Genomic DNA, 288,358 nt, shown 5'->3' on the forward strand with positions numbered 1-288,358 from the left:
GCAGGATAGCCTGGTTTTGCAACCTTTACAACCTACGCTCTGTGCTGAGCTTTATTCCTGGATTCACTGATGGAGTCTCGGAATGTAAAGCTCTTGCAAATTCAAGCTTGAGATTTCAGAGTCATTGCCCTACCACAGTTTTCAGAAGCTTATGTTGGAGCTCAAAAGGGAGAATTTGAATTCACAACAGCCAAGACGTGGAAACAACCTAAATGTCCATCAACAGATGAATGGATAAAGAAGATGTGTTACACATGTGTGATGGAATATTGTTCAGCCATAAAAAAGAATGAAATCATGCCATTTGCAGCAACAGGGACAGACCTGGAGATTATCATACTAAGTGAAGTAATTCAGACAGAGAAAGACAAATATCATATGATATTGCTTATATGTGGAATCTAAAATATGACATAAATGAACCTATCTATGAAACAGAAATAGACACGCAGACATAGAGATCAGACTGGTGGTTGCTGAGGGGGAAGGTGGGTGGGGGAGGGATGTACTGGGAGTTTGGGTCAGCAGATGCAAGCTATGACATATAGGATGGATAAACAACAAGGTCCTACTGTACAGCACAGGGAACTCTATTCCATATCCTGTGATAAACCATAATGGAAAAGGATATAGAAAAGAATGTGTATATATATATATAACTGAATCACCTTGCTGTACAGCAGAAATTAACAACATTGTAAATCAACTATACTTCAAAAAAGAAAGTAAGAATTCGACTCTTAATTTTATAGTTGGGTTATACTGTGCCTTCAGTGGTTGCTTCCTGAGACCCTCAGTGAAGGCCAGGGACCCATTAAGGGAAAAGGCAATGGACAGAGAAGAGAATTCTAGGGAGTGAATTGCAGTTGCAATGTGAGTTTTATCAGCCTTTGTGCTGGTCCCTCTTGGGCACAGATGCCAGCTTTTGTTATTGATCTCTTTGGAAGCAGATTTGTAAAATAATTCTTTGCCTTGTGGCCTAGGGAATAACCTGCACATTTTGTAATTCTCCTAGATTAAGGGGTCTCTGATGGCCCTCTGTCCTGGCCTGGAAATTCTCCTAACAGCTGAGTGATCTACTCTGCTTTTCTTTGGGTAGTTCTGCAATTTAGACTAGAAAAGAAATTTCAAATGAGATTCAAGATATAAGGTAATTATGGGTTGAAGAGATTTAACAAGGTGAATTATTATTAACACCTTAATATGGGTTTCAAATTCATACATAACAGCATTATTTTGTACTCTACACATTCTCCTCGATTTCACCAGTCGTTTTCTCTACTGAAAGTCTAGTTTAGCAACTTTAAAAATGCTGACAGATCAATTTGAGTGCAAGAACTGAAAATACATAGTTTCATACATATCCATGTCTACAAAAATAGAAATATTCTGATTTCTTTCACGATGAACTGCTACCAAAGTCATAATCAATGCCTATCAAATGTCAAGTTTGTTTTTGCTATATATCTTTCCAACTTGACTTTATTCAATATAAACTAGGATTATTGCTCAGATGATTTCTCAGAAATTTCAGACTTGGTAGAAATGACAACATGACTAAAATATTAGAAATGTATTTGCACAGAGTGAGAAAACTCTTTTTGAGTAAAGACTGTCACTTGTTCCTTGTGTGAGCAGCATAGAGAGGTGAATTATTGTACACATTTTGGTTCTGGGCTGTGGGAAAAGAGGGAAAAAAAAGTAAAGTGAGCTTTCTTTAATAACTGGCATAAATTTCACAGTTTCCAAAAGCAATATAACTGATGCATAAATATTTTCAAAATAGGGCTTTTTGTGTTTGTTTCCAGCAGCGTAATGCAAAACATTGGGCAAGGACCATACCATCCTCTCCTACACAGCCGAGTGCAATTAAGACACCTTTAAGGCAGACTTACTAGTCATTCTTGCTTTCCTCAAAATAAACACGGAATTCTTAGTTTTATCTTCTCATTTCAGTGGTAATCACTAAGTCCTTGTTCAGATGCTCTCCTTTATAAGAATTAAAAAGGAAAAATATGATAAAAAAAAATTTAAAGATTCTTGAGTATACCCATTTTTATTATTAAAATACCACTAAAAGCAGCAAAAGTGGATATAAAATGATCAAATGCTCTTACCATCTCCAAAGCTATGAACAAATGCTTTTTCAAGTTGATGTAATTAGGACATATATTAACTACATTTTGATGACAGAGATGGTTTTCTTTCTCTTCTCAGCCTGTATTTAGTGGATCATAAATTACCTGTTCTTTCTTCTTTGGATGAGAGTAAACCATTGTTATAACTTGTTTCATTTCTTTTGGATTTACATATGTTAGAGGTCAAACCATGACCTTCTAAAACATGACCTAAGGTGCTAAGGGGGCCTGTGGAGATTTTAAATGGACTCCAGTATAAATGAAGATACAATTAAATTCCATTTTACCCACGTGTCAACAAATAAAGGCTCTCATCTATGTTCTCTTCAAATTTCTATGCACATTTCACCTTTACAGTCCTTTTCTCTTTTGTGCTAAGTTTTAGGAATTTGGAAACTGGCATTTCAAAAAGACATAAAGAATATGTGCTAATAAAATTCCTTCAGTCAACAAGGGGGACCTCATTTCATATAGTCAGTAGTTCTATTCTACACACTAGCAGATTTGTTCTGATTTCAGGTACATAATGGACCATACTGCTAAATCACTGGGAATTTCACCATCACTATTTGTGATACATGAAGAAACAACGTCCTCTAGGACATGTAGGGCCATTCGTACAATAGCAGGAGATTGCATTTGGGACCACACAAATCCTAAGTATTATAGACACGTTTTTCAGGCTAGTTCAATGTTAAGCCTTGATTTCATCCCAGGATGTTAATAGGTTTCAATTGAGAAACGCCATGAGTAGCACATAAGTTAGAGCATGAAGCAGTTGTCGCCATGATCATTTTCTTTTAACCCTTTTATAGGAACATATTTGCAAAAGCGTCAGAGTGCACCCAGAACTGTCTGTAAATGACAAAAGACTTAAAAATGACCACAGTTAAAGATTTGATGAAAGTTCATAATAATGCAGTTGACAAGAAAATTAGTTATTTCTGAGATATACATTTTAAGGTAATAACTAGGATTATGACTTATAACATTATACCAGAACATATAAGATTTTTAGAAATTTCATGTAATGTCTGAAATATTTATATTAACATATTTCCATACAAATAACCCAATGAAAGTTTAGTATTAGTTGTTTTGTTTGTTGTTTTATACTGCAGGTTCTTATTAGGCATCAATTTTATACACATCAGTGTATACATGTCAATCCCAATAGCCCAATTCAGCACAACACCATCCCCACCCCACCGCATATGGACACCAAGGGGCCATGATCATTTTTAAATAAGCTTCCAAGTCCCCCTGGCTTTCAGAAGTATAACAGGCAATTTCTTCAGCCATCCCGATTATATTTCATCACTCACCTTACAATGTTTTCATTTGTTGGTCATCGCCACAGATGATGAGCCAGAGGGGATAAAAAAAGAAGCAACCGAGTCGTTTATTTGCCTCAAAATCAAACCAAATATTTGTTTGAGGTTCCAAATATTTAGATAATTTACCCACTAATTTTTATTTTACTTCATGTTTTGCACATCCTTTTCCAGAGCCAAAATGCCCTTTCTTCCACTTTATTTGTTGATTTAAATGTCTTATGCAAAAGTAAACAGTAACAGATGATTTTTTTTTAATGAGAACACATTGGTTCATGTGTGTCTAGTGAAAAACTTTATTTTTCTCACTTTTCAAATATTTTCCTGTATATTTAATTTTCAGCATCCCAAGTAGGTTGCATCTAGGCACGGTTTTCTTTGAGTTTATTCTGTTTGTGGTTCACTGAATTTTTGAATATACAAATTTTTCTCTTGAACCATATTTGGGAAGGTTTTAGTCATTATTCCTTCAAATAATTTTTCTCCAAGCATCACTCTTTCTGTCCGCACTCTGGCACTCCAGTGTTGTGAGTGTGAGACTTTTGATATTATGCCACAGCTTCCTAAAGCTGTGTTCATTTTTTCAATTGTTTTTTCCTTTGTGTCATTCAGATTGAATGATTTCTATTGATCGATATTTAAGTTCCCTGACTTTTCAATCTACCATCTACATTCTACTAACAAGCCCATCCAGGGATTTTTCAATTTTCTTATATTGCATTTCTTAGTTCTAAAATTTCCCTTTGGTTCTTTTTCATAGTTTCTCATTCTCTCCTGAGAACTTCACTTTTATTCATTTCAAGAGTGTTTACCTTGATCTCAAAGGGCATAGTTATGGTAGCTGACCTGAAGTCTTTGTCTGATAATTCCAACATATGGGTCATATTGAGACGGGCATCTGTTGAGTGTCTTTTCCTTTGAGTATTGGTCTTAATTTTCTGGTTTATTGTATGTCAAATATTCTTGAATTGTATCCTGGACATTTTAAAATATTATGTTATGAGATTCTGGTTCCCATTAAAATCTTCTGGAAAATGCTAAATTTTGTTGTTGTCATCACTTTTTTTTTTTTTTAAACATCTTTATTGAAGTATAATTGCCTTACAATAGTGTGTTAGCTTCTGCTTTATAACAAAGTGAATCAGTTATACGTTGTCATCACTTTTAACAAGCAATCAACTCAGTTATGTTGAAAGTGTCTTATCTTTATGGGCAGTATGCCAGTTTCACTATCATGCCACCTTGCTACCCAGGACATGGGCTGTGGTTTACGTCATGGTTCAGTGCCCAAAGTCTGGTGCTTTGTTAAGATGTTTTGGGTTTTTTCTGCACATGTGCAGTTTAGAGATGAGCCTAGGATTTGTGTCACTTCACACACAGAATTGGAGGGCTCCCTTCTCTGAGATCCTTCCCAGTTCCCAGGGCCCCACTGTGTTTTCCCTCGGGGTTGGAGGTGCCTGTGAAGGACCACTTGGTGTGCCAGATGCAAGAGAAGGAAAAATAAGTAATGAGTATTTTTCATACTCTTAAACTGCTAGGTCCTTTTTATCAAGTTTATTTCCTTTGGCCAGAAAGACAAGTTTTCTCTTAAGTTTTTAGGTTCTCACAGAGCCCTGGGACTTCAACTACCAAAAGAACAGGGTCAGGAGAGAGAAGAGATAACCAAAAAAAAGAGAAAAAAAAAGAAAGAAAAAGGATTTTCTCCCACACTCTTAGTCTTGCAGGAGATCCTCTTCCTGGTCCTCGGACGGATAGATGGAGTTTGTCTAAAAATGCACTGTTTATGTCGGCTGGGCAGTTCCTAACCTGGGCAGCCTTCAGGTCAAAGCCAGGAGCTAAAAGAGGAAACTCAGCCAGCACGGGGATTCTTAAACTATGACTTCCCTCCTTAATGCAGCGGCTCCGGCTAAGTTCAGAGTCCTTGGCTTTAGCTGGTGTTTTTACGGTAATTGGTAGGAGAGGTTACTTCCTGGGCAGCCACAGAGGCAAAGTGTTCTCACATTTCAAACCTCTCATATAAAGACTGTGTCGTGATTATGAACTACAGTTAGGCTATGGGGTGCGGGGGGAGAGAGAGACACAGAGAGAGAGGAAGGGAAGGGAGGAAAGAAGAAGAAGGAGAAGAAGGAGAGGGAGAAGAAGAAGTGGAGGAGGAAAGGGAGATGCAAGGGAAGGAGAGAAAGAAAGGAAGGAAGAGAGAGAGGGAGGGAGAGAGGAAGGAAGGGAGGAAGGGAGGAAGGGAGAGAGGGAGAGAGGAAGGAAGGGAGGGGAAGAAAAGAGTCAGGGAGGGAGGGAAGACAGTGTGTGCAGCTCTGGGACAGAAGGACATGTGCCCTGTCTATTCCTCTGGGCACAGGAAAGCAGGCACAGGGTCCTGTCACCCTGAAGGAAGAAGTAAAACCAAGCAAAATTGGAGTTTCTTCTTCTCGTGTAAAAATAAAGGGGAAAAAACCCATCAGTGTGTATGAGATGCCTTCTCTGACGCTCAGTCTGTGCTGTCCTGAACCGGGAGCCTGGCCGCGGGATTTGCCAGTTCCCACCAGAGGCCTGGGGCACCACCTGTCCCCTCAGAAGGTCCGTTTGCTCCTTGGTAGGACGATGATGATAAAACAACCCTCCTACTGACAGCCTGGTTGTGAGAACCGCTCAAGATGCTCTTTGCCCTGCAACCTGGGATACAGAGAAGTGAGATGAGGAGCCGTGGGAATGTGCCCCGCACGGCAGAGGGCATGTAAATAGATGCAGTACCTCATCGCAAAGTCCACAGACAGCTTCTTGAAGAAGCCTTCGCCTGCGCGGGCTGGGGGACAAAGTTTCCTCCTGCTACAATTATTAAGGTGCCTCACAGCAACATTTCCAAGGACTGACCCCGCAGCAGGGTCCTCAGCTGGTGTCAAGAAGGGTTATTTCCTGTCTTCCTTCCATTTACAGTTAAAAGGAAGCTAATTGGAGAATGCCTACAAAGCTGCGAGGTTAGAGAGTGCAGCTTGCATTCCAGAAACATGGATTCTTCACGCTGCTCACAGAGCCACTGCAGTGCTTTGCTGAAGGGATTTTCATTGCAGGTCTAAGCACCAGGAGAGACAGAGAAATGCCAAGCTCAGTCACCACCTGAAGATCAGAACAGGCAGTTCTTAAACTCCTTTCTGAGATGATAATATTACCCAACACAAAACTAATAGTAACAACAGCTGCCTACCCCGCGGGAGTGTGCTGAACCCGGGCACTTCACCTCCTTTGTGTTGGCTGCTTTTCTGTGTGTCCAGTGGGTCCAGTGGGTAGCTCTCCTGGCACCTTGGAGCTGGGAGCTGATGAGCAACAGACAGTCAGGTAGTAGAACGTGTTTTACTTCACTTGTCACCGTGGGACGCCACGCAGATGTGCCTTTGCTGCTTTGGATATTACACCATGGCTTCTGTTTTCACAGAAGATCTGCCTTTTTGAAAAACTAGAGTTAATGATATTTACTAGACCCCCCCCCCACCCACCATGTTCTTTGCATAGTGAAACAAAACATCTGCCCTATGTCAATTTGGTTTCTGGAAAAAATACTGCTTTGTTTTATTTTTATTTTATTTTATTTGCTGGTGAATTTTAAATGTTCCTATTCTCAGAAGATTAAAAGTGTTTGCATAATTAAATAGAAAACTTAGAGACACTATACTGCCCAAGTGAAACAGTATGTTTAATTCTGATATCAGGAAGCATATATCATCCTTCCTTTTCGATGGACTATTGACATTTATGATTAAATAATTTGTTTATTATTATACCGATTATCATTCTGTGAGTCTGCTTAAGATTGATACATGTCTTAATTAAATAAATATCCATTCTATTTAATTAAAATTCAAACTCAAAGCAGCTATTCTACCTCATTTAAAGAGTATCTATGAAACTTGAATTCAATTCCCAGATGTAGATAACAGTACCTATGTTTTTATGAAGCAATCACTCAAAAATCTGAGGAAAGAAGCAGATCATTTGATTTAGGGTTGAATAAAAAGCCAGAGAAAAGTATAAGAGGCTTCAAAACTATGGGGAGATGAGAAAATTGCACTTCTCTTCAGATCACATAAAAATGAAAAGCTTCTAACAAATTTTGTAAACATTTCTTGTAACAAAACAATACCAACAAGAATTTTTCTTTTTTCAAAACGTAAAACGATTGCATTTTATAATAGGAGAGAAAGATTAAACAGATCACTACTTAAAGTTATAAATTCTATTTTGATTCCTAACACAGGAGGAGCACCTATTTTTCTGTCTCACAGCTGCTGTGGGGAAGAGCAGATGTTATGCAATCATGTAGTGAACGTCTCCACGATATTTGTTATGAGGGCCGAGCGCTATAGCACATGGGCCACCCTGACAGACAAGAGCGAAGGAGGAGGGAAATGACATTTTCTGAAGACCTACCAAGTGCTGATCACGCAGACATACATTTCTTCAATTAATTTTCAAACCAAATCTGTGAGGCAAAATAAAACGCAGAGACATTCGTGTCACATAGTAACGTGCCTTAGTTCATACTGGGTACTAAACGGTGGAGCCAGGATTTACAATCAATATCCCAAGTTCAAATTCACTGACTTGAACAAATAGGTGCTATTTTAATTGGTCTGTGACAAAATGAAGGCAAGAAATGCTAAATCTATTCAATGTAAAAGATTACCATTAATGTTTAGAATCTATTCCTTTTGATTTTGCCTTTAAAAAAAAATGAGACAAAGATGATAGTAGATTGTAGTAAAAATTTCTTTATAAAGTTTACTTGGCAAATATATAAAAACGTGGAATCGGTAACCATATGTTGCCAATTTCAAACTTATTAGAAAATTCTGAGTCCATGAAATCTCTGTATTCTAACAGTATAACCTATTTCAAACTAAGGTCTATCTCAGTTGACAATATATCTTTTTAGTTAGCAAAATGCAAATGTTATAATTATTATTTCCACTGCATTCTGTGAACTACAAAAAATGTCTATACATACATGCTTTTATACCATGAGTCGGACATTTAAAAACGCAGCCCCATTCCTACATTCCCGGAACGATCTTCAGACTCTCCAGAGGAAGAGCTCCAAATCTCTGCACTGGCTTTGAATCACGACCATGTTTTCCAGAAAAGTATTTTTAGCTTCCTCCAAAAGATAATCACAACTTTCTTGGTAGAACCAACTTCTCCACTTACAAGAACGCCACGTAACCACTAAAATTCCTAATCAGAAGATCAAAATCTTAAATCCATTTACCCATTTCTGACGGGATTACGGATTCATTAAAAAATCCTTACAATGACCTAGTTTGTTTCTAAAAGGCAATTTTGATAAGTCCCTGAATCGGCATGTTATTGGATTGGTAATCTTGGCTTTTCCCCCTATTCCCTTGAAGTATGAAGAAACTGCAGAGTCTGTCTTCACGGTGACAAAGCCCCATTTCACAGGGTCACCTGCTGCAAGACAGACTCCTGACCTGGCCTGGGCGCTGGTACCATGGCCCCGAGATGGGCCGTGCACGTGGCACCCAGACGCACTGGGGAGGCCAGTCTGGGCCCCACGATTCCCTGGCTCCACGTAGACTTTGCATTAGTCATGTTGTTACTTTTTAAATCCATAGAAAAACTAATAAAGGCACTGAGAAAATCTGGGGACTCGAAATGAAAGGGAAATTTTAGAATGACTCACAGTATATTTGAACTTCAGATGAAGGCTGTAAACGCTGATCGCTAATCGCAAGCCTGCTGCCTGTGAGAACCGCACAGCTGACAAAGTGACCCCTGGCAGGGGGGCTGGGATTTCTGAGGGCCGTGGTGGTGTCTGGGGAGCTGCTCACTCCGGAGACTGTTTCTGTGACCACTAGGCTGGACTTCGATCTTTGTAACTTGCCAAAAATTGTGTCTCCCACGTATTTCGAGGCCTTCGAGTTTTCAAAGGATGCACTCATAGAACTTTCTGGTGTAAAAATGGAGAAATAAATTTAAGATATTTTTTTTTTCCAAAACTTGCTCATCTTCATTCAGCGACATCAGTTTTGTTTTCCGTCTTCCATGGAATGTAGGTTGAACTGGAAAATATTTGTGGTTAAGACAAATATGATTTTATTGGCATAATAAACAAGCAGTCCTTCAGCAATGCTTTGGAACCTTAAATGTTTAAACTGTTCTTCACTTGGCTTTTACCTACTTGAAGTTTTATCTTCCTTCTCACCCCCCTCCTCACCCCCATTATGCTGGAAGCCCTAGACTCCTTTCCATATGGTGCAATTTCTCTATTCTTTGCAATAGGTGTTTGCTCACTTAGATTAGACAGCTGGATGGCGAGCTGGATGTATATATTATCTTAAAGAACATACTAGCTGAATGATTTTCCTGTGTAGGGTGTCTTTCCGTTGCAGTGTGAAATGTGCAGACTCTTTCCTCTTCTCACAGACGGCAGTGGACTCCCAGCATCCCTTGGTGGATGAGAGCCATGTTCAGGTGCATGCAGAGCTGGATGGTGTTTGGGTGGAGAAGGTGGGTCTGTAAGGGGTTCTGAGTGTGTGTGGACATTCCTGTGTGAGAAGAAGGTGATAATTCATTGCCCTCGGGGGTTGGGGTGTGAGGTGAGAAGGGGAGAATGAAGCCAAGGAAAGGAGGAATTTGCATAGTTCTTGATACAACTACTTCCTGCCCCTGCTTGAAACTGACAACGATATTCATAACCTGCACAAGGTTTGACAGGAAGATTTATTAATTGGGTGCAAAGCAGGAGGACGGCCCAGCTTCACACCGGGGTTTGATAGACGGGGTGGCTGGAGAGAGGACGTGGGTGCCCAGGGCCCCGGGCCACCGCAGCCTGTGAAACTGGTGGTCGGAGCCAATTTCCCTCTGGTTCTGAGGGGCTGAAAGGATGCGGTGAAGCTGTGGGTGTTGACTGACGGGACAGCAGTAGCCGGCGGCTCCCACGAGGCCGGATCTTCCCGCCGAGATGGTCTTCTCACCAGGAGGCTGCAGTCCTTCCTGCGTTTGTGCTGCTCTAGGGCCAGCCCCTCCAGGCGAGCCGATGGTCCCTCAGGGTCCAGGAGGCGCTTTGCTTTTCTCATTAAGCTGACTCCCTGGGTTGGCGGTAGAGGCTGTTGGGGATCAGTGAACTAACGCATCAAGAGCTCTGACATGTTGTGGATTGAATTATGCTCCCAAAAGACATGCTCAGGTTCTAACCCCCAGGACCTGTGACTGTGGCCTTACCTGGAAGTAGGGTCTTTGCAGATGCAAGATGAAGTCACTGGGGTGAGCAATCAACTGGTACAACTGGTGTCTTCGTAGGAAGAGGAGATTAGGACACAGACGGGCACAGAGGGACGACAGCTGTGTGAAGACCAGGCAGACACTTGAGTGATGGGGCCCCTGGCCGAGGGATGCCTGGGGCCACCGGAAGCTGGAAGAGGCAGGAAGTAGCTTTCCCTGGAGCCTTCAGAGGTAATGTGACACCTTAATTTCATACCTCTCACCTCCTGAACTGCGAAGGAACAAACTTCTGTTGCTCTAAAGCACCCAGTTTACGGTATTTTGTTATGGCAGCCCCAGGAAACTGATACGGGATGTAAACATTGTGTAGAAGATTGTAGGGAAGAGAACTGCTCCGTGTCTTCCTCTTCACTCACCCGCAGAACACAATTTCCATGTTCCATACCCAGAGTCCTTGTATTCATCCGGAATAATTTTCAAATACTGAAGTTATTGGTAGTTTGCTATACATATATTCACTTTTTATTCTAAATGTGCATTAAAAAGTATGTGGATTTTTTCTCACTTGATTGAATAAAATATGTTGTTCTAAGAGCATTCCAGATGGTTGAAAGAAATTCTTCTTATCACTCCTTGTGATGTGTCAGGTAATGGTCAACCAAGGGATTTTTTTTAAAAACAAATTACTAGAAATGTTTATTGAACTAGTAGAGGTTGGGGCTCTTTTCATTCACACGTGGAGTACTTTTTGATAGGATTGGCAATTTAAACCCACCCTCCACCCTCCACCCTCCACCCCTGCCCCATTGGAGTCAATGAAACTGAGGATTTCTTGACTGACAGCCTCTGGACTCCAGTGTACATGTGAGCTAAATGATGAGGAAATTGTTTTCCCCTTAGTGTTAACACTAAAGCCTAAATAAGTGTTTCTCATTGATGAACATTTATTTTAGGTCATACAAGGCATATTTCTCTTTTGAGTACATGTATGTGATGGAGATTTTTAGAATACCATGTTGTGTGGGTAGATAAGCAGCAGCTGAGTTCGGATATGTCGGGTTTCCAGTTCTAACAGTGATCAGCGGGAAAAGGTTAACTTCTCCGCCTCTTCTTTAAATCAGTAAAATAGTAACCATGAAATCTCTCCTCTTTCTCATCTCAAGACATCTCTGTAAAATAAATATAGCAAGTTCCCATCTCCATTAAGCTCCTAAAACCCTCGGAAATGATAGAGGAGTCCTGGGTTCCCACCACAGAGACAGATGAGAATTGAGTTGTCACTCAAGCTCAGCAAAGGCTGGACCAGTGCGGGCTCTGGGCCAGGCGCCCCGAGACCCACATGCGCACGAAGCTCAGCGAAGGTCCAGCTGGAGCCGTGGGCGGGTGAGGGATGGACGGAGCTGGCGCTGAGCCCAGCAGGCCCGGTGAGGACCGGTCGCCAAGGGGAAGTGGTGAGCGCAGGACTTCTTCTTGGCAATGGAGTGTGACCGAAATGCTCCTGCAGCTGGAGCTCCGGGTGGGGCGGGCGCCGTCCTCCTGCACCTGCAGCATGGCCGCACAGGGAGCTTGGTCGGAGCCGCTGACTCACAGCCAGATGCCGCGCCCCAGCCTTCCAGATGGGACACTCCTCCTCGGGGCCGTGAAGACACGTGGGTTCTGTCTCCCGAGCGACCTGTGCTGTGGTCTCTGTCTGAAGAGAGGCGTCTCTGCCCCAACCGAGGGTCTGGGTCTCCCTCCACCTCCTCCTCCAGATTCTCTTCTCTTTCCGTTTCCTACCAAGGTGGTGGCACGTGATGGCCTTTCGCTTCTAAGAACTGGGAAATGTGTCTTCTTTTTTTATAATCTTTGAGATAATTGTAAAATTATCTTGTCAGACCTAACCAATTCCAGAGGTTATTTCAAAATATTCTACCGTATTTTATCTCAGGTTTACCTAAGACTGACGAGAGACAAAAGTAGCTACGCTCATCCAAACGCCCTGGGAAGCAGTTCATTTCCTACTGAGTTCTAGGCACCTAGTTTGCTTTCTGTGAGTGTTTTAAGCACCCCTCCCCCTTTTGCTCCCTGCTCTTCAGCACATCTTTCTGATAATTGTCTGCTGTGTCACAACGGACAGAGTCAAGACCCAGTGTCACAGAAGTTGTACTCATGAAGGATGGCCCAGGGCAGAGCTCCAAAGGGGCTCCTAATTTTTCAGGCAGAGATTCTCAAAGGATAAGGTGCCTAAATGTATCTGAAGGTTTTTAAAATGCCTGGCGATCCGAGGCAGGAGGAGAGAACTCGCGGGTCCTGCCCCAGGTGGCCTCTCAGAGGGGCAGCCAGACCAGACGGGTTGCCCCATCACCTCGGGGCCGACGCGCCCCACTGACTTGGAGCAGACGTCGCGGTGACCACGGGTCATCCACAGTTACAGCTTTCAGGAGTAGACAGGCCTCAATACAAGCACCTGGGTGCTGGGAAGGTGTGGTCAGCCCCTGCTGGGGGCTCAGCATGGTTTGATCCTTTCTGGAAATGCAGGATGCCAGGAACTGCTACCTCTCTCCACCCCTCCTACAGTAAGGCGTCACTCACCATTCTTTACACACGCCTGGAGGAAAGAAATGTCCTCGTGGTTGGAGAGAGAGACAGAGACAGAGAGACAGGTAGAGATAAAGGGCAAAGAAAATTACAGGAGCTAGAATTAGCCTTGCTTTTGTAAACTGATAAACATCACTACCCAACAGTCTTTAAACCCGTGCGGCTCAATAGCCGCTTCTGGCCGAGCCTCACCAATTGTGTTTCCGAAGAACTGCCAGCGCATCCCCTCCTCTCCCCGCCTGGACGGGCGTGAGCACGTGCTGACCAGTCTCCCCACCTGGGTCCCTTCCAGGTGGAGCCAGGGCCTCGGAGCGCCCAGCCCCCTCCTTCCAGAGGAAATCCAGGGCAGGGCTCTTCCTGGCTCAGCAGGTGCAGTACCCCAGGCCTCCTCAGAGGCGGCCCTGGCCGCCCCCCGCCCTTCCCCACAGGCGGCCACACACCCTCCTCCCCAACCTCTTCTGTTTCATACAAGCCCCTCCTGTAGCCCCAGCTCCGGCTCAGCCCCTCGGAAGCCTCTGGCACACACAGGGTGTGTGGGCTCCTGGACCCCATTTCAGGTGCCCAGCACACCTCTTCTTGTGCGAAATGAGAAAACACACTTTCTCAGCACGCCCTGTGGCTCTCCTCTCAACGTGATTCTGCCCGAGAGATACCGCTCCCACCCCAAGCCTTCACTCCTCCGAGAGGCGGGAGTGACCATCTGTCAGGGACAAACCTCGTGACCTTCGCAAGGTCACCCAGCCTCACCAAGGCCAGGGTCTCCCTTGGTGAGCCGGGAAGGGGCCGGGCCATCCACTCAAGATGAGACCAGGCGCCGGAGTCTCTCTGATGTTTATTTTTTAACAAGTTGCAGTGACCCTATTTGATGGGATGATTCTGTTTAGATGACAGATACTTCCTACTTGCAGTGTTGATTTAAAGGGAGAAGAGCCGGGAATCTGCTCCCCACGAAGCACCCGTGTGGCGCACCCACTTCTCAGTTCAGAGCCGTTCCCTCCGGTCAGGGCCTCCCCTCTGCCCACCCAGCCTCTCCCAGGACCCCAGGTGCGCTGGACCTCAACTCCCACTCACAAGCCACAGCCGGCCTTCACGGACTGTAAACGAAAGAAGAAATATTAAGGGGAGAGGAGAAAAAAGGGCTGACCACAATGGATGTGTTTGCTTTTTCCCATTTAAATCACGTTGGGTTGGGAAAGGGCAATTATGGAAAAGAGCAGGGAAAGGAGCTTTTCTTGCAGCTCTTCCCATGATTCTCTGAAGCCCCCTACAGGAACCGGTGGTCCCCACGGAGGCACAGAAGCTGCTAAAATCCCGGGTGGTCCGAGCCCGGCCTCGTGGCCCCCAGCATTCTGAGAATGACTGCATGTGTGGCTGGTACCAGCACAGTTTGGGGTTTCTGTAGTGTGGTTTAATTCACAAAAGAAAATTCCTTTAATCAGGCAACAGGAATGCTGTCCTGCGCTGGGTGCCCCCGGGACCCCCTCCGATGAGCCTGGGCGTTCAGTGTTCCAGGCCCAGACGTGCACCTGCCCTGCCGGGGGTTGCTTTGTGCTCTCGATGGGCTCCCTAGTCGGGACATTTTGGGCCAAAGCAAGCATCCCGTGGACGAGGCACGTGGTCCTTTGGCTCCCACTCCCCGTGGCCCCAGCGCTCGCTGGGCCAAGCGTCCACCCACAAGAGCGTGAGCCCGTGCGCCGTCTCTGCTGTCAGCGCCCTTTGCCTGCCCAACAGGGGGCTGGGCACCGGGAGGCGTTTTGTTTTTAGCTTGTCCCTCGGTCGTGGACCCTTGGAAATGGATTGCACACCCAGCAGGGTCTGGGATGGGTATTTGTGAAAGGAGGGTTTTCAAAGGTGTGCTGTCGGCGGGCAAGGCTGGTGTGTGCCCACGGGGGATGAGGCAGCAGCTGCGGACACCCCGGAGGGGTAAGGCCGAGAGAGCAGAGCGGGCCGCAGCCAGGACCTGTCCCCCGCCCTCGGGTCCCGGCGCCCGACAGCCAGGCTGGCATGGGGAGGGCCCGGGGCGCCCTGTGCCGCCCTCGGAGAGCTCAGCTGGTGCAGAGCCAGCTGCGGGGCAGCGCCGTCTCCAAACACACCCACGTTCCGAGGTCCCGGGGCTGAGGACTGCGACGCGATGGGACGCACAGCCACGGCCCAGGCGAGGCCTCCGCGCTCAGGGCGCTCCGGGGGCCTCCCCGGCCGGCGCAGCCTGAGTACCGAACACTGTGGTGTCAGCGCTGCTGCAGGGCCTGCTGCTTCTGGAAGCTACGGGCTGAGCGCATTTTCCCCTGTGCGCGGAGCCAGCCCCGACCCCCGTGCATCCAGCCTCAGTGTCTGCGTTTTGTTCTCGAAAGCCGGCAGCTCCCTCCTCACAGGCTGCTCCGGGGAGGGATTCCGGTGCTCCAACCCGGGGAGGGATTCCGGTGCTCCAACCAAGGAAGGGCGGACGCACGAGCGAATGGGGCACTTTGACGTCGGGGCCTCTGCAGCGGAGGCAGCCGTCCGCGAGGGGCGGAGACCCTCCCCGGGGGCCCAGCTTCGTCTGGGGGCGCGGCGGCTCCTGCGGGGCCTGAAGTCGCCTCTGCTCGTGCTGCCGGGGCGCCCTGACGACACCCTGCACGACTGCAGACGCCCACAGACGTGTGAGGCCGCGACGGACCCGGGGCTGGGCCGGAATGCACGCGCCCGTCCGCCCGTCCGTCTCAGGGCCGCCGGGTGGGGGGCTGGGAGGAGCCCCCGCAGGGCCCCGCGCACACCCGCCGGGGGGCTGCCGGCGATCACAGCAGCGATAATAATAATTGCAGCTGGAGAGGTGCTTCCCGCTCCTTGAGAAAAAGTTGAAGAGGAAAGGAAGTACCCAGTAAGCCACTTCTTCGGGGACCTCCCACCCAACCTGGAGGACTCGGGCCCGGACTGGACGCCCTTCTCAGCAGAAAGAGTAAAATCAACGGAGGCCTCAACCTTTGACTGGGGTGCAGACGGGCCAGTGTCCCCGTCCCTGAGGTGGGACAGGAGGACTCGGAACGAAATGGCAGGGAGGTAAACACACCTGCCCTCCCGGCCCTCCCGGCCCGCCACTGCGGGACCCATGGCAGGATGGACGCGGGGTCTGTGGGACTGATGCTTGTTTCACCGGGAGCCGCGAATCCTTCCTTCTCTGTCTTCACAGTGTTTGTCACTGAGCAGAACCGGATTTTATCAGAATAAAGAACCATGTGATTCTAGCCGAGGTAGCTCCCCTCAGTAACTACAGGAAGACGTTTCCATCTCTCTGGGTCACTCCTTTTTCAGCCGGCAGCCCAGAGGTCTCCACAGCGTCCTGCACGTGCCGGGGACACTTCCCTCCCGTGAGCCTAGGTGTGTGCGCTCCTGCCAGACACGCTCTGGGGGGAGACACACCCTGGGGACGCTCCGGTGCCCTATCTCCCCCCGTGTAACCCTGCAGGGCCAGCGTCGAGCCTCGCCTGTCTGTGTCGAAGGGGTCTGAGGACTGGTCTGGAAACATAACTGAATGCATTTCCCCTGAAGCTTCTGAGTGATGTTTATGCCCAGAGAAGGACCAGGCCTCGCAGCTCACCTGCCGCCTCAGAGCCTCCACAGTCCCAGGAAGGGATGCTGGGAGCAGGTCGTGCTAAACGGCAGAGAGGACAAATGCTCCCTCCCTCCAGGGACTGGGATCCAGGAAGTGACAGGGCTTTGCAGCACTAGGGTTTGGGGTGGTAAGCAAGGACCATAAACCAGAGGCCCGAGGCCGAGGTGTCCGACCCCGTAGTTTCCGCTCTCACCTCCTCCGCTTTGGGTGCTGCCGGCAACCCCGGTGCCTGCAGTGGACGCCTGACCCCAGTCTCTGCCTCTGTCTTCACGTGGCTTCTCCCTGGGCCTGTGTCCAAATCTCCCCCGTTTACAAGGACACCAGTCATTTTGGGTTAGGGCCGCTCTAACAACCTCGCCTGGACTTGATTCTCTCTGCAAAGGCCCCATTTCCAAACAAGGCCAGGTTCCCAGGCTCCGAGGTTCCCACCTCAACACACCTTTCTGGGGGACGCCCAGTAGATGCCCTGATGCTCCTGCCTTTCAGCCACGATCTTAGCAAGCCTCCCAAGTCCTGCCCACGGCTCTCCCAGCACTTAAATTAAAAACAAGGAAAAATAGCACAGAAGAAAGCAGATTTTTTTCTGTAACGTTTTACCTCTAATAAACTGCAAAATTGTGCAAAGTAGCTGAAATGTTCACTTTAGCAGCAATTTGTATGAGATGTTGCCATGAGTGCAAACTTTTGTGCAAGAGCCTCATATTTGTGACCTTGGACCCCATAACACTTTTAGGATTCAAGAAAACAGCCATCAAGTCAGGCAGGGGCACACAAGACTGCCACAGCATTCCTTGTAGTATTAAAAAAGTAGGAACTTACAAGTTCAACAGAGGAATGGGCCGCTTTATTATGGGGTAACCACAGATTGGACTATATTGCTCACAATGTAATACTGAGTGAAGAACAGAGTCAAAGTGTGTATACAGAATAATCTCCAGTGTATAAATATATGCATGTAAAACCTGAAAGAAAATACATCAAGATGTTAACAGGAGTTCTCTCTGGGTGGCAGAAATGTAAGTCATCTAAATTTCTTCTGTATACTCTCCTGTATTTTCTTAATTTTCTACAGTAAATAGAAGTTATATTTATATAGAACAAAAAGGCAGGAACATTATTTCAAAATAAATACAGGTTATTTTCTGACAGCCACAAAAAAATGGGGAACCAGTCAGAACAAGTTTGGCTTTTGAGGGCTCTTCATGACACGCACATTCTGTGACTGCCCAGGGACTCCAGGGCTCTGAACCCACGCAACCTGAGAAAAATCAGTGGAAAAAAAGGACTCTGGGGCCATCTTGAAACACTTATCTGTTAACGTTTCAGATGTTGCTTGAGCGATGTGAGCCTTGGGGATGCCTCCTACGGAAGATGTGACAGTGCCGGGCAAGGGTCCCTCTCCCCTTCTCCGTGCGTTTCAGGAACCCACATCCCAAGGCCAGCATTGCAGCCCAGCCTGCGGGTGCTACGATGCGTGAGAGTTTATCCCAGGCACACAGAGAAGGCAGAGCAACGTGGGGGTGTGAACCCCACGAAGAGGTCCTGAGGAGCGGCCTGGGGTCACGTGAGGTGCGTGAACAGCAGGTGTGGCCAGGCCGAGGGGGCGAGCACGCTCCCTCTGTCCACACTGGCTCTCCTCTCCCTGAGACCCTGTGCGACTCCAGGATAACACGCCTGCTTCACGCAAAGCCAGAACTTCCCCGTGAGCTCAGAGCCTGACGTCTGTCTCGGAGCACCCGGGGGAGCAGCAATCCTCAAGGGACCCCATTTACTTCTCCAGCCTTGATGTCTGTGGGGTTTGGTCATTTTGCCTTTGAAGGGCTCTCACCTCTCAACCTTTCCCTCCTATCAAAACCCTTTGTAACAAGAAAATTTTGCTGCTCCTGCTTTTATGAGCTCGTGCTCCCTTTACCTCTGCAGGTATGAGACATCTTCTCCTGTAAAAGTGACCAATGAACAGTTCGGGGGTTTTTTAGAGACATCGTTCAATCTGTCCAAAGAGTCCGATGGTCATAACACACCTGTCAGAAGAGCACCAGGTCGCTCCTTACGGCACCTGTGGGCCTCGTAAACCCAGGATGCTGAGACCAGAGCCGGCTGAGTCTGGGGGAGCTGGAGGGGTAGGTTGAAAGGGAAGCTTTTGTCAGGGGATCAACATCTACACGATGCGAAACCCTCACCGCGTCACTCCATAAAGAAGAAAAATTCAAACTCGGATCCCTTTCATGCTGGTCACTTACCGCTATAGAAAAGGATTATAGATACAAATAGACGATTGAGCTATTTTTAAAATGTGAACCAATACATCTCAGTTGTTGTGAATTTTGGACTTGTTCTTAGGCTTCAGGAAGAGAAAGGTGGCTTTCTGAGATTTGAGGACCGAGAGTTGTGTGTCTAGGGCCAGGGGACAGGGGCTTTTTCTTCAAGAGAAACCTGTCTTTGGTCTTTTTCTACCAAAATGTATTCTCCATTCACATTTTTTTTTTTGCTTGGCCCATTATTATTTAGAAGCATTCTCAAACACCTCTACACCAATAGAATTAAAAAATCAAAACCTCAAAGTGAAAACTAGGGTCCTCAGTTTTAAAAACAGAATTTTATGTGCCTTCTTCGTTTTTCACATTTGATTTAAAATAGTGATCTCGCACAAGGGGTTACAAAGTCTGAACCCGCAGCCAGCTAGTGCTCGGGTCCTCCAGGCTCTGCTCTTGGGCACAGCTCTCTGCCAACCTCCGGCAGCCGGCGTCGGGGACGCCGTCCTGGGGCTCCTCCGAGCGGCCCTGCGTTTGTGGCCTCCTCCCTGCCATCCTCGTCACCAGCACCACCAGCACCATCATCGTAGCAGACATCGGCTGGCTGCCTAACAAGGGCCACCACTTATTAACTAAGTTGTGTACAAAGCACCAAAGCTCAAGTAACGTGCCGAGGTTCTGTGGCTACTAAGACCTGAACTGTCCCACTCTGTAACCTAGAACTGGACCGCTCCACGTCCGGCCATCCTGCAGGACGTTGCCCACAGTTGGAGGAGGAAGCCTCATCTTTCCTTCCTGCCCAACTGTGTTTTGTGAGCACAAGGACGTATCCGAGGAAGCAAACCCCTCCTTGTGGTGGTAATTTTGTGTAGACACACGGTCACTTGGCAAGGCTGCTGTTATTGAGACGGTTCTAGCACTGGCTTGAACGTTAAACTGGGCGGTAGTTGAAAACCTGGCTCCTTCAAATCCTGGGGCCTCCCTGGGGACACGGCGGGGCTGGGGTGCTCAGGTTGGGGGGCTTCCAGACCCACTCGCCTCTTCAGGTAGTGCAGCTCCAGGGTGATACGTGTCTTCACTCTGGGCTTTCTCACTAAATTGAGTTTGGAGAAGGGATAGCATGGCTAGGATGTTTGAAAAACACTGGGACTGATGTATTTTAAGGTCGTGTTTTTATTTGGGGATTTGATAATTTTGTAGTTTGCTTCTTAGATATTCAATGGCAAGAATTTATCATTTTGCCAACCACAAATATTTATGCCGTTTTTTAGTTGGCTAAGTGGCTATGAAGGGTCAACCGTGGGCATGGCTCTGACCTACGAGACACGGCAAGAGGGCTCGGCGGCAGAGTGGACATACCTGGCAGGTGACCTCACAGGTGACCAGGTGAGGACAGTGGCTAAGGTTTAGTCATCTGGAGTCAACCTAGAGGGAATAAATAAACGTTTCCCTCTAGAGAAACTGTGCAGAGAGAAAATGTAAAGCTTCGGATGGTCTTTGAAATAAAAAGGTGTACTTTGCGATGAAATGAGAATGAGAAGTGCACATTTCAGAGGGAGACTAGAAACCGGTAGGAAACCACGGCTCTGCAGACACGGGCTCTTCGCTGCTCCTGGGATGGGGGACCGCTTTCCTCCAGCAGCTTGATCGGTGAGCTGAGAGCTTTCCTCTTCCTGCTTCAAAGGGCGAGCTATTCACTGAGGGTTCCTTGGCCCTGCGGTCTCTTTCACCCCGAATCTCTCCCCTCCCTGGGACGTTGTACTGTCCCCACCTGTATGTGCACCTCCCTCTACTGACGTGACAGCTTCTACAACGAGCGGGGGTCTGTGTCCCTCGCCTCCCTGAATGCGCCCTGTGGATGCTACGAGCTGAGATGGGCAACAACTGAAGGTAAATGAGTTCGGAGGTGTGTCCTCCCCACCAGGCGATGACCGGAAAGCCTTCGGGATGTCAAGTCCCGTCTTGAGGTCCCGTCTGAGGCCGTCTGTGACAGCTGGCTTTGGGGGTGGGTTTCCTCCCGAGGTCACACCTGTGTCTGTCTGCGTGTGTGTCCCGCAGGAAAATGGCGTTTTGCTCTCAAGCTCTTACCTGGAAAGACAGATGCGTGGAGCAGGAATCCAGGTGTCCACTGGCCAGATCGGAATCCCACCCCGCCTCGACCACGATCAAGTCACTTTGTCTCTGCGACTCACTGGCCCCAAGTGTGCTGCCCCGCCTCCCGCCCCCAGCCCCGCTGAGGCTGCCAGGAGCGCAGCTGCCCACGCGGGGAAGAAGCTGCCAGAAGATAATGCACATTAAACTCCCCGTCCCTTCGTAGTTCAGATTCCTCGGGATTCTTCTAACAACGTCACACAGCTCCACAAAGCCTTGCTATTTGCAAACACTGGAAGGGCATTTGGAATGCAGATCTTTATCTATACTGAAATTTCAGAACATATTTATCCAAAATCTGGTGTCTTCAAGATCTCATTTCCGCGAGAAGATGAAAGCACTGGGCCTCACCCACCCACTCTCCCCCAGCACACCACATCCCCACGTGGTGCTCCCTCACGGAGAGGCGGACGGGGACCGCAGGCCTGAGGCACCCAGGGGACCAAGCAGATGGGAAGGGTGTGGACCTCTGACCAATGTCCTGGGGGGGACCATTTCCTCCCCGCAGAAAACCACCGCTGTCCGGTTGCTAAAGCCAGAACCTTCCCGAGCTTCACCTTCACCAGAGGCCCCGAGGCCCGGGTCCCTTTCTGGGTCAGCGCCTCCTTTCTGCCTCGGCCAGTCCTCCTGCAGACAAGGCCCTGCTTGCAAACCCGTCCCTCTGCTTAAGCGCTTCTCACCACCCCTCGCGCTGACAGCGACCTCGAGGTCCCCCCGAGGCACCACCTTGGGGCTCCGTCCCCTCCCTCACTGCTTGTCAGCCACGCGGGGCTGCTTGCTGCTTCCCAACAGAGCCAGGCTTGCCCTGCCCCAGGGCCTTTGCACGGGAGGTCCCTGTGCCTGGAGAATGTCTCCCGCAGGAGCTGCAGGAAGTTGAATGTCGCCGCCTGGGGCGGGGATGCTGCCCTGGGCTTGTATAAAATAACACCCTGCCGCCCATTTCCCTGACTTCTCCCTGTGGTTCTTACCAGCACTGATGTATTTTGTATGCGTTGGTTGATTGTCCTTTATTACTAGCATTTAAGGTCCTGAGAGGGGGGAGACGAGCTCTACCACCCCCCCACCGCCCACCCCCCCACACACACAGGGCAGGCATGGCAAGTGCAGGCGAGGAATTAGTCAACTCAGTAACTCAGCAGAATGCTCATCCCCTCATTTTGGTTTCCTGTCGAGCAGAAACATTTCTTCCCACTGCATATTAACTTACAGAAGAGGGGCAGGGAGAGAAGAAGTTCCTAGAACTTAAAGGCACTTGATATTTTTATTATCAATAATGAGTCTAAAGTTTTCACTGTAAAAGTAAAATGTTTAAAAATGAAAGAATCCATGTTGCAGACGGAGGGACGGCCAGCAATAGAGGCACAAGGCAGGCAGGAGGTGCAGACACCGGTGTCCGAGACTCACAGTCTTTGAGGAAAGCGGTGATTTATTTTTTTAATGTCAAATGATCCCATGGATCTTGGTCAAAGCTGTAATTCAACATCTGACCTTTGTAGGGTCTGGAATATTCAGAAGGACACTGTTTTTTGTACCAGCCCTCTTCTCCAAATTTATTTTCATTTCAAAATTTTAAATTATTAAAAACAATTTAATTGCTGGATTTAATGTCTCATCTAAGCAAGTTTACTAAATTGGAGACTAACCTTTTCCAGCCTCCCCAACCGTTTAGCTTTAAAGCGCATTTGGCGCCTCTGGAGAGACATGAATTTTTCCTAGACAAGGTTTTTATGGTTTCATTTTGTAACATTTAACTACATGCTTGATGAAGAAACCACAAAACCTCACGAACCTACACGCAATAATGGCAGATGAAATCGCTGATTTGGCTTTGGGCTTCAATATTGCCAGATGACTTCAGTCGAGACCATGCAAATTAAGGCAAAAAACTAACCCGGGGACCAAATGAAGGGTTTGGAGACGCCACCAGCCGGTGGGTGATCCGGGCGCGGCCCGGGACCCCAGGGTGACATGGCTGCTGCTGGCACTGCCCTCTCTAGAGAGGGGCCCGTCCCCAGGCTGCCCTGTGGTCCATCAGGGTGGCAGGCTGTGCTGTGAGATTAATGGAAATCATGGTTTCATAAATATTCCGAGAAGCAGGAAAACCCAGCAGGCGGCATGCCCAGGCCCAGCCAGAGCCTCCCACCCAACACGTCCCCTCCGAGACTCGCCCAGATCCCCGGGGGGTGAGGGATGCCAGCCCCACCAGCTGCAGCCGAGAAGATGCCTCGACATTGTTCTCAGGTACTCGGTGGACGCTTTCCAAACGCCGCAGCTTCCTTGGAAAGGTCACCTTCGATTATTAAAGCTTAGTTTACCCATTCTTGTGAGGAAATGGAACTTGGATCAAAATCTGGTCTCCAAGCATTTCAGCCAGATGGATTTCTGTGCGTAAAACCTCAAACACCCAGCTCAGGGGCTGTTATTAAAGCAGTAACCCTGAAAGGACTCCTGTCCCAGAGCGAGAAGGGTGAATGCAGACACATATCACCTGATTGAACAGGGCATGCCCGGTCCCAGGCAGGGACGCGGTCTGGCTATGGGAGGAGGGGGCTCCCAGCTGCGTGCTGGGGCTCTGGCCTCGATGCCCCTCACGCCCCTCCCTCAGCTCCTCCCACCTCCGTCCCGCCGAAGCCCCAGGAAGATTTCCCAAAACCACACTTTCCCGCAGGATTCAAACTTCCCCGTGAGAATCATCGTCTGTCAGCTTTGCTCTCTCTCCCTGAGCTCAAAACCAAGCTCCTTAATGCCTGGACCCTTCCCAGAGCTCCCCAAAGCCCCGCCCTCCCACCGCTGGCCGTCCTGCCTTCCCATCTGTGATCCGGGGGTCTTCTCACATCCAGGAAGGAGGGGGGAGGGAGAGGCCAGGGGAGGGAAAGAGGAGGGGAGTGAGCCAACTGATTTGAGCCTGACTGGACAGGGGAGTCGTGTGGTGTGTCCCCCTTTGCATACGGGGTGGTCGGCTGTTTGTCTCTCAGCTTCGGGGGGCTTGGGGGACACCGTAAACCCTCCGCCTGTGCTGGGACCTGGGCTTTCAATACACGAAAAATCAGGACACAATTGTCAGGCCAAATGCAAAGTCTACGGCCAGCTGAGCCCCGGCTGGAGAAGAAGGCAGGTTGTGGGCGACTTCACTTAGGGGGGACAGGGAAGCCGGAACTCAGGGGGACCCCAGAAGGCACCACAGGGGGAAAGCCCTCCTGGAGGTCGGGCCAGATGATGGTGGGCAGAAGTCAGGGGGTGAAGGTGGGACGATGGCTTATCCTCCCGTGGGTCCACCTGCCCGCTGACAGACGCCGGAGGCCCGAGTGCCGGTCAGAACGCAGGGCTCCCATCCCCACCTGGAGGCCTCTTCTCCTCAGGTCATCAGTGTCGGTTTCCAGTTCATCCGTCACACCTTCTCAGCCCCCCCGGAGCTCGCGGGCGGTGTTCAGCCACCCTGACAGTGCCTTGCGGAGCCACGGTGGCCGTGTCCTGAGCACACACTCAGCGTCGCACGGGGTGACGACCTTCTACTGTCCTTTCGGAAGCGCTGGGGTCTGCATTCAGTGATGGGAAAGCTGTCGGGTGTCACACGCACACACGCGCTCACACGCACACACATGCACACGCACACACACAAGCGTGCACGCACACGCACAAGTGCACACACGCACACGTGCACACACGCACACACATACACAAGCGCGGGCGCACACGCACGCACGCACCCACGTGCACACACACACGCACGCACGCACGTGCACACATGCACACGCACACACACACAGACCCAGTACTCAGCAGAGCAGCCCCGACGCCGCCCACTCCTGCATCTCTCCGCAGTGCTGCGCGGCCCCTTCCTCAACCTCTGTTTTCCAGGAAAACACCTGGTCCCAATAGCGCTCGCCGAGGGCCCAGCAGCCCCTCCACGTTCACCTCCTGTCTCAGTCCATTCGCCGCCAGAGCAGCATGCCACACACCGGGGGGCTTGTCTGCAGCAGACACTGGTTTCTCGGTCCTGCAGGCTGGACGGGAGATTCGGGGTCTGGTGAGGAAGTGGGAGCCCACCCCCTGGTTCACAGACCAGCACCTTCCCGCCATGTCCTCGGGTGGTGGAAGGGGCCAGGGAGCTGTGTGGGGTCCCCTTGAAGGGGCACTGACCTCATTCTCGGGGGCTTTCCCTCTTGACCCCATCACCCCCCGCATTAACCGTCACCGTGGGGTCAGGGCTTCAGCACACAGGTCGTGGAGAGGGGCACAAACACCGAGACCACAGCACCTCCTTCCCTTATTCTGCCACCTACATGTTCCCCCTGAGATTTCAGCCTGGAGTTTAGTCATTACAGTGACCCATTGCTCTTGTCAGTGCCAACCTTTTTCTCCGAACTTCACCTCGTCACAACATTTCAGCTGTTCTCCGTGGAGCCGCTATTTGCTTTCTGGTTTTGAACTGATTGTGCTTTGTTTTCTTGAAATAACAGCTGTATTTATTTATGACACGAAATGATAAGCCTAGACTTTCAAAATAATGATGTCAAACGTGTGTCCACCATCCTAATAAATGTCAAAAAAGAAAATGCAAAGAACAAAACACACACTGATTTCACTTCATAATTGCGAAAGTGCTGCCGAGGTTCTGGTCCAAAAGTAATGTAACAGTCTGCCTCCCTGACCTGTGTTTATCGTAAACACCGGTTTTTAGAGCTCCTCTCATGGCCCTCGATTGACCAGCATGACTTCTTTCCCATAACAGAAATATCAAATCATAAACATAATTCCAGAGAGACATGTGATAGATTAAAAAAAAAGGTCACAACAAGTGAAAGTAGAGGATGATTTAATGAACTGCTATTATGATGAATTTTTAAATGATGGGTGTAGTTAAGGAAGTGTTCTTGCTAAATTTATAACTAGATTATGTTAATATGCTAGACATTGTCAATAAAAAATTGAAAAAATATTGAATGTGTACTCTAATTTTTTTCCAATTCAGATTTTCTTATTTTTTTATATTGAACAATATTATATAAGTTACAGGTGTGCAATATAGTGATTCACAATTTTCCCAGGTTATGCTCCATTTATAGTTACCATAAAATATTGGCTGTATTCCCTGTGTTGTACAATATATCTTCATAGCTTATTTCACACATAATAGTTTGTACCTCTTAATCCCCAACCCTTCTATTGACCCTCCTCCCTTGCCTCTCCCACTGGTGACCATTAGTTTGTTCTCTATATGCAAGAGTCTGTTTCTTTCTTGTTATATTCACTAGTTTGTTGTGTTTTTTAGATTCCACATGTAAGTGATATCATACAGTATTTGTCTTTCTCTCTGATTTATTTCACTTAGCATAATACCCTCCATGTCCATCCATGTTGTTGCAAATGGCATTATTTCACTCTTTTTTATGGCTGAGTAATATTCCATTATATATATATATATATATATATATATATACACCACATCTTCTTTATCCATTCATCTGTCGATGGACACTTAGGTCACTTCCATATCTTGGCAATTGTAAATAATGCTACTATGAATATTGGGGTACATGTATCTTTTTGAATTAGTGTTTTTGTTTCTTTCAGGTATGTATCCAAGAGTGGAATTCCTGGATCATATGGTAGTTCTATTTTTAGTTTTTTGAGAGACCTCCGTACTGTTTTCCACAGTGGCTGCACCAATTTACATTCCCACCAACAGTGCACGAGGGTTCCCTTTTCTCCACATCCAGGCCGACATTTGTTATTCATTGTCTTTTTGATAATAGTCATTCTCACAGGTGTGAGGTGATATCTCAGTGTGATTTTGATCTGCATTTCCCTGATGATTAGCAATGTGGAGCATCTTTTCATGTGCCTGTTGGCCATTTGTATATCTTCTTTGGAAAAATGTCTATTCAGGTCTTCTGCCCATTTTTTATTTTTTATTTTTTTTGATGTTGAGTTGTATGAGCTGTTTATCCATTTCGGATATTAACCCCTTATTTGTCATATCATTTGCAAATATTTTCTATGTATACTCTAATTTTTATAAATCGATATTTTAAACTACAGCCATAATAACTAACATTGATTGATACACTTAAACTGTGTCAGATATTCTTCTGAGTTTTATGAATGATTCAGTCTTTATTAAAATTTTAATATTACATTCTTAATTTTTAGTTGTATTTATTAACAATTTAATCTTTACGTAAGCTTATGAAGCAGGCTCTGTTATGTGAAATGAGCTCAGTGTCACTGGAGATGTAAATTTGCTAGTGAGTTTTTTTTGGCTGAATCACTATTGTATCCTTGTACTCCATACCTAACAGCAAATAGTCTCCAATTCCCACTTTTTCCTCCCAGTCCCCCAAGACCATTCCAGCATTTAGTTACTGAGTCACAATGTGACAAACAAAAAGGAAATTTCCAGAAAAGCTCATAGCATAAAATGTGTTTATTTTAATTATTCCCTTAATTTTGCTAAAATTATGATGCCATTGTAGTCATTTTACTACAGAAAAGTACCCTCCCCCAAATTCATTCCCGACAGAGAAGCTATACATATACCTTATTATCCAGCAAGCTTCATCATGAAAGGAACCTTGTCCTGGAAACAGGCAGGGCCTTTGAAACCAGTCTCATGGTTCTGTGCCTCGGTTCCTTTTGATCTCCTCCCATCATATTTTACAATGACTTGAGGGTGAGCTTAGAAACAAATTTCCTGCAACAAAGGACGGTGTTTAAATGTCTTCTTGCACCTGTCTGCTTTACTTCTAGTTAAGTCATCTTCTGGGGATCAAGACGGGATCCTATCCAGAAAGATGTCAAAGCAAAAGCTTCCTGTAGGCACGTGTGCTCAGACACACAGGCCAGCGGGGAATCCTTACTTCTACCCCAGAGGACAAGCATATTTTTGTTTCTAAAATGGTTGCCTTGGAGGGTAAGAAAGGGTTAAAATCTGCATCCTACTTCCAGGAATTCAAGGTGGAGGAGGTTTTATTTCATCTGAGTAAAGACAAATGAGAAGGCTCTAAACACAATCTTGCAAGTCCATGACCCTCTGAGGGACACTCGCATTCCACGGTAATCTCACATCTCCCCCACTCACCTGTTTCAAGATAATGGATAAGCTTGTGAGATCATCGAAACCACTTACATCACGACTAAGGAGCACGGACTCTTCCCATGGAAACTTTAACAAACACCTTTGCGACAATATGTACATATATAAAAACAATGTTATCCATCTCAATTCTGCAATTTTGGATCTTTTTTTAAATGACAAATACAGAATTCCCTTTATATTTATAAAGTTCTGTATGCAAATGAAACTGGAGAAAATTTGCAAGTTACCAAGATCTAATAAAAGCCCTTAATGAAATTACCACTTCATGTCTCAGAAAGTAAAACAGCAGCTTCTAATATAAACTCTGTTCAGAATAAGCCATCAGAAAATTCTTGCCCACAGCAAGCAGCGAAACATAGGAATGTAAGTTCAAACAGACCCATAAATCACTCTAGACATATTCACTTTCACTGTGTCTGCAAAGAGTTATTCCAGACTTGGGCTTGAAGGTCCCAGGATGCAAGGGCAGACTTGGCAGGAGAAGGGCCCTCTTGAAGGAAAAGCTGCCCAAGCTGTTCCCATCAAGGGTAATCGGGGGCCCTGACATCCAGGGGACTGAGGTGGGGTGTGCACAGGACTGGGGCCCCCATCCTGGCCTGGAGAGATGATTCCAGACCCTGAACATGTGTGACAAGCCAGCTCTGTGCCACGATCTGAAGAATGTGGATCCTTGGACCTGCTGATGCTCACGAAGGAACACTCTTTGCCTCATGGAAGCGCCCAGAACATGCAGGCAGGGAACTTTTCTCAACTATCGTCCTGGGTGTCTTCGTTCTCAACACACTGGTCAGGATGGAAGGAGGGTACCGGCCATTCAACGGGCCTGAGAGCATATTTTGGGAGGAATAAGACCAAGAGTTTGATAAATTTCTCCCTGCAGGACACACCCCTCCATGTCTCCAGGAGCGTCCTGCTGGGTCACCTTGGCTGAGATCTCAAGACTGACCTTGACCTTTGCATCCAAAGCAACTGAGAATTTACAAAACAACAAGACTGAGCTTTAGCTCTTAACTCAACTTGTTGTTTACTGCTAGGGTCAGTCTTTGCTGAGGCTCTAGGACAGATTAGATGAATGAATATCCTCCACACAATAATCAGAGGCATAGAGAGCGTTTTATGAAATCCCAAATACCCACGAGCCCCAGAACACTGCCTGTTCATCAAGCAGGGAAGCCTCCCCAGAACAATCACCTAAAAATACAAACCCTGGTTCTCATTCCCCAGCCCCTGTGCTATAGGCTCGACGCCCTCTGTCCTGTCAACCTCCTAACAGCTCTGTGATGTTCACACTTTATGGATCCGGAAACCCAGGTCTAGAAATGCTGAGTAACCGTCCCAGGGCCCCTGGGTGGCAATAAAAGCCAAGAGTCAACCCCAAGCTGGTCCTTCTAAGGGTTCTTGGCACAGAGCTAGCTGCCTGCTCTGGTGACACGTCTTCAATGGGCCATGAGAATCCCCGCGACCATTTGGTGATGCTATTTTTTGTTTGTTTGTTAATCTGCACCTTTTCAAAACTAACCATGGTCAGAATAAATCAGTCCTTTTCTTAGTGGCATTATGCTGGTAGCATTTTGTGTCACTTACCATAATATAGGAGCAGCCCGATTATGCTTAAAATGTCAAGTTTGCAATGAGGGGAAGGGCCTGAAGCAGGTCCTCCAGGGGCAAAGGAGTGCAAAGGAGAAGTGGCTTTGAGGTCCGCTCACTTGCATTTGCTTATTGGGACAATTTACCTGCCTTGGGGCATGATATAAATTTACATTTCTTAGAGATTCTTACAGTTTTCTCATCTGCAAAACGCAGACAATCATGTTCATTTCTGCCCCCCCTCACAGTCCTCGGAGGCCCTTCCCCACGCTGGGGTTTCAGTCGCTGCCCTCAGCTGCCCTCAGGAATTTCTGCAGCGGTAAAGAATCTGTCATCCTTGCTTTTTCCTTTGTTCTTACCCCGGGTGATGGCTATTTGTAGAGGTTCTGAAATGGAGTTGAGTGGGGAGACAGGAGGTCATAATGCTGGGGTGCAGTTAGGCAGGACAAATACATGTTAATTTGGACCAAGAAATCCCAGGGGACAATGGACTGAGTAGGGCCTGGAGTCCAGATTATTGAGAACTGGCGCTGGCTATACTTTTCCTCCAGAACACACAAGAGCAAAGTGTGTTTCCTCTTTCTTGCCCAACTTCATCTCTGCCCCCCAGGGTCACCGCCAGGATTGGGGGTGGGCTGGGTCCCCAACTTGACGTCCACCTGGCTTACCCTCCAGTGGCCGTGTGGTCCCCAGGCTACCCTCCCTCTAAACAGAAAATAGTACGTGTTTGTCGTGGGTCTCGGAGACCATTGGGCGAAGTGCTCTGCGTGCCCGAGTGCTGCGCGGGGCCAGGGGGGGTGGGGAGGGGCAGGTGCCTTAACAGAGGAGCCCATCAGGGGGTCTGGGGGAGGTTCCTGAAGGGCCTTCAGCAGAAGAATGACTGACTGAGGGAACACTTGACACCAGCTTCCTTCCTTCTAAATATCACTGCTGTGCTCAAGGGGGTCATTGTATGTCGGGCCATAGGGCAGCGTTGTGGGCTCTCGCGCTGAGACCTAAGAAGAGCTGTGGCCCAGCACAGAGGCTCCTTACCGCCGCTCTCTGGATGTGTGTCCTCCCTGCCGCTTCCCCAGCACCCGGGGCCCAGTTCCTGACACCACGGACCGCGGGGTCTCCGGAGGGCCTGGTCGGAGGGCGCCAGGTGGTCCCTCGCGAAGCAGAGCACCCTGTCCCTGGGGCCAAGCCAGCTGCCCGGCCCGAGAGCGGGGCCCGGGCACGCACACGCCCAGATGCTCCTGATCCCGGCCCACACCTGAACGGACAGCTGGGCGGGGGGAGAAACGAGGCCAGGGATGCCCTTACCTGCAAACGTGCCGAGTGATGGCTCTAAAAATTTACTGAGAGTGAGAAAGACCCGGAGGGCCCGGTCCCCGACCCGCTCAGACCAGCCAACTGGGAACATTTCAGAAATGTGTGACTCAGCTGAAGCCGTGTTGGTGGCTTGGTGCTGACAGACTTCAGTAGATGCTGAAACCTTCTGTGTGGTGTGCGGGCGTGAGGGTGCCCGCCGTCAGCACTGACCGGCCCGCGCCGCTCCTGGCCCAGGTCGCGGCCGAAGTCATGATGGCCATTGTGCACCGACGCGGAAGGTCCCCGTGTCCACCCTGGGCTCCAGCACCTTCCGGGCTCAGAGGGGGTGTTGAGCTACCGGTTTGCAGACTGAAGGCTACTGCCTCGTGCTTTATCACCCAAGTACTTTAGAAATAAAAAGGTATCCCAAATTACTCTACCCTGGAGCCAAACGTCCATGTTCACTGTGGACGGAGGAGCGGGGAGAGAGCGTGTTGGTGGGCCCAGCCCCAGCGCACGCGCTCAGCAGGGTGGGTCCCGGTAGGTGGGCTGAGTCACCCCTGGGGTGCTCCTCCTTCGCCCCGTACCTTGCGGGGGGACCCCCCTCGGGAGCAAAGACGTCCACCGTGGCTGGAGCCGGCCTCCACAGCTGCCTCTCCAGCCAAGGCCGCGTTGGCAGATGCAACACAGCGGAGGTTTGAAATGCAGCTGCTCACCCGTCTCTCCTCCTCCTGTCCAGATGGGGACACGACCTGTGGTGCCCGCTCCCCTGCCGGAGCCGGGAGCCCACGCTCTGCTCGTCCTGGCAGGGGGCGCCCTCCTTCATCCCCCAGCCCAACACCCCGATGGTGAGCACGCCCCACCAGCCCCCCCACGAGCCTGGGCCGTCACTCCCGTGGTCCAGTGCCACCGAGTCGCGGTTGGAATTTCTAGGGGCCGTGGACGGCTTACCCTGCGGGGCTTTGCACAGCCCTGCAGCGCTGATCAAAGCCCACGCAGTGCTTTGACCGTTTTTAAAGAGGATGCTGACTTTTTAAAAATAGCTGCATAAATTGCGTCACCTCATGCTTATTCCCACGATGCCTTGGCTTCCCATACTGGAGGCATCCTAAAAATAATCGCTTCACTTCCCATCTGCTTCTCTCCTCCCTGCATTACAATTTGTCTCTTTCTTACTCTTTTTGCTCTTATTCCGTTGACTTTAGTTGCATTATTTTTTTAACCTTTCCCCCAGGGTGGACCGGGTAGCGCTGTAACCTGCTTCTCGGTCTCTCGCCTACGTCCCAGGAACACCCACGCTCCGTCACCTCCGTGTCTGGACTCTGCGAAGGCCGCAGGCGCCCTCTGCACCAAGCCCCAGAGCCAGCATCTGTTCCCTCTGATTTCTATTCTCAGGAAGAAAAACCTCCATAAATCTCATCCCATACCCGAGCCCGCCTCTTCAGTGAGAAAAATAACACTCGCACTAAAGTGCTCTTTGCAGCAAATACCAATCACACCGGGGAACCTGTGGGAGGCCTGGAAGGACTGAAGGTCTCTTCCGATCACTCAACCCACAGTCACTTGAGGTCAGAACCAAAGGGATGAGAGATTAAGTGCCGTATGGAAGTTGCTCCTACCTCGTAAATGAGAGCAAAGCTCTGCCGTCTGCGCGGCCCCATTACAGAGGCGCGAAGGCAGACGCCAGCGTCCAACACGAAGCATGACTCCAGGTGAAGGTCACTCCCAGGCCAAACAGACAAAGAAGGCCTTAGGAAGGGGTGACAAGCTTAGGCCTCCTTTGGTGACTTCAGATGCACAATAAGCCTGTTTTGTATGTGAGAGCAGAGAATAAAAACCTAAAAAGGAGAAGTAACCGACCAGTGTGAGAATTAGTTTTCCGCCAGACTCTTCATCGAAAGCCCGTAGGTTCTCAAATAATCGGGTGAGTTTTAATTTTTTAATTTTCTTTCTCTAAAAAAAATTTAGGTAGAATTCTCTCAGTTGGTTATCAGTGGTACATGCTGAGTAATGTTTATTCTGGGGCGGGGGATGATGAATAGTTTAATCAACACAAAATATATTCAAGAAGAAAAAGTACTTGCAAAAATCAGAGATTGCAAAGCCATGTGGAGTTGGCATTGCACCCACGTAGGTGATCAATGCCACATGCGCTTTCCCACGTACAGGTGTGCATGTACACACCGTCACATTTAGAGAGGCCGGGGGTCTTCTTGTATGTTACAGAGTCTTAAATATTCACTACTGTCTCTCAATGCTTCAAAACTTGAACATTTTCAAATATTTTTACAGGTTGAAATACTAAGCTTGTTCACTTGGCACCTACAACAATATAAAAATAGATGAGAATTTCTAGTGAGTAACTTGACCAATTCTGGTGAAGAACTGCAATGATTCTCAATCGACAAATCCCTTGATTTTCCAAGGCAGGTCCTCCACCTTCACTTCCCAGACTCTCATTCTCTAAAAGCAAATAAAGAAGCAAACCTCAGCCTCAGAAGTTTTGACGTTAGAACAAGTCACTCAGCCTAGATTTTCACAAGGTCTCTGCTGCCCCCAGGCTCAGGAGCTGCCAGCTCTTCCCCGTGTGCAGAGAATGTTCTGGGATCCAAGTAGCAATGCACAGTCTGTTAAGAAATATTACAGTTTTACCACGTCTGGAAACAGATGGTGAAAAGTGGTGGATGCTGCCGGGGGCGGCGGAGCTGACGGGCTGCAGGGAGCCGGCCCCTCGGACCAACGCAGCGTGTTCATTGGCTAAACAGCAGCACGGAACTCGTGCTTCAGTGTCCAGAGCAGAGACTTTCAGGTCACATTCAAAATGCAGGTCCCTCCATGAAGTGAGGCACCACCCTCTGCGTTTGTGTGTCGCAGAAGTTCGTGGAGTTTGTCTTATTTACTCATCCGATGATAAGCCGCCCTTGATGTGTGACTATAAGCTGGGTAATTGCATCAGGTAACAGGATTCATTGAAAAGGTAAACTAGTTATGTTGTCGAGGTTTATTAAGTCCTAAAAATATTTTTTCAGCAATCTCTTTTATTTTTTGAAACTTCTTAAATGGAATTGTATCTTAAAAAAGAAGTTGAGAATCCATAAAACAAAGTATTTTACCCGTAAGTAAAGCATATTGTTTTCAGAAAGATGATCCGTGTTTTGAATTCTCATCATCAGGTCATGTAAGTCAGCTGTGAACAATCTAAGGAAACTCACACCAAGATCAAGAAATAACTATGCTCAACGTTAAAGAAACGAATTTGGAACAAGGGCTGAAAGCTCGTGTAAATGTGTCTGCTCAGCTCACAAACACATCTCTGGAATTTGAAGGAAAGGAAGGAACTTTTGTTTGCCAGGGAGAAAACAAAGGAGAAAAAGTAGTTCCAAAAAAAAGTAGTTCCAAAAAAAGTAGTTCCAAAAAAAGAGTTCCAAAATGAAATGAAACATGTTTTGATTTAGGAGTTTAGAACCTATCAATTCGCAGAGCATAGAAAAATCTAAGCAAATGCGCTAACATAAAGATCAAGAAAGGATGTGTAAAACCTTAAGAGGTGGCTTGAAAGTTTTGGATTCCTGGTTCTATTAAGAGTCATACTTGAAATCAGACCAATGAGTGACTGATTCCCTTTGCCTTTTATTATTATTATTATTATTTTATTAGAGTATAGTTGTGTCAGTTTCCACGGCACAATGAAGTGAATCAGCCATATGTGTACATATATCCCCTCTCTTTTGGATTTACTTTCCATTTAGGTCACCACAAATGGTCTATTTCCAGACCATCTCATGACTAAACTCAACAAGGTTCATTAGAATCCGCAGGGGGAGGCCCCACCTGGCCGCAACCTGAGGACAGAGGGACCGCGCGAAGCGTGAGGAGGACAGGTCATCGCTTCTCACGAAGCAGGCGACCAGCCAGCCACCCACCCGGGCCCTGCGCTTGTCGGCCAAGGGAGAAGCCGCTTCCCCTTGAGCCGCTGGCCTCCTCCTCCGAGATGCTGCGTGGACTCTTTGCTGCTTTGCCGGCCACACTATCCCCGCCGTCCCGGGACCTCGACTGTCGCGGTGGACAAGGTGCCCGGAGGGACCTGCCTTCCCCCTCCCCTCTCCTGGCTTCGTTATCCCACCTCCTTGTCTCACCGGCCCTGCCTGCCTTCCCTTTGCCTTTTGCTCAAAACACACTTTTCTGTCGTGTTCCTCTGGGTCCAGCATCCTCTGAGGGATGGTGCCCATAGCCGGAATGGAAAAACTAACAGTGTGCCCACAAAGGCACCCTGGGAAAACAAAAGTATTCCCACCCTCCTTCTAGATATTCGTATAGAGGGAATACACACACACACACAAAATGTGGGTTTTGGAACCAAAACATGAGGCAGGCGTTTTCATTCAGCCACACGGGAGTTGAAATAAAATTCATAACTAAGTTGTAAATGTAAAACATACCCAGTGTGAGTGTAGATTTGAGCTGCACTGAACTCACTTTCCTGGCCCACGCCTGTCAGGGAGGCACCCCTCTCGCCAGGACGACTGCTCGGCTCAGAGGGAGGTGCCCGCGACCCGCCTCCACCGCTGCCGGGCATTGACCCTCACTGTGATCACTCCCGGACCCAAGCCTGGACGGGACGTCGTCTCCCGGCCTACAGCAGGACCGTATCATGGTTTTCATGGATTCTGAGCCTGTGTATTTGATTTCTCCATTTTTAAGTCTGGCTTGAAGACCAGCTGAATTGGTCTGAAGCCCTTAAAATTCTGTTAAAACAGATCTGGACCCTCTGTTGGTGGTGGCCTGAGCTGGACCACTTCATCAGTTATGTACCTATTTATTAGTTGCTTGACTGATTACCAGGAAGACACATTTGAAAAAGACACAGGCCCTGCCTTCAAGGAATTTGTCTTCTGGGGGAGACAGATCTCTACCTGGACCACAGAGAGCTCCAAAGCGCCCTCACCCAGCCCTGCAAAGCAGACGGCAGCACCAGGGTGGGTACAGTGAATTGTTTTTAACACATTGGAGGATAGATTAGTAGTTCCCATTAAAAACTGAAAATAAATGGCATCTTAATTTCTCATTTTATATGAATTTTAAAAATACTAAAAAATTTTTTTAAATCGCAATGAAAAGAATGAGCAAAATATTCTGCCGTAGCTCCGAATAAAACCCTCTCCTTGAAAACCAAGGAGCACAGTGAGGGCGAGGTCCCCAGGGTCTCCGAAAGCCAAGAGCGGAACAAAAAGATGCATTTATTCGAGCTCAGCGCCTGCTGGATGTCCAAGACGGCCACCTGGAGCAGAGCCCCGAGAGCCTGAAAAATACATGCTGAGTGCACGGCAAGTGCGTTCACATCCTTGGGAAGTTGTCAAGGGCCGACTGAGCTGCTAGTCTCTGAATTTCTAACCCAAAAAAACACTGAGCCTGTGTTCACCTCCTGCGTGCAAACGCACAGCCGTGGCAAATCACACCTACCGAGGGTGTGGGAATTATTTTCCCGAATGAAAAGAAAAGAGGAGACCAAAACTTAACGTGAACTGGCCATCTATTGAATATTTAGTGCCCTTTGCTATTTTTATAGAGTAACTGCCTTTGTGAATACTCCCTTTGAATAGAAAAGAAACATAGCTTTCTTTATGATTTCGTTTGCTTCGCATCGGTCAGTCTGCTGGGCGAATGTGTGGCTTAAATGTGTCACCTTCCTCTGCGGGAGGCGCAGAGACTCTGGGCGGTTTGCTCTGGCTGCCTGCGGAGAAGCGGGGGGCACCTTCCAGGGTAGCCCCAGTCACCAGCGCAAGGTCTGTGTCCCCTCCTGGGTGTTCTGACCCCACGTCTCCTTCAGGTCAGGCCTCCGATTCCCTGGACAGAGAAGGATGACCAGTTAGGCTGACAAATATCTCTGAAAACAGGTTTGAGAAGTGTGATAACCTCTCCACAAAAGGTCCTTATTCTGGAAGGGTTGTAGCCTTGGTCCTGCATTGATCCTGGAATTCAGAGTCTGAGCCGCTGCTGGCTCCCTGGGTGGGTACAGGAACCGTTTTCTGATGGAAGGGAACTATTCGTTACACTGCAGCCTCCTGTGTGACGCTACCTGCAGGGTCATCGCTCGGTCATGTTCTCTAGAGAAGAGTCCGATGCCATCGTAACACACGGATACGTGATGCTGGGCGGGGGGTGGAGCGTGTCTTTGGAAAATTGAGGCTAGGAAGTGCTCTGTGTGAACTAGAGGAAAAGACACTCTAGTTCCCAGCTGACTACTATGAATAGACTTTGCTCTAGGAACATCCATATTCCTCATCTTTTTCAGTACAACAATTCTGACTGTGGCGTTGTGATTTGTGAAAATGCCCACTTTACCGCAAGACCTTGGCTTAAAGAGGATAAATCACTTGCTCAAAATCACACAAATGGCAAGTGACGGATCTCAGGTTTCCACCTGGATGGTGACATTAAAAATAAACGTGAGGGCTTCCCTGGTGGCGCAGTGGTTGAGAATCTGCCTGCCAATGCAGGGGACACGGGTTCGAGCCCTGGTCTGGGAAGATCCCACATGCCGCGGAGCAACTGGGCCCGTGAGCCACAACTACTGAGCCTGCGCGTCTGGAGCCTGTGCTCCGCAACGAGAGAGGCCGCGATAGTGAGAGGCCCCGCGCACCGCGATGAAGAGTGGCCCCCGCTCGCCGCAACTAGAGAAAGCCCTCGCACAGAAATGAAGACCCAACACAGCCATAAATAAATAAATGAAAAAATTTCTTTTAAAAAAAATAAAAATAAAAAAAATAAACGTGAAAGTTTTTATCTGAAAATTGTAACACTGAACTTACCAACTAAATCATTTTAGGTCTCTGCATTCTGCCGCTATCATGTATCTGGCAAGTATCTACCTGGATCAACAGGGCAAGCTGACTCCTTCGAGAGACACAAATTTCCTCTGAAGAAGTAGGTTATATTTTAGGGAATGTCATCAGGAAGAAAAAGTTATTTGGTTGGGGGCCCCTAAGAAGGTTCTGTGGGCAGTGAGTTCCTACAAGATGCACAGATCCAGTCTGCTGGCTTAGGGCCCTTTTAGCCACATTTGACCCAGACTGACCCCCTAAAGAGAGGATTGGAGAGTTAGGCCTCCTGCCCATAGTCTGAGCAGTCAGTGTGCAGACAACAGTGTATGGAATCTGCTAAGTACATTGAACTAACGCTACTTGGTGTAGCATACCCAGCGATGGCTCTTCCCCCTTTTCTCATTAGTTTTGAAGTGTTTTACACCCCACTCTATAATTCTACAAATTTACATAGAGCACAGAAGTCTTAAGCAAAACAAAGAAAAGAAAATGCATACAAAGATCTTTGGAGCGAAAGACTAAGTGAGTTAGTAGCATTAATGGTTAATGCGTCTATTGAATCACTCATTCTTTTGAACTAAGCTTTTTTGAAACAATGAGAAAGGAAATATCTTTATTGAAACAGATGGCAACGCATGAAGGACAGACAGGAAATGCTCCCTCATTGTGAAGCCAACCTCACGCTCCTGCCTTGCACCTCCAGTAGGTTTCAGTATTATTTTAATTCATGAAAACATGTAATATTAATAGTTATTATTTTTTGGTGCTGATGGTTGACAGTTATTCCGTATTTCCCTCACTTTATGGAAGAGTTAATGAAAGAACATTTCTAAAACCAGAGGATAAAAGGGGTTAATGTTACTGTAAAATTACTTCATAGATATGTGTGTGTGTATATATATGTATACATACACACACATTATATATACATTACATATATTATATACATATACCATTATCCCCTTCTGAGTGCAAAGATGTTCATTCTTCTAAAAATGTAAAAAAAAAAAAAATCCCCTTTCTTCCCCTCAAGTCCACTTTTGTGCTCCAGAAAATTTTCTATTAAAAAGCACAAACAAAGACTCCCCTGCATTTTCCCTCTGGTGACGTGATCGGTTCCATCCTGGGAGAGGAAGGCATCACGTTCTGTGCCCAGGAGACAGCAGGTTATGCGGCTTCTATTTTTGTAGATGTGACTTTCAGAGAACCTACCCAGACGTGTTTCCAATACTCAGGAACTTTAGACAACACAGAAAAATATACTGGACACAGTCTCACTCACGACCAACATCCGTATCCCCCGTGGACTGGCCGAGTTCTCCACCCCCTCCATGGGCTGCGGGACCGGGAGCTGCGGGGACTCAGGGGTCCAGCAAGGCGATGATCTGAAACAGGGGCTCAGGAAGGGGGCTCCACCTGAAGGCTGAGAGAAGCAGCACCTGGGGAGGGAAGCAAAGGGTCTCCAGAGACAGCAGACACGGCTCAGCAACCAGAAGGCAGCACAGACCCCAAGGAGGCTGACACGGCAACATCCCTCAGGGATGACGGTCCTCCGACCGCGATACAAGCCTGTGGACCAAGGAGCTGAGCTCAGGAGGTGAGGGAGGGAGGAAGGGAGGGACTCCGGAGAGGTGAGACGCGACAGAATCTCAAAACGCAGACCCCCAATAACACCATGAAGGTCAACTTGAAAAAAAACTAAATATTCGCTAGGAAGTTTATAAACAAAATTTTTTGTAAACAATCTGAAAAGGATTTAAAACTATGTACGTTTAAGATCTTCAAAGAAGCCTGGTAGGAAGGGCGTAGCCTAGAACACACAGGAGGTCCCCAGACGAGGGGACACATTAGTGTCTGAGTGTCTGTCCCTCACTTGAAGAAGTAAATGTTGGTAGGAGGCTGGGGAGCCATGTTTGCACCAGAAGGATGCGTCCAGCCTAGAATTTTATACCCGCCTAAAGGTCCACGTATCCCCATGTCATAAGGACACCGGTCACACTTCATTTTAACCTCATGACTTCTGTTAAACACTTATGTCCAAATTATAAAATATTTGAAAATAATAAAAAGAAAATATTTCCACTTTCTGAGGTATTGGGGTTAGGATTTCAACATCTTATTTTGGGGAGGACACAATTCAACCCATCATACCTTCTTTATCTACTTCTTGATTTTGCCTTATATTTTACTTTAACATTATTATTGCTGTATCACAGTTTTGTTATGGTTTTCCTTCCTCTTAGTTTCAAATTATTTTGTGTTTCTTTATCTTATTAATGTCCCATGTCCCCCATGAGCCACATAAAGCTGCATTTTTCATTCAAATTTTATAAAAACGTAATTCAATTTTTCAAAACACTTCTCTGTGTCATATGAGGTAAGACAGCTCCATTTATATTTGTTGGGATTACTGGTGCAATTAGAGAAATTTTATTTTACATTTTACACTTGCCTCCTTTCTCCTCCTTCTGGCCTGTGCTGGAATGGAGAGTTCCTTTCTCCAGACACTCCTGACAAAGTACCATGTCTCCCTCTTTGCCTTGGTTGCTAGAAAGACCACGTTTATAGCTGTTTTCCCACCAGGATGGTCCACTCTGTGTGTGTTTGGTTCAACAACTTCATCTGAAGCTTTAATTTTATTTCTTTTAAAAGTATATTCTATTTGCACTGATATTCTACTGTATCCATTTTTTCCTAATATAATAGATGTATTTTGTAAGCTGTGAAACAGTTATATATTGGACTGCCTTTACTGAGGAAAAAATGAGCCTTTGACAGAAGGAAAAGTACCCCATAAATATTTATTAAATCTAAATTAGCCACACTAATTTGTCAGGGAATGATAAAAGAGCCTGCCACATTATTTTTCATTCTTTAGCTATCAGCACCTTTAATCACTAACTCTGAGAATCTGAATATAACTTTTCTAACTGGAAATCTGAAAAGTTGTGTAAAGATAGCACAAATCAAATTTTCATGGTTCATTTTGGCCGGAGTTAAGTAACACTAAGCCATGAATAATTTTTAAGAAGTCTCTAAACACTGCTTTATTTGCATGGCCTAAATGGCGTTGAGTAAATGCAGTAACTATTTTCCTCCCTAAATATCTTCATTATGTTTTAAATATTCTGGCTTTACTAAGTACTTGAACACATTTGGTTAATCAGTATCTCTCTGCCCCTTAATCTTTAAATGAAAGTGGGGTTTAAAGGAAATTATGACTCATATGTTTCTAATTCCTTTAGTCTTACTGAAACTTATCTAAACGTTGCTTTGTAATACTTATCTGATGTTCAAGAGTTTTTGAACTTTTAACTGTTTTCCCAAAGTCAAGATCTTATGTTTGTAAAAACAATTAGCTCGAAACCCTACATATTTCACATCTGAACTCATAAGGTTTGAAATGACTTTTATACGTGAGCAAGTGTTATTCTCGACAAATAGCTGGGGATTAAATCATTGAATTCCATCTTCCCTTGTGGCAGTAGGTAAGGGCCGAGGAGGTTTGGTGAGAGTAGAAGGCATCGCAGCTTTGTGCTCAGACTTTGGGACGGCATTGGAGGAGACGCGACTGTGAAGCTGACACCCCTCCGTCCAGCCTCTCCGGGCCCTGGCATGGTGGCCGGTGGGGTCCAGGCGGTGCTGGGCCCGGGAGCAGCCCGGACTGGTGCTTGGACTGGATCTCTGCAGGGTGACGGCCCTTCCAAATGTCTTCGTGTTGGGTTTGGAGGAGAGACGCTGTTTTTCTGGAAGTGAGAGGTCAGGGTCGACAACGGCTTGTGGAGAATTATGAAGACTGGGGGTTTTTCCTCCCCTTACAGGAGAGGGCATGTTACTAGCTTCTTCCCAAATGTGAAGAAGGAAAGCAAGCTCAGGGGCTGGAAGTACTTCAAAGGCTTTCTCTTCAGTTGCCCTTAAACTAGAATTCCTCAGGGATACCTGGATTTAGAAGCAGAAAATTAATGTAATAAATAATGTATATAAAGGTGACCCGCATGGAGAGAGGAGCTTTTTCTCTTCCTCTTTATCTCTTTCACAAAAAAAGAACCTTTTACTTCAAATAAAGAATCTGGCCAGTTTATTTCTCCGATCCCCGCAGGGGGTCTTGCTAGCCCTCTGTGTCTGTCTCCACGGCAAACTGTCCTTAATGATACCTCCTTCCAGGTGAGCTGCCGAGGAGCTCCGTCTACAACGGTGAAGACGGCTGATGGAGACCCAGCCTCCCAGGCTGCTGTGTCCGTGTCACCCTGGACATCCAGAGGCAGGGGGTGTCAGGAAAGACGACTTGGGTTTGAGTCCTAGATCCCACAATGTGTAACTCTGTGACCTTGGGCAAATAGATCAAACTTACAAGCCCTGCCTCTCCTCGTTTGAAATATGCAAATAATAATGCTTACCTGGTCTGTTTGAGGATTGAATTTGATGAGTATTTGCAAAAGGAAGTCATAGACTCGAGGGCTCTGCCAATGCCAAGTGATGCGTTGTTTTTGTCATCTGTGTGCACCACTCCCACGGCCCTGCCCCCGCCCACCTGCCCACCCACATAATCCCACTGGTCTGGATGGGGGTAGAGGTCATCTCTGCGGCTCCAAAGGGCGCCTTGCGTCAGAGCTGCCATGAGGGCACATGGTACCACGTCTGTAGGTGGAGCGTCCACTCATCCATTGATCCATTTAAACTCATTGATTTCTGAAAATGTACTGGTCAGAGGCAGTGTTGAGTCTTCCCCACCAGAATATGACTGGGGTACTTAGAAGCTGAAGTACTAGTGTAGCTTTAGACAAAGGCCCTGCACATGGGGCCCCGACCACGACAGTCGCTGAGCCAACTGCTACTCTCCTTCCTGCACAGCACACACTTTTCTGGACCCCAAGGACAAGGACAGCTGGACGCCCCTCCCCCAGCAGAGTCACGAGGGCAAACGCCACACAGGACATGCTCTGTGCTTCCTTAAGACACAACCTTGGGACCTGTAAGGTGATCACGAGAGACCAGATCGGGGAGGTCAACCAGAAGTTTCAATCAAGATAGTGTCACAGCCCCGCCAATTCTCAGAGAAGTAATACAGAATTTGATGCAGCACGACACTTTGATGTTTCAGATACGATTGAATTTCCAAGGCATAATTAAAATTCTCTGAATGAACAAGCATGGCCAGCCAGCTTCACACCTGGACCTGGGGGGGAAGGAACAACCAGCACTTCTCTTCACGGAGTAGAGGACCCACTGCCTGCTGGACCGAGTTCATAAAGTGTTTTCAAGTGTATACTTCAATTCCCCCCAAACCCCACCCCAGCCATAAACTCTGGGCAGCCTTCAGTGCTTTTAAAGAAGTTCTGAAGATGCACCAGCATCAAAATTGGAAACGTCCTGAGCGATTTGAGTGAAGGTCTCACTTTGGAGGAAGGCTGTGTGACCGGGCACACAGGGTTTAGTAACCTGACCTTCATTAATGCAGTGGGCGGGCCAGTCCCGCGGCGAAGTCACCTCGTAGAAGATGTGTGATGCTCACAGCTAAACAGTCACCAAAAACATGGCAGCCCGGAGTCGAAAAGCTTCCAACGATGAAGCTCACATGTGAGTCCCAGAAGCAATCATGAGTGATGGTGCGCTTTAGGGTCATTACATGTTTTCTTTTTTTTTCTTAAGTTCCTCCATTCAGCTGGAAATAAATCCGTCAAGCTGTGTTCCTCGTATGCAGGTGCCTCACCCACAGTGGGTTGTGTGTGACTGTGCAAAACGCTGGAAGCACCTTTGGGTTAAAAGTCATTTCTCTCTACAATGGCCTTAAAGGGGGTTTGGAGAAGAACAGGGCGAAAGAGAGAGAGTTTGGACTTGTTTCCCTGGAGACTGCATCTCCTTCCTGTTGTGCCCCCGCACCGTCCGGAGACCACCCCTCCCCGTGACGATGAGCTGTGGGAGCCCAGAGACGGCAGGGAGACGATGGGTCGATCAGCCCAGGGCTGTCCCCAAGCTGTGAGTGTCACTCGCGTCGGCCAGGAGCCGCCAGCTCCCCGCTGCAAGGCAGAGGAAGCTACAGGTACCACCTGGGCCCCAAATGGCCCACCTTGGATTGCTTCCGTGACCCGGGGGTCTGAGAGGTGTGTGGGCTGCGAGTTTGAACACGGGGACCAGGTCCAGGTGCCCAGGCCCACTGAGGGCACAGCTAATCAATCACAACCTCACCCTTGGGATGCAGTAAGTGTGAACCACATCCTGCCAGAGTTCCCATACAGCCGTCTCCTGGTGGAAGAGTCCAGAATAGTGGTGCAAGTGTGAAATGCCTGAAAACCATCTTCCTCTTTGTCCGCTGGACGCCTGGGCTTCCACGAGGGATCGCGGGTTATGAGCGTGCAGCTCGGGCGGGACATGCACCCTGGCTGGATGGACACAAAGCCCCTGTTTTCTCTGGCTCTCAGCTCCGTGGTCCCATCGCCATTACTGGTGACATCAGTGCGGTGGGTGCCTTTAGCTGGGAGAAGCCGAATGAGATGATAGAAAGATCACGTGCTTTTTGGCAAAGCCAGTCCCTCTGTTTCCTGACGGAGCCTCGATGTGGTGGGCGCTCAGTGCCTGGTCAATGGGTAAAAGGGTGTGAGATGAATTTTATGTGTCAGGTTGACCAGGCCATGTTACCCAGTTTTGCGTCAAACAGGAGCCGAGATGTCGATGTGAAGGTATTTTTAGATGAGATTAACATTTAGGTCAGTTGACTTTGATAAAGCAGACGACCCTCATAAGGTGCGTGGGCCTCATCCAAGCAGTTGAAGACACTAAGAGAAAAGACGGACGTTCCCTAAAGTGGAAGGAATTCTGCCAGCAGACTCAGTTCTTCCCCGGGTCTCCAGCTACACACACACACACACAATAGGTCTGTTTCTCTGGAGAACGGTGACTGATACAATGAGTAAGAAACCAATTAAAATCTCCAGCGAGGGGCGGACGGCTCCAGTTCTCGGCCTGACCAGCCACAGGCCCGCTCGCTGGTGTCGATCGTGACCTGTGCACAGCAGAGACTTGATGTGCATTTGTTGACTGAACGAGAGGACAAAGTGCAGACCCCACAGCCTTCATCTGTGGTCCTCGAAGCAGACCAAGGAGCAAGGACGGGGGGCAGGTAATCAACTTGAGGAGGGAGCATTTAATTCCAAGGACCCTCTGAGGGATCTTGTAAAATGTTCCTCGAAATCACCCCGCTTTGAGTTGTGGAAGGTGGGCGTTAATCCAGCCACCTCTGCCCTTCCTGGCTTCGGGGTTACCCCACGGCAGCCTCGGTCTGCCTCTCGAGGGGCTGGGCGTTACCATGGGCCGTGAGGCCGGCCTGTGGCAGAAAAGCAGGAGGGCCACACTGGTGGGAAGCGGTGAGCTCGAGGGGTCCCAGCCCTGCTCGGACGAGCTCAGCTGTGGGCCAGGGCGCTGGGGACACAGGACACGATCAACAGCAGCTGCTTCACTGACCCCTGCGAGCCCGTTGTCCACAGAAACTCCCTGCTTTGAAATGTGGAAGAACATGACACAAAAGCGTAGAAATATAGAGGAGTCCCAAGCAGCAGGACATGGATCAATCGGAAATTTAGGGCCAACAGTGGACCTTACCTGAGGACACCTGACACTCCCTGTAAATGAAGGTCACGTGGTGAGAGGGCTGGTGAGGAAGAAGTTGCTTCTCTACTCTGGAAGAAGCACAGGCCTGACCCTCCTCCTCCTCTCTGACCAAGCTTCCATCCTCGGGGGCAGAAAGCAGACCCCTGCCCTTCCGGGCAAGGTAGCTGGCCCAGCCCAGCCACGACCGATGAGGCCGGCGCCTCTCCCAGCTCAGGGACGCAGGCATTGCCCTCCTTCCTACACTCATGCAGACCTTCGAAAGTTATTCCATCACTTCATTTTTGAGCACAGTTTTCTGATGAATACGTAATTTAGCTCTACGTAACTGTGCACAGCATTTAACCGCATACATCCTAAGCCCGGCTTAAGTACATGACAGGTCCAGACAGTCTTTATGGGTAAATAGCACAACAACAGAAGAATGGGCAAAATTACCTAATAGGCCCTTTCCATCACCAATTCCTTTCATCTCTTTAAAAGAAACTAATTGCAACCTTGACTCTTGCCATCTGATGGGAATTCCATATCCCAAGCGCGTGGAGTCTGTACGAGAAACCAGTTAAAAAGTGAAAGCTTTTAGCTTTGTTTGCCGTCAGCCTAGCATACGTGTTGGGCTCCAAGCTTTTTGCAAGACTTGTCATGCCTTCCACGTAAATGTTTCAATAAAATGTCAAGGCAACAGAGAGGCCATTATTATTATTTCACCTCTAGATCTATAGCAGGGCATGAGAGCATTTGAACATGAAAATAGACCTAAGAAAAATATACATTAACGCTCATGTGATAATTTAAGCCGTATGCTTCATGTTTTACATATATGATTGATGCCAACCCAAAGCAAAGTTCCGTTTAAAACAGTCACAGCTGTCAATGAGCACTCATTTCACATTTGCATGTTTTAAAGAATTCCAGGGCAGTGGAATATGGAACTCATTGTCTTGTAACCATTTTCTCTTGTGATCCCATAATACTGCTTAGCTTTTGAAATAACCCACAAGAGTGAGTGTGCCTTGGGATGACTCACCCTGGCCTTCAGGCTCGCATTCAACTGGTTGTTTTTCGTTGGAGATATTTCTTTTTTTTTTTTTTTTTTTTTTTTTTTTTTAATTTTATTTATTTATTTATTTATGGCTGTGTTGGGTCTTCGTTTCTGTGTGAGGGCTTTCTCCAGTTGCGGCAAGTGGGGACCACTCTTCATCGCGGCGCGCGGGCCTCTCACCATCGCGCCCTCTCCCGTTGCGGAGCACAGGCTCCAGACGCGCAGGCTCAGCAATTGTGGCTCACGGGCTTAGTCACTCCGCGGCATGTGGGATCCTCCCAGACCAGGGCTCGAACCCGCGTCCCCTGCATTGGCAGGCAGATTCTCAACCACTGCGCCACCAGGGAAGCCCCGTTGGAGATATTTCTGAGTCACAATGGAATTACATGAATTGTATCTGGGGAAGTCTCCTGGGACCACGAGAAAGTCAAAGCCCAAGACTGATTATTATCTCCAGAGCAGAGAGGAGGAAAGACCGTTACAAATCCGCCATGAGCTGATACTCTTGATGGATCCCCTCGTTTAACCAGAGACAGACGGCATCACTCGAGTCAGTTCAGGATGAGGGGCACCGTCCACGCGAGATGCTGGGGGCCTCGCAGATCCTGGGGGCCTCGCGGATCCTGGGACGGCTGAGGGCTTCTGGCCTCGCATGGCCTCGGAGCCGCAGGGACACAGAGGGCCGTGTCCCCGGTCACAGGACCCAGGCACAGAGAGGACCCGGACACGCACGTCCCCAGGGACGCACGGCTCCTGGATTGACCAGAGAAACGTGCCTCTCTGATCGTCTCCTTGAAAACCGGGCCAAACTCAGCTGGGAAAAGTCATGCCTGTCTTTGCTTCTGTGCCCAGAATTCTGCCAGCTGAGCGCTGACGTGGCTTCCTAACCCTGCACAGTGATGAAACAAGAAAGAACCTGCCATGTTCCTCAGCTGAAAGGAAATAATGCACGGAGGGAGGGCACCAGAGTTTCATTAGGAAACACTTTTGCATTTTGCTGGGAAATATGAATACTTCACAATGCTTGAAAGACGAATGAGAGACTAGAAACTGCAGGGGCAACAGCTGGGGTTCCGATGTGTGTGAAGGAAACTGAGCAAGAAGGTCATGGAGGTCATGGCTGAGCAATGAGAGTCCTTTCCTTGAGAACGGTTTTCTGATGCAAACACACAACCCTCTGTCATCCTGAACTGTTCTGCTGTAGCGACAGGACAGGCACCTGAGCGCGAGGGGGGACGGGATGGTGGGCAGGCCACCTCCCGCCCCTGTAGTCAGCTCGGGCCAGGACTCGCGGAATGCTTGTCCTGCACGCGGTGCTGGCTGAGGTGCGGCCTCATCCACAGCGGACGCGGGCGGGGCCTACGGGCCTCAGGGTGAGTGAGGCAGAAAACCCGAGACAGGTCCAGGCAAAGGAAAGAAAGGAGGCAGTGCGTCCCCTCCCAGGAGGGCCCAGGCCGGGGTCTCCAGAAAAAAACGCCACGCTGGGGTCTGCTTGAACAAGCAGGGTCCCGAGGAGATTTCCAAGGAGAACACGGCCTCTGCATCTGTGGGAAGCCGGGAAACCAGGGGAGACAAGAGAGACTCACACACCCAGAGGTGAGACCCTGCAGGAGAGCGGATGCTCGGCCGGCATCTGTCACCTGTTTCTGCCTCGGTTTCCCCTATTTCTCGATTCTACAGCATCCGAAGTCTTCTTGCATCCTCTCGCTTCTTCTGGGCCGTCCCCTCCTCTCTTCCTCTGCAGTCTTCCCCCCGCCCCCCATTCCTTCTTCCTTCCTTGGTTTATTTCCTATTTGGGAAACTAAGATTTTCCCAGGACCACAGGCCGTTTGCGCTGCCGGGAGGGCAGACACTGCTCCGTCTTTTCCCGAGTTGGTCGAACCCCGTCTGGCGCAGCTCCAGCAGCCGTGAGCCCCCCGTGGACCTTTGGGGCAGCTGTGAAACTGGGTCTCCTGGGAATGGCCCTGCAGTTCAGGTGACCACATGGAGGTGGTGGCCTGGGGCAGCTGAGTCCTGATAAGCAGGTCATATCGCAGCACCCCCAGCTCCGGGTAAGCCCTCCCTGTGTGAGTTTGTAGATGCCACAGTCCCTGAGTTCATTGGTCCCCTGAAGCCTCAAAGGCTTTGCACTGCAAGTTTATTGTGAGCATTTTGACAATGTATAATCTAAGAGTGAAAAATAGTGAGCCAGCTGCAGGTGTAATTCACAGTAGCTGTTTTTAACGGAGTAGTTAGTCGGTGCCTGTTGTTTCACTAAATGCTGTATATATACCACATCCCACTGAATCACCCAGAACCCCCTGATCTTGGCTCAGTTTCCAGATGCAGAAACTGAAGCTCAGACTCAGAACAGTGTGATTCCAGAAAAGGACAGAGCCTCTCAGGCTTCCGTGTCTGAGCTTTGGTGTTGACTCTGAAGGAAGGCAGGGATCCGAATGGGCAGAGGAAAGAAGATTAGGGAAAAATTATCAACACAGATAATATCTTGCTCTTGGAGTTCCCGAGACTCTCAGGTATCAGGCGTCTCAAGCACTGTAGGGTGTTGGTAATATGGCCGTTCAATTCCAATAAGGCTCCAGTAGAAAGGACCTCTAATGGGATGTCTTCAACAAAAATGAATTATGCAGGAACTTCTGCTTTTAAGAAATAATTATTTTTTTTAACTACGACAGACCAAAGACTTCTGGGAACCACCAAAAAAAATTAAAATGAACACTTGGCTATTTCCTTCATCATCAATAGGTTTACAAAATAAATAAACAAAATTACTCTATCAGCCAAACATTCAAAAGATCTATTGTTATAAGAAATGAAATTTAAAAATATATTATGGAATTAGGTGTTGCTTAAAGCCTTAGTATATAAAACTTACAAAGAGAAATTCATCTCTGCTATGGTTCAGATCTCATCCTGCTGAAATCTGCTATTGACTTGCAAATATACATTGGTGTCTCCTTTAGCTTTTCATATTGAACTTTACCTATCCTGCACATGTACATCATGGGGGACCAGGAGCTGGCCTTTAATGTAAATGGTTTGTCCCTGTAGAGGGCAAGAGTCGAGGTAGGTTAGTTGAGGAGGGTCCTGAATCCTTAGGACTGTGTGACAGGCAGTGGGTGGGGTCCGATGCAGGCGCCGGTTCTGGTCACACACTCGACCTCGTGTAGTTTGCCGTCCACCCTTCTCCTGTCTGCTCCCCCCTCCAGGATTCCCCGCTGGCCCTCTCATCCGTCATTGTCACTACGTGCAAACCCTGCTCACCTGCCTGCTTCAGTTTATATCTGCTTTTTCTGCAACATTTCACCCAAGGGTTTCGCCTGGCCCTCCCGTTTACTTTTGTTTCTCACTTCTTGGTGAGTTGACATATAAACAGTCCCTTTAGAGAACCTGTCATGGACTGAATGTTCGTGCCCACCCCCCCTAATTTCCTGTGTTGAAGCGCTAACCCCCAGTGTGAGCGTATCGGGAGGTCTCAGCTAACTGCAGGTAGTGTCAGACCTGAACTGAACTGTAGGACACCCAGGTGGGTCCAGAGCACTGAAGCATTTGTTAGTGTCGGTAAAACACCACATGCTTGGTGTCAGAACTGTTGTGAGTAATAACAGTACAGAACCAGGTATGTATTTTCTATTTGATTTGTATTTTCCCATATCATCTATGATAATACAGGGATGCACGAACAAGAACAGGCCAGAGTGGAGAAGAGGAACAGTCAAGTGCTAAAAACGGGGTGTAGGTGATCAGACTGCCCCAGACCAGCTGCAGAAATAGAGACACCTGTGGGTAAGTTGCGGGGCGAGGGGGGGCGGGTATGGATTTTCTTTGTAAGGACAAAGAGATGCTCATCTCAGGATGAGAGAACCAAGGGGACAAGGAAATAGCGTTGTGTGATAAGGATGATTTTTCACGGTAACGTTTGGGCTGCACAAGGCACTGTGCTCACCCACTCAACCAGTCAAGCAAGTGAACAGGCCCCAGAACCCCCAAAACATTCACCGAGTGCCCACCACATGCCAGCCTCTGCGTTTGGAGCTGGAAACTCATGAGCGAGACGGGGGGAAGCTCTGCCCTCCTTGACTTCGGGACGGGCGTCGGAAGAGGACAAAAGGAATAAACAAATGAGTTGGCACACGTACACCCCGTCCGGAAGAGGGTGCAGCTCCAGGGCCCACGATGCTGGGAGTGGCGGGGTCACTGGATCAAGGGGTTAAAAATATCAGCTCCTGGAGGAGATGGCCGTGCACAACACCTGATGCCTCTGAAGGACCCGAGGTGACTCCAGGGGGACGATGTGAATGGCAGGAGAAGTGGCCACAGGGAAGTCCCCGCCCAGAGTCGGCATGACGGCTGGACCGGAGTGGCTTCACCCAGGATGGGAGTCTCTGCATGGAGTGTTTGGGTTTGGAATCGAAGCCGCGGTCCCTGCTGGCAGAGTGTGTGAGGGCGTGTTTCTCAGGCCTGGTCTGAGGAGGTGTGGGCTAGGCTCAGGGCTGGTGGAAATGAAGCTCACAGACCCAGGCAGGCCAGTCCCAGGCCTCACAGATGGAGCTGACAATGAGAAAGTGGTGTTTCCTGGGTTCCATCCTGATTTTCCCGTGGAGGCCCAGGGAGAGAGAAAGGGACATCCACAGGGGCTGGGGGGGCAGAAACCACCCCGGTCATCAGCTGGGGCCTCAGGCCAGAGAGACCCCCCGGCCACACCGCCCTCCTCGCCCCATCCCACTGTCCTGCCAGAGCATGGCTGATAACATCCCCGCCTGTGAGTCGAGAGCTCTGTCCACAAGGACTTGCACAGGACAGGACTTGGGGAGGAGAAGAAGGACAAAGGATCAAGAGAGGCTTTTCTCAGCTGGGAGACCTGAGAGCAGAATGAGAAGAGGGCCCACCATGAGAGGAGGAAGCCAGGTGACAGGTGTGCAGGAAGGGACGGCCCCAGAGCAGGCGAGGGTGCCGCCCGCCAGGGGGAGGAAGGGGCCGTCCCGCCCCACAGAGCGGGGAGAAGGACGTCAGCCCAGAGATCCGAGGGGTGGAGGAGAGGAAGTCTCCTAGCCACAGCCTTAAGGCAGGAGGTGCCCTGCCCGAGGTGCACAGGGAACGCTGGGGGTCGGGGAAGGAGCGGGGAAGGTGGGCCCAGAAAAAGGTATAAAATCATCCTGGAGGAGATGCGATGCAGAGCTGAGTCAGAAGAGTTCAGTGTCATCAGTGGGATGCTAAGTGGGGTGATTTTCTAAATCTTCTCCAGCCACGCCTCGCCGCCCGGGCATCGGGCGCAGGTAAAGCACATCTGGGTTTGCTCAGCACTGGAGCTCCGCCTGGCAGGTTCACAGGAGATGCTGCAGAGGTTGATGACATTGCAAAGGGGCAGGTGCTGAGGACCAGCCAGAGACGCTGCCCCGAGCAGAGAGGAAGGCTAAGGCCCAAGTGGGGACAAACCAAATGAGTCTGGTCAGGCCGGGCAGGATTTGTTCATGGGATTGGAAGGTTATTTCCAGGGTTCCCTCGGTTTGGAAGCAGCAGAAGCTGTGAGAGTGGACACGTGGATTTAGGGATGTGGAAGCGAGCCATCTGTAGAGACAGCAGGCCTAGGGAGGGGTGAACAGAAACGCTCGCGGCAGAAAATAACCAACGAGAACAGAGGCGTGGAGGGAACTGGGTGGAGGGGAGCCGGGGAGCCCGGGGCTAAAATGGTCAAGGAAGGCAAGGGGTGACCAGGAAGAGGCTGGCATCCGCCGGGGGACCAGATGGTAGAATCCTCAGGGCTTCCCTGCGAGGAGGGTTGAGGGGAAGGCTGTGGACATGTACAGAAGGACAGCACTGGCCCTCCCATGGGAAAGGGTCGCCTGCAACACCGTGGGACAGACATTAATGTTCTCCTTCTCCAGGGAGGAGACTGAGATTCAGAGAGGCTGGAAATTCTGCCCAAGATCACAAACTACTAGAGCAAGTGCAGGTCAAACAGCCCCCACCCAAGCCAACGGTCCGCCTGCAGGAAGGGGTCAGACTTCCACTGCCTTCTTTTAGAAAAGGGCATCATTCTCTCAGTAGCACTTGACACACATTAACGGAGTCTTCTGTGCTATCTCGCGGTACTAGGAATGCTTCAAAGAAGAAAATGTTATGACTGATGAGAGAACGGCAGGCCGGGGCACACCCAGCAGTGGGGCGCTCACAGGAGCCCTGGGATCCGAAACCAGGAGAGGTGCCCCGAGGCCGTATGACTGGGGTCCACCTCGCTCTCAGCATGTGTGGATTTGTCTCAGAAGAGAAAGTGTCCAAACCGAACACGTTTTAATTGATTGAAAACGCATCCAATTTATAATCAGATAAGGACCCTTTGGGCCCACTGCCCTAGGATAGCCACCTATGGGGCTTTTCAGCACCCTAGAGGTAACCAGCTGGGATTGGTAAAAGGTCTCCTTTCCAAGTTTTATTTACATGAACGATTTTCTTTTTAATAGTCAATGTGCGTTTCATCAACAAGATGGAATACAGCCTCCAAGCCTCATTCTCCAAAGAGGAAACTCTGGAAAATTTGTATGTTTAGCATTTAACAAAAAGATAAGTTGTTGTACATTTTTTTCAGGCATGAAATACTAAATAACATGAAAAATAGCAAGCCCACTGCAAATGTATTAAGTCGCATTTTTGTGCCTCAGCAAGAATATGAAAAATAGAAAAATCAAAAGAAAACAATTGCTGTTAACTAAGAGAAGGTAATGTGAAGAAGAAGATAAGTGAAGATAATGGAAACAAACTTATTGAGAAGAAAATATTAATTTAATCATGAAGCAGGTCTTGATTTGATGTGAACTGCTATCTACAGACAATTCTTTGCTGAATCTGAGGTTTTCAAAACAGTGGGCACCTGATTTAATGACATAACTGATGTTATTACAAACATGAGGTATCGTATCTAGAACTATATTCTTTAGTTGGCACATGGATTTTCAAACTTAAAAGGAGAAATAACAGATGGATGTATTCATCTCAAAATCTGCAGGTAAAGGAATTCTCGACAGCCCTTAGGGAGCTACAGTGAATTACAACTCAGCTCCTCCAATACAAAAACAGCACGTTTTGGAATGAATGGTTTCAGGTATGGGGGAAAAGTGAAATTGTTCACATTTGGGTGACAAAATAGTCAAACTGACTGACCAATGTGGAGAACCGCCTCCGAGATCAGACTTTATGCCGCAACCTGTGGAACCTGTGACAGAGATGGCTGGTCTGAGTTACAGAAGCTGGAGTTACAGCACCAAGCACTTCTCGCCTGCTGGGGGTCTGCCGATCTCCGAAAAGCTTCACCACCAAAGTTGCCAACTACCTTCTGCTATTATTTTCCTTTCTCTGTCTTGATAGAAGTAATGAATGACAGGATATAACTCATTTCTCAAGATTTCTTTGGACACACATATCTTCCAGGCAAATATATTAGGAAAAGTAAAAATAACAGTAACTAAAGGTAAAGAGAAAGGGATAAAATGGAAGACAGAATCTTACTATAAAATCTATTTATTATTTAAGATTTCATGGCATAATGGGACCATTTTCATCCATCCAAAAAGTAGTTTTTGAGCCTTTCATGTGATTACTACGTGCTGTGGGGAATAGAAATGTCTTAGTCAGAGGCTCTGCTTCAGGGACCTGACAACATACAAGTGCACATTTAGGGAGGATTCTATGACCCAGGTGCAGTGGTTCTGGTTTGTTCCAACCTGGGGAATGCTAAGTGCTGCAGGACCACCAGAAAGAGCAGCCTTTCGTTACAGGTTTGAACATCAGAATTGATAGGTTCTGCTTTTATTTTATTCCTCTCTCCCAAGCCAGGGAAGGACTTGAATTTAAGGCTCAGCGAGTATAGAGTCAGTGTCAGAAAGTCTAGAAGTTGTCTGCAGAAACCTCTCAGGACCACCAACCAAACCAACATCCTAAACTTATTTCAAAACACATTTAAATTATTTACTTTATCTTACTTCTAGAAATGTTTATTTTATTATAACAGGGCTCAGTTAATAACATTGCTTACCAAATTAGAAAGACCATTTTCTTGTATGAAAAAGCAAAGAGTTTGACATAGTCTGAGTAATAAAACTCAGCTTCTCTGTTCTAATACTCAGAGCATCATGAATATGTAAATTTAAACTGAAACATTCAAGGTGGTTCCCTCAGGCACACTTACAAGATCTTAGGAAGCGAAAAAAAGGCACCTCTCCTCTGAAATACGGCAGCCACAGAAGACTGGAAACGCAACACGTAGGCAGGCTGGTCAGGAGTGTAAAAATCCATCTTTTATTAACAAAGAAGCCATCTATTGACTGAGCATAATTTCAGCTGCAACTGAAAGAAACCAAATGTTTGTTCTAAAGGTAAAATATTAATAACAAGGTGTATGAAACCTTTCCGCTATGAAACACACATGGCTTGAGTTAACTGGTCAGCTTTATCAGAAAAGAGCAAGCATTCAGATGCCCAAGGAAACTGGACAGAAAGAAGACATTTATTTCACATAAGATGTAGAAGACGGAGTAAACACCATGTGTCCTGAATGAACTGTTAAGTGTCAGAGGGTGGGCGTGGCAATGCCCCCCCCCTGCTTCTTGGGCAGCCAGCCCCGTGTCTCACCCTGTCCTGGGCAGCAAGTGTACAGTTAAAACTCTGAAGCTGGAGATGCAAAGAAGAGATGTCGGTGGCCAGGGAAATTCAGCAGACACCTGCTAAATGGGGCTCAGGACAAATAAAACATAACATGCGCCATGTGCAGCTGGCCTCTTGTCTTGGCCCGAGGCCCTCCACCATGTCCGGTCCCTGATGAAGACACTTGCCCCTCCAGCCAGTGCCCGGGACAAGGCCTCGCTCTAAAGACGGCAGAACAAACCCAAGGGGCCTGGGAGGCCGAGGCCCGGGATGCTGGTTGCCTCCACCCTGAGCTGACTGATTTCTGTCTGTCTGCTTCCTGAGTGAGAAAAATGGCTCTTTTGCCACCATGACGTGGCTTCCTATTTTCTATTTCTTATAAATGAAGTCAATTCCCCACGATAGAGGAGTCTGAATAAACTTCCATCCCTGCCATGTTTAAAGAGTCTCCTCCTTTAGGGAAAGACCTGCAGTTTTTATCCTGCTGTGCAGGGTTCAGGGTTTTGGATTCAAGCTTTCCCGTCCTTTGGACTCTCTGAAGAGGAAGATTCAGAACCATGTGATACAGGACTGTACTGACCCCCGTGTGACTGCACAGTGCCACTTGTGGAGTGCCTGCTTATACAGCGGGCTGCGCGCATGATCTACGCCGGTTGCACAGCCCTGAGAGGGAGGGGTGGAAACCTCTCTCTATGGGTGGGAGGCCCAGTTCCATCCGCTTCCCCGCATGACTCCTGCTTCCTCTCCGTCCGAGGCGGCATGCCGATGTGCACCCCTTCCTTCCATCTGCACCACCACACGTGGAGCTTTGCTGCCCCCAGGTTCAGGATGCACTTGTGTGCTGGACTGCAGCTGGGCACAATCTCCAACACTCAACAGCGTCTACGTCCACGAGTTACCAGGGCCTCCGGGTGGGCGGTGTGTGCTTCCCTGCCCATGACCTGCTCGGAGCCCCATGATGGTCCACAGATGTGAGCAGACAGGCTACAAGCTGAAGCTTGAAATGCGCTCATGCAGTTGGGTGCATCACCCTGTGCTTTAGCCACAACCACAGAGATACGCCCCAAAGGCCCACTCGTCCCGGGCCAGGCGTGAGCCATGGGGGCAGGTCCAGCCAAGCCCAGACAACCCAGCCAACATGCACTGGGTGACAAGAATAAACAGGGTGGTTTTAGGCCATGGAGCTTTGGGGTGGCTTGTTCACAGCTTTATAGTAAATGAAGAATGAAGCTTTTTAGAATGAAGAAATATCAAAAATGTCTAAATATCTAATTAGTCAAAAATCTTTACAAATTTTGGCCCATGTAGTAGTAAATGGTATTAGGGAGAAAATCATCACCACCATCACCACCATCATCACCATCACCACCATCACCATCATCACCATCATCACCACCACCATCACCACCATCATAATCACCATCATCACCACCACCATCACCACCATCATAATCACCATCATCACCATCATCACCACCTTCACCATCACCTTCATCACTACCACCACCATCATAATCACCATCATCACCACCACCATCATCACCACCACCATCATCATCACCATCACCACCACCAGCATCACCATCATCACCATCACCATCATCACCACCACCATCATCACCATCATCACCATCACCATCATCATCACCATCATCACCACCACCATCATCATCACCATCACCAACACCACCATCATCACCATCACCACCACCATCATCACCACCATCATCACAACCATCACTGTCACCGTCATCACCATCACCACCATCACTATCACCACCACCATCATTATCATCACCATCATCACTATCACCATCCCCACCATCACCACCATCACCATCATCAGCATCATCATCATCATCGTCATGATTACCGCCATTTCAACTACCACCATCACCATCACCACAGACCACTGAGCTTCGCGCTGTCTACATTCTTACTTTCTCTCTGGAGTAGCTTTGTTGTTTATATGATTCGGTGTCCACTTGGCAGTTTATGATTATGGCGGTCATTTCTGCACGTTGATTACAAAAAGTTGACACCTTTCATCTCGATAACTTTAAAGAATTCTGGATGTGACGTTCACGGGCATGATTTATGAGTTGGTCAGTGCACTTCTAAATAATCTCCCACTTGGAGATTTTTGACAAGGATGCAGGAGAGCATTTTTAAACATGAGAAGGAGGCGAGGGGAGGTTCGGTGGGGAGGCAACTATCCCTAAAAACAGCTACACCAGGTACGTAAGGGAAACAATTTCCGTTTCGGATTTGAAATCTTAATACTTCGCAATAAGAGCCACCTGCTCCAGCCCCGGCGCACCGGCCCGCTGCCTCCGGGGCTCCACCTCACCCCTGCCTTGGGTCAGCCTCTCAGCCTCCGTGGGCCCCGCGTCCTCTCCCGCCTGCTCCAGAACCAGTCCAACCTCCGCCCCTCGAGGAGCGTTTCCTCTTAATCCCTTTCCAGCAACGTCTTGACTGCACAATTGAAATGCTAAGGTTGAGTTTTACAAAGATCACACTTTTCTGAGTGAGAAAAAACTAGTGTGGGGCACAGGGAGATTTACCAGGAAGGACCAGGGAGTCCTGGAGGAAGCAAGACCAGCTAAGAAGCTGCTGCAGTGACCACACCATGACTGACCACAGTTAACGCTGCTGTTTGGTGTATTTGAAAACTACCAAGAAAGTAGATCCTAAAAGTTCTCATCACCAGGAACAAAAAAAAACAACTTTTTTTGTATCTATGTGAGATGCTGGATGTTATCTAAACTTACTGTGACAACCACTTCTCAGGACATGGAAGTCAAATCATTATGCCGCGCACCTTACCCTAACACAGTGGCGTATGTCAATTACCTCGCAACAAAACTGAGAGAAGCAGCAGCTACTGCAATGGTCCAGGTGAGATATAATGAGCGTCTAATCAAGGGCGGACACTGGGTCTGGAGACTGGGGCTGGGGACCAAGAGACGTGGCCTGACAGGGTCTCTGGCGGTGTGACTTGTGAACAGCATCAGCTTTAAACCACAACAAGAACCTGTTCTGTCTCTTCCGTGGTCCACACAGCTTCCGGCAAAACGGGAAGTCCTCCTAGCCCTCGGTACCTAGTGAGTGGACGGCTGCTTCCCATCACGAGGGCAAACACTTGCACCCTCTGTGCCAGGCCCTCACCCTTTACACACATGGATACACGTAACCTTCACCCAGGGGTGCATGCCACTGTCATCCCTGTTGATAGAGCAGGAGACTGAAGCCCCCAAAGGCTAAGTAACTTGTCCCAAGTCCCATGGCCAGAGGGGCAGAACCAGGGTTCACCTTCACTCCAGCCCAGGGTCCCTGCCTTGCTTGCCAATGGTAAACATGCTCAGAACGAAGCAAGAGGCCAAGTATGGTTTTGATAGCATATTTTATTTTAATCTAAGAAAAATGATTAAATTCAAAGTTCAGAAATATAAAAGATCATCCAATAAATTTAGGATCCTGTTTCTTAAACAATGGTGACACACACTGGAGCTGGTTTTGTGTTTCCAAAGTTTCTGTTTTGACTTTTGCACGGTTTAAATGAGACGCCTCTTGAAACGTCTTCATGCAAATTCAAGATCGTTTGACACAACATGTGTTGGGCGGTCTGGGGCCGTGAAGATTTTTTTCCCAAACCAAAAGCTAGAGCCGAGACAGAGTCACAGCGTGTCACCCCAGCTCCGGGGCTGTCCCCTAAATGCTTCATGGAGCCCGTGGGCACATCTGCGGAGGCCGGGGTCCAGCTCTGAGACGGGCAGCCGGCTGTCCCGAGGGCCTGCTCTGCTGTTCACAGTGGGGCATTCAGCTCCCCACCCGCCCCTCTCAAGTCCCATTCGAACGAATTTCCCATCGGCAAACCCTTGAGCCCTTGAGGCCGCCAGGAAAGAAGAAGGGAGGGTGGGGGACCCACAGGCCTTTGTCCCCGGCTGCCAAGATCAAGACCCAGGCACAGCTTCGCCTGGCTGTGCCTTCTTTAAGGGGACTGTTCATAATTTGTTCAGGGGACAGTTTTACCTTCCGGGGGGCCCCTGGGTGGGCCACGGTCGGATGGGTAGGGGCCAGGTGTAAGAGAAAAAGCAGGCTGACAAGCGTGTTTAGCTGGCTTCGTCAGGTCATGATTAAATTTACTTTTCTGAACGATGGACCCCTTCATGCTGCCTCAGAAATGCAGAAAGAATTCTCTAGCGTTTACTGCATGAATAATCTGAGCCCGAGGCAAAACTCAAACAGAAGCTTGCAGTGGAAAAAGCAGGTACAGCATAGGACCCAGACATCGGGGACAAAGACAAGCCATCCCGTTGCACCCTGTCCAAATTCCAGACCCACAAAATCTGCAAGCAGAATAAAACAGTTGTTTTTCACCGCCAAAAAAAAAAAAAAAAAAAAAGAGTTTGAAAAACCTTCTTTTCTACCAGGGCACTACCTGTAAAGATTACTTTAGTGGTTGGGTAACTCATTGCGTGAGCGAGAACTCTGGAAGGAAAACCAACAAACTAACACAAAATCCCAAGAAACAAAAAGACCCATGCACTCATTAACTGCAAGACGAAGACAGCAGTTGATTACAAACTTCTATGACGCCATGAAGCTTCCAACATGGATTCAGTGATGCTGCCAGGGCAGGAGATTTCCAACGATGCCAACCTGGCGAGACTATTAGTAACGGCCCCGGTAAGGAGATACAGGCCTGGAGCCAGAGCGCCTTCGGCCAAGGCTTCTGCCAGGTTAACATGCGTAGGAGGAAGAAATTAAGCTTAAATCCATTCAAAGTACATCTCCACCAACTACAGATTTTAAAGGTCAAAGAAGGACACATACATTGTATGTGATTACTTTTCTGAAGCCAGCCTTTCCATTTTCACAGATTAAAGCCATCTGTTTAAATATCTCATTTCTACAAAGTGAATTTACAGTTAAAGTACAAAGTGCAATACTATGTGTTTGTTTTGGTTTTTTTAATTGCTTTTTGGTGAGGGAGTCGGTCACGTGTCTAGGACCCGCCGTGGATGTGTCAGTCATTTATCCTTGCTTCCTTGGCTGAAAAAAAGACAAAAAAGAGATGCATTAAGACATTTGCATCACTCATCTCTGAAGACGAAGACTTGCCTCTTAGGAACAAAATAAACCCAGCTGGTAACAACAAGGAAAAAAAGCAATATTTTAAAATAGATGTGAAAAGAAAGAGTGCTTTATTTGGGGTGTAAGAATTTTAAAAAATAATAAAAACATTGTGGACACTTCTCAACTTCTAGCACTTTCCTCCCACTCAATGATCAGAAATATCAGGAAAAATATATCAGTTGAGAAAGCATTTATTTCAAGGATTGTAAGTGTGTTCAATATGTTAAACATTGTGCAGAACCTCCAATCACCATGGATTTATCATATAAAAATACTTTTAATACTAATTTATGCTTCAAATTTGATAAAGGCATGGGTTTTTGTTTTTAACATTTTTCTTTTCATCCTTTCCATTCACTATTTGAGCTCTCTAAGAAATACAACTTGAAAAGTTTGTTTACTAAATTACTGGAATTCTGCACTGTGCCAATTAAAAATAATATAGAATGAAAAGGAGAAGGAAAGTACAATCTTCCAGGTTTATTTCTCCACGTAGACCCATTCCGACCAGTACAAGTTGGTCTATTTAAAATAATTACACTTGAACATTCAGGAGGCTTCTGTGTTGGCTTTTATTTCCCAGATAAATATATGAACAGGGGACAAGAAGAGAGACTATATCTCCTGCATTAAGTGAATAAGAAGTTTTGTTTTAATTAGCTGAGGATAAAGATAAGCCATCCATGTATTTTACCAGCAACTAAAGCTGGTCAGATTTGCTGGAGGAGGGGTGGCACTAACGTTGTAAGCTATGCCAGCAGTGGCTGACAGCACTGTCCTGATGACGGCTAAACTGTGATGGAAACTGGAGAAGATACCAAGAAAGACAGCTCACTTTTCGATTAAATATAAGCTTCACGCATCCCCCTTGCTGCCCTTCATTTCACAGTTCTTGTGTTTGGTTATTCACATAGTGAAAGATTTTGGTGGTTGGGACTCTGATTCTTCACAGAAATCTGCATGGTCTTCAATCACTTTATCACGTGCCAGCCACTGCAGGATGCCATCCCAGGGTCACAGTCTGCAGTGATAAACGCCATACAAAGAGCTGGGGAAACCGCTCTGGATTCCTCTTCTGGGAAAAAGCTGAGTGAGTCTTGTGTTTGGAACAGAGTTTATTTCAGGCCGAGGCAGCACCCATGTGCCTGTCATTGGCGTTATCTTAGGAAAACAACCGTTTGGAAGTCTTCGCAGCTCAGCCCAGGTCATTGCTTTCAGACCAGCCCTGTTCTAAAGCACAAGTGATTGGCGGTGGGATTTTAAAAGTTGAAACCATAAACACTTGCTAAACAAAGAAGACCGACCGTATCACACATCTTTCCTAATGAAATGGTTTTAAATTGCATCCGAGGTGCGTGTGGGAGGTCTCCACTCCAAGCCCACCACAAATAGGGGGCCTGCCTTAGGGACCGGGGACCTGCCATCAAGCAGGTGAAGATAAAATACGTAACAAATTGACAAGTGGTCTTAAGAAAGGAAGATGTGGCCCTGGTTTTGAGAGAGGGAGAAATGAATCGCTCGTGTTCATCTTCTGGAAAATATTCTAGACTTTGGAGAGCTTGTGGCCTGGAATACTGGGGAGAGACACCACAATTATCTCCTTTAACTGCACAGGCAGAAATACAGGTTCAGAAGCACAGAAGTATGTTTATGAGCACACACGGCAGGAAGTGAAAAATCCCTTCTGGAGCTGCCACTTGTCTCACTCAGATCCCTAGATGAAAAAAGAAGACTCCCCGTCCCTGCAATCTCCTTAACCAAACGTAAGGAATAAATTACAAATCCACATCCTGGAGAACTATTTAAAAATAAGTATTTCCAAAAATAAGGGGACTCAGAAATTTTTCTAAAAATAATAAAATAATTGAAACTTCAAGTAGCAAGAAAATAATAATTAGGGCAAAACGTTTATGCTGATGTTTCAGCAAGTTGGTAATTTCTGGCAGAATCTTGCACGGCTATTTGGGGCCTCGCAGGGGTGTAGACACGATAAGTTGCTTCTTTTCTTGGAAGGAACTTCACTTTACAAATTGACAGAACCTCAATTTTTATTGCCTATAACTAAAGCAGTAAATTATTAAGGCTACAATGTAGACATACTCACCTGTCTACTAGAAGTGCTTTCAGCATTACCTCTAGGGGCTAACAGGGAAAAAAAAAGAAAGATTAAAAACCAAATATTCTTCATTTAGTAAAAGGTTAAATAGAATGTTTCAGGAAGAAATCCATATCACTGTAGGAAAGTGTCGTCCACTGGCAGACTTGTTTACATGAGAAAATATGCATCTACACATACGCTGAGCATAGATTATAAATAGTGGATCATAAAAGTCACGATGTAAACAATTCCCAACAATACAAATGCTCTGGCCCAACTTTAGAAGACTGTTCCATTTTACCCAAAACTCCAAAGGCGTGTCCACTAGCCATGGAGACCTCCTTCCCCGAGTTTGAAAAATCTCCCAGGGACAGAGGACCCAGGCAGCTCTAAGTCTAGGAACCAGCACCAGGTCTTTGAAATCTTTTGGTTTTATAGTTAAATCACAAGAATCATTTAACTTGTTTGGCTCAGAATAACTGTTCCCAAATCCTGCTTGGTTCCGTCTGTGCCTCCTTCAAGACTGGGACCTGGGACATCACCTGTGGAGGCACTTTTCCTGCCCCAAACCTCCACCTGAAATTCCAGCCCTCCCCCTCCCCTCCCTCCATCACCACCTTAGCTAGCATCACCCATCACACAGTGGATTTTTCTTATTTATCTCATTTCTTGCATCCACACTAAAACGTAAGCTCTAGAAGGATGTGAACTTTTGTCTGTTTTATTTACTGAGATTTTGCCAATGTTTAGAGTAGGGAGAACCTGTAAATATCTTTCGAATGAATCAGTAGACGGAGGGCAGCATCCCTCTTCCCAAATGCCTTAATTGTTGACGTCTATCCATTCATTAAAAAAATAAAGAGCAAAATTATTCTGCATTCAAACTTCTTCTCTTGCTATTTCCAAGCAAACAGAAATAGAGCATGAAAAGTTGAAACACAAACATATTAAGTAAATTGCAAAAGTATTAAATAAATGGTAGCTAAATGGACTATCTCTTTCCATTGTAGTTTGAATGATCCAAGGATCGGGATAATTTCTGTTGCCACTCTCCACTTTGCTTTGCCTGAAATGACTACTTTACAGAGAAAGTAGGCTTTCGCGCCATTGGTTCAAATTTAAAGAATATTAAACTGATACTTTGAATCTAATCTAAACCAACTGCACTATCAACAATTGCCAGATTTTTCTTGGTTTCTTTTACAGTAAATATCAGTCTACTGGTCATTGGAGGTAGCTACAGATTACAGTTAGGTTACAGCAAGAAAAGTTAACATTTTTTGGTGTTTAGAACCTTGCTATGTAGATGAAAAGAATATAAATTTCATTAATGACATTGGGTGGAATATTCCACTCAAGAAGGAGTAGGGAAAAGCTCCATTTAAGATACATGAAGGGCAGAAAAATAATAAACTGCTAATTAATTTGAATGAAACAGAATGTACATCATCAAAATAAATATGAAGCCATGCCACATCAATAAAAATACTTTTCGGTGAGAAAATGAGTATGTACTTCCCAGCTCCTACTGCAGAGCTCAGTGATGGATGTGAATGTGTGACGGGGAGGGTGGCTTCATCGGTACCGAATGATAGTGATTGTTTCCAGGTGACACGGCAAACGGCAATTTGGCTGTAAGGCAATATGCCTGAGAGTATATAGCTGGCATGGCAGTCTGGCTGAAAAAGATAATTTGGTCAAAAATGAATATTTCCTAATTGCTGATTTTCTGCACAATGGTCATTTTGCAGAATCATGAGGGCATGGTATCATCTTTTGTGATTTTTTTTTCTGAATTCTTCAGAAATTTTTTTTCTAGTCTCTATCAGTTCTCAATAGTTTTCAGGGTTTTTTTTTCATTTTGTGTAATGGTGAAAATTGAGATCAAGCTCCCAATAATATGTCTTAGTTGCAAAAATTTAAATGCAAAATCTTGTGCACTTGCTTAAAATAAGTGTGATTAATGAAGTATGTATATTATGACCCCATTTTGTAGTGAAAATCATAGTACATAAATACGTATGTATATGTGCATAGAAATATTTTTTTGGAAAGCTATAGATCTGGTCTGATTTTGTCTCAGAATAAAAGGTCATGTGTTATTTATGTTCTTTATTTAATTTCTCATATTTTTTAGAATAAAAAATGTATTGTTAACTAGTGAGCAAAAATAAAGAAAACAAAAGAAACTGGTAACCACTTGGATATTTAGACTGTCCCAACTAACCCCTTCCTGAATATTTAGGTTTTTCTGACTTTTCACCATTTCAGATTACACAGGGTAGGAAAAAAAAATGATAATAAAGTTGAAAAAAAAACTAAGAGTTGAAAAACTCTTAGAGAAATTCTGCAAGATTAAAAAAAAGGGTTGCAAGATCAGCTAATAATGTATCCAAATCCCCAATGCTCATTTTTGACCAAATTGCCACTTTTTACCAAATTTAGCTTATCTGGGGGAAGAGAGGGGATTATACGTGCTATCTTCCTGGTTACTAATGAGACAATAAAATTCAGACACATCGGTTTAGTCAGAGGCACATAAAGAAGATAACTCAAGATTCTGCAGTAATTTAAACATTTCTGATAAATGGTGATGACATCAAGGTGTTACACTCTGTTATTCGCTCCCCTGGTAGCAGGGTTACACACCCACCCTCTCCGTGTGCCCGTGTAGGGCTGTGCAGAGACCCTGGACCCCTCTCGGCAAGAGGACGTGGCCTGCACCCCCTCTGTGCGTCCGCTCTGCCCGCGAACGTGTTCTCTGGTCCCCTTGTGCGTTCTGTCCTCTGTGAGGACGCAGCCCCGCCCCGAGGAGAGGTGTGGAGATGCCCTTTCCCCGCCCCCCCACCCAGGGACAGAGGGCAGCAGCCTGCAGCCCGAGAGCAGCCGGGGCCGGGGCAGTGCACTTCCTCTGTGGGCACCATCTTCTCCACAGCACTGGCTCCTGATCTGTTGGACTGGCCACACCTCAAGTTTTCCATTATTTAACCAGATTATAGAACAATAGGGCATGTGATCGGCTAAGGCCCTTGAGCCAACTCAGAGGTCCGACGCTGGTGTTGACAGGGAGGTGGGGTTTTGAGACAGTTTTGTTTACAACCAAGGGTGGGTGTCCAGGATCGGGACCCTGAAGGTGCTGGCTTCACGTCAGCTTCCTGAGGCCTCAGCGTGCGGGGTGAGAGCTGCCGTGTTGTCCCCAGAGCCGAGCAAGACCGACCGATCTTCAGCGTTTCCAGGAAGACCAGCTTCCGATCCTGTCTCTCCCACGAGGGCACCCTTGGCTGGCAGACGCCTGAGCAGCAGCTCCTTCTCACGGCCCCCGGGCTCTCCGGCGAGGCTGCCCTCGGGGGGTCACGCAGTTACCCCTCATGCCGCGGGCTCTGACCGGCGGTGTGGGGGCTTTGCATCTGAGATGCCCCAGGGGAGGCACCAGTGTCCCAGCGCTTGGCACAGGGTCTGGGCCGTCCCGTCCATCCGTTTGGCCGCGGGGCTGGCGCTCAGGTACCTGGCCCAGCGACGCTGTCCCGAGTCCTCGAGCTGGGAGCTGCCTCCTCAGGGCCCGGCCAGCAGCCCGTTCACACCCACGCCGTAAGCGCCGGCCGTTCTAGGGCTTTTCTATCTTCCCTACAAACTGGGGAGCTTCTGAGACTCAGCTCCCACCTCCGCCCCGTGATTCACGGCAGATCCTCGACGTTTGTGTTGAGCGAGTGAATGACTAAGGGAACTAAGCACTTCGTTAGCCACAAAGTCAGAGCCCTGTACCTGACCGAGGGGTGGGATTTGCACACCCTTCTCAGCACCATCTGTACCTTCTGCAGAAGCTCAGGGCTCACCCACGAGCGCAGTGGTTCCTGATGCCCCGGAACCCGCGGGCTCAACACAGGCTACGAGGCACCAGTTCACACCAAGTGCTGCTGTTTAAACAACACGCCCACTCGTGGTTAACGCTTCTGGAAATGACCCATCCACGCTGTGGACTGAGCCACGGAGAGCGGGGGCGGGTGGAGAGCGTGGCCGTCTCTGTAGAACCAAAGGCCTGCGTCAGGCAGTGGTATCCAGGAGAGTAGTTTCTCCGCTGCTCAGAATTCATCTTGAAACTATTGGAGGGATCCCGTTCCATCTCAGAACGCCTCGCACTCGCCGCTGCTCTGAGGCCAATTGCGCTCCTGGCAAAGCCGCCGTGCACCAGGCCTCCCCCCGCCCACACTCCCTGCCAAGCATCTCCACTTGCTGACTTCCTCTGTATTTAAGAAACATGCAGAAAGGACATGCCCCTGGCGAGGGACGTCCCTCAGGCACCGGACGAGGCTCAGGGGTTTGGGTGCTTATCAGGAGGGGGGGTCCTTGCAAACAATGGACTGGCCTGGGCCCTCCAGAAAGGGGTGATGATTAAAGATTAAAACGGCAGATTCTACACACTGTTGAGCCTGCACTTAATTTGCTCATTGAAACCACAAAACTGGACTCTTTCAGTTCAAGACTGGGTTCTGGAACAGAGGAAGGGCCACTGCGGCCCCAAGCCAACCTGGCAACAGCTGAAACGAGTCACTGGGTCAGTGTTCATGCCCCTCCCCGGCAATCCTCAGAGCCCAGGGCGGGGGGGGTGGCTACAGTCCCCCGGCCTCCAGCTACCCGGCCACTGGCTCCCCCTTGGCCCCCATGGGGATCCCCTGGGCCTCCGAGACGCCTGGCTGCCAGGATTTGTGCCTAAAACTGCAATAGGCCACTTGTCTCTTGGGACCTTATGGGGGACCAGAATCGAAAAAAAAGCATACGATGAGTGAGAACATCTGTCCAGGTCCAAGAATCGCAGGCAGTATCAGACAGCAGCAGACAGCGACCCTAGGCCCCAGCAAAGGAGAGCAAGTGTGGGGGTGACTGCCTGGGCTGGAAGCGTCCAAGGCCCCCCCGGGGGCTGCAGGGGAGGCCTGCGCGGGGTTGAGGAAACCCCGACAGGAGCTGCAACCCAGCAGGCGCGGGTTTCCTGCGGGCGGACCCGTGCGCTTGGGCCGCTGTTCAGGGTGGACCCGTGGCGCGCCTCGGGTGGCTGTAGGGCTTGGAACCCGCACGGCGCTCTTGGGTTTCTCATCTGCAAGTGAGAATGACAGCCTCACCCCCATCCCCGGCCTGGCTGGGAGGAAAGAAGGAGCCACGGGGACCGTGAGGCAGGATGGTGATGGGGGCCGGTCAGCCCCTGACCCGCTCTGGTGGAAGCCCAGCTCCTCCCCCTGCCTGCAGACACACAGCAGCGTGGCAAATGCGGCACACAACGTTTCCACGACCAGAGCCTCTGAGTCTGACCCCCATCAGAGGGCAGCAAGGACCCACATCCTGCCGGGAAATGCCATCATCACCCCACAAGGTCAGCAAAGGGGGCGGCCGCGTTATTTTTACCACTGTTTGCAGTCTGGATGTGTTCGGGGCAACATGAAGCGCACTTAGCTTCTGAGACCCCATACAGAGGTCTTCAAAATAAAACTCAACTCTTCCAGGAGTAACTTCTCACAGGAAAATTAGCAAGAGTCCTTTCACAATTACAGGGATCTAGCCTGGAACCAAGTTCGGCTGAATTATGCGGAATGACTATTATGACGAGTGCTCGGGACACAGAAACTGATAAGACAGATGCAGTCCTTTCCCGAAGCCCACAGTCGAGGTCAGCGGCCAGGACTTCCGTGTCCCAGCTGAGCTGCAAATACAAGGAGGCGTAAAGACCACCATCCACCGATGCTCCAGAATCTACTCTCAAACTTGTTTCATGTTTCAAATATGCTACAAGTTTGGTAACAGAATAACAGAATCATAAACTAGCAGAGATGGGAGAGGTCTCTGCAAACCATCAAGTCTGCACACGGCCCCTGGGCTGCTGACAGCGTTTGGGTTCCGGAAAGAGATACACACATCTGGTAATGCAGCTGAAACCTTGTTTCAACCACTGAAATAACTGGTTTGGAAACAGGAATTACTGAACTGCTAATAAACCGGGATGAATGCTTGGTCGGGGTCATGCATGGGGTTCCCGAGTTACTCCCAAGGGTCCCCAGTTTGCTATTCAGCATCAGAAGGCACCCCTGGAGAAGGGCACCCCCTACCCCGCGCCCCCCGGACGGAACAGTAAGACTTGTCCCCAGACACCACTCAGCTCCCACCTTTCCCACCCGGCTTCCCCTTGACCGCTTACGACGGTCTGTGAGTGTTTCCACGGATGGGTGACCTACAGTCACATGACACGTCAGACTTCCCTCCACCCTCAGACTGCAAGGACAATCTCTACATCTTAAGACTCAACAGACGCCGTGGAGAGTGGACACGCGTGGGAGCAAAATAAGGAGAAAGGCTTACTGTGCCGTTTCCTCGTGTTAGTTTCACCTTCCTCTCTGGCCACGCCCAGGCAGCCCATCAGCTCTTGCAGGGAAATGGACTTGTCATTATTCATATCACAGTATTCAACAAACTTCTTCACACATTTTTTGGGTTTGGACTTCTTCCGAAGGAATCTCTTGAAGGGCTTGATTTCCTTTTTGCCGATGTCCCCACTGGAGTTTTTATCCAGCAGTTTGAAATACCAGTGGACCACTCTCTCCTCCAGCGTGTGGCTGGGGTCAGGTTCCGAGAGCCTGGAAGACACGCGGGTGGTCAGGGGCCCCCGCAGACTGGCTGCCTCCCCACCCCGGCCGTGGTCCCTCCAGCGAGGGCCCCCGTGCTCTGACTTTCCTGGAAGAAGGGCCCTGCTTGTTGCGCTTTCGGCCCTGAGGCCTAAGGCTGCGTGGCTTTGCCGTTCGGTATAATGATTTTTAAAAATAACTTAGAAATTTGGCAAAACATTTTCAAGTTGGTTTCAAAATGGCAAATGGTACAGTGAACTTGTGCAGGCCAGTCACGCGCTGGGCGTTGGCAAGTCGTGAGGACAAAGCCCCGTGGGGATGGTCCATCCGCTCACACATCGCACACCTACTCAACCTGGGACCCAGAGGTTCTCTGCTCCTTTAATTGTGACTCATGCGAGGGTTGTTTATGCCATGGGTAAACTAAAAGGTGCAAAACAACATACATCTTAAAGTGGTAACCAGACATCTTTCCCTGGATTAAAAAAAAAAAAAGATTGATACTTTAAGATATAAGTAAAAAGCTCTTCCAGAAGGCCTGGCCTTGAGGCTGATCTTGGAGACCATCCCAGATGTTACACTGGGCCTTCTCACCAAGTGGAAGGTGCAGCACGTGCTCACATAATCCCTGGTCCTTCCTTCCTTGTCTGGCTGTTGGTCTCTGTGTTTCCATGAGTGTAAAGAGTGAGTCAGACACCAAAAGTTCCCAGGTATTAGGGCTTTCTGATGCTATTAGTTACTTCCCAAACTTTCAGAGGACGTTCTAGGATGGACATTCATTTACTGCTTTCAATTTTAGTTTTACAGAAAAGATCTATCTTTCCAAGAATGTAAGAGGTCAATTTGAAAATTGGGTGATTTTTTTTTTGTTTCATCATTTAGTTTACTACGGGATTCATTAGCACTGCCTTTTTTTCTTCTGCAATCTTACTCTTAAGCAGAGACAGAGAGAGGCGGGCTTTGAGCTGAAGAAGACCAGGAAGCTTTAGATTATCTGGAATAGATGAAATAATCAAGGTTTGGGGCAGGCAGGGAAGAAGGCCAGTGCTCTAAGGAAATAAAGACAGTGAGATTCCCAATCAGAAAATGTGCTTTAAAATAAAGAGATTAATTATTACTAATTAACAGGGGAGATCCAACGCTTGAAACACTATATCCATTAAACACCACAAACTACCCTCCTAGGGACGTCACCCACAGAGACGAACAGCTTCGGGGAATTAACAGTCTCTCCGGAAGCAAAGCTCAAAGCCTCAGCCCCAGAACTGCAGAATTTCCACCAGGCACAAAGAGCAAGTTTCCAGAGTTTCAGAAATCAGATTTTGAACATTTTGTTAATGTAATTAATGCCACTGAATTGCAGCCTTGAAAATGGTTGTGATGGTAAATTTTATGTCATATATATTTTACTGTAAAGAAATCCTATTTTGAGAATTTTAAATTGAACATTTTAATTCAAAGTGTTTAAAATCCAGTCAGTAGCTCTAAAATGCGATTCCAAAGCGGGAAGCCCTCTGGACCAGGGTCCTCCCATCCCCTCCCCTCCCCCTGCCCCCACCCCCACCCCTGCCTGATGGAACCTGGGAAAATCCCAAGGTCTGGGCCCTGTCCCTGATGGCAACATCCTCCCTGGGTTGATCGCATTACAAGAGAACCTGCTAAACAAATGTCCTCCAGACAAAGGAAGTGACCTCAGGTTTGGGGAGGGGACTTCTTTCCTGCAGGCCCTGCCGTGTCCGCTAAGCTGATCAGGCCTCGGATGCCAGTGTCTGGAGTCTGCCCTCCAGCTTCTGAGAGCTCCCTGAATGCCGGGCTTCTTCCCAGCCTCCTGCTCTGCAGTCGAGCGCACGCACCTGCCCGGGGAGGAGGGGTCGGAGACGGCGTGGACCATGTCTGTGGACAGCGCGTCCAGCACACTCGTCAGAAACTCGTTCTTTTTGGCACCAGGACAGCCTGAAAAAAATCAAGTATGGACATCTTTTCAGATTTCCCAGAGCTCACGGAGTACAACAGATTTTTCTCTGTAATGGGAAGAAAGGCTTACGTAGGATTCAGAAATCAGTGTGCTGCTCCTGGGCATATACCCTGAGAAAAGCATAACTCAAAAAGAGACACGCACCCCAATGTTCACTGCAGCACTGTCTACAATAGCCAGGACATGGAAGCAACCTAGATGTCCACTGACAGATGAATGGATAAAGAAGATGTGGCACATATATACAATGGAATATTACTCAGCCATAAAGAAGAATGAAATCATGCCATCTGCAGCAACATGGATGGACCCAGAGATTATCACACTAAGTGAAGTCAGACAGAGAAAGACAAATATCATAAGTGATATCACTTACATGTGGAATCTAAAATATGACACAAATGAACTTATCTATGAAACAGAAACAGACTCACAGACATAGAGAACAGACTTAGGATCACCAAAGGGGAAAGGTGGGGCGGGGGGAATAAATTAAGAGTTTGGGATTAACGCATACACACTACTAAATATAAAATAATCAACAAGGATCTACTGTATAGCACAGGGAACTCTACTCAATATTCTGTAATAACCTATATGAGAAAAGAATCTGAAAAAGAATAGATATATGTATAACTGAATCACTTTGCTGTACACTTGAAACTAACACAACATTGTAAATCAACTATACTCTAATATAAAAAAAAAAAAAATCAGTGTGTCGGGCACCCTATATCAATGAGCTCATTTGAACACTTGTAAGCACGCTGCAATCCATATATGTTGATTTTAAAACAGTTTCCGTAAATTACAATCTCTGAGATTTATTGAATTATTACTATGTGAGACTAAGGGATTTCCAGGCACTATCATCTCATTGGTCCCAAGGCTGCAATCCCAGCAGGTAACATCACTGCCCCACATTACGCAGGAGGCCCCGGACGCTGGCAAACACCCCAAGCTCACATGGCTGGAGAAGACACGGCCCCAGAGTCCTGTCAGGGGAGCCTGAGTCCGAAGGCAGCGGAGGGGCTTCGAGTAATTCTGTAATTGAGTTTACTTGAAGCTTAACATTCTACAATATACTTTACCTACAAGTTAACTATCCCTAAACTCCCCTCCACCCTCCTCGCTGTTTCGGGATAAAGAGATGCAGCTTGGCATGTCTTTCCTGGGCTCTGAGAAGCAGGAGGAACATTCCACATGGACCGGATGTTGGTACTGTGTTATGACGGCCAAGTCATTCAAAGACCAACGTGTTTACACAGAGAACTCTGGGTTTCATAAATTTCCTTTTGACATGAGTTTTTGTTATTATTATTCAAGCACATGTTAATTGCCTAGAGCAGGAATCCATTTACACCAGTTTCCACTTCGTTAAATACACATATCAGAAAACAGATGCGAATCCCTAAGGGCCGGGGAAGGGCGAAAATAGAGCTGTGTTATTCCCCTTTTCCCTTTGAAGGCAACTGGAAAGGTAGATTATAATCCATAGGGAAACCCCCAGGACCATTGCAAGAATGTTAACTTTTCAAGAAAAAAATAATTATCTCATTAACTATTCCCTGGGGAGGCAATAGCCGACTTGAGGCTGCAGGCGTGTCTGGGACCGTTGGGGACCTCCTCGGGGACTTCCTGCAGCCCTCTCAGCGCCAGCTCTGAGACAGGGCAGCGCCCTTTGCCCTTTGTCACAGTAATGAATGCTCCTGAGAGCAGCTCGCCTGACCACCAAGAGGAACAGAGAACAGCAAGCAGGCAGGCAGGGGTGTGTCAGGGGGTGTGCATAACCCGCCCCGGTCCCAGCTGCCCCCGTGAAGTCCCACACCCCGGCTGGCATCAAGATACCCCGGGAGGGATGTGGTGCAGGTAGGAAACACGCAGGTGTCTGGGAAAAGGCCGAGCTGATGAGAAACTGCTCAGGGCTGAACAGCTGTAAGAAAGCATTACGCTTGTGTTCTGTGCGGTGAGTATGACTTCAGTGGGAACGCACCCCGGTTATTTTTTGCTGTTAATTTTATCATATCCCCCCAAAGGAGGTAAAGCAACACAAGATTTTTAATTAGAAAATGATATATATGCATCAGGAAACACAAGACTAACAGCACCTAAAAGCTTTAGAAGGCTTTAACACAACAAGCAGTTAAGTTTAATCTACTTCTAAACCAAGAAATATTAAATCAATCCTGCTATAGCATGTTTTTAACATGGTATAAATTACAGACTGCGAAATGCACAGATCTTTCTGCTAAGGATTATATTTCGCAGTTGAGAGCTACTTTAGTCCAACAAAAGAATACTTTTCATATTTATTTGCAAAGACACTGAACTTCACTTAAGTAAAGAAAAGGGAAAAACGGTTTAGGCTCAGAGACAGAGCTGCTGCATCCTAAGACCAGCCTCCAGGCGATTTCCACCCCGTGCTTTGGGCACGCACGAAGTCGACTTGCTGCTGGGCAAGCCCGCTCGGAGTGAACACTTGTTGGGACCCAGGCGGAGGTCTGGGGTCCGGGGGTGAGCAATCTTCCCAGACCCGTCAGATCCCGGTTCTCGGGGCCGAGGTCCTCACCTCGCTTGACGGGGAGACGGAGATGCAGGGTGACCTGGCACTGTGAGATGTGTGGCTCCCGGTTTTCAGGACAACCACTCATGAAACAGCAACAGCAGCGCCATTTCCAAGTAAGTGCGTGGATAAACAGGGATGGGGTAGCGCCCACAGCGATTGCACTCCGGGAAGACAGTCCCTGCGTGTCCAGCCTCGGGCAGGCTTGAAGGCCGACCAGACTGAGGACGAGGAGGTGAAAGGACCTCGGCCTTCGCTTACTATCTGTACTTCAGCTCACGTGCCTTTACTCAAATATCCTGAGAGGACGCTTCCTCATGGGGACACGAGGGTCCCAGGCATGCTCATCCTGGCACGGTGTTTGTAAAAATGAGAAGAAATCAGAATGAAAAATTAGCATGTCATTAAGAAGTGAATTTTCATTATATGAGAAATGACATAAGTACCATGAAATCAAAATTTCACCACCGTGAAATGGACCAGGCCTCGAAAAGGAACGACGGGGCTGGCGGTGAAAGGGACGCACCCCCCAAACCGCCGGGCTCCCTGCAAAGCGCAGGGCAGCACTGGCTCCCTCGGGCCACGGTGACGACCGCGGAGATCTGGGTCCTGCCCGCAGACCATGCTTGTGGCCACGCGGCCTCCCGTGTCCTGGGCTCAGCTCATCGAGTTGCCCCCCAGGGACCTCCGACCTCCTCCCAGCAGCTCACCTCCCCTTCCTCCCGCGCGGCCTCCATGCGGCCAGAAGCGCCCAGAAATCTTGTGTCCTTGAAACCACAGCCTGCAGGCTCTGTGACAGGACACCTCGTCACTGTTTATTTGTGTCCACCCACAAGCTTGTTCCCTGCGGGACGTGGAGCAGAGCTCAGAAGGCTTGGGTCAGGGGAGACGCAGGGCAGGGACGGCCCCGTGCCAGGAACTTCCATGGAGAACTGACAGCCAGCTAAAGAAACATTTGTAGAGAGAGGAAACCAGACTGTCCTTTTCAAAGCTAGAAGCAGAATGACTACAACCATTTATTTACAAATCTGAGGCAAAATAAAACAGCCAGCTTGTGTTGAAGATGCCTAGCTGATTTCATTTATCTGTGGAATCCAAGGAAAATACTCGGCATCCTGTTGCGTTTCTCTGCAAACACTTGGGTTCTGATCCTGGTTTGTCCCCCCAGTAAGCTGGCGGCCCCATCCCAGGGCAGCCCCCCACCCGCCTGTCCCCAGCCTCAACCCGGCTGCTTGTTAGCAATGAGCCGACCGGGTGCTGGTTCCCGAGATGCCAGGCGCCACTCGGCCCCAGGGAAACTGGTTCATATGTGATGCCTTAAAAAATTATTTCTCTTGGTATCTCTTAAAATGAATGTGTTCTACACTGTCTACAAAACATCCTTATTTTAAAAAACAAAAGTTTTTCATATAGAAATGACTGATTTCAGCAAATTTACGTATACAGTTTCGTCTTTTCCCTTTTTCTTTAAAGTACAGATGGAAACATTTTAAGGACTGCTCCCTGGACCACATCATGAATCCCCACTCCATATGGTAACTGGTGTCGCTTCCTTCCCGTCACCTGGAGCACTCAGGATCACCCCCTAAAGGAAACCCGGCACCAGAGGAAGGGAAGTCGGAGGGTGGCAATGTCCTCCTGCAAGTACCAAGAGAAGGCGTGAAATGGTGACATCCGTGGTTTTGCACCCATGTTACCAACACGGGTCCCTAACTGTAGCCTAGCATCACGCAGCAGGTGAGGTCTGTGGGCCGCTGGGCAGGGAAACCGGGAGGGGGGGAGCCCACTAGATGACCAGGTGACTTGATGGGATGGAAGGTGTCACAGGACAATGACACTACTTAATCTAGCTTCCAAGCATGTAACAGTGAGCAGCTTCAAATCCTCATCTGGCTGGTTTATTATTTCAAATGTCTAGAAAACTAATGTAGGTGAGAAATAAAATGAAATGGAAACAAAAATAACACCTTTCTCTGATTTTTTTCAGATCTCTCTGAGGAGCTGTGTGTCTGTGTGTGTGTCTGTGTGTGTCTGTGTGTCTGGGTATGTCTGGGTGTGTCTGTGTGTGTGTGTGTGTCTGTGTGTGTCTGTGTGTGTGTGTGTGTGTCTGGGTGTGTCTGTATTATACCTGCACACTTATTAACTCCATTATAATTACCTACTTCTCTGTTAATAGGTTTAACTCCTCAAATTTGGAAGTCAACCAATGGGGAACAAATTTCTCTAAATTTTTATCAGGTATGTGTCACGTCTGTCAAAGAACTCTGGCATGGCATCTTAGGATTCCCTGTGAGGAGGCAGTAGGGAGACACATGGATGGGGGAGGTAGGGATGCAGGAGGTGAGGTGCAGGAGGTGGGATGAAACAGGTGAGATGCAGGAGGTGAGATGCAGGAGGTGAGATGCAGGAGGTGAGATGCAGGAGGTGGGATGCAGGAGGTGGGATGCAGGAGGTGAGATGCAGGAGGTAAGATGCAGGCATCCCTTCTCCCTTGGCCCATGGCTGCCACAACAGAGCTGAGCAGAAGCCTGGAAGTGTTGTATTTTTCTGGACTTGGTCAGAACTTTAATGGAGGGACTGGACATTCCCAAAGGCCTGTATAGTGTCTTCAGTGAAAAAAACCAGACAGAAGAACTTGGGCAGACAGAAAATTCTCCTTGCAACACAAAATCCCTGGAGATCAAAGTTTTATGGTAATAAAGCCAGGATTTAAAACACACATATAAGGCTAGTCCTTCTCCCAAAGTTTTAAGAATGTATCATAGAAATTTTCAGGGAAGTCTAGTTTTGTGCAATTTCCCCCAGAGTAATATGAATGCATTTTACCTGTAGGGTGTGGGTCAGAATTGAGACCCACCATTCGCTGCCTTCAAGAGTTGTGAGAAATGGGAATAAAGTTACACCCACTCCTCTAGAAACGTGAAGAAAAGCCCTGATAACTGTCTCTTTGCAATGGATTAGGCCCACTCTTGCCTGAAGACTAACACAGTCTTAATTAAGGCTGCTAGCTCTATGTGAACTTTAGGCACCAGATTTTAAACCCCTTTATTTAATGTACAATATTTTGAACTACACAAAAGCAGCTGAGTGGTGTGTAATTTCTTTCTCAATTACCTTTACCTGAAAGTAAGTGTAAACACAGGATGAATCGTGCTGTGCTCTTTCCCTGTGTGTAACCAGGGGCCTGCAAGGTGCTCCAGGTGCGAACCACGTACCTCCTGGACCCTGAATATTTCCTGGGTCTGCGCGTGCAGACACAGTGGGTGGGTTTCCTGGTGGAAGACTCTCCTCGTGCAGCTGAGGAGGGGAAAGTGAGGCATCAAACAAAACCATCCACGGGGTTGATCATCTCGAGAAACGGGAAATGAAACTGCTGGGACGCTCATCCTCACCGTTTAAAACACAACAATCCGGTGGAGAAGAGAAAGAAAAGCTCTACAGAATCTGCCACTAAGTCAGGGGCGTCCGAGACCCAGAGACAAAGGTGCAGAGAGGCTCTCTGGCCCAGGAGCACGTGGGACCCCCGCTCTGCTCCGCGGCGGCTCTGACGGCGCTCGGCTGCGAAGTCTGCTCCTGACCCCGCCGACAGTCCACAAGCACGGCAGCCCTGAGCTCTCGCTCGGCCGAAACGCTGGCCGCCTTCTAAGTCCACATTCTCCTCAGTTAAACACTGAGCTCACGGCTTGTTTCCCAAGCACTGACTTCCCTTAAACACGTACAACACGCCCATCTCGGGCCGTGGGGTCCACGCATCCCACCTGGGGCCCCCGGGGTCCACAGAGGGGGGTCCCCGCACCTGGGGTCTGCACTACTCCACTGACTTGCACCTTCCAGCCCCCATGCTTCCGCCTCAGGACAACCTGCCAAACTGATGATCACGGCAAGGTTCTGCCAAGGGAGAAGGAGGAGGGGAGGGAGAGGAGAAAAAGGAGGGGGGAGGGGGAAGGGAGGGAAGGAGGCGATAAGTGGAAGATTGAGGTTCTGGCTGAGCTGGAGAGCTGTAACCCCCGGGGTGGGGGCCCTGCATCACCCTCACTGATCAGGAGTTCAGAGACTGCCAGGCTGTAGTCACTGCGCTGGTGCAGAGGGGCACAAACAGGCCAGGGCCCTGCCCTCTCCTGCGGGTGGACGGTGACATCAGACAAATTAACATCTCCCTGCTGAGGACCCGGGCCCTGAAGTGTGGAGCGAGCCCTCTTGAATAGGCAGAAGGAGAAGCTCGTGCAAAGGCCCAGGGGCTGGGGGACACGCGCGTGCTGAGGGGCTGAGAGGAAGCCAGGGCGCGTGGAACAAGACGGGCATGGACAGCGGGAGTGAGAAATGGGGTGCAGGCACTGCGGGGTCCCGGGAGCCGCAGACAGGAGCTGGGACTTGATCTGGAGGGAAACCGCAGCCCTTGGAAGATTCGGAGGAGCCCCACCATGTGATTAACAAGTGTCACAGAGCCCACTCTGCGGGTTTTCGATGGACAGTGGGGTCCCTGGGAGCCCGGGTTGAAGCTGTGGCCTGTGGTCCAGGGACAAGATTGCTGAGACCAAGGTCAGAGTGGAGCCCAGAGACCTGAGAAGTAGGTTCAGGGGAAATCAGGGGTTGGAGGGGGCAGAGCTCCAGGGCTGGGGCTACGGCCAGGTCACACAGCCTCCCGAACGTGACAAGGACAGGGGACATTCTCAGCAAAGGGTGCCCTTGGATTCAGTCCCCAGATCCGTTCTTATAAAGTTGCTCACACCGAATTTCCTACAGGCACAGAAGGAGTGAAAGATGACGTGTCCTGATACACTTTCTCCATGAAAACATTTTATGTCACTCCCTTAATTTAATAAGTGCCTTTTTCTTAATTTTTAACTTTATATGCAGCTTAAACGTTTAAAAAAGTTAAACAGAGATAATTAGAAAAGTTTCTTTGGTCACGCTTATTGTAAGATCCATAAAATATCTGTAGCTAATAAAAGGTACATAAAGTGTACCTTCATAAATCCTCCCTCCAACTTGGAATTGTTTGTGTCAAGGTCAAGATGACGGTGTTAGAACCAGGTGGCCCCTGAACGGCAGGAAAGCACATAGTCAGGACGCCTATTCATACTTTAAAACGTCTACATGGGAGACAGTGAGTAAAATTCATCCTCAAAAAACGCCCTAAAGAAAAAGCACAAATCTTTCCACTCTTAAGATAAAATCAAAATCACTACTCTTATGTATTAACTCTAATTTTTAAAATCTTTTCTATATTTACATATTTTATATACTGTATTTATTTTTTCATATTTTCAACGCAGTTTTTCATTATTCTAAACAAAGAGGTTTGTAGGCTTGAGGTTGTGCTTTGATTACTTAACATTTAGTAATATCGGAGTTGGGTTAAAGTTGATGCCTAAATGGACCCCAGAAATTATTCTCGTGGAGATGTAATCAGAGAGAGTCGGGGCTCAGAGAATCCGCCTTCTCATTCACTAAATGCCCTGAGGTTCCCTCAGCTGTGATGTTCGAGACACTCTTTGCCTTTGATTTTATTTCTCTCTTGGGTGGGTCATCTGAGTCCAGCATGTGCACTAGGAATTCGTAATAGCTGATAAGTTAACTGTGAATATTTGTCTCCGAGACAGTGTTTATGTTTCCTGAGTCTCCCTACATTTCTCAAGGACAATATTATGTCCTTCAAACATTCATTTGATAGCTACTTATTAACCACATGCTGGATGAAAAGCACCGTTTTTACCCTTAAGGAGCTTATAAAGTAAAATACTGGTGACAAGAGAGGAGGGTTTATGGTGATAGAGTAAGACAGATGTCAGTTTTGTGGGAAGGACAGACTTTCTGGAGGTCTCCTGTCGGCCGAGGAACAGGAAGCATTTGAGGACACGGGTCCACGTCGTAATGAGGTGTCTTGACCAACAGATACTGTTGGCAGAATCATCCCTTCAAGGCTTTCCTGAGTCAGGGGGCTTCCCTCCCTCTCACTGTCACTCAGGGCAACAAAACAACTACCTTTGCTTGGATTTTCTCCAGAGCACAATATTTTGAATGTTACCAAACTGACAGTGAAATGCTTAGGTGGAGCATCTTTAAGACCACGGAGAAGGGATAAGCGTGGACTGTCTTCTCTCGGAAGGTTGGGACGCCCGGCCCTTCGGGAAGCCATCCTCACTCCAGCAGATGTGACCCGAGCTTGTGCCGGTACCTCCCTCGACACAACTCCGCGAAACAGAGGGCGGAGCCACGAAGGGGAGACAGGCTCCTGTGGAGACGCGGCCGGGTCCACGCGGCGCCAAGGACCCGCGGGAGGAGCTCTGCCTGCGCTCGGCGTCCCGGCATCCCTCGGAAGACCGAGGTCACTGTGCCCAAGAATTGCGTGTGTGCACGTGAGACTCGAGAGAGCGCTGTGCTGTTGTGCTGCGTGTGGAAGCACCACTTCCCGGTTGTGGACACACGCGCTCGTTTATTCTCTGCCCCGCCCTCCACCAGTGGACCCAGCAGTGCGGGCGCGTGTTTCTGAGAGGATTTCTGAAGTATTTCCCGAGACAAGGAACCACCTTCCTGTGGGAGCCGAGCCGGCTGTCCCTGTAAGGACAGTTGCTAATTACCACGTGTTCTAGGCCTGGGGAAACAGAAAGAGCAACACGGTTCCTGCTCCAGCCCCAGGGATGACAGCCACGCGGCCGGTGGGCACGCACGCTTGCACTGCCCACGGCACCTGCGGCGGAGGGAGGGGCCACACCTGTGCCCCGACCAGCGGGATCTAACCTGATGTCCGACGGATGGGTGAGGAACATCGGACGGGGTCTCGGGCTGCATAACCAGACAGAGGCCTGGCCAGGTACAGGTGAGCCGGGTCCGGGCAGCGTGGGGAGCTCTCCTCCTTTCCAGGAGCTCGGTGTGGGAACCCTGGCGGGCGCAGTGCCCCTCACCCCACAGCCCAGCGTCTGCCTGGCCCGGCCACGAGGAAAGAACAAGCAGGTGGTTTGGGCCCAGCGACGGGGCCGGACGTGTCCCCCCCAGCACACAGGCCGGAAGAACCGGACTCAGGCCAGGTGTTCAGACACAGGCTGGTTGCAATCTCTCTGCTTTCCACTTCAGTGGAGAAACCTTTCTTTCCAAACTCCTAGTTCATTTACTTTTACTTTTGATAGTTTGCTCTACAATACAGGCTTTTTCATATCCTTTAAGAGGAATCCAGGAAAGAACACGGGCTTAACCACCAGATAGATGGCTTAAACCACACACCTGTAAAAAGTCATTCACCTCTGTCATAAAAAAATAAGCTTCTGCTCTACGATGCGCTTGTAAATTATACTTTATAGCACCCGTGACCTTGACTGGATTTCAAGTGAGGTTGCACTTTACTAAACTTTAAAATATTAAGAGTGAGCAACTGTTTTCGTGGCCATCCCATAATGGGATGGGTGACTTCTGCTGCTTCCCTGACTGTCAGTCAGCACGTGAGTCACCGCAGCCCTGAGACGGAGCCCTGGGCTCGGCCGCCAGCACCCCCGGTGTCAGTGGAGGCTCCGTGCCTGCCCTGACTTTGCTCTCTTCCTCACCCCCTTCCGCCCCGTTGAGCTGGCCGGTCAGATGCCCCATCCCCAGCGAACCCTACCATGGACACGGGGAGGAGATCCCCGATGGGAACCACATACCAACAGCAGCAACAAAACTACGTGACGGTCCCTGAAGAACTAGAGAAAACAGGAGGCAAGGGACAGTGCCGTTGACGGCCAGCGACCACCAGCCAATCTCTGGGGCCATCTGGGGTTTTAATCACCCAAATGCATGCTGCAATCACCTCCTCAGAGCCCCACACACAGAAACAAAGCCAAGGTGATGACAGAGGGGGATTCTTGTGCTGCCGCCGGTGAGGGAAATGGTCCCCATGAGCCGAGGGCTGTGCACGTGGGCTGGGGCCGCCCCCGCTCACGTTTCCAGGGACCCCGCAGCGGGCATCAAATAGAACGGGGACCTGGGCTCTCTCTGCAGGCTCTGTAATCTCATGATTTGGGGGGAATTTTAAACAGACGTGAGGGACAAGAGGTAGAAACGACACCACGTCTGAGGAAATGCCCTCCTCAGCCACTGTGCCGGTTAATGGCCCTGCACACTCTCTGCTCAGCCAAATCGGAGACTGGACTCATCCCAGGAATTTGCTAGAATGTCTGCATCTTAGGAACAAGTCCCAATTGTAGTCAATTTTCAATGCAAAGGTTATTGTAAACCTTCACAGGTAAATACAGTCAGAAATGGCTGCCTCAAGGATTTTTCTTTTTCTTCCCTGTGGGATGGAAGCGGTTATACACTTGGCAGAATTTGGGCAAATCACCGAAGGTGGGGTCTTGCAGAAGCAGAAGGTCTGGCCACATTTTGGAAGCAACAAGTTGTTCTTTTTTTTTTCTCTACATCTAGACCAGCCACGCAGAGCCAAAAATGGTGAATTCAGTCGACAATTTGATGAATGAGACGAGAAACTACGGCTGAATCTAAACAAAGAATACTCTATCCTGAAAGTGTCAACGTCTGAAGCATTTCTAGGGCAACGGACCCAAGCCCTCAGGACCCCAAGGTCTGCCGGGTCCAACTCAAAGTAAATGTATACGAACAAAAGCACACAGGAGTCGTTTTCTCTTTTTCAAAAAAAAGTGTGTTTCTTCCTCATATCACTTACTCTTTGCCTAAATTTCGAATTCTTCTCTTTTTGAGTCACAAATAGAATGATAACAAAACAACACTGCAGACTTCAAAGTCGTTCTGATGTTGTGACCTAAACTATTACAGACCCTACACTTTTCACCAGACTCATTCTCTCGCCCAATCATGCATGTCTTCCTGGCATCGTGTCAGTGAGGAGATGGGTAGAGTGCGGCTTGGGACCACATTGATTCCAACGTGCCCTCCTGGTGGAAATTCTCCACTTTCATCACCAGCCCTGCAGCTCCACAGCCGACCTCTGCTTCACTCCTTTGCACACAGGGTCCTCTGTGCCCACCTACCCCCCGCCCCCGAAGCCTCCCTCCAGGGCTCTCCTCCCACCATGTCTGCCCAGGACCCTCCAAGCTAGAATCCCCACCCTTCCTCCAAGCTCCCAACAAAAACAAAGACAGACTGTTACTGTAAAATAGAGCTACTTGAGTACCCCTGCCACAAGAAAATCTGAAAAAACATATTTAATTCAGGTCTAACTCAGTGGCAGGCACTTTTTAAAGCTATGGCCCAACAATATGGGGTTTTCTGGGGTTGACAAGGCGTGATAGAGCTGGCTTTTGGGAGTGAACACAAAGTCAAAAGAGGTCTGTGCCTATACTTTGTTTTTGTCATAAAATGCATAATAACGTCATTCAAAGGCAGCATCATTTCTCTTGGGACTAAAGTCTGTTGCCCCGTAAGTGTCCACATGGAAGGTCCCAAAGGGTCCAGGGGTCTTGGTCAGGTGGAGTCTGATGGAGCTGCAAGCTCCTGTCCGGGCAGCGGGGGCAGGGGTGCGGCTGGGAGCAGGACACCCACGCTGGGCCCTGAAACTCACCCGCAGCTAACAGAGCCGATGACCCACCCTCTGGGGTTTGGCGTGGCCACACCGGAACCGTGGGATCACACGTTACGTGGACAGATTCAGCTGAGGTTTCCGGTGAGAGGCAGGCGCCCTGGCACAGACATCGTCCCCGGATCTGTGTGTCCGCGCAGAGCCCACGCCCAGGGTTCATTGCCAGATGTCCATTCTATGTAACACTGCTTTCAAATTAGGATACGCATTAATTAGTGAGCAAATGTTTGTATTTATTCTCCCGTACCTCCTGGAATGACTTGAAGCAAAGCCCTGGGCCTATCGCACCAACAACTGTCTGTTAAACCGGTGAACATTCTATGTAGAAGATCTGTGCTTTCAAAGCTGCCTTAAAACAGATGAACTCACACCAAAACTACCTCCAAAAATAGAGAGAGAGAGAGTTTTAACGCAAAACACTGATGAAAAGGAAGGCTTACAAAATGAAATGCTGACCGGGAGGGCTGGATGGCCACATGAGGACCAAAGCACCACTGAGAGGGCGGTCCAGGGGATGCAGTAAGCTGGGGAGCTCTTTGCCCTGGAACCCCACCCAGCCCAGAACTCCAAATCCCCACAGGCTTTGCCTCAGCACCACGCCTGTTGGCTCTGCCCAGCTTGGCGACATGTCTTCTGAGTGACCTTCTTCACCACCCAGGGCCTGGATGCCATCGGAAGAGCAGGGTAACATCCTTCATGGAGTCTGGGTACCACCTGCACCCCAGGGAAACAGCTCTGAAGGCTGGACTAAAGGCCTTCGCGGGGCTTCTCCCCGGGGCATTTAGGGGACCCCCCCCCAACGGCAGCTCTCTGGGGGCCGCCTTCTTGCTCCAGCGCAACTGCTCTGCCCTCCTCCACTCAGGACCTTCACTTCCCAGCCCTTGGAGGGGGCCGTGCCTCTAAGTCACTCTCGAGTGAGCATCTGAAAAGCGGACGGAAATGGACCCCTGAGTCAAACATCACATAAAGTCATGTTGGAATAATGCTCACCAAGTGACCAAGAGCCACACACGTTTTCTAACGAGAGGAGGGAACCAGGAGGGAAGCCGACAGCGTTGATGTCTCTGCTGTGCCTGGAATTCAAGCAGGGGCCACACACTAAGGCCCAAGACGGCCCCCATCCCTGATGCTGTGTAAGGTGTAAATGGCAAACTGCCCCAAGGAAACCCCCCAAACGATGGGGTGCTCAGAGGTCGACCAGTTTTCAGTCTAGGAGCCTAACCCTTGAGAACCAGCTGCAAATGCTCACCTCCCATTTCAGTTACAGGCCTCTCTGAGAACCATATATTCTGAATACTTGCAAAACGATGATTCCTTGTAGATTGGTGCAGCCACTATGGAAACAGTATGGAGGTTCCTCAAAAAATTAAGAATAGAACTACCATATGATCCAGCAATCCTAATTCTGGGTATTTAGCCAAAGAAAATGAAAACTCTAATTCAAAAAGATACCTGCACCCCAATGTTCACAGTAGCACTATTTACAATAGCCAAAACGTGGAAACAACCTAAATGTCCATCGATACATGAATGGATACAGAAGATGTAGTGAACACACACACACACACACACACACACACACACACACACACACACACACAGGAATATTACGCAGCCATAAAAAAGAATGAAATCTTGCCATTTGCAGCAACATGGATGGAATAGGAAGGTATTATGCTTAGTGAAATAAGTCAGAAACAGAAAGTCAAATAGCATATAATTTCACTCATATGTGGAATCTAAAAAACAAACAAAACCTGAACAAAATAAATGAACAAACTAAACAAAACAAAAACCAACACCCAGATACAGAGAACAGGTTACCAGAGGTGTAGGGAGGCAGGAGGGGAGAAACAGATAAAGGGATCAACTGTGTGGTGACAGATGGAAACTCACTTTTGGTGGGAGCACGAGGTCGTGTAGACAGAAGTAGAAATATAATGTTGAACACGTGAAACTTATATAACGTTATAATCCAATGGGACCCCCGAATTTGTTTCTTTAATTAAAAAAAATAAAACCCGGGTTATTTTGGTGAGAGCTAAGTATTGGCGATGTCCATTACAGCCTGGGCAGGAAGTGGCGGGGTCCTGGGGCCTCCTGCCCACTTGTCTGCCTACAGGGTCCCTGAGGGAAAAGTCCCCGTGAAGGTGGCCAGCAGCTCGTTTCAGCCAACGTGCAGTATTACAGGCACTGAGCCGGTGCTGAGCAAACCTAGGACATGGGCTCAGCTCCACCTGCAGGAGCCCTGGGGGAGCGGGTGGGCATCACCCCCTTTTCTCTGATAAGCAGAGACTCAGAAGGGAGCAATTACAGGACACGCTGCTGGACAGTGGCCGCACCAGGCTCCCCAAATCCACACAGCCGAGGGCAGTGTGTCTATGTCCTCTTACCCCTGGTCTACGTCACGGCACGCCTGCACCCATCACTTAACCGAGGACACCGTCCTGGGCTCACCTTCCCGTCATTTCTGAGATCGGGGTGTTTGCCCCAGAAATGAAGAAATAGGGAAAATGTGTTTCAAACCTCTGGGGAGGAAGCAAGTCTGATATGGTTTCTGAAGGTTTCAAATATCAAAAGATTTCATACGTTTGCATTTCTCAATGTTCAAATGATTATCTGAATATAGCAAATTTTCCAAAGTTTATTTTCCAGATCATCCACACCCCTGCTTATTCCGGGCAGAAGAAACACAAAGGAAACTATCCAAAGAAGAAGGATGAAGGTATTTTAGTTCACATTCTTAAAAGAGAAGTGGGAATTGGATTGGTCTGGTTTCTCACCAACACTTTTAATGTAAGAGAGAAGGAATGAACTCCTTGTGGTTTGGAGCAGCCTCTGTTCCAAGGGTACGTGCATCCAAATGGACGGGACCTCCCAGGCTTCACCTTTGACCACCTGTTACGTCTCCTCGGAGACAGAGGTCAGTGGACTTGCCTCTGGTTCAAAGGCTTCAGGAACGAGGTGTTAAGTCAATGGAATAGCACTAATCTCTAGGGAGCTTCTTGAGGAAGGGCCGCAAGGTCCTGTCTTTGGTTTTCTCATTTTCAAAAAATCTATGCAATGTCGTGGGTGGAGAAGACTTTAATGCTCTCATATCAAGCTTGGAACGAGCACATAAACGAGGACAGACTATAATAGCTGGAGAAGAAGTTTAAAAATCATGATTCAAAACGATCATGGCGGCTGGACATTGAGCCAATACCAAGATGAAATATAACCAAGGAAGTTGAAGTCCCGCACTTCGATTGTGCAAGTTCAGGATGTACAGTGTTTTACACAATAGATAATCACTGGTTTTTAACATCCAGCAAGAGACAAATGCCTGGACAATCTGATCCGCTATGCAGCATGGAAGAACCTTCGGATCCAGCAAGAAACAAAGGGAAAGGGTAAGGAATGAGTGATCATTTCCATGCTTGGTTTTGGTTTTGTACCTTTAAAAACTATGTCTCACAAATAAATTGTCAAGAAATAGAAAAGTTATTGACGTCTGGCATTAAGTATATTGTGAAAAATCTGTCCTAGTACTGTGTAAGGCTAAAAACAGATTTTGGAAATTCAAATGGAACATGTTATGGAAAAACCCGAACGAACGTTTTGGCCAGCCCAATAATTAAGGAAGCACTGGCTCTTGGTATGGAATATTAATATGGGATGTTACTTCTTTTGTTCCTGAGTTAAGTCATTAACTATTAACCAACGAACCCAGTTAACATTAATCAACTAGGTGTTAAATAGCCTCCTGTCATTTGAAAGATTCAAATGAAGATGTTTTTAAGATTCTGGAATTATTCTATTTCATGCTTATAAAGTATCAAGTCTGTAAATGCTGGATGAGAGGAACGGTGGTCATTCATGATCGTTATGATGGGCATTGATCGCCGACAACTGCATTTGCAACCCAGATTCTGTTTTGCTAACTGGTTTAACAGATAGCAGCTCTCTCCTTCTCCTGTTCTGTCAGCATCACCCAAACCATAAACAAGTATGAACCTGATCCAGGAAGCCACGGCTCCAGTGTAGGGTTTCAGGGAAAGGGCAGGATCCTTGAAGAAAAGGTGACATGTTTGCTTTTCACTTGGATCTACAATCGATGACCGTAACTGGAAATCCTATCCTCATTAGAAAAATGTAACGACATGATTCGATGTGAAAACAAAACCAAAGAAACAACATCCCCTTCCTCCTGGAATATAAGCTCTTCCAAACATGCTCTTGGGTTTATGAATCGCATAGTTCTTACTTCTGCTTTATGTCCAAGTGTTTATTACACCTGAAACATCATCCATTCTCTGCCCACTTGTACCTTTCTCATTCTTAACAAATTAGCTCAAAGCCCACTTTCTCCAGGACCACCCGCTGCCTAGCGCAGCGGGCATGGACCCTCTTCTCCTCCGATGTCCTGACACCACCAGCAGCCTCATACTTCCTGGAACCGAGCTGAGAGCCAGATGCTTCCCACAGGTCATCTCCAAGGCTACGGAGGTCAGTTTTGTTAGCACAGGTTCTTGTCGAGTTTAGGGAATCAGACCAAGCTGTGTATATTTCGTCTTTCTACCCTACACATCTTTGACAAGGATGGCTATTGAAGGGAAGAGAGCCCTGAGCTGGAGAGGAATAAGACAGTGCAGCTGGTGAGAGATTCACCCGGCTCCCTGACCCAGGGAGCCCTGAGCAGTGAGGTTTCACTGCAGAACAAGCACAGGAGTCCTACCTTCTCACAGCATAATTATTGTTTCCCAGAAGTCGACCTCTGCCGGGTCACTTGCCCGTTTCAAGGGAATGACTAAGCTTTGAAAGGGTCTATGAGCTGCGGGGTCAGCACGCCAGCGGCATATGCACTGTGCACACCTGCTCTTCAGCAGGGCTTTAAAAGTTACTTCCATCAGACTACGGGCACCACGATGGACGTTCAAACACATGACACTGCACACACTAAAGGAAGCTTCCGGACCTAACCTGCCTTCCACGGCTTCACCTACTACTCCTCCGTTCACGCGTCCAGCTGCCCACTTAGCAGTGCCTCTGTTTAACAAAAGGTCTGAACGATCGATTGACCTTGATGACACTCAGGTGCCCAGGGTCGTAACACAGAGCAGCGCCGTTAACCCTGAAAGGGGGTGTATAGGTAAAGGCATTCCTTCCTGTGGGAAGTCTGGCCGAATGATTTGTGTACCATAAGCCAGGCTAGATGAAAACTCCCCAGATAACAAAACACCAGTTTAATTATATCCTCCGAAAGCAGAGCTCAGGTAGCCCACGCCTCCCAGATGAGCCCAAACCCTCGGAGGACACCATGCACAGCCTCCTATAGCCACCTGAGTGCAGAGGCGCTGAGAGCAAGGGATGCTCGGAGGAAAGTGATCCAGGGGCGTCTCCAGGTGTCCGGTCCCAGCTTGGTTTTTACAGCGGAAGAACCAAGAGAAAGCATGTGCGGGCGACCAGAGGGATATCAGAAAACAGGACGTGAGGGCTTAAGCGAAGCCTGGGTGAGAGGCTCCCCCCACCGTGCCTGCTCCCAGAGTATGAACGAGATCAGACACCGAGCACACCAAGCTCGAGGGGACAGCCCAGCGAGACGCACGCTGCTCTAAGAACTGAGGACACTCCTTTCAAGGCAGCGAGCTGGGCTGTGAGAGGACGTCTACCGTGGAAAAAGGGGGAACAGAAATGGTCCAACGCCCTTCCCCGTCCACTGGACCAGGCTGGGGCAGACGTCTCTGCACGGGGTTTGTCCTGGACCCTCGCTGATCTTCACCTCAGTGATGGACCTGCTTCCCTCCCACCCACCCTGATCGGCCACTCGAGGTCAGGAGGCTGCCCTCCCCAAGGCGCAGGCTGCCCAGCAGGGCGGCCCTGGATGGACCAGCCACAATGGGGAAGCAGTGCCCAGGGGCCCTACCGCAGATTCCAGAGGCATCTGTGACATGCAGGTGACCCCGGTTGGCCTGACCCCGTTCAGAGCTCTGCTCGTAGCTCAGTGATCGGTCCGCAAACCCTCTGGAAACCCCACCAAGTAAACACCCAGCGGTGAGAAAGCTCAGATGACCAGGAGGAACGTGGCTCGCCATACCGGGTACCCCGCTGGCCTCACGCGTTCAGACTCAGACCACTTCTCCAAATTATACACTCGATTGCTTTCTGAATATTGAATCTGGGTTCATTAGCTCCTACAGATTTTCTGCAGGCCCAGCCCGCTCCTGAGACTGTTTAAACAGATTGTCACAAACTGTCACTGACATGGAGAAACAGACATCCAGCGTCACTTTGGAATGGAATGCTTTGACTCAAACGTTTCAATGTCTATTTATATTTTTTCAGGTTCTACGAAGGCAGAAATATTTTCTGCAATCCAATGTTTTTACTGGGGAGGCGGCCACAGAACAGCTAACTGTCCTCCAGGGGGTCACAGGATCGTGTCGTTCTCTTTCCAACAACTTCTGTGTCCTCAGCACGACGGTGCCGCGGCCGGAACAGGCCCTGCAACACGCCCCCTCTGGCGTTGGGCTAATCACACCCCGTCTCCGCTGGGGGTACGACAGAGCCCGCTGTGCCCCGCATCCCACTAGAACACAGGCTCTTAGCAGCTGGAGGGTCTTCGAACCTGGACAGGACCAAGAAATTTAAGTCTCCTGCTTCTTTGGATTTGATCACATAGAGCAACCATCAGCATTACCGGCTTCTGTATGTGCCACTCGCCTTGTCAGGAAGAAACATGTTTTTCCTTCTCAATATCCTGCCCACAAATTGTGACACAATCAACCACCCTTGGTGAAGCCTGTCTCCCTTGTGACTTCACTGTGACCTCAGCCTGCACTCTGCACGTCTCCACTGGTAAACGTGCAGATTCAGCAGACAGCAGTCGTGCTTTCTATGCGCCGTGCAGACGCAAGTATTTACTTAACTCCAGGAGGATGGCAAAGCACATGCACTGCTTCAGAATAAAATGAAATTTAATAAATGGGAAAGATAGTGACACTGAGAAAAAATAAGGGTAAAGAAGACAGTGGAACGTGAGAGTGAGGTTAATCTCAATGCGCCTTTGGTGTAGACGGCCCTCGTGTTTGCGGGGAGGGGAAGCCCATCAAAAGAAAAAGCACCGAGTGGATTGAACTGGACAGAGATGAGGGCCACTTCTTGATCCTGAAACAAGAGAGAACCCGTCCTCGTGGCCCTAACCACAGCTGTGCAGGTGGGCTGACAGTACACACACCTGTATCTTGACAAACAACAGTCTGCAGGGGTCTATTTTTATAAGATATGTCCAGTGTAGGCGTGGGACACAGCCCTGAAGTGGACGGAATCACTCAGTAGAGGAGAGGCCGGTGGTCTGTATACACTTACCTCCAGCTAACCCAAAGAGAAGGCGCTAGAAGACCAAGAGTGGGGGGCAATTCTTTCATGCAAATCGTCTACGCTTTTCTCAGAGTTTGATAAAAATTGAGCTCCTCCCAGACATTGGGGGCCTGGAGTGTATCTTTTTCTCTGAAGCTGGTGACACGAGGAGCTGCTGGCCTTGAGAATCACATGAAATAAGAAGCCTAATAATAAGACACCGGATAGAAGGATGTCCCCTTTTTACAGAGATGGCGGGACGGGGTTCTCCTCGAGAAGCAGTTGGGCTCCACTCAAGCACACAGCGAACTGGGCAAGAAGGTCCTGAGTTTCCACAACCACATTTTCAGCCTAACAGATTTTAAGCAGGTGTAGCCAAACGCCTCCTTCAGCCATCGCCTCCAATGCTAGGAAAGATCCCTGATTCCAAGCGACATGGACCCTCCAAGGTAAGCAGGTTGGAAAACACATGCTTAGGTACCAGATGGAGGTAAGTTTCTCCGTAGGTTTGCTAACTATACACCAGTAAATGATCATGTTTAGTTGTAGGAGGATTGACCCAGAGCCCGTCTTTGGAGGCAATACTTAGAGAGCAAGGACATTGTCTTCTACGGCCCAAGAGATGCAAGACTGTGGTAGAACGTTGCAGCCAACAGAGGTGAGACCCAAGTGGCCGCAGGCATGCTTGCGGGGATATCATGGCTAAGCTCCCCTGTTAACTGTGTCAACACCGACTCTTCACTAGAATACACATAAAAGGGCAGCTGCATCCTGGACTTTTCCTGGCCATCTCAAGTAATCTGAGCTTTGTCTGCGGAAATCTTGCACACATGGCCAATTCTTTCCAAAGAGGAAACACCGCAGGGGCCAGAAGAAGGATTCAGATGGCTCTGTCTCCAGCACCCCGAGCTACAGTGGCCTTGCCTCCACACCTGAGGCAGAAATGGCGAGTCCGGTCCAGGCCGCTGAGCAGAGCATCGTGCTGTGCGGGGCGGCCTCGACCGAGCTGGCGATAGGCTCGTATCACCTACGCTTAAGTAGAGTAACTGCTTACGGGATTCAGATTCCTTTCTAACCGGTGGAAGGACCTCGCTTCTTTAATGCATCAGGACCTCTCCATGTCATATACTCAGAACTTGACCCTGGTCGGGCTGAGAGACTTCTGCAATCACCAAAGCCGCAGATTGCTGATTTTTCGTTTTCTTTGCAAGGCAACTCTTATCTCAGCAGTTACCTGGCTCACACGGACGATGAAAGCCAGATCGGTGTCTTCACTGTGGCGTCTGGGAAGGTGTGTGCCAGGCTGTAAACACAGACTCACTTCCTCCTGCAGTGGTGAGAAAGCCCAAAGACCTCAGTTTGTCTTCTCTGGGCTGTGAGCTGCTTTCCTGATGGCGGGACTGCAGTGGGCGCTCTGCACGGGGCAGGCAGACACGCGAGGTCACGTCCATCTGCCAGGTCCAGGAGTCCTAGACGACCCGCCCCTTGCCCCCCTTTGCTGCGAAGACACCCTCGCAGAGTCCAGAATGAAAATCACACTTCCCAGGAGAGGGGGCACAAAAGCTAATGGCAAACGTAGAACAAGGTAAATGCTTCCTAGATTTGAACCTATCCTACTTATTCTTGATAGGAGGAAAGCACATGAAAAATAGAACCCCCAAAGCCCAAGCCGAAATGGAAGAAACAAAGCCTGAGAACACCAGTGTGAGAGCAGGACCGACTTTTAGTCCAAAATCCCACACTGGCTGTGGCCTCGTGCAGACCCTCCCTTCAGGGTGCAGAGTGTGGTCTGCTCCCCGGCTCACCCGCAGCTCCAGCCCCTCAAGTTCTAGTTCCCGTCTCTCTCGGTCTGGTGAGGCCTCCTGGAGAATCCCCTTCTAGTATCATCCCTCCCTGCGTGTCCTCATCCTAAGCGCCGTCCCAGACACCTTAGCCAGACTCAGGGGGAAGCAGGTCAGACCCCTTTGCGTCTCCCATGGCCAGGGGCCCAGGCATCTGGGGGCCTCCAGGAGCAAACCCTGTGCAGGGACCTCTGGAAGAAGAGCAAGAGCCCTGCTTCACGGATCTAAGGAACGAGGAGGGGTGGAGAGAGATTCCACTCATTTCTATTAATTTTGGTAAATTGAGCCTCATTCCAACTGGACACAGAGGGTGTCTGTGGTGGGTGTGTGTGTCTGTGTGCATATGTGTTTGTCTCTGTGTTCCATGACGAAGCACAACAACTTTATAACAATTTTCTTCTGGTTCCTTTAACACTAAATCACAGAGGCGTTCAATATAGTCCACCTTATAATGAGAGCCATACTGTAAAGAATTTTGGTCCAATAAGATTCATGTAAATATATGCGTGTGTGTGTGTAACTCTGATTGGCTTCAACATGATTTCTCTAGCTTAAATAGGTGTCACCTATGTAATTTAGGTATCAGTGTGGTGACACCTAAATGATACAGACCTGGTCTATTTAATATCAACATGCTGATCTATAAAGCCCAGAGAAAATAAGCCTCCCTCAGAGCTGTAGTGAAGATTAACTGTATTACTGTGTGTAAAGGTTCACGACCAATACCCTGTAAGTTCTCAGTAAATCCTTGCCAGGGCGCACGCTGCTGCGGTTCTCGGTGCTACTGCTGTTTGTCTTGGGCACTTCTGACCCGCCAACCACAAACCTGTCAGTGGCTTTTTTAAATAAAAAATGAATTCTCCACATCTCAGGCAACACTGCCGCAGGATACAGTCCACACTCCTTAATGGGTGTGGTCTCAATCTCACGAGCCTCCAGCCTGTCTTCGTTTACTGTACGATGACCTCGGTTTGCGGCATGAGTCTCTATTGGCCTCCTTGGTTTCATATATTTAAAGAATTTCTATAGAAATGCTCTGGATGGTAGAGCCAGAAGATAATCAAAGAGATCATTTCATCCATATTCATTTATGTGAAAATAGAGCGAAGTCACTGTCAGATAGATGCGCTATGAATTTAAACCTTCTCCCTAGAGAGGGGCTTCCGAAAAAGATGGCTCTTTCCAGCGTTTGCTAAGGTGACTGGCCAGGAAGCTCAGGCACACACCTCTGCTTGGTCAGAGGTGAAGGGAGCATGTCATGGGCGCTTCCCATGTCACGTCCTCAAAACTTCCTCGACCAGGGTATAAAAGCAACCCACTTCTGCCCTAAAGCATTTTGTATCTCAGCTTCTCCTTAGTGGAGAAGACTCTCTGCAGAGCTGTTGACATGAGAAACAACGTCACACGGTGGAAAGGGCTTTGGATTAGTAGTGGGAAGACAAGCATAGCAGCCGCTCCGGGACATGGGGCAACCTCCTCACCTCTACTGAGTTAGGTGTTAAGTGGTCAATCAGACATCATGCAGAAGTGGACTCTAGTCCACTGGTGCATTCTGGGAAAATAGGATGGGCAAAAAGAGTTGGTTCACTCAACAATAAAGAGTGAGGTCAACAAATGACATGACACGACTAGGAAAAAGGGCGGGTTACCAGGAATGGAGGTGTGCACAGCTATCCCTTTGTATTTCTGGTATCTATTTTGCTCCTTTCTTTTCTTCAACACTTTTTCTCCATTAGAGAAATTACAAAGATAAAATTCCTATTCTGCTGCATTTGAATAAGCAAATTTATCCCTCTGTAAGATAACAAGCGGGGATCATTTAACAGGGCAAAGTATTAAACAAAACCTTGACTTCAACCACACTTTTTAGAGCCTGTCAAAGGGTGCTCCCAAAAGGGCTGTTTCATGACAGACGATGCATGTTTCTCAGGAGATTTTTTAAAAATCAGAAATCTAACACTTCCTGAATTTAAGGAATCTCTGATGACAATACCATTCTGCATCAATTGTCAGATTCTGAGATGTCTGACTTTGAACAGAGGGAGGTGCCTCAGGCTCTCTGTAAATAAGGACAATATACAGTTTCAATAACTTAATTAATTCAATAAGCAAAAGCACAGAGAAAAGACGGAGAAGTGGGATGAGAACTCATAACCCAAAACTCTTCTGCTGGAAATCACTCTTGAACAATTTGTCTTAGGAATTTCTGTAAGTTAATTAACAGCCAAAGAGTGGTCAATTTATCTTTTTCCCTCAGAGGGAGAAACCCTTGATTTTTCTGAAAAATTGTTCTCAATTTGATAAGTCAGAAGAGAGTGAAGAAAAAAATTAAATCATCCTGTCAGTGAAAACATTCTAGAAGTTTCCATGGCCTGCTGGTATTCATTATAAACCAGGTTTTGAGAAGTTTCCACCATCATTGGTCACTGGGGAGTGTCCAAGCAGCCCAACACACAGCTTATGTATTTGAGCCCTGTGGTCTTGGTTGGTCCAATTGAATTCGCAGGGAATTAAGTTATCAGGAAGAATAAAAGTCAATTTCTACCATCACTGGGCCATTTTCATTAGTCCTGCCTCTATTCTAGGAGTAATAACCCCAGTGCTCTGGCCAATATCCAACCTGGATAGTGGGATTTTGCCTGTCTCCATTCCCTTCAAAACTTCTGCAGGAGTGATTTTTAACTCTCACTCCCCAGGACTGTGCAGCGTTGGGGTGACCGCAGACTGCCAAGAGAGTCCTAACCCAAAAAGCGCTATCTAGGGGGTGGGCAAATAGTCCTGACATTGGCACAAAATCTGGAAAAGAGCTTTTAAGAACTATAACATGACATTTTCAGATAGAAGGGGAAACTTTCGTCACGCACCAGTCTCCATTTCCCTGATTTTTCTAACTGTTACAGCGTTGCTGTCTTGTTTAAGATCATCAGTCCTGGGATTATAAAACTGCGATCTTCTCCTCCAGAGGGCTGGCCCTGGGTTTTAAGGAGCTCTGCGTCCCCCAAAGCATCTGGCCTTGGGCCACCCGCGCCATAGGCTTGAGTTTATAAAGAAGGAATCCTAAGTTACAACAGGAAGATAAAACAGAGAAGGTAAGTGCAGTTGCAGGGTTCAGACCAGTTCTGGATTTAAAACACGGGAGAACCAGGAGGATAATGGGACCGATGAGAATGATTCAGTAAAGGGTTGGAGTACAGACAGCACGAGGGCAACAGAGGGGGTCTGAACCGCTTCATTCGGTGATGAGGAGGGACCAGGGAACACTTTCTTTCGGGCCTGTGTGCCCACCAGGCCTGGGAGATCTGCAGATCAGAGGCTGTCACCTGGGAGCCCACAGCCTATCCAAGATCAAGACCAAATCAGGAATCGCTACGTGTGCTGAGAAAAGACTGGGAGAACAGCACATTTACAACGAAAGGAACAAAGATGTCGAAAATGTAAAATTACAGCTGCAGCTCTGATGTAAAGAACTTTCTGACAAGGCCGATGGTTATGAAGGGCCAGTCACTGAGAGAGAACTGGACTTCTAGACGCACGCATCCCTTTCCTGGAGCAGACGAGTCGCTGGGCTGAGATGCGGGTTTCATGGTGGGGAGAAGGGGCAAGGTGTGAGGGTGAAGCTCAATGGCCTCATCCAAGCTTCGACTTCATCTGGCAGCAACGGCCGTTACCACCAGGATGGACGCCTGGCCGGCCCGTGCCTCCTAAGAGGCTTCTGCTGCTGCTGTGGATGAGGGGTCAGACATCTGCTCAGCGCCCATCTGGGAACTTGGCTGGAGGGAGTCAGCGCCGCCGGCAACAAAGAGAGAGAATATGAAGTCGAAACCAGCAGGCCGCCCACCAGCTGTGGGCACAGGACAAGTGTGTAAACTGCTTTTAGTGAATTCGAGTTGTAGATTTCACTTGAAAGACTATGAAGGAAACAAATGGTCTCTCCATTCTCCTGCCCCTTTTAAACCACGTTTCTACCTAATACTGAAGATTTGCACGAGTTTAGACCTCTCAGCTCCCCGTGCAGGTACATCCTAAAGGGTAAGGTCGCTCCTCTTAGGTTCATTCAGAAAAATCAAGAAATAGCCTCAACACTCGCTTTTCTCCATTCAGCTAAGTCTTAATAAATGGAAGAAGTGCCCAACGCCTTTTTGTAAGTCACTTAACATTTTCAGTTGACCTTTATTTTTCTTTCCTCTTCATGTTAAGAAAAAAAAATAGCCTTTGCTTCCTCGACTTGCCTTTATTTGTTCTTACTTTATTGCGAATGAGTAATTCCCATAATCTCCTCCAAGCCTTCTCCAATTTCTCCTATTCTCTTAAAAACGGAGAAAAATATCAACTGAACTAAATATTCTAATAAAAAATCTGAGACTTCTGCCAAGTGTAGTACAATGGTTACGTTTTAGTTCTCGTCTTCTGGATGCCTCTGCACATCCTAGCATCTTATCGACTTTTTTTTTTTTTTTTGAAGAAACAGTAAGTACCAAATAAAGGATTTGTTTCACACATGTTCCCTCGTGTCTGATCAGGCTTTCCCCAGTTCCTTGTGAGTGACTCTCTGTGACATCTGAGACAGAGCCCGCGTCTCAGGACACCCCTGCGGGATATCACATATTCCCAAACCCTGGACCCCCGTGGCTTCCCTTGTTCCTGGATTCCTGTCTTATGAACCTTTAGGATGGAAATTACACATGTGCTTTTAACTGAGTTTCTACTCGTAACATCCTGTCCTCAAGGAAACTGGATTTAATGGTCCCTTTCTTTGTCGTGCTTTCTACAAAATGCAGTTTTCTTCTAAAGGATTAGTCATCTTTTTCAGCTACAGATTTAATATTTTAAATTTCATATTTAATCATCAAGCTCACCAGTCGAAAAACAAAATAACGGAGGTCAGTCTCTGTCCCAAGCATTGCTACTCAAAACAGTCCCTTCCACAATGGGAATCCAACCCAAACTTGGACACCGAGTGAACCAGCAAGGATGTTTAGCTATAAAGTCATCAGACAGCTCTTAAGAGCAAAACGCTGTTTAAAACCCTCTCCTACACACAGCACACCTGTCCTCACCTCCAGGAGGCTTCGTGCTGGGAAACAGGTACCAGGAAGCCTCTCCAAGCTGGGGATGAGGAGCCCACTGCGGGTGCAGAGCACATGCAGGGTCCCCAGCGAGTGTGCTCCCAGCTCAGCTAAAACCACGACTGTCTGTGACGTCAGTACCTGATCTGATACGGAATCACAGAGGCTGACATTTCTAATGGGTGAAATACTGACATCTCCTATTGTCTCTGAAAGAGCCTCAAAGGCCCAGGCCACTTTGGAGGGGAGTAAACACTGGTCCCTAAGTGCCATGCAGTCCTCGGCACAGATGCCAGATTCAGGGTCTAATTACCTCTGGGAAAGTATCTTAGGGCAAGGTAAGGATCATTTTATGCTGCCTCAGGAAATCATAATTAATTTTGAAAACATTTAGAGGTGTGCTAAAATACTGCTTGGAAAATCCGGGTGGTGCTTTGAGGGCTTCTAATTGAATCAAAGACCCTATTGTCCCTGCAATCACTAAGGCCCTGAGAAAAGAGATTTTCATGGCTGTTGACTTCAAAAGTCTCTGTGTGGTGGCTTAACTCTCCCTCAGAGGGGCTTTTAGGTTAGGGAGAGGGCTTTGATCGCCGCTGATTGCTGTGAGGTCCACAGAGCTGCCGCCGGAGATGCTGTGGGCGGGGCTGTTTAATCAAAATAAATACACGTGGCAGACCTGGGTGTCAGCATGGAGGAGATTCGTGGGGCAGGGGACAACTGATGGCTCCGGTTTGGGGGATGAAGCAGTAAAGTACGGAGGCCATTTTCTGGTACCAGAAAACCTCAGACACTTTTCACCACCCTCTTGCTGGTGCTGGGGCTATACCACTAACACTCTGAAGCCCCAGAAGGACATCAGAGCTTCCCCCAAAATTGGTGGAGGAGAGAAAGGCTAGGAGCAGGGAATGAGGTTTCTCCCTGTGGACTCAACTGCTCTCAGAACTCTCTCTACCTGCCCTCCCGTCTTTAGGTTCTTCCTTATCGAAGGCCTACAAGTATTTGATTGTGTTGCACCGTAACTAACGAAACCAGTGACTGCTCCACCAGAAGAGACTAAATGAAGCAAAAGGCCAGAGGACAGTGAAAGCCTGTTGGTCCTGTTAGAATTGCACCTCAGACGGCTTCCCTGGTGGCGCAGTGGTTGAGAATCTGCCTGCCGATGCAGGGGACACGGGTTCGAGCCCTGGTCTGGGAAGATCCCACATGCTGCAGAGCAACTAAGCCCGTGAGCCACAACTACTGAGCCTGCGTGTCTGGAGCCTGTGCTCCGCAACGAGAGGCCGCGATAGTGAGAGGCCCGCGCACCGCGATGAAGAGTGACCCCCGCTTGCCGCAACTAGGGAAAGCCCTCGCACAGAAATGAAGAGCCAATACAGCCATAAATAATAAAATAAATAAATAATAAATAAAATTGCACCTCAGAATGACAATCAGCCAAAAAAATGTATTTAAGTGTAAAAGACACAAATCATCTGATCGGTACAAGTTAGAGGAGGTCATAAACGCTAAGCCATAAAGCTTACTTATTTTGACTTTACTTGTAATAAACTCTCCCTCATCAACCTTTCCCACCAGCTCCCTCTGGAACCAGTTCTTCAACAGGGATGGGGGACCCAGGTCTGTGGATGGGCTGCTCTCTGGGCGCCAAGTGCAGACACATCTCCATCCCCCGTGGCCTCTGCCTACATCTCATCTCTGCGACGGTCACGTGTGTGGCCTCCCGTGGCCTTCAGCTGCCACACGTGGGTGTGCAAGTCTCTCCACCAAGGAGAGAGAACAGGGTGGGCTCTCCCTCCTTCCCCTGGTCAGAGAGCAGCCTGAGGTCGAATCAGAACAATGAACTCTGTCTATCAGGTCACCCTCTTCCCACAGAGAAATCCCACTCATTGAAGACTCATGCTCTGTGCCCTTTAAGTTAGGAAAACCACTGGGTAAGTCTAAGTCTACCAGTTATCACTCAATACAGAAGAGTCAGACAGGCTCAGAATAGGAAAAGAAACCCTGCCTGGTACCCTTAATTTGCAAACTCTTTTCCAGGCGCCCAGGGCCTCCTGTGGGCTCCTTGCCATGCTGGCGGGTGGGCATCCCAGGGGTCAGCCCACCTCTCAGGAGGACCACGTGGCACACAGGGCGGAGCTTGTAACTCAGCACCTGCAAAACGGCATCAGGTACCCTGGATGCAGTGGGAGCACACACGGCTGGCGTCAGCCAGGGAGAGCCTCCCCAAGAAGCCGGGTCCTGCAGGATGCACGGAGGACCGAGGAAGGTGCAGAAGGGGGTGATGGGCAAGATGCTGGCGACGGAGACTCCCCGTAGCTGTGAGGAGGCCTTCAGCAGAGACAGGGGAAGGCGGAAGGGGATGAAGGAAGTGACGGGCAGGCCAGCGAGCAGGGCAGATAGGTTGGTCCAAAAGCCACTGAGATTAAGAGATGCCAGCGCAAAATGAGGCAGGGCAGGTTTGTAGAGGGAGAAAGGTGTGGTCTAATGCCTTTTTTTAAAACTTCCCTCAAGCTGGTTTTTGACTTCTCTCAAGATGGTATGACAGTCGTATGAGGAAAGTTACAGAAGAAAAGAAGAATCTTCGAGAGCCAAAATCATGACCCAATTCTCAGGAGGTGACCCCTCAGGCTGGAGCTTGATCTCTCCATAGGGTAAAGCACTGGCCTCTGAAGATTAAATGATCATTTTAGTGTGAGCCGGGAAATCTGCGTACACTCCTACACAGCATGTAAATAAATATTTGGCAGTCAACAAAGCCCCTAAAACGTGAATTGTGTGTGAGGATATTATCAGCCTGGCTTGAAAAATAAAGGACCCTTATTGGCCGAAACTTAGAAAAACTGCTTAAAATGAAAACCATCCCTTTTTAGAAGAAAATGCATTGGCATGTGACTGAACAAGTGTCTGCCTACCCACCACGGTGCTGTATTATTCTGGAAATTGTTTTCTCCTCTCCACAAGAACAGCCTTGATCCAGGAGTTATTTTAAGACCTATTTGTTTTTCCCTAATAAGGATAATTATCTCCAGAGAAGCAACATGATTAAGTGGTCATGAACGGTACACTTCCAAACATCTATAATTGCAAAACGAGCTGACCTTTACCGAGTTTGTGTAAAATCGTTTTCGTGCTTGGGGACTTGGGCTTCACTGAAGGTGGGGGAAGGAAAGGGCACTTTGTGCTCAGAGCCTAACCGACCTCCTCTCCTACGGGGTGTGGTTTCTGTAGCTCTGACGGGCACCTCTTCACATGGTTTTCCCTGAAGTGCTAGATGCTCTGTCTCTAAATGGTCCATCTGACTCCCAGACGAGCCAGGAATGATGTCTCATGGTACTTCTCAGTATCCAGCATCAGCACTTCCCCGAAGACGAATGACCACTCCAGCCTTTAAATCCAGAGTCCCAGCCCAGGGTTCCATGTACTGGATTCCACCGTGAACGCAGATTCCTTCCTAGCCAAGCGCACCCACCAAGAGGAGATGGGAGGAGTTGTGTTCTGTCTGTCGTAGCATCTCCAACCAGTGAAGGGCAGAGCTTGACCGCACATTCATTAATGACATTCATATTATACGTGCAAAAACCACATGCAGCTCAGTTTAGAAGGAATGCAGTTTTGGATTATCAAAAAAAAAAAAAAAAATTGAGGGAACAGTGGTTGACTTCGCCTTCCAATGCAGGGGGTGTGGGTTCGATCCCTGGTCGGGGAGCTAAGATCCCACATGCCTCGTGGCCAAACAACCAAAACATAAAACAGAAGCAATAGTGTAACAAATTCAATAAAGACTTTAAAAATGGTCCACATCAAAAAAATCTTAAAAAAAAAAAAAAATCGAGAGTCTTGGAACCTCAGAGACAAAGAACAGATTGCCTGAAGTTTCTGCGACACGGTTAAGACTAGCTAAAAGGAGCAAACATTCACTGGGGTCTTTCCATGGACCAAGCATATGCTAAATTCATTATTTCCTGTTAAGAAAGCTATTGTCCACCGGTGTTAAAACCTGACTGCAGAGGCAAGAGATTGTCCCAGACGAGGGAGGGAGAGAGCGCCCTTCTGATTGGACGACACCATTCGGGGAGCTCCAGGACCCAGAAAGCAGCCTGATTCATGAACATAAACCCCACTGACCACGCACACAGACAGACATCGTGCGATGATAATAATAATGTCAGAGATTCGTCCACCTGCATCGAAAGGAAGGCGTGGAGGGGGGGAAACAGCGGAAGACCCACGACAAATGTCTCAGGATAAGCATGGGACAGCGGAGTGGTCTGGGCACGGCTGTGCTTTGCTCCTCCCGCCCCCGGACCAGGTCCTGCCTTCTCCCCTCCCTCTGTGTCCAGTGCCTTCGTTCCAGGTATGGCTGGAGGGATACGGAGGTGGACGGGTGACCCTCTAGTCTTCTCTACCTCTGTTCACAGCAGAGAAACATCTTTACCTTTCAGAGTGTAAAACCCTCTTTATCAACGACAGTACAAATCATGCAAGGACCACAGAATTTTTCTAAACCGGAAATTACCCAGACTCTGTGTAAGACCAAGATCCAACACTCGCGCTAGAAGAAAGACGTTAGAGAATGGTTTTCCTGGTCTCTGAGGCTGTGGGTACATGTACACAATCTGGAGGCATTTAAAGGAAAAAACGAGGATGGAAATGAAGCAAAATAGCATCCAGCTTTGCGGCACCCCACCGACGCCGCTGAAACTGCCATGTGCAGTCCTGTCTCTACCTCTGCAATCTCATCAGAAAACTGCAACCCGGCGGGGGTCGGCCGGCGCGGGGCTCACGCCACACGACCAAGTTCAATCGCACATGAATTCCTGGAAGACGCTGGGTCCAGGCGGGGCTTGAGGTTTAAGTGTTGAAATCATCATTTTTGGAGTATCACAAACACTTATGGGCTTTTTGATGAAAGAGAACATCCATCAAACATTTCTGGGAATGTATTTTTAACAATCATAAGGTTAAACTCACCGCCTCCGTTCATTTGAAATCATTCTTTGCAACTAAATTCGCTTGAGATCCTTCCTCATCCTAAATCTGCATGAAAACTCGAAGTGGCAGCTGGTGCATCCGACCGAACCCGTCGTTCTACTCACCTTGGAGCTGGCGGCCCTTGTACAAATCCCTTGTTTTGGTCGGATGAGCCCTGGCCGTGTTGTCACATTTCGGCTGTTCGTACCTACGAGGAGGGGAGGGAAAGAGAAAAGAGCCAGTTTGAGAAACTGAGATGGGGGCTGCCTTCCATACCCGGGTGTTCACACCGCAGGCTTCCTTGGTCCCCGGGACACATTGGGCGTCTCATCCTCACGTTACAGTGCTCGGGGTGTATGACCTTTGGTGACCTTTGTGGCAATTTAGTATATTCTTCACAGTCAGTAGGAAGAAGCATGGCGTACAGGGCTCTGTCTCTCCATCCAGTTTCTGAAGCACAACCTGTAGAGTGGCTGCCGAACGCCCCTGCCTAGGACGGGATTTTGATACGGTTCAGGGTGGGGAGGGGCTGAGGAGGGGGAAATGCAAGCACAAGCACTAAGCGAGGGCAGGGTCACAGCCCCCGGGAAAGAGTGCAAAGTCTCAGAGAGGACCTCAGAGCTCTAGACTGATACATTGCTCAAAGACCAACAAATTCAAAATCTAACTCCCGAAGCTACAAAAGGTTGTCTCAGGGTTCAAAGAATAACGTGTATGTTCTGGGCCCACGGAGTCAACAGGAAAAGGGTGGCCCTTGGTATCTGAGCAGGCGGGACCCAGGGTGCCTGCCGGCTACTCACTTCGGGCAGCGGGCACTTCGGGGATACCAGTATTGACAGTGATTCTGGATGGATCTGACGGCTAGGCTCCAGATCCAGGCCCAGGTGGACAGCTTGCCCAGCGGAGCCTCCTTCAAGGCTCTTTATAAAGCCCCTTGGGTGGGATACGTGGAGAGACTCCCAGCACCTGCCCCTTTGGTGGGAGACACAGGGAGATGCACATCACCTGGGGAAACTGCATTTCCCCGACTTAAGGGGACACCGACGATTCGGTAGCGTGCCTGGCAGCTGTGAGAACCTGCCCTTAGGGCCCTTAATGCAGTCTCAGGGCTCAGGAAAGATTCTTGGAAAATGCGAACGACAGTCAGAGCCAGTCGGGGTGGGCGCAGGAGGGACGGTCAGGTCCAGGGGCTGCTGATTCTCAGGATGTGAACAAAGTCCCCTTGAGGCCTCACCCTCTCTTGCTGCCCGTTTCCTTTTCACTCTCTCAGAAAGAGATACGAGATCATGTTTACTTCATAGGGATCACTTCTGATTCTTATTTTTCATTATTTCTTGTTTTCCCACCCTAGAAAATAAAAGAATGAAATTTCCTGCTGAAGGGATCCTTTCTCAGCGTCCCTCCCTGGCGCCCGGGGAGCCGGGGCCGGTCTTGGAGGGTCGGGTCCAGCGCGGCTGAAACACAGCCAGGGCACCACGAGCTCCTCCAGCCCCTCACACCCTGAATAGCCTCTTTGATACCAGAAAACTTAACACCCCACTCACACAAACTTAATATGCCTTTTTGAAATGTTGTTTTTGAAATTAAAGAGTCCCCGACACACTCTGGCTAACAGTTAAGCGATCACATTTTCACCAAAAGCCATTAACTCATATCCTTTTGAATGCAGTGGGGTTCAGTGCAGATGGCATTGGAACCACGGTCACAGGAATGAACGGGGGTGAAGGGACATCTTACCCACCTGGTGTCTCCTCTCCCACCTGGGACTGAGGCAGGTAGGTAAGGAGCCAGAAATTCCCTAGGGGAACATTCGGGAAAGAAGCCAGGTAACGGAGAGATGGCTAAGAGCTCGTTGTTACTCACGCTTGTTAAATCTGGGGAAACTGAGCACGTGCTCAAGACTGAAAAATCCTCGTTTCAGACTCTAGATCAGCATCCGTGGGGCTGGGGAGGTTGGAAATGGTACCCACGCTACAGCTGACACCTTCACAGCCAGCAGCCCGTGAGATGTGAGCTGTGAAAGAACAAGCAAAGTCCCAGCTCCTAACCAAGCAGGTACAACTCGGGATGGGGCTCCCGGGGAGGCCGAACGGCCCAGCCATTCCTGGGATGTTTGATCTGTGGGGACGTCAGCCGCCGGCTGTTCTGTCGTGTTAAGAGGTTGGACCGTTAGTATGAACTCTGTGTACAGCCTGTCAAAGGCTCGGAGTCAACGCCGGTATCCCCCATGTGATGATAAGAAACCGCAAAACTGCCAACCCCATTCTGAAGCTTTAACTTCGAAGCCGCCTGGAAATTAACCTTACTGCGTGATCATCCTGGTTTGGGCTGTAGGTGCCTTAAGAATCCCAGCACTGATGCTGATATAAAAATGTATGTTTAAATGACAGCATTCTGCTCCTTGTAAAGAATACTGTGACTTGCGGAAATGACAATCTCAACAAATAGAATCAATGCCTTTGAAGATAAAGCCATTTAAACTGTGTTGACATCTGTCAGCATCCTTTTCAATCGTGTTTGTTTTAACTTATTTGTATAAGATTAGAAAGCACATCTCTTAATCGTCTGGTTGCCCATCAGATACCAGGCTCTCTGCCAGGGAGAAATTCGATTTCATGCTCACACGGCCAGCAAGCCGCGTGGGCTCCACAGGCTGGGAATGGGGTCCTCGTGCCAGGTCAGCGCAGCCTGCAGCCTGACGGCAGGTGGACAAACCCTCACTGGCCATCAAGAAAGTGAAAGAGAAATCCCTCCGTTCTGGGCGCTAATGTAGTAGCTGGCAGTCAGCCTGATCCACGCTGAACGCGACAGCTCACGCCAGCTCTCCCCTCTATTAATCAGCGACCCGGCTGGAACCTGCCCCCTTCCTCCCAGGTCCTGTCCCACCACGCGTGGCCTGGGCTCCGGTCTGCAGGGGCTCTGAACACCTCGGCCAAGATGTCAGTTTTGATTCAAAAAGGCAGGGAGACCAGCAGATGCATCAGCCCAGTCCAACTCATGTTTCTACCTGACGACAATCCCACCTAGAAATTCTGTCCCGTAGCTGCTCTCTGCCTCTGTGTGTTTATTATCTTTGGCACAAGCCTGTAACAAAATGTGTGCTTTGTAATTACCTTTCATGATGACACAAGGAAAGGAGGACTAGCTTATAATGAGAATGCATTTTATATTTATGTCATCTTACTGTTCTCGGATTCTTAAATTATTCTTCCCCATCAGAAAATATAGAGAACGATTGGGGGGGGGGGGAAACTTGAACTGTCTATCCAAATATAAATCAAAACTATAAAGTATCTCCCTGGAACGGCTTATTTCAGAAAAATCACAAGAAAATAGCATTTATGCACCAGAAAGTATTTAAACAATAATGCAGAAGACTTTCTGTGACATTGCTACTCAATCACAGTAGAAGCAGGGGTAAGTGAGGGCTGGTGAAGCCGGCCAGCATCTCATAAGATATGCCTTAAACTTGATGATTTTGACTGATTTCCCAGTATCCATGTAGAAATCTGTTTAAACCAATTCCATTTTTCTTGCCAGTGATGGGTTCAGCTGTAGTCATATGATCCAATTACGGCCAATAATCCATGACTTAAGTCTGCTAGGGGACTTTTAGGAAAGGTTGTTTGGTTCCTGAGAAAGAGAGAGATGGGCTGTGTGTCCTCTGAGCATGTGGTGTCTGAATGAGATGCCCGGATCCCTGAAGCCATCTTGTGACCATGAGGGGAGTCTGTCCAAGGGCAAAGGCAACACACTGAGGATGTCAGAGGAAAGACTTGGGAGACTCTATGTCCTCAGTGACATCACCAAGTCATAGCACCCACTGAAAGGGAACTTCTTCCATCTCTGCACCTCTTCTTTAGATTACATAGTCCCTCCCTGTTCATGCCTATTTGTCAGATTTACCACTACTAGAAGTGAAGAGCTTCCTAATCGATACATCCTCCCTTTTGACCAAAACGTAACTAGATTCTGGCTCTGGGACCTATGCTGTCGGGGGGCCACATTCCCCCCTCCGTCTGGACTGCCCCCCGCAGACATCATCGGCTTGCTCCCCAGATTCTTCTGGACCGGAATCCAACCTCAGCACTTTGGGAGCCCCCGGCCGTCCCGCTGAAGTTGCCCCCCTCGGGCCCCATTTTCCTGTACACTGTCCTCCAGTGCAGCTACCACAGGCCGGCATGTTAACTCACATTCAGCTTATCTGCTTATGCGTTTTGCTCATCGTCCCTTCCCCCCATGGGAACGTAAGCTCCATGCAAGCACAGGGTTGTGTCCGTTTTGTTCCCTGCATCCCCCCAGCCCCTAGAGCAGTGCCTGCAACACTGAGGGGTTTCAAACGTTGAGTGAACAAAAAGTGAACCTCTGGGTGACAGGGAGGGGTGTTTCTCGGAGCTTTAAGAGATCGCATCCTTTCTGTGCTAAACTCCGTCACACGTAGAACCTGCTCTGCGTGGCCTCGGGGGCCCAGGGGGTGGCCCCGTCCATGCCTGGGTGCTGAACGATGGGGCCCAGGGCCCTCCCTGACGGGCAGTAGCCTGGTCAGAGGGTGACATTCTGGCCAGTTAGAGTGAGGGGAGGCCCACCGCGGGTCCATGGGGAAGGCCTTTCTTGCTGTCAGAAAAGCCACATTATGTTGTCACGGCTGTGTGATGCTTCTAGAAGCCAGGACAGGAATGAGGCCAGAGCAGGCTGGTGCGCTGAAGATGCAGAGCAGAGGGAACAAAAATGGCTCATGAAAGTCACGTCCTTTAACTGCGGAAATAATCGGAGCCTCTGTCCCCGAGAGCGTTGGGAGCGGTCACGTTACAGACCGGTGGGCCGTAAGCACAGCTTGGCCTCGACGGACGGAGCCCTGTGGGCAACATGCGGGTTCTGACACCCCCCGCGCTACTAGCCTCAGTTCTGATGGTGTCGGGGTCTTGACAGTCAGCACCGGAGAGGATGAACAGAGGAATGAACGAATGAGAGGAAAGCACAGCTCGAGTCTGAGGAGTCTCCTCCCCTGGGTCTAACTTATGTCTGTTTCTTGGAACTCAAAGAAGAGCGAGTCCCTCCCTCCTGTACAAAGAATAGGGAAAACGAGAACTTGGTACTCTGCTCCACAAACGTCTGGGCAGAATGAAATCAGGGCGGACAGGAGGGAGGGGGGCTTCTTGTGTTTCTCGTCTGACTGTGAGATAAAAACGTTTACAGGTTCTACAGGGACAGCGTGATAAAGCTGATCTCAGCCTCTGAGCCCGTCTGCGGAGGCCTGGCTCTGACAGCGTCAGGACTTTTGCTGGCCGGAGCTACGAGATCGTTCTTAGCGCCCCTGCAGCTGGGCCTGGGGAACAAACAGCCCGACTGAAAGACACAGCCCACAAGCCTGAGTCTGAAGTAATGGAAATGTCATTTCCCAAGAAAGGTTTCTTAGAAATGAGCACTCCCTGCATACAGACGCTTTCAGGAGCGAGAAGAGCAATTTCTCACACAAAACCTGGGGGAGATTTATGTTCTCTTTATGCTTGAAACAATCTCCTACGACCACCCGCAGAAGGAACCTCAGCCTCTGGCCTGGACACCGCATCGGGGTCGTGTGTGTGCAGGGCAGGCCACGTGTCCAGGGCGGCCGGGGCCTGGGGTTCCCGTCCCCAAGGAGCCTGGTCTCCCGCGTGAGCCAGATGGGACTCCAGGTGTGGCTGGACTTCCTCACGAGGAAAAGTCAGCTGGTTGCCTGTCCCTCCAGCTCCCAGAATCTACATGGGTGCATTTCCCCTTCTACACGCACCATGGTCACCCTTGAGAAATTGGGGGAAGCATCAAGGTGCTCACGCCTCAGCGCTGCAGAAGGAACCAGGGCTTAAACTGGATCACACGGGAGAGGTACTAGTGTCCTTTACCTGTAAACTACTTTTATACCAACCTATGAAAAACCAGAGGTCAATTCATATGACCAAGAGCCGCAAAAACATCCTTACTTGTTCACTCTATTTCCAGGAACAAATATAAGGTCTTCTCCTGGTGCTATTATAAAATGACCTGCTTGGCTCGGACTTGCGCAAAACATGAATGAATGGGTCGGTTTGTATTTCAGACCCTGAGTAACTACTGTTGCCCCTGACCTCAGCACTCTCTTTCTTTTTCAGTGGTAATTTCAGCAGACAGGCATCTCTGGACTACAGAGAGCCATCCTGGGCAATCGGTTCCTGTGAAATGCGAGGTTCCCTTTGCCAACTCCGGGGACAAAAGAAGCTGAGGTGATAGATGATACATTCTAGGTGCCCACCCCAGCCTGGACACCAGAGCCATTTTTCGAAATTCCAGCCTGCATGAATACGGACAGGAGCAAAATTGCCTAAAAGGTCTGTCTTCACCACCCTCGTGCCGTCGCTGGCATCGCCAGCTCCTGGTGACGTCAGGGAGACGGGCTCCCGCGGGCACAGGCGTTAACGCCACACTGAGAAGCGGGGTGAGGTCCGGGGCACGGGCGTCGCATCCGCGGCGGTGGGAACCACGGGGGCTCTGCGTTCCGGGGTCTCCGGCCCCAGGGAGCCTCACCTGGTGGACGTGCCCGGGATGGGGCGGCCGGTGTCCACCAGGACGCACCAGCAGTAGCCCGTGGAGGGGTGGCACTGCACCGGCTTGTAGAGGCCGCCGTGGGCGCACTCGGGGATGACCACGTTGTCGTTCTTGGGCTGCCTGGCCTCCTCTAGGGCGGACTGCTGCTCCTGGTCACACGAGGACGCTGCAGCGAGAAGGAGACACGCGTGAGCCCGCGGCTGGTCACCCGGGGAGCCGATGGCGGATGAGACTGAACAGCAAACGGAGGGGCCGGCGAGGAGGGTCAGGGCGGGCGGTCAGCCTCCACAGGTGGATCTGACGCCCCGTGGACCCCCGGAGGCCACAGGCGGGACCCAGGCCCCAGGGACGGCCGCGGTCCTCTGCTCTGGGTCCCCGGGCCGGCAGGCACGTGGTCCAGTCCCAGCGAGTCCTCGCGGCCCCTCCCGCTGCAGCCCCGACGTGCTGACACCACTACCCACGCCCCCCAGGAGGGTCCTGGAAGAGCAGCCCCCCACTCGCCCCGAGGGCCGACTGAGGCTGAGTCTGGAAATCCCAGCTGCGGTATTTCCAAAACAGGCTGCATTTCTGGAAATTAGTCAAGAAGAAGAAGATGAGGGACTTTGTTTTAAAGCTGTGTGCAGGGGTTAGCTCTGAAGCTCATCCACGTGAAAACTAAGCGATCACTTAAAAAAATGCCAGGACCGGGTATTTCCAGGTATAAAGGCTTATGTCTTTTTATGTTAATAAATTCCGTTTCTTTTTTGCGTTTGGACATGAGCTAACTTAGATCCATCTTCTGCCCCGAATAGTCCGAGAATGCCTTAGAACCATATCAACGAGTCCAAGCTTCTCATAGACCGAGAATGCCTTAGAACCGTATCAACGAGTCCAAGCTACTCATAGACCGAGAATGCCTTAGAACCAAATCAACGAGTCCAAGCTACTCATAGACCGAGAATGCCTTAGAACCGTATCAACGAGTCCAAGCTACTCATAGACCGAGAATGCCTTAGAACCGTATCAACGAGTCCAAGCTACTCATAGACCGAGAATGCCTTAGAACCGTATCAACGAGTCCAAGCTACTCATAGACCGAGAATGCCTTAGAACCGTATCAACGAGTCCAAGCTACTCATAGACCGAGAATGCCTTAGAACCTTATCAACGAGTCCAAGCTACTCATAGACCGAGAATGCCTTAGAACCAAATCAACGAGTCCAAGCTACTCAGTGATCCTCAGACGGTAATGAATTTGAGTCAAATAAAAGGTGAAGAACACTTTATCCCTCACTAGAGATTCACACGAGCTTTAAAATACAATCCAGAAAACACTGGGCACAGAATATTCCAAATGTTCCTGTTCTGCATCCCTCCAGCCTGAAGACATGGCATTAAAAATTCACAGCAGCGAACCAACCTCCCCCTCGCTCGTGTTAAAGAATTCCAAACGTGGGAGCTTGTTTCCAGTTTCCGCCCTTGCAGCGGGGTTTCTCTGGGCTTGGCCTCTGCACCGAATCAGAGCCATCACGAACAAACAGCCCACCACGAGACCTCTCCCCCTCGGACCCAGGGCCACCTCAGAAGAGGCTCTCCCTCACCTGAGCTGTCTTTTGGGATCTAAAGATTCTTTTGTTTTCCTATTTCTCCGTAAAAGGGAAAAGAAAACAGCCAAAGTATTGGACGAATATATTATAATAAAATCCTCAGAGCAATTTCCTGCTTAGAAAGTAATGTTGCATAAATTATGTTTCAGCTTTGAAACGAGCTAGCTACAGTTTGCAGGGAGGTTGTGACGGTAGATGTGACGCCGCATGGGTGGGGAACCCCCGAAAGCTGGGAGAGCGTGTGACACAGCGTCGTGTGTCAGTGCTGCCGTGGCTGGTGATGGGGGCATGGTACCTGGGAGTTAGGCACCTGACTCACGTGACAGCTCAGGCGACCAGACTGAAGGAGGTTCCACGTGCAGCGTGTCACAGAAACCCTGTTTCATGAAGGTTAGCTCGCATTTTCATTATTTTCCCAGCACTTAAAAAATGCCTGAAAATAATTTTTTTAAAAAATGCCTGGCATATCACAGGCACTCAGTAAGTCTGTTTTGAGATAACTCACAGTCATGACATTAATCGTTACAAAACCACCTAGATTTTCTTTCCCTAGTAATTCCATTTACAATCTGAGGACAGTCACATGCACGTTTAACGCTGTGACTAGTTCATCTCCTGACTGCGTTACCAGATGCTGCTGTTGTGTGAGCACGGCATCCCTGTGCACGTCCTGGAAGGACACAAAGGTACGGGGCACCTGGGATTCTTCCCTCGCTCCGACTCAGAAGACACTCACAGTGCTTCCTCCTTGGCTGACCTCAGCCTCCTGAAAATGGACGAGGAGGGTGGAAGCTGTATTGCCGTGTGTCCAGACCGACGTCTTGTAGGATAATCTCAAAGCCCAGGGTGGTTCAAATCTCACAGTCATTCTACATTGTTTAATGAACACGAGAGGAGACGGAAGAAATGGCCCTTGAACCACGGCACGCGGTTCTGTTCCTAACAGCGAGGGCCCTGGTCGCTGCTACAGAGACAGCCCTGCACCCTCAGCTTCCGCCCCCTTTAGGAAGGCATGTGGTCTGTGAGCGTGTGGACCAGGGACCAGGTCCCGAGCCCACGCCGGGGCCCTGAGCTGTCTGAGCTGCTTGCTCTCTGCTCTCTAAGGCATCCACGTAATTCCATTAAATTCCCCGTGGCTTTATTTTCCAGAAGCGGATCTTTTTTTTTGGGGTCGGGGCAGTCTGCAAGTTAAGAATTTTAAATAGCAAAGTTACGATTCTAAATCAGTCCAACATCAGGATCGGGCATTTCGTTTCCATCAGTAGTCCTACTGCGTTGATCGGTGCACTCAACAAATACTGCACCAGGCACTGCTCTGGGTGCTAACAGGGTACCCGTGTAGGGGATTTCTAATACACGGTTCATCTCTAATACACACAGAAAATGAATGGTGTTGCATTTCTTATAACAGCACCACCCAATTTTTAAAAAATTTCATACTGTTTCCTATAAGTTCTGTACTCTTCTATGTACTCTAGATTTTGCTCGGCAAATAGGTAGATACATAAATCAAACCGACCCCTGTGTTACAGGGTTAATTTAACGAGGCTTTCGCTCCAACTGTGACTAGGAAACTAGCTTGGAATCAAAATGACAATGACTCATATTTCTTTCTGAAGTGACCAGTTCGTTACTTTAGATCATGGGGGCAACCTAAGGAGGATGGAGGCTGAGCTACACGTTTTCAGAGGCAACTGGGTCCTGTCTTTTGAAACCCTCAAAGTAGCTGGCCCATCCCTAACTGGAGTTCCATGTGCAGGAGGCTCAACTGATGGCGGGGTCTGCTCCAGGAAGCTCTCCTGGAGACACATTGCTTACTTTCCTGTGCACTTGGCCCTTTTTCAGAAGCTTTACTAGTGAACAGAATTTATGGTGTGATTATCTGGGCACAAAATGCTTTCCATGCTCTATCCAAGAACATACTGTATCTATAGAAATACTTCTGGAAAATTCTTGAAATGGCCCTTTTGAGGATTTTACATCATATTTGAAGGCTCATCATAAGCAAGGTAGTATTGATTAAGTCAACCACCTCTTAAAATTTGCTGAGAATGTTGTAAAATATGGCAGATATCATTGCCAAGTCAGAAGAGATTCCGTGTTTGTTTATATAAACATCCTGGCTGAAGTTAGAACCGTTCACTTATGCAATTTTATTTGGTAAACCTGGCTCCGTGTGGGGAATTTAGTTTCTCTTATGGGAGAAATGCAATCACATTTTATATTTTAGGGCCATGTGGAAGGAAGTAGATCTTCTTTAAACAAATTCATGATGGTCCAAGGGAACAGAGGCTAAAGGGCTGTCCCATCTATCTGTTTAAAAGTCACCCTCCTGAGACAGCTGAGCTCTGCCCCATCCCGCTGGGGCCACAACGAGATGGCTGAGGGGAAAAGCTCCTGGAGCGGGATTCTCTCCGGCAAAGATGCCCCTGTTCTGTTCAGGATACTAATCGCGCCTGGAAAAGGAGGTGAACGGCCAACAAGTCGTATTTCATCGCACTGGACGCTCACCCAATCACTGAGACACACAGGAACAGGACTCCAAAAAGACAAGCCCCAACCATGTTTTAGAAAAATGTCAGTGAGATCTCATCACATGGTAGGAAAGAGCACAGAAAAAGGGACTCTTTAGAGAAAGTAAAAATGGAGAGGACCAAACAACAATGGTGGAAATAGGAGAGAGGGAAGGAGGGACGGTTGAAAGGTGCTGGTGAAATTCCGGTCAGGACTGGCTGAGGACCAGGTGAAAGCGTGTGTGCCAGTGTTGACGCCTGCAGCTGGCTGATGGGTCAGGGTCACAAACGGCACCAAAGCTGGAGTTTTACAGTAATTATCTCATGAAAAGTTAGGTTTGAATCCATTCCAAAAGCATGTCCTCCAATGGATAAAAATAAAGTTTGGGATTCTGGAAGTAATTCAGCAAGAAAATAAAATAACTAATGCTCACAAAATTCAAATTATACCATCCACTTTAATAGGTTAGAAGAAAATATTTACATTTTCTTTCCTATTCAGACGAGATCGGGCACGTTCAGGGTGGTTTGACCGACCGTGACTTCTTTCCTATTCAGAAGGGCTTTAACTACATAATTTTCTCTTATACTGAATGTTGAGGAGTTTATGTGTGAAAGAAGAAGAATTGAAAGAGAAAAAATGAACAGAAGGAATTTTAATGTGAGGGCATCCAAAGGAAGGTGAGCTGTGTCGAAAGAAGCCACTGCATTTGTCCAAGAAAAACCAGCCAAAAAGAGAGTTCCCATTTGAGGAATACGCTGCGGGCAAAGGAAAAGTTGAGAGATTATTTAGAATTGATGATTGGGTTGAATAAAGATTTTTTTCCTAAGGAAAGAGGCCTGAACATACTTTGAGGTGAAAGAAAAAAAAAAAAAGAAGCCTTTGTAATAAATGAGGCTCGTGTCCCTAGAGAATTAGGAAGTGATACGAAACTCCTAGCGCAGTTACGGGACACGGGATGGCTCTTCTGAGCCAGCTTCATGCCGTAGGGGTACAGGTCAAGTTCTGGACTAGGAGACAGACTCTGGTTGTTCTCCAGCCTTGAATGACTAGTCTGACGAACTTTAGCAAAACTCTCACCGCACAGATCCGATACCCTCTTCTGTGCCTGTCCTGCCTCACGGGTCGTTGTGGTTGGTGGAATCACACGTGAAAAGTGGCAAGGATTTGGGCGAATTTATTATTAACATTGAGCAAAAGTTTAACATAACCCATTAGACATAGAAACACAAAGAGCAAAAGGTCCTACGAAGAACAACCAGAGTCATAACCCACAAGAAAGCTTTACGTGTATTCAATACCACAGACGTAGACTTCTTAAACCACATCTTCAGCACCAGAATGGGGAAATATTGGGTTGTTCTATAACTTCTGGATTCATTAACACCCATGCTTATGCTGCACTGTCCTAATTACCTGACCCATCAAGTCACGGGATATAACAAAGTCTCAAGTAATACACGAGAATTAAAAGGGATCAGATTGCAGCTACAAGTTCTGCAGTTTGTGTCTGGTAAGAGAGATGTCTACTCACTTTCAAAATGATATATGTAATTTGTCATGCTGTCAAATCTCAACATTCTTTACAAAAAAACAACCTTCCGTTCAGTGTATTAAACCCATTCTCACACAGGCCACTGGCTTTGCAGCAATCTGGATGGTTCTCTTCTTGCCTCAGCTTAACTAACTCTCCTGCTGGTACTGTGACCCTTGACCCTACATGGAAATGCGTTAACTCTTCAACATGATTATGGTGATTGCACTGAACTTTCTTCTATGATGAATTTTATTTAAGCTTTTCTAGTTCCAAGCAGTTGTGTTTGTGCCTTCTCTAATGCTTGGATATTCGTCTCCTGGGCTACACACCCCATTTTGAGCAGACTTCTGAGAAGTAATTAGCACTTTTGAGGTAGTCCGCCTCAGTATTTTTTCATGATCATATTAGACTAGAAACATGAGTACAATTCCAATTTGCTTCTGTCAATTTTAAGTTCTGCAATTATATAACGATTCTGTATTTTTTGAAAAGCTACCTCTGTAAATTTGGTAGAAGTTCCATTAAAAAATTAGTTTATTTCCCAAACTAGCAGATTTTAGTGACTTAAAAGGTGTCTGACAGTTTGTTCAAGTAATCTGACAACCGAAGGGAATTAGATTATAGATGATAACAAATGGCTGCCAGACATTTACAAGCTCAAAGGAAAAAAAAACTCTTAAATGAAGATCTCTTTAAACGGAGGATCCTTGATTTTGGTGTGATGAAGCCTGAAGCATTTTTATAGGCAGCAATAACAAGTCGTATCCATTCTAAAAACGTGGTCCTCAGATTTGGCCGTATTTCAGAAGGATGCCCACTGCAGCTGTCAGTTTTGTGGTCAGCTCTCCTTCTTAAGGGCTTCCCTTTAATATTTGGGGTTTTATGGCAGACACAGAAAACCCTACCCACAAAATGAAAGATTTGGTAAACTGGATGTTATTAATACATTTTATAACTTATACTCACCAAAAGACACTATTAAGAAAGTGAAAAGGCAAGCCCCAGACGGGGAGAAAATGTTCGTAACACACACACCTGACAAAGATTCAGGTTATGTCAATGACCCCTACAAATCAATAAAAATGACAAATAATCTAATTTAAATCGGGCAAAGATTGGAACTGACAATTCAAAATGAAAGGTATGTGATTGAACAATAAGCAGTGAGAAAACTGCCGGGCGTCCGCAGTCCCCAGGAAAATGCAAAGTAAACCCACAGGAGGTACCTCCGTGGGCCTGCGGGAGGGGCCCTGATGACCCACGCCGGAGGCCCCCAAGGCTGGCGAGGATGTGGAGCAGTGGGGACCCTCCTGCATTCCCCCCACAAGTGTGAAGTCTACACCAGGTGCTTACCCAAGAGTCATTAGAACATCCACAGAGCGATGAGTGCAGAATGCACATGGCAGCTTCACTCATCACAGCCCCCAAACGGAAACAACTAAAATAGCCATTTACTGGAAAATGCACAGATCGTGGTACATGCATACAACATACAATTGTGCATATAAACTAGAGAATAAATGGGTAACAAATATGACCAACAAGAGTGAATCTAAAAACTATTATAATGAGTAAAAAAGGCAGAAACCAGGAGTTATATGGTACCATCGTTCCATTTATACAAAACTCTAGCGCGGGTAAAAGGATCGTCGAGTGACGGGAACCTAAGCGGCGGCGGCCGCCAGGAAGGCCCGGCCCGGGAGAGCCTGAGAGCATCGGCGATGGCGGAGACGTCCTGTCCTGGGGGACACACACGCCGCAGCCCACCTCACCGTGCAGACACGTTCCCGATAGACAGTCGACACCTAAATGACGCGTAAAAAGTTCTCTTGATAAAAATAAAATAGGGATCCTAAGATATGAGAAAATATCGACCACATTTTAATGGGCAATATATTTATTTGCCTTTTTGGTATATCTGAGGACGGACAGTATCTCGGATTCAGTGATAAACCAAATACACATGTGAGTCCATCGCTGGCTCCCAGGAACAGTACTTAACAAATGCTTAGTCTTTTCTTTCCTTTTGTCCAAAAGGACGTGGTGTTCCATTACCCACTAAACAAACACGGCAAGCTTGACGTTACACCAGTAAGGCCAGCTTTGTTCATAATAAGGCTCTTGGTAAATTAGGAGATTGGGATTGACATATACACACCTCTACATATAAGACAGATAACCAATAAGGACTTACTGTAGAGCACAGGGAACTCTACTCAATGTTCTGTAATAACCTATACGGGAAAAGAATCTGAAAAAGAAGGGATATATGTATGTGTATAACTGATTCACTCTGCGGTACACTTGAAACTAACACAACATTGTAAATCAACTGGACTCCAATGATGATAATAATAGTAATAATAAGGCTCTCGGGCCTCTAAGTACTGACTGAATTGGGTAAGGACAGTTTTTGCTATAAGAATGAGAATGTGCAGAATCTGCTCAGGTCCCACATCCAATGGGCATGAGTCTGCTCTGCAGGAACGTCTAAGCTACGGGCAGTTCTCACATCCAGCCAAATCTGCTGCAGAAATGACCAGGTGAGAGCATCTGTCCCCCTGCTCTCCTCCCAGCTTCCTGGGGGCAGTCCCCGTGTTCTGCCTCAGTGTCCTCTGCTGGCCGGGATCCTGTTGCTCTGGCCACCCTGCTGCATGGCCGGGACCTGCGTGGACTAGTTTGTTTATCTTCGAAGGCCTTGGTCAAAGTCCAGCTGCCACGGCAGCCACCAGCTGGACGGCTCGGAAATGCATCGTTTCCCCATCCAACACTCACGGCCATCCGGACGGCGCTCTGCTGGGCCCTCAAGCCCCACCCTCTCAGCTTCTCTCACTCGGGATAATTATGTACTGATTTCCAGGAATAACTGATGACACGTTGGCCCAATCCGTCTTCTCTCCCCATCACCAGGGGGTTTGCAGCTCCCCCCCACACTGGCAGAGTGTCTCCCCTGTCCTGTGACATTGGGCTCAGACGTGGGAACTACATTGCTCGTGGGGTGTCTGCAGGCTGAGGCTGGACACCTGTATGCGTGTGGGCCACTCTCCTGCCCTTAGGTGTTGCCAGGAGCAGGGCATCCTCCGGTCTCCTCACTCAGGCCAGGAGGATGAGAGATGTATGGGACAGACCCAGACCCACATGCAGCCTGGAGCCTCCCAGCAGAGCCCAGCCATGATCAGCAGATGCATGAGAAATGAACGCTTGTCACTGATCACAGCTACCATCCTGGGGCTATTTGTTACGAAGCAGTAGCTGTCAGATACAACAGGCATTCTGGTGTCAGCTTCAGAGGGCAAAAATCAGCATCTTCTATTTTCTATGCATTTCCTTATAGTATTTTCAGAATTCTCTCAAAAACTACCCCTAGTTAAACCACCAAATATCTTGCTTCTCCTGGCATTTTGCCACTTGCCCTTATCAGTACACGGCCCCTGCCCTTCACATGCATAAGATCAATGGCACATTAACATGTGCTCAGCAAATACGGTGGATGAGGGGCTGGGCTTCCCACAAGGAAGCAGGGCTTCAGAGGGAGGGTCCATGGCAAGTGGTGGGCTGCCGGGCAGCAGGGGCCAGAGTGGGGGCTCTGGAGCAGGTAAAGCAATTTCCACAAACAGCAGAAAGCCTTGTAAGGATGAGTGCCAGGATCATATTTGTGCTTTAAAGCCCTGCTGGCAAAGCTTTCAGACAAAAGACCAGTTCAAGACTGTCTTTAGTCCCTACAAGGGATAACGAGGGCTTAATCTGAGACTACCAGACACACATGATAGAAAATAACAAATCCTGGAACGTTAGTAAACGCAGATAGAAATGCACAGGTAACTCGGCACGAGGCAATGACAAGGTACCAAATTAAAGGTGGGACCGCTATTCCCCTGTGGACCAAGGATGCCGTCACCTCCAGAGGCCCTCACGTGGACATGCATACTAACCTCATCAGGACATTGAATCAACAGGAAGGCTCGCACCTTCGCTCTACTTGTCTTAAAATGTATATGAATTCTATCGGGGTTCATAAAATGGACATTATTTTCTTTAATACAGATACCTAACTGCTGTGTGTGATTATACATTGCTTAGCTGGTGGATACTAAAAGCTTAACTGCTACATAGAATGCAAGTCTGTGAAGTATTCTGAGGTTTACAAAGGACTTCACATATAAAAATATTTCGGGGATAAAATAATAAACAATCTGTCAAGTAGGATTCACTTATAAAAAGTATATGAGGGACTTCCCTGGTGGTCCAGTGGTTGAGACTTCACCTTCCAATGCAGAGGGTGCAGGTTCGATCCTTGGTCAGGGAGCGGGGATCCCGCATGCCTTGCAGCCAAAAGGCCAAAACATGGAACGGGGGCAGCGTTGCAATGAATTCAATAAAGACTTTAAAAATGGCCCACATCAAAAAAATCTTTAAAAAGAAAAAGAAAGCATAGGAGTTTTACACACAGCAGAGATTGGAGATTGATACTTGATAACATTTAGTGGGTCCTTATGACTACCTGCTTTTAGGTATTAATTTGCTTAATCACACCATAATGGAAAAGAATGTATAATACATATATGTATAACTGAATCACTTTGCTATAATTCTGTGAGGTGGGATTATTGTTATCATTTTGCAATTTCCGTGATTGAATCAGAGAAGGTAAAGACGGAGTGTCAGAGACAGGGTTTAAACTGAGCCATCCCGGCCCTGAAGTCCTGGTCTGAGGCCAGGCCCGCTCTCTCTGAGTTGATTACTTAATTTTTACATATGTTGTCTTCATCAGTCATGGAATTGTCTGTGGTTTTCTTTTTAATTGCACAACACAGATGATCAAAGAAGGAAAAAATTAAAAAGAGTTGCCCCTTTAGAATTTGATTTTCTAGAAATGGCAGAGTGGGCGGGGGGAGACCTGGAAACTTACAGTTTTGATGGAATATAATTATGTCCACTTTCCGTAAAATATCAAACTGGGATTCACGGTGCTAAGGCTTTGCGCATAAGTGACACATGTTTACGATCAATTGTATAATTTAATTCCAAAGGAAGAGTTTTAAGATTAGCTTTTAAATCCAGGATTGTTGCCATAACATTTACAGGCATGGTGGGCAGGGAACCCAGCTTTCTGCATATTCTCCTTTAATCCTGGTAATAACAGACCAAGGTATACGTATTACCATGTGTATTTTACCAGTGAGGAAACACGGGCTCTGAAAAGTTTTATATCTTTCTCAGGATGGCAGAGTCAGGCGAAGCTGGGTGAGAATTCACACCCACACCGAGGCAAACAAGCCACTTCCCACACACGGCACCCCTGCCCCTCTGCCCTTGGAAGCCACATAACAGTCCTGTCTAGAAACATCCCCAAAATGGTATAAACAGGTAACATGGGAAGCCCCCAGTCAAACGTATATTTCCAAAAAAAAATAAAGATTTGGATGTAATTCACAGATACAGTTTCTTTGGAAAGAAAATAGTGACCCCGGGTGTCCATTCTAATTGCTTTCTTCCCATGTTTATTCTTGTAGCAATGGACCTAAGTAACCGTTTCCAGCCTGAACCCGAGTCCCAGACGGGGGAGAGGAGCGACCCAGCGCCGTGAGCCCCGGCGAAGACCACCCACCCCAGAAGGACCTCAGAGCCCCCGACAGAGAATGGCCCCAAACCACACCCCCTTCCATCCTAACCTCTCTGTATCTTCTAGATTGTTTTATCAGTGACAGTCTCACCAGCATCACTCTTGAAAACCTGAATCCGGGTACCTTTTATTCCACTCTTTCCTCCACACGGACCCTAACTCTCCAGGGTGCTCCCTGGACCCCTGCCCCGTCCCCACCCTCACTGCACTGGCCTCAGCGAGTCTCACCAAGGCCTCCACCGCGGGAGGATCTCCTGCCGCTGCTCAAGGACCCCGAGACCCGGGTCAGCCCTAGCACAGCACCGCTCTCTCTCCAGGACAACAGCTGCCGCGTCCTTTTCTCACTCATGGAACTGTGCGCAGTCAGCGAGGGGTGAACACATCATTGCACCGAAAATGTGCGCTAGAAATGTTACCTGCTTTTCCCTTTAAGTTCTGTAGAGTTAGGAGACATGACAAAAAGAAGTTAAGAAGAGCAGTATGATTTTATATTTGGATGCCTTACAAAAGAAATCAGAATATTTTCCATTGTCCAGAAAGTCTCCCATTAAGACCAGTGGTTTAAGATAATGCAGCTGATTACAACCTATTTTAAAATACACTGTGTCCACTCAGGCTAATATCCAGAGGTGGCCAAATTTCTCCAAACTAGTTTTCTTTGCAAGTGGACAAACAAAAGTGGGTTCTACAAAACCGAGATGAGAAAAAGAAAACACAAAGCAACATTCTGACCCAAACGACACTGCCTCTGCCATACTGCCCACCCTGGTGTCCTGGACACACCGTGGCCCGGGACAGATGCCAACCCAGGCTCCAGTACTCGCTCACCGAGTGTCCTGGGGGGCTCCCCGTCTACAGGGTGAGGAGAACGGGGCCCATCTGCATCGCCCCTGGGAGTGCTGGATTCAGCAGGGTGCACACAGCCCTGACACACAATGCTCCGCCCTCCGAGGACGGCATCCCTTTCTCCCCCGGGGGCGGGATTGGTAAGTAAGGGCCCAGACGACTAGGGCAGCAGAGATGCCTGCTCAGAGGAGGTGGCCCTGCAAACAAGCATCTTACGTCAGGATGAGAGGCCCTGTACTGGAAGATCTTTAACCCTCATAACCAGGAAGAAATGACAGGCCAACTCTTGCGAGTCAGGGTGGAAAATTAAGTGACTTTCCCAAGGCCTCCAACAGTTACAGTAGAAGCAGGACACAAGCCAGGTCTCCAACCCTGAGTCGATGCTACAGAGCCCCAAACAGAGAGAAGACTGATGCGGTGGGGTCAGCCGTGACCACGGCGGGCCTCCCGGGGGCAACATCCCAGGCCTGGCTCAGCTCCCGGGACACGCAGGCACCAACCCATCACGGGAGGCACCGTGCCGTCACAGCCTCACCTTGTCCAGCCTTCGGTCAACGCCCCACCTGAAGGCGCCCGTACCTGACCCAGGTCTGAGGGTAAGCGAGGCGCTCCTGGAAAGGAACAGGGCTCGAGGCACCGCTGCTGGGACGGCTGCTGGACAGCGATGCCCTCACCTCCATCAGCCACTGGGGATCTTAGCGAGGCCGGTCCCGCGGGTAAGTGTTTCCCCCTGGACTGCCCACAGCGAGGAATTCTGATATTCTCCGGTTCCTCTCCATCTAATCACTGGACCCGAAATACGCATCCCGAAGGAAACCAGAACCATCAGCCATAATCGAGGTGGAAGGGAAAGAGCGAAGGTCATGAGTCCAAGTTCCAGCAAACCCTGGAACTGGGAGCACAGAGACCACACACGTGATAAGCGCCCCGACCGAACTTCGGCCTTAAGAGTTTTCTTTGATGAAATGTGGGCAGATTTCAATGAGCAAACGGCCATTTGAAACCAACGAGTGTCTCCAAGGACAGAGCGGCGTGAATTCACCTTCCGGGGGGTCTTTCTTCTAAGGAAACCTTCAGAAAGGATGCTTCATGCCCCACATACAGAGTGAACTTCCACACTTTCTTTTGGAGAAAAATCTGAATCACCTGGATGTAGATGTCTAGAGCTGAGAAGCAAAGTGTTCCGATTAGGGATGTAAGTCCTTGTGTTGTTTGGATCCAAGATGGGTCTCGGGCTGGAGAGGCCTGACCACAAAACTTCTGTACCCCATCTGCAGTGACACTTCCCCCTCTGTCCACCAGCAAGGGCTTCATGCTGTTGTCGAATCTCCATGGTGCTTCGTTTGGCCCTTTATTTCTCAGCCGTCCTGGACAACTCTGTAGAGCTGGGGCTTCCCTCTGTGCTCTGAGGCGTCTTGTCTTGTCGGCACTCGGACCGGTGGTCCTCAGAGCATGGCCCCAGGACCCCTTCCCAGGAGGCCCACGAGGTCAGAACTATTTCTATAAATACCGAGGTGTCCTTTGTCTTCTCAGGCTCACAAGTGACTCATGATGGCAGCCAAGGGAATGTGTATTAAAAAGTTCTCAGTTTTAATACTAAGCATGAATACCGATCAATACGAACCATGTTTAAAAAGCTCTCTGGGGCCTCAGTAAGTTCTCGGAGCATAAAGCGATTCTTAAACCAGAAGGTCTGAGAGCTGCCGAACTAGCCCATAAACTTGAACCATTTGAGGCTAAGAGCCTTGTGCTATACATCGATTTTCTAAGGGAGCACGTAGTAGGCTCTCCTGGTGACGGCAGATCCACATGAGGCCCAGTCTCCACGTCTCCTCTGTCTGCACGCAGCTCTGCCCGTTGGACAGTTGAGGGAAGAAACGTCAGGAAGACAACACCCCGACCCCAAGCAGGCCGGCCGGGGAGGAGCCCGGTCTAGGGCCTGGAGGACCGGCTGCCTTGGCTGTGTGGCCAACAGATGCGGACAGCCCGGCGTTGTGCTGGGCAGCTGTGAGAGCCTTGAAATCCGGGAAGTCTCATGCTCAGGGATGATCTGACCTCACAGATGAGTGACCGCAAAGGAGAGAGGCCGTCCACCCGGAGGGGTGGGGACACGAGGAGGCGGCATCTGAACTGGCCGGGCTGAGCGTCCTCGAAGGAGAGCCAGGCAGGGGGGCTGGTCCCAGGCCCGGGGAAGTTTCCTTCAGCTGCCGTGATGGCTTCACACTGCTTGGGGGAGTTTATTTTCAGATGTTTGCAGCTGGCTCAAACGGTTCTGCTCGCGTTTTCCTTCCTCAGTCAAGCCAGGCCCTTGGCGTGCTGCACCTCCTTCAAGAAGACGCCCACACCTGTGCGGGACTTTGCATCTTCCGCCAAGACACAAAGAGCAAAGGGAGGCTTCCCTGTGTCTCCGAGCGCCTCGCCCCGGCTGCTGGTGGGATCCCCACGCCCTGGCCAGGAGGCTCTGTGCCCACCACTGTGCAGTGAGTGTACGTCTCCCAGCAGGATGCGAATAGGATGCTGGACGGAGCTACAAGGAGGGAAGGTCCTACCGAAGCGTGTCGTGCCCATTTCATCATCTGGGTTTTGAGTCACAGAGTAACTGTATTTAACTGTGCAGCCGTGAGAAGCAGCAGCGGAGTGGGCAGCGGCCCCTGTGACGATGGCCCCTGGGGTCCCGACGCCCCTGCTGCCCGGAGCTGCTCCTCGTCCCCCTGGTGGCCCTGAGGGTCAAACATTCCCTAGAAGCCCTTCCTTTTGCAGGAGAGGAAATCTGAAGACACGTTTTGGCAGAAGTGTTCAGACAGAGCAGATCACCAGCCAAGCCCCAGACAACAGCGCGCCTGGTACCAGGTTACCTACTAAGGCCACGTTTGCGCCCGGTTTACGCAGAGGGCCTCCTGCCATCCCACAGGCTGGCTGAGAGCCTGCAGTATCTGCAAGAGAAGAGCCCTCCGGCTGTGGGGAGCAAGTGGGGGACAGAGTGTGACCTCCACAGAGGTCAGCAAGGCCACACCCAGGTCAGCAGTTGAAGAGAAAAGCCGCTCTGTCACATTGCACCCACGCCGGACGCCGGACCTCGGCCCAGATGGCTGCCCGCAGGATTGAAGCAGAAAACTGAGATGCTCCAGATGCCAGCTGACTCTCCAGGGAAAGGTGTGCTCCCCTCCCCCCCGTGCAGGCCCCTCCCCCCCGTGCAGGCCCTGCTCTGAGCCACCCTTTCCTGGACCTCCTCCAGCCTGCGAGGCCCCGGGCTCCCAGGTTCACGGTGACCTCCGGCCTGTGATACAGGGTCCAGGCTCAGGGCACCTCGTCTTCACACTGCGAGGCCCCACGGACCAGCTCGTCTTCCCTCCCTGCCACACCTTCTGTGTCACTGGGGCCCGGAGGCCCCATGTAACCAACCTTCATCCCCCCACCGACCCCACCACGGACACTCTCAGCACCAGGTGATCCCCCCAGCGTCCTCTGCCCCCTCCCTGCCCTCCTTCTGCCGTTCTGGGGGCCAGGCACGCTGGTCGCCCCCAAAGTAGGGTATTCAGCCACAGAAACCGTGTCCATGGAGAAGAGGGCCGTGGAGACACTGGCTATGGGTGGGCTTGGCTTTCTTTCCCGGGCACTTGGAAAAGATGAAGGGATGAAAAGTGAAAAGAAGAAAAAATTTCATAAAATATGCTGCCAAAAATAAATAAATAAAGCAGAAGTAAATGCAAAGAAGGATTAGAGATGTTCCCACTAATAATACCTGTCTTACACTTTCCATCCACAGCAGAGCATTTAAAATACACTTCTTAGTAATTAAAATTATGTTATTGTGAATTCTCCCCAGTACCCAAGTTTTCTTTTCAAATATCTCCCAAGTCCCAGGGAGCCTTTCTCCCAGGTTCGTGAATGCTCCAAATGTCTTGTCAGAAACAGATGTTATTTCAAGCTCTCGTCTCCCAGAACTTCCTTTAGCACCTCTGTTCAAAGTGGCAGCAATATAGCCCGTGGGCAGCCTCGAGCACAGGGAGAAATGCTTCCTTCTGGCTGAGACTGAGGCTGAAGGTCCACAGCAAAGACCTGGGTCATGGAGACGGGGAAGCAGCCCCCGAGCGAGACCAGCTCTGACAGCTGTCAAGACTCCCCTGGTTGTTCCCAAAGAGACTTGGCCAAGAACCCCCATCTTTTCCATATCTTCCTGTACAACATCTAAACTCTCATTTCTTTGCTTTTAGACCTTATTTCTGGTCTCTATTAATTCTATTCCCAGTCATCGACCCATCCACAGCCAATTACTGAATATTTTTAAGTCTTAACACTGTTCCAGAGCCATAAACAGACCCACACAAATATAATTAACTGATCTTTGACAAAGGAGCAAAGACATTTCAATGGTATAAGGATAATCTTTTCAACAAATGGTGCTGGAACAACAGGACATCCAAGTGCCAAAAAATGAATCTAGATACAGACATCACATCCTTCACAAAAATTAACTCAAAATGGATTACAGCCCTAAATGGTGAATGCAAAACTATAAAACTTCTAGAAGATAGTATAGGAGAAAATCTAGGTGACCTCGGGTTTAGTGATGACTTTTTAGATGCAACACCAAAGGCATGATCCATGAAAAAAATAATTGGTAAGTTGGACTTTATCAAAATACAAAACTTATATTCTGCAAAAGACACTGTTAATAGAATGAAAAGATAAGCCACTGACAGGAAGAGAATATCTGCAAAACACATGTCTGAAAAAGACTTACATCAAAAATACACAAAGGACATTTAAAATTCAAAAATAAGAAAACAATCCAAGGGAAAAATAGACAAAAGATACTTCACCAAAGAAGACCCACAGATGTCAAGTAAGTATGTGAAAAGATACTCAATATAATAGGTCACTAGGGGATTTCAAATAAAAGCAATAACGAGCTACCACTACACACCCAATAGGGTGGATAAAATCCAAAAAAAACCCACCCAAAAACAGACAACACCAAATGCTGGTGAGGCTGTGAAGCAACAGGAACTCTCACACGTTGCTGATGGGGGTGCAAGTGGCATGGCCACTCTGGAAAACAGTGCGGCAGTTTGTTACAAAACTAAACATACCCTCACCATATGATCCAGCAATCACACTCCTTGGTATTTACCCAGGTGAGTTCCCTATATACGTGGGAACTCTGTGCTTTCTGTAAACCTGAAAGCGCTGTAAAAATAAAGTACGTTAAAAATAAAATAAATTAATTAAAATACTGTTCCACATCTGAAAAGATGTGAGTGTGAAATTCTAACAACAGAAGCTGACTCCCCCTCAGTCTTTGAGCGGCTTCTCACTTATGCCCACAACTGGTCCCCGACTTAATCAAGGCCCCCAGTCATTCTGGGTTCTCACGACCATCTTATTGGCTCAAAACTCTAAGTCTCCACCTTATGTCACATCTAAAATGTTACAAGTCACCATAGGAAATTCACAGGCATTCAGTACTGACTTAAGCATCTATTAGACGTCCACTGTGGATTTACAAATTATAAAAAGGCACAACAAGGAAATAGCAGGCAGTAATTTTTAAACAGAGAGGCAAGACATGAAACAAGGAGAAATATCTTCAGTAATTTATTAACATCTGCTTCAACCCATAAGTCTACTTCTTCCTAGGCAGTTTGGTTGTAACATGTTGTTATTTCAAAAGTTAAAGCAATGGCTTTAGATAAAACAGTCCAGTGATCATGAGAACACATAATGATTGAAAAACACTTAAAAATATTTTTTTAAAACTCTTGAGCTAATGAAAACTCTCTTCCCAAGAAGAATTTTACAGGAATTTTTCTTTCTTTTTTTCTCTTTTAGTTTTAAAAACTGACTTCTAAAATGAAGAAAGTACCCATCTTTCTCTGGATGCAGAATCACACCAAAACAGAAAAACAAAATATTTCCAAGTTTCCAACAAAAGAAAGCATGCCTTTCAGCTGAGGCTAATCTTGGAAAATGTATTTCTCAAGTTAAGTCCAAAAAGTTATGAGCAATAGAAACAGGGGGTTAGAGAGAGTGTTTCTTGGCATTCTTAGTCAAGGGAGCAGCTGTAGATAAAGATGCTGGACCTCCCCCTTGGCTGGTGTGCTGTCCAGGCTTCTCTACACATCTTCCCAACTACTCATCTCATAGGTGGTGCGTCCTCCAGCACAACTGAATGTGCCACACACTATGATCTGCAAAATCTGCTATATAGAGTCCACAGGTGTACAAAGTAAAGGCAGATCGTCCATTACAAGAGTCTATAAAATCTTACATGTTGCGTTTATAATATCCATCACTGCATGAAAATCATGTATTTCTTAAAAACCTGTACAGCTGTGTGAATACTCGGGGTGGTCTCAGAGGGCACAGGGAATATTGGAAACAAACATCCCTGCTGGCAGAAGTGGCAGACACAGAGGTGGCTTCATAAAATACATGACATTTGTTCTTCGTCAATGTCAGCTGTGCTTGGCAGGTTTTCAAAAAAATAGTAAAAAAGAATCGCAATGAAGAATACCCGTTTTATGCAAATCAAAACTGCAATGAGACATCACCTCACACCAGTCAGAATGGCCATCATTAAAAAAATCTACAAATAACAAATGCTGGAGAGGGTGTGGAGAAAAGGGAGCCCTCCTGCACTGTTGGTGGGAATGTAAATTGGTGCAGTCACTGTGGAGAACAGTATGGAGGTTCCTTAAAAAACTAAACATAGAATTACCATATAACCCAGCAATCCCACTCCTAGGCATATATCCAGAGAAAACCATAATTCAAAAAGATGAATGCACCTCTATGTTCATAGCAGCACTATTTGGGGACTTCCCAGGGGGACCAGAGGTTAAGACTCTGCGCTTCCATCACAGGGGGCGTGGGTTTGATCCCTCATCAGGGAATTAAGATCCCATGTGCCACACAGTGAGACCAAAAAAAAAAGTCACAGCAGTGCTATTCACAATAGCCAAGACATGGAAACAACCTAAATGTCTATCAACAGATGAATGGAAAAAGAAGATGTGGTACATATATACAATGGAATATTACTCAGCCATTAAAAAGAGTGCGATATTGCCATTTGCGGCAACATGGATGGACCTAGAGATGATCACACTAAGTGAAGTAAGTCAGACAGAGAAAGATAAATACCATATGGTATCACTTATATGTGGAATCTAAAACACAACACACATGAACTTATCTATGAAACAGAAACAGACTCACAGACATAGAGAACAGACTTGTGGTTGCCAAGTTGGGGGGTGTGGGCGGGGAAGGAAGGATTGGGAGTTTGGGATTAGCAGATGCAAACTATTACATATAGGATGGATAAACAACAAGGTCCTACTGTACAGCACAGGGAACTATATTCAGTATCCTGTGATAAACCATAATGGAAAAGAATATATATATATATGTATAATATGTATAATCATATAATATATATATGTGTAATATGTATATATATGTCTAATCACTTTGCTGTATAGCAGAAATTAAACACAACATTGTAAATCAACTATATCTCAATAAAAATTTTAAAACAGAAGAATATCCATTTTATATAAGATATTTGTGGCCATTGAAGCAATACTAAGTTTGGAGGAAATTCTCAATTTTGTCTTCAGCCAACATTTGATGCACTGGAATAAATTTCAATCTAGTGAAACATGGAAACTTTTATCAAAGGTTGATGAGAGGGCTTCCCTGGGGGCGCAGTGGTTGAGAATCTGCCTGCTAATGCAGGAGACACGGGTTCGAGCCCTGGTCTGGGAAGATCCCACATGCCACGGAGCAGCTGGGCCCGTGAGCCACAACTACTGAGCCTGCGCGTCTGGAGCCTGTGCCCCGCAACGGGAGGGGCCGCGATAGTGAAAAGGCCCGCGCACCGCGATGAAGAGTGGCCCCCACTTGCCGCAACTAGAGAAAGCCCTCGCACGAACCGAAGACCCAGCACAGCCAAAAATAAAATAAAATAAATAAATAAATAAATAAAATTTAAAAAAAAAAAAAAGGTTGATGAGAAATTACCCAGATAGCTTTCATGAGTATTACACTTCTTTAACCAAATACAAAATCTTTCCTGTTGTAAGGGGACTTTTCAAGAGAAAGATCCCTGGAGCCTGGGGTGACTGCAGAAAAGAAGGATGCAGAGGGGGGCCCGAAGATGTACATAAAGGGAGCACACCAACAGCCCCTTTACCTCCACGCTGAGCCTTTTTCCTGATAGGTTTTGCTTTCAATGCAAACATCCAAATCCAAGCACAGTAAAATTATCCTATTCTGTATGTTATGGACTGAACTGTTTTCCTCCAAAATCCACAGGGTAAAGCCCTAACCCTCAGTATGCCTGTATTTGGAGACAGGGCTTTTAAGAAGGTGATTAAGGTTAAATGTGGTCATAAAGGTCATGGGACCCGAGTCCTTACAAGAGGAAGCACAGACACCAGGACTGGGAGAAGCCATAGGAGAGGCCGTGTGAGGACACAGAGAAGACGCAGCTGTCTGCAGGCCAGGAAGAGCCTTCTCACCAGGACCCATCCTGCTGGCATCTCTGCTTGGACTCCCAGCATCCAGAACCAGAAATAAACAGCTCCCCGCCCCCAGTCTGTGGTGTTTTGTTATGACAGCCCTAGCAGACGGATACACTGTATGAAAACTTGATTTTCTGAAGAAAGCCCAAGGAACCTTTCTCTGCTGAAGATTAGCCAAACAGAGGTTGAAAACAAGGAAGTGTGTTCGTTGACAGGCAGGGTTGCCAGACAAAATACAGGATACCAGGTGAAATGAGAATTTCAGATAAATGAAGAATAGTTTTAGTATATCCCATGCAAGTTTTATATTTTTTTCTTTTATAACATTTTCTCTTATCCTTTCCCCACTCAGACTTGCTGTTGATGTAACTTTTAGCCAACTTCACCAGCTGAAAGAAGAAAATTCAAGTTAGAGGGAGGAAATTTTCCAGCAGGATTAACACCAAATTGCACCCTCAAGGTTCAGGCTAGTCTATGGAAGAGGACGGTATAAGGGCATATTTTTGCAAAGCAGGAAGACCCCTGGCTTTGGGGGCATGAAGGCCTCTGTGAGGCTCTGCAGGTGGCAGCAGCACCTCCCTGTCTTCCCCAAAAGGGGGTCCCAACTCTGGGCGACAAAGGGAGACCTTGGTTATGCAACAAAAGCATGAGCAACAAAAGAGAAATAGACAAATAGGATTTCATCAAAATTAAAAACCCTTGTGATTCAAAGGGCATTATCAAAAAGGTGAAAAGATAACACACAGGATGGAACAAAATATTTGCAAATCATATATTGGATAAGGGATCTGTATCTAGAATAAAGTCTAATAACTCCGGAACTAAAGGCAAATAACCAAACAATAAAATGTGCACAGGATTTGAATAGACATGTCTCCAAAGAAGATTTACAAGTAAGCACCAGAAAAGGTGCCAAACATCCTTAGTCATCAGGGAAATGCAAGGCAAAACCACAAGGAGACACGACTCCACACTTCCCAGGACGACTGCAATCAAAAAAATGGAAAATAACAAGTGCTGGAAAGGACGTGGAGAAATCGGTACCCTTGTGCGTTGCTGATGAGGATGCAAAATGGTACATCCACTTTGGAAAACAGTTTGTCAGCCCCTAAAAATGTTAAATATCGAGTTACGATGTGACCCAGCAATTCAACTGCTGGGTATGAACCCAAGAGAAAACGTATGCCCACACAAAAACTTGTGTGGGAATGTTCACAGCAGCACTATTCATAATAGCTGACAAGTGGAAACAACCCAAATGTCCATCAGCTGATGAATAGATAAATAAAATGTGGTCCATACATACAAGGGAAAGTTACTGAGGCATAAAAGGGGATGAGGTCCTGATACGCACGCTGCCACATGGATGATCCACATGAGCATAATGGTAAGTGAAAGAAACCAGTCAAAAAGACCCCATATTGTAAGATTCTACACACTTGAAATGACAGAACAAGTCCATCTACAGAGCCTGAAGCAGATTTGTGGTTACCAAGGGTTGGGGGTTGTCAGTGGGGACTGATTGCTAATGAATATGGGGTTTGGGGTTTCTGGAGGATGAAATGTTCTAAAATTAGGTTGTGGTGATACAGCACAACTCTGTGACTTCACCAAAACTTCTGACTTGCACACTTCCAACTGGTCAACTGTACGGTATGTGAATCCCATCCCAATAAAGCTGCTTAAAGAAAACATACAGCATGGAGCGCGGATGGGCAGAGGTGGGTTAAGAGGCTGCAGAATGGACGGCCGCCTGGAGGCCACCAGAGGCCCTAGAAGGCACTCGGCCTTATGATGAGGTGACCCGGGAAGCCGCTGCAGAACTCTGAACAGAGACGTGGCTCTTGCTTTGAAAGCTCAATGTTGAGAAAGCTGCAGTGGGAAGAAAGACTGAAGCAGAAACACAGATGGGGAGGCCTGGAGACGCTCAGAATCCAAGCGGCGATCCAAGCCAAGCGAAGCTCAGATGATGCCTCAGGGAGCCCGGCGCTGCGGGCCTGGAGGGAAGTGGACGACGTGGACACACCTCGGAGGCAGGACAGAATGGAGGTGTGAAAGGAAGGGTCACACAGCATTGAGGACAACTGGTATTTGTGTGGCCTTGGCCTAGTACTCTGATGCCTTCCAGAAACAGTGCTTTGTTTTACATACATGCGTAATGACAAGAAAACACTTAAAGATGACCAAAACCTTGCTGATAATAGTTAACACATGTTTGCAGTGGGACTCAAATGTTCACATAAACGAAAATCACCAGAGAAGCTGCTTAAAATGCAGCTTCAGAAGCCCCACCCCAGAGACTCCGGTATTCTGATCGAGGGTGAGATAAGGAGTACGCATTTTAATCAGGATTATAGGTCTGGCGGCACAAGTTTTAACAGGCAGCACCGGGCTGTGGGAAGCACAGAGAACCAGCAAGTACAAGGCAGCACTGAGCTTCCCGGGGCGTGAGCACAGGGCTGGGGAGACGGGACCCAAGCACACACCCATTTTCAGCAAAACGTAAACGTATATATAAATAACATGAATACACACTCATAAGTGTGTGTGTGTGTGTAACCATACGAATGATGCAAAAGGAAACATAAACTAACCAGTGAGACATAATCACAGGACCTAATCACGCAGTGAAGCTATGATCATATTTGCTGTTTCCCTAGCGGCTGTATCCAGGGCTCAACCAGCGCCTGACACGCAGAGACCTTGGGCCAAGAGACCAGCTTCCGGCAGCAGGACGGAGGGAGAGGAGGCGGCAGGTCCAAGGCCAGGCTGGACCTTCAGGAGGGGTCTGCCCTCCGTGTGGCACTCCCCTTCCTGAAACCGATCCACGGAATGGGGCCGCAGAGCCCAGGAGAGAAGGCACCTGGGTCCCTGCATGGCCGCAGAGAACCAGGGCTCCCCCAGGATGGTCCCCAGAGCGAGGGTGAACTTGTGGGCTTCCTGTCTAGACACGGAATTGCAGGTGCGTTTCTTCCAACATTTACACCTCCCCTTCCTCATAAACCCTGGTGTGTCATTTAGAAACCTATGCCCCCATGATAATCATACAAAGTAAACTGGAACATTAAGCAAATCACCTGGATTTGCTGCTTAGGTAAATTTTTGCACTCTTTTTGTATGTCTGGGATAAGATAGGCTGGTACAAAAGATCTAAGTAGTTTGAGAAACTACTAATATCTTCAGATCTACGTCTTAGTACACAGAACTGAAATATTACTTAGATATTCTGTGTTTTGATGCAGATATTTTATTAAATCCATCACTTAAATGAGATCTTTTGTAACAGGCAGATCTTTGGTCTGCTTTTTCATCTGAAACACAATAGCCTGATGTATGCTGGCTTTAGCCACTAATGTGATTTTCAGGCAAAAGCAGAGGAACACTTCCAGACCAGTGCTTAGCTGAGACGGAAACTCAGGATGCAGGCAAAGAGGAGAAAGATGGTAACTATGAAGACAAATGAAGGTAAGGGAAAAGGTTGCATCTGTTAAAAAACAAAGGTAATTTTTTGATAGAAAATAAGTACTTCATACATGCTTGATTGTATACAGACACTTGCACACATGCACACACCACAGCATTCCCAGGAGTGAATCAAAAGCCTTAACAACTGAATAACGTTTTTCAAGCTCGCCGGCCGCACAGCCAGGTCACGCAGGTCACTGTAACTGGCCGTGCATCAGGCTTGGGCAAGAGCCGGGCATCAGTCAGCAGTCTAAACGGCGAGGATGACAAGACAGAGCCCGTTGAGAAGAGGCGGCCGTTGGCGGAATAGCCTTCCACTGCCCTTGCGGGTGAGGCGGGAATTCTAGTCTGGGTTTCACTGTGTGAGTCATTTCCAAAAAGACCCTCCATTGTTTATGAGCCCCATCAGTCCTGATTTAGTCTCTAATCCAACTGATGGGAAGACCACAGAAACAGGATCACAGCGATACCTGGCCTGTTAACGCTCTATTCACACGTGTGAAGAGCAAGAAGGGACTTTTCATTTGGTTCACGCGGCAAACCAGCCCAGGACGGGACACAACCCTACGAACTTCACCGCCACAGAAACCTTTCCTCAGCCCTGCCAATCCCGTCGCACACTTTCTAGCACCCGAATTCTCCAAAGCAGGTATCCAGTACCTCTGTAGTGAACACACACGCGCGCGAGTGAGATTCTCAGGAAATGTCCTCTTGTTGTTTGCAAAGCCCAGGCCTGAGCTCGCACGTGAACAAGTGGGCATTAACCCCAGCCCTACTTACACACTGGACTCTGATGGCCCCGCTGGGCGCCAGGGCTCCCTGGGACACGCCCCGATTCCCGCGAGGTCAGCTCACCGTTGCCGTGGAGATGAGATGCTGAACTGGTGCTCAGAGACTGATGGGGATCGCGGTGCCTGTGGGAAGCCAGCTCAGCCCCTGCCCTTCCCGAGGCCCCGGGGGCTCCGGGCAGCAGCCATCACTCTAGTCAGAAGGAAGCCGGCACTAGAGCCAGGGGATCGGGGAGAGGGACGGCTGGGCCCCCAGCAGCTCAGCTCACTGCGTCCCCGTGCCGTGAGCGGTCCATCTGGCCCCCGCCCTGGTCCCCTGTGCTCCTTCCCACGTGAAGAGGGGCTTCGCGTGCGGCGCCCCCTCTGCCTGCCTGAGAGCGGTTCTGCCCAGGGTCGCCTCCCACCACGTCCCTTCTGGAACCATCGCCCTCCCCAGAGGACAGCCCGGCCAGGCGAGAACTGCCAGCACCCGTCCAGGTGCTTCCGGGCGAGGCAGGCTCCTAACCCACCGTCAACAACAGAGGCACCTCGGGAAACTGGGACCGAAGTCACATCACAGCAAGGTGGCTGGCTTTGAAAGGGACACGTGTCTGATGTGCAGTCACAGACCTGGGCTAAACCCCTGCCAGCCACCTGGAGACTTTGAAAGGTGTTCTTACCCACGAGAAAGTGAGAAGTGGGTTATATGACACATTAAATCACATAGCACTCCGCCTGATGCAAAATAAGCTTTCCACAAATTGTAACCTATGGCCCTACAAAGGACACTATTTAACATCAGACCTCATTAATTCAACGATGGATTAAGTCTCATTTATACAGAGAGAATAAATAAGTCGAACACCCTTCTTTGTTCTTCACACGGTGAGAGTACAAAGGTCTGCGTGTATATAGGCTGGTGTGTGTTTCCAACCAGCTCAGTTACAATTTGCTTACTTCCATTGCTTTTTTCTGTACTTATGTTGAAATGCTGCATCCTGATTATTTAACCAGAGTTTGAATACTGAAATCTAAGAATTAAATATGACTGGAATTAAAACTCCCTTTTATAGTTAGGAAACTTGGATAAATTGTCTTGTACATTTTTAGGTAGCTTAATTAATATCGGTAAACAACACACTTTTACAGTCCACGTTTAAAAGGAGCTATTTGATTTATTTTAATATTTTAAGCTCTTCAAATGACCAACACTTTATAAGAATGTAGCTGGCATCTTGACGTTTTGTAATGTCATGTTTGAAGAATGGAATAGGAAGGGAAATGAGGAAGTAATGTTTTAAAGCTTAAAAAGGAAGAAAGAAAATATAATTGGTGTTCTTTTCCCCCAGGGAATGCAATTTACCATGATTTAAAGCAGAATCAAAAGATAATAATCTTTTGGCAATCATTTTAATATGTGCAATAAAACAAAAATTATCAACCCCGAATAAAATAGAAAAATGTTTCCACTGAGGGGGTCCCATAAAGCTGTGGAACATCCTGAGATACAGAACATCTCTTGGATATAAAACAGAGCTATTTTTAATGGTTTAGGGAGGAAAAAATATTTTTCTTCCAAGTGGGAGGAGGGTTTCAGAGATGGCAAAACCGGGGCCTCTAGGTTTTCTCCAGCTCACATGCAAAACTTAGAAAGACCGCAAATGAGAAGACCACTAAAGCCAGGGGCTTGTTTATCAGAGCCGGCTGAGCGGCTTGCGTGTGCCCTGGGTCTGCAGCCATCCACAGCGCCTTGGAACTCAGGGCCCACCTCTGGAGGTCTCCAAGGGGCCATCTCCTTGGCTCGAGCTCAGCTCTCGGAAGAGCCACAGGCAGAGAGAGAAAGCAGACATGCTCCCCTGCCAACTTGGGATTTGAATAAGTAATGAAACAAAACGCCCGATGATGCCCCAGATTGGCGCTCTCGGTCTTCAGGAAGCATCACCCGCTCTGAAGCCGCTGGGAGCGGGCGCTAGTGCCCCCGGCCAGTGCCCACCTCCTAGCTGGCCAGGCTGGGCTTTGCGGAGGCACCGTGACCCCAGACGGTGACAGCGGCCTGAGTAGGGTGGGGAAGAACCTCAGCCTTCCCAAACCGCAGACTCCTAAAGCGAATAGACGAGAGGGTGTCCGTGTATCACGGCTGAGGCCAACACGGGTGTTTCCAAGGGGGACTGTCACACAGCACACGTCAAAGGACAACCCACTCCGGGCCCTTAGAGCTCACGTTTCCGGGGGCAACCGTTGGAGGTGTGGGGCAAAGCCAGAACGCATCTCTTTCCCCAGAGCAGGGCAGAGACGCCGACGCAGCACCCACCTTGCACGCTGCCCGCCCGTGGACCCCAGCGAAGACCTGGGTCCCTGCAGAGCCCTGCACGCCCGGTGCACTGCAGTGTCCGCACAGGGGCCCACTCAGCGGATACATTATTTACGTGAAATGAACAATGAGACAACTGAGAGCCCTCCGTACTCTCCTGACGGAAAAGATAAACAGAGTCCGCCTGCCCACGCCACGCCCCACGGGCCATCATGGGGGCCCTCCTGCTGGGTGAGCAAGCCGCAGGGTGGAGGGGAAACTCCTTTCCTCAGTCACCCATCTAAACGTCACTCTCTTCTGCAAAATGCCTTCACGGGAACATCTGTGCTTGACCCAGAGGCTGGGGGCCGTGGCTCGGCCGGGTGGACGCGCAGTGAGCCATCACGCTGGCCGTCGGGACCTGCTGGACGGGTTACCGACCCGAGGAAACGCGCTGCACGGGAGCCTCCGTCCCGCGTCTAGAAGGGACAGCTCCCTGGAACGCGGCCCCTCCACCCCCTGAAGGGCTGAGGGAGGAGCCCCCCGCCCCCCCCGCCCTGCCCTGGGGACCTGGGGGTGTGGACTGCACGCTCGGGCTGTGTGTGCTGGGTCCCGTCACAAGGGCAGAGCTAAGCGTGCAAAAGGAGCCCGGAGCGCACGGGAGGAGTGATGCCAGCGGGCGCGCAGACGGAGGGCGTCGGGGGGCGCGTGCAGGTGGGCGCGCGCGGGGGCCGGGACGACGCCGTCTGCGCGCCAGGAGCTGGGCCCCAGCGGACCCAGCAGTGACCCAGACTTGAGAATATTTGAAAAGCAAAGCGCGCCTTCCCAGGAGCAGGGATAGGAGATAAGAATGTAGGTAAGACAGTGCGCGGTTTGCTCGGGGAGCAGTCTGAGGTCTGAGAGGGCCAGGAAGAAGGGTCTTGGGGGAAATGAGAAAGGGGACAAGTGGGGGGTCAGGCTGGAAGACACAAGAGGGTCCGTCCCCATCGCTCGTCCGCAGCCACCGTGGGAAACGCCCTTGTGTCCCCACTCCTCCAGCTTTCTCTGCCCCGTCCCCTCAGCGTGATGAAGGATTCGAACTGAAGGTTTAACGGCTGACAATGGCTGTAGGCAGCACAGGTGCATTTTAACAGGGGCCCGGCTGGGTCACCCAGGTGAGCACAGACAGTGATGCCAGGAGCCCCCATGTCTCAGTGGGGCGGAGGAGGTGTCCCCTCTCTGAAGGACAGTGGCGAGGAGCATGGCCGGGGGTGGGGTGGTCAGGTGGCATTGCAGTTCCCATCCTCAGAGACCCTGCCCATGCCGTCTGGGCTTGGCTGTAACCGCCTTCTCCTCCTCTGAGATTCGGGGATGGGAAGTGCAGCAGGCCCACTGGCTTGCTGTGTCGGCGGAGCAGGACAGAGGCGCAACGGTGCATGTGAGGTACCAGCACATCGTAAGCACAAGAAACGTTAGCTGCTCTTACCATTATCACTGTTGTTCCAACTAACAAAGAAAGTGCACTCTTCTTTAATATTCTAGATTGGTTTAAAGGAAATCAGGCAGAAATCTAGAACCTATTTAATGTACCACAGGGCAAGAGTATCAGTTTAATAAATAGAGATATAAATTAATTTTATATAATTAAACAGTGTGTCACAAAATCTCTTGTCTGGTACAATTTCATAATCAATTTTTATAACTTCTATAAATAGAATGATAAAATTGAATATAATAAGATGATTCAAGAACATAAAGAAATAGACACTGTCAATTATATATTAATAGAAAAAAACTGAGTCACGCATTCTTAAGTAAAATGCAATTTTAGGTTTTTGTCACTTAATGTATATTGAATCATATAATGAAAATGATGCTTTTCCTGCATAATGAACCAACAGAAGAATATTTCATTTATATTTATATTGAATTTCAATTACTAAAAGTTTAGCAGTGAAACTGTCATGGTATGTAGATTAGATCAAACTTTTAGTTATTTATGTATTTATTTTTTGTTTCATTTAGTTTGCTTTAGATAAGAACGCAATGATACTATCAAAGTGGCTGTGGAACACGTGGAATAAATAAACATGTGTTGAGTTCCTATCACGTGTAAATTTTCATAGACTCGGATTACTTTGTTTCCTTTACAAGGAGGTCCCTCCTGAAAACGACTATCACTTTATGCTCCAAAGTACATTTGCCCATACCCACACGGCCTCCCTCACTACGCGTGGCAATCATACTCCCCATGTTTGGTAACGTAAGTAATATTATGTTATTTTAGTGCAAACTTGGGGGAGGGGGGAATAGTACTTTTAACTGATATAAAGAAACACCAGAGAAAAAAAGCAATGCATTCTCAGTTTGGCTTCTTCTATAAAGGAACACAAAAGAGTACCAACAAACAAGGTAAATTTTTAAAAACACAGAATAACAAAAAGTCACAAATTATTTATGTTTTGTTAAATAAATGTGTCTACTTCTACCAAAGAAGATTATTACTAAATAAAAATTAAGTACAAACAAAACTCTTCTGACGTTGAAATCTCAGTGACAACAGTGGTCATTACGTAAAATCTATGATTGTTTGCCATTTTATCACTAAACTTAATAAAGTAAATACTATATTTAACATCTTAAAATACTAACTAGGGCTGACTTTCTTTGGACCCTCAGAAAGAGCATGTATCTGGACAACTGGCATTAAACACAGATACAACCTCATAATTTCATGCCCCATGTCTACAAGTCAACTCAATGTCACCTTTTTGTGTTCTACACATTTAGGCTGATTTAAATCAAATTACAGTGTAGGGTAACTTACGTAAACTGGAATTTCCTGAAGCAGTATTTTCAGTCCCACTAAATACTGCAAGTCTGCACTGTTTTTATTAGTTAATTATAATTGACAGGTCATGTAAGGCCTGAAAATCTGGTAATAGAAAGTAATGGGTGAAATACAAACGTACTTGTTCTGTGAACTTATACGGAACTAACTCTGTCAAACCCTGAATAGCTTCCTACTGACAATTAAAACTGCTTTTTAAAACAATGTACATTTCCAATGACATTTTTACAATAATTTTATATTTGTTTCTCAAATTAAGTTTAAGTACTGCCACATTGATGCCCCCCTGAGCATCAGTGAAATCCCCTGAATGTCAAGGTCCACCAATAAATCTGAAACATTCAATGTTTGAACTAATTTCCCATGTACTAGTCTATATGGTACAGAAGCAAACCAAATTAGGTAACTTTTGGAAATACAGTGACAAGATTGAACAAAACTAACTCAGTTTCTAAAGTTCACAAGAGAAATGTACAGGTTAATATCTTTATGCAATAGGAAAACTTACCCATAATGATAATTTCTGAGAAAAAAAATGTTAACTATTCTATAATATGTTCTATAACTTACCATATTTAATAAAACACTCAAATTTGAACTATATTTTGGTGGGCAAGCCATGGCATTATTTGCATGACTCATTGGTAACCAGGAAAAAAGATGTGCTCTGCATGTAGCTTCTAGAAAACAAGACCACTTTCCAGGTCCATTAACTAAGTCACATTGGGCTCCTTTTTACCTGAATTCTTATTGGTTTTGTTCTGTCGACTTTTAACTTGTTCAGTCCAAAGCGTGGGGTATCGTGATGCAATATCTAATGAACCAAAACAAAATGATTATTTTAATTCATCATGAAAACACAAAGTCTCTCAATTAAAGATTTCAGCAGTCTAAAAGCCCCAAAAATCAATATAATCAGTAAACACACATTGTAGATATTTTTTAAAAATAATAAAATGATTATGTGCATGAAACAAAAGGAAACGACAACATACATTTTTAAAAACTTTAGCATATGCCTTTTCCTTTCTTTCTTCGTCCAAAAGTATAAATAAAAGTGATATGAGTCCAGACAGGCTCCACTGGAAAGAACAGGTTTTGGCAAAAAGTCCCAAAGTATAAAAACATATCCTTGTGTGGTAAAGAGGGATATTCATGTAACACACAGGGTCTTCACTCAGTTGAAAGATTCAATACAAAGTGCAGTATGTAAAACGTAATTTTTGCCTACAACATTCTGGGAACAGATCTTTGGTAGTAATATTAACAAATGTAACTGAATATTTACGGTGTGATCAGTATACCACGTGCCCGAGAACCACACTGAAGCCGGACCAGCTGGTCAGACGCGCCTTTGTCATCTATCGGCTTTGGGGCGTCGGACAAGTTCCATCTGTGATATGGGGTTCTGAGGGCTCAATGGGCTCAAGTAACACAGCCCATGGCATTTAGTGCCAAGCAAAAGTTAGTTATTATGATTATCCTTGTTATTATTATTTTCAAAGCACGATGTCATCCTACCCTTTGATCTTTATTTATTATGTGCATTCCTTACACTTGGTCTTCAAACCTGACCCCTTTCGACCCGAGAATTGGTGATACAGTGGCAAATACCTACAACAATGTATTAAAGGCTAAGAGTAGGCAATCCATCCTTCTCATAACCACAAAATTCAGTAAGCCTCCGAAACATCTCTATACATGTGACTTCACAAAACTGGTCTTTGTAAAGGTGGTGATCACATGACATGAAGGATGAGCGGGGGAAATGACATATGTTAGCGCACCCTTTGGAAATATATATTTCATGTTACCCAGATAAAATTTCAACTCAGAGACTTGGACTTAAAGAAAGGCCTCTGCGTGTGCTGTGTGAGAGCACCACGGCAACACTCAGGAGCCCTCAGGAGGGATGGCGGGGCCTCATAAAGGTGGGAAAGGCCAACCCAGCCCGTCCCGAACAGTCCCCGCAAGAGGACATGGCTGCACCCCCAGGCCCGCGCCCGACCCCCAACACAACTCCCCACCGACACTCACCTTCCTCATCTCCTTGAGGTTGTGTCTCCAGCGCTGGAGCTGAGGCATCATCTGAATTCAGAACGGAAAAGATTTGCAAGGAGACTACAATTATGAGAGTAAGTGAAGTAAGTGTGCATACAGGATGGACCCTAAGGATTGCATACACCCCACGATCCACCAAACCCCACCCCAGCACTCAGTAAACCATACAGAGGCTCAAAGCTCCAAACAGACCTCAAGGGGAAGGGTTAGGTGTGACGTAAACCATTGGAGCCAACCGGACGGATGAGGGAGGGACGGCAGTAATGGGGGGACTGGGGGGGGGTGGGGGTCTGGCCTCCCTGCTGTGCCCCTGTGTCCCAGAGTGGAAGGCAGGGATGGAGACCCAGGCGCCGGACTGTGCCCCGTGGGTCTCTCGACCCCTCAGGCCTCCTGTGTCGACACGTGAGAGGCCGGTGGGGAACCGGGTGAGAGTGTCAGAGGACAGAGGGACGAGTGTGCATTAGAAAGCTCTATGCCATTTCACTGAAAACGTTATTCCAAGGACACAGTCTTTATGGAATTAGTTCAAAAACACTCGTTGGGTTCCCTGGTAAGCAAGCTTCTAGAAGCCGCCCAGGCAAGGGGGCCCCAGCCAGGGACGCTGTTACAAGGCATACTGTGGGGGGGGGGGGCTCTCGAGAACCATCCTAGTGTTTTTATTCGTGTGATTTTTTTTTTAATAATTTCAGAATCAAAATACAGCAAACAGTGGTAGAGAGAAGGAGCAGCTACATGGCCTATGTAGCTAACTGTGACTCATTACTGTCTATCCCAGCTATCTGAAGAGTAAAAATGAAGTTTCCCATAAGTTCTCTTCAGGGGAAAACCAAAAAGAATATTTTAAAAATTCTTTAACATTTAACTATCTCCAGAAAAAAAGCTTGTTATCTGTCAAGATACTGACAAAATGTAGCGTCATTTATCTGAAATAGCCAAGTCAAAGAATGATAGTAGCAATAAACTAGAAGTATTTTGCTATTGAATATTCTATAATCTTCTTCCAAGAATGAAATGGGGAACATATTTAAAACATATTTAACATATTTGAAAGTCTTAACAGAACATACTGAGAAAAGTCTTAGCATATTTAAACACCCTTTGGAATGACAACCGTAAAGTACATAGCTAATGTTGCACCTTTTTGCTGAGGCCTAAGCAGACCACCACTTTGGGGCCAGCAGCCCCAATCTGATCCCTGGGTCCAGGCCAGTCCGAGTTCTCAGCCGAGCTACCCACGGCGAGAGGTGACGGGGGGGCGTCCCTGAGGGACAATGATGGGTGCCGGTCCCCACGCCTCTCCCTCCCCCGCCCCTAATGCCAGCACCAGAGGCCCCCACACTCCTGCCTTGGCCGTAGGCCCCCGGGCAGCATGATCCTCTCACCCACCACCATGCTCTGGCCCCTTGAGAGTCTGTCCCGGTGCAACTAGCCCACAGGCACCTACTGGGCTCAGCCTTCAGAAAATGAAGCAAAGTCATGGACAGCTTGGTGCCTTTCACTTTCCCTCCAGGGGAGTTTGTTAAATGTCTCTTTTTAAACCAGCTTCGTTACTTATTCTCAGGTATTTCCTCTGACAGGCATGTCCGTAGATCAAGGGGCTTCAGTAGAAGGAACGTGTTCTTCCCTTAAATCCACTTCTGAGCCCACGTGCCAATTGCCCGGGGATTTTTTAAGTATTTTTACAGTGGATTCAACCTGTATCACCGTGAACAGGATTGGGTGCGGGCGCCTGGAAGAGTACTTCCCTCCGCCTCCCTTTCAGCATCTGACTCCTGTTTCTCACCACGAACATGTATACTTCCTCTCCTCTAAAACATACCAGAATGCTCACCCCAACTTCATCTCCCCCTTTCCACACGGAAACCCTGTCCCGAGCCAGTGTCCTGACCCCACCTGCCGGTCCCTCTCTCACCTACGAACTGGGCTCTTCTCCCCACCTGTGAGGGTCTCTGCCCACGCCACACCTGCCCCAGCTTTCACACCCACTGTGCTCCACTCAACTCCTCCTCCTCTGTGAAACCGCTCCAATTCCGCCCTCGTCTGCGCCCGCCCTGCGTGCTGTCTACACAGCTGGCATTTACTCGTGTGCCAATCTGTGTGGATCTCATGGATTTATCTTAATGGTACAAAGACTCTACAATCTTTCCAGGGCAAGGACAGTGGCCACCGTGATTTCAATACACACTTAAAAGACCTGGGTTGAATAAAACTGGGGTCTTTTGACTTCATATCACTTTTCTCTATTACTGGTTCATATACTATAACCTACCTCAGGAAAAAAAGTACTTAAGATGTTGGTACATTATTTTTATTTCATCTTAAAAATAGATTCTGACTTCACAGGTTGATATAATATAAAGACAGAAAATGTGTCATTGGGACTAACGGGTGACAGCTGAGGGAAGGGCAAAGAGGTCACGGAGGGCTTGCAGCGGCCAGTGGAGATGCTCCAGGAGCCGTGGGATGATTTCCAAAGGAAATGCTCCCTGCTCCGTCTGGTTCTTGGGGTACTGGTCCCAGAAGGAGTGACTGTCATAGATGGAAACAGCCACCTTCTTATGAAGAACAGCAGACAGAGCTCCATTAGTGACCTCCGACAGCTGCTATGCTAGAGGCTCGTGCCAGCCCTGGAGTCCTCTGCACAGATATAGACCCGGGATGATCCTAACACCGTCCACAGGTGGTCCCAACACAAGCCACGTCTAAGAAGCCCTGACGCAGACACAAGTGGGTCACCCAGCAGGTCACGTGACCGGCACCTGCCAGGTCCCAACAACCCTAAGGGTCGAATAAACGTTTGCTGAATGAATAAATAATTAACAAAGGGCTTCAGCTCTCATTACCATCACTGATATACATTGACATTTTAACTTGAGAAGTTATTTTAAGGCATAGATTGGATTCACTGTAGTAATATATCAAGGAAGTTCATTTTAAGATAGTTACCTGTTTTTCCTGTGCCTTCCCGTTGGGGTAACTTTTCATTTATGGAACCTACAAGAGGAAAATAAGGGATAAAATTATTCTTGGCTCTCAAATGGTCATCAATAATTGTTACACAAACATTTTATTCCATTTTGATTAATTCACAGGGCTTTGTCACTTTCTAGTTAATTTACACAAGCTACCTAGTGCCCTGGGGTGACTCTGTCATCTGAAATCACAAGCCCAAAACTAGGAAATGTAAGATTAGCTCCTATTTCTCTGGTTACCTGGCTTGGGTTGTACATAAGACCCTCTAGGGTACAAAATATAGCAGTTTCTTCACATGAAAAATATCATACTAACCTTTTTAACATACATCACTATGTGGGGATAGTTGAGTGAATTAGATTTTTAAAAAGTAATAAAAAATTATCCAACTAAAGATAAATAAAAACCCTGGTTTCAGCTGAATTCTGATTTATGGAAAACTGAGGAACCATCTTTTTGTAAGGGGTGTACAGCAAATACGCTAAGGTTAACTGAGTAATTTATAACAAAATTTTAACAATTATATTACACTGAAAGGTTTACATTACAAATAGGAGGCCTTGCTCTGCCCTCCCCATAGACTGAAACCGTTATGACACCAACATTTTCCTCACCGTTATTACACCTACACAAAGGAATAAGCAAATTCTGTTCAGCATTAATTTGGAGTTTATCTGCCCGTCCAGTTCAGAATATTCCATCCAGGATTCATTTAGAATTCCCCTAGTCATATGCTAGCAAGACTCCACAGCTAAAACATCTCATGAAATAAAACTTGAAATTCATTGCTTGCTTTTTTCAATTTCGAATATAACATTAAAATACAGACTTGTATTTATACTAAAGATATAAACTTTAGGACATTTTGGAATGTTTATCTTGTCTTGGAAATATAATGGTTCTATAGCAGGAAATGTTCGAGCAGTTCGTTGTAGACGCAACCCTGAAGGACGGGGCAGGCAGTATAAGTCAGGGATGCTTTTCATCCTCTCCAAACGTTGACAGAAATGACATTGAGGGCGTGGGTTCCCCTACACTCAGCCCAGGGGTTACAGGAAGGAGCAAGATACAACAGTAGACACTAGGTGGCCTGAGTGGGGTTCTACAGGAGACACAGCCTGTCCTCCCCACCCCAGCTGCTTGTCTGAAATACCTGAATCATAGGCATCTGGAAATGCAGTTTGGTCAATAGGTAAAAAGGACCAGATTTTCCTGGTGCATCTATTTGCACAGTATTTGATGTGCTCCCCAAAGCAGCTGTTGGTTATTTCCCAGCTGTGGCTGGTACCATGCAGTGAAATGTCACATGCTTTCCAGGGTCAAAACACAGGACTTTACTTCTGGTGAGAATTCCCAGGGATATAAAGTGAGCTCATTGTGTGGCCTTCTGACAAAGCTTTCAAGATCCTACTTTGCTCATTTCTCCCTTTGTAGCATCTCTTTACAAATCCAGATTTCTTAAAGGGCTTAAGTTTCTTAGTCATTGGTTTATTTTTATCATGTGTTTCTGCAGAGAGTCAAAAAATGTTTTCTATTTTGACTGGGAAATGACAATATTTCAGTAATATTTCTGAATACGACTACGTAGGTTTTACTCTTCTGAGCTAAATGCAAACATCCCAAATAATAATTAGAAGCCCCCCTCCCCAAGAGAGCTTCTCGATTGAATCAAGATAATATTTTGTAACCTAGGGCCTGAAGTCTCCAAGCTGCTGGTTCACGCTCTGATTAGCGGCTGAGGTCCGAAGACAATATTGAGCGAGTATCTACCTGCTCCCTCGGCTCCCTTTCTGTCTCTGAACCAACCAGTGTGCGGCTTGCTCACCAGCCACCGCCAATCCAATCCGTGTTCACTTAAATAAATCTGCACGGAATTAATTCCATCTTGTTCCTAAGATGTAGAAATAATTTTAACATAGAACTAAGCATCCCTGGACAACCTGCTCCAAATATTTTTTTTTTAATTTTTACTTATTTAAATATTTATTTATTTATTTATTTCTGGCTGTGTTGGGTCTTCGTTTCTGTGCGAGGGCTTTCTCTAGTTGCAGCGAGCGGGGGCCACTCTTCATCGCGGTGCACGGGCCTCTCACTATCGCAGCCTCTCTTGTTGCGGAGCACAGGCTCCAGACGCGCAGGCTCAGTAGTTGTGGCTCACGGGCCCAGTTGCTCCGCGGCATGTGGAATCTTCCCAGACCAGGGCTTGAACCCATGTCCCCTGCATCGGCAGGCAGACTCTCAACCACTGCGCCACCAGGGTAGCCCGCTCCAAATATTTTGCTGCACAGAACTGGGGCGGGGGGGGGCAATCCCATCAGGGCACGTACTTCCTCATCCAACTGCCTCTGGACCAGAGCCCCTCCACGCCTTCCCGCCCAGCTTCCCCCAGCTCCCTGTCCTCAAGGACTTGGGGGACAGGCGGGCATCACTCTCCACCAGCAAAGCCGCTGGGCAAAGGAGAATCCAGGAACCCAGAACCCCAACGCCACTCTTGTTCTTTCATTACATCTTTCTGGAGGTAAGAATTCGCTGAAGAACTCCCAAGAGTCGGAGCAGGTGAGATTCCAGGATGCAAGCGCAGAAAGGGAGCCTAGACATAGGAGTGTGGATGGCAGTCAACAGCTCTGCAGACCTTGGGCTGGTTGGCTGAAACTTCAGGCAGGAACCCTCTGCCCCTCAGATTCCTATTTCAAAGGACACATTTGAATTCCTTCCCTTTGTGAGATCTCATCCCATTTAAATGCTATTTTAAAAGGGTGGCTTTTTTAGCAATTCAGGTATGCATTTCTGGTGGAGGAAACCACAGAAAGACAATGTGAGGGGACTGTCTACGGTCAAGGGGAAGAATAATGAGCCCTGTGGTCCTGAGTCCTGGGTTCAAATCCAGCTACACTCAGCAACGCCCGCTTGCTGCCAAAACAGTGCCAGGCAGGGTGCAGTGTTTGCTGAAAGGGTTGGTGGTCTAAGATGAGCCCTTTCCACAAGCACTCAATGCACTTTAGAAATGAGTAAGGGGCAGAGGGGCTGCAATGTGTGCAGCCAGAGGAGCCCTGAGAGGGTTTAATGAGGTCAGCTCACTGCAGGCAGGCACTTGCTTAGCAAGTAGATTGCTGGTCCTTCAGAGCACAGTTAAACAAGCTGCAGTGATTTATTCCTTTCTGGAATCTCATGTCCAGGAGCAGATTCGCAATGTCACGTGGCTTTGCTTCAGCCAGAGGGAGAGAGAGTGAGACAAGAGGGAGAGAGAGAGAGAAGGGAGGAAGGAAGGAAGGGAGGGAGGGAGAGAGGAAGAGAGGGAGAGGGAGAGGGAGAGGGAGAGAGAGGGAGAGAGAGAAAGAGGGAGAGAGAGAAAGAGGGAGAGAGAGGGAGAGAGAGAAAGAGAGAGAGAGGGAGGGAGAAAGAAAGAAAGAAAGAAAGGAAAGAGAGCGAAAGAAAGAGGGAGGGAGGGAGGAAGGAAGGAAAGAAAGAAAGAAAGGGAGAGAGAAAGAAAGGAAGAAAGGAAGAAAGAGAAAAAGAAAGAAAAAGAAAGGAAGGAAAGGAAGGAAGGAAGGAAGAATGAAAGAAGGAAGGAAAGAAAGGAAGGAAGGAAAGAAAGAAGGAAAGAAAGAAAAAGGAAAGAACAAAAGAAGGGAGAAAAGAATGAAAGAAAGGAAGAGAGAAGGAAAGAAAGGAAGAGAAAAGGAAAGAAGGAAGGAAAGAAAGAAGGAAGGAAAGGAATGAAAGAAAGAAAGAAAGAAAGAGAAAGAAAGGAAGGAAGAAAGAAGGAAGGAAAGGGAGTAGAAAGGGCAGAGAGGCTACAATCCTCCGTATCTTCTGGACGAGCATTTCTCTTCCTGCTCCTTTGAGCTGGTCGCTAGACTGTTGACCCTGGGCTCTGAAAGCAGAGGTCCCACAAAGCTCTGCACCTAAACCAGGTGTCACCATCCTTCTGGGCCCTTCCTGCAGGGTAAGGACTTCTGGCTTTTCTCAGGAGCTGTCTGGTTGCTCTGCTTCGGACTTTCTGGTCAGCACCACGTGCGGATGACGTGCATAACCGTGGTGACTGTGTGTTGTGGGAAGAGGGCAGAACGTGGGTGACAGAACGAACATCACTACCTACCAGCTCTGTGCCCTGGGCAGGTGCCCTCACCTGCCCAAAGCTCAGTTTCCTCATCCGTAAAATGGCAGCGTGGGGACCTCCCTCACAGGCTGGAAGAAGCCAGCAGAGAAATCAACACATAAGAGGCCACAGTGAATTTTCACTGAAAATATTTCAGGACACTCAGGTATCTGCGTGTTGTTAATTCCTCCTGTAGCCTCTCTCTTCACGTATGTGTATTTTGTAGGTCAAGACGGTAACAGCCGCTTGCAACCAAGAGCAATGCTGTCTCCACTCAAGAGCAAATGGTTAAAATGTGCAGCCACTGGCAGGAGACCTGCGTGACGTCGGCCTCTCTGTGGCCACTTTCTTTCATTCATTCATTCATTCATTCAACATGTTCAGCACGAAAAAGTTCCATCTACTTTGGAGTGATAGGCACTAAACAGAAATTATTCAAATAATTCATATTACAACTGTGTACATAGTCTATACAGTTCCTTCTGTGTGCTGGTCATCATTCTACAAACATCACATACATTAAGTCATCTAATGATGGCAGCAACCCTGAAGTAGGTGCCACTATTATACCCATTAGACAGATGAGGAGACTGAGACCCAGAGAGAGGTGTAACAGCCCAAGGTCACTTGGCCAGTAAGTGGCAGATCCAGGGTCCATGCCTGTGCTTTTAGCCCGCAGGGGAACTAACTTGGTCTGAGCAGTCAGGGCTGGCCTCCCCAAGGAGGTTGGAAGGAGAACCCCCATGAGGCAGAAAGGACAGCAGAGGGGAGCCGAGAGCACAGGCCGGCAGTGAGAGGAGCACGGCAGGTCTTAGAGCATAGCCAACGTGCGGGCTCCAGATGGCTCTCTGTAAACACCATGTCTGTGTCCTTCTACACACATCCTCTGTCTGCAAGGACACAGGCAGGCTCTCCTCTCACCTCGGCCTCTGCAGAGACCAGTGCGTGGAGCCCGCGTGTGGAAGGCCTGGGCGTAACCTGAAGGTTAATGCAACCCTGGCCATTCCTGACAGCACTACTTGACTTCAGACCTGCTTACGCACTCCTGGCTGTGGACAGGCCCAGGGACTGGAGAGCAGAGTCAGAAAAGGGCCCTGCCTGGAACACGTGCTGGGGATGCGAGGGCCAGGCGCCGAGTTCACGTTGGAGCCAGAGGTCCTGAAAACAGCCCGGGCCACGGCCCTTCTGTCGGTGCCGGGGGCCGTCCTACAGTTGAACCAGCATGTACAGTGGGGGCCATTGGGGTGACTTTGCCCCGCAGTTTACTTCCCAACGTTGATGGGGATGCAACTCAGTTAACGTCTGGGTCAAAGCAGCTGAAAACCTGGGAAGTCCGAGCACCACGTGGACCTTCAGAACGGCATCAGGGCAGCCCCGGGGCCGTGCGCTGCCCCGGCCCCTCCCCAGCTGGACCCCGCTGGCCGAGTAAAGTGAGGCGCCGCTCCGTGACCTCGGGCACCTCGCCCCACTTCTCAGCCACCTTCACTGTTCACTCCCATCCTCACCAGCTTTCCCCCTCGCCAGAAACCACCCACAAAGCCAGAGCTTTTTACCCAGTGCTTCGGACACAAGCAGGAGCCTGCCCTCTGCAGTCAAAACCCTTGAGGACACACTCCGGTGACCTGGCTGTGACCAGGGCCCTCCCTGAGCCGCCCTGCGAGGCCAGAGGCCGGGGCACGGGCTCCAGGAAGGTGCGCCCAGCCGGGCAGTGGGTGAGGCAGCCTGACCTACAGGGCAGCAAAGACAGGATCATCTGGAGTGGGCGCCGGGGCCCCTGGTCCCTCTGCCTCCAGCGAAGCAAACGGCCCCGGGGGCGGGCAGTGGTCCCTCTGAGCTGGACGGGCGTCCCCTGGAGCACAGCCGGCCGGCCCAGTTGCAGAGGCGCGTGCCTCCCCGGAGCCGACGCTGGGGCTCTCAGGCCGGGTCCCCTCCAGACTGCCCACCCGGCCCTGTGCTGGGGAGGCCTCGGGCACGCTTCCGAGACCTGGGTGCCCCGGGGGAAGCCCTGTCCGCGGCCCCTGGGGAGCCCCTGCGGCCACACCCACCTTCTCACATCCAGGCACACCTGCCGAAGCATATCTTCCTCCACCAGACGCCCGAGGGGCTCGGACCAAACGCTCCGACTCAGCTCAGGTGACGTCCGGGCGGTGGGACCGAGCCAGGACCCCAGCGGGCTGGTCAGGCCACTTGGAGGAGAGATGGAGCCAGGCCCTGTGTCTCTCGCCCAGGGATGGCCAGGGGCTGACAGTGGAGACGGGCCACCGCAGGCAGGGGCTCTCGGTCGCCCCTCTGCCCAGAAGCACCGGCGTCCTCACCGGGAAACGTGTCAAAAAAGCGAGACCTCAGGCCTCCCTCCAGACCCATGGAATCAGAAATTCTGGGGTGGGGGGTAGGAATCTGTGCTGTCAGGCCCCTTTGTGGACCAAAATTTGGGCACCAGAGCTCTAAGGAAAAGGGCTTGGCCTGTGCTCTCTGCAGTGATTATTATTATTATTATTGTATTCTTTTTGTTATTATGAACTTGTCTGTGTCTTGTCTGTCAAGCCCCAGCGGCTCCCTCAGACCCACCACGATGTCTCCTGTTTTCCTATTTTTATATTTCTGTGGACCCAGAAACCAAACAAAATCGGTTCGTCTCCCCACAGTGAGCCTCTGCAAAACTGATGGGCTGGAAGAAGGCCCGCCCCGTCCCGAAGGACAGGGGGTGTCACCTTGGGTTTACTCTCCGTGCGTCTTTTTTCTTACCTAGTGATTCCTGGCTGGACGGGCATCAGGCAAAAGGGATGTTCAGACTTCATCCAGTCTGAGCTGAGCACCCTGCCTGACCCACATCTGAGAATCCCCTTCTCAAGATGGTAAGAGAAGAAATCAGTGAATCACAAATTTTGCTTTAAAAAATTGAGAGATTATTTCTGGATTTACTTTCCATCAGTGTCCACGTTAATGTCTCTGTTTTATATTTTTTACTTTAATGTCTGAATGTTAACGTATTTCAATGGCCAGAGAAAACAAACATCACTATCGTTCTTGCAACAGGGTCGTTCAGTCAATAGTTTCGTGAATCTTCCCAACGTTTGACCATGGCAGTTGTACGTTTAAAAAGGTACCATAGGGCTTCCCTGGTGGCGCAGTGGTTGAGAATCTGCCTGCCAATGCAGGGGACACGGGTTCGAGCCCTGGTCTGGGAAGATCCCACATGCCGCGGAGCAACTAGGCCCGTGAGCCACAATTGCTGAGCCTGCGCGTCTGGAGCCTGTGCTCCGCAACAAGAGAGGCCGCGATAGTGAGAGGCTCGCGCACCGCGATGAAGAGTGGCCCACACTTGCCACAACTAGAGAAAGCCCTCACACAGAAACGAAGACCCAACACAGCCATAAATAAATAAATAAAATTAAAAAAAAATATATTAAGCATTAAAAAAAAAAAAAAGTACCATAAAAAATTGTTCTGTTTGTTTAAAAAAAATAAGGAAAATACATATACTTGTTATTTAATGCGGAGACATGGGATACCTCTGGAAGAGATTATCCACTGTTATTTATATAGAGTTATATGTTCTGGGACCGTTTACTTCTAAAAGACCTTTTAATTTATTTTATGAAGTTTTGTTAAAATTAGAAAATATGAGAAAAAAGCTATTTATGGCTTAAGTGTGGAAGAGGACAGTTTATAGAGTACCCTTTTAAAGTAATGAAAGATGCGGTTATAAAGTAGCCACCAAATTAAGTGTACAATGGAGTACAATAATAGAGCAGATTATAATATAAATCAACTATTAAACACCAGAAAGTACTTTTTTTCCAGAAAGGAAAACTAACAACACCAACATGTTGCCCATCAGGTAAATAAATAATTCAAAAGAAGTCCAAACTGAAAAGGAAAAGACAGACAGACAGACAGCTATGGCTCTGGGCGCAGACATGACCCAGCACCACGGCCAGGCAAGGGCCGAGGGAAATCTGCCTCTTGGCTGGTGCTGGTCAGACGGGGTCATCAGAGGTCCTTAATGCTGATTCTCAAACAGGCTTCGAAGTCTTGTTTAGCACAATAACCGCACCTCGTGGTCTTTTCCTTGAATATTGGACTTAATTTTTAAAAAATCTTTCAGTGTCAATTAAACACCTTCTGAAATTTCCACAATCTGGAACTTTTATCATAAATTTTACATATCCCATGTTGGCTGTATCAACTTACTATCTTTTCTCATCATGGATGTAAAATGAATTTCCTCAATACTTCAAAAATCCTCATAACAGTAGGTGTTAGACAGTAATATAATGTATATTTTTTTCTAAAAAAATCACTTCCTTAGAGAAGTTTGCACTGAAGGCTGGCAGCAAAGCCAACCCTTCCCCCCGGGGCTCACCTCCATCTGCAAGGCGGCTCCCTTCAGTGCATTTTCTACGTCTTGTCACAGTTGTTTCTTTCACATTTCCTCACCAATAGGTATTCAAATGTTTTATTTTAACAAGTATCGTTTTCAGGAAGAGAATTGTTAAGCCTGAAGAAAAAGCCATTTTGATCCCTCTGATCTGTAACCTTTCCCATCAAGCAAAGGACTCTGAATGTGTATTTGAATAATTCTCATCAAGAGGTGCTTCAGAGGCACAGCTGTGTTGTTGATTTCAATATTTGGGAATTCAGTTGTTCTGGATGTTTCTTTCAAGTTCCTCAGCTATGGAGGGCCCTTAACTTATTACCAGGGAAATTCATTGGTGAAAAAAACAGCTTCTCTTTATAAAGTGAAAATTTTCAAAAATCATAAGGATATTCATACAAACATGGAGTTCTACCATTTCCAGTAGAGGCCAAAACTTTAGGCATGGTAGGAAAATGCAAAGATCATAGTTCAATTAATGTAAATAACATAGAAAAGTTATTCAATCTAATCCAAGTTTCTGTGTCATTTATAACCAGGTCTTCCAAAACCCAAATTTAGAAGTTGGTCCGAGAAGCTGTCATCAGAATGCATACGAGCTGAGTAAACTCCCAGAAACGACCACTGACTTGCTCATTCCTGCAAAGCTTTCCATCATTAAAATCAAAGAGTAGATCGTATTCTACTCTTTGAGAAGGAACTCCTCAAACACTTGATGTGGCCATGGCCAGATGAACAAGATTTCCACTCCTTCCCCGGAAACATTGTCCCTACAACTGGCCTTGGTTACAAGAGGGGTGCAGGGCGGTGCGGGCAGAATCTCAAGCCGCAGTTATGGGTGTTTCTTGTCTCTTCTATAACCCGAGGTCTGTAGCTTACTTCAAACGCATACCTCAAGCTGAGTTACATATGAAGATTCCTTGGATATTGTAATATTAAGAGTTCTTGCATGTAGGCTCGGCTTACAATGTCTTCGACTGCTTTGTACTCACGCCAGGAATAAACTCTTGGCTAGGGTGCACGGGAACAGAGGGAGATGAGATTAAAACCCCGAAGCCATTTCCAAATAATCGAGAATGGGCCAGCTACAGAAATCCTCCCTCGGAAAAAAGTCCTTTGTTTTTAAGCTCTCCTCCCGCCCCCAGCAATGTCAGTCTTCAAATCTTTAGAAAGAAGAACAAGAGAAAATCCCTACAGAATAAATATAAATCAGCTGTGCCCGGATGGAGACCTGCAGCCCCGGCCCCTCAGCAGCAAGAAAGACGAGGGAAGACCCAGTGGGCTGCCTGGCACTGCCTGGACCGTCCTGAGCATGCCTGGTGCGAGTGAAGCCCCCTCCCCGCAGCAGACCCGGGGTCTAGACCAGCAGGGCTGGGGGTATAACCTCCAGGAACGCCTGCTGTCCGGCAGGGCAGGGCTGGGAGGGCGTTTGGATTTAGCTCAAAGAGCAGCTGTTTGGTCCTGAACACATCTCAGGGCAACATGCTGCTGCTTCCCCAGAAGAGGGAAAGCCCTTCCCGCCCCTGCTCACCTCCCCACCTGACTTGGTAAGGGTTAGAGCAGACCCAGGGCCCCTTGAGACCAAGCAGTGGAAGGAGCCAGTTCTGCCCCTCTTCTTTGGGAAGCGTCTCCTCCAGACGCCTCCCCGCGTTCTCTGACGGTGAGTCGCCCGTCTCTGGGGGCCCGCGGCTTCCGCACGGAACTCCCAGATCCTCGACGGGTGTGTCCGGCTGTGGGCGCCTGGCCTGGTGAAGGTTCGGTAAGTGCTGCTGGTGGAGATGGTCGTGAACGAGAAACGACGGGTGGGTTTCTAGGGAGGGAAGGGGGAGCCTCCACGAGGACGAGCGTCACGGGGCCTGGCCGCTACCGCTCACTGAAGGGACGCCTCTGATCCCGTTCTCAGGGTCCTCACCGCGTGGGAATGATCCCGTCACCGGGAAGCAGGTGCCAACAGGGGCCAAAGGGGCCGATTTCTCTCCCGAAGCTCCCTGCCCCCTAAGGCTTGAGCTCCGCTGAGAGTCACGAGTCCGAGTCCGTGGCCGGAAGGAGAGACAAGGCAGGTCCTCCCCTCGTTGTGAAAATCTGTGCGATTACCTGTCAGCGCCCGAGCAGCAGTGGTCCAGGAAGTGCGCTGACTTGGTGAAAGCTGATTAAAGCCGGCGGTGGGTTCCAGGGTCACCGAGGAGTCACCGCAGTGGGTGGGCAGTGGCCCTCCTTGTCCTTCAAGCACCTCGCTGGGGCCTGGACAACACGGCCCCGTGGTCATGGAGCTCAGAGCTGGGAGTTACACATGTTCGAACTCATTATTTCTTATAAATAAGGAACTCAAGGCCCATGAAGTCACATGATGGTATCTGGCAGAAAATGTGGGCAATGGAGACAAAAGCATAGATTGAAATCCCAGCCCCGTCACTTACATGCACAGGGGCCTCGGGTCAGGCTCTCACCTGTAAATGGAAGGTAAAACCACTTCTACCTCGGGGCGTGACACCGACACACGACAGCCCCGTGAGTGTGAACCCGGCCACTGTCGCCATGACGTGGGCTCCCAGCCTGTTCTCCCCGCTCGTCCTGTGCATCCCCTGGCAGAGGCTGGCCCTGACACTGGGGTTCCCCAAACCCTCCTGCAGTCTCTTTCCTGCCATCCCTCCCCTGCAGGGAAGGGGCCGTCCTGACCCCACCTCCCCTTCTGCTGCTTCCTAGACATCCAGCACCTTCCCTCTGTCAAAATCCTCGGGAAAGGATGTCAGGTAACTTATGATCTCGGGGAGAATTTAAATCAGTGTGTTACCCCTTCCGTGGGCTTTGCATCTTTAACTTTCTGAATCTGTGAAACATCACCCTCACACATGAAGTGCATCAACACAAACGCACAGCCCAGTGACTTATCACCATAGGTCCAGGGAAACAGTGTCCCGGCAGGGGGAGCGGCCCCCAGGCCCAGCCCTCTTTCCCATCTCAGAGTTCTCCCCCTTCCACAGCTCACCGCTGTCCTTGGAGTCTGACCACTGAAGCTGAGTTTTGTCTGGTTTTTGAACTTTAAATGAGCTGCGGTGTTCCGGGCTCCGGCCCCCTCACCCGGACACACTCACCAGAGCCGCGTTTCGCTGCAGCAGCTCCTGTGTCCTCGCCGTTCGTGTCCTACCCGAGGGCCAAGCAAGCACGTGATCTCTCCCTCCGACACCAGTGGACGCTCGCTGGCTTCCAGGATCTGGTCATCACTACCAGCATGCCATGCACACTCTCTCACACGCCTCCCGCTACAAAGCGGGCCCCTGTCTGCTCGTCCTGTGCCCCGTCTGCAGGGGCGAGCTGATGGCAAGTCGGGGCCCCCAGGGTTCACCGCTGCTGCCCCTCCCCTGGGGGTCAGGGAGTCTCCCTGGGAGGCTGGTTTGCATTTCCCTGCTACCCATGAGCACAAGCACCTTTTCCTATGTGCGCTGGTCCCTAGGATTTCCTCATTTATAAAATGCCGCCTGTTCAAGACTTCTGTCTGTTTCTGCTAGATGGCCTCATTATCCCATTCTTCTTATTGATCCATAGGAATTTGGTGCTTTGCCTTAATGGCTTAAAAACACATGACTGTGAAATAAAAGAATCCTTCCCTTTGAAGGTCTTTCTGGGAGGAGTGGGCGGGGGGGACGTGGATGCTGGGGCCCCCTCTGTTCCACTGAAATCAGCCGTGAGTGGACGTCCCCCGCCCTCCCCAGGGGCTGCTGCAACGTGTGCCTGCACCAGTTCATAATAAACACACACATTCATTCTAAGTGACCGTTATTGTTTACTGCTAAGTTTTAATGTGTGTCTGCACCAGTTCATAATAAACATACGCATGCATTCTAAGTGACCGTTATTGTTTATTGCTAAGTTTTAATATCTTTTTCTGATTTTCAAATTTCTATAGAATGTGCTTATACGGTAAGCTCCGTGTGAGCTCCAGGGCCAAAGACCACTGTTGACTGCTGACATTTACCCAGTTGTAATAAACTAGATGGAAATCACTCCCACACTCTACAGAGAGTGGACAAAGCATATCAGCCCCAGCAGGTGTCAGCCAGGGTCCCAGGGAAGGGAGAAGGACGCCCCTAGGGGTTTGCAGATGGAAACTGACCAGCTGACATACACATTATTAACCACAGTCTCCCACAAAGTGATGCTCATTACCACACTTGCAAGTGATTGGGGAGGATGTGTCAATATCTGGGAAGAGGTTATGTTACATTGTGCAAAAGTCTATCATAAACTCTGTGTGTGCATGCACTGAGTCCTCCCAACACTCTCCCTTAAATACCAAGATTCTCTCAACAACCCCCTGCAGCGCACAGTTTCCACACGTGTTCCGAGCACAGGCACCTGCTCTCCCCCACCCATATCTCTGCAGAATAAAAGCATGAATACAGCTGGGGATTCATAGAATTTTCCCATAACCCTGGCCAAGCTGCAAAACCAAGCCACGGGGGTGGAAAGGGAGGCACTCCTACAGGGAGCCCCATCTCCGGTCTGGGAGGAAGCCTGCCCTGCCCACATCACAAGTGTCCTCAGAGACACGCCCTCCCCGCCCCCGCTGGCATTTTCCATGCAATAAACACCAGATTCTAAGCAAAAGGGGAGAATACTCCTTCTTCCATAACCCATCACTTGAAACAAAAAAATCCACATGGGCAGTGAAAACAATGGAGCATTTCTATACAGCAAAAATTGCTGCTACCTGGTTGGAAAAAATAATGTGAGTGAACAGTACAGTGGTTTGATTCTAGAAACGAAGTGTTTGTTACAGGGAAGTTATAAGAAATCCAGCCAACTTTGCTCATGGTTTTCTAAGAAAGTTCTTTCAGACACTACTTAATTTCTCAAAAGGTGTCACTAAAATCACGGAAATAGGTATCTCCTCTGCTGTCTCCTTCGTAAAATAAGGCTGGGCTTGACTCAAAATGCTGTAACTTGGTTGAAATGAAATAAGCATTTGCAAGTAACTTTCAGAGTGAGGGATACACACAGAGGCCAACTCCTTATGCTAATTTTTTTCTCTTTCATTTACTCCACGAGTTTGTAAAAGAATTATTAAGTGCAAATGTAAGTTCACTAAAAATATATTTACAGCAATATTTAGATCTTGGATGACAAAACAGTTTTAAAAATAAGTATATTTTAATTCCACATTATGCACATCCCCTGGCTTTTAAGTGATGACCAGTCACTTAAAATATAAGGTTTTGTGTTACTGTTAATTACGTACATCATCATTCTGAAGCAGTTATGAGTTCTGACCTGTGCCTTGGCTCCTGGTATAAATGTCTGAATCATGAACAGAATTTCTAATTATAAGATGCCTGGTCTTGAAACAGAAAAGGGGTCTAAAAGTAAACTGTAAATACACGTTTCAATATTTTACATGAAAATTCAGGAAGATGTTTTGTATTGTTACATAACAGTATGTTTTTCCCTAGTAAGCTTAATCTAGTAATTGTGACACAAATATCATGAAATTTCTTCATAAATGGTCTGATAGGTCTCCCTCACCAATTAAGCAAAACTCAAGCTGCAGACCATTTTCAAATAAAAATGATCTGAATCTTTTATAACATTTTTGGTAAAATATTAATGGAAAACAGACCATTTTATAGATTATTCTCCTGCCAATATTATTACCTTCAGTACATGAAGCCCTCTTATGAGTAATAAAATAACACAAATAAACCATCTGGAAAGGGATCTGTGACGAATGATCCACTTTTTCTTTGCAAACATATACATACAAACACAGAAATGTTCGCTTTTCTCGGCCAATGAAAGCATTTGGTCATTTCCACTGATGACCACGGTCCTTGTGGTTATTTCTAAAAATTAAGAGTCCCGAATTGCCATAACCTACCGTGGTTCAGACCCAGATCCTCCATTCCTAAGCTCTCTTAAAAACAAAGTTTTCATAGTACTTTGGGATTTGTCCAGTGACTCAAATCCATTCCCAACATTCCTCATAATTCCACCTAAACTGAATTTCTTTTCAGTTATGAGCAAACATTGGTAAGATGATCAGAAAGCAGCCAATAATGTCAGTAGCAGTTTCACCTCGTAAATTCAATTGGACCTACCGGGACACCTGGGCGTCTTGTGGGCCACGGCGGTGCCGCTGATGGGCCTCCCGTTGGGTGTGACGCACCAGCAGTACCCCGTGTAGCTGTGGCACTGGACCTGCAGGAGGGACGGGATGGGACGGGGCAGTCAGTGCGAGTGGCGCCCGCCCTCCGCGAGGCCGCCTCCACCACCTGCAGCCCAGCCTCATTTCCAACGCAGCTCCTGGAGGCCCGGTGCTTCCTGAGTCCTCGCGTTTGAACACCCGGCAAACAACCTGTAATGCTCTGGAACCTGGGAGCTTAGGGACGAAAGGGACCAGAGGCGTTTACAGTGAACGCCAGTGGACGCCAGCCCGTAACTGTTCAGTATCTAATCCTTCATCTTTGCGATGGGGCCCGAGCCCGCATCTTATAAGAGGGAAACCCAGGCACCAAGGAGTCAGGATCGACAGGAGACTGCGGTCCGGCTGCCGGCGGGATGTCCCGTCACGGCCCCAGCTCCCCGCCACCACCAGCCAGCCAGTGTGGACACCACCCACGGCTCCAGCTTCTCTCTCTCCTTCCTGAGTCTTTCAAAGGTCAAATGATTGTTGTAAAAATACACAGAGTTCACATCATTATTGGATGGCTCACAGCAGATCCTGTCTTGTGTGTGGTTTGTTTTTCCTACCAAAAGCTATGTCAGTTAGCATAGTACTTCAGGAATTTGTTTCCCTTAATAAGAAATCATAGTATTGACAATAACAATATTGACCCACTCCAGGTAGAGCACGGGCTGATTAGACGCTGCCACTGACTACCGAGGTGACCCCAGAAGCTGGATGTGACCTTGGCGTGTTCTCCTCCACAACTAACGCTGAACTGGAGCCGGAGGCTCAGCCGTGAGCCGGCCTGGAGGAAGCTGTGCCTTCCATTTCCCAGCAGTGAGGGTGGACAGCGCGGCCGTGACAGGGGCACCTGCGCCGGGGAGGGACTCGCCCTGTTTACGACAGTGACCCCCTCGGGAGGAACCACTCTGAGACAGAAAGGAAGACCCCCGCCCCGGGAGAGGCCCACCGCCCCCTCCGCGGGCTACACACCTGGCTGTAGGTGCCGTCGTCGTTGCACTCAGGGATGAACACCTGCTGCAGCTCCTTCCGGGCCTGCTCCTGGGTGTACTTCCTCTCGGCCACGCACCTGGACACGTCTGCGGGGAGGCACAGGGCGAAGGCGGCAGTCAGGCCGCGGGATGCACGGCAGAGGTGCCGCGCGGGGGGCCGGGGCCGGGGGGGCCTGGCGCGGGGGGGGGGGGCTGCCCGGCGGGCACCCGGCCGCTGAGCGGGATCCTTGTGGGGAGGCCAGGCCTCGGCAGGAAGCGCGGGAAGGGACGCTCGCCCACGTCCAGTGAACGAGGAAGCCGAGGCTCTGAAAGGCCACTCGGCTTGTCTGTGGTGAAGTGTCGACTCTGCTTCCCAGACAGTGCAAGACGGGCAGTGGCCCCGCCGGTCACAGACAGACTCTCGGATCCTAGGGGGTCCATCGGAGCACAGGGGCCAGGCCACGTGCCAAGTGGGGACCGGGTCTAGGAGCCACAGTGAAACTCAGCCCAAAGGCACTGCCCTGGAGGGAGGCAGGGCGGGCGGGCAGCCCAGGGGCACGTGGCTTCCTGCCCTCGGCTGCAGCCCAGGGGACCCGTCCCATCCGTGGTCCACCCGGCAGCCTCTTTCCTCTGCATCTGAGTTTCTTAGGATGTCAGAGTGATACCAGGCTCCCGCGCTTCTCACCTCAAGTGGAAAGTCCAACAATAAATCAGATTAAAGGGTCAAATATCTTTATCAGTCCTCGCACCAAGTGAGCACAAATTTCCACATATTCACATGAAAATACTACAACCTGATGATTTGATACAGAGCACGATGTTCCTACCGTTCCTTAGGAAGATATCCCCTGGGACACCATAAACTAGTAGAAAAGGAAAAGACTGAAACAGTCAAGCACATGTAACCCAGCTCCAGATGGCAGGAATGAGGAAACAGACACCAAGACCCACCATGGAGACCTGCGACGGTGGGAAGGCAGGGCCTGGGAGCCACTGGACCTGCGATGGTGGGAAGGCAGGGCCTGTGAGCCGCCGGACCTGCGCTGGTGGGAAGGCAGGGCCTGGGAGCCGCTGGACCTGCGTCGGTGGGAAGGCAGGGCCTGGGAGCCGCCGGACCTGCGCTGGTGGGAAGGCAGGGCCTGGGAGCCGCCGGCCTGCTCCACCTGAACCGGTACCAGAGCCTGTTCACTCCTGGTGCTCGTCTCAGGACCCGGTAGGAGTTACATGGGTGGGCCAACCCCCGATAAGGGCCCCTCTTCTCACGACCACAGGCCAAGAAAATATGCTGTGCAGAATCTGCGTCCACCGTGGAGAAGCATGTCCCCAGGGCTGCCACCACTACCCTCACGCCCTCAGGCAGCACCCCAGGCACATGTCTTGTTTCTTTAGACCGTCATCTGATGTAGCTCCTTTGAATGTTAGAAGTTGAAAAGAATGGCTTTCCCCATTTTTCTTAAGTGTTTCCAGATTTAAATTACAAGTTGTCTAGATCTGGAAGGCCCTCTGGACACTGAGATACTGCTTCAAACGTGTCCACTGCCCAGCAGTTTTAGATGGTGACTTTCTGATTGCTTGGTAGTAAAATCTCTTGGCTACAACCAAGAGAAATGCCATGTGGGCACGAGCTTCAGGGCTCAGGGCTGCCTGTCCTGCAGTATCCGTGTCTGAACACTGACTCTGCTGCCGGAAACCCTTATCTTGGACTCCGTGGAAGCCGCCTCTAGCAAGATGGGCCTGCGCTTCGGGGAACACGTCCAGGCAGGCTCAGGCCTCACGTCTTGATCTGCATTTTTGCCAGCACTCGGCAACATGTGGTTTTAATGCAGCCTGTGTTTTAGCTGAGGAGAAATCACTGCTCTGCTGGACTTCTGTCCTCATTTTTTTAGCATAACCTGTGGTTTGACTGTCTAAAAGGAAAAGTGACATGAGTTCTCAGCTTGCAAGGTCTCCACGAGGGTACAGACGGGGCTACAAATTACTTCTAACATTTGAACTATTGTGGAACACGCCAAAAACGCATATATTTCCCAAACCACCCACGGGCCCCGTTCCGGGCTCCAGGCTTCTGGAAAAGACTCCGCACTTGCCACTGGCGGGAGAGCTCTCAAACCCCTCACACGGACGGCACATTCAGTTCCAGGTTTACGTCTGGCACGTGGCTGAGGAGTCAGCCACAGGAAACCAGGAAGACTTTGCAGCAGGAACTGCAGGGCCCGTGCCAAGCATCCCTGAGAGCAAGTCTATAGCCGCCTACTAGACAGGAGTGCTGTTTACCTCACACCAACTGCCTGTTTGTTACTCCTGATCCTGGAAAGCGTTCGTCAGGGGCAGGGCCTTCACTCTTGAGAAGAGGCGGAAGAGAGTCTGCCCCATCCATCCTATGGAAATACAGAAACACGCCAGGGAGTTCGCCCCAAATTAGCAACATCTCCCTAGTGTTCTTTCTACTTTGTTTTTTATTTTATGGTGGTTAGGGCACTTAACCTGAGGCTGACCCTTTCAGAAAGTTTCTGCGTGTACAGCGCACTGTCGTTAACGCCCCCTTGTGCTGTGTCCCCCGGCCGAGGTCCCGGACGGTTCATCCTGAGCGGCTGCAACGCTCCCCTGCGCCCTTAACATCGCTGTAAACCATATGTGGTTAACAGGTACACCCTGAGGCTAAATTAAATGCCCCTCGTTATAGAAATCAAAATATTAAGCACAGCCTCAGAATTATATTATTCTCAGTTTTTCCAATTTGTCCATCACTTTTAAGTGGAACAGAAAGTTTCAACGGTCTTGGAGCTGAATTTACAGGTGATACATTTCTTCCCTAATTATATTTTCTCTCTTTATGCTTCCTGTGGTGAGATTAAAAAGTAAGCAGGTGCTTAACTCTTGAGGGGCCTTGTTGCGATTTTACTCTGGACACTTTATTTTTAACTGTTTGAGAATTAAATCCTCAAAACATGAGCACGATAATTTGTCCTTACTGTGGGACCACTACGCAAAACTTAAAATTCGTCATTTTAACCATTTTAAAGTGTACAATTCAGTGGTGTTTAGTGCATCCGAAATGTTGTGTAACCACCACTTCTATCTGGTTGCAGGGCATTCTCATCTCCACAGGGAAGCCGATGCCCACTGAGAAGCCCTCCCTCCCCCGGCGACAGCACTATGCTCTCCGTCCCTATGGATTTGCCTATTTTGGACATTTCATATAAATGGAATCAAAGCGTGTGACAGTGTGTTTTCAATGTCCATCCACGGCGTTACCTGTACCAACATTTCATTCCTTCTTAGAGCTGAAGAATGTCCGTCGTACGGACACAGCGCAGTGTGTGTTTCTGCTCTGGTGCTGATGGACATTTGGGCTGTTTCCACCTTTTGGTGACTATGAGTAATGCTGTTCTGGGCACTCACGTACAAGCTTTTGTTTGAACCTCTGTTTTCAAGTCTTATGGTTATATATACCTAGAGGGGAATCTCTCGGTCCTATGATAATTCTGTGTTCAATTTATAGAGAAAACACCAAACTGTTTTTCACAGTGTATGAACCATTTTACATTCCTGCCCAAAAATGGACAAGCGTTCCAATGTATCCACATTCTCACCAATACTTATTTTCTGTGTTTTTCATTTTTAATTGTGATAGCCATCCTAGTGGGTATGAAGTGGTATCACGTAACTTTTTGGTTCATAGTCATTTTTAAACTATGATCAATTTTTACCTCATAGCAAAATCCAGCTTAACTGAAAATTATAATATTTTAATTAAATCAAAGCATTAAGCTCCTTCTAATCAAGGACTTCAATCACTTTTTTACTAGACCAAAGAAAAGCTTTTGCTTTGATGCAAATTTGATCATATTTTTTAGAAAGTTGTTGTTATCTGAAAGAGCAGAGACTTTACAAATAATTTCTATCCTGTTTTTAGCAAGGCATTGCGAACAACAGGTTTTTAATAAAAATTTTTGGATGAGTTCTTTGTTAGTAATAATGAGTTTTTGTAAGCAATTTATTTACCTGGTTGTTAACTATTTTCTCTCAACTGCAAAGTAAAAGACATTCCTTTTCCAAGGGGATCACAAAACGTGTCTACGCATCAAGATACGTTAGTCACGGAAACTATCAAGATGCACTGCTTGCTCTGAACTAGAAATAAACGGCCATGTTTTATAGTGGTTGTTCCTAATGATGGTTTTCATTTAAACAGGAAGCAAACCATTTCCTACTTTGCTAAAATCACTCAGAACAGGTTTAAGCAATTATTGGAAGAGACAGATTTGCTGCACATTTTATGCAGAAGAATTTTGGAGAAGAACAGTTAAAAGGACCCGAGGAGGCTCAGCCAGAACAAGGTCAAGGAGCACTGATGTTTACAGGCGGCCCTGACCCCGACCGCCCCCGAGCCCGGGAGCTCTTCTTGTGAGGTCCTCTGTCCATCACACACAGGATGACATGGAAACATTACCCAGAAGAAAGCGGATCGCGTTTCCTTTAACTCTTCCTGTGTAAGTCCTCACCCCAGAGACAGAGCCGCTCAGCAAGCTCCTTACTGAGGCAGAAACCCCTGGGGATATGGGATTATTTTAGAGTCCCATTTATGAAATGTACAATGAAAGGCTACACTGGGTATTTTTCGGGTCAATAGACCTACTGACCCTGGACCTAGCAGGGCGACTACATGGTGATGGTTTTGAGCACGGTGGTGTCAACTCTCTGGGGACACAGTCCTCACCACTGGGTCCCCGTGGCCAGCACGGGGGCTGCTTGGACAAGGCTGGGGTCAGAACGAACAAAGCTGACGAGGAAGCCAGCTCTCGCTTGGTAGTGGCCGCAGAAACAACAGCCCGAGGGTGACAGGCCTTTAATTTTATTGGCATCGAATGAAGGCAGACCCTGTGTTTCAAAAGTTGGAATATTTTACCCACCCGTAATTTTGAAGGCCAGCCTCCGAGGAGAATGAAGAATTCTGTGCTGCAATGTCCTTTGGCATAAATGATACAGAAGGCTGTGCTGTGATAAAGGGCCAGCAGGACTCCAGGGAAGGCTGCCCGCCCGCCCACGTGCAGCCGCCCAGCTCGGGCAGAGCCACAGGAAGTGTCCAAGCCGTCCCTTGACCAGAGAGAGCATCTCAGAGCCGAGGAGAAAGAAACTGAGTTTTCATCTTAAGTATTACCATTGTAAACGCATAAAGACAGAAACAAATCAGAATAGGAAAAGCCAGGGTACATAATTGGGGTGGCCCAGTCCTAAAGGAAAAAGAGTAAGATAAAGTGCAAACGACTGCAAGAATATATAAAAGTATTCCAACGTTTCTTACAACATTCATCCAGGAAACAACTGATCAGAAGCAGCTCTGTGATGACCGATCACCACAGCCATCAACGCGTCACCCTAATTCCCCGTGCAAGTGACCCCAGGGTCCTTTGGTGTGAAGTTTGGCTACAAACCTTCGCGGGGCAGACTGACTGAGGCCGCGCTGTGCTTGCCCCGGCTCCTCTGATGAACTAACCTTGGAGGATACAGGGTTGCTAAAGCAAACAGAGAAAAGATCTTTTTCACAAACATTTCAAAAAGTTCTGCTGTGTTCCTGAGCCCGGCCTGAACGTGAGAGCAATGGCGCTACCTCTCATTGTGTCTGCTTCAGTCTATAACGAGGGCGCTTCTAACATCGGACCCGTTAGAACAGCATGAAGGAGTTAGGGTCAGCAGGACCGGGGTAGGGTTTCTGCAAGGGACAAGCGCCAGCAAGATTAAGACGTCCTGGAACCATACACGTAAAGGGCATTTCCGAGCCTGCCTGTGGGCGAAAGGAGTCTGATGAGACACAGCAGGAAGCAGGGACACAGACCCCCGAGAGGACCGGGCGGAAGACGCGCGCGCGCACGTGTACATATGTACACGCACGAGACACACGTACACACCCATACACGCAGGTGCGTGCCCACACGCACACACACGTGTACCTATGCACACGTGCCACGCACCCTGCGCAGACTCCTCTCATGGAAATACCTGTTTCATTGAAGAAAATGATGGCAGGTTAACTGATTTCCAGCAGCCAAACTGCACCCTGGTCCTCGGCGCCGCTGTGGGTTAACAAAGCCTGCAGGTGGAGCTACGTGGGAATGTCCAGATGCTCTGCCTTCTTGAAAGGCAGTGTCATCCGAAGCCTGAGGAAAATGGCCAGGATGAAGCTTCCAGCCCACTTCCTGGCTCTCCAAGTGTAAAGGCCTGGGAGGCACACAGCTTTATGATCAGAAGAATCTTCGGAGGGAAAGAATTCCTCGTGTTCACCTGACCCGACCGCCCTGTTTCAGAGGCGAGAAGGCGGGTGGAGCCCTCCTGGCCTGGCCCCTTCGCGCTGGTTCCATGGTCCCCCGGCCCCTGGGAGCTCGCGAGGTGCAGCGGCCAGGACCTCGCCCTCCCGCCCCCATCTCCGCCCCACGTGGAGATCCACAGCCGGCTGCCTGCCTGGCCACGCCACTAGCATCAGAGGTACTGCTGCTGGGCTGCGGGCACCACCGCTGTTAGCTTGTACATCATGTGTTTGAATAAAATCAAAGTACACAGAGCACTTCAGAGAGGGCGGTACTGTACCGACTGGGGGTGACAAGCACCCTCGGGCCTCGCATAATTTCTGCTTGAAAACCTCGGTACTCTCAGGGGCGACAGCCCTGCTGACCACATGTGTGGTTTACGCCTTCCTCGGAATTTCCAGAAGTGCAGTGCTGGGAGCCTGAGCTCTCTTCCTGCAGGACTCAGCGGAGTGCACACCGAGCCCAGGTCAGCGGGATGCCCCCTGCAAGTGGCCTGGGTCACACACAGGGAAGAGGACGGTCACGTGGTCCTGAGGGCCAGGCCTGCCCAGAGAGCGCTAAGGTAACGCCTGGTCACAGCAGCCCAGCAGGGACAGAGGACCCGTAAGTCACACTGAGGTTTCTAGGCCAAGGGTCACGATGTGGCCAGAGTGAAAGTCCAGGGTTTTTGCAGGGAGAGAACAAGGGCTCTGGAAACTCGCCATAACCACGATATTAATAATAACCCCTGTCATGGGGCAGGGGTCTGTCTCCTCGACATTGTGGACCCCTGAGCGCTCGTATGCCGGCCATGCTGCGACCCACGGAGACCCCAACACTGCCAGGGGGTTGCTCTGCAATGACGGTCAGGGCAGTGGCCATGAGACTCAGGCAGCAAATGAGAAAGGGGACGTCGAGTATCAGGAAGCACTTTGTAACAATGTTCCTTTCCTTATTCGTTGGTCACTAAAAAGCCCCGGGTCTCGGAAATCTCCAGGAAGTTGTTTCTGTCAGATATCCTTTATAATTCTGTTTCCAGAAATCTCCAAATAGTTCCAAGAACTACCGGCATCTTGACTTTTCTTCTTCTTCTTCTTCTCCGTCTTCTTTTTTTTGTTTTTGTTTTTGGCTTTTTTATTCAATGCCAGAGATTTTTCTTGAAAAGAAAGACAGGCCCAATGGTCTCAGATCAAAAGAAAAATATTAATGTGCTTGCTGAGTTCTAAAAACACAAACTCCACAAATTTCTAAGAAAATATGAGAAAAATCCATCAGTGTAAACCAGTGCGCTTCTGTTCAAGGTCAATAGTTAGAGCATAATATGAAATGCACAAAAAAATTTTAATCCAACTTAATTAAATACTGAAATATTTCAATCGTTCCCAAACTAGTACATCCAAAAGAGACCGGCCTGTGGAACTGTCACCAACCAAATATGTGGAAATGCCCTCAAAATATGCAGCTTCACACTTGCCAAGTTGATACTACGATATACCAGCCAACTTCACAACCAGGAATAATTTAGGCAAATGCGGATGAATATTCGTATTCCACGCAGTGGAAGTGCCATTCCAGTCTCCTTCTCCCGCTCTCACCTTCACAGCAGAAAGCTCTCGACCTGGGTGTGGTGCGGAACTGGCAGTGGTTGTGCCCTTGGGGACACAGGGATGCCACAGCAGCACCCGCCCGGGGCAGCCAGGACACCTGTCTCTGGTCCATCAGCACCAGGGTCCCCTCCCATTCACCCTGAACCCTTCCTGCCACGTGGTCCCGGGGCAGGCTGGGGGGTGTTAAATGCTGGACACAGGGGGACAGGGTAGGGAAACGACCGGCAAAGTAAATGAGCCGGAATGAAGGAGCCCATCCTGTCTGAGGAGGTTCTGCTCCGCTCAGAGCTCGGCTCCAGGGAAACGCTGCGTCTGTGGGAAAACACTGCCTGCAGAGACTGGGAAGCCCTTCTCCGGGCAGCCCCAGCATGGACCAGACTCCGCTCACCCACAGGATGCGGGCTGGAAGCAGACGCTACAGAGCTCCAACTCCCCCAAATCTACAGCATCAGAGGTACCTGATTCCCAGTTATTTCAAACTACGTTGTACAACTAACAATGTCTCTTTAAAATAACTTTAGTATTTGCTACCCTTGGCAACTGAAGCACCAGATAAACCTGACCTCGAAGTTGACAGGTATCTTCGCATTCTTTTTATGTTAATCCTTTTGATTTAAACTAAACTTGTTTTTAGGAAATAAGTTTTGTTTTTACTTACTTCTTCCTTATCACATTTTTTAAAGATTTTTTTTTTTTGACGTGGACCATTTTTAAAGGCTTTTATTGAATTTGTTACAATATTGCTCCTGGCCTATGCCTTGGTGTTTTGGCCATGAGGCATGTGGGACCCCAGCTCCCCGACCAGGGATGGAACCTGCACCCCCTGCATTGGAAGGCGAAGTCCCAACCACTGGACCGCCAGGGAAGTGCCGTCCCTTATCACATTTTTTGTGCCACAAATTTATGGTATGAAATTTCTTCAGTGAGGTGTGAGAATCCCAACCAAGGGAATTATCCAGAAAAAAATTAGGCTGGATCCAAACACAAATAAGCTAACAATGACATCACCAAAAGGCCATCTGTGCTTAATTCCAATTTAGCCTCCCTGTGCAAAAGCAACCCACCGTGGACTCTGCAGAGCTTGATGTGGGAGGGTCGGGAGAGCGACCCCAATTGTGGGACATAGAGGCCTCCGGTGTCAACGTCCACCCAGACAGATGGACGGCCTCTGGCCTCTGTCTAATGAATCCACCACAGACGCCCACGGAGACTACGGCCAACACAGAGGCTTAATATGGCAGCTTCCTCATCGTCCTCCCACAGAGTGTTTGATGGGAATTATCCTCCTAAAGGACATTTGATGGGGGTTCTCTAAAGGAACAGGGCACCAAAGAGGATCATAAAACTCAAACTTTACTGCCACCTCCACAGCACCTGTTCTCACAAGCTAAGTCAGCACAGGCCATTGTTTCTAGAAGGTTCTCTGAAAGGTAGATCACCTGATATTTGAATTTATTCTTAGGTCACTTCTCATTTCTCAGCACAGATACCTGAGGTGTGTAACAACAATCAAGGCATAAAGTTACATCCAAACTTTTCTCCCGAGGGATGTGTTTAGGGCACACAAATCCGACGCGCGTGGAAGGTGAGTGCTCGGCTGCCCCAACGCCTGTGGGCAGAGTGTCCCGCGGGGTGTCAGCGGGAGTGGGGCCCACGTCCAAGGACAGGCAAAACTCTGTCACGTAGAGCAGTGGCTCCAACCTGTTCACCTAGGATGTGTTGCATTATGAAAGGAAGAGCAATTACTCAAAACCTGGCCAAGCACGGAGTTGAGACAGTAGCTCTTCTTTGTTTGGGCAGATTGTTGGCGCTAACAGCTAAACACGCAGAACATTGTCTCAAGGGTGTTTTAGCCTGTGTGGTCTTTTTTCCTAGATAATAAGAAAAAGAAGGTTAAATCTCTTTCTGAAATTGACTCCATTTGTGCTTGAAACATCAGCTTGTTTTGCTGAGTCAAACCCTTCATTAACGTGGGAAGCATTTCAATGTTTTGCTCTAAGCCTGCTTGTTAACTCCAAATCTGCTTCTTAGATCAGGAAAATTGAAAATTACAAGTGTGAAATCAGCACCCCCCCCAAAAAAATATCACTGAAAACGGCACAGGTGCTATTATACACTCCCCACAGGCTAAAAGGTGAAATGAGAAAGAGTTGGAAGAACCAATATTAAAAACCTTTGGTGAGAATAATTTTAGGAGACTTTGGAAAATTCTGTGAAACCCTTGCATAAATTTGTGTCATGATGTCATAAAACATTCTAAGAAAAGAGAGCATTCAACAAGAAAAAAGAAATGATTCAGAAATGACTCTTCTTGCTATGTGCTCTGAACATAAACCCTTGACATTTTACATAGAAAACCTTAGCCAAATGAAAATAAAGCACATGGGCGTACATTTCAGTGACTGATTCTTGAACAAATGATGGAAAGCAACTTACCTTTGCAGTTTCCGCGGTAAGCGATCTCTAGCCGGGGGTCTTTGCACTTGGCGCGCTGAAATTCACAGCGAGACAGGAAGGTCCTCCCGTCCGAGGCACAGAGGGGTTTCTGGGCGGGACCCCCGCAGGCCAAGCCGCAGTCTTTGTCCTTGTCTTGGTCGACTCTCAAAAACTTGGAGGAGCAAAGAAAAAAGAAGCCAGACATCTCAAAGAGTGTTCGATGGAAAGCATAAGGCTATCTAAGGCCACTTCGTGCCAGGGGATGTCCCAGACACATGGTGGGAAGCTCTGAAAACTCCAACCTCCATCAGTTTCACACATCTGGATAACTGGTAACTTCTCTGCTCGGCATTTGGTAGCTGAACCCCTGAAGGCTCCACCACTGGCCCGGGACACCGTCCAGGTCTGCACGGGGGTGCACATGTTCTGTGTACCTTTAATAGTCTGAATAGCAATGTTTTTCTCTGAGTTTGGGAATTCAGTGCCCGGTTGACTCCTGCATTCACCAGGTTTTGCCATCACCTTGGAAGTCGCGGGCGTCAGGAGTGCCCTGTTGGCCTGGAATTGGGGGGCAGTCTCTGCCTGTCGGACCGCTCCACACAATCTCACCTTCGTCCCAGGACCCAGGGCTGCCGGGGTGGTGCAAGCACAGAGCCCCTGCCCCAGGGGCCCCTCCACGCAGTCCCCGTTGACCGCTCTGGGGTCCCCATCCTCTCCTTGGCCCCTCTGACGACCCGGACACAGGGCTTCAGAGCTCACAGCATCTCCCAATGCGGCTTAGATCCGGCCACCTGCTCCCACACCTGCCCTCCTTGGACCGCTGATGGCGCTCCCTGCCCACCCCCCGGGCTTCCCAACCCCCCATGCGTCCCACCCTCTGTCCTGTGTAGTCCTCCTCACCCCAGACGAAACAACAAACACGAAGATGAATCCAATAAAGCTTCAAGCTCTGGGAAGGGGAGGCATCACGAGCCTTGGGTCACTGGAATGTCACCTGCCCTTCACAGGCGTTTGCTCTGATTTACGGCGCCCTAGCGATTTATTAAAGGAAAGAGAGAAAACCCCGAGCTGTGGTCACTACTCAATACTCCACAGCAGTGTGTGGAGCCCTGGGCTCTGTGTATATTTGAACAGGTTTGTTTGGCATGTTTGCCCCGGTAATATTTACAGGGGTAGAGACAGCTCTACTCACAGCAAGCCCTCCCCTGTCCCAGTCTGAGCTGGAGGAAGAGTGGCAATGGACTTCAGCAAAATTGCAGGGACCTCATCAACTTGTTCCCTCATCAGGAAGAGAAAGAAAGGGAATTCTCAAACTCAGCGTGCTTCGTTCCTTAAAAAGATACCCAAACTCTCCCCTTGCGTCTCTGAGTGTCCTCGTTGGCGACGTGTAAAGACCTACCGAAGCTGAAGCTGAGATGAAGCCACGGGGGAAGGAAGGCCCCATGGGGGACAGCTGTCCAGAGAGCCACATTGCTCCTGGGGTCCAGGCGGGGTCCTGGGGTCCTGGGGAGGAAGGGCTGCGAGGGCACTGTGGCAGGGAGGGTGTGAGGGACAATCTCTCGGCGTGTGTGGTTGGGAGCTGAGGTCCCTGGCCATTTCCCGGATGTCTGGAGAAAGACTCCAGCCAGGAGGCAGGTGATGAGCTCCTGGAGGGGGACGGTTCTTTGTTCAGTGGGGCCCCGGGACACAGGAGAGAGACTCTGCAGGCTCTCATTTTTCCTGAGAAGAAGTTCACTTGCTAAAATGATCTGTGCTTATTTTAACCAAGAGGCAAGTGAAAACAGATCGTTACCTTTCTAAGATCTCGCAACAACAACAAAAGTGTTCTTTTACATAAAAGTGGGTAGAACAAGCCCATAAGCACATTTGATTGAATTCTGTCACTGAGGGGTTTCAACCCCTTTCTTCTCTTTCCCGGAAACTGATTCATGAGAATTAACTCTCCAGCCACACGATAGCACACCCCAGGCTCCCAGGAGACAGGAGCGCCCAGAGCTCCGCACCTGGGGAACTCCATCCGCGTGAAACACTGCTCCTCTTACAAGGTCACTGCCTTATCTCGTTCCTCTCCTCACAAGCATTTGAGTTTTCGTAGACTTGTTCTTATGACTTGCAGCTGGCCTGGAACACAGCAGTTTTGTGCAAGAGAAAGAAAGATAGAGAGACAGAGACACAGGCCACCAGGGGAGCAAACTTGACCGTGAAACATCTCGGGACCTTCGCAGGCCCAGTGCACACAGGAGCCCGCCCAGAAGCAGCTCCCTTCTATTTTAGATGAAAACCTGAAATAACCTACATCCTGCTAATTTTTGTGTTTAAGAGGTGGTCTATTTGTATTTCCTGAAACCCTAAAGTGAGGAAATGCAGATGACTTAGGGAAGGACATCGTAATTATCATTTTCTCTAAATGTAGAGAGGCAGCCTCTCTATTTTTTATTTTTAAAAAAGGCTGAGCATTCAGGCGCTTGGAATTTGACCATAATTCTCAATAATTTAATGGTGTGGAACAAACAATGGAACTGTTCTTTCTCAGAAATGAAGGAACTCACACTTTCTGCATGTTTCTCCCCCTCCCCATTTTTAACAGCAATTAAATTCCAGGGGAGACAGTGTACAGAGGAAAATGAGCTTTTAACGGAGCTGGATTCTTTGCTAAACAAAGCCCTGGAGGGAAAATAAAATAGTCCTATTCTAAAGAATTTAGTGTTCAGTAAAGAACTTGGTTGAGGGTCTTCAAACTAGTTCAGATAAAAGGCACTTTGTCAAATTTAGAAAGAAATCAATTACACCTTGAACGACACTATTAGAACAACGACCTCAGGGTCCCAGGGCCCGTCTCCTTTGCTTTCACGAAGCAGGGCTGTCTGCACAGGTGCGTGGGGGCGGAGGGGCAGAAGGAAGCTAAGGGGGTGCATGTGCAGTGTCTGCCTGGAGGTCAAGCGACTCCTGCAGTAGAAAAAGTAGGTCAAGTGCAAACGGATTAAAGATGCGATCCGTCTTCTGCTTAATAAATGCATGGGTTTAAGCCAGAGGAAAAGCAGAAACAAAATGAAAACATGTAAGAAATGGGTTAAAACACTCTTAATACGGATGAATTTCCCCACTGTGATATTGATATCTGATTAGAATATGGACTAACACATGGTATGGGTTAACATTAAGGAAAACACCGCTGAATTACATAATCCAGCAGCTGCAAGATTCCCCAGAGCAAGAACCTTCTAAATAATGAGCCACCGGAAAATGAATGTAGCTTCCAAGTAAGTGTGTTTGCGTGATGCGAGGCCCAGGCTCATACACTGGGGGTGAGGTGGGTTAGAACCGCGAGGGCGTCTGGGGCATGGGCGGGTCTGGGGGGTTTGAGAGAGTAAGTGACCTTGTACCACGGGGGGAAGGTGGGGACACGGGGGACACGGTTATAAACACACCTGCTTTAAGGGCAACTTCTCCACTTCAGAGCCTGAGCTTTCTCAGATTTCAGGAAAGAGTTCCCTACATTTTAGTGGAATAGAGAACCCGAACCTATGACACGAACATGGTGATTATGTTTTAGAGCCTCGAGTCTGAAGCTGAGGCGTTTGAGTCAAACATAGCTGCTGTCCCGAGTTCTCCCCCAGAGAGACAGCCACTCGCTCATTCATTCATTCATTCATTCATTCCCTCATTCGTTTGCTCATTCTCTCATTAATTCATTTACTCATTCTTTCATTCATTTGCTCATTCATTTGTTCATTCACTCGCTCACTCATTCATTCGTTCACTCATTCATTCACTCATTCATTGTTCACTCATTCATTCGTTCACTCATTCGTTCACTCACTCATTCATTGTTCACTCATTCATTCGTTCACTCATTCATTCATTTGCTGGAACTAACAAAAGCCACTCTGTGCATGTTTTACAAACACTCTCCTGCAGTATTTTAATTGTCTGCCTCTTTTTCACACTCTTTAAGGACGTTGTATTTCTAAGGCAGATCAAAAGTCAGGTCCAGCTTGAATTGAACTTGTTCAGTAAGTGTTGAGGGACAGCTCTCTGCCAGGCTTTTTCCTGGACTCCAGGAGGGGCGTGGGGTGGGGTTCAAAGGCGGTCCTGTCCTCACAGAGCTTAAGTTCCAGAGGGCAGCAAATACAGCACCACAAGGCATCACGACAGCATCTAGGCCAACGAATAACTATCGTGTCGTGCAGGACGACGCATGATCACCAGGTCACACGAGGCAGAACAGAGTGTCTGAGAGCCTTACAGGAGAGCCTGCTGATCTGGTGTGGGGTGTGAAAACGCTCCTCAAAGAGGCCATCTGAGAAGACTGGAAAAGCCAGGAAGGAGACGGGACGTGGCCTGGAATCCCAGGGCACAGATCACCAGAAGCAACAAGAACAGTGGCTTCATGCAGGTCTGCTGTGGGGTCAGGCTGGTGACTGGCCTACAGACCAACGAGCTGGGAGGCACCCTGAGGACCGGGGCGGCTCAGGGGTGCCAGGGGTCCCCTTCCTGCCGCCAGAACACTCCCAACCCTGTGTTCCCCTTGTTACACACAGATGACGCCAGCGGACAGTGTTACAGAAAGCAACCCACTTGGTACGGTTCTCCGGTCCTTTGCAATTAACTCGACCCAACTGCAGCATTCATGGCTGCTGACTGACTGTAAACCAGTGAAAAGTGGATTCTGCCGCTGGTCGACGCTACTCAGGACGTTTAGCAAACCGTCAGAATTACAGGAGTGTGGTGTCGACTCGATTTGTTTGTCTGTAAAATGGGAGCAATAATACTTTCTCTGCCGGCTTTGAGGTAGCTGTGAGAATAGCTAAAATAACAAGGTTTACACTGTGGAGAACAAGATGAAGACAACCACGGGGTGGGAAGGGCGTCTGTTCCCCAGGGGAGCTGCCTCCTTTCCAAGGCGGGCATCGCACCAGGAGGAACGGACCCCAACAGAGACGGTGGGATTGGCTCTCTCTTAGATGCCTGTCCCCACCCCTGCCTTCCCGACTTGAAAAACAAGCCAGCAACGTGAAGTGAAGACAATAGACTGTGGGCCTGCAAAGGGGGCTCTGTCTTAGGAAGTTTAAGACCCCGAGTAAAATAACGCAGTGAGATAGCAACGTAGTGATAACGTGTGTCACCGTCATCATTTTGGGCCTCTTTGTGCCTTTTTGTTGTATTTATGGGGCATCTGTAGGAATTTAAAAACCAAGGGCAAACTATTGGGATGAATTTGTTTAGGTTTTATGACTAGATTAAAGCTATAAACCCAATAAAGAGAGAGAGAGAGTGGCCAACAGTCTGTGCTGGAAAATGCGAGTGTGTGTGGCGGGTGGTCTGCACCGCAGGGCTCAGTGGTCAAAGAAATGGCCTTGACTTCGGAGACGGGCAGCTGGCTGTGTGACTGGGGACGGTCGTCCTTTTAGCCCAATAATCCTTGGCTTCTTCATTTGTGAAATGGAGGTGGTAACACTGTTGCCTGTTCCAGCAACATTATTGGGAAAATGAAACGAAATAGTGCAGCAGAACATGCTTGGAGGAGACATGAAGATGTCACTTGGAATAGGCCCTCCCAAGGAGGTATTCAAACACAGGGCGAATTTGCTCTGGTAAACCTTCACATGGTCATAAAGGTTTCAAGTCTACTGAAGGAGCATTAAGTGATCCTCCCATTTATGGTCGTTTTCAAAAAGAAACTTCGGAGCATGAAGTAGAAAGGGAGCTCAGTTAGGTGGTCAGGACGAAGAAGCAGGTTTTGCAGGAAGATGCAGAGAGCAAGGGAGGTCCGCTCCACACGCAGGGTCCATGGGGAGGGGGTGCCCATGCCCGGAGAGGGGGCCTGGCAGACGGGCCACAGCAAAGGCTGCAGGGACCCCAAGGAGGACCAGACACAGGAAAGTCGTCCATCTCGTGCAGGGCACAAAGACAGCCCTCCCAGGAGTGAGAAAACCCAGGGGAATGCAGTGCCAACAGCCTGGCTGAGAAACGCGGATGCCAGACGCTTCTCACGGGCAGGAGTGGCCGGGAGTGACCCCCCGGGGCACGCGGGCCGTGGCAACTGTTTTATTTCTGGGCTGCCTTCGCATTTTGCTTGAGTGGACATGAGACTTTTTGTAAGTGTTTTCCCAGAGTCCTTGCTCGCTTCGGGTCCCAGACCCAGCCTCTCTCTGGTGCCCTGGCCTCCAGACACCGTTCGCACGGCGGGCTTCGGTTCCTGATCCCACAACCAGGGACAGTAGATGCCCGGCCACACCTCCTGTTCTGCAAATCGCTTCTCTTTCCCCCAAACCTTTCTTTTTTATTTACTTTCCTTCCGTGTCTCCACATCAATATTAATTTCAATGATGAAAGCAGATATTTTTTCTTCTTGTTAGTACTTCTTGGAGATAATTCAAGAAACTCCTGGGTCTTGATTGCTCCAGACTTAAGTTTATTGGAGAGTCAGTAGGAACTTCGTTATTCTAAAATTCTTCTTAATAAAAATATCATGTAGATAGTGCTACCTTAGTGCAAGAATTATCTTTGATCCTCACTTGAAAATTATGTGACAACATTCAACCGTTACTTTTATGGTTCAGAGGTGATTTGTCTGCAGAAAGTGGATTCTACAAATGCCTTAAAAACTCTGCAATGGAGCTGAACCTCTGCTCACACAAGCCATGACAGTTGTTCTGAAGATGTCACCACCCTTTTGATGACCTGAAGATGTGTAAGGAAGGTTCACAGGACTTTGGGCAGGCACTACCTTCATGAGTTTACCTACAATTAAGTGCCAGTTCTCACCCAGGACCCCAGTAAGGACAAAGGAATAGGCAAAATGGATGTTTAACAGCTACATGTCTTTCTCAGGCTACAGCTCTGTGAGACAATGCACGTTTGGGATACGGGAGAACATTACAGTGGACCCTCGACCGATCGTGTTACAGCACCTGGGACCACAACTCTTTCAGGGTAGAGATGGCGTGTGCTCATCCACGAGGCCTCGTGCCCCAGCACCGCGTCTGGTCTACAGTTGGTGCTCAATAAATGTTCGTTGTCTGAGGAGCTGCCGTCACATGACCAGGTGGGACTGCTATGGAGTTACCCGGGAACGTGGCAGGGGCAAGAAGATGTTTGAACTAATAGGCGTAGGGATTCGGGACTAGTAGACAGCAGAGGCCATGACAGACATCGAAACCCCGGCATTCTCGCTCTAAGTGTGTTGGGAGGAGACACACCTGCCCTACAACCTGAAAGGCCCGTCCCCCATCGCCACCCCCAGTGGGGGCACCGCTCTCATGTGTGTTTCAAACACCCCCAGGCTGAAGCACACAAAGATCATACAGACGCCCTGTCTGTGTCTAAAAACAAAAGGGTAAATCAACCAGGAAAATAAGTATTAAGCTCGTGTCTGACCCCATTTTCCAAAGCCTCCACTCTACACACTGCAGTTGGCCACGTCACCGTCGGCTGGGCGGCCGGTCAGCCCCAGGGTCCCTAGTCTCCACCCCAGATACGGTGCCTGGTACATCTGTGCACACAGACAGGGCGTGGGGAGGCCTGGGGCCCTACCGTGCTCTGCGCAGCAGCCCTCGGAGAGGGGCCTGCAGGTGGCATCGCTGACACGTGGCCGGACGACAGGGAGAGAGACGCAGAAAAGCTGCCGCCTCTGTGTGTCCGGACATGGCCAATCCTTTGTGTTCTGTCACGACATATCGCTCAGAAATCCCGACAGCCTCCCCATCTCTGGAGCAGCCAAACGCACGGCACACGGCCCCCAGCTGCGCCCTGCTCTCCTCCCCTTGGAAGATCAACGTGCTCCTTGATGAAGTGGCATTTCCAAAGGCATTCAGCCAGGGTGTCTTTCTCAAGGTTCCTGCTCATTTCAAAGCATTTAGAGCAAATTACACTAAAGTACATGTTAGAGAATATTAAAGAGACCTGCAAAAGCAGGGGGAATTCATCCGAAAGCAGGGACACCAGATAGTTTGCTTCTCAGCCAAACCTCAGGAGATGATGAGCTACAGGGTGGAATCGTTTCCACTGAGGACAGAACGAAAGGAGTAAAGTGGGAACCAGAGGGCCAAACCCTGCTGGAAACAACAGGTGAAAATGTCACAGCGAGACGGTCTCGTCTGCTGGCGAAGCAGGTAGAGAGAAACTGCTCCCCGGGCGAGGAACCGGGACTTGCCACCGCGCTCACACCATTTCTACTTTTTAAAAGTGAGAATGAACACATCACCTAAGGCCAGGGGCCTCTGATCTCCCAACAGAGACGAGGCAGAGTTCAGTTCCAAGTCTACATCCAAGCTCTGATGAGTCCCGCACAACGTCCGAAACATCGTCTGCATCCTTAACCACACCCCAACCCCATCTTTCCTCCTGTGTTCCTGATCTTGCCCTTTCTGGGGTGAAACATACACCCAAGAACGGTGTCGAAAGTAAGGATGTTTAGCTGCAGACTGGGGTCATGAGAATCAGGACGGTCACTGGTCTGGTTCCTGCACGGTTTCCCCGCGGGTTCAAGCACAAAGCAGGTTCCTAACAAGGATCTGCTGTGTGAACGAGCAGGAGAAGGGAATGAGCCCTGAGAGCCCTCTGTATCCGGAGCCTGGACCACCTCACCGTCCACCACTGAGGGACGTGCACGCGCCATGCTGGGCCTGGCAGAGAGGGGTCCCCAGGGAGCGAGGAGGCACAGAGAAGACCCTCCCTCCCCCATGTGCACCTCCACGCGTCCACACAGCCACAACCCTAAGGAGAAAGAAACCCATGGCAGGAAGTCTGACTCCCTTTCTCTGTGGAAATAAGAGCCGGATGCCTTTGGTCCACACGCCCTGCGGGCAAGGGCAGAGGATGCCCATTTAGCATGGAATGCCGCCGGGGCCTGGAGACTGGGTGGGAGAAGCTCACAGGGGCACCGATGAAGACACCGAGGGTCCCAGAGGACACCAGCCCCGCTGTCTCATTTGACCAAAGAAGAGATGGAGGCTCCCAGTGGGAGTCACCCAGCTCATCCAGGACAAACTAAAACCAAGTCCAGGACTTTGGGCCCCGGTCCCTGCTCCTCACTCCAATCACGCAAGGCTGTGAACACGACCCAGGGGTCAGGGCTGCATCTTCCTGACCCAGGGCACCCACTCCAAAGGCTTCAACCTGCACCCACGCACAGGACCCGGTTTTGAAAAGCAGCCTTGGAAAGACGCACGGAAGAGGAGCTGGAGGGGGTGCCCTGGGCACGCCCCCCTTCTGCCCTCTTGTCTCTTTCGCAGGTTTCCACCTTCTCCGGCCCTGCGGGTGATTCACGTCAGCATCTGCACAAGTGGAAAATGGCCTATTCCCCCGTCACCTCGGTTTACACGTTAAAACAGATGCTTCACATTTGTAAGAGCCCCTGTTTATGTTAGGAGATAGCCAAGGCATGGGGCCTTCGAGGGGAATTCTCTTCCCAGGTTTCTGAAACGGACCATCTGAGTCTCCCGATGCTAGCACACCACTGCTCAAAGTTATCACTGTCACTGAAGTGCACAAGCACCGTCTCGGAGATTGGCAGAAACGGGCTGCTGGCGCTTCTGGGGTCCGTCACCCGACGCCCTCGGCGGGGGTCCGCATCGCCCTCTCCCAGGTGCTAACGCGGGGGGGGGGCCAGCTCTCCACCCTCATCTGTGTGCGTCACCCAGATACAAGGTATTTCGCTGGTAGGACTCGAAGTCCAGGGTCAGGTAGCTCACGACTTGCCCCACGTGCCCTTCAACCCGAACCTTGGAACGTGGGGCACCATCCACGCGGAGACCACCAGTCACACAGCTGCTTGCGCTGCAATTAATTCAAGCGAAATGAAATGTCAAACGCAGCTGCTAGGCCGGCCGCACTGGCTGCGTGCACGTTCTCAGCACCCCCGGGCCTGGAGCCCGGCCCTGGGCAGGGAGAGCACACATCTCTGTCATCACCGGCGGCTCTTTCAGTCGCTGCTCTGGAAGCAACGAGGAAGGGTAATTCACTTCCTAAACCAGCTTCCGAAACCCCAGTTTTTAAATGACCAGTTGCAAAAAGACAAGTCAATACCCGTTCCAGGCTACAGTATTAATGAGACAAATACAAAATGCTGAGAAAAGAATCATTTTTTTGAAAAAGTCATCCTGAAATTCACACCTTTAATTAGAGAGGAAAGATAAATACTTTCAGGACAGGAGGAGGAGGAACTTGGAGGGAAGAGAGAGGATTGTGAGGGGCCTGAGAGGTACCAGAAGATGGTGATGAGGAGCCGGGGGGCAGCGTCGGTGGGGAGGGACCGGCCGGCGGTCGGGGGGTGGGGGGTGCGTGACCCTCACACAGGCCTGAGCTCCCCTCCCCCTGGGGGGACAAATGATGGCCCAGCAAGCCCAAACTGGGGAGGGGTGAAGGAGGGGGAGGGAGGGGTGACATGAGAGGGGCCCTGTCCTCGGGGAGGCTGACCCCTGCCATGAATAATGGGTGCGGGGACACGGGGGTGAGGCAGGGGCTCAAGAGGGAAGAGACCACCATCTGTCCTAGGAGGCCCCTCGGCCTCTTCCAAACTGGTGTTCCCGACGGGCACCTTAGCCCGTCACAAATGTCTGCACCGCTTTCCACGACGCTCAAAGCAGCCCATGCTTTCCAGAGGATTAAATGTTCCCAGGAGACAGGATGACAAACGGGGGAGAACTCAGAGCCCTGGGAGGGACCCCAACCATGCTGCCTAGGGTCAGGTGAAGACGGCCCGGCAGGGTGAGGCCACCAGCAGGTGCCAGGCAGAGGAAAGGGCCTAAACAAGTGAGCTTGTTCTGGCTGCTTCCCCGAGGCCACTGCAGCCAAGGTCGCAGCCGTGGCCTCCCATCAGGGGAGGGGAACCTGCAGAAAGGGGGGGCCAGGAAGACAGGGGGCAGTGCTGGTCGTTCCCTTCACTGCAGCATCCTGGATTCCGGGGTTCATTCAGGGGAACAGAAATCCCTGCTGAAGGGAGCCTGTGTCACACACGCAGGCCCGGCTCACACACACACACACACACACACACGCTGGCTGGTGAGAGGTGGGATTTGGGGGTCCCGGAACCAGTGCCCCCATGCTGGCTGAGCGGACCCCTCTCCTCCACGCCTGCTGGCTCTGTCCTGGGATGGGCTGCTCCAGCCTGGAGCTCCACCGCCTCTGGGGGAAAGAATCACAGAACATCAGCATCGGGAAGCTGCATTCGTCCTTTTATGTCTTCCCCAGGAAAATCAGCTGACCTCTAAGCAGCACAAGTCAGAGGCACTGCTAATCTCCTGCGCACTTATAAGGTTGTCCCATCTTTTTGACAGTGAGGATGTGTTCACTGACCCAGAAGGATTCAGATGGGTTCTGTGACCCTTGTAAAGTGCTTCAAGGAAAATCCCAAGAAATGTTCTCTAGGTGCTAAATTCAGAAAGAGAGTAGAGGGAAGAAAAGAAGAGACCTACCCACTATGTTTATGTATTTCCTAAGTGAATTAGCATTTTGTACCCCTAAAATCTCCTACTTAGAACGAGAGACAGGATTTCCCTGGTGCCCAGTGGCCTGGTTCCAGACCCTGAACTTGACCGTTTCATGAAGAATAAATTCACTCAGAACGCTTAAGTGGAAAAACTACTCTTAATAACGTCTGGTATAACTATTGAACAAACTCGCCAAGATTTCAACCAACATGACTGGAATAAACTCAAACCAAGAAAACAATGAGGTTTATAATGGAAACAGAAACAAAACTTTAATTTAGGATTGTTCCAAAGGCATGAGAATGATTCCACACTCCTAATGCTCTGAAGTTACTGAGCCCACGGCTGTTGACATGCAAAATTCCAGAAAGCGGCTACTGCACAGAATCAAAGTCCTTCAGGAGTTCTTGTCAGAAAGCACACCGAGGGGCAAGAACCAGTGAAAACAGCAGCAACGCAAAGACAGTTTAAAACCAGAAGACGTGTCTGATGAAAGAGCCAGTTGAAATAGGTTTCCTTAGCTGCCGTTTAACCAGAAAAAGGAAACTGGGATTTATATATCTTTTTGAAAATAAATTATATCCACATTGGCAACTTGCTCATCTAAAGCTAATTTTAATGAGCCAGGATTTAATATACCTGGAAATTTGATATTAATATATCAAACTATTATCAGTTTAAATTGTAACACTATTACAGGACCAAATCTTATCACAATGGGGTCCATGCTACAGATACCTTGGCCTTTATATTTTGAATGCCATGTTCTGAACAGGAGTTTTCCTTTGGTTCTGGAAACCTGTCACTTACTTTCAAGTTTGTACACCATTCACCAAACATTTCCCTCCATCACTGTGCAAAGCTACACCACTTCTTGCACAAGGTAAGGTTATAAAGTAAAGGGAATTGGATTTTTAACAAATCTGTACCAATAAAGATGAAAGTTCAAGTCTGTTGTCCTTCAAAGAGGTCACTTCTGAGTGCATCCAAATCTCCCACTGGTTTAGTTTTTGTTCAAACCTGTGAAGTCTTCCATCAAAAATACCTTCACGCAAAGTTATGAAGGACTCAGAAAGATTTCATGCCAAAACACAGAGAATTTTCTCCTAAATAATCTCACTGGAACCTAACAAGCCCTCAACAAGCAAATCAAGAAACTTCCCCTCATTGTGCAGGTGGTGACACTGAAGCAGAGAAAGATGCTGCCTTTAGGACACTGGTTCGTGTAGGGAGGGAGGAGGGAAGGCCAGAACACACGGGTGCCTCTTGCACTGTCCACGTTTTGTCCTACGAGACAGCATTATCCCCCAGAGTGTCACTGACCCCACAGCCATGGTCGCCTCGTAACCGAGAGAGAAGTTCATTTAGATGAACCAACTTTGCTGTTCAGTGACATCATCCCACATTGCGGTTACAATGACACGTGTAACTGACGCCCAGGCTTGCACTTCGGCCATGTGGTTTCATCCCCATCCGTGGCCTGCGTCATGGGCTTGACAACCCAGAAGGGGGAACATGCCAGGTTCGGATTAACCACATTTGATGGGCCAGTCGCTGGAGAACCTGACCACTGGCGCCGCTGCTGGTCGTGGGGACGAGGGTCTCCCTTGACGCCTCTGATAGTTCTTGCCTCTAAAATATAAGGTGAACTAAAGGGGATGCAGAGTAGGGAAAATGAAAGTCTTGTGAATTAAAAATAAGCATCACGCATGCAAGCGTGCGTGGGTGCGTGTGTGCATGTGTGTGTGTGTATCTTTAAGAGAATTGGCTCCAGGCCAAGAGTATTCTCATGTGAACAGCAGATTGAAGCTTTCATTTTAAGTGCAGTTGAGTTTTTCAGTTTAGATAGGGAAGGCTCCTTATTTTTGCCTCTGCAAGAAATGTTCTCTTCAAATACAACTGTCACTTTTCACGCGCAAGTAAAAAAATGGGGGAGACATTATTTTGTTTAAATAAACTCACTGGTAATTCCAGAAGCAAATTCAAAACTAATTAAAATTCAAAGAGATTGATTAATTAAAAGGTATTCAATATATTAGAAGACTCGCTTCTAAAGTGAGGAAATCAGGTTCATCAAAGAAAGAGAACTGAGGGAGAATGAGTGGATGGCCCTAAAATGGTTAAAAGCAGTGTCTCAATTTCCTAACAAAATAAAATCACAATTAAGTCAAAGCTAACAGGTCTTCTGCATCTATGTCCATCTGATAAGATTAAAACATCCTGCAGCTCATATGGGCAGATATTTTAATGCAAGTACAGAATTAATGTTTTGGTTTAAGTTTTCATTAAGCATTTTATTGTTATTAGTAATAATAATGTTGATCTGTAGATAGTCACTTGGAGCTCGGCCTGACTCTGGCGGAAGTCGTCCGTGAGTGTTTTAGGGCTAACTGACCTTGTTTTGAAAGACAGGTGCTGTGGACGATGTCATCACAAGACTCTAAACCAAAGGAGCCTCCACCTTCCAGAACCTTCTCAGACTGGGTCTCAGGAGCATCTTTTCCCAGTTCTCGCCCTTTACTCTCATCCCACCCTTCAAACATTCTGGAAATAACTTCTCTACATTATCTGAGCATCTATAACTTCACGTGCACAAATTCACTTGTGATTTTAATAAAGTCGATTTTCTGTTCAGCATTGTCTGTCTCTGGCCTCTTTGGAATTCAGACTCATCCAGCTTCAACTGGACTCAGATGAAAACCCCTACATTACTCAGAAACACGATAAGGATGGCCCGATAGGAGAAATATATGCGATGAATTGGGCCAACCCGCTGTAAATTATACACGACGATCCAGAAATATGTCCTGTTGTCAGAGATCAACTGCCCAGAATTACACAGGGTCACCCTTCGTAAGGGAAGGCGTGTCCCCTGCTCTAAGTGGCCCGTGAACATGCTCAAGCAGAGGCGGCAGGTTCCCCGCCACGTCCCACCCACTTAGTCTGAGCAGAGAGTTCAAATCCCAAACGCAGCCTCAGCCCAGACCCCGCTGCCACGGTCACAGTGAAGCCGTGGCCACGACACAAGGCACTGAGGACCGTGGACGTGGGGTGAAGTGAGGCAGGACCAGCCCGGTACAGCCTGGCATCCGTGTTTACCGACCTGCAGTCTCAAAGCTTTCATAGTCTGCTGTCACCCAGGTGACAGTTTTCCCTAATTCAAAGCCAATTTCAGCCTTTATAAAATGGGGGCTTGCATCGAGTGATTTCTCGGGTTCCATCAAGTTCACCAGAGTGTCCCCCCATGAACCGTAGGAGAGGTGGCATGAGGGACACTCTCTGCGGGGCATCAGCCCTGGAAAGGGGTCACCATCCACCCTGGAGCCCATCTCCCTCTGGTCCACAGCAGTTACCTCTATACACGTTACCATGACCTTCAAAGGAAGCTCTCCTGGTTCCCGGCGCCACTCCCCAATATTTTTTACTCTAAAACAGAGTTTTACTGGGAGGGACTGGGATGACTTGGCTGAGAACCTTATTTCCCCCCCCCCCCACAAGAACATTCAGAAAGCTAAGACTGTCGCCTCGGCAAGGCTGAGAGTTTGAAAGCTAAGGGAAGGAAGTACGTTGTGTAGGTATTATTGTGGATTGAAAGGTGTCCCCCCCAAAAAATATGTTCAATCTGAACCCCTAGTACCTGTGAATATGACCTTGTTTGGAAACAAGGGTTTTGCACATAGAATCAATTTAAGATGAGGTTATACTCAATGAGAGTGGACCTCAAATCCACTGACACTGTAGGTTGAATTGAGTTCCCCCGAAAATTTATATGTGAGATGCTAATTCCCATCCCCTCAAAATGCGACCTTATTTGGAAATAAGGTCATTCCAGATGCAATTAGTTAAGTTAAATTGAGTCATGCTGAAGGAAGATGAGCCTTTAATCCAATATGGCTGGTGTCCTTATAAAATGGGGAAATTTGGACACAGACGTGAGCACGGGGAGATGCCATATAAAGATGGAGGCAGAGATGGGGTGATGCATCTACAGGCCTGAGAAGATCAAAGATGCCAATAAACCACCAGAGCTGGAGGGAGACCTGGGTCAGATTCCCCCTCACGGCCACCGAAGGAACGAACCCTGCAGACACCTTGATCTCAGACTGCTCCATCGGCAGGAAAGGAAAAGTCAGAGACAAATGGCAATGAGTCTGCTACGTGTGGCAGAAATCAGTGAGCGGCTGAGGTGGAGAGAAGTGCAGGCGTGCCCAGGAGAGGGGACAGGATGTGTCCAGGCCAGAGACTGCTGCTCAGGGACAACCTGATGCCACCTAAAGTCTCCTCACAGCCCAGCACAAGCATGATATCTCCTGCAGGGGGAACGGGCCCACATGGCGGGGGCAGCGGCGGCAGGGAGGTGTCTAAGGGCCCCATGCTCTGGCCAGCAGCGTCCTCTGACCTTCTCAGCCCCCAGCCCCAGCTGCCCGCCTTCTATCTGCTCCTATGTGGTACATAAAGGGTAAACCAAAAATGAATGAATGAATGAGTGACCTAAACAATAAAAAGACAAAAACTCACTCTCCAGTACCTGCACCTCCCTGGCCTGGTCACGGCCACATCCAAAGCTGGCCAGGACCTCAGGGCACAGAGCCGCCCTGGACGAGGCCCCCCCCACACGGACGCACCCTGCAGGGTGGTGGAATCAATGCCCTTGTTTATGCTTCTTTTCCAGGAAAGGCAGCTCTGTGTAGGCTGAGATCTCACCCTGGACCTTGACTCTGTAATGAAACGTTACAAGCTGTGGATTTGGATGGCAGAGAGTTGGAACCAGGACTATTTTTTTTGTAAAACACTGTAGAACCACAATAGAATCTGAACGAACTCAACAGGGAATCAGATAGGTTTTCATGTATCAGCCTCCAAAATGCTGTTACTGATTCATGGTGAATCACGATGGGTTTGGATAAGCTCGCAGCCAATACCGCTCTGGGGAAGGAAGCCACGGGCGCAACTCGGGGATGAACTTGACAGAGAACAGCCCTTTAAGCCTAACTATATGCCAATCAAACTTTGATCTCGGCGACACTGCTCACTGCTAGTCTTTGAATAAGGACCAAAGACACAATGCAATTCTTTTCCTTGTCTTTTTCTTCCCCCCTCTTTTGCTCCATGGCACAGAGACTGGGGGACTGCAGGCCTCCCATCACGCAGAACACAAACAGAAGGTGACGGGGTGTGAAATCTATGAATCCTGTCCCATGGGGTTGAGAATCGAGACATCGGATGCTTGATTTCTGCCATTCGGTTGGTTTCAGTGACTTTGGGAATGAAACCCTTTCACTCATTGGATCAGTCAACAGTGAGTGAGCCAGAAACAGCTGGACCAGAGAGGCCAAAACAATAGCACCCACAGGAAGAAGTAAGAAGATCAAGGGGAAGGGATAAATTAGGAGGTAGGGATCAGCAGATACACGCCACCATATGTAAAATAGATAATCAACAAGGACCTACTGTATAGCACAGGGAACTCTACTCAGTGTTCTGTAATAACCTATTAGGGAAAAGAATCTGAAAAAGAATAGATATATGTGTGTATGTGTATATATATATATACCTGAATCACTTTGCTGTACACCTAAAACTAACACAACATTGTAAATCAACTATACTTCAATTTAAAAGAAAAAAAAGAACTACAGGCACATACAAAGAGGAAGAAATAAGAAGGTCAGTGATTATAACATCCAGAATAATCAGGAAGGAGCTTCCTCACTCTTGCCCCAACTGTCTACGTGTTCTGGGGCTCAGTTGTTGTGGGCTTCGGATTGCTCAGAATATCAGAAAATAATTCTATTATGCGGAGTACTCTTGAATTTGATGAAGAGTCACATTGCCTTTCGAACTTTATTGCTAATACATGGAAACCACGAGCATTTTTAATTTATTGACTCTTCACCCTATGGAACAGAGGTGTCTTAAAATGTAGTCTATAAATACATTTTAATATGTTTATAAATGATCAGCTATACATAATAGTATTGCCATGACTCACAAATATAAATCAAGTATTGTATCTTTTTTTTTTAATTTAATTTTATTTATTTATTCATCTATTTATTTTTGGCTGTGTTGGGTCTTCGTTTCTGTGCGAGGGCTTTTCTCTAGTTGCGGCAAGCGGGGCCACTCTTCATCGCGGTGCGCGGGCCTCTCACTGTCGCGGCCTCTCTTGTTGCAGAGCACAGGCTCCAGACGCACAGGCTCAGTAGTTGTGGCTCACGGGCCTAGTTGCTCCGCGACATGTGGGATCTTCCCGGACCAGGGTTCGAACCCGTGTCCCCTGCATTGGCAGGCAGATTCTCAACCACTGCGCCACCAGGGAAGCCTCTCAAGTTTTGTATCTTAAACTGCAAATTAATGGCAACACCATTTATAAAGCAGGGTTTCTCAAAAGCAGACACTACACTTCCTCAGATGCTCCTGACACCTTCTCCGGGCTCAGACGGACAGAGACACGCTCAACATCGCGGCACCTGAAACTCTAGTGGGGCGGGGTGTCGAGAGAAAGCTTTCTGCCTCAGGTGAACCCCCTTCCCCATCTGCCTTGCCAGTCACAGCACTGGACTAGGAGACCCCATTCAGCACATGGCCCTCATTCCCTCCTTCAGAAACACCACTTTCCCACCCATCTCACAATGCCATGCTGGCCGCTTCTGCAAGCGAAGATCCTAAACTTCTTCGGGGACTCACTCAGACTCAGGCTACCCCAGCCACGGTCACGTCCCCAGCGACAATATCCTTTATCCCACACAACCCGTCTCTCCAGCGCATCGGTACAACTGGTGCTCTGGCCTCTCCTCTCGTCCCTGTGCTCCCAACTGGCCTGAACCCCCGAGGCCAGGAACTGTGGCGGTGACTCTTGGACATCACCCCCAATATCTGTCAATGGGTGGGCACACGGCAGCTGTCGGAGGCCCCACTTTGCTTCACGGGTCTTACAGGCCATCAGAGGTATGGCAGGCCTGAGATCCACTCAGCAAAGACTCACACGTTCCCACGTGCTCAGTTATTCTGGGGGAGAAAATGGGAGAAGCTGCAGCAGTAACACATGGTCATGCGTCCTGAGAAGATCCAAGTGGGGTGGGGTGCTTTGCAGAGCATGCAATGCTGGAGAGTTGTCAGGTAGCTCTGGTGTGTGTTTTGGGTTTCACTGGGAGTAGATCCCAAAAAGGCAAGTATATTTGGAGATAATTCTTTAGAACAACACAGGAAAGTACCTTCCCCGAGTTCCCTCCCCACACCTTCACACACACACACACACACACACACACACACACACACACACACACTTCCACCAGCTGCCACCCAACCTCAAACAGCCAGGACTCACAGACAATACGCAAAACCACTCTTCATCATTTCTTGTCCCATCATCTTTTTCCTTTCGGGCCTCGAGGTATCACAAAAGAAAGCCCAAAGCTTCCAAACATGCTTGTTCATTCTCGCAGCAGAAAAAGGAAGTTAGAAAAATACCAACTGGTCAAATTTTCCAGGGGAGAGAAACAGATGACTGGAAGTCCATCTAGGCACACGTCTAATAATAAGGATCGTGTGACAAGCCCAAAGTATGCACTTCCAGGCTCCGCAAATTGAAAAGGTGAAGAGCAGTGATTTGGAGGCTTGGCGGGGGAAGGGCAGGGCGGGCTGTGGTCGGTGATCTCAGAGGTGGTCACACATGTGCCTGAGGTTTGGCCATCAATCCGAGCGACTCCGTTCCGTCTTGGAGCTGGAACATCCACAGCAAAGACGGTTCTTCCAGGCTCTGGGCTCATCTGCTCCTCATCCACACGAGGATTTGAAAAGTGCAGAACCACAGGAAAATGAAAGTGCCGAGCCTGGAGCTTTTAAAGTGAACCGACCTTAATTGAGACTCAAAAAGCATCTAATTTAATTCAACTTTGGTTAAAGGTTTGGAGTCATCAGTATTATTGCAAACAAAAGTCTATAATGAACATAGATTCTTAGATCAAAAACCAAGGAAGATGAAGTTGCTGATTCTGAACTTTCAGGAGTGCTTTGCTTCAGCAGTCCGTCCCATCGGTGCCAAATGTTCTATCTCACAGAAACCCTGGCTAATTCTACACTATGTATTAGAGGCCTTTACAATCTTGAAGCCCAAGAATCCCACATCCAAAGTATATGTGATGGAAAACATCAGAGAGCACATAACCAAGTATGCACAGTAGTGCTCACGGCAATATTATTTTAATAGCAAAATAAATCGGAAGGAAATGAAATATCCAACCACAGAGGTTTGGATAAACAAATTAAATCCATACAACAGAAATGTGTTAATCCATTAAAAATCATATAAAAGAGGCAGAAAATATCTTTAAACAAAATTATTTAAAATGAAAATGTAGAACATGATCCCACGTTTACATACACACACACGTACATATATACCCATATCCAGCACACACACACACACACACACACACAGCCTAGACGCAAGATTGCAAAATGTCAGTACTGCCAAGTTGTATCAGTGTTTAATCTCTAGGCAACTGTATTACAGGAAACTGGTACTTTCCTCATGTGCTCTTTTATTTTCAAATTTCTATAGTGGACCTGAGCTACTTTTTAAAAAATCATGTTTTATATATTTTATTTTTAACTTATAAAACACTTAAAACCTACTGAAAATGTATAACTATATGCCCATCACCCAAATAGACGTGTCAATAGTAAAAAAAGAAAAAAGAATGAATTATGAAAAGCAACAGCAGAAAGTAAATACCCCAAACATCTAACAAGACACAGAAAACATGCGTTCTATGCCCCTCGGACAAGTTTAGATGTCACTTTCTCGTCTAATGAGTGACTGATCACATATAACAAAAACTGTGGGTCGAAAACAGATTTCCAGCATGACTATCACCACCGTGTCTGTGTTGACTCCCCCAATTCTGAAATGTAGCCAAGACTCTCATGGACTTCCAGCTGCCCTCTGCACAGTTTAGGACAGCTAAAAACAAAATAAAACACTTTGGATCAGAAATACTTAAATACCTGGACTTTTCAACCTGTGTGTCCTGCATCCATAAAACTGAAACAACAATCCCTTCTCCAGGGCACTGGTAGGAGGTTTAAGGACACAAAACATGTGAAGGGTCAATGTGCACAGTCACTCAGCAGACAACAGTCACCACATCCTGACACCTCAAGGTCACCCTGTCCCAAACCCCCCCTCCTCCCGCCTGCCCACCTGGTCAAGGGCACCAGCCCCACCATGGATGGCCTCTATGGGCCTGGAGGGACCAACACCCCGGCCCCTTCACCCCCACCCCCTCCAAGCCCATCCCCTCTCTCTCCTGCCTGCACCTCACCCCTCTGGTCGGTACAGGCAGACTTTGCTTTACTGTGCCCTGCGGATACTGCGATTTTGATAAATTGAGGGTTTGAGGAAACCCTGCATCAAGCAAGCCTATCAGCGCCATCCTTCCAACAACATTTTCTCACTTTGTGTCTCTGCGTCACAGTTTGGTAATTCTCGAAATATTTCAAACTTTTTCGTTACTGTTATATTCGTTGTGCTTCTGTGATCAGTGATCTTTGATGCTGCTGCCGCAACTCACTGAAGGCTCAGACGATGGTTTATACTTTTTAGCAATAAAGTATTTTAATGCAAGTGCACACATTGCCCTTTTAGATGTAATGCTATTGCACACTTAATAGACTACAGTGTAGGGTAAACGTCACTTTTATAGGTGCCAGGAAACCAGAAACTCCATGTGCCTCACTTTACTGTGATACTCGCTTTATTGTGGCGGTCTGGACCCGACCTGCAGCATCTCTGAGGTGCATCGTCACCTCCTCCCGGCCCGGCCACTGTCCTTCCCGCGCCGAGCCTCCCAGCCCGGGTGGCTGTGTGCGGGGGCTCTGGGAGCCCCCCGTGGTCCTCCGCCTCCCCCCACGTGACCTCAGCCTCCTGCCCATCCCCTTCCCGGTGGGCTCCTTGTCTCCTCCTCTCCCCAAGGCTTCCATGGATCTTTTACAGGACCGGCCATTGGTTTGCACATCCGACTGGTGGGTGAGACGGCGGGCACTCCCCTGAGAGTCACAGGCTGGAGCGGGTTGAACAGAGTCTATCCATCTGGCACTTTTCTGCGTGTGCCGGGCACGTGGCAGTCGTTTCACAGACGTCTCAGGAATAAACAAGTAAACGAGTGACCTTCATCCACGTCTGGAGGGGTGAAGAGACTTTCCCGGGGGCCATTCCTGGAGCTTCCCCGGAACCTGCCCAGAGCAGCATCACGTTCACGGTGGTGACCAAGAGCTGGAGAGGTTAACTGGCCAAAGTCACCCAGCGACAGAGCCAGGATGTGACCTTTCCGATTCTAGTCTCTCTGCGGTTTCCTTACACGGGAAACTATCGGATGAAATTCTGTACCATGAGTGTCGACTCAACATGAAGTAAGCGAATCTGAAATTACAGTTACACCTATCCTACATTCTCTTTTCTTTAAAGATGTATCTGAATCCTTAGTCCTATGGCTAGAAGCTAGTTTTCTATCATTTAAAAGTAACGCATTAACACATCCCAACAACTTAAGAAACCGCAGTCCACAGCCTGAACCTCTTCAGACGTATCCATGTCCAAGTGCTGAGAGTTAAGATGCCCCAGGAGCTGAACTGCGTAGCTGATACCCTGTCACTTGCTCCACGTTTTCTAAATCCAACAACGACGCCAATAACTAATGCTTTCTGGGCCGTGACCCTAGGCTGGTCACGTGCTTTATCACGTATACACATGACGCCTGCAGAGTTGTGCAGTACGCAGCTTGTGCGACTGTGCACGGCGGCCTCAGCCATGGAGAGACCAGGGAGACAGTGGTACTATGTCTGGAATTTGGCTGGACAGAGACACTTGGAAACACTTGGAGTGCAGGTGGTATTAAAAGGCATGGGTGGAGTGGTTTTACCAGGAGGGAGGGTGTGGGGAGGCCAGAGGGCCCCGCCCAGCACCAGGCAGACAGACAGAGAGAGCTCAGCACCGGAGGGGAGGACGGAAAAGACCAGGCAGTGCTGGGACACAATCCAGGAGAGGGTGGCGGCCACGGCGCCCAGCAGGACGTTTGGTGACAAGGAAGCTGTGTGCGCATCCAAGGTGCCCCAAAGCCCCCCTAACTCAGGACCAGGGCCCGGGGTGCCGTTAGCGTCACCCTCTCCTGGGCACAAACGCACGGAGCCAACGCTCAGGAAGGGTGGCACGTGGGCCCAGCCGGGCCGCCCTCCTCCCGGCCACCCGCCGCCCCTCCCCATGCCGCTAAGTGCCCACGCGTGGGAAGGAGGCCGCAGCCAGTCCGGGGGTGTGGACACGGTGCGGGGGGCACACGGGGCACCCCGATCCTGACACGGCCTGGGCTGTGTGTGTGTGGTGCCAGGCACAGAGACGTGCTCACACACACACACACTCACACACACACACACTCACCGCGGTGCACTCACCCCCGCTACAGGACACCCCCTACCCGCAGCATGGACTGAGGAAGGGCCGTCAGCCGGGCTCGGCCCCCGCCGTCCAGTTCCCAGGGGGCAGGGCTGGACACGCCACACCCGCCTCCCAGCTGCCCTGCTGTCCCCCGAGCGCCAGGGTCCTGGGCCCGCCGCGTGGCCCCTACCTCACAGCTCTGCGAACTTCCAAAGGTTGCACAACCCAGCCAGCCGGTGCCCGGGGGCCGCTCCAGGGAGACTCGGGGTCTATGCAGCATTCTCCTTGGAGAGAAGCACGACAGGCCTGGGCCGTCCTCCCCACCCGGGAGAAGAGGCGGGAAGGGTTGGTGCTGAGCCCCCAGACTCACTAAAGGGACCCAAATAGCAAGAAGGGCCGTGATGCAGGACAGGAGCCCAGCCGGTCAGCAAGGAACCACGTCCGCTGGGACTGTGGGCCCCAACCTCCGAACCTGCGATCTCACTGTCCTGGTGGGAGTGTAGGACTTCGCATCTCGGACACCCCCCCCGGCACCTGCTCAGCAGGCCGCCATCCTCGGCCCCCCCCCAGCCCCCAGAACCCGGCAGCACCTGGACTGTAGTCACGCTGAGGTGTCGAGATTGGATTGACAACCCCACACGCCAAAGCACGTTTCCGCCACAAGACAGAGTGTCCTGCCATCTTGGGCAACAGCCCGCGGGGAGTTGAAGCCTGTCTGGGTGCATGAGTCACCGCCTGCCCAGGTGCCCTGAGATCACCCGCCCGCCTGCCCGTGATGCTCACAGGACAGGGGAGACCGCCTGGGGCAGAGCAGAGGCGAAGGAACCGCTTCCCGACACGCCACACACACTCCGGTCCTGGCCTTTTGAATAAGCTGCGAGGGCTTCTCCGCTGACCCTACAGTAGCTGTGAAAAATGGAATGCGGGAAAATGGCTTTGTTCCTAGGACAGTGACCTCTTTCTGCAGCCTGGCCTCGTTCAAGCCTTGGAGGGAAGGACGCCTGCATGTCCGCTGTCTCACGAGCGATGAGATCTATGATGGTATCTATTTGGCAAAAGGCTTATACTGTTAGTAGCAAATCAAGGTGCCCGAAGGCAGTATCACCGTGATGTGGAAACTTCCTTGCACATAAACAGGAGGCAGGGTTACCGTGAACAGCCCACACCCAGTATCCAAGGTGGGAGTCTGTGGTCCACCCCACAACGTGCATTACGTATCTTCAAGGTTTTTAAGGATGATTTGTAAAGTGGAAATCACAGTATTATTATAAAACGAAACAGATCCAGCAGAATGTATGTACGATGAGCTCTCAGCATCTCACATTTGGTATTTTTTTCTTTTTTGATATTTTGGTAAAAATTATCCCGGAAGTGCCTCAAATGGCAACGGAAGAGAAAATTCAGACTTCTCGCTGATTTTCAGGGTCTTGGCGTCTGTGGCCTTAGATGCAACAACTATGGCTTCATTAAGAAATAAAAGGTCAGAGAAACACTTTATCGAATACTAGAATAGAAATATCTTTCCAAGTTTGGCCATCCCTGTTCAACGTAAAATAAAGTCATGTCACAGGTGGCCAAGTTTAAAAATTGGATTTTTTTTAAACAATAAACTATACAGATACGGCAAAATAGGTTGACTGGCAGATCATTTTTCATGAAAAAGAAAAGATGCCATACATCTAGAAGACTTTCTACGGAACTAAGATAAGTCAGTGATTCTCAAACTTTGGTGTCCTTAAGGATCATTTGAGATTCTGCCTCAAAAAGAGCCTGTCTCTACCCTGCAGATCTTCACTCAGGGGACCAAGAGTGGATGCAAATCCACATTTCTATCTGACACAGTAGGTGGTCCTGATGGACGTCAGCCTTGACTCGCACTATGAGAGATTCGGCACTAAATCACACACACGGTCACTTAGAAAGGCCAATTTTGAGAAAATGAATATATTTAAAATTCCGTATGTATTTCCTATGAACAGATCAAGCTCAGAGAAAATTATTGTTTCTAATTTAGTCCTCCATCCCAAAGACAAGGAAAAAAGACATAAGCACCATTTCATTGAATGAACTGGAAATTTCCATTCAATTTTCTTGAAGAGATGAGAAAGCATTTCTAATGAGACTGCAAATTGGGAATCTTGGCAACATTCGTATGTGGTAAACGGTCTTTGTCTTTGAAATGTCATCTGCAGTGACCAGCTAAGCCAGTAGGGACCAAATGCTCTGCTTATTTTTACCACAAAGGCATGCGATTTGGCTTTTGGTACCGGTCTGAACTTGCATGATGCTCTGAATTGCTAGTTTATTGATTTCAGGACACCATTTACAAACAGAAAGGTTTAGAAAATTGCTTCTGTATTCAAATCCTGACCCCTAGAATCCTAATGCTCCTCTAGGCTCAACCAACCAAATCTTCATGTTTATATAAACTAGTGACCCGGGATCTGTTTACAAAACATGCTCAATTACCCCTCGCAAAACCCGCCTTGCTGTCAGTTTTGCCAAATGTGCCTCACTGGGGAATGCACCGCTCTGGGATTTCTGAGAGAATAAGGCAGGGAGTAAGCAGAGACAAACCCTGGAAGACACAGCTCTTATCCTGGAATAAGATCCTTCTAGCAGTCGGGCCGCAGAAGAGCCAGCCCACAGTTAGGGAAAGGAAGCCTGGCCCCTGGGAGGCCTGGGGGCTGCCCTGTCCCTGCTCTGGTCCTGGGGCAGCCGAAGCCCGAGCCCAGGGAAGAGCAGGCCCACCAGGGAAGGGCAGCCAGACTCACCTTATGCAATTAGCACAAAATGCTAACTTCTAAGACTTGATTGTTACAGCTATCTATGACTACGGTTTCCTTCAGAATCATCAATAAAACCGCTTGACTTGTTAAAATATTAATATAGCACTTGGGAAACATTTAGCCTGTGACGCAGAAATGAGTTTTGCGGTTAGAAAACTTCATTATCAGCATCAACACTCACAGTGATTTTAGTGGTGTCCCTCCCTGTAGGACCTTGGCTCCCAGAATCACAGCAGGACCCTCAGGGCCCTGACCTCACACGTTCTGTATCTGCTCTCAGCCCCTGGGACGTGAAAGCCCTACCGCTTCTCATTTATCTGCCTGGAGACAAACACGGGTCAGTATTCCAAGCATTTTGTTTCCAGCTCCTTATTTTGTTCCGTGTTGTTGATACTGATTCACGGAGTGTCTTAGTTAAGCCAGGGAATGTCAAAGGCTGCAAACCTACCAGCTTCCTGGAGTGGTTTTCAGGAATAATTACTAATGAAATGCATCCATTAAACAAAAAAAAAACATAATTAGTGGTGCTTCCTCAGAAACATAGACTAGCTTACAACTTTTTGCTGTAGTTTCATTACACACACAGTAAATCCTTTCACGTAACAGGCGTCACGTTGAATTTAAGAAAAGTCTAAATAAGAATAACACCATGCTCAGCAGATCAAAAGGAAAAGCATCCTTGGTGCACAGGCAAGGTCCGAATAAACTCAGGAGGGGCGTATCTGAAAGTGAAACACAGCTGTTCACAACAAGGCGTGCTGGGCCCAGTTCAGCTGCCATGAGACGCACGCGGATGAGACGCAAGTTCTATTCGGTTTGCAGCTTTGGCTCAGGACGCAAGGCTGCAGCCGCAGGGGATTGTGGGAGCCTCACCCACACAGGGGTGAACAGGGCACGTGCGCCCGCATCCAGGGGTGAAGAGTACATCCTCGGGACAAAGGCCGGAGCACACACAGGGCGTGTGCACAGGACCCGAAAAACATGCTTTCTCCTCCAGACTTTGGTTCCCTGACTCTGAATGAGCAAAGCGGCCTCCTGGTCCACAGATCCCGCAGGTGGTGGCCCAGCCACAGTCACGTCCACCCTTCCCTCCAACGCGGCCCAGAGGTCCCTTCAGCCCCTCCCCTCCAACACCACAGGCCCCGAATGCAGCCCAGGCCGCTGGCTTCGGGGGGCACCCCACTTTCCCAAGGACCCCAACTTCATCTCATTTCATACCAGGCTTCACAAAATGTGTCCTTTGAACAAAGAACGTCGAGGTGAGAAACGAGTGCGGTTTTTAAAGCTCACAAAGCCACGAGGTCACCGGTCCACCAGCAGCCGAGTGACCCTCTGCCCCAGGGGGTACTGACCACAAACCCTCTTTCAGCTGACGGCCCAGCAGCATCTGAACCTTGACAACTGGAGCACATCTCTCCACGGGGAGCCCAGCACTTCTGGGGGGACTCAGAAGTGTCCAGAAGTTAAGAGCAAGCTGGCCTTCGGTCTGGAACCAAAAGAATTTTTTTAAAAAGACTCCAGAAAGTGAGAGCTGCTGGATTTATGCCTGCTTTTTCCTGAGTAAAAAGTATATAAACCCATGGGGAAAATCATTTTTATGAAATAAAGAAAAGAATGAGCGTGTTGAAGCTTTGGCAAATAGCTTACTTTTTTGCAGAATAAATGAAGCGGCAAGACACTGGGAAGCTGGTCGGTTCCCTTCCCGTGATGGGGGGCGATTAGTGCTGATACATGCAGTGATGGGGAGGGCATCTTCCAGAAATAAGCAGCCCACCCTTTGGGCCGGGCTCTCCTGTGGGCTGTGGAGCCCTCGCCCTCCTCAGAACACTGGTCCCTCAACCCGTCTATGCAGACCACGGCACCCTTGGTGTCCTGGAGACCCGACCACAGGACGGCAGCTAATCCATTTTGGGATTAGCCTGAAGGGACTTCAGGCTTCTGGGGAGCTTATCTGGAATTTCGCTCTCTGGTACTTTTATGCTCTTCATTCTTTTCCCAAACGATTTTCTTTAACACAAAGTTATCCCAGAGATACCTTTTCTATGATGGTAGAATAAAGACTAGTACGGTCCTGAGGGAAATCTGGAAACCTGCAAAATATGACTACTTAACAAGTTCAATAATCAATGCGTAACAGTCTGTTACACATTGGATACAGGATATCTGCAGGCCCGTCTACTTGTGGCTGGTGGGTACATCATGCCACTGGTATCTGACACTTGGGTTTCTGAGCCTTACATGGAATGGGTAGGTTAGAAAGCAACGGGAATGGAAGATTCACAGAAGTGATTATGTCTGAGCCAGTCACGTGCTAATCATCCCCAAGTGTTGGTTTCCTTCTTGCAGAACCTGTCTATTGCTCCACAGTGACAATACTACACCCAGAGGGCCCTGGACAGCGGCCCTGTGGGTGGATTTTGGACAGAAGTGATTATGTCTGAGCCAGTCACGTGCTAATCATCCCCAAGTGTTGGTTTCCTTCTTGCAGAACCTGTCTATTGCTCCACAGTGACAATACTACACCCAGAGGGCCCTGGACAGCGGCCCTGTGGGTGGATTTTGGACATATGACAGTTAATTGTCTAGGAAGGAATTACTGCAGGGCCAGCTTCCAGAGCTGTTACCAACGTGGAAGCAGATTTTAAATACCAGGGATAAACTGACGCCCAGCAGAACCCAATCCCAGCTCTGTTTCGCCGGCCCCACCATGGGGAGTCTCCTTCCCCACCCTCATGCCACCCCCTCGGGTGATGCCATCTGAGCACACGCCCTGGAGCCCCACCTGGCCCTCTGCCGTGTCCTGAGGTCCTCTGAGAAGTGTTAGGAAAGACAAAACTTTTCAGGTTGGTGCTTTCCCGGAGTGCAGGATATTATCCAGAAGGACGTTAATCTTCTTCATCCGTGTCCAGACACCTCACTTCATTTCATCAGATTTACCTCCTTCTGGGGCCACATTCCCTCCCCAAGCCCTCACGTTCCTTCATGTTCTACTGTCAAATGCCTTCCACCGTCTACGTGCATCAAATGGAAAAATCAAGCTACCGGATTCTAGCAACCTCTCAAACCACTCGAAATCATGGCTCTTCCCTTTAGATCACTAGGGAACACACTTCCTGTGTGCTAGAATGCAGAACGGTCAACAGACCGCCACCTCAACTACTGACCCTGTTTCATTCTGCCGAGAACGGCAAGCACCCTCAGCTTTGACGTCTTCACAACGAACGTTTCCACACGCTAAAATGAGATCATCCTTACGGTAAACACAGGGGGAGAAAAGGGGCACATTATTTAATATTATGCAGATCATTTCCCCCTGCATTTTGATATTTTCTGTTTTCTGGTTTGGGTCAGTGGAGTATCTTAAGGGCAGAGAACCTGAGGCCTGGGTAGACGGGGAGGGCGGTGGTGACCCCTGAGGACACAAGGACTCAGAAGCACATGTCCCTGGGGGCCCACGTCTGCCTTCTGCAGGAATGGGACTCAAAGAGCGCCCTCAAATGAACACGGGGACCTTTGTACCTGACGGCTTTTTAGTATTACAGGTAACTTACAACGACGTCGTTTGAATCTGGCTACTGCAGGAGTATCAGTTTCTCCTACTTCCCCATCACCCACCTGGCCCTTCTCCAAGGGTACTTCCTGCTCTTGGTCCCTCACAGTGTCAGGACACCACAGCCTGAGTGGACAAGACAACCGGGGAGCCCTGAGCTCAGGTCATGGCCCACACTGGTGCCTCCTCGGCCGAGCCTTTTCCTCCCATGTCCTCTGAGCCCACCGTCCACTCCTCCTCCCTACCGTCCCTGGTGGGCACTGGAGTCGGTCATCAGAGCCCCAGTGGGAGCCTCATGCGTGTCCAGCACCATGTCTGGATGGGGCAGACGAGGCCTGGGCCACGAGGGACCTGCTGGGAGGGAGGACAGGGCCCACTGCCCTAGCAGAGAGCTTGAGGAGCCCCGAACCTTCAAACCAAGGCCTCCTGGGCAGGGCCTGGGACAGAGGAGCCGCACCTCGCAGAGGAAGGACCGTTCAATCCGCAGACACCAGTGCGTTCATGACTCATAGCAAAGCCAAGCTTCCCCAAGGACAACCTATCACAGGTCGGTCAGCACGAACTTCACTACACTTCAGGGCACTGGATCCCTAGGTTACGCAAGAAGCAGGCTACCCTGATGGGCTCTGGGGACCCGTGTCACTCAGGCAACAGAGAAGTGCCTACAGTGAAGGGGGGAGACCAGAGGGTCAGCGGGTGTGGGCAGGGTACAGCTCAGGCCTCTTGGTCAACTGCACAAAAACTGCCATAGGATCGTCTGTAAGGGAAGCCGTGCCGAGGGGAGAGAAAGCAGGGTGGGTGGTGGCCAGTGGGACCACCTTGCTGAGAAACCAATGTGTCATCTCAATGCCTATCACGTCCTGGCCCTGGAACATCAGCTTCAAGTACCAGCACCTGGAAAACAGCAGGATGGCCTGAGCATCCTATATACATGCAGAGGGTCCATGTCATGGGAGGGGCGTGTTTCCAACACCTCTTGCCTAGCTTCCCATTGGGCGTGTCTATTCTTTGCTAATTTACCCAATTTAACGATGAGAACCGTAGGTCTCCACGTAAAGATGGATTTTGTGGAATTAAAGGTGCAGATTCTACTGCATTAAAGGTGCTACTACAGCAAAGATTTTAGTGAACATCCAAAATGCTTTCAATTGCACTGAAACTCAACATAGGGTTCTTACTAAATATCGAAAGAAAGCATTAGACACGGAGCACAACAGCCAAATGAAAGGCCACCAGATTAAACATTACTTTGCTTCCAGTGAAGGGGAGATACCTGAAAGTTATCCTGCATACCTTGTTTTTAGGTCTTCTCTAAAAAGTGCCTAAGATCTTACAAGAAATTCTTTGAAATTCACAGTGGGTTCAACACCATCGGGGATGCAGTTAGGTTTTCCTTATCCTTTCAACCACACACCGCGTAAGGCATCTTGGGGACATGTGCAGGACTCGTAGAGTTGGAACCAGGGTCCGAGGGGCTCCTCCAGCCCCTCCTCACGTCCTCCAGGGCACAGGTCACTACTTTGTCACGTAACCAACGTTTCAGCCGAAGAAAAGCCACAATGACATTCACAATATTTTGCATCTTTTAGCTTTAAACAGTAGTGTCATTGTCTATTACCAAGTTGCCACCATAATCAGTTGTTTATAATAATGAATGTAAGACACAAGGAAGATTTAGATGCTGAAATCATTTTTGTTAAAATCTGGCATTAAATTTCACTTTAAACGTGCAGCCAGCAGAGGCGGGTGTCAGAAATCGGGTGAAGCAGAGTCTAAACACCTGGGCTGTACACCTAGCTGCCCCCAGCCGTCGGGTGCTCAGGGTTCTCCTTATAAAATGAAGGGGCTGATGAACAGATCCCCAAAAGCTCCCTCTAATTCCCGTCTCCTGAGAAGGAGATCCCATCATTTCTTCCTAAGAAACTGCTTGGGGGGCTGGAGTTCAGGGCTTATTCCATTTGAGGAGTCCTAGGGTTTTTCACTGTACGCGTCTCAAGCACGCATCGCATGGGTGTAGCCTTTTAAGTTTGAGGCAAGTTAAGTGCACCTGAGAAAATCTTCTGTGCTATCAGTAAATCAGAGTGAATTTTATCTTATTTGCAATTAATTAAAAGGTATCTTCAAAGGGTCTCTGAAGAGTTTAAAATCTCAGTGAGAGAAACATGGCTCAATCAAGACAATAAAAGCCAAACACCTGCTATTTGAAAGCTACGTGTGACTCAGACACCAGGAAACGAAAGGACAGGGAAGAACATCCCGGGAAAGCCCCACCCTGACTCAGGGCTGCTCCCGCCAGGACACCCCCTAGGCAAACACCCCGACCCAGGGCCCAGCCACAGGTCCACGGCCCTCCCTGGGGTCGTACGACATGTGACTAATTCCCAGAACTTATCTTCCAAGGATCCTTTTGGGGAACGTTCCCTGCAGACGCCGCAGCAAGCTTCCCACCCGTGACCCAGAGTCCTTGTCCGAGGACCCAGCGGAGTCAGCCACAAACACTCTGGCCGTGGCCGGCCAGGCTCAAGCCTCTGGCCTGAGTGCCTCACTCACACAGAACCTGAGGCGAGAGCACCTGCCTACGTGAGCCCTCGTGCTGGGAGCTAACCCGGCCCAGGCGGCACTTCACTTAATCATCCGTGTCCCAAGTTCCTCATCTGCAAAATGGGAAGAACTGAGCGCCCACTGCATGGGGACTGGAGGGGCAGGAGTCAGCAAGGGGTGGGGGGGGTCACTGCGAACGAGGCCCTGGACGCAGGAAACGTCGCCTCCACCCTGATCTCCACGCTACCAACCACAGCAGTGGGAGCCCTTCACAAGCGCCCTAAGTTAAACCGCTGCATCGTGCGGATCTCCAAGCTGCACCCAACAAATTAGCTTTTAGTTATAAGAGGAGAAGGGCAGTAATAATACACATAGCTGAAGACCCCCTAGCTTTCCGCCCCGCCACGTGGAGTTGGCCTGTCGACCGACCACAGGGTCAGGAAGGCCTCCTGGAGAAAGAGCTGGTGTTTGTGGAGAGCGCGGGGCAGAGGCGAGCAAAGGCCCACAAGACGCAGGCTAACTGTAGGCGTCGGGCGAGGCTGCAGCAGAAGGGGCGGCACTTGGCACCTCCAGGCCGAGGAGAGCCAGGCGGGGGGAGGGCTCCTGGGGGGGCTGGTCCAGCCCGGGGCCTTGCTTCCCGCCCGGGAGCCGGACTCTCCGCCAGAGCCCCGGGGGGGACAAGGTGACCAGGGCAGCCTGGGTCACCCACGTGGTGACAGAAGAGGGCAGTCCGCCTCCTGCAGCACAGGAGGCTGAGCCCGTGGCTCACCCAACCCTCCAGGATCCGCAAATCCAGGAATCACAACCAGAGCGGTGGCCCCAGAGCCCCAGGATGGGTGGGCACCGTGAGACCAGCGCCCCCGGGGAGGCCGGCTGAGTCCCGCCATGACCACTAGTCACCTCCGAGGACCAGAGACGGGCCGCAGCGAGCCGTCCTCCTGCACCAGAGCCGCCACGCCCTTGCCTTTGGGCCACACCTGCAGGATTTCATCATCACAAGGTCCCTCCAGTCTTTTCCAAACAAGTCCTAGAGGCCCAAGTTGTCCTAAATCCCACATCCGAGTGTGTCTCATGACAGGACCTACAGTGTCCATCAGAGAAGGACGGCAAACCCGAGGCCAGGGAGCCAGGAACAGCTACAATGAGAGATGAAACAGATCAGGGATGCTCCCCTTAGACTAAAGGGAAGAGAAGGAGAGAGCTTCTGCAAAAGCAAAGCTTCTGGAAAAGCCAGCGCCTTCCCTCCGCCGGGCCTACTGTCCAGACGGAGTCCCAGCAAGACCCCGAGGGGATTCGGGCTCCGGGAGCAGAGGCCAGACTGCCATCCCGCCCCCGTCCCGCAGGGCTCTCCGAGGCGGCTGGGAGACGTGTCCTTGGCCACCACAGTGCTGTGAGAGGATGATTTCAACCACATATGTGAGACTGGAATCCAGCATCCTGCGTCTCTACGAACGGTGTCTCCGGGTCACTTTACAATTCAGAGGCAAACACAGGGAACGAGTCACTGTCATTTAGCGAGTCCCACAGGAGGGCCACTGTCACGGCCTGTCGGTCCCCAGCCCTCCAGGCTCACCCAGGACGCGGCTTCTCTGAAAGACAGGCCGTGGAGGTGGCGGCCACACAGTGGCTGTCTTTGCTCTGAGGTTTTGGTTCCTGGGATGCAGTTAACCCGAAGCCTCGCACGCTGTGGTTCAAAGCGTTCAAGCACCTACCCCACTCGACACCCCACGGGAGAGCCCAGGCTACGACAGCTCGCAAGCCGGGCTGAGTGACGGGGGGGATCTCAGGAGACCGAGGCCGTCCAGGAGGGGCACCGCCCTTCCGAATTTCGTACCGTTTGCCCAGATGAAAACATCCCAGCACGACGTGGAAAAACAGCCACATTACATTCACGCGTGTCATCGTGCCCCTGGTCGGGTCTTCTCACAATTCCTGTTGCCTTAGTCTCACTTTTGTTTCCCTGAGCGCACGTCTCGCAGGCAGAGCTATGAAAACGATGCTCGTTAACTCGACTTCGTGGTGACCTCCCTGCCTGGTCCCCACGTGGGCTGTTAAAGCCCCCTCTGCTTCTCACCAGCCCCTCCCCAGGGCCCAGCCGTGCCCGCCACTCTCAGGGGACCTAATCTCCGCTCTTCTCCCAGGAAGCCTCACCCTGCCTCTGGTCAACTGCACCTGTCACCCCAGATTCCAAGGCACTGTCCTGAAAAGGTGCTGAGGCTTCTCTCCCATCTCACCTTCATCTGACACCAGGCTGCCTGGCTTTGCTGCCAATTCAAACGAGGCCAACCCGACGGCGGTCAGCACAAGGCAGGACGTCAGGGGGAGGAAGCACGGCCACCGCCCTCGGTGCCTCCGCTTGGAGGGACGCCCCTCGGACCTTCCGGTGCCGACAGGCGCCCGGCACTGCTGTTCCTTCTGGGGGAGGCTGCCGCCTGGCACAAGGTTCGCCGTGTACTTCTTTCACCTTTTAAGGAAAACTCACATACCAGCCCCAAGTCAGCTGCCCCGTTCCCGTCCGGGGTGTGGGTGGAGGAGAGAACATGGCCTTGCAGTAAAGACGAGTCAGCGGAACAGCTGGAAAGGCCGAGGGCCTCCTCGCCCAGCATCACACCTGCACCACCAGCCTGCCCCCCGCCCAGCATCAGGGCCGCTCCAGGAGCCCGCCTGCACCTCTGCTCTGACACCCTGCAAGGCTCCTCTTGGCTGCCCAGCCCTCCTGCTCGGGGCCCTTCATGCTCCCCTCACCCCCTGCATCCCTCCAGGGCCCCGAATGAGGCCCCCACCTGTCTGGTGGGTGGTCCTCTGCACGGAATGCTCCCAGCCCCCTCCCACCCCCCTGGCTGCCTCCCAGACCCTCAGGGCTCAGCTGGGAGCCACCTTCTGGGCCACATTTCCGACAGTGACATCTGGACACTGGCCCCAACCCTTGTCCACTGCTGTGTCTGCTGGACGAAAGGACGCATGACGCTGGGCAGTGACCTGTTTGCCAGCGACGGGCACCCAGCTGAGAGGTCAGGTCCATCGCTCCTCCGAGCACGTCCAGACACAGCCCGAGTGCCGTACGATTTTACTTACACATTTCACGGCGCTCGTGTTTACCTTTTCTCCATCAAAGCCCCTCCATTCCCCAGGATGTGCGTTAAGGGAATCCCAAAAGCAAACTGATGGAGCGCTGGGCTGAAGGACGTGTCAGTTACCTGCACCCGACCTCAGGCACAGCTGGGCGCCCCGCCGGCAGACCTCCAACCCCGTCCCCTGCTCTACCTTGGGAATTCCGAGACAGCGAGGGACGCTGCGTCCTAAGAGCTTGGATCTCACTGCTGCAAAGGTACAGAGGGCTGTTTTGAGCGCTCAGTGAAACCGGAAAACCCAGAAAGTAGTATTAAAGGAGAAAAAGTGAAAAAAAACCACCATTTGTAATTTTAAAAAAAAAGTTAGAATTTGGTTTTGAGTCAAGTTCTGGGTTAATTTACATATTTTCTCAGACCTTTCACTTCACTTAGCCCCAGTCCTCGGGCCTCTCTGTCCTCCCTGCCCTGACCAGAGACCCGAGCTCCCTGGTGTGGGCAGGAGGCGGCCTGGCAGGGTCACAGCGCAGGCGAAGGGCGAGTCCGGCTGGGAGTGACCACGTGCACACGGGGCAAGACTGCAGAAAGCCCGAGGGCTGGAGAGAGACAGAGACAGAGAGAGACACACAGAGAAGGAGGGACAGAGAGATTAACGAACTCTCTACCATTTCTTGGCCAATGAAATTCTTGTACCCTTTTTTGTTAAATTAGGGGGTTGAATAAGAAGAGCGCCAGGGCTGACATGGCAACAGCCCCCAGGAAGAAAGGCCTGAGGGGGCCCCTCCCCAGGCCTAAGCCCACAGCCCACTTCCTGACCTCAGCACTCGGGGGACACTGCACGTGCGCCCACACCGAGGATTCCACACTCAGGGACAGGACAGAGCGTCCGGGGTGTGTCCACGCCACCGTGCTGCCATCTGGGGGCAGAGGGGCGATGCCGGGCGTCCAGGCCCCCCGGAGCCCCCGGAAGCCTCTGGGACCCAGCCTCACCTGCCGGCTCCCCGAGTCCCCCTCACAGACACGGGGACCACGGCGAGGCCGGGCTGAGCCTGGAGATAAGCGCCACGTTCTGAAGAGGTCACAGCGGCCAAGGGACCTCAGAACACGGGCGTGGCCCCTCCGCCCAACCTTCAGACATCAGTCTGCCGGAGGACCTGCAGCTACCGCTGCAGGCAGTGAGGCTGGCCTTCCTCTGTCATGTAAAAGAACAAGGGAAGAAAACCACGGCCTAAAGGAGGCAAGGGGAGGGAACGTTGGTGAGAATTTGAATGGGGCCAATTAGGACTTTTTAAACCGCCCTCAGATCTTTGGATGCAAAGAAACGTAAATGGTTTCTGGCCAGAGGTCGGTAAGAAGGTGTCTGAGGGAAGCGGGGGGCCGGGGCGCACCTCCCCGGAGCCTTCCCCCAACAAAGCGAGTCCGCAGATTTTATTGGGAAAAGGCTCGGCTGGAAGAGAGGCTTTGAAAGCCTGAGCACAGACTGTTGATTTTCTGCAGTTAATGTTCTTTCGGGTTAAAATCCATCATAAAATGGACATGTCTCAGAACGTCCATCCCCGAAGAACGCTGAAGTACAATATTAATTTAGCCTACAAGTAAGGGAAGCCACTGCTTTAAACAAAAGTCGTTCACTAAGTGACCAGATCTTGCAGCAGAAAGGGAAGTGCATCTGCCGGCAGCCGGGCCCAGCAGACAGCCCACTGGGGCATCTCTCCTGGCTTCATTTATTAAAGCCAAAATCCTGCCCCGGGTACACAGCACTCTTACCTGGTATCTGAGTAATCGCCCTGAATTTAACCTGCATATCCCAGACTTCCAAAGAAAGTTGCTGGAAACCTCAAATAAAAACGTCCCTTAGTTGTTAATTCCCTAATTTAGTGTCCCTGCATCATGAGTCAAATCTCTAAAACTGTAAAGTTGAACGTGGCGCCTGAACCCAGGCTAAGCGGCGACCCGAGTCGTCAAGTGGCAGAAGCTTTGCGGGCGGTGGAGCCCGAGCCCACCCGCGGACCCCTGCCCGCCCGCCCCGGCGGAGCACGCTGCTCTCGGGCGCCCCCGTGTGGCCGGCGAGGGAACGGCAGGAAGAGGCGCTTCCCCCGGAGCCGCACCTGCGTCCCAAGCCGGCTGTAAACGGCGGAGAGATGCCAAGGGCACAGAGAAAGGGATTCGTGACTCCACCTGGATTATATCTCCGAGTGAAAAGAAAGATCTCGCTTTGGCAACTCCCTCCAAAAGATAAACCTCTGAAGAATGAAGACCTGATGAGCACGAGCCCGTCATGTGTGGATCCTGCAAAGCTGCAGCTTAGCCGACGTGTACGTTCAGGTCAGAGCTCTTACTCACTTTCCTTACCCTGAGGGGTTTGCAAAAATTTAAAACACACGCACCCACGAAAGGAACAGGGCGGCTTGGCAGGGCTGTTACCAGCACCGGAAACCGGCTCTACTTTACGAGAGGAAAGTGCAGGCTGTAAAGACCGTTTACTGCGTTACACTGAAGTTTCGGTCCGCGTGCGGGATGTTCCCACGCCGGTGCTGGGAGAGCAAGTCCGTGTGCCCAGGAGACGGCAGCCCTGTGCGGTGGAGACCAGCGCTGCCTGAGTACTCACAGCGGGTCCAACACCTTCCTTCACAAAGTGCCAATACCGGGACAGAGTAAGAGTCACAGGAGGCGTACTTGGGAGTCCAAGTTAGTGTTTGATGATTTTTAAGTCACTGATTCTTTCGGGGGGGCGGGGGCACGTACCCAAATCCCCTGGGGATATTTCCTGGTGCAGGGAATCGATGCAGCAGAGAGAGAAAAGGCCCGGGGTCTCATCTCCTGGGAGTGAGTCCCAGCCCATCCTTCAATGTCCCCAGGCCAACCCATTTACAGGAAGGTGGAGAAGCGCTTAGCAGATTTACGTGAGCCTGAGGGGCTAGTTCCGACCTGGTAATGGGGTCAGGATGCAAATCTAGTTTTAACAGGAATAACGTATACACCACTTAAGGGTTCAAAAAATTCAAATAAACAGTGCGGGGGGGGGGGGGTGGGGGCGGGGGGGTGGAACTCGCTTAACAGAACCTCAAATTCAGAAAGTGATTTGGGCAAGTGGGCCAACCACAACCCAGTGTCGTCAAGCAAGGCCATGCTCCCCTGTTGAGATCTTGTGTCTGGTCCTGAGGGCTCGTCAAAGGGTGTGGACCAACCAGAGCTCAGAACGGAGCTTGGTTCAGAAAGCAGAGGGGGAACCCGCGGGGATGCCTTAGAAGGGAGGGTGGGAAGTGGGAGCAGGTGAACGTGGGGTCACTGATGTCCGTAACGCACCTCACTTTCAGAGTCCCTGCAACACGGGAAGACAGAACCGGGCCTGGTCGGAAAGGGTCAGGACAGGAAGATACAGAAGAGTGACAGAGGGCATCTGGGCTTCAGAGACCTCGTGATCTCCCTTAAATACCTAAACACATGGCTCAAGGAAAGCAGATGCTGTGAACTGTTGATTCATCAGTAGATGACAATTTTAAAGATTGTGATTCTCAGCCTGCATTAAAAGCAAGGTCCTCCAGTGTACCCAGGTCCAAGGAGAACCCTCCGGATGACAGATTTTATTCCACAGTCAACGGCATTAGCGCAGGGCACCAGAATTTCGCATTATCTCTCTTTTTAATGTTTAAAACTTTCCACGTATCTGTTTACCAAAGACAAAGGTCTCCCTGGCCTAGACTTTCCTTGGCGAGGGCCCTGATGTCACGGTCAGTTTGGTGCCACAGGAGAAAGGGACCTTCCTCTCCTCCTCTGACACAAGCACGTGCAACACAAGAGCCACAGTGGCCTGGCCGACAGCTCCTGCCCCTCTGGCACAGACGGGCCTGGCCCTGAGAGCAGAGCCCTGGCCACTGGTGGACGTGACAGGGAGTGGGCTCCGTCTGGCTGTCCCTGACTCGGCCACTTCCCTGTGAAGAAGGTGACCGTCCCTTAAAACAGGGGCAGTGAGCACTTCAGTGGCCGATCTCTGAGAAGGAGTGCGGGAGACCTGCACATGTATCTCCTGCTGTATAAAGCTGATGTCGCGTCACAGGAAGGGCACCGGGCGCCCAGAACCCTGACCCCAAACCTGGCCATGAAATTCCCAAATGCCACTCACTCGGCCGTCTTAAGCCTGCAGCCACCACAAAACCGCAGGACAGTCACTTCTGTCTTTCAAAGGTCAAGTTTCTTAATTTTTTTTTTTAATTCTTGATGACACAGACCCAAGTCCTCTGCGGAATGAATTAATAGACAACTGAAAACAGACAATGCGCTAAATTCTGCTAGATACCTTCATTCAGATCTCTTGAATTGTTTTTAAAATGATAAGCATAAACGGAATTATTTTATTTTTATTTTGTACTCTCTGCTCCATACTTAAGAGTGTTTATCAATGGCATGACTGTATCTTATGACGTCTCTTTATGTGCATCTGTTGTGTAATGTAGGGAAGGACCCCACAGTGACGTCCAAAACTGAGGAAGTGACCCAGACTGGCTCTGTGATGTTTCTTTGCATTTGTCTGTTTTTCTCAACGTTATAAGAAAAATTATCGTAGAGCAAGGAAAGTGCAGTTATGTGGATGGAGTTCACGTGAAGAGAAATGAACCTGTGCCTGAGTTAGCTACGTGAGTAACCAGAAACGGTTACCCAGATACAAGGAGGAAAAGGCAAGTCTACGCTAGGTTCTTCTGAGGATGAAGATGGGCCCCAAAAGCGGTTAGATATGAGCAAAGAAAGGGAGAAAAGAGCAATTACCTGTAAAAACCTCAACACTAGGGTTCAGCCGTGAGTAACGCATCAGAGCGACAACACCTGACATACTCAGAGTTGCCGTGAGACTGGTCAGCCACGCCAGAGGTAACCATGGTAACCACCAATCTCACCGTCCTCAACTGAAAAGGTGCCCTAACAAATTAAAATCATCAGTCTTCCCACTGGGCAATGTACTTTTCATCATTCCTCAGAGTAATAAAAAAACATTTCTTATGCACTTTTCATTGAAACGGAGAAATGTAGCTCCCTGGCAGGGGTAAGGGGTCCACTGCCCAGCAGTCAGCACTCACGTCTGGATCAGACAAGAGCCAGTGCCACCTTCTTCCCAGGCCCCGAGGCCCCACCTCACGAGCCACCGTGGCCTGGGCTAGGGAAGGGTCTGTCTTTTTCAGTCCGCTGGGGCTGGTATGGGATAGACCTGACCAGGGCAGGCAAAGCCACGGGAAATGAGACAGATTTTCTTAATCCCAAGAAGGAAATCTCGTGTCTGCCATGCTGTCATCTCGTAGGTAGGCTGGACCCATTTGCTCCTGGAGCCTTGATTATACTGAACGGAGTCAAAGATAAATACACAAAACAACCCACCTTGGGCAAGGTCAACCTATAGATTAGAGCATTTTGGGGCTCACAAAGTGATGAACTTGTTCTTTCAGCAGTGACTAAAACCCAACAGATGTGAGAACATCCCAAATGAAATGGGCCTAATAGATTCTGCCGTGCATCCTAAAGTGTTCTGGACCAGGGATCAAACACACAACACATGACTGTGTGCATCTAAACTCGTCATGCTTTCTGCGACTTCATTATTATTGGAAGACTCTTTGCCAGCAACCTCAAATGGTAAGAGTTGGCTTACCCCCCGACAAAAACCTTTTAAAAATCTGCCATCGGCGTGGGCTTGCTGATGGACAGGGCCGGTAACATGATGCTGGGGGTAAAGTGACTGCAGTGGCCTACCCACTGCCACAAGCCAGTCCCAGGACAGAGCGCGGCAAAGGGGGCCTACGGATGCTTTTAGGGGAAAGAGTATTAGGGGAAGAAACTAGAAAACCTCTTATGGATCTCAGCTAGTGCTAAAATAGAAATAGTAACATTAATGGTCATGGGAGAAGCAAAGGGAGTTAAGTGTAATTTGGGCAGAGGCATAAAAGATAAAGAAAAAAGATGACCAGGGAAAAGAAGAAAGTAAAAAGAGGGAAGATATGTGTTGAAGGAAGAAAAAGTTCACTTACTGTACTGACATTTCACCTTCCCTTAACTGCCAGTTTAATTGGTTAATATCCCACATTATGCCATACATAATAAAAATCTGAATATGATTATAGCGTTACTAGACATTCTGAGAGGGCCTCCATGTTGAAAATTCTCATTAAATCTGGACAGCTAGTACAAGTTTCCAGTTATAATTTCTTGTTTTTCAATCATGACAATATAAATGTGGGTTACCATTTTACTGGCTTCTATTTATTTGTGTCTTATTACACATCTTTGCTCTTTGATTTTTTCAGCCTGGGACTACAAAACCACCTAAGAATGCCTATGATTATCACTTTTAGAATAATTTCTTCTTAGCCCATATGAAACTAGGATTTCATTTTCTGAAACCTTTCCTCTCTGGGGCGTCAGTTAAATATTCAATATATTAAGTGTTATTTAAAGCTCTAGAGATGTACAAATATTAATAGGGGCATCTTGTGCCATGACCAACACCATCAACTGGGGAAACATAAAGGTGACAGTTCTAGTTTCCTATAAATGAACTCAGAAAATTATTTCTTAATTTTTCTTCTCCAATTCCAAAATCTACCTGGAAGTTCATCACTCTAAGTCTATGACTTGTATGTGTGGAATAGTGTACCTTTTAAAATTCAAAAATATGAAACGTTACCCTTGCCCTCTATGCCAGTTTCCACTGCCAATCTTAATAACAGCCTCATTCTAAATTCCTAGACTCTCAGGAAGGCTTATTTTGATATAGAATTACTTAGAAATCTGCTCTGTTCTGAACCATTGCAACCTGTGTTGGTTAGATCAATGCCCATTTACTGCACAATCTTGTTATAGCCTGAAGTTGCTTATAGTTTTATTTATGGTCTTGATTTCAAATCAAAATTAAAGTTACTCCTCCAGATGTTTGGGTTTTTAGTCACCATGTAAATGGGCTTCTAGGTTGGAAAATTTTGATGATGTTTAGTTTCCTTTTCCTTAACCACCTCCGTGGTCCGTCTTCTGCTGATGAATGAAACGCAGCCTTCCCAGAGCAGCAAATGTACTCAGAGCATTTGCAGTGGGAGAAGAAAGAAACCATAATCATTCCCGGAGAGCCTGGGCAGTGAGTGAGAACAGCATCAGCAGGACGGTCCACAGTCGCCCTGGAGCTGGAGGGGTTCGCCAACATCCCAGCATCATTAACATTCGACCCTCTTGTGCCAATAATGACACACTGTCACATGTATGTGTGAGCAAATCCTGCCTTCCCAACTCCTTCCTTCTCTTTCAAAGCAAACAAATACGCACAGGGGTGGAAAACAGCCACTTCAACTCCGTCGGTACACGTCTCCCCGACCGACAAGTCCTTTGCCCTCACCGTGTGCTGGAGGCCAGCCAGGCTGGGAGGGAAGGGGCAGGGTCAAGCTGGACCATTCTCAGAGGAGACCCAGCTACCAGTGCAGGGAAGCCCTCCGCCCTGCCTAGGGAAGAAAAACAGCCTCGGGTTGAATTTCTAAGCATCTAGATCACGGCAGTGTCCGGGGGCTCCAACAGGGCCTCTGGAATACGGATACGGCAGAGCCTTGCCGGTTAGGCTGCTGGGAGATCCACGAGAAAACACACACAAGGTGTCCTTGGAGCAAAGAAAGCTCAGGTAGTGGACACGAACCAGGGGTGCATCCTCACGGGTGGCCAGAAGCCACGTGAGAAGGGAGGCCATTGGCCTCTGCGTTCTAAGTGTGGGCAGAATTCCCCTCAGGCAGCTCTAAAGTCAATCCACTTGCTCCCCCAAGACACTCTGGGGAAGGGGTCACGGGGCATGTTGCGCCTCACACCCCGGAAGGAAACACCCAGGTCCGGGTTTACTGGCTGTCTGTCAAAATCCGTATAACTGCACCGATGACGGAGTATGAACTGTGATCATCTCTGAGGAATATAATGATGTGTAACCAGACGACTTATGCTGGAAGTTATTCCCTAGTCTCAGCCATGAGCACAAATTTTTTAAAAAGTCAACCATTCTCATGAAAAATGGACATGATCTGGCCTTAGAAGAAGAAGGAAGAAAGAGAGGGGGACCCAAGATTCGGGAAGGGTCGATACACTTCACAACACCATCGGCTGACTGGAAACAACACGGGGCTCGTGGATGACCAGGCGGTTATGCAAACCCTCAGAAAGTCCTAGGAAAACACACACAGGTGCCATTTCTGAAGAATAACTTTGGTGGGAAAAACAAAGATAATTATCGAGCAAAGCAGATTCTCTTAGTCTTAAACAGCAAGTAGCAGAGGTGATCAAACCCACCGACACATTCTGGCAACACTGTCCCCCAAACCAAGACCGTTCACTATGGGGAGAGGAAGACAAAGGCGTCATCCAGGGAAGCCAGCAACAAGCTCCTAACCCCCAGAGGCGGTGCACCTTCCTGTCTCTACGTGAGGAGAAAAGGTGGGACAGAAGGGGGCAGACAGGCGAGTTTTCTCACTTGCCCGTCCACGCCGACACCATCCACCTCTGTAAAGCTCATACTCACCCAGGGAAAAGCCCAATGCTCTACACACACATCCCTGACAGACAGAACCACCGTGAGGCCAGTGTCCCCACACCTAAATGACACAGCCACCTGTGAAAACCATGGCATCGGGACCAACGGCACGGCTGCCATCAGAAACAAGGTGAATTGCAGAACAGACACATGCCGGGTACGTATACTAAAAGCCTTATCTTTAATCCCAGCAATGTGCTGAACAGAGGGGATTGCTTTATCCCCACTTTACAGATAAGAACACTGAAAATTAAGAAAGCTGAGTAACTTGCCTAGGGTCACACATCCACAAGACGCCTAGTGATCACTCCCAGGCTCCCAGGGACGGGCGCTGTCTCTCTGATTTATTAAAGATCAGATGTAAATCTTGCAGAGAGAAAGCCATTGCTCTGGAAACAAGAGACCCCCAAATACTGGGAAACGATCTGAAAAGAGATGAGCACCAGAGAAAAACCCAGCACCTCCGACATTCCCTCACGGCCCATCAGCAAAACTTCTTGATGCCTTAGATGGGAGGAGGGAGAGTTTGCCAAAATATGTTGTGGCTTTAAGCTTTTCTCCTGGGCGCAAAAGCAGCGCAGCGCTTTATTTGCAAAAGTAGTTTTAAGGCAAAAAGTTTCCTCGGGAAGTACAGTCAAAGGGGGCCACATAGGTACCATTTCCGCACAAGAATCCCACCTGTAGCTGGCATCACTGCCCCCCGGGAACTCCTGAGAGCAGCCTTGGGAAGGCAAAGGACGAGGGGCTTAAAGTAAACGCTGAACTAAGAAGAGTGGAGGGGAGAAAAAAGAAGAAAACTTGTAGAGATTTCAGTTATTCCAATAACTAACGCCCTATTCTGCTTTTCCAACCCAGGAGGTTCCCTGAGGGGAGCAGCCAGATGACATGTACTCTGGGCACTTTCAGAAAATCTGTGGCCACCATACATAACCTGCTGCTTCAGCTCTGGAAGAAACGTGGGGTCTCATTTTGAGACTTGGTCTCAGTTTCTCTGCGGCCTTGGATGCGCTATGGCGGGGGAGGGCGTCTCAGCGCCTATGTGTGTCTAGATGGATAGACACAGGGATACGTAGAGCAAGTCTCGTTCCACCGCCCCTCTGCGGAGATAAAGGCTCTACAGGGAAAACTGAGCGTGTGAAAACCTCCTTCAAGCTCCAGTTAACAGTTTCTAATCTACAAGTCATTTGTGAGACACAAGGCAGGGACCCCAGAAGAATTTTAGGTATGAACCGTGAACTCACTAACTCCCTCCTGGTACTGCTCGAAAGGAAAAAAAAAAAAAAAAAAAAGAGGCTCCGGGGAATTCTTGAGCTTTGCTGAAAAGCAGAACCCGACTACGGCCCATCTCACCCGTCGGTATTTTCGATACAATAAACGCCTTCAGAACGAGCCCCCGGCCACTTAAAAGCATCTCCCCACCAGAGGTGTTCTCTCTCCCTTCGTGTTTTCTCAAGCACTTGTTCAAAAACACATTTAAGTGGAATGTTTTCGTTTCTGCAGATTGCATTAATTATGGGTTTGCAAACACTGCAAGCCCACGAGGTCTGCCCGAGGCGGGGGCTGGGACACCCGGGACCGACCGGCGGCCGGCGGCTTGGCTCGGCCTCTGCGCGGAGCTCCGCGCTTGGCACTGCGCGCCGGGCGGCCGGGCCCCGCCGAAAAGTCGCAGCTAAGAAAGCAAAAGCCGCCGCGGTCGGTGCGGTGACCCTGGCGCTCGGTACACCCGGCGCGGGGGCCCCGGGGCCGGGGAGCGCAGGACGCGGAGCCCCCGGGGGCCCCCAATTTCTGCCTGCTTAGAGGAAGGAAAACAATTTCACTTGTCGTGTCATCTGCTTCCTCCAAGTGCACGTAGGGAGGGTCTCCGGGAGGGTCAGGCAAAGCTTGCGGGGCCCACGAGCAGGGCCCCCTCGCCAGGCAAGCGCCACGCGGTCCGCGCGGCCGCGCGCCGAGAGCCGAGCCCGGGACACACCGGGCCGGGTGGGCGCCGAGGCCCCGCCGGGGCCGCCCTCGCACAGTCCGCCGGGCGGCGCCCTCGTCCCCAGACCTCGTTTCCGCGCGCGGCCCTGCGCACCCCCCGTGGCTGGGGCGGCACGGGACCCCCGAACGCACCCCCGGCCCGTCCGCCCGTGCCGGGGGGACCCCAGCAGCCCCGCGCGCGCACGCCGCCGACCCGCCCAGGCCCCACCTGCTCCGGCCGCGCGGGCGGAAGGAGGCGCCACCTCCCCGAGGGTCACCTGCTCCCCGCGCCTGGGCGCTTTGGCCGGAGGGGACCGTGGGGACCCCGCCGGACTCGGGCAGGAGGCGGCACGGCGCCACCGCCAGGTCCCCGGGGCCGGGACTCACCGTGAGCGCCGAGAACTTCTGCGCGGGCGCCGGCGGGAGCAGCCCCGCGAGCAGCGGCAGCCAGCAGAGCCGGGGCAGCAGCATGGTGACCGGGCGCGGGGCCGGCGGGGCTCTCGGCCCCCGAGGGCGAGGGCGAGGGCGGCGCTCGGAGCTGCGGCCGCGCCCTGCGCGCTGGCACGGCGGCCGGGGAGCCGGCGGAGGGGCTGCTCGGGGTCCTCTTCCCCAGCGCTCCGGGCGGTCCGGACTCAACCAGCTGCCCTCCCGGCACCCGGCGGTCCTCCGCGTCCTCTGCGGCTTCCCTGGCTCCTGTCAAATAACTGCCGAGCTTCCCGGATCCTCCTCCCGCCCGCCTGCCCGCCCTCCGCCCTCCCTCCCCCCAGCCCCACCTCCCGCGCCCGCCGCCGCGCCCCGCTCGCTGGGCTCGGACGCCCGCTCTGCGGAGGGGCCGCCCCGGCGCGGGCCTGCGGGAGCAGGAGATGGAGAGGGGGCCACCAGGGCTGTGCTGTATCCCGTGGGTGCTGCGTGTGCCTGCCTCCTTCCCTGCACGCGCACACACGCGTGCACACACACGCACACAAATGCACACACGCGGACACGCACACGCGTGCCCACGCCAACGCGCGCGCACCCTGGGAGAGCTCCCGGCACGACCACAAGATGCGCGTCGCCCTCCTCCCATCCCAGGGCCCTGACCCGGTCCGCGCAAGACCGGCTCTAGTGGCCGCTTCATCCCACAGAGTTAACTCGAAGCCTAGGTCAGTCCCCAACCATCCTTGGGTCTCCTGGAACTCTGGGCTCTAATGCTACCTCGTCCAGCCCAGAATGTCGCCTGTCAAATTTGCTGATTGATTAGCTGGCTCTCCAGTAAGGGCAGCTGTCAGCACCACACGCAACACCGTCCAGAAGATTCAAGGAGCGTGGCGCACCTACAGCATGTTTTTGCAGGTGAATCCACTCGGGGGCTTTTAGGGGACCTAGAGATCTCGGGTCTGACTTGCACGTAGCAGTGACCTGGGGCAAGTGTGGCTGGCGGGAACGTGGCTGCTTTTAAAGGGTTTCAGGTGTTTATGAAGCAAGCGCAGGGGGTGTAGAGGTTGCAGACTCGTCGGTGGAGACTGGTGGGAAACCAAGAGAATTTTGCACTCTGGACAGTATCCATTGCAGACAACATTGCTGAAATAGTTTCTCCTTGGCTTACAGCTTTACAGGAAAAAGCCCTAATTCTAGCTCACACAGAAAACCAAAGGAGTGAAGATTTTCAAGAACAATGCTTCGATTGACTTGTCAGGGGCACTGAGAAAAAGAACAAAACAGAAAATCCAAATCGGATTTTTTAACCCCATGTTTAATCCGAAGCTTTGGCAGTGAGTTGTGGGGTGGGCAGGGCTGTATCAGCAGATTTGGGGCCTGGCTGTTGAGACAAAGGCGGGGCTGTTCCAACCACTGGGTCCCACACGGGGGAGGGAGGTAGAGGTCTTGGTATTTTCAGGAGGAAAGCAACACACATAGAGCCATGGAAAGATGGGGAAGAAAAGTATCTCCTCTTGAAAGAGGGCTGCTCTGTGAATTCTCCTTCAAATTCCAGAGCCCAGAAAATCTATTAAGTACTTAAACACATTCCTCCTGGCTTGAGGGCTCAGAAGGAAATTATAATAAAACTGGGACTGCTCTTGGGTCTGAGAAACAGGTGAGCAGAGCAGCTGTAGATGGCGAAGTAACTAAGGAATGCTGGTAGGAAACGTTAATAAAAAATCGAGGTAAAACTACAAAGTAAATACTGCATACGGCTAATTCTAAGATCATCCAAAGAGGAAAATTTGCATATGAAACCTTTAAAAGCATTCGCTGCTAAAAATTTTGTTTTTACTTTCTACTTTACTGAGAGAACTACAAGCCGATAGCTGAAATACTTATTTGCTATTGTGCACTTTTCTATAGAAGTCAAAAGACTGAAAGCATGTTCATTCATTCACCCTCACAACTTCAAGATGAAGAACAAAGCAAAAGAGGGCAAATGTCTTAGTCAGAGCACATGAGCAACAAAGGCAGGACCAGACCCCAGATGCCAAAACTTGCAATTCTGGCTTTTCTACCGCACCTCCTTTGAGGTAGGGAGAAGCAGGGGAGGGGGCAAAAGAAACCCCCGTGGCTCTCTAGCTTTTTATTCAAGAATCTCAACACATCTCTCACGTATTAACCACAAAACCTCAGGGAGTCCCGAAAGATAAATGAAATGTAATGTCCAAAGACTGTTGGTTCAGGCCGGAGGTTCTCACAGGGTCCTGAATGCCAAGTGCTAGTTTCTGAGAGAAGCTGGAAGTAGAGCTGGGAGACAAGCAGTTTCCATTTTTACGGAGAAAAATAATACATTTATTAAAAACACTGGGAAATAGTTATGTCTGTCTGTCATTCTTATGTCTCCAAGAAAGTTATTACTGGCATGGATACCAGATGGGTGCAGTGTTAGAAAGAATACACTCACTTAGTTCAAAATTAAGACAGGAAATAATCAGCTCAATGTTTTCCAAACAGTCCCTACAGGACAGACAAGCCTGTTGAAGAAGTTCCCTTCTCTTGGAAATGTGAAGATAAGGGCCCATTCTAAATTGTGAATTATGGATTCAGAATTTAAATTTTTGTCACTGATGAACCTTATGATAAAGAGAAACTAATGACCCACTACTCCAGCCATCCTCACATTTCTGAACTGACTTTCCCTCTTAGGCCATCAGCAAAATGCTGTATAAGGCATACTGGCTTACTTTTTTATTTATTTTACTATGCTAAAATTGCAAAAGGATTTTTTTTCTTGCTGTAGACATGATATAATTTAATTATTATTTCTGGCTAATTCGTGTTTGGCCAGAAAATTTTTGTCAGCTCATTTTCCCACCTCAATAGGCAAAGCATAAGATCTTTAACCAAATGTCCCTGCTGATTCGGTGTCTCACAGAACTTACCTGGGAGTCACTCATCCTGAGGGTCAGCTGAGTGGGCATGAGCGAGCCCTGGCCAGTGTGTGTGTCCTGGATGTCACCCCACCCACCAATCACCGTCAATCACTTATTAATATGTTCTCCCAGTTTCTGCTTAACTCTGGCAAGAAGAGTCTTCGAAGTTCACTCTTTCCCCTGGGTAAATTCTGGATAATTGTCCCCTCTGTGTCCCTGTGTGTCCTGTCAACTCTCAGAATTACCCCCAGAGTTTGCCTCTGTCCAAGAGAATTGGCAGTTTCCAGTGGTTTCTGGACTCTCCGGCCTCTTCTTTGCCTCTTCACCTGGATGAGCTCTGTCTTCCCTTAAGTTTGTTCTCTTCAGCCCGTGACCCTCACATCAGTCCTGGGCTTTTAGCCCAAGCCCCCAACTCCAGAAACCCAAGTGCCAAGGAGGGGGTCACAGACAGACAGAGCTGACTGTGGTCTGACACAGTTAGACAGTGCTCAGGGAGCTGGCCTTCGCCGTGACCGTGAGACTAAGTCAGTGGGATAGGTTCTGTTAAGGCACAGACTGGGTGGACCCTTAGCCTGACCCAAGCCTCTTGTCCCTATCTGTAGACATTTAAGTAACAGATAACTTGAATCTGTCTCTGTTCTCAATAAAATCATGTGGACAAATTTCTTCTGCCATCTCACGATGCCTTATGATATGTATTATGACAACACTTTTCAGACACTTTATGGAAATTTTTAATAGATTGGAATGTGCTGGGTGTTTGATACAAGTCATCTAATTAACTCTATGGAAACTCAGCAAAGCCCATATATTACAGTTGATAAAAATAAGGCCAAGGAGATTACAGGGCAAGCCCAGGTTTACAGGAGTAGTAAGTGGTAGGAGAAGGACCCTAGCCCAGCTTGGACCCCGCAGTGCTGGATCCTTCCTCCACACCGTCCACACCTTTGAGCCACAGAGACGCCATCACTACCTGGCTCTGCTTGGCATATTACTTCAGATCCACCACCAAACAAGTAAAAAAAGCACTTTGCAGTTGTTTTTGATTCACTGGTGATGCTTCAATCCCACTGCAGTGTTTTCCAAGGTAAGGTTTAACGTTTTCAAAGAAAGTTCTGTTTCGCAAAGCCAAGTACAAAATTGCTACTTTTACAGAGAGCATGTTCCCTCTAAAGTTGACAGGACACGACTGCATCATTCCGAAAGGATGTATTTCTGCTGCCAGAGACAAACCCAGTCTAAGGAACCAACCTTCCAGCAGGTCAAACACGACACAGCTGCCAAGAGCCAGCACAGGCTCCTTGAAATCTGTTTGTATCCAGAACAACCAGAAGCGATTTTTGCCTTTCCATTCATGAAATCACGTTTATTAGTATATGAAATGTATAGAATATAACAGCTACAGAGCTAAAGTAATAATAATTTAAAGAGCCCATCACTACCAAGACTAATGATGGTGGGCATGTGAGAGTGGAGAGATGCAGAGCTAGTCAAATGTACAGCAGCCAAACTCCTCCTAACTCAGATGACCTAAACTACCTTTGGAGTCTCCCTCCTTATTAACCACAATGGAGGCATCTTTTCTTTTTGTGAGACCTGCCTTTAGAGGGAAGGAAAAAGTTTTTAAATGGCAACAGAAATATGACTTGCCAGAAACACTCCATGGCCTGTGGACCACACAGATATGAGCTATACCAACAGAAAGCAGTGTAAGAAGATACTCCAATTAAGAAACCTTTCAATTACCTTCAGGAACCCCTCATCCTTCCTTAGCCTAGTGCACATGCCAGGATGGTATTCCATTAAAACCATCCTCTCCCCCACTCTAAGCTGAATATTAAAATGCAGCCACCCAAAGTTAGTAGAAGGAAGGAAATAACAAAGATAGACTAGAAATCAATGAAATAGGGACTAAAAAGACAATAGAAAAGGTCGACGAAACTAAGAGCTGGTTCTCTGAAAAGATAAACTAAATTGACAAACCTTTAGCTAGACCCACCAAGAGGAAAGAGAGAGCACTCAAATAAAATCAGAAATAAAAGAGAAGTTACAGCTGATACCATAGAAATACAAAGGGTCATAAGAGATTACTATGACCAATTATATGCCAAATTGGACAACCTAGAAGAAATGGATAAACTCCTAGAAACATACAACCTACAAAAGCTGAATCATGAAGAAATAGAAAATCTTACTAGCAAAGGAATTTAATCAGTAAATAAAAACTTCCCAGCAAACAAAAGTCCAGGACCAGCTGGCTTCATTGGTGAATTCTACCAAACGTTCAGAGAAGAATTAATACCAATCCTTATCAAACTCTTCCAAAAATTAGAATAGGAGGGAACACTTCCAAACTCATTTTACCAGGCAAGCATCATCCTGATATGAAACCAGACAAGGACGCCACCAGGAAAGGAAATTACAGGCCAATATCCCTGATGAACATAGATGCAAAAATCTAAAACAAAATATTAGCAAACCTAATTCAACCATACATTGAAATGATCATACATCATGATCAAGTGGGATTTATTCCAGGGATGCAAGGATGGTTCAACATCCCTAAATCAATCAACATGATACACCATTTTAACAAAATGAAAGGTAAAAAATTATGTGATCATCTCAATAGATGCAGAAAATGCTTTGACAAAATTCAACACCCACTTATGATAAAAACTCTCAACAAAGTGGGTATAGAGGGAACATACCTCAACATAGTAAAGGTCATATATGACAAGCCCACAGCTAACATCATACTCAGTGGTGAAAAACCAAAAGCTTTTCCTCTAAGATCAGGAACAAGACAAAGATGTCTATTCTCACCACTTTTATTCAACACAGTGCTGGAAGTCTTAGCCACAGCAATTAATGAAAGAAATTGAAGAAAATACAAATAAGTGGAAAGATATTTTATGTTCAGTGATTGGAAGAATTCATATTATTGAAAAGTCCATACTATCCAAAGTAATGTACAGATTCAATGCAATCCCTATCAAAATTCCAATGGTATTTTTCACAGAAATAGAACAGTTCTAAAATCTGCACAGACCCATAAAAGACCCCAAATAGCCAAAGCAATATTGAGAAAGAAGAATGAAGCTGGAGGCATCATACATCTTGATTCCAAATTATATTACAAACCTATAGTAATTAAAACAGTATGGTATTACATAAAAAACAGACACATAGATTAATGGAACAGAATAAAGAGCCCAGAAATAAACCTATGCATATACGGTCAATTAATTTATGACAAAGGATCTAAAAATCTACAGTGGGGAAAAGACAGTCTCTTCAACAAATGGTGTTGGGAAAGCTGGACAGCCACATGCAAAAGAATGACTCTGGCCCCCTATCTTACACCTTCCACAAAAATTAACTCCAAATGGATTAAAGACTTGAAGATAAAACCTGAAACCCTAAAACTCCTAGAAGAAAACAGATGGTAAGCTGCTTGACGTGGGTTCTTGGTGATGAGATGTTCAACATAAGATGTGCATCATTCGGTTTCACAGGAGACCTCTCTCTCTCTCTCTCTCTCTCTCTCTCTCTCTCTCTCTCTCTCTCTCTCTCTCTCTATATATATATATATATATATATATATATATATATCCATGGAAACTATTTCCATGGAAACACATCTTGATTTACTAGGAGAGAATCTTGACTATTCAGATTGAATCTGTTATCTAGAAGGAGGTTCAAGGATACTAAAGAAATCTGCTTTAATCAGACAATGCAACTAATATTACAATCTCTTAAACATCTGCTTAATGTTTAATTAAGGGAGAGTTTGTAAGTGCTTGAGCTTTTGAAGAACATCATTTGGAATGCTGGTCAGCATGAAAGTATGCCTGAAAAGATTGAGCCAAAAAAGAATGTCCTCAAATTTTATTTTTTTGTTTATTATTTAGTGTTGGTGATGGGGATCATCAGGGGCTATTTCTAGTCCTTTATTGATTTAGAGAATTGTTTTGTCATTTTAAGAATTTGTCAGGTTATTTTATAACTCTTCAGTAATTGTTTACATTCCTAATTTATTTTCCGCCTATAAAATATTGGAACATAGAAAACACAGTCAATAGGAAGCATGCTGTTATTTTTTCTACCACTACGAAAGGAGAAAATGTTTCCAATTAAGTCATGACACAACAGAGTCTTACAAATGGTTTAGGATCCATCCCCATCAGAGATGCCCAAATGTATAAAATCAGGTGTCTGCTCTCTGCTGTTGGAACAATGGCGATAGCTAATGATGGGTTTGTTTTATACTTAGGTTTATTAATTTTGGTCAAAATAAGAGAAGTACATACCCATTAGAGCAAAGATAAAAAAAAGAAACCAACAAAAGAGGAGCCCAATCCGCAGCCCAAGTTCACTCAGCGACCGTGGTCGGGACTTCCTTGCTCTCTACAGAAATCCCTCCAAAGAGAGGGCAGTAGAGTTTCTGAAGCCACAAATTTACAAGGGAAAAGAGAGCAGAAAAGGAGACGACGTGGGGGAAGACTGCAAAAGTGGGAAGGCAAATGCCCATGTGGAAATGACCTGACCGATGGCAGAGGGAAAGGCCAGGGAACCTTCGGGAGGCTGGAGTCTGCAAACAAAGCTCTGGGCCCAGCTGAAAACTCACAGGCCCAAGAAGCCCATCCTCTCCCGCAGAAGAGCGAGACTATTCCTGCTCAAGGCAGCAGGACCAGGGCTTGGGGACTGCTGCGTGCCTGACACTGCCCATAGCAGGGGATGGAGGGCAGGGTCACACAGCGAAGGCTGGCCACCTCTGCTCTTGCCCCACTGCCTGGGCACAGACGCCTCGCCTGGCCCCCAGGAGGTGGGTCGGGGGATGGCAGTGGGGGAGCTGAGGGCAGGACCCACCTGGGACTTCCTAACTGGTCCTGAGAGCAAACGCTGTCCCCTCCATCCTGGGGCCAGGAGCTGAGCTGGCTAGGGAGGCAGACCTCCTTCCTGTGCCCCCCACTGGGAGGGAATCTGGGGTGGTCGCGATAGAGAGCCCACCCCGCCTTCACCACAGCAACGAGGGAGCACATTCTGCGGGGCTCCTGCAGGAAGGAGGCCTCCAGGGAACCTCCGCCCACCAAGATGTGGGGAAAGGCAGGCGCTCTGAGGCCAGGAGCTGAAAGGATGCTCCTGCTTCCCCAGCCCCCAGACCAAGTCAGAGAAGGGGGCCGGATGGAGGGCCCCTCTTCCAGCCTCCTCAGCCCTCAGGAGTGAGCCCCAGCCCCCACAGGGCGCCACAGCGGGCAGGCTGACCCCGGGGCCTCCTCCTGTAACTGCTGCTCTCCTTGCCCAAAGTCCCTTCGGTGTCCTCACAGCAGGCATCCTGCTGCCCAAACGGCATGAATTGACCTACCCAAGTCTGACTTGCTTGCTAATATACTTACAGACACACAACTAGGTCCTTCACAGTCAGGGGGACAAGGAGATTGTCGCCACCAAAGGTACTTCTGTAAAAGTAGCAGCAGAGGTAACCTCCTTCCTGGTTTCCCTCCAGCGGTGCCCCACCCCGACCTGTTGAGGGGAGTGTGGGGTGGAAGGGGTGCCCTTGGGGCCACGCTGTGGGCAGTGGGTGGGCAGGAAGGAGAAGGGGGGGATGCTGGGGTCTTCAAAGATTCCTTAAGAACCAGGATCTTGGGATGGGGTGGCTGAGGAAAGCAGTGATTCTGTCATTTAAATAAACTTTAATTTTAAATACATTTTAAATTTAAATAAAGAAATGGAAACAAATGCCCAGCTGCACAGGGGGTGGCTCGCCCACCCCTCCCCCACCCCTGGGTGCTGAGCATCCTTCCCAGGAAACAGAGAGCGGACAAAAGGGACCCTCCAAACCGCGAACAGGACAGACGCTCTGCACACTCTCCTGGGAACCCCCAAACACGTTCTGAGATTGAAAGGACCTCCAAGGGCTCAGAACATGAAGGAAAATAGTCTGAAAATTCAGGCATATCCCCAGGAGCCAGCAGAGCAGACAAACGAGGACACAGCCCCTCAAACAGCCATAAGGAAAAGGAGATTTTATGCAGGGAAGCACCAGTCAGGCTGGCCTCGGGCTGCTCAGCCATGCAAGGGTAACGACGAGAGATGAGAGAGTTACACACACAGACGCACACACACGCACACACACATATAGACACACAAAGCGGGCAAACACGCACACATGCCTGCATGCACACACACACACATATAGGCACACAAAAGTGCACAAACATGCACGCATGCCTGCATGCACACACACACACACACACAGACACAAAAGTGAACAAACGTGCACACATGCCTGCATGCACACACACACAGACAGACACACAAAAGTGCAGAAACATGTTCGCTTGCCTGCATGCACACACACAAAGACACACAAAAGTGCATAAACATGCACACATGCCTACATGCACACACACACAGACACACATATAGACACACAAAAGTGCACAAACATGCATGCATGCCTGCATGCGCGAATGCACGCAGACACACACACACACTTGTGTCTCCACCAGGTTGCTATGAGAATGTCACATGTCCAGCATGCTGGGTGGTCGCAGAGTGTCATTGCCTCTGTCCCTAACCAGGGCTGTCCCCAGCCCACGGGCTCCCTTGACAAGGACGCCCACTGCACAGCATTCAGACAAGGAAATGAGAGGGCAACCTTGCTGGTCACAAGTGTTGGGGGGGAAAAAGGATTTTAAATAACTTTCCACAGAATCGGGGGCCGGATAAAAAGCAACTGGTTAGAAATAGAGACTGACCGAGACACTGTGAGGATAAAATGACTGGTCAGTTGGTCTCTCGTAGGGAGAGGAAAGCAAAGGAAAATAGGGGTCCCAGCTCGTGATGGCTGACAGGGCGCGGCTGCTCCCCAGGACGTTAAATCTTGCACAGGACCAGTGACTGCTCTGCTGGGTGCTGGCTGTGACAGGGACAGCGGTGTCCACACTACACCTGGCCCCTGCTCGTGGGCTCAGCACACAGGCCCGGAACGCACGACGTTCCTTCAGCTCAGGGTTGCCTGTGCAAGTGATGTACAGCTGCGGACAGTCACACATACAATCGCATCTGCAGTTGGGCACCCGTCTAGAATTTACATTTCCCTCCAGGGTTCAGTTTCTGGCCCTCATTTCTCGTCTGCATCCCTGCTCAAAGGGACAGTTCTTCTTGTGGGCCTGCCCAGTCTCACTGTCAGCCTGGGCTGAGCTCCTCAGGCGTCCGTGTCCCTGGGAGAAGGGTCTTTGGCTGACCAGACGGAAGATCAGGTCCTTTGCGTGTTTCTGAGTTGTCTAGGCACTCATCGAACTTGACACCCGGCTGGATTTCCCCAGAATGTCTCTGACTAACACATCTGCTGTTCTGGTTCCCAGCTGGTCCCCTGCTTCTCCAGGCCTGGGTCGAAGGCCAGCCCCTCACACCCCTCCTGCCCCCCAGCAGCTCATCTTTTTGTCCCCTGCCCCCTGCCACTCCATCCCACCTCGTTATAGCACAAGCTTTCTTCTACGCTGGGAGGCTATGACAGACACTGTGTCTTCGTGTCCCCACCAGGCACACACGAGGTTTCTCTGGGAGTGTTTATTGGATTATAAAGGGAGGACTGGGGCTTCCCTGGTAACGCAGTGGTTAAGAATCCACCTGTAAATGCAGGGGACATGGGTTCGAGCCCTGGTCCGGGAAGATCTCGCATGCAGCGGAGCAACTAAGCCCGTGAGCCACAACTACTGAGCCCGCGTGCCCTAACTACTGAGCCTGCTCTCTAGAGCCTGTGAGCCACAACTACTGAAGCCTGCACGCCTACAGCCCATGCTCTGCAACAAGAGAAGCCACCGCAGTGAGAAGCCCGCGCACCTCAACAAAGAGTAGCCCCGGCTCACCACAACTAGACAAAGCCCGTGTGCAGCAGTGAAGACCCAACACAGCCAAAAATAAATAAATAAAGTAAATAAATTTATTTAAAAAAAAAAAGGGAGGAGTGGAAGGTAGGTACCATTGTGGATTAAGTTAGATACAGTCACAGAAGGCGTGGAACTTGAACTAACTTTAAAGAGTGCAGAGGATTTTTTTTTACTTTATTTTTTATTGAAGTATAGTTGATTTACAATGTTGTGTTAGTTTCAGGTGTACAGCAAAGTGATTCAGTTATATATGACACACACACACATATATTCTTTTTCAGATTCTTCTCCATTATAGGTTATTACAAGATAGTGAATATAGTTCCCTGTGCTGTACAGTAGGTCCTTGATGTGTATCTATTTTATATGTAGTGTGGGTGTGTCTGTTAATCACAGACTCCAATTTATCCCCCCCCACATGTTCCCCTTTGGTAACTGTAAGTTTGTTTTCTGTGTCTGTGAGTCTATTTCTGTTTTGTAAATACACCATTTGTATCATTTGTTTTAGATTCCGCATATAAGTGATAGCATGGGATATTTGTCTTTGTCTGACTTAACTTCACTTAGTATGATAATCTCTAGGTCCATCCATGTTGCTGCAAATGGCATTATTTCATTCTTTTTTATGGCTGAGCAATATTCCATTGTATATATGGACCACATCTTCCTTATCCACTCATCTGCTGATGGACACTTAGGCTGCTTCCACGTCTTGGCTATTGTGAATAGTGCTGCTATGAATACCGGAGTGCATGTATCTTTCTGAATTAGAGATTTTGTTTTTTCAGGATATATGCCCAGGAGTGGGATTGCTGGATCATATGGTAGCTCTATTTTTAGTTTTTAGATCAGAAAAGAGAGGCATTCCCATCAGCAGGAAAACGGTTCATGGAAGTGTGAGCTGATCATGGTTCCATGACCAGATAGAAGAATTCATGCAAGGCTAGCGGTAAATCGAGTTCCTTGTCCAAGGTCAGACCCCACTGTGGTGAGCCTTATATCTCAGGAAAAAAGTTCTGTTTTTTTGTAGCGAACAGTAGAGAGTCACCGTGCGGGCAGACCTCGTTTTACTGTGCTTACGTTACGGTGCTTCGCAGATACTGCATTTTTACAAATTGGAGGTTTGTGGCAACCCTGCCTCAAGCAAGTCTATCGGGGCCATTTTTCCAAACACGTTTGCTAACTTTGTATCTCTGTGTCACATCTTGGTAATTCTCGCACTATTTCAAACATTTTCATTATCGTGTTTGTTATGGTGATCCGTGGTCAGTGATACTCGACGTTCCTGTTGTAATCGCTTCGGGGCGCCGTGCACCGCGCCCGTATAAGATGGTGAACGGGATCGATAACGTTGTGTGTGTTCTGAGCGCTCCACGGACCAGCCGTTCCCCCGTCCCTCCCTCTCCCCGGGCCTCCCTGTTCCCTGAGACATGACTGTATTGAAATTAGACCCCGTAACGACCCTACAGCGCCCCCTAAGTGTTCTAGAAAGGGAGGGTCCATCTGTGCAGCAACCTTCACTCTTGTCCTACTTTAGGAAATGGTCGCGGCTGCCCCAGCCTTCAGCAACCATGACCCTGACCAGGCAGCAACCTCAACATCAAGGCCAGACGCTCTCCGAGCACAGAGGTGCTGACCCCTGAAGGCTCACATGATGGTTAGCATTTTTCAGCAATAAAGTATTTTTATATTGAGGTATAAAAATTGTTTTTCATACATAACGCTATTGTACACGTAGTAGACTACAGTATAGTGTAAACATAACTTTTATATGACCTGGGAAACCAAAAAGTTCTTGTGACCTGCTTTATTGTGATATTTGCTTTAACGCAGTGGTCTGGAACTGAACCTGCCCTACTTCTGAGGTCTGCCTGTATTAACTGGGATTCTCCAGAGAAACAGAACATATACATATGCTCATATATATATATATATATATATATATATATATATATATATATAGGGAGAGAGAGAGAGAGATCGATTGATTTGAAGGAACTGGCTGACATGATCGTGGGCGTTGGTACATCTGAACTCTGCAGGGCAGACCAGCAGGCAGAGACCCAGGAAGAGCAGATGCTGCAGCTGAGTCTGGAGGAGAATTCCTTCCTCCTTGGGGACCTCAGTCTTTTCTCTCAGTGTCTTCAACTGCTTGGACACGGCCCACCCACCTTATGGCAGGTCCTCTGCTTTATTCAAAGTCGACTGATGTAAATGCTAATCTCATCTAGAAACAGCTTCACAACAACATCTAGATTGCTGTTTGCCCAAGCCCTGGGCTCCATGGCCCAGCCAAGTGGACCTGTAAAATTCACCATCCCAGCCACTATATGTTCTTGAGGTGGAAGTGACATCAACAATAAAACTGTAGAACTGGCACATAGTGAAAGTGGTTCTTTAGGAAGGGGTCTCTGACAGAACAGAGTTTTATTAACAGCATCGTAAACAAGCACAATAAAAGGACCACTATGTTTTTGGCACTGCACGAGGCCCTTGCCCCAAGGGAGATCCCGCCTCCAAAGGAAAGATAGAGCAGATAAGACCATCTAGTCCTGAGAAGTCAGAGTGGACAGCTCACTCCGTGAACTGTCTGCATCCTTTGCTTTTTCCTCGTTTTGATGTTTCCTGCTTCTTAATAGGGTCGAGCGGGAGGACAGGGAATAAAAGGATTTCATCAAGGGAGGATCCCTATGGGTCCTGTCAGAGGTACAGGCAACGAAAGCCTTGACCAGATGAAAAAGAGAATTGAAGCTTCGACTAGCTCATTATTGATGGAAGCACCCACTCTGCATTACTTCTGCATTATTTTACAAATCATAAGTAGGTTTGGCTGTAGTAGCAAAGAACAGTCAATCTAAGTACTAACATACATTGTTTTAAGTGTATAAAAGTGAAGGCCATGAAACTAAGCTGCGTGGCATAAGGTCATATTTAGAGAAGCACAGGGCAGTGCTGACCAGAGACATCGGAATACTGTCCTCTCCCAGGGGGAGGGAAGGAGCAGGACGGGAGGGCTCGCTGGGGGCTGGGAGGATGTCTTTATCTGGATCTTGGTTGTGTACATGTTCACCACACTTTGAAGTCTATGTATATGCTCATAATTTACCACTGCCCTTTCATTCAAATTTCCCTTTAGGCTTTGGGTTTCTGGTCCCAGTGCAATCTCTGTGTCTTGTCTGAAAGCCCCATGTTTACTCCAAAACCTGGGGAGCCAAGCCTTGTCTGAGAGCTGTTCAACAACCAGCATGAGGCTTTTCATATCTAAACCCTACATGATAGACAATTTCAGCCAGCCACATGTTGTACGTGTGCGATTCATACAGACTTTCAATCACTCATGTCCATTTATCAACAGAAATTTTGTTTAGTCTGTGAATGTTTGTTGAAATGTATAATGAATAGGATGTCGCACTGGTGGTAATTCATCATGGAGCAAAAGAGTTAACTCGACCCCACCCCCCCAAAATATTTACAAATCACATATCCAACAAAGGAAAAGACTTGTAACCAGAATATGCAAAGAACTGTCAAAAGAACCGTTTAAAAAATCCAATGAAAAGATAAGCAAAAGACATGAGCTGATATTTCACCAAAGAGGATATGATAGACCAGTGCAAATAAGCACATGGAAAGATGTCCTACGCCATCCGCCAGCGGGGAAACGCCAGTTAAAACCAGCGGAGATAACAGTACACCATCAAGAGGGATAAAAGATAAAGACAGTGAGAGGGTGCGTGCGGTGAGCGCGTAGAGGAGGAGGGTGGCCAGTCACCGCCGCTGGGAGGGGTAGACGGTGGACATTCTGGAAAACCGATTGAGGTGGAGGGGGGATGTGACAGTTCACCTGCCCCCAGTCTCCCTCCCTGGCTCTGTGGGGCACAGGATCGAATCTGAGATTCCTGCCTCCAGAAACTTTGAAAATTTCCTTCATTATCTCCACTGCTGACGCCTGATGCTCTAAAGACACAGAGTCAACTCAGCACCAGCCGTCTCCTCCTGGACCCTCTCCAGGCCCCACGAATCAAGCTCAGTACCCCCTGCATTCCCCCTGCCTTTTTTCGCTTTAAGGTCTCCGGCTGGTGCCCCACGCCACACCCTATGTCCAGCCGCTGCAGGGAACTTGGACTGTCCTGTCCGCCAGCTCCTCTGTCTGTCCCACCGCACAGACCGTGCCCCCCGCCTGGTGCTTCTTCCTCTGAGTCGGTTCCCAGTCCATCAGCTGAGGCCCAGGTTGAAGGCCCACCCCGGGGGGCTCCACGCACAGTACTGCATCTCTAAGGAGTTAAAGGAACGGCGGAGGCTGATTCCCACTGTTCGCCATTGTGCCTCTGTCCTTTTTTTACATTTCCTTATTTTCTAGTTTCAGCGCTACTGTTTTATAGATTGCATATTCACATGGTACAAAATTCAAAATCCCAGTGTTTTGCATGAGTGCCAGTCCTCAGCGACAGATCACGGTGTTCTCCCTCTGCCCCGTCTCCCAGTGGGTCGGTTTCCCCCCAGATACTCGCCGTAGTTTTCAGCAGACGGTAGCATCCAGTACCCGTCGTCCTGGAAATGGCTTGGTTCACTCTGTGTATCTTGGGGGTGCTCTCAGAGGAAAGAGGAGCTTTAGTTAAGGGAAGTTTTAGTTAGGGTGGGGTGGGTTGCTTAGTAACCAGAAAACCCAGAAATCATTGGCTTAAAGAACAAAGGTGTCATTTCCACTGGGCCTCTTTAATATTTGTACTATGCATGTGTATTACCCATTCAAAACCAAAAAATAAGCTAATTGTATATCAGATTTTGGGGAGCAATCAGTGATTGCTCCTCTCGAGTGTTTCATGTGGCTGGAGACTCTGGGACTCAAGCTGGTTGCTTTCTTGGCTTGCCTGCCCCTGGGTACCTTCCACAGCCCCACACACAGCTGTCTGCTCCTCCGGTTCTCAGCTACCCCTGTGATGCTGTCCCACCTCTGGGAGAAGGTATTTTGTGAAAATGCATCTTTCCTTACTATCCTTCCTTTCTCTGAGCCCATAGAGGAGCGGCTCCCAGCTTTCAGCCTGTGTCCGGTCCATCTGGACGGCTGGCCAGCGTTCCAGGGCCCTGGGAACCATCCACAGAGTTGGCTCCGATTCAGTCGATCTGGGCTGAGCAAGGCATCTTCGTCTGGAACAAGCATCCCCATGGGGACTGCGGTGCAGACGCCCCCCGAGAAGCCCCGCCCACTCCGGGGGGCCCAGCGGACGCACAGGGAGGTCAGCTCTGGGCTGGGAGGGGTTTCTGCCTGTGCGGGTCCCTGATGGTCCCAGCTCTTGGGACCACATGCTGCAGACACTCAAAAAGTGTTTGTAAGATGGATTAGTAAAGTAGAAGTGGATCATTAACAAAGACATACAACCTCAACCTCCAAGTTTTAGGGAATTCCAGGACAGAAGATGTCCAGGACGGAAGATGTCTGGCTGATGTATGGGAGTAGACGCCCTGTACGTTTGTGTGTGTGCTTATAAGAGGGCATCCAAGCCCCTGTGGCTGTGGGGTGAACGTGGCTTGAGGTGACACCGAGCGGATACTTCAGGACGAGCAGGAGTTTCCTGGTGGATAAAGTGAGGAAGGACGTTCCAGGCAGAGGGAAACGCGTGAACCAGGTGTGCATGAACAGATCTGACTCTTGTGCTGAAGTCACACACACCTAATGTGGCACTAGTCCAGCAATGCAGAGCCACTGCGCCCCTCTGGGAACAGGATGCTCGGGGAAACCACCATGAAGGTGAACCGATGCCCATGCCCGCAAGGTCACTGTGGAGAGGCCATGCCCTGTGCTGACGGCCTCTGCTCTTTGCTCCCCCCGGGGCCCTGCAGTCCTTACAAACGTATTCCCGAGGTCTCATGAAGTCTCGCTGGGGACATGAGGAAGGGCAGGTAGCCTGGGGGCTGGGCCCTCGTGCACTGAATCACCTGTGTCACTTGGAGGGGCGGGTCCCAGGGTCTGCAGCCTCACACCCTCTCACTGGGCCCTCTGACTTGCCTACTTGCCCCCTCTCTCCTCCCAGGCCCTGCACTTCTAAGCCTTTAAGGATGTCGGCCCTTCCCTGTCCTTTTCTGTTTGGAAATCCTATTGCCTTGGGGTCTCATGGGCTTTTGTGTCCCTCCTGTCACAGGAGGGGAGGGTCCCTCTGAGCCCTGATGTGGGCTGGAGCCTGTGGGGTTGGGAGGAACTTCACTACAGGTCGTCACTGTTCATCTTAAATTATGAAGCCAAGCACACCATGTTACTCCAAGGATTCATTTCCCCAAAGGCCTCATGAGAAATGCGCCACCGTGAATATCACATCAGCCTCATTATGGACTGAGTGTCTGAGTCCCTCCAGAATTCACACATTGAACCCTAACCCCCAACGTGATGGTGTCAGGAGGTGGGGCCTCTGGGGATGATGCGGTCAGGAGGGTGGGGCTCCCATGAATGAGATTAGTGCCCTTCTAAGAGCCTCCTCACCCCTTCCTTCATGCGAGGACACTGCGAGAGAACAGCTGTCCAGGACCCGGGAGGGAGGGAGGGAGGGAGGCCACACCAGACGTGGAATCTGCTGGCACCTTCATCTTGGACTTCCAGCCTCTGGAACTGCGAGAAATAATTGTCTGTCGTTTAAGCCCCGTCTATGGTTATTTTTGTTTTATCAGCCTAAAATGACTAAGACAGCCCATTTCTGGCCTGACGGAACCGAGGAGGTGTCTGACTCTTCCTTGTCCTGTGACTGTCGCATTGCATCACAGCCCCAGTGTTCTCCCCAGACATTGGGAGTTTGTTGTAAAGGGGAGAAAATGCAGGCAAGATTCATTCTCTCTGCCGTACCACAGAATTTGTGTCAGTCTGACCAGTTTTTTCCCACTTTTTTCTCTTTACAGCATCAGTCTTGCAGACACACTGGAATACAAATGCCAGGTGCCTGCAGGGTCATCCCTGAGCTCCTGCTGCATCTCCTCCTCCTCTAAAGGGGAGCACATTCATGACTTGGATGCCAAGGAGCCCGCCAGCTTGCAGAGTCCAGGGTTAAATTTCAGGAATCCTGTGAGCTGGTCCTTGAACGCAGAGGCGGGGCACTTTCACCTGGTCCCCGAGCTACATCAAACATCCCTGGGCAGCATCCAAGTGGGGCTACAGCTGAGCTCAGGGTAAGCCCCTGGCAATGAATGTCGCCTTCCCTGGGACCTGAGCCTGATGTTTCCTGCAGCCGCTCGGCTCTTCCTCTGGTCTCTCCTCCGTGTGGATGCCTTTCCTTCCTCTCACATCCTCTCGGAAGGCTCCCGGGCACGCCTTGGCTGTAGGCGACAAAAGACTTCAGAAGATGTTTATTCTCTCTAAAATATTAGCAATCTGGTCGGAGTCGGCAAGGGCTCCCCGGGACCGGATCGCCTGCAGCCCAGGCTCGGAGCACATCCAGAGAAAGTGGAAATGAGGTCTGCTCAGCCAGATGTGAATAGCGTTTCTGTTCAAGCCCAGCACAGCAAATGTATTTAGAAAAGACCGGAGAAAACCAGCTCTTCGCTGGCTCAGCTGCACGGCAAGGGCCAGGTGTGTAATCTTGCCTTTCATCAACAAATGAAAATTCTTGGCTCGTTTTACATCAATTTTGCCTCTTCTTTGGCCCACCTGGGACGTGTACCACTTTTGACGTATCTTAAAGGAAGTTTGCTTTGCGAGATGGAGGGGAATTTAGGAGGAGAAAGACGGGATTCATGAGAGCTCGTTGTGCACCGGGGGCTCCCTGTGTCCACAGAGCTGAGCTCGGGGGTGAGCCACAGGGCGCTGGCCCTCTGCCCGCCAGGCCTGCTCCACGTGTGCACCAGGGTACCAGAACACTCTGAGGCTACCGTTTCTGCACCAGCCACGGTGCCTCCTGCTGCCCGAAATTCTAACACGGTCCCAAGGAAAATTTGCTGAGTGTCTTTGGCAACACCCAGTCTCCGCGTTTTCATAGAACCTTTCCAAAGTCAGTGTTGAATTAATCCTCAGCAGAGGCCTAACATCTCTTCCTCTAAAGATAGATTGGGGGGGGGGGGGAGGGGAAGAGGAGAGGAAATGGAGAAATCTACCCAAAGGGTGCAACTACATGTTAGCATGTTTGACTCACATGGGCACTTAATTTTTCTTTCTGTTGATTTATTTCTCTTAAGGACACTTGACATCCTCCTGGCCAGCTCAGCTTCTCCGCGTGGAGAAAGCCCTGCCCTCCATCCTTCCAGCCAAGTGTACTTCCTGACACTGGAGACAGGCCCGGGGCCCGCAGTCCACGCAGATTGCAGGGACCAGACCCTGGCATCTTCCGAAGCTGAACAGACGTCATGGGGAGGAGGCATGAACCCGGACGTGGGCACGTGTGAGAGGTGAGCTCAGTCGCTCGCTCGCCAGCTACGTGGGCTGTGGGCAAAGTCATCTCAGACCCGCCCTGCAAGTTCTTCCTTTCCTCCGGCTGTCAGGAAGCCTCCTGGTAAATCACATGCTGCTTCAAGCCAACTTTTAACCTACCTGATAAATATCTAAGGAAGAGGTCATGTGCCAGAGAACCGTTTGTGCTTTTATTATAAAGACGTGTTTCTTCTTCGCCAGGGCCTTGCCGTGTAACCCCAGACCTAGGTCTCTGAGCGGGCGCCGCTGAGCCATCTGGTGGGCTGCCAGGAACAGCTGGGGGCCGGGGATGGGGCCAGATGTGAGCGAGGGTATCTGGGTCCGGCTCTCAGCACGGGGAGGAGAGGCAGGCCGAGGCATCTGACTTGGAGGCCCACCGTGTGCATCCGAGCCACGCCATCCCGGAGCTGCTTCCATTGGCCAAACGCCTCCCTCAGTCCGCCCTGGGTCCCTGAAGAGGGCACAGAGAATTAGGGCAGAGCGGGGGCCGGGGACATCACCGTGAAGGGCAGGCCTGATCCCTTCCAGGCAGCTTCGGGCAGCAGTTTGAAGCCACGCAAAATGCCCTCCAGATTGGACGCTGCAAGTGACACCAGTCTCCCCCGCTCCCCCGTATAAAGTAAGGAGGCTGCACCCTCCTGAAGCACACCTGTGAGGATGAAACGTGATCCCCCAAAGTCTCGGGCAGGGAGCAGCCCCTCAGCTCCCTCCTCCCTGCTGAGCTTATGTTTCCCTGCCCTCCAGAGGCCGGCTGGGTCTGGCCCAGACTCACCAGAACCCACAGGGGAAGGACGACGCATGTGTCAGGGCAGGAGGCACGGCCCCCGCCTTGGCTTCTGATTACAGCTCACTATTAGGCTTTTACGGCCCCCCGTCAAAGCCCCAGGACCTCCTGACCTTCGCCTGGGGGCTCACACCCACAGCGCCCTTCCCTGGGCGGCCGCTCAGCGTCGCCCAACCCGGCCCCGCCTGGAGAAGCCACCTCAGTCCCATCATGCTGTCCACTGGGCTCGCTGGGGCGTCTCCTGGAAAAGCCCTGTTTTCCCTCTTGGGACGTTGTTGCCGCCACCGTTACTTGTCGTCACCTCGCAGGAGCTGTAGCGGTGCCCGCCCCCTGCCCTGCAGCGGTGCCCGCCCCCTGCCCTGGGGAGCTGGCGGCGGACGCCGCCGGCAGCTGGCTTAGGCATCGGGAGCACTTGTGTTCAGAGCGGCGTCATCAGCGCTGTGGGAAAGACACAAGGACCCCAGAGATGAGTCTGAGTCTGATTAAAGCTCAGAACGCCTGTGGACGTGTGAGAAAATATTTACAAGACAATATGTCAGCAGCTGCAAGATGATACGGTAAGAAAGCAGCCTGTTGCTGAGGGCGTGTGGGCATGAACGGATCTGGGTGAGGGTGACGAACCTGCGAAGGGTTTTGAAGGAGCTGAACTTGGAGCTGGGTCTTCAGGCAACAGGCGGGAGCTGGCAAAGCCAGGAGCAGAAGTCACCACAGGCCAAGATAAACACAAGCCCTGAGCGAGCAGTAGTTTCACAGAATCTCTATTCTCTGCGCACGTGTGACGTCGCACACAAGACAGAATACTGTGCTGCACTCAAGTTTACTCACAGACTCTCATTATAACCCTATATACATGACTCATAACTTTCTGAAAACTTTTTGGCTGAAACCATTTAGTCTTGTTTTTTTTTTCCTCCGAAGAGGTGATTTTGTGTGAATGCTTAAGACTGAACAAAAATTGTGTTTTATTTTTGAGTCATGAGAGACAGCATTTAAAAAAATAGTCTTCTTTGCCCTCCAACATAATTTCTAAGTGGTGGAGACAAATTATTTAGATTTCATTTGCTTCTGGAGCAGGTCTGGGCTCTCCCCGCAACTGGCCTGGTTTGTTCGTGGACACGGTCTTTATTTATATCTACCAAAGGGCTACAGATTCGTTCTTCCTCTCCCCAAAATACTGGTGCTGTTCCTCAAATATCACAGCCTTTTCGCTTTCCTGAGGAAGAAAATGCCAGAAGTAAGAGCTGAACTGGACATTGAAAGGCTCTTGTGTGTAAAGTCAGGTGGGACAGGCCTTCCCCTAATGCAGCCTCGTCAGCTAGAGCTGCCCACGTGTGGGGACAGAGGGCAGCCCATCTGACCACGCAACGGCACTCGGGACGCTTCTGTGGGCCTTCCTCTGTCTTCCGCACACAGAGGTCGGTTGGCAGGGCGGGGCGGGGCTGGGGGGCGGTCGGCTGGACAGCCCGAGGAGGGTAACCCCGGTAAAGGATGGAGTCCTTGGCCCAGGTGGGGGGAGGGAAGTCCCAGGAGACAGCTATGGGGTAGGACGCTGCACCACAGCAGGACTCCTGCTCACGCCTAGCGCCTTTGTTAGGGACTGAACTGGGCCCCCAGAATTCACACGTTGCAGCCCCGCCCCATCGTGGCTGTATTTGGAGCTGGGTCTTCAGGAGGTAAGTAGGTTAAGTGAGGTCATGAGGGTGGGGCCCCGGTCCAATAGGACTGGTGTCCCTGTGAGAAGAGGGGAGACCCTGAGCTCCCACCCCCGCCCCCGAGGCCCTCTCTGTGCACACAGAGCAGAGGCCACGTGAGGACACAGCCAGCAGGCGGCCCCTGCAAGCCGGAAGGAAGGGCCGCACCAGAAACCACCCCTGCGGACCTTAGTCTTGGACGTCTTGGACATCCCGCCTCCAGGATGTGGGGGGAATATTGTCTGTCGCGGGAGCCGCCCATCTGTGGAATTCTGCTTTGGAGCAGAGCAGAGACGCCGTGTCCCCTTTAGAGGGCGGGCGGCCTTTGTGAGCAGTGACCCAGGAGTCACAGACAGCTCACCTCTCCGGCCACATTTGTGCCCAGTTGTCCAGCACCTGGCTTGGGATTAGCCCTGAAGACGCTCCTAGCATAGTTCTCTGCATTTTCCAGAATCCAGGCTGTTTCAAGTATCATTTATCTTTCTGTCAGAATCCAGGAGAACCATAAAATCTCGCCTCACTGCACACATAGAAGGAATCATTCTGAAACAGATTTTTCATAAAGAGAAACTGCTCCCTATCTAATGTAGAGGCAGAAGGACCGAGATAGAGAAATGCAGTATGTGGAACGGCAGGCACCTCTTGGTCTGAACTTCGCACGGTTGCTGCTGGAGAGCTGGAGAATCACGTGAGCATCTTCCCAGACTTGTGAGGGGGAAAGCTCAGCACCCTGGGGATCCCTGGTCCCTCCCCCAGGAGACACAGAAGCGAGAGTTGGGGGGAGATTTCTCCGTTCGCCCTCCTGGCTGAATATCAGAACCACACAGCAGCTACCAGCATATTTTTAGCTTTTCTCATAAATATTTGAGTTAAGTCTTTATTAAATTGCATATGATTCATTCCGTAATTATGGTTCAGTTTTCTCAGTGAATCGTTTAGTGTTTAATAGTTTCTGGACGTAAAAGAGAACTTTCAGGTAAAATCAGGAGCAGTGCCTAAAATAGAGAGACCTGAACCACCGTGAAATCACAATGCTCAGCCCAGGTGGGGCTGGCCAAGCACTGTTCTCCCTCTGGGGTCTCTGGGATCCCTCTGTATCACCTCCTCCTTCTTTACACAAAGATCATGACTCCCAGCCCTCTCTGTGGAAAAGGGGAAAGCAGTTTTCTGAAGAGATTAGGAAAGGCAGTCATATGTTTATAATAACTAAAAAGAAAAGCCAGGTGGATCCTGTTTTTCCCCAGTTTTAAAGTCTGATGATCTCCAGAGACCCCCATTTGGGGAGAGAAGGCCCAGCTCAAACCCCGACCCAGCCAGGCCCTCCAGCCGGAGGGACGCCTGTGAGGAACCCGGGTCCCCTTCCCCCAGCTTCCCAGCGCGAGGAAGGCCGCTCTGCCCACCTCAGCTCTCCTGCATCCGTCCCCATCCCCAGGCTTCCTGGTCTGAACGATGCTTCCCGTGTGCACTGCCCTCCCCTGCAGCTCAGCAGAGGCGTGGCTGTGTTGTGCCTGTGACCAGGACCGGCTGTGACCCGAGGAGGATGGAGGTGGGGCGAGGGGAGAGAGGACGGACACACACAGCCGACTCCACACTCGTACTGCTGGATTATTGCTGCTGTTATCGGCGGCCTGTGGGCATTAGCAGCGGGTTTGAGCATTCTATCTGCATTGAAATTCATTTCGTCCTCAAAACAGAATCATGATGAGGTGAAAGACAGAGCTATCCTTTTATGGAGAAAACTTTGCCTGGTTCACCCAGAGTCAAACCCAGGCCCTCGGGCTCCGGACGCTGCACCACAGCAGGGCTCCTGCTCACGCCTAGAGCCTTTGTTAGGGACTGAACTGGGCCCCCAAAATTCACACGTTGTAGCCCCGCCCCCATCGCGGCTGTATTTGGAGCTGGGTCTTCAGGAGGTAAGTAGGTTAAGTGAGGTCATGGGGGTGGGGCCCCGGTCCAGTAGGACTGGTGTCCCTGTGAGAAGAAGGGAGACCCTGAGCCCCCCCCCCCCAGGCCCTCTCTGCACACAGAGGAGAGGCCACGTGAGGACACAGCCAGCAGGCGGCCCCTGCAAGCCGGAAGGAAGGGCCCACCAGAAACCACCCCTGCGGACCTTAGTTTTGGACGTCCAGTCTGATTCACTGTGAGCAAATTTACGTCTCCACACGGCCTCACCTCCAGGGAGCAGAGTGAGGGCCTCTCCTCTCCGAAGGATCCAGGGGAGCACCAAGAGGTCCTTCTGCCCCATCATCCTGGGGTCTCCTCCCCGAGGTCTAGGTGCTCCCCAGGGCCCCCCATCCCGAGCCCCGCAGAGGTTCTCTGACTCTGAGGCTGACTCCCAGCCCCAATCAACCTCGCTAGCCACTCTCGGTCTATAGTTACTAGTTTACCTTTTCGGTTTCCTCTGAAATCAACCAGAGCTAAAGCATTCACACACAGTAGGTCTCACAATGAAGTTCTCTGGGTGCCAGGATCTCATCGTACAACCGAGAAAACAAACAGTGGATTAGATAGCCCTGTTTTCTTGCAACTCTCAGTTTTTAAAATTATGCAAGTAATAATGAACACAGAAGAGGAAAATTTCATCACGTGCAAAAGGCACCAGACGGGAAGCAAGCTTCCCTCCCTCTTTCTTGCCACACCCAGTTGTCCAGGGATATTTCTCCCTGCGTGTCTATCGGCACCCCAGACCCAACCTGCGATCCCCCTCACCCCCCATGCTGCTCCTCCCATGGTTTAACCCACCTCATCCACGGACAGCTCCATCATCGGGGACAGCTCCATCATCCATGGACAGCACCATCATCTGTGGACGGCTCCATCATTGGGGACAGCTCCATCATCCATGGACAGCTCCATCATCTGTGGACGGCTCCATCATCTAGGACAGCTCCATCATCCATGGACAGCTCCATCATCTGTGGACGGCTCCATCATCTGGGACAGCTCCATCGTCCATGGACAGCACCATCATCTGTGGAAGGCTCCATCATCTGGGACAGCTCCATCATCTCGGACAGCTCCGTCATCCACAGACAGCTCCATCATCTGTGGGTCCACCATCCGTGAACAGCACCATCATCTGCGGACGGCTCCATCCTTCCCGTTGTTTAAGTCAAGAATCTCAGAGTTGCTCATGATTCCTTGCTTTGTCTTATATCCCACACCCCATCAGTTAGGATGCTCTCTTGGCTCGGCCTTGAAACTTTATCCAGGCTTTAACCAGTACTCACACCTTCACTGCCACATTGGCCTGAGCCGCAGGATTGTCTAGACTACATCTCAGCCAGCTGCTTCTACCCGTGCCCATGCTCTGTACCCATGGCCCCAGTCTGTCCACACAGCAGGCACACAAGTCTCCTAATGTCAGTCCCCTGGTCAAACACTTCGGTGCCTCCAGTGCCATCAGAATAAAGCTCCACATCCTTGGTGTGGCCTCAGGAGCCTGAGTGGTCTGCACCCTGGCCACCAGTCACCACGGCTCCTGTCGCTCACTGGCCCCTCTCTCTCTTTCTCTTCCTCCTTCCCTCCTCTCTCCCTCCCTGATTTTTCTAATTATACAGATAGAAATCCAGGGAACATGTGGATAATGGTGGAAAAAACACAAAGTTAGATCCGGCCGAATTCATGGATAAGGGCCCACTGAGCAGAGTCTGCATTCCACGCCACAGCTCAGGGAGTTAGGAAGGACTCCGAGAGTCTGCTGGGTGAGTTGACTAAAACGTGGACCAAAAGGTGGCCCACCGTGAGCGAACTGGAAAGGCACACCTGCCTTGGCTTCACATAGAGAAAGGGATTCCAAGGCGGTGGGTAGGGGGTTCTGCTGTCTCTCTCTGGGGATACATAACGTGGCACTCCACAGAAAGTCTGGGAGTCAGTTCCTAGGTTAAAGCATAAAGTGGAGTATCAGTTGTTTTGAGTAGGCGAATCAGCATGCACTCATTTCCTGTAACATCTTGAATGCATTGCAGAAGGACGATGGATTCCCTCTGTTCCCAGCTGACACTTCTGACCCCAGTCAGTCACCTGGAAAACGCATTTCATTGACCACAAGAGACATAAGATGTGAAAATGAAGATGGATTAACGTGTCCATTTCTGCTCTTGGATAAAACTCGGGGAGTTCATGCCCGTACGATGATGAATCTGCACCGGCCTAACTAGGACACATCTGTTTGCGGCTTGCAAGGCTGCTGCGTTCATCCACGGGCGTAGTGAGAACACGTTTGCCCCTCTGCGTATCTGGTTGCCCAGGTTACTGCCGTCAGACAAGCTCAGAAGGCACGCGGCTTTGCTGGGAGGCGACTGGGGAGACTGGAGAAGCAGAGCGCGGTCCATCGTGCGGTCTATGCTCCTCTGGCAGCAAGGCGTCCTGGCTATGCCTGCCCTTCCTGCAGCCAAAATTCCATCCACTCGGAGACACAGCCCCCCGGGAATCAGTTATCAGCTTCAGCAATGTCTTCTGTTTGCTCAACTAAATCTGTTGCACGTCCCAGGGTTTTTATTTAACAGGAAATATCCGGGGCCTGATCTCAACAGCCCTGGAAAGATCACTGGGAAATTTTCCCACGCAGGCGGTCCGCAAGCTCTATTTGAAGGACCTTTAATGTGTCGTTTATAAAACAAGGTCTATTTACATTCCCCGTCTCCTCGCAGACCTCTCGGTTTTCAATAGATTCATTTCAGCGTGATGACACACGTGTTCCCGCCGATCTGTTTATCTTTACGTACAAGTCCTGGCCCCTGATTGCATTTTTATTTCCACGACTGTACTGTCTGGGAATAACCGTGTTGTCAAGAATCTCTTAAGCCCCCGAGGAGGAAATTGCAAGTCCAGCTATCGGACCTCAGATTAAAAGGGGTCCTTCGAGTTCCTTCTGCCCTCGGCTCAATCAGGCGTGCGGCCTAAAGCTTTGGATCTTCGCGGTAGAAACGCAGCCGTGTGGCCTCAGAGTCCCTGCGCCAGTGACCACCTTCCAGACCTGAGTGCTTCTCTGAGAGAATCACTTATATTCCTGGGTTCAGAACTGAATTAAGGAGTTCATATCCACTAGCTCCAGAAATGCTTGGAACCGTCTTGTGCGTTAGTTACCATTTATCCTTTCTGAGGAAGAAACTGAAGACTGGAGGGCATTGCGGGGTGAATGGGGTCCCCCCAGATAAGAAACACCGTTCTGACCCCAGCCCGCTCCTCACGGTGTGAGCTTACCTGGGCCCAGGGCCTGTCTGAGGGATCACGGCAGAACAAGGCCGTTAGGGCCCTAATCCGACACGACCGGGGTTCTTATGCAGACACAGGGAGTGCGCCCCGCGGACACTGGAGGGTGTGGCCGCAAACCTAGCAGGACCGAGCACGGCCCGGGCACCCTCTTGGGCCCACCCGCATCCGCATCTCGGACTCGAAGCCTCCAGATCCGCGGGAGGGGACGTTTCTGTTGTTTCATTTGTTGGTCATTTGAGGAACTTCGACGGGCAGCCGGGCAAGCTCACAGGGGAGGCGACTTGCCTGAGGTCTCAGGGGGCTTAGACGACAGCAGTGCAAGTCCAGAGCCTGCCGCCCCCGCAGGGCTCGGGGTGAAGTCCCTCTGAGAGGTGACGGCCCTGGTCCCGGGGACGCGGCCTCCAGGCCCATCCCACACCTCCCGATGGCTGCTCTCCGGCTCTGGAGGTCCCGCCAGGCACGCGACCGAGCAGCCCAGCTAGGCCATCGGAGCTGGAGCCGGGCGGCACCGGCGCACCCACCAGTGCCTGGAAGGCCCGTGCGTTTGCGGGACGTTAGGGCTTGGAGCGAGGGGTGAGGACCCTCGTAGCGACTAAACTAGACTCCAGCCTGAAAGCGAGAGGCCACGTCATGGTGGGAGCCAAAGAAGAAAGACCTGCCTGCAGAGTTTGGATCAGATTCACAAGTGAGCAGACGAGGTTCTGAGGATGTAAGATGTTGGCAGGTGGAGAAGAAGAAAGAGATCTAGAATCGTCACGAGGGCAAACCAGGGGCCGCGTGCCCAAGGGTGTGCACAGCAGTTCAGCGTGGAGCTGACGGAGGGGGTGTCAGGGTGCCCAGCTCCCCTTCAGCGGGGGGCCCTCTCCTTCCCAGTCCGGGAGCGGGTGCAGCAGCGGGGCCCCGTCTCAGGACACGGGCGTGGGGTCTGCCTCTCTCCGGCTCTGGGGCTGCCCGGCCCGCACCTCTGCCCTACCCCCGCAGGCGTCCCTCGTCATCTCCTCAGGACTCTGGTCACCTTGGCTCAGGCCTCCCCACCCCAGCAGGACCTGTGCTATCTAGCTACATCTGAAACGGCCCTCTCCCCAGATCTGGCCACATTTGGAGGGACCGGGTCTCTGGAGTCGGGGCAGGGAAGGGAGTGATGGAGCCGACCTGGCGTGTGCAGGTTAAACCCAGAGTTTAAAACTTCGAACTGCTTCTGGCCAGGACACAGCATGAGGCCGGCTCTTCACTTCCTTTCTGTCGGTGGAGGACATGGACCCCCCAGTGCTAGGTCCCGTCCGAGGGCTGAGTGTCCACATGCTCAACCAGCCCCGGGCCCCTCCACCTGCCGGCCCCAAGGGGCAGGTGCTCTGTCTGGGCCCCATACTCCCTGCTTCTCGTGGGGACGCACAAGGACCCAGGAAATGGAGTCCCAGGGCCTTGGCCTTGCCCAGGCGGCAGAGCTGGGGGACCATTGGCAGCTGCAGGGGCCCCGGTGCCGGTGGCTCGACCCAGCCCTCATCACTTTCTCCAGGTTCCCGGAGCCAAAACAGGAGGACACGATGGCCTCAGGGCCCCTCCGGGTCCACGCTGTCCTTCAGGCAGGGCTCCAAGGGACACACGTGCTCGCCGGGCAAGCAGAGGCAAAGAGGAAGGCGAGGCCGGCACCTGTCCTGGGAAAGTTTGGGGTGACCCTGGGCCCCTCCCTCTGGGCGGCTGTGTTCCTGGTTTGCAGGCGGCACTCAAACCACAGCATCTGGGGAGAGCAAGGGGCCTTGGAACCGCTGAGACACCTCGTCTGACGGGTGAGGAAACAGGCAAGGACGAGACAAGGAGAAACCTTCACGGCAACAGCCTGTATCTTTCCTCACAAACACCAGTCCCTTCTGAGCATTAAACGTGACAAACGTGGGCAATTTGTAAGTCACCACTCTTAGATGCTTAAAGCCCCGGGGCCAAGTGAACCAGAGAGTTTGCAGCCTGCACGGCGGCCTCCTACAGCCCGGGCCCGCCAGGGGCCAGCCTGCACTCCCACCCACCCCCCCCCCATGCCCCTGTCACGGCCCCGCCAGGCACACTGCCCTCATCCTCGTGTCCCCACCAAGTGTCACCATTCCAGACACTTTCTCATCTCCGAATCTCACATGGTCACCTGCACCCCGGCTACTCCCTGTATTTTTACCTGAGTTTATTTTCTTCATAACCATTTTAAAATCCACCATGGCTTCTTTTCTGCTGTGTCTTCCTGCTAGATTGCAAGCCCCGTGAGGACGCAGCCTTCTCTCTCCTCACCTGGAGCCTGAGCTCGAGTTACCTGCCCCACGTAATGAATGCCGGCAGCATCTCACAGTTTCTGTGATCAGGAGGCTGGTGAGGTCAGGTCCTCCATCCAGGTCTCACCAGGATGAGGTCAAGGGGTCGCTGGGCTCAGGTCTCCTCGGAGGATGGAGATTCTGGTCCACACCCCTCAGGTGCTGGCAGAATCTGGGTCTTTTCCTGGCTGGTTCTCACGTCCTGGGGTTGCACGCTCCCTGTCATGGGGCCCCATTGGGGGTTCACACTGGGACCTGGGCTTCCTTCCAGGCCAGTTGGGTGGGTCTTCCCAGCACCCTCCACTCTGACCTCCAGATCCTCCCTGAAGGAGCTGTCTGATCAGGTCAGACCCCCACGAGATTGCCCTGTGGACTGAGTCTCCTGATTGAGGACCTAATCACGGGAGTCGTGTCTGTCACGTGTCATGTCTGCAGGTTCTGCCCTCACCCAAGTGGAGGGGCTTATCCGAGAGGGAGACCCACCCAGGTCATCTTAGAATTCACCCACCAGCGTCTGGCACAGGAGTAAATATTTTTGGAATGAAAGAATCTGTGATAATTCTCAAGGACTCAAAGATATTTTGGACCTCAAACTTCTTCCTTTCTCTGGAAGAGTTAACCCTAAAAAAGCACCCATTAGGGCAACGGTTCTTAAATGTTACTGGGTCCATCACCTAGGAGATGTGTTAAAAATGCCATTTCTGGACCCCAACCCCCGAGACTCTGACAGCAGGTGGAGAGTGTGCAGGCAGCTGAGATCCCATAGTCTTACAAAGACCCAGGTGTTCTGAGTGGGCCACAGTGAGGAACCCTGCCTGTGGCCACGAAGACTTGATGCACCATGGAACGTGAGCTACTTATTGTCAGAGATGCTCTCCTTCCCACCTGAGATATTTTTTTAATAATTTTTGGGCTTCCCTGGTGGCGCAGTGGTTGAGAATCCGCCTGCCAATGCAGGGGACACGGGTTCGAGCCCTGGTCTGGGAAGATCCCACATGCCGCGGAGCAACTGGGCCCGTGAGCCACAGTTACTGAGCCTGCGCATCTGGAGCCTGTGCTCCGCAACAAGAGAGGCCGCGATGGTGAGAGGCCCGCGCACCGCGATGAAGAGTGGCCCCCGCTTGCCACAACTAGAGAAAGCCCTCGCACAGAAACGAAGACCCAACACAGCCATAAATAAATAAATAAATAAATAAATATTAAAAAAAAATAATAATAATTTTTAAAAATTTATCTCTTTTATTTATTTATTTTTGACTGCGTTGGGTCTTTGTTGCTGCGCGCGGGCGTTCTGTAGTTGCGGCGAGTGGGGGCTACTCTTTGTTGCAGTGCAGGGGTTTCTCATTGCAGTGGTTTCTCTTGTTGCAGAGCACGGGCTCTAGGCACACGGGCTTCAGTAGTTGTGGCACGAGGGCTCAGTAGTTGTGGCGCACAGGCTTAGTTGCTCCACAGCATGTGGGATCTTCCTGGACCAGGGATCGAACCCGTGTCCCCTGCATTGGCAGGTGGATTCTTAACCACTGCACCACCAGGGAAGCCCCCCACCTAAGATTTTTAACATATTTTTTTTTAATGACTGAACAATAATACTACAACGTAGGTTCACTCAAAGAAAAAATGTTCAGTTTGCACCAAAACTGAAAATTCGGTTTCCATGAGGAAGGGAGAGCATCTCATCCCTTGGGATGGACTTCAGTTGGAAGAAGGTCCGTCCTTCACGTGGCTGCTGCTAGTGCCACCAGGAGGGCTGTTCCGGGAGAGACATAGTGTGGCTTTGCTGTCCCCAGAGTCACGTCGAAAACCTGTGTGGACCTGTCGAGAACACGTATCTCCTCCTGATGACAGAGGACATAGGATGTAGATGCAGGGCTCACTTGGGGGGCTCGGAACCTCGGCACGTTTTTGACCGCGTGCTCAGCCCTTGAATGTTTAACATGGTAGATCTGATGGGAGCCTCACGTCTGATTCCAATTTATTTGCATTTACCTCCTTGAAATATTAAAGTTATTTAATGTCAAAGAGGCCTCTTAATGGCCTTTTAATCCTTTTCTCTTCAAAGCAGAACCTCGTGATTTGCCTAGAATGAACAAACACAAAACATCAAAAAAGTCCAAGTTTGGCCCCAAACCAAGTCTGCAGTGATTACGGGGGATTACAGACGTGGCGCGTGTGTTCCCTGTTCCAATTTCCCAGCAGAGCCCGTGGGATGCAGGGCGGAGACCGGCCTGACGTGTGCCTTTCTGAGAGTCACCTGGATGGTCCTTTGTGGAGAGGTCCCAGCTCAGAGGTGACAGGCACACAGCGCCCCGTGCACACACACACACACACTCACATATCACACAGCCTCACACATGCACGTTGACAAGGAGGAACCCTCCAAACTCAGTTTCTGAAGCAGACCTGGGGCTGCTGCTTTGTCAGTTTTGCTCCCGACGAGGACCTCAGGAAACACAAACTCACACAGCTGCTCTGTTCCAGGGCCCACGGCTGCATCCCAAGCCCCTCGCCCAAAGTCTCCGCAGGACCTGGCCACGCCCTCCTCTCCCTGTGGGACGGTGGCCCATGGGGGCGGTGAAGGATGAGCAGCTGAAAGGAGGGGCAAGTGCATTTGGGGGGTCAGGTTGGCCAGGGAGGGCCTAGAGTTTACCCCCCTCTGCGGCCCAGGGGTTTAGGCGCGTCCTCACTGGGTAACCATTCCTGCTCGTCCTCCAGGGACAGGGACGCTGGGCTGGTGGCCGAGCAGGAGGAGATGGCGTGTGGAGAACTCGGGTTCCCTCCAAGTGTGCACCGCCCGGACCTCCAGCCCGAGGGGCCCGGTCTGCTGACTCAGAGCCCCGCCCCCGAGCGCCCGGACCAGCACGGCCGGCTGGGGTCCCCGGGGACCTCTCCCGCAGCCTGGCTGTCGGAGGGAGACCCTCACGCCTCCTGCACGGGGGCACCAAGCCCAGCCTCGTCCTCATCACCGGCACGGCCTGGCGTCACAAGCTGGTGGCCCGTGCACAGAGTTGTGGTTCTGGTGAGAAGGCGACAGGAGCGGGTGGACGGGGCCGAGGGGGTGAGGACATGAGACGGGCCGTCCTCCCGCTGGGCAGAGGAGGGCCGGGTCGGTGGGCATCCCCCCGACTGAAGGCCCTGGTGTCGGGGCAAGACCACACCCTGAAGCCCGGCCTGAAGTCCACTGCTCGCTGAGGCCACTGGGCCGGATGGACAACCTCGGGCGTCCCTGCCCACGCGCCCTCGGGAGTGGCCGGAGACACCCACACTGTCCCTGAGGGGGGCTTTCGGGGAAGCCCCCAAGCTCTACTCACACAGAAGATTAGGAAGAGATGCACTTCAGGGCAGCCGTCTGGGCGACCTTCAAATACAGCGCTGGGGCAGGCGGTCCCTGTGCTGCCCCACAGGTGTGAGTGCAGCATTCACCATGAAAGCAGGCAGCCCGGGGGCTCGCGTCACGCTGCTTTTCCCTCCCACATTTTCAACAGCGCCCTGGCGTCATTACCGTTATGATCACCCCATCTTCAAGCTGCAGAACGGAGCAGAGAAAGTGCACTTTCCTCTGAGGCTTGAATTCAGCCCATTTGGCAACAGAACACAAGTGTGCTTGCGTGTGTGGGCCTGCCGTGTGCACGTGCAGGTGTGCACGTGTTGTAGGAAATGAGCTGAAATGTTAAGAAATTTCCGTGTCAGGATTACAGGAGTTTCTTCCTTCCTGCTGTACTCCCCACGCCCTCGTTTCCCTAAGCGAACATGCTAGGTTTGCAATCAGACACAAGGCCGGTGACAGGGAGGGCCTGACGGCAGAGTCTTTAATCCCAGCCCCAGCATCGGGGGAGGCTGGCGGACTGGGGCGGGGTGGGCGGAGAACTCTGTCAGCTGCCTTCACCCCCCACCGGAGGGTCAGCTCAGACCTCCAGCTCCGGAGGGTCCTGCTGAAGTGACCAGTGAGATCGGAGGCCGATAGCTGCCCAGTGAGCACCCCAGGATCCCCCTGACTCGTGGTCCGTGGTCCCGACTACCGGGTGGAGAATAGGCTCTCAGGTCAGGAGAGGACCCTGCGCCCGGATCACTTCTCCCTCCCCCGGGGCCTCAGCTCCCCGCGGGCCAGGGAGGCGCCCAGACACCCCCGAGCCTCTTCTCATCCTGGAATCTCACGTTGTGGACGGCGTCCGGCAGGGCATCCGGCAGTGTGTCCGGCAGGGCGTCCAGCAGTGTGTCCGGCAGTGTGTCCGGCAGTGTGTCCGGCAGTGCGTCCAGCAGGGCATCCGGCAGGGCGTCCGGCAGTGTGTCCGGCAGTGTGTCTGGCAGGGCGTCCGGCAGTGCATCCAGCAGCGTGTCCGGCAGGGCGTCCGGCTGAGGTGCCCTTGCAGAAGGAGCAAGAGCCCGGCGGTGAGCGCGGCCCCCGCACAGCCCAGCCCCACACACCCGGGACCCCAGAGTCACTCCGATTACTCTGAAGTGGGACGTGCAGGCCTCAGCCTCAGAGAGTGGGCGCGGTGCTGCCGGGACAGGCCGTCCGACAGGCCTGGGCCGGGGCTGTGCTGTCTGCACCCACTCTGCTCCCTGCTGGGCGTTCGTGCCAACAGTGAGGGGCTCTGTGCCCCCGGCTTTCATGCCTGTGTGTCTTCCTCGAACCAGGGGTTCAGGGAGAGCCAAACAGGGGTGTGGGGCAGTAAGGGGGCCTCAAACCCCAGCCCACGGGAGCCAGGGCAGAAGATGCCCCAAGAGCTGCCCCACCAGGGCTGAGCGGGCCGGGGTTTGCAGACCGGCCACTCACAGGCCGGGGGCCGCTTCCCAGCACCGCCGGCCCAGACGAGTGGCCTCGGCCCGACGGGCGGCCCAGACTCTGCTGCCGGGGGACAGGAGGCCGGGGTGTCGCCCACGCCCGTCACAAAATGCACAGCAGAGGGAGGGAAGCCCTCGGAAAGAATATTATTGTATGACAACTGTTGGCGACAACTTAACTTTTCAGATGCATCCAGGGCATGCTATTATAGGAGATTAGAACATTTTAAAGAATAGAACATTATTCAATGTTTTTTCAAGGGCACAGACCAAAACGGTTTTCAATTTGTGTTGCCAACAGAGCCCACCTGTGATGGGTACTTTTAAAGAGGATAGTATGGTTGAATGTGCCCATGTTTGTATTTCTCTGTCATGGTCTACGATAATATTTTAGGTTAGTATGGCTTTCAAGTTTGGGGTTTTTCAACTCAAAACTCACTTCTTGTGCAAAGTGCCCCGGGGCCATATCAATTCTCTGACAGCCCTGCAACCTCGGGCTGGACACCCCCTCGAGGCCCACAGCTGTCAGAGGACGAGCATTCACTTGGTGTGTGTGCAATTGACATGCAGCAGACAGAGTTTATTTTCGCACAGCAAGTATACAGCAGTCATCTAAAATCTAAAGTGGGGTTTTCTGCACATCTTTAGCCTCAGAATCAGATTGTTTTCTCCAAAAGCATCCAGCCGAGAAGTGGAAACAAATGGAACAGAGAAAGTGGGGCTGCTCTGTCTAGAGTCTGGGCTCACCCGCACGCTCTCCTCAGGGACCTCCCGGCTGGCGAGCCCCTCGGGGGCTTTTCCTCCCAGAGGTTCTTATCGCTCCGAACATGAATCAGGGGACATGCCCTGTCTGCCTGCAGAGACCACGAGCTCTGAGGACCCTGCGGGGCGGCCGTGATGCCAGCGTGCCTCAAGGGAAAGCGCGGGCTCGGCCAGTGTTAGGAAATGTACCACCGCGCCTCCGGGGTCCCCTGCCTGCCGTGTCCACCAGCTCCTCTCGCTGCCAAGGGCCCTGCGAGCCACGGAGAACAGAGAGGGAAGCGGCTGAAGTCTGCTCGACATCTTCCTGCCCCACCGGCCCTGGGGACGGGGTGGCATACCCCGATGTCCATCACAGCGGGACCCCCTTCCTGAGCGTTTGTCCGTGAAAGAAGAAACGCTTGCGAACCCAGCCAAGCTCTGTACCATGTCACCCTGACATAAGCTCTGAATCCGAACACGGAACGGGAACATTTAAAATGACACTTAAATTCCAGCTGCCGGGGCTTCCCTGGTGGCGCAGTGGTTGAGAATCCGCCTGCCAACGCAGGGGACACGGGTTCGAGCCCTGGTCTGGGAGGATCCCACATGCCACGGAGCAACTAGGTCCGTGAGCCACAACTACTGAGCCTGCGCGTCTGGAGCCTGTGCTCCGCAACAAGAGAGGCCGCGACAGTGAGAGGCCCACGCACCGCGATGGAGTGGCCCCCGCTTGCCGTAACTAGAGAAAGCCCTCGCACAGAAACGAAGACTCAACACAGCCATAAATAAATAAATAAATAAATAAATAAATAAATAAATAAAAGAACGTGAATTTCTAAAAAAAAATTCCAGCTGCCGTGGGTGGGACCCTCGCCCCTCCCCCCTCCCCCCTCGCCCCTCCCCCCTCCCCCTTCCCCCAAACGTGCTGGCTGCGGGGACGGGACGGGTGGGCAGGGAGAAGAGCAGAAGCAACCAGGCCTGGTGGGGCTCAGACCAAACTACGCCTGCACTTGTGCTGTTTTATAAACAGGCTTCACAAGTCAAAACCGGACAAAAGACGCTTCAGGCTGCCCTGCTCCGTAAAGCCTGCAAAGCGAGGCATGGAAGCCCCCGCCTTAGATAAGGGCCGTCCCCACGGGTGCAGGAGGGAGGAGGCCCCATCTCTGTGCGCCCCTTGTTTCCTCCGGCCTGCGCTGAATTACGTGTTTGCATCCACGGAACTACTTTTAGATTCTGGGAATCCACGAGATGCAGAAGCAGAAAGTAGGTCTGCAGAAAGCTCACCTGGCTTTCAGTCACACCCGTCTTTCCTCCCGGCCTCCCCCCTCCTCTTGATAAAAGAGACCAGAAGGCTGTGGAGTGCAGGGCTCCCCTCAGAGCCGGAATCAGCCCAGGGGTGCGCCCAGCAGGCAGCTTTCTGGAAACACCGCCAGCCTGAGGCAGAGGGTCCCTGCAAGCCTGCCCGACCAGCCTCTGAGAGCGGCTGATCGAGGTGAGGATTCTGGAAGCAAACCCGGCCGAACGCTGGCAGAGGAGCTCGCGGCTCCCGCCGAGTTCGGGATCTTTCATAACCTGACGTCAAGGATTCTGCCGGTTTCTGAGAGGGCAGCTGAGCGTGGCTAGGCCTCCTCCAGGGACGCATGTGCCCTGGCCTGCACGCTCACACACGCGCGTGCAGACACAGGGCTCTCTCGCCGTTCCCACGAGGATTACAGCTCCTCTGACCGTGAACGGGTGACAGCTCCCAGTTTCGGGGCCTGGAGCTATTTGTCCCCGTCGGTTTCCAGCTGGGCGGGAGAGCTGGCATGAGGGCGGCACACCTGGCCTAGCACGTCCTCCTCGCCACCTCGGCCAAAGGCCTCTGTGCATCTGGCGGGCAGCCTCCCCGCTTCTTGGGTCTGAGGCTGAAGTGGCAGAACCGCCTCCTGCTGGCTGGGGCCGGGGGGTTGTTAAATGACTTTTCCTCCCAGAGGTTCTTATCGCTCCGAACATGAATCAGGGGACATGCCCTGTTTGCCTGCAGGGTGTTCCAGGGATGCAAACCGCCTTTCCATGGTCAGTTTATAGCAGTTCCATCTACTTTTATCAGACACAGGACTATGCCTGGACTCGAGGTGCTGGACTTACCCCTTGAAATCAGCCTCTGCCAGCCACTCGGCTCTGTCTTCCTCCTTAGCACTCTCTAGGGGCTCCTGTGACCACCCTCATGTCACAAAAGGGTTATTTTCGGCCTCTCTGAAGAGGGAAAGTTGGGGAAAAAAACACCACTTTTATCAATGGGTATGTTTATTTCAGATTTAGATTTATAAACTTCCCAGTTGCTTCAAATAGACCTCTGTCTCGTCACTCGTAAATGTCAGGAATGCCCCAGCTTTGGGGTCAGGGAAAAGGCCGCCATGAAGGGGGGAGTGCAGACGTGCGTGAGCCCTCGTTCCCCCACTCACCTCAGGCTTCCGTGCTGATGCAGGCCCTCCGGGGCTCCTGGGCCTCTGGTACTTGAGTATTTCAGGCTGTTTTTCGCATAACTTCAGCTTGATTAAAACCCCAAATGTATTTGTCCAACCACATTTTCCTCTAATTTTTAGCATACATTTATTTTAAGGGAAATATAAGCCGCGCACCTCTGATTCGCTCACTGCTCGGCCGCACTGGCTGCTGGTGGGTGGTGGGTCTCTGCGAGCGCCCTGGGCTGGCCCCGGGCCCTGCAAGCAACACAGCCGCCGCCCCCAAGCAGGGCGTCCTTGTACTCAGGGAGCCGTCCTTCCCGGGTCCATAGTGACCACGCGGGACCGTCCACGACGTGTGCACGGTGAACACGGCACTGAGTCTTCGTGGCTGTGGTAGCTTGCAGCCCATGATCTGCTGGTGGTTTCAGACTTGGAAGAGCAGGTCTCTTCCACCCTTGATGGACAGAAAGCTCACTGGGGGCGCCTGCGCCTCGACACCCTCAGACCCACCATCTGCCCCGTCTCTGTGTTCCGAGCCCATCTGTGAAGTCTGCTGATGAAGAAGAAGAGAGACACACTTTTATTAAAAAATGCTCCCATTGGCGGAGCGCCTTCTAACTGCCCCGAACCGTCGGGGTTCTCAGAGGGAACCCAAGCCTCTGAAGCGGGGTTCGCATTGCGCGGGTGACAGCGCGGCCGCCCGTCTAGGCCGGGCAAGGCCGCTGACCGTGGGGTCTCGTGCGCCAGGCGGACGCCATCAGAGCCCGTTTTACTCGCCGCTTCTCCCCCGGCCCTTCCCCCCGCACTGCCTTCTTGGCTGCCCCTCACCCAGGCGAAGTTCAGGGAAAGGAAACCACAGGAGGTTCAGGGCCCCCATGGGCCCGTCTGCGGAGACTCCCCAGCAGGGGCGCCCCGGTGGCCCTGACTTCGGCCCGGAGCTCCCGCGCGGGGGGCTGCATGCCCAGGAGGCCCCCGGGGGTCTTGCCCACCCCGGGCTGAGAGTGTTGTGGCTCTGCCCCCTCCTGTGACCTGGCATTTTACTGCTTGAGCTGTTGGTCAAATCCCAATGGGCGACATCCACCGGCACCTCGGGAGAATCTTCAATTGCCTTTATTTCCGGACAGATTGGAATTTGTGCATTTTGTCAAAAATGATGCCCTATTTTCTGTTTGGGCACAGGGCTGATATTTTGAATATTCTGTTCTGTCATGCCCGTGCAAAGCCTCTTACATGTACCGTCAGTGCCAATATTTCCGTGTCCGAACGCCACCCGCCCGCTTACCTCTTGTGCTTAGAGGCAGATATGAGACACCGGCAGGCGCTCTCGCTGGAGACCACGCTCCAGGGCCAGGGGCTGGGACCCCCCATCCTCTACCATACTGTCCTCCCATCGCAGACTATGGCCATCCTCACACATCGGCAGGGCTGGGGCAGGATGGCTGAAAAATGCACCGTTTGTGAGGCCGCAGCGGGGGTGGTGAGCCTTCCACCCTGTGTCCACCCCGGCTGAGGTCCTGGGGGCTTTGGGACCAAACATCATGCCATTTGTATCTGTCATGACACCAGATTTCCCCTGCTGTCATACTTACCATGTTAATATGAATTTTGCTCCAGGAGGGAGCAGTGTGCCTATGTGTACACACACACACGCATATACCTGCACCTGCACACACACACACACACACACACACACACACACACACACACACAGGGAGAGTGCAGCCTAAGCATCGAATGAACTTACTTGACCTCTGGTCAAAACCCCACTCTTTTTTGTACTCAACCTCCCACTTCCGGCCCAGAAACTTCTACCAGCTGTTTGCCGTGACCCGAGGCTGCTCCAGGTCTGGGATGAGGAGCAAACCCAGACATGCTTCTTCCTTCAGGAGCGGACGGGGCAGCAGAGATGTATAAGGAAATCCGTGACGTCAGGTACTTTCTGCTTAGTCATAAGTGGTGTGCAAGCTTAAAGAAGGGGGCTGTCTGCTGAAAAAGGAGGTTGGAAAAACACAGCACGGAGGAGAAGGTGGTGAACCGTATCTCTTCCATTCACTAATCTGTTCACTCTGCCGTCCCTGCCCTCCTCCTGGGAGCCAGGCCCTGGCCCCGGGGCTACAGGCGAAAGAGACTCTGCACCCACAGAGCCCACGGAGGGAGACAGTGACGGCACAAGGCAGGTGAGAACGAGAGGCCAGCCCACGGCCCGGCCAGGGCAAGGACGGCGCGGCCGAGCTGGTGCTCACTCGGAGCCTAAGGTGTGGTCAGGCGTCCGGGCACAGGCAGAGGTGTGGTGTCCGGGTGCCGCGTGGGGACCCACCCCGAGGACCCACAGTGCCGGTTGACCTCTGACCTCGTGGGAAGGAAGCTCTTGACGGCCTCTAAGGGGAGGAGCAGAGGCTCCTTGGAGGACGGACAGAACTGGACACAGTGCTGGGAGGAGAGGACAGCGTAATCGAACATAACGAGGCAGCTCCCCTCCCCTGGAGCGCTCAGAGGGTCCTGCCCTAGGCCCACAGCGCTTTAAAGTTTACAGCAACGCTTGGAGATGCCACCCGACACAGGGCTGGGATTCAGCAGCATCTCAGAACAAGCACCTGCGGCTGGGTCCAGAGCAGCAGAAGGGACCTGGGCCTTTTCTAGTTCACCTATTTCTCAATATGGGGCCTCAACCCCACTCTGCCCCCGACATTAGATTTGGTCCATCTCCAAATTAAAAATAAGAAGAAAAGCGTAGAGAGCCATCCCTGCCCGTCACAGGCGCCATCGACTCACACGCCGGCCGGTCAAGTGACCGCTGTCAGCGGTCAGCACGCCCGCGAAGATGCCAGAGAAAACAGCCTGGGCCCCTGGCTGGCGTTGTTACCGAAGACCTCATGTCACGCCTACTGTTTACAGGAGGGAGGGCGTCCGGTGCAGACGGGACCCCAGCAAGGGACTCACGGCTCCTTGATGTGACCCGAATCTCCTTGGAAAGGACGTGCCTCCCTGTTGTGCCAGTGCCCACAGTCTAAGCCTGGAAGTAGGCAACTTTCTAAATGAGGGTCCTCAGTCTTGAGCCCAGGTACCGGCAGCAGCAAAGGCCAAGCACCCCCGGAATTCTGGTGCCGCGAGGAAATCAACGTGGAAGGTTTGTCGCAGGACATGCTCAGCTGTACCCACCCCACGCCCGAACTTGAACGCTAAAGAAAGAGCTCACCCTGTGTGGTGAGCAGAACAGCGGCCCCCAAAGGTGCCCTCGCCTTCATCCCTGGAAACCTGAGTGTCACCTGAGACAGCAAAAGGGACTTTTGCAGATGTGATGGCGTTTAGGATCTCGAGGCAGGGCGATTGCCCTGGATTATCCAGGTGGGCCCCGAATGTCATCTCAAGGGTCCTTGTAAGAAAAAGGCAGAGGGAGATGTGACCACAGAAGAGGAGGAGGCCGTGTGATGAGGAGGATGAGGCAGAGGTTGAAGTGACGCTCTTGGCGGACAGAGGAGGCGCCGCAAGCCAAGGGCTGCAGGCACCCCTGGAAGCGGGAAGAGGCTGGGACAACCCGGGAGCTTCCCGAGGGGCCAGCCCTGCCCAACGGCCACTCCAGCCAAGTGAGGCAGACTTCGGGCTTGCGACCTCCTGAACTGTAAGAGAATGAATTCATCTGGGCTTAAGCCACCACGTTCGTGCTGGTTTGTCACAGTGGCAGTTGTAAACGAACACACCCTACCTGATAAGACGTCCAAGGTAGGAGGGGCCCGGGTGAGCTCAGACTCTGCTTCCCTCCATTTGCTGGGCTTTGCCCCGTTCACGTGTCCTATCAGGATAGCAGCAAACGGCTCCCACAGGACATAGCCTCACCCCGAATCAGACAAAATTCAGCAGAAAGAGGGAACATTTCCTTGTATGCCTTTTTAAAGAGCCAAACACCTTTCCCAGGAAGTCTCCAGAAAACTTTCCTCACATCTCATTGTCCGGAATGGGTCAAGAACACCTTCCGAGATGGTCTCAGGAGAGGAGATGGGGGTTGTCGTCATTGGCTGGGACCAGGGCTCTCAGTGGGGGTCACTTCAGTCCCCAGAGGACACTGGCAGGGTCTGGAGACCAAGGAGGGTTCTCCCAGCGTCCAGAGGGCAGAGGCCCCAGGGAGGCTGCCGGGCACGTAACAGACCACGGGACGCCCCCAAACAGGGGGCTCCCTGGCCCACGAGCCCACACTCCTGAGCTTGAGAAACCCTGCCCGGGACATGCTGGGCTGACCCCGAAGCTGGGGCGAGACCAGCTTCCTCTGAGACATACTGTTTCATTTGGGGAGGGGGGCGGGGGTGTCTGAGCAAATCCTGCACTCTGCTGGGAAGGCGACATGCTGCTGAGGGGGAGGACAGGTGCTGAGGAGGTGACTACAGCGTCCGCTACAGGACTAAGTCCCTCATCTCGGGGTTGGTTCTGATTCTGATGCTGATGAGTCCGGTGGTCAAGGAAGGCGTCTGGAAGCAGACTTGGCTGAAAGCAGCTGCTCAGGACGGTCCTCTTGGCTCTGCGAGAGGCCAGCAAGGATGCCCTCCGCTTCGCCCACAAGAAAATAGGGGCGTCCGGGGCCGCCGACGGCCCCCAGACCGTGCATCAGCTGGGGTCAGAGACGGGACAGGACGACCTCGCAAGAGAGGCTCAGCTCACCAAGTCCTGGCAGGATTTGGCAACACTGGTGCGTGAAACGTGTACTTGTTTAATTCAAGGACAAGAGAAAATCTGAAAGATCTGTTCTTCAAACTGGACAGCAAGAAAGAGAATTCTCACACATCTCAATCCACAAGCAAGTCCACAGCCAGCCTGTGGGTGATGACCCACCAGAAAGGCCAGGTGAGCCGAAGGGACCCTTTCTACCCAGCTCACACTTTCTCGGTGTGTGGCCTGGTGGGGTGCAGGGGCGACCACCATATAGACGTTGAGGTTCTGCTAAGCAAAGGGCAGTGGGTGCTGGCCGAGGTGACCTGGGTGTCAGAAGGGCAAGGAGGACCCCCGCACTCTCAACATCCAGTGCGTGAAAGGCACCATCGAGAGGAGATACAAACACTGCATTTGAGAACTCACTGATTTCTTCCTCTTAAATTTGCAGCTGAGGGTTGGTGGAAAGAACAGAAACGCTCACCAGAAATGTCAGCGTGATTACACGTTTAGAGCGACCTTGGCTTGTCTGCCTCTGTCCCTTCTGGAACACGGGTTTTCCGCCCGCCCAGTTCAAGGGAACCTTCAGAGCAAGGCCACCTGTGTCGGTGCAGTGCGGTGACCCCAGATTTTTTGGAAAGAGCACCACGTCCTCTGCACACACAGCCCCTTCTAAGGGCCTTGGTTCTGAACGGAGTCCTATGCCCTCACTGCTTTCTATGCTAACCCTTTGAGAGTTTTCTTTGAGGATTAAATACATACTTTACTAAATCAACAGATTATTTAGCATCTTGTGGTATGAAAACGCAAAACCAAAAACAACAAAAACAACAAACCCCTGAGAAATGCCTTTATTTAAAAAATGCATTTAACCATCTGCACATGTGCCGGCCACTCGGCGGTGCCGCCTTTCATTTTGAATTGTAACTACAAGGAGATTATAAATGTCAGATTTTATGAGGCCCTGGAAAAAAGATATATTAGCTTAGATATCGTAAATTATCAATGTATGGACACCATTACCTTGATAAGATGTTTACAAACAGACATATGGAGAGGAAGATTTTAAAAAAGGGAAAACTGCTCTTTTTAATTGTTCGATTGCATCTCCCACTTCTAGAAACAGATGGACCTAGAGTCTGGGGCTGGCATCAGACCTTTCATTCTACGCGGCTCTGAAAGGCAGGCGGGAGTGTTCATGTTGAATCACTTTGTTAGGAGCAATGTCACATGGCCAAGGGACGCCGTCACGTGTCAAGTGTCAAGGCTGAGCAAAGAGGCCAGGTGGGGAGGGTGGCCACACCTGGATCTGTTCTGTGTCACGTCACCCCGAGACAACTCCACATTTACAATTTTAAAAGGAAACTTGAAATTAAAGGTGGTTAGCTCGGCTTTTAAGATATGAGACCAGATTAACAACTGAATTATTACTGGGTATCCACAGGCCATTTTCAAACAAGAACGCCACCACGAGTAACCTGAGAATTCCCCTTAGCTTCTACAACTCTCCGCACGTTCAAGCTCCTCCCTTTGTGGTATCTCACCTGGGAGAGGACTAATGTCCACGGCTGCCCTTCCAGAACACGCTTCTAACATTTTCTGTCTCGAATTTTCCTCCGACGGTCGCCTGTTGACTGTGCTGTTACAGAAAGAACAGGGCTGTGGATTTTGTGGCCCAGGTTTCCCATCCACACCAGCCTGGGGAGAAAGGGCTCAGGGGCCCCTAGAAGGGAAAGCAGGTGAGCCTGGGGGTGGTCCAGCGGAGACCCCTCTGGGAAGGGCTGCTCTGGTCCCTTCCAGGGGCTCCTGCTCCAGGCTTCCTGGGGAGGGGGAGCTTGGGAGGCACACCGCCAGCGGGGGCAACCCCTCCCATCCTCGGCCCCCGCAGGGTGTTCAGGGAACATCTCTGTCTTTAACTGGAACACTCCTGGGAAATATGTACGATTATGCTCATTTTGCAGATAAGAAAACTGATCCCTGATTCCTCAGGTCAGAGGATCGCCCGAATGCCCGAAGCTACAGCAGGACAGCACCGAGATTCACATCCACCCGGTTTGACCTGCGTCCCAACACTGTCACCTGCACAGGGACAGGGCCCTGACCAAGCACCTGGGCTGCATGCAGGCGGGTCTGCGCCCCGCCCCTCCCCCAGGGAACTGTGGGTCTTGCGCTTGGCTGGCCCAAGGTCAGCATGGGGCTTCCTTCAGGCCTGAGACCTGTGATGGGCAACAAAGGCTTTCCCTTCAACCGGCGGCGATCTGGTTGGGGTGAGGCTGGAGGTGGGGCGGCCCTCGCCCAGGGACCGACCCTGAGGCCCCTGAGCACCCCGAGGGCTCAGAGGGCACAGCCCGAGACCTCCGCCTGGAATCCCGACACTGTAGCGTCCTGGCATCTCAGCCACTGCCAGACGGGACCCAGGAGGGATGTGCTGGGTTTCGGGTTTCACGCCCGGCCAAGGAGAGGTGTGCCCTAGGTCCCCTGAGGAAGAGGGAAGTGACCAGCGGTGATGGGCAGAGGAGACCCTCCTGCTGCCTCAGCGACAGCCGGCGTCACAGGGTCCCTCTGATCTGTGTCCGGCCCCGAGTTGTCCCCTCTGGATAGAAGAAGGGAGGGGAAGCCCACCCCACCGCCGGGGGCAGGCAGGTCAGGGCTGGACCCCCGGGCGGCTCTGTCCCCGGGCTCTGCGTGGCCGCGTCCCGGTCACGTGTCACCCAGGAAGCGGGGCTCGGGGAGCCGGGCTGCTGCGACCCGAGTCCACTCCCTTCCTGACCCTGCTTATCGGGAGCACATGTCCTCCCTCCTCGCGGTTGGTGTCTGGGTCTGCTTCCGCTTTGGGCGCACGTTCAAGCCGGTTATTGCATCCCTTCTGGGCCGGCTCTCCATCGGTTCAGGCCCAGCAGCCTCTGGGGAACAGGGAGTGTGTGTCCGGAGCTGGACCAGGGGAGGGTGCGGGTTCTCAGGATGACTCTCTGCGTCACCTTCCCGCCTTTCCCATGGCTGGTGCCCCCCCAAGACTGCTGGGGACACCGGTGTCTCCCATGGCTGGCGACCCCCCAAGACTGCTGGGGACACCGGTGTCTCCCGTGGCTGGCCCAGCCCTGGGCATCCCCGGCAGCCAGTGGCCGGTTCCCTGACGTGTGGGCGTTGGTGGCCCAGCTCCTTCTCCTCCACCGGGAGCACCTCGGACCAGCACCTGGAGAAGCCACACACATCCCATCCTCAACTCGAATGAGCGCGTGAGAAAGCAGGGCTTGAGCCGTCTCTACCACGAAATGTTCTGTGCGTTGACTGTCAGAAATGGGCTGAAGGGCCTCACTGCCACCGTGCCCGTTCTTTGAACCTGTTACCTTTACTTGGAGAGTATGTAATAAAAATAAGGGGAAAGCCGTGATCTGCCAACTAGCTCTGCATGCTCACACGTAGGAGAAGCTCAGGGGCCGTCCGAGCTTTAAGGACCCCAGCAGATCTTGAGCCACAAAGAAAAGAAAGAGCCACTTGGAGGAGCAGCAGTGAAGGCGTCCAGAAGCGGCCGCTTCCGCTCCGCGACTCCTGCACAAAGGTGACAAGGAGGGGCGCCTGCACCCTTGCCGCTCCCCCGGGGCCCTGCCCACCGGAACTCGGCCCGGAGCCCACGTCGTGGTTCTGGTCCCATCTCAGCCCCAGCACCGCCGTCTGAGCTGAACCACAGCTAAGGCTGCTTCCCTTCATCCACATTCCCAAATTAAAAGGAAAAAAGTCTTCTTTGGGTGCTGTGGGTTCCTGATGAAAAGGGGCGAGTGCAGATGCTGGTCTTTCCAGGTAAATAAGCATCACACTGGCTGAGAAATGAGTTCCCCTCGCAGGACAAGTCAACACAGGTGTCTCTAATTGAGGCGCAGGTGAGCCGGCTTCCTGCCTTCACAATCACCCTTTTCATGCTCTCCGGGTCCGGGTCCCGGGTCCCGTCCAGCCGTGCCCCTGCCCAGTCCCTGCGGAAGCTCCCCGGCCTTGTTAGGTATTAAATGTCCTTATCAATAACGGCTCTGTGCCCCGTTTATCTGGCTGCAGCCACCTGTGAAGCAGTAAAAGACTGTTGCAATTGCTGCTGGGACGGGGCGCCAAGGAAGCTCAGCCCGTAGGGGATGGACCGTTGCTCAGATCAACAGTGTCTGATCCGCAGGAACAAACATTCACATCAAAGTGGCTGGATCCTCAAGGAAACCACATATTGGTCATAAAAGTGAATGTGGGGTGAATGGGGCTTTGTTACCTGGTCAGGTGGCATGTGTCAGTCCTGAGAGAGACGTGAGCCTGCCAGCAGGTCCGGGCCGGGAGAGAGATCCCGAGCCACCGCCGAGACAAGGCTCCAGACCACAGGTCAGGCCCCCAGGGCAGACCCCAGGCTCGGGCTGTCTCCTACCCTACGTCTCTGACGGGCTGGACCCTGCTGTACAGTCCACACTGCACTGGGCCAAAGCCTGGGACGGTCCACCCTACAGAGTGCCAAGGGCCTGGATGGTCCACACTGCAGGGTGACAAGGGCCAGGAAGGTCCACACTGTAGGGTGACAAGCGCCGAGATGGTCCACACTGTAGGGGGCCAAGGGCTGAAGTCTACTCCCAGTGCCCGCATGCACGTGTACATGTATGTGTGTGCTTGTGTGCACGTGTGTGCACGCGCCCTCGGGGCACTGAGCAAGGCTGGCGCCTTGGCCCCGACGTCTTCCCCAGCTCCCTCCCTCTGCTCTGCCCCAGGCCCTCCTGTGACCTCCTGCACCCAGGCCGCCTCCTTGCCCCCTTGTCGATGACCGGCACACGCACCCGACCCAGACAGGACACGGAGACCAGCACTGAGGCCAAGGCCAGACCCGCTGTGCTCCTCACAGGATGGAGGGGAAGCAGACAGACCCTCCAGCCCGACAGGAAAATGGCTCCCCCGCGTCTTCACTCGGGACCAGATCAGTTTCCCTAGGCTTCCCGGCTGACAGGCGGGGAGGGAACCCGGGCCTGGGACAAACCCTGGGCAGCAGTGCCCTCTGGTGGCCGCTCTTCCTGCGGTGCCTCCCTCCGGGTTCTGGGCCCCAAACCGAGTCCGAGCTGCAGCCCCCGCCTGGGAGGGACACGCAGCCTGACCTCTCATAATGGGCTGAACTGTGTCCCCAGAAAGATGTGCCCAAGCCCAGCCCTGGTACCTGTGAACCGGACCTTATTTGGAAATTCGGCCCTAGGAAACCCATGCACCCTCTGTAGGGAATTCCGCGTCATAGTCAGAAGTTTGAGGTGGGCTTTGGGTGAAAATGGATGGATCCAAAGCCAGGACGGTGCAGGAACGATAAAGGGAGAGACGCAGGCTCGCCCGGCGGGAAGGACGTGTGCAGGTGTCTTTAGGTGACAAAGGGACAGGGGGGCTCCGAGCCCGCGGGGAGTGGATGGGGCCAGCGGCTCTGCGGCCTCAGGCCCTGAGGTAGCTCCACCTCCCAGTGACAACAGGGCCCAGAGGTGGCCTTGAGCTGCCTGCACAGCCCCGGGCAGGAGAAAAGCTGTCGAGGTCCCAGGGCAGCCGCTGCGGAAGAGAAGTTGCAGGGGAATTGTGACCCATCCACAGCCAAGGAGGAGCCCCACCCTTTCATAGGAAAGCTGGAAAAGTCTGGTTTTCCATCTTTTTGTGAGTTTCATCGTCTTAAAGCGTGGACGCTGGGGGAAGATGGCAGGTCATCCCTTTGAAGAAGGAAATGTTTTTGAAGCCAAACCAGCCCCCGCAGGGCTGGGACTAAGGTAAGGACAACGACGCAATGAGAAGATCAATCCTCAAGATAACTGACATTTAAAACGGTGTTTAAAAAATTAAGCTAATGCAAAAGTCCATGGTGACCAAATACCAAAAGTGTAAGTAAAGACAGGATCAGGGTTACTGGTTTTTCTTTTCATCTCCAGCTACCACGTGCCCCACCTGGCACCGGCCCCGTGAATTTAGGAACAAAGGGATGCCACCGTTCTTTGCCGGTAAGAAACGACAACCTAAATGGGTTTGGAAGTCTGGCTTCCTGGTATTGGTGAGGCAGTCACTAGCCTATTTCACCTCCAGCTTCCGCCAAGGCTCGCCGAGTGTTACCAGCAGCATCGGGGCTGGGTTACGTCCACGCGGCACCCGGCCACGGCATGCCGGGGGAGGGGCTCCAGGTAAATCACGTCACTTCTGTGCACTCTGCACGGTGGATGCAACGGGGTCTGTTCCCTACTCCTTGGCAGGCTGCTGTGACCCTCACAGCCGAGCCCAGGGGAGGGGCCAGCAAGCCAGGAAATACCATGTGCCCATCTCAGGATCCCTGTGACGGTTCCTGGGCCCAGGTGCACATTCTCCGAACTCCTCCCAGGAAAGCCTGCAGCACCGCTGGGTGTCGGAGAAGCGGCTTCTGCTGTGACCCCTCTGAACCACTTCAGATGAATTAAAGTGGCCTTTGGGGACCAGATGAAAGGGCGACTGAACGCAGGACGCTTACATTCATCCTTTTTAAGGGAAGTGATATTCTCGTCAAGCCTTGTAAACAGTGAACGTACTCACATAACTCAAGTTATCAGTCGTCTTGGCAATAGGGGGCACACGGCTTTTCCCAAAGCAGAAACGCTGGTCAAGGTCAGCCTCAGGCTGATCTCATGATGCTCTCTGGGGACTTGGGTTGATCAATAATTGCAGCGGGTCCCCCGCGGCCTCAGACCTGACCCGAGGGCTGACGGGAGGCACTAGGTAATCAGGAGTGTGCGGGTGGGCACTTTTCAAACATTCGCTGCCCCATTTGTTTGTGTGGCTTTCGAAGAAACGACAGTGATGCAGGTGGCCGACCGAGGACGAGGGGACGTGGGGACATGGGGGACACCGGCCGTCCCACCCGCCGGGACTGGGCCGAGGCTCACACCTGCCCTGGCATATCCGCCGGATCCCTTCCCTCCGACTCTCCCGACGGGCATCGCGCGGGTCCCGGTGTCACTTCTGCCTCTTCTCTGGGCAAATGACAGGAAGGGGTCAGGCAGCCTGTGCTTTCTGACCAAAGTCTCCATTCCAAGCCAGCTTTGCAGACTAACAGTTCATTTGCAGGAGTTTTTTCCCAAATCAGGAAGTCTTCACATCCCAGGACCACAGCCTGTGAAAGCGAAGGGGTGACAAGACCTCCGGCCCCCGACCCCCAGCCCCACTGCTGTCCAGGGCGGCTCGGAAGAGTTCAGCCCCTGTGCATCCTTGGGCACCTGCCGCGCCGGGGGTCCTTGTGTCCGGATCTTCCCGGGGTCCTGTTGCCTGAGGGGTCCTGGCTTTAGCTGGGCTGGGCTGATGGAAAGGAGCCGGCAGCACGGGCTCCAAAGGGTCCTACAACGGCCTTTCTGCGCCCCAGGCCCCTCCCGGCCAGTCCTCCGCGTCCAGGACCACGTCCAGCGCGAGCTGAGTCTGCCCCCTGGTGGCAGGAGGTGACACTGCACAGAGGTCCGGCCCTTCAGCCTCTTGCCCCACGTCAGACCGGGATTTGCAGATCCACCATCCGAGCGCCTTCGCTGATGCGTTGCTAAGGAGGCGACCGCAGCTCTTCATGTTCCAGCTCGCGAGCACTGCGGCGCAAAACCTTTGCCTCTGCTCTACTGAAGTAATGAAAAAGGAACGGTGTTCCTTATTACCAACTTAATGCCAAGTAGTAAACAGATGGTTTATGGAAAGGTACGGCTTATACTTACGTTCATCTTCTCATTACACTGAAAATAGGTTTACCATATAAATACACAAATTGCAGAGTCAGATATGAGATTATATTCAAGGTTCAGTTATATATACCGTATAAAGTAAATGCTGGTTTGAATTTTATATTGTAGGAAAGCAAAATCGGCCACAACACAAAAGGTAAACCTGCACACATCTTTATACGAGGTCTGCATGGATGATGGGCTCGTGGACGATGCAGTCTTCTGTGTTGTGTGCACAGACCACGCTGGAGGGTCAGGAACGGGGGCTTCTCTCCGGGACGGAGAGCCGCCTGCACCGGCTTCAGGGTCTTTGAAGGGCAAGGGCTGCTGCATCTTCCAGACTCCTTCCTGCCTCAGTAGGAGAGGTGAGAGAATGAAGAGCTGTAGGAAGATGAACGGTCCTCCCAGGCCGTAAAAACGCAAACAAGGAGCTGCTCTAAATACTGTTCTTAATTGAAATACCTGAGGAAGCCTTGGAAGCACAGGATTGGACAGCAGTTGGGCGTGCTCTCATTCATTCAGGGAGGAACCTGAGTTCCCCTCGTGGGCCGGCCTGTTCCAGGTTCAGGTGGCAGCGAGGAGGGGACAGTGGAGGTCTCTCCTCTTGCACAGTGTGGGGAGCAGGGGGGCCATGGACGGACAGCACACAGGTGCAGAAACAGTAACTGCAGGGGATGGTGCTGGGGGGATGGGCGGCCACCCCGGGGGCGGGCAGGTGAAGGCACTTCCCCTGCGGAGAAGAGACCTGCAAGCCAGGAGGACGTGGCCGAGGAACCCAGGTGAGCGACCAGGCGGAGGGGACGTGGTGCTGAGCCCAGGGCAGCAGAGACGGGTGCCGTCGGAGACGCAGGGCAGAGCCAGGCGTGGGCATCACCGTGTAGACTGGAAGACGCCCCAGGGAGCCTGCTCTAGCCGCCTAGGAAGGACCCGCCCTCATTCCCTCACCTCCACCGCCGTGTCTGGAGAGCAGAGGGGCAGCAGGAAATGATGGTGGTGGGCTTGGGGGTCTCATGGGAGACAAGAGAGGCAGGTGGGGTGGGCATGAATCATGGAGATGCAGACCCAGGCTTAGGATGGTGGCAATGCCAGCAGGCAGGCCACAGACGATGGTGTTGGTTTCACACCCATCTCTCTCTATGGGGGTTCAAAACTATGCCTAACGTGGTCCTGATGGCAGAATTTCACTTTGTCAGGTGGCTTCATTCCTGTGTCCTGTTGCCTTTGTCACCTTTTCCCCAAGTTTTGGTTCTACGCCTGGAATCCAAGTGGATAGATAACAGGGAGAGGACCGCACCCTCAGCAAAGAGAGCGCGCATCTCTGCTGGATGCTCCCACAGCCCGTCTGCTCCCTCCAGCGCCAGGGGTGCCCGGACCTGGGAAAGGCCTCTGGTTCCCCCGAGGCCACACTCACAGTTCATCTGAATAGAAGAAATGCAGCCCTCGATTTCCTCCAACAGAGTCTGCAGCCCTGGGACCTGGAAAGCCAGGCGGAGGCCACCCTCTTCCTTCTGATTTTCACACGAGGCCAGGTTTGGGAAGCCCCGGGCAGCGGCGGCTCCGCCCAGACAGCCTTGCGCGTTCCTGCCTCCGGGAAAGCTATTCCCCTCCTCAACAAAGAGGCGCTTTGTGCGCTGAGAATAAAAATCCTTGCGTGATTCCTGTTCTTCCAATTCTCCTTTAAATGCAAAGAGGAGACAGAAAGGACACAAGGATGACAAATTCTTTCTGCCCTGGAGAGCATGAGAACAGGGTCAGTCACAACCACCAGCAGATAACTGCGCCCTGCTTTCTCCATCCAGGTCTCAGAGCTCTCTGGAAAAACATTTGTGATTCCAACTCAACACTCTTTTCTCATTTTGCATGGCAGTTGCCAGAACCTTGCAGAAATATGTAAAGCGAGGTTGCAAAATACTGGAAGATTCACAGTGAGCCAGCAAGTCTGCAAATAATTTTCAAGATGAATAATGAAAATAATAATACTTCTTTGCGTAAGGGTGAGATTTGACAATTTTAGTGAGACCAGGTGTTCACCTAGAGGCTCCAACTAAGAACAGAGCTGTAACTGCCCGGTGTTGGGTTAATCTAGAATCCCAAATAGCGTAAGCCTGGTGAAGGGTTCTAGTGAAGTTAGAGAGCTGTTCGGTTTCCCAGGGCCGCGTGTGCGTGCGTCATCCTTGGTGGCTCCCAGCTCCTGGATCCAAGACGCAGGAGAAAGAGTGTCCAGTTCCATCGCAGAGCTGGTTGAACTGAAGATTGTGAGGGAAGAAAGGGGTAGCGCAGACCTGAGTCGGAATCCTGGTCTCCCCTGACCCACCATGCTCCTCGGGATGGTGCCTGGACCCAGTTACACACAAGAAGCCAGGGTAGAGGATGGCATAGAGAACAGTGGTCCCAACCTGGGTGGCATATTTATAACAACTTGGGGCACTTCATGAGGTCCTGATGACCAAGCCACACTCCAGACCAAACAGATGAGAGCCTCGGCCGGGCCCCTGCACTAGCATGTGTGAAGTTCCCGGGGGGTTCCAGCGCAGCCAGGACCGAGAACGAGTTTGGCCACCACACAGGGACTATTTCCCCCAGCGGTCAGCGTCCAAGAGCCTCTCAGACCCTCTTTTCTCTGTGGCGTGAGAGAACCGGACTCACGGCGGCTTCTACACCTGCTGCTCTGAGGCCACTGCTGAAACGACGGGAGGGAATGTGGCATCGACGGCTCCTGCCTCGTCTCCGCGGCTGCTTCTCCTTCTCCGCGAATCTTGAGAAATGTGTCTTTCTTAAAATAATGTCTAGGGCTTCCCTGGTGGCACAGTGGTTGAGAGTCTGCCTGCCGATGCGGGGGACACGGGTTCGGGCCCTGGTCTGGGAAGATCCCACATGCCGCGGAGCAACTGGGCCCGTGAGCCACAATTACTGAGCCTGCGCGTCTGGAGCCTGTGCTCCGCAACAAGAGAGGCCGCGACAGTGAGAGGCCCGCGCACCGCGATGAAGAGTGGCCCCCGCTCGCCGCAACTAGAGAAAGCCCTCGCGCAGAAACGAAGACCCAACACAGCCAAGAATAAATTAATTAATTAATTAATTTAAAAAAAAAAATAATGTCTAGGGAGAAGTGCTCAAATATATTCTAAATGTTAAAACAGCTGTACTTGTTTTGTCTCCATACACAAGATATACATATATGTGTTTTGCGACAAATATATTCGGCACAGAAAATATAAAGAACAAGGTGAAAATGACCCCAAATCCCACTACTTGAGGACAGTATGTCCACCACCCAGTAACAATCACTCTGGGATAAGCTTCCAAACTTTTTATCATACATTTTTCTACCAAAACAAGACAATAGTATATGTATGTGTGTGTGCATGCGTGTGTGTGTCCCGCTTTATTCACCAAACTGCTGACTGCAGGCAAGCCTGTCATCCTCCTTCATGGCTACACGTGAGCTCTTGGAGGAAACAGTGGTAAATTATGGAGCCAAATCCCTATGTCCTAGTAAGTATTTTATGAGTAAGTGAGTGAGTGCTGGAGAGAGGAGGGGGAAGGTGCGGCCACCAGCCCTCAGTCCCCCCCGGGCCCATCGGGGAACCCCCTAGGAACGGCAAGGTCTGTTCTCAAAGCAGATGGACCTTATCACAGGAGCGGTTCGCAGTGGCCGCGAGTGACATGTGGAAACGTCAGATACAAACCCCTGGCCCCCGCCCCAGGCCCCCGCCCCCTCACCACGGTGTCATCTCCTTACCCGTCTTACCTTCCCAAGAACTGGGGTGGGCGTGGGGTCTGGGCTCGGTACATTCAACCTCCGGTTGCCTGTGATGGGTCAACGTTCTTTGGTAAAAGGAGAGGAGGAGATTAGCGGCCACGAGGATGACAAAACTCCTAACTCAGAGGTGAAATAACATCTCCTTCACAGTATTTCTTCCCAAAACTGCCATTTCTGTTCGGGGGCTTTAGAAGAAAATCACGTTGTCGAATACAGAAGTCTGATACTTTCTTTTCACAGGAGTCCTAGTCAAAGTGAAATAGAGCATCAGAGCATTTCTTCAAAGGCGTTTTGCACAGGTGCATTGGCCCAGACTCTTCAGCCAAAGGTTTACCTGGCGAGTCAGGGCCCTGGGGCAGGGGGCCAGGCAGGTCCCTGGGTGTTTGCAGCGGAGGCCCCAGGGGGAGGCCACCTGCTGTCCACGCAGATGTCTGGGCAGGAAGGGGATGGCGTGAACTCTCTCCGCCGCTAGGGAGCCGGCGCTCGCGAGAACCCAAACCTCGTTCCTGTGTCAGTCTGTCCGTGTGTGTGGAGACTGGGAGCTGCCACGGCCCCTGGGGTCTCCATCCCAACCCGCCCGCTGCCCGTCCGTGTCCACACTCTTCCACTGCCCCATCCTCTCCGCGTGTCCTCACATCTGAGAACCGCTGGGAAATTGCGACACGTCAAGTTCCCATTCCAGACTGTATCCCGACTTCTCCGCCTGCCCTACCTTCTCCGTCTCATGGACACGCCTCCATCCCGGGACCACCCTTCACTGGGGGTCCAAGTGGTTCTTTGCCAAAGGCGTGACTGGGATTCTTTATTTGTGCCTCAGGGCACAGCCCACCCCAGTTACAGGGGTAAACAAAGGTCAGGTAGCCTTGAGGACAAAAGCAATGCAATCCACAAGGAGAAACTGACATCTGGCCGTCAGCTGGCTCTGCTCCAGGCCTCGAGGCGCCACCCGCTGACCTTGATCTTCCTGCCCAGGCCTGCCGTCCAGGCCTGGAGCCCCGGGCCCCCCGGAAAAGAACTTCCTCTTCCCCGTTCTCTCTACTGAGCCGACGCTTGTCTCCCTGTCTCTGGCCCAAAGCAGAGGAAATAACAGCAGTTCCCAGGGCAAGATCTCTCCCAGGACGTCACCATCTCAGGCTGAGGCACCGGCATCAGGAACGTTTCAGGCGCTCCGGGCTCCCCGAGGCAGGAGTGGGTGCTCACTCACCGGCGCGTGATTAAAGCAGGCCGCCAGAAAGGTCCTCTGGGAAAGGGGACCTTCCGCAGGGCAGGCTCGGGCTTAGCCGGGACTGACAGCACCTTCCCACACCCTCCCCATGGTCCGCACCACCAGGCCTGGCCTGGGTCAGCGCCCACCCCCTCCGACATCTCAGCACAGAGCAGCGGCGTCCACCCGATTTCGGGAGGACGCACCACAGTGTGCAGGGGCCGGCGGGGCGGGCCGTGGACGCTTCCAGCCTGCAGGCGTCCTGTGCCGGCAGCCCCTCCGTGCTCTGCTCCAGCCCCGTTCCAGCCCTCGAGCGGTCGGCTCCGCCGGTCCGCCCCTAGATCTGCCTCACACATTTCAGGTGGGTGCATTTGGATCTGATGCCCAAGCCCCGGGAAGACCCCTGCTTCCGAAGGCCTGGGGGACTGTGGCCTGGGGAGACGTCCCGCGGGGAGCCCACCATGTGGGAGCAAATTGAAGTGGCCCCGGCTTTGACCTCCGTGGGCCAAAAACATGGAGGCCATGTCACACGTCGGCTGGTGTGCTGCACAAATGAAGGATTATGATGTGACACCAAAAAGACCCTTCTCCCTCGACTGAATACGTGCAAAACCGCTCCAGTGTAAGTTCTTTACCTGTCAATAAACTCACTCCTGGCTCACCTGGCTCTACTTTCCAGGCCCCTGAGAGTCTCCCCCTTCTGCCCCTGGAGGCTTGGGAGGGAGGATGCCCAGGGTCACCCCCAGGACCCCATCTAAGGATCCCCTCCCAGGATCCCCACTACCATCACCATCTCCCAGTACCAGCACCCGGGACTCCCCTCCCAGGACCACCTCTCAGGACCCCCTCTGGGAGTCATTCCCCAGGTGTGACAGTATTTCAAGGGGTCCGTTATTTTTCCTGCGTGTTACTTTAGTCAATCGTTTCTAGTTAAGTACTCAATGGTTCCGCTCTTGGAAGTTGTGTGGTTTCTAATTGTTGTGATTATAAACAACCCTGCAGCAGACATCTCCCTTCATGCAGTGATGGGATCGCCCCTCCTCCTCCCTGGGGAAGGACTTGAATGTGTCTCCTGGGTCCCTCTGACCCACCAGTCACGCTGTGAAGATGGCCAGGCAGTGGGGATTCTGGAGAGACCCTCTTCTTGGCCCTGTGTGCCTTGGACGCTGATTTGAGTGATCAGCTCTGCCGGGGCCTGGGCTTTCCCTCCATCCAAGCTGCACAGACTCCAACTCCAAGGGGATGAGGGCCGGCCCCCCAGCTGCTAACCCTCCTATTCTCAGTCTGGGCCCAGTACTGCTCTGTCTGCCCACAACCAGGCACTTTTCATGGAAGCCAGACTATTCAACACCACCAACTACCAACTACCTTAAACAAAGCCCGATTTCACATGCCAGAATTATGTTCGACAAACAAAACACATTTTTATTACATAAATAGAGAGCATGTTCCAGAAAGTGTTAGGCTTGTCATCACCAACACCTGGATCCCATTTCCAATGTTGGCTAAAATTTGAACCATCAACTTTGCGAATGAAAAAAAACTTTATTTTATTTTATGTTTTTCACCCTGGGGAGCGGGGGTGGCTCTTGCTCGTCCTCGAAGAATGCCTTTTAACACTACGCACACTTAGAAGAATGCTTCCACATCCTGGATCTTCAAAGATAAAGTCCTTTTTGAAAACATATGAAAACCCATGGAACTCTCTCTCTCTCTACCCCCCCCCCACCCTATATATATAATTATTATTTATTATATAGTAATTATTTGTGCATATTTTATACTTATATTGACTCTACTCTACCACTGCTGTTTTTATGTGAGGGATAGGAACTGGTAGCTTTGCTTTTCTAACTGGCAATGTCTGCAATTTTCTTAAATGATCCTGAGACACAAAGGGCCGCTGTGGGGTGGACACGGTGCTCTTCGAGCTCCTGGACAAGAGTGTGCTGGTGTCAGCAACCCACCAGAAAATGCTGGGACAGATGTTTTCCTTTAGAAAAGGGGACCGATTCCCCACACTTCACATCCTCCCAGGCACCAAGAGTAGAAATGAGACACCCGCTCCCAGGCCTTGGGTCTCGGGAGCTGAGCCCTGAACAAGGAGCTACAAGCCCGTGTTAGATATGAGCCTCAGGGTGCACGCAGGTCCGGCTGGATCCAGGTGAAGGAGACAGCACTGAAGGACCAGTCGTCGGGGACCGAGAGCCCTCCTGGAGCAACCACGGAGGACACACAGGGTCTCTGGTCAGGAGCCAGCAAGATAAGTGCTGGGACCTCGGACTCAGTGGAGTCCAAGCCTGGTTCCCAACAGGGCCTTGATACCCCCTGGGGCTGAGGCCATGCCCGGCTGCACGAGTGGCTCCTCCAGGTGCAGGGCATCAATCTCCCTGCTCCTAAACCACATGACAGCCAGGCCCAGGGCCCCAGGGCAGGCCCTGACTTAACAGCACCTTATAAATCACCAGCTGGCTCCTCGACCCCTGAGCCTGATGAAGCGCCAGGACCAGATGTCCAGACCCCAGGAAGATAGCCCTGGAAGACCACTGCCTTGCTTGGGACAGGAGGAGGGGGATGTGTGTGTGTGTGTGTGTTTCTGTGAGTGTGCGTGTCTGCAACTGTGTGTGTCTACACGCACTCACACACACATATTCCACGAGATTTTCAAAAGAAATTAATGGAAAAATAAACCAAAACTTTAAGGAATAAAAAGCTTATCTTCACGAAACGAGTGAGATTTCTGTGAATGTTCGCTGTTTTACAGTTTGTAGTGGGAAGTATATAAATTTTTACATATAAAATAAAATCAAAAAGAAAACAGCAGACCCCAAAATTGAAAACAAATGAAACTGACTATACTTCCAGTTGGTGTCATAAACATGGAAAAAATTACTACTGGTAACTTTAGTTGTTGTTTTTTTAACAATTTTATTGAGGTATAATTGACATACAATAAGCTGCATATTTAAAGTATACAATTGGATGAGTTTCAGCATATGGACACATCCATGAAACTATCATTACAGTTAAGATACTGAACATGTCACCCTCAAAAATTTCTCCTTGATGTGGTACATATAGATGATGGAATCTTAGTCGTTAAAAAGAGTGAAATAACGCCATTTGCAACAACATGGATGGACCTAGAGATTATCATACTAAGTGAAGTAAGCCAGACAGAGAAAGACAAATACTGTATGATATCATTTATATGTGGATTCTAAAAACTAGTACAAATGAGCTTATTTACAAAACAGAAATAGACTCACAGACATAGAAAACAAACTTAAGGTTACCAAAGGGGAAAGGCAGGAGGGGTAAATTAGGAGTTTGGGGTAGCAGACAGACGCTACTATATATAAAATAGATAAACAACAAAGACCCACTGTATAGCACAGGGCACTATACTCAATATCTTGTAATAACCTATAAGGGAAAAGAATCTGAAAAAGAGGGGGCTTCCCTGGTGGCGCAGTGGTTGAGAATCTGCCTGCCAATGCAGGGGACACGGGTTCGAGCCCTGGTCTGGGAAGATCCCACATGCCACGGAGCAACTGGGCCCGTGAGCCACAACTACTGAGCCTGAGCGTCTGGAGCCTCTGCTCCGCAACAAGAGAGGCCGCGATAGTGAGAGGCCCGCGCACCGCGATGAAGAGTGGCCCCCACTCGCCGCAACTGGAGAAAGCCCTCACACAGAAACGAAGACCCGGCACAGCCAAAAATAAACATAATAAATAAAAAATAAAAAAAAAAAGAATCTGAAAAAGAATATATATATACATATATATATACATATGTAACTGAATCACTGCGCTGTACACCTGAAACTAACACAATATTGTAAATCAACTATACTTTAATAAAAAATTTTTAAAAATTTCTCCTGGTCCCTTTGTAATTGCCCACAGACAGCTACTGATCTACTTCCTCTCACCAGAGATTAGCTCGCATTTTCTAGAATTTAATATAAATAGAATCATACAGTAAGCAGTCTTTCTGGTCTGGTTTCTTTCACTGACTATAGTTTTGAGATTCATCCATGGTGTTTCATGTATCAATAGTTAGTTTCCTTTATTTCTTAGTAGTGTTCCATTTTGTCTACATACCACAATTTGTTTTTTATCTGTTTACCTCGTGATGGGGGTTTTGGTTTTCTTCAGTTTTAAGCTGATACAAATAAAGCTGCTGTGACCATCTGTGTCCAAGTCTTGGTAGAAGAATGTGCTTCCTTTTCCTTCGATACATAAATATCTAGGAGGGGAAGAGCTAAATTGTGTAGCAGGTGTTTGTTTAGCTTTTTCAGAAAATGCCTAACTGCTTTCTCCAGCTGCGTCATTTTGCATTCCCACCACAGTGTGTGAGAGCTCCACTTCTTCCCCACATCCTTGTCAGCATTTGATGTGGTCATTCTTTTTAATTTTAATTAGAAAGAATGTGCTTACTTGCCATCCATGTGCCTTCTTTGGAGAAATGTCTATTAACATTTTGTTGCCCATTTTTTATTGGGTTGTTTGTTTCCTTATTGATTTTTTAGAGTTCTTTATATACTCTTGAGATACAAGTCCATTATTAGATATATGATTTTCAATTATTTTCTCCCAGTTTGTGTCTTGTCTTTTCATTCCCTTAACAGCATCTTTCAAAGAGCAGAAGTTTTTAATTTGAAAGAAACCCAGTTTATCAACTTGGTTTTTTGTGTGTGTTTTGCTTTATCTTGCTTAGTTTGAGATCATGCTTTTGGTGTCATATCTAAGAAAGCTTCACTCACACAAGGTCATAAAGGTTTTGTCCTGTGTTTTCCTCTAGGAATTTTAGATTTTTAGGTTTTACATTTAGGTCTATGATCCATTTTTAATTAATATTTGTATATAGTGCAAATAGGTATGGATCAAAGTTTTTGTTTGTTTTTGGCATATGGATATACAATTTTTCCAGAAACATTGGTTGAAATTATTTTTCATTTTTTACTGAATTGCCTTTAAACACTTTTCAAAAAGCAAATGTTCATATATGCATAGATCCATTTCTAGACTCTTTACTGTGTCCCATTTACCTATTTGTCTGCTTTTATGGCAATAACACACTGTCTTGATTACTGTAGCTTTAAAATAAGTCTTGAAATTAGGTAGTGTTAGTTTTCCAATTTGGTTCTTCTCTTTCAAAGATGCTTATTGTTCAAGATCCATTCCATCTCCAGATGAATTTTAGGATCAGTTAGTCAATTTATACCCAAAAATACCCGTAGAGATTTTTATTAGAATTGCATTAAAATGATAGCTCAATTTGGAAAGAATTGATATTTTAACAATATTAAGTCTTCTAACCCATGAACGAGGTCTATCTCATTCATTCAGATCATCTTTAGTTTCTCTCAGCCATGTTTTATAGTTTTCCTTGTACCTGTTTTGCACATGGTTTGTCATATTTATTCCCAAGTTTTTGTATTTTTATGCTATTGTAAATGGAATTGCATTTTTATTTCAATTTCTCAGTATTTTTTTGCTAATATATAGAAATACAGTTTATTTTGAATATTGATCTTGTATCCTGTAATTCGCTAAACTCACTTATTCATTCTACTGGATTTTTTGTTGTTTCCTTTGCATTTTATTGCCTGCAAATAAAAATAACTTCACGTCTTCTGCTCTGGATTTATTGATAAATAAATAACATAGATAATAACCTTTTATTTTATTTTATTTTTCTTGCCTTACAGCTCTGGCTAGGCTTTCCGGTATGATGCTGAATAGAAGTGGTGAGGCAGACATTTTTGTCTTATTCTTGATCATATGAGGAGCACCCAGACTTTCACCCTGAGTATGTAGTTTCTTCACAGATGCCCTTTCCCAGGTTCAGAAAGTTTTCTATTTCTAGTTTGCCTAGAGGTTTTTTCTTAATTAGGAATGGATATTAAATTTTTTCAAAGGCTTATTCTGCATCTATTGAGGTCATCATTTGCTTTCTTTTTTCTTATGTAGTTTGTCTATATGATGATTTACACTGATTGACTTTTGACTGTTTAACAATCTTTGCATTTCTGGGATAAACTCCACTTGGTCAAAGTGCCTTGCTCTTTATATATATTGTTAGATTTGATTTGCAAGTGTTTTGTTTGGAATTTTTCATCTCAGTTCATGAGGGATATTGCTTTGTAATTTTCTTATAATATCCTTGTCTAGTTTTTTTTATCAAGGTAATATTTATAGAATGAGCTGGGAAGTATTTAATTTTCTTTATTCAGATGATTGTAAATTTCTGGTGGGATATATTCTATAGTAAAAAAATGAAATAAATTTTAAACTCATTCAGTAGCCAAGTTGTTAGAAAATTGTTAATATTGTAATTTTGAAACAAATATAGGTATATTTTAAAGTAAAACAAAATCTATTCTGTTAATAATGTTAGAAGCTAAGATTTTCGGCACAAGAGAAAAGATATACTAATATAAAAAACAATGAAAGTAAATAAAAGTCCTATGCTCTTTTTTCTACTACTTCATTAGGACATGATTTACTACTTGGTCACAGGGAGGGAAGAGGTAACTTACGGGGGTGCCTGGCTGATGCCACCTCAACCAAGCGATGAAAATACATCCCCAGCGGTGAACCATGGAACCTGTGTGTGCCCGCAGGCTGCCACGGGGACAAGCGTCACTGTGTAACCTGAAGCACGAGCCCCCCCTGAACTGAGGAGCCGCCCACAAAGTAACAGGTTATAATCTTCACACATGCCAAAGTCAGAAAGCAAGGACAGGCTGAAGAACTGTTCCAGACCAAGAAGAGACGAAAGGAAGATGACAAAGAAGCCCGAGGCTGATTCTGACCTGAATTCTTTTGCTAGAAAGGGAATTGTTGGCAACTGGTGAAACTCCTGTAGGGTCTATGGATTAGGTGGCAGTGACTGGGCACTGCTAGTGTCCTGACCTTGATAGTTGTAGGACTTATGGCTCCACAGGACCATGTCTGGCTGATGGAAATACACACTGAAGTTTGCAGAGGTGGTGGGATCAGATTGGCAACGTGCTCCCTTTTGTTTTCAGGAAGGAAAAGTTATTTTCACCGTACTTTCAATTTTTGTATAAATGTGTCATTATTTGAATGTAGTTTTATGTAGTGTTAAAGAAGCAATTTCATTCTCTTTCTCCAAAAAGTTGAGATTCCTGAGTGCAGCTCTCTTCTGTTCAGAAAATTGTCCAGGAAAACACAGAAAGCCATTTCTTTGCCGCGTCTCACATATCCCGATCTTGCCTCTCTGCCCCTTAGTCTCCACGTGTTCCCTTTCACATGTTCAGTCATAAGGTACATCTGATTTTAAACGACCACCTCATTCTGTGTCCTTATTTTTCTGAAACCCTGGTGTCCTGGAGCGTTTTCACCAGGCAGCAACAGTAATTCCTCTTTCCAAATACGGGCACACAGCGAGGGCGTCCCTCTGACCCTGGAGTAATTATGGGACCTCAGAGGACAAGTGGCCTGCGTTCCCGTGGATTGAGGTCCCTCCTCAGGGCAGCCGTGAAACCACACGTGATTAATTGAAAGACCTCCTTGTGAACATAAAAAAACAGCTATTTTTTAAATGCAGGTATCCACCAGGAGACACCATCGCAACTCCATGGAAATCCAGGACCTTAGGGCAGGTGGTTTAACCGAGAGCTCCTCCACTTCCATCAAAGCACAGAGGAGAACGGGTCCCATATACCAGGCAGTCAGGCTAAAAACTCCCAGTGACGTGAACTGTACTCCAATGAATCACAAAAGCTTCCCAAACGCTCCCAAACGCGCTATGTCCATCCGCTTCTCCATCAAAGGCATCTCTTTAAACGTTGCATGAGAAATAATTTTGTACAGTAGACAACTAACATCATAAGGAAGAAATCTGTTCCCACTAATAATGTGGTAATTGCTAGCTGGCATACGAAAGCAACTTAACAGCAATAACAATAACCAGATTGCTAAACAAAGAAAATAAAAAGGTGGGGGGACATTTAACTGAGATTACCAAATGGTAGAAACAAAGCAAAGTGAAGTAAGTGGCTAATTTGGGTCAACACTGAATAAATTCAAGACAATCCTCTCCTTTTGAGTGAAATATTGGGATCTGATGAGTGTACGTTAGTTTATATTGAATGAATTACTAGGCAGCTGCTTAGTTTTTATATTGGAACAGATACCGCCTAACCTGCATAGAAAATAACCTCTTCAGATGAGTGTTGAATGTGGTATTTGTGATTTGCAGAACGCTGTCTGGTGGTGACATCTTTCTCAGGCACTGCCTCATTTCAGCCTAGAGAACAGTGTGAATTTTGGAAAGCGAGCCCATGAAAACCTTGCACAAATGTCTCTGATGCTGACGTGATAAAAGGGATGCCACGTTAGAAACGCCTTGAGAAAGTGCACGACCCAGAAGGATGTGGTCTAGGAAAATAAGATGTGTGGGAGGCACTCTTTCTGCGTAAACACGTCCTGGCTGCTGTAAACCACCACCCTGGGAGAAGACTCCAGATTTGGGTCAGAAGCGGCAAAAGGTAAAACTGAGATTTTCCAAATACCATTTTGTTTTGGGAAAGGAAAAACCCCTGACCTTCCTTCCCCTGTGGACACTCCCCTGTGACAGCCCTTCTACCTCAGAGAACAAACCCACGGACCCTGCGTCTGCTGTAGGTCTCCTTCCCCACCCGCTCCCAGCGGCTCCACTGTCAAGGCTAGAAATCCACGAGGGGTCAGTCACACGGCCTGTCAGCTACCCTCAGAAGGCTTGCATCCCCTCCTCTCCCTCCACACCCAGCTCTGCCGTCTTCACAGCCTCGTCGTCTCCCCACTGTCCCCCTCGGCAATGGCTCCTCGCCTGCACTCTGCCGCCACCGTGAGCTGAGCCGCCACAGCCCCACGTGGGTCACCCGCTAAGGAAACAGCGTCGTGTGCCGTTTCCACCGGCTCCCGTGACCCAGAGGACACGTCTAAACTCCTGAGCGTCACGTCCTCTCCGGTACAAGATGCAAGATGCCAGCCGCATCCGCCCTCCTGGGACATGTCACAGGGGTCCCTACCTCGCTGCACATCCCAGCCCCTGCTGCGTCCGGTACCCGGAGGAGGAGGTGTGTTCAGAGCATGAGGTGGGACTCCCTCCGGCCACGTGGGACCGGAAAAGCACACTGGGATGAACCCAGGGCAGGCCACGAACGCCAGGCTCAGGTCTCGACCTGATTCTGCGGGCGCCCGACGGGAGCGTGAGTGGAGGGTAGCCATCGTGAGGTTGGAGGACGGGTCGGGGCAGGAGGTGGTACCAGCGCCCGGGGGGGCGGAGGTGAGTGGGGCAGGGCAGCAGGACGAAAGGAGAGAAGGCAGGGGTGGTGGATTCAAAGGAGGAACCCGTGTATGTTTGGAGGAGGGGCAGGAGACACAGAGGATGGTCCTGTGGAAGATTCCAGAACATGCTTCTCTAAGTGGCACCCAGAGGGCAGCAAAAAGGTGAGCCCTGACACACTCTCGGTGTCCTTTGAAAGGGACAAGATTCAAAGTCCTTTAAACTATATTCCGCCTATTTGAAGGACAAAGACAAGGCACCATAACCAGCTGAGCAAGCATCCCTCACTCGGAAGGAAACAATGGCCGGCGAGTGCTGGGGGCTAACTTTCCAGGCACTGCACTAGGCTTGTGTTAACACGTTTACTTCTCACAGCATCTCCCCGGGGCAGACACCGGTAACACTCACTGTGCTGGAAGAGTTTAAGTGCGTTGTCCAGAGTGGGAGGGGAGTTACTGTCAAAGCCTGACTTTGAACCCCGGCCCTGAGTCCTGACCTGCAGGAAGGAAGGATGGAGCACAGGGAAGGGGGGAGGGAGTAAGGCGCTGGGCCGGCCAGGAGGGGAAGGAAGGACTCCTGACTCCTGCCCGTGTGGTCAGCGGGCAGAGGCCCCAGACTCATCTCCAGGAGGATGGGCTGGATGGACCCAGCCCATTGAATTGAAATGTTCGCAGTTTGGTGTTTGCTGGGAGCCCTGGTTTGGAGTCTGGTTTGCACAAGATGGGGTTCTTCTGCAGCCCCCCCGCGTGCACACCAGGGGGCGCCCTGCCCACACCAGGGGGAGCCGCGGCCGCCAGCCTGGATGGGAGAGCCGTCATCCTGCAGCCACAAGAGCCACAGCCCGTCCAGAAGTGCTCCCCGAGATCAAACGTGCATCTCAGATTTCAAAGCTCTTGTAGTTTCTACGTCCTCTGATTTTCACAGCAAGCCTGTTGGGGGCTTTGCCCGAAAGGCTATGGTCTTCCCGCCTCCGTGAGATCAGAGCAAACAGCAGGATCCGAGCGGTTCCCTGTCCGAGGAGGAGCGTGCAGGGGCTTCCTTCCCGAGGGGAGGAGTGGTGGGCGCCAGCTTCCGAAGACCAGGGCTACGCCCAGGTGAGAGTCCCGGGCTGTCTGCGACAACTCGGGCCTTCCCCTGAAGCCCAGTGTCCCTAACGGAGCATCGAGACACAGTCTGAACCCAGGACATCAATTCTCAGCCCACGGGATCAGAGAAACATTTTAAAAATCACAGGATGCCCTCTGGGCTGGAGCACAGCAAACTACATTCTCCGCCCCTGCTCGTCCTAATGGACATGCGTTAACACCTGGCCTCGGGAAGCTGCCTGACGATCGCCTGCAAAGGCTTCAGAAATGTTTATGTCCTTTTACCTACAAGATCCACTTCGAGAACTCTAACCCAAGGAACAAAGCCCTAAATATGGAAAATTATACATAAAGATGTTCAGCAAAGTGCCATTTCTAATAAAAGTAGTTCAAAAACCCTTTGGAAGCCTTAAAATAGGCGTAAACCTTAGTCCCTACACGCAACAGAATATTAGTGCAGACATCAAGGTATGGTTCCCTGGTATGTGGAGCATGCAGAATGTTCCAGTTTGCATTTGCAATTGTGTAAAATACAGATGTAGGCGATCAAGGCCAGAAAAATTAAACCAAGATACTAGCACAGTCATGTTCCAATAATGAGATTCTAGCTCTTCTATTCTGAGCTTTCTAAATCTTATGTGATACGTGATTTTACTTTAAGATGGAAAAATTAATAGAATTCACTTTTTAAAAAAATTAAATGCATTTTAGATTATATTATCATGAGAATGTTGAAATCAAAAGCCAAATGGAAAGCCAAAATCTATCAGGACCACTTTCTGCACCTCCAATTTGGCGTGAGGAAAACGTTCTTGCACGAGGTGGCAACGTGCAGCACGACAGCAAAATAAAGACAGCCGTGACCAGTGACAGGGTGGGGGGTCCCGACCCTCAGCCGGGACGTGAGCTCGGCACCATCGCTCATCAGCAGAGGGATATTGGGAAAATTATCTGACTTGCCTTTGCATCAGTTTCTCCACCTGTAGAATGAGGGTGAAAATACCCCAGGCTTCGCAGGGCTTTAGTCAAGATTCAGATGAAATCATTCTAGACATTTCTCCAAAGACGATATACAGATCGCCAAAAAACACATGAAAAGCTGCTCAACATCACTAATCATTAGAGAAATGCAAATCAAAACCACAATGAGGTATCACCTTACACTGATCAGAACGGCCATCACCAAAAAATCTACAAACAATAAATGCTGGAAAGGGTGTGGAGAAAAGGGGACCCTCTTGAACTGTTGGTGGGAATGTAAATTGATACAGCCACTATGGAGAACAGTATGGGGGTTCCTTAAAAAACTAAAAATAGAACCACCACACGACCAGCAATCCTACTACTGGGCATATACCCTGAGAAAACCATAATTCAAAGAGAGTCATGTACCACAATGTTCATTGCAGCTCTATTTACAATAGCCAGGACATGGAAGCAACCTAAGTGTCCATCGACAGATGAATGGATAAAGAAGGTGTGGCACATATATACAATGGAATATTACTCAGCCATAAAAAGAAACGAAATTCAGTTATCTGTAGTGAGGTGGATGGACCTAGAGTCCATTCTATACAGAGTGAAGTAAGTCAGAAAGAGAAAAACAAGTACTGTATGCTAGCACATACATATGGAATCTAAAAAAAAAAAATGGTTCTGATGAACCTAGGGGCAGGACAGGAATAAAGAGGCAGACGTAGAGAATGGACTTGAAGACATGGGGAGGGGGAAGGGTAAGCTGGGATGAAGTGAGAGAGTAGCATTGACATATATACACTACCAAATGTAAAATAGATAGCTAGTGGGAAGCAGCCGCATAGCACAGGGAGATCAGCTCCGTGCTTTGTGTCCACCTAGAGGGGTGGGATAGGGAGGGTGGGAGGGAGACGCAAGAGGGAAGGGATATGGGGATATATGTATACATATAGCTGATTCACTTTGCTATACAGCAGAAACTAACACAACATTGTAAAGCAATTATACTCCAATAAAGATATTAAAAAAAAATACAGATTAGCAGATGCAAACTATTACATATATGTATAACTGAATCACTTTACTGTACACCTGAAACTAACACAATATTGTAAATCAATCTTTACGTCAACGAAATAAATTTTTTAAAAAAGAATAAAAAAAGTGAAATTATTCATGTTATAAAACGTAATTACAACTAAGGGACATCAAAGCAATAGATGCAAGTATGTCTTCCCCTCTGCAGGACACATACTGGTTCTTTTATCACCAAACATTCGTCTCATCAAACGCGTGGAGCAACAGCAAGTGTGCTGGGCACTTAAGATGTGGAAGTGAATCACTTCTCCGTGCAGAGTTTTACAAAATCCAACTGGAAAAGCCAAGCAGACGCAGCAACTACGCACAATCCAGGTGCTTTTTCTCCCAGAAGGTATGTTAATCCACATGGTTAGATGATCAGGATTAACTTTATTTTTTTATATATAAATTTATTTATTTTATTTATTTTTATTTTTGGCTCTGTTGGGTCTTCGTTGCGGTGTGCAGGCTTCTCATGGCGGTGGCTTCTCTTGTTGCGGAGCACAGGCTCTAGGTGCACGGGCTTCAGTAGTTGCGGCATGCGGGCTCAGTAGTTATGGCTCGCGGGCTCTAGAGCACAGGGTCAGTAGTTGTGGTGCACGGGCTTAGTTGCTCTGTGGCATGTGGGATCTTCCTGGACCAGGGCTCGAACTCGTATCCCTTGCATTGGCAGATGGATTCTTAACCACTGCGCCACCAGGGAAGTCCCAGGATTAACTTTAAAGTAGCGTCATATCTGCTATCCTCGGGTCATTTCTTTATTTTTAAATGTGTGATTATTTTAAAACTAATTCCTGGATTTTTCAGTAACCATCATTGTTCAATTAGAAAAAGAAGCATTTTCCATTTTAAAGAAAAAAAAAAATCTCTGGAATTGTCTTATTTGTTTACATGTTTTGAGAGGCAAATAGGGAACACAATAAACACCCACATTTGCAAGTGAATTCCGATGAGGGGCGATGCTCCAGGGTAACCCCTGCTCTCAAGCCCTTAGTCCCTGGGGTGCAATGTGCCTTCGCTGTTTTTGATCCCTGATTGGCTGATGGGCTCCCCGGGTCACTTCTTGTCCCCTGCTCTTTATTCCTTTCAACATATTGAGAAATCGAGCTTAATGTTCTCCCTAAAAACTAGACATTCAGCTCAGAACCATTACCAAGCAGGAGAAAAGGAAATACTTCTCAAGAAAGGGATCCCAACAGGCAGGTTCTTTTGAACCAGAGGCACCGAGGTTTGTCTCTACACTGAAGACCCAAGTTACCTTTCCGGTGACACCAGGAGCTTCCTGATTCGGAGGGAAATTCCATGCAGGAAGTCTTCCCGTCCCTTCCTAGAACTGTGTTGTGCCCTTTCAGAGTACACTAACCTCTTCTTAAAAATCACATTTGCCCATAATAATGAACACAGAAAGTCACGTTTTATATGTCCTTTGTCACAAGTAAGTCACGTCAGTTTTATCGGTGATAAAATGTAGGCAACCTACATCCCAGGGGAAGGAAAGAAGAAAATTCAGTGTTTCTGTGCATTTTTAGTGTAAGAAAAGCACCTGGTCCTGGAGGGGCGGGGTTACCTGGGGCCCTGGACACTCTTCAACTCTGCCACCCATGACCCCCAAGGGAAGAATCGATTCTGGTGACCCGAGGGGCCAAATCAGATCAGAGCCCAGCCCAGCGTCACCCTGAGAAACAATTTTATGGGATCATCCACCAGAATTCACTTGCATACTAGCTGAACATAATGAAGTTTCTCTCCCTGGAAGCAGCCCAGGATGGAAAGAAGGTGAACTGTTTCTCCAGGCTGGCACTGCCACCCAGGCGGTGACTGAACCCTCCCTCGTTGCCACGTGGCCCGGAGAGAGAGAGCAAATCCGTCAGAACAAGGGGTTTCAGCATCTGCTCCGTAAAGGCCAGGGGACTGCGGTGCTTTGAGTCACCCCGTTATGGATTTTAACTAGGGTTTGCCACCGAAAATGACGAATTTTTAGAGTCATTTGTCACTGAATAGATTTACTTACAAGCAAGAATTACTATGGGTGAAATTAATGGTGTGCTTGGCCTACAAGGGGCGCTGAGAGCCCCGGGTACCAAGTGCTGGAGGAACACACACCCGTCCCTGCCGCCCTGCCCACTCGGCCTCTGCTCCCCACCTGGGGTCAGCAGAGCAGGCCGCAGCTGCGTCTGTTCAGCCCGTGAGCAGGAGAGTGGTTTTTACATCTTAAAGGGGTTGAAAAACAATCGAAAGAGAATATTTCATGACATGTGAAAATCAGATGAAATTCAAATGTCCTTGTCCATAAAAAGTTTACGATTTCATCAGTAAAAATTGCTGGAAATCTGCTTTCTCTCTGGTCGAGTACCTACAGGAGATTCAATGTGTGTCTTGTCCCACAAAGACTAGAACACTTTCTCCTACCCTTTGTGGACCGTGTGCCCAGCCCTGTTCTAGAAGGTGCAGCCGCTTGCCCTCACCCCCAGCTAGGCTGCTGCCCTCCCCCCTGGGATGAGTCCACGACCCCAGGTCACGGTGGAAACACACTGACGGTTGTGATTAGTCTCTTGGCAGGCAGGGGCTGGGCCTCCCCATGACCATCGCTTCCTCCTGGGCCAGTTCTGGTTCTGTCCCTGTTACGTAAGGGAGCTGTTTGGGGCAGGATTTGTTTTTCTTCACGAGCAATGAGGCAGCATGAGCGGGCCGGGCTGGGCCGGTCATGGGACTTCAGAAAAATATGTCAGATGGACACAAGCGAAGTGGGCGTCTCGTTTTGTGGGTGATTTCCTCCCATCTCCAAGCCTGGACAGAAGCTGAGGAGGATTTAGCGCTGTCCTGGGGCCACATTCTTTCAGAGGAATGAGGTGGTGTAATAAAATCTAACCATGACATGATGTTTTGTTTTATCTTATTTTTCCAGTTGTCAAGAAAAAAATAATTATCTCAACTTGAATGCTTCTGTCGTAACTTTTCCATAAATCCTTGCCAGGTGCCGTCACCTGCCCTGGAGCCTCCCCCGAAAATGGGGGCCCAAGACGGGTGACTGGGGAGCCCCCATCCACCCCAGGAGACGCTGGGGTGCGCCTCCCTCGGAGCCGGGATTCCAGCCAAGTGGCCGGAACGCAGGCTACCGTGTCGACGAAGGTCCTGGGACCCGACAGGAGCCGAAGCGCATCTTCCCTGAAAGGACAGGTCGCCCGTCTCAGCCCTTCCCTCAAAGCTCAAAGAAACCTAAGTTCATGGTCAATAGTCGCTGAGCACACGAGGAAACAGCACACCAAGCAACATCCAAGGACAGAATCAGACCCGCAAAGATGACAGAAGTCAAGTTTAAGGAGAATGTGATGTTTGAGGCATTTTTTTAAAGAAATGAAAGATGGAGAACGTAAGGAAAGAAAATACAGCTGTCAGAACTGACAGATTGTATCTTCACAAGAACCAAATAAAACATCCACAATGAAATATGTGGCTGAAATTAGTAATGGAAGGTAATTTGGAACAGCATGTCAGGTATGTGAAGAATGACTAAATGAGCTTGGATTTACGTCTGCAGGTACACAGAGAACCACTTCAGATTAAGTCTCAAGTCACAAAGAGATGAATAAACTCGGTTGAGTTAAACGAAGAACTTCTGCTTCTCAAAATACAGTGTGCAGAGATGGAAAGAAAAGGAAAAACCAGCTACAAGCCAGAAATTATTTACAGCCCACATACAGACACAGGCTTGGCCACCAGAACAGAGAAAGGCCTGGAACACCAATGAGACAAAGACAAACAACACTTCAGGGAAGTGGGCAAAATACAGGAGGCGTTTTGCAGACGACGAATGTGTGGATCCAACGTGTTGTTGAAGAGCAGCTTCACCCACTGTTAACCGAGGCGACACAGTTCAAACCACAATAAAATAATATATCCCGCTCAGCTAAACTGCAACAAGTGACTGTGTTGGTGAGGACACGTGGCTGCAGGACCCTCCCCAGCTGCAGGCGAGGGACGAGGTGGTCCCACCACGTGGGAATAACTTGCAACGCGGACGCGGGTGCAGGGCCCCTCTCCCGACCTTGCATCGGAGGAAAACTCTCGCAGAGGCACCTGGAAAACACATGCAAGACGTTTCAAAGTGTGTCATGGGGGAAACTGCAGACGGGCATGGAATGGATAAATAAATTGCGGTTAATCATCAAATGAATCACTCCACAGTAAAAACAGGAATGAACTACTGCTCCGCGCACGGGCACAGCAGCCCCGAGCAGGGCATGCAGCGAAAGCGGCCGTGGGTAGGGTAACAATCATGGCCTTTGCTCACGTTCTGGGGGCTTCACCTGTGTTAACTCACTGCCCAGAGCCGCTGTGAGTGGCACAGACCGTGTGTTTCCGTTTCCGGGGTGGGGGGCCCGTGAGAACTCCGAGAGCACAGGGGGAGCCCATTTGTATAAATTTCAAAGATGGACAGAACCTAGCAACATGTATGGGGAAAGTTTGTTTAAGAATTGGAGGGATGGGGCTTCCCTGGTGGCGCAGTGGTTGAGAATCCGCCTGCCAATGCAGGGGACACGGGTTCGAGCCCTGGTCTGGGAAGATCCCACATGCCGCGGAGCGACTAGGCCCGTGAGCCACAACTACTGAGCCTGCACGTCTGGAGCCTGTGCTCCGCAACAAGAGAGGCCGCGGTGGTGAGAGGCCCGCGCACCGCGATGAGGAGTGGCCCCCACTTGCCGCAACTGGAGAAAGCCCTGGCACAGAAACGAAGACCCAACACAGCCAAAAAAAAAAAAAAAAAGCCATTAAAGGTAATTAAAAAAAAAAAAATTTGGAGGGGTGATAAACCCAAACTTCAGAGGACGCTCCTCACCCCCCCGCCCCCCCGGGAAGGAGAGCTGTGACCTGGGTTGGGGGTCCGCCAGGGACTTGGGTGGTTCGGCATCTGCCTCTGTCCGCGTCCTCACGCCCCCGTGTGCGGCCCTCCCCACGGTCCCACAGGACCCAGCCTGCCCCATCACCCCACCCGCCTCCACGGCGCCCTTCACGTCTGCGCCGCACGCGGGCCGGGGACCTTCCCTCTGCCGCCTGGCACGGCCAGAACAGGCCTAGGTGGTGGGGAAGCAGACATCACAAAGGTGGAGTGAGCCCGAGGACGGCCCGGGACGGACGTGTCTTAAAGCAGCAGCTCCTGGGGCGTCGCAGTCCTGAGGACCAGGCTTCCGCCCCGAAATCTGCGCTTCGAACAAGTCTCCTGGCCAATTCGCAGGGTCTCCACGACCGGAATTTGGGAATCACCAACCTAGAAAAAGTGGCCGGAGGCGAGGGTCTTCCCTTCCCAGGCTCGGGGTTTCATTTGCCCCCTTTCCTTCGCGAACTCGGCAATATTGCTGACCACCCGCCGTGGGCCGGGCTCCTCTCCAGGAGAGCTGAGCGCACAGGGAGCGACCCTGGGCCCGTGGTAGCAGAGCCCTAACCTGCGAGACCCCGAGGCCGGATGCAGGAGCGGGGGAGGTGAGGCCGGCAGAAGCCGCTGCCCTGGCCGCCAGGACGGCTCCCCCCGCCACCCCTGGCTGGCGACCCCGAGTCCAGGCGGGCAGAGTGCAGCACCACCCCTTCCGGACTCCCTCCCCGGGATGGGCGCCCCCCACCCCCAGGGTTCCCCGGCACCCATGTTTATACTCCTGGGTGAGGAGTCCTCCGTCCACCTGCCCGAGAGGACGCAGGTCCGGTCTCTCGGGTCCCTGGAGC

At 49.8% G+C, this 288,358-nt stretch overlaps 2 protein-coding genes across 7 annotated transcripts; one reads left to right on the forward strand and one right to left on the reverse strand.

Moving 5' to 3' along the window:
- The first annotated feature begins 47,172 nt into the window (after positions 1-47,172).
- On the forward strand, positions 47,173-75,489 carry LOC130704760 (uncharacterized). Of its 5 annotated transcripts, none has more exons than XR_009005230.1 (3): positions 47,173-48,308; positions 50,382-50,495; positions 75,200-75,489. XR_009005230.1 is itself a non-coding variant. In XM_057528060.1 (3 exons), the coding sequence occupies exon 3, from the start codon at positions 56,603-56,605 to the stop codon at positions 57,260-57,262; it is 660 nt and encodes a 219-aa protein (XP_057384043.1). In that variant the 5' UTR covers positions 47,173-48,308; positions 50,382-50,495; positions 53,713-56,602; the 3' UTR covers positions 57,263-58,741. The 5 variants fall into 5 exon arrangements, 2 of the variants coding, with proteins under 2 accessions (XP_057384043.1, XP_057384044.1); XR_009005231.1 differs by lacking the exon at positions 75,200-75,489 and adding an exon at positions 53,296-53,691; XR_009005232.1 differs by lacking the exon at positions 75,200-75,489 and adding an exon at positions 52,595-53,121.
- SMOC2 (SPARC related modular calcium binding 2) lies at positions 58,731-216,027 on the reverse strand. 2 transcript variants are annotated; one of them, XM_057528059.1, is made up of 13 exons: positions 215,702-216,027; positions 170,009-170,180; positions 159,683-159,789; positions 158,622-158,721; positions 144,026-144,073; positions 141,056-141,106; positions 139,758-139,832; positions 109,009-109,195; positions 102,594-102,676; positions 71,042-71,141; positions 68,926-69,200; positions 62,590-62,627; positions 58,731-60,401 (listed from the first exon to the last, which is right to left on the reverse strand). In XM_057528059.1, the coding sequence occupies exons 1-13, from the start codon at positions 215,783-215,785 to the stop codon at positions 60,384-60,386; spliced, it is 1,338 nt and encodes a 445-aa protein (XP_057384042.1). In that variant the 5' UTR covers positions 215,786-216,027; the 3' UTR covers positions 58,731-60,383. The 2 variants fall into 2 exon arrangements, with proteins under 2 accessions (XP_057384042.1, XP_057384041.1); XM_057528058.1 differs by having other exon boundaries at positions 141,056-141,139.
- Between the last annotated feature and the right edge of the window lie 72,331 nt (positions 216,028-288,358).

This window comes from Balaenoptera acutorostrata, chromosome 14 (genome assembly GCF_949987535.1).
Source record: "Balaenoptera acutorostrata chromosome 14, mBalAcu1.1, whole genome shotgun sequence".
Classification (NCBI taxonomy): domain Eukaryota; kingdom Metazoa; phylum Chordata; class Mammalia; order Artiodactyla; family Balaenopteridae; genus Balaenoptera; species Balaenoptera acutorostrata.

Bases quoted from the DNA above. Each gene is read 5' to 3' on its own strand.
- LOC130704760 (XM_057528060.1), top strand. From the start codon at position 56,603: ATGTCTAAATATCTAATTAGTCAAAAATCTTTACAAATTTTGGCCCAT.
- SMOC2 (XM_057528058.1), bottom strand. From the start codon at position 215,785: ATGCTGCTGCCCCGGCTCTGCTGGCTGCCGCTGCTCGCGGGGCTGCTC. The intron at 141,140-144,025 runs GTAACTATCTTA...TCATAATTGTAG, and splicing joins GGAAGGCACAGGAAAAACAG to TCTCCTTGCAAATCTTTTCC. The intron at 69,201-71,041 runs GTGCGTGCGCTC...CGTGTCTTCCAG, and splicing joins GACCCCTCCTCCCCGGGCAG to GCTCTCGGAACCTGACCCCA.